The sequence below is a fragment of the Micromys minutus genome (genome assembly GCF_963924665.1).
Source record: "Micromys minutus genome assembly, chromosome: 10".
In the NCBI taxonomy this organism is placed as follows: Eukaryota; Metazoa; Chordata; class Mammalia; order Rodentia; family Muridae; genus Micromys; species Micromys minutus.
Window position 1 is genome coordinate 8035724 of NC_137979.1, and position 288358 is coordinate 8324081.

The following is a 288358-nucleotide window of genomic DNA, read 5'->3' on the forward strand; positions in this document are numbered from 1 at the left end:
AGGAACTGGGTTCTTCATTTGTTAAAACTAGTGCTCACAGGAGCACAGGAGTCATAGCTCCCCTTTGTGTGAGAATGTGAATCCGTGTGTAAAAAAAAAAAAAACACAATGGAGTGTTTGCTTCTTGCACAAGTATGGCCATGTTTGTGCACACCCGAAAACAAGGCACCTGAGAGTAAGACACGAAACCATCACCCAGGATGGCCGTTTCTAAGTCATTACTTTTTATTTTGAAAGACTTGTCAAGCTCTTCACATCACTGTGAGAGTTTGCTTGGTTAATGAGAAGCAGCTTCTTCATGAAATGCTTGGAGGGGAACAAGTTCTCAGCCTGTGAGATCCACCGCTGGCTTGGAAGTTTCTCTTGATTAGTAGGTTCCAAGTGGCAAGGGGTGGGGAGAGGAGAGGGGGGGCATGCTAGAAACTTTATGACAGCCATCTAGATGTGGAAATCAAACCAATTCACCAGCCTCACTTTCTCTGCGCTACAACCTTCTTTGTCTTCCTCTCGAGTCTCATTTTCCTGAAAGCCTCCCAGAGCCTACAGCTCCCAGCAAGAGCATGAAAAAAGTCCACCCACAGCTCCCATGGCTCACCAAAATTAAACCCAACAGCCAAACATGGAAAGAAAGAGTGGAGGAGACAGGAAGGTCCCGGGCTGCTGGGAGTCACAACTCAATTTTTCTGTCGGCCACTGACCTAGACTACCAAGACCTGCCGTGTGGATTCTGACTGGTGGGTCCTCAGGTCTCACAATGTCCTTGCCCAAATTTTGTATCTGTGTCTATAACTTTCCTCTGCCTACCTCCAAACCACCAAGGGAAGACCCTAGGAAGCCCACATCCCCCGAAATGGAATAAGCACAGAGTCTGGGTGTTAAGAGTCAAATGCAGAATAGAAATGAAAGCTAGAAATATCTCTTGTCTGTGGAAGGTGAGCTTATTTAACTCCGTTTTCAACACAGCCAGTGAGACACTGGGTGGTGCAGGGGACGACGGGGCTGTGGGTGGGCCATGGCCTCAGAGTTATGTGGGAAAATGCTGTGACTTGGGTCCTAGATTATTTCTTTCTTATTGTTTTGTTTTGTTTTTTTTTTTTTAGCACCGTTAATGTATTCAGTTAGATCTATGTTAGCACCTTATCCCCAGGCAGAACAGCCAACCATCCAAACATTTTAAACAAGGGGGTAATGGAAGGGGGGGGACACCAGAGGGAAAGAGTCCAGGACTGCAGCAGGAGGTGTGAACTTAGATCACCAGATCCTTGTTGATGTCCTCTGCAAAGGAAGAAGAGGCAGGGTTAAGATAGGGCTCTACTACTGGAAAACAGAGGGGGGAGGGGCTGGAGAGATGGCTCAGTAGTTAAGGGCACTGACTGCTCTTCCAGAGGTCCTGAGTTCAGTTCCCAGCAACCACATGGTGGCTCACAACCATCTGACGCCCTCTTCTGGTATGTCTGAAGACAGCGACAGTGTGCTCATGTACACAAAATAATAAATAAATAAATAGAAAACAGAAAGGGGCTGGTAAAGAAGAAAAGAAGGGAGGCAGCGGGACTGGGAACAAGAGGGACTGGGAACAAGAGGGGGGAATGGGCCATGCAGGTGATCAAATGTCGGGTACATGAGTGAAGAGGTCATGATGAGATCTATGACTGAGCACAGCACTATATACAGAGGCTGGGTGTCCATCCTAAGGTCTGTTGGATTTATTCCCATCCCAAGACCCAGGGGCCAGCAACCAGTCAAGGCCACTGACAAGTGCATGAATGGAACCGTGACCTCCCTGACTCTGGCCTATCTCTGTCTCTTGAACTGGTTGCCAAGTAGCACTTCCTGTTTCCTCTCCCCAGGCAGACAGTTCCCAAAATAGTGCTAATATGAGTGAGGACTAATGTTTGAGGTCCAGTTAAAGAGACCTTTAAGGCACAGAGTCGGAGAGAGCAGAGCTAAGTTAAATAGACAAAGGAGACAAACAGGATTGACCAATGTCAGGTAGAGTCACCAGAGGGGAGACCACATCCCATCCCTCAGGGACACTTCTCCCCAACCCCAAGCCAAACACTCACGCTCCTTGATGCCAAAGCAGCCGGCCCATTCCTCCAGGGCAATGTACTTGTCGTTGTCTAGGTCACAGGTCTCAAAGAAGCGTGTGGTGCAATGTTCCATGGGGATGAGGGGAGCGCGCAGTGGGGCCAGCTCAGTGTGGGACAGGTACCTGGCAGGGAAGAGTGGGGAAGGGTGTGAGCATGGGAGAACACACAGCCCAGTATGGGCCCAGTGGAGCCCAGGGCTGGGATCCCGGCAGAGGGACCCACAGCACCACATCACCCTACTCTGAGCCTCAGTTTCCTACTCCATCTGACAGGGACAAAAACTGGCTGTTCCAGTTCTGAATCTATGGCCACTTGGCTGAGTGTTGGGGATATAGAATCAATATATTCAGTACCTCAGCACATCAAAGTCTGTGAAATCACAATATAGATTTTCTTTCTTTTCTTCTTTCTTCTCTCTCTCTCTCTCTCTCTCTCTCTCTCTCTCTCTCTCTCTCTCTCTCTCTTTCTCTGTGTAGCCCTGGCTGCCCTGGAACTCTCTAAGTAGACCAGGCTGGCCTCAAACTCACAGATCTGCTTGCCTCTGCCTCCCAGGTTCTGGGATTAAAAGCGTTCACCACCACTGCCTGACCACACTGTAGATTTTTAATATTCACACACTGATATTGCTGCAGGAGCCTAAAACAGGATCTAAAAGAGAGCCATCCATCTTTGAATAGAACAGGGATATAGTTCAGCAGTAGGATCCCTCTTGAGGATACACCAGTAAAGGATTGGAGGACATGGTTCAGTGGGAGAGTATTTGTCTAGAACCCTCCAGTAAGAGTATGGTGTGGTTCAGTGATAGAGTACTTCCTAGAATTCCCTAGTGGGAAGTTCCATCCCCAGCACTAAAAATAAGAACAACAAAATCTGGTGATAGTTCTGACTTCCGGGAGGGGCTGAACCAGGCCGAGCTGGGAAGGGGACGTTGATCTTCATGGATCCTCTATACACCCTGCAATGGATGACTTCAGGGTTACCCCCCTCAGTCCTCTACCCTGTCCTCCCTGCTGGCCTTGGACTCCCAATTAGTTGTCCCCAGAACACTATTACCCACAAGGTACTTCAGGGGACAAGATGACACCCATGTTCTTCACAGCCGCCAGCTTACAGGCGGCGTCACACAAAACCTGACCTCGCCGGGACCTCCCATTCACTGTCCTGTGAGAAAACAGACTCGGGCCACCAACTGCTCTGACCGAGAGGAGGCTGGGGCATTTTCCCAGCCATCCAGCCCCTGGCAATCTGTCTCAAACTTTCTCTAGGCCACTTGGCACATGGGATCCGGATGTCCCCCAGGACTCTCCCTTCCACACTCCCTGTGTCACTCAATTGGATCCCAGCCACCGCAAGAGCTTGGGAGAGGAGCAGCTGAGAGCTTCCCAGAGCCTAGGAGAGCCAGGCACTGGGAGGGAGTTGGGGGGTGGAGGTTGGCCAGCAGGGTGGGTAATGTCCTGGCACACAATGGGATATAGGGCAATGAGCATCTCAGAGAGGAGACTTTCTGACTTGATATCTCTCTTCCAGATATGCCAGGAAGGTGGCCCTGCCTGTCCCCTGAGTGACTACCTGCTCCTGATATTCAAAGCAAAGAGCAGAAACGGCTCCAGGAAGGAGCGTTAGGCCTCTTTGGGACCTAAACAGGGTCTCTTACTCTCATGGCTACAATGGGAGGCCAGAAGTGACAGAGGGTTAGGTACATAGCATCAGCTCGAATCCTTCTCTTCAAACTCCCCGAAGTCCCCATAATGCCCAGACTACAGGCTAGAGCACCCAGGTCACAAATACGCGATGGAAACCATCGAAATGTTTAGCAACTTCTGGGGCCAGGTGGGTTCCACGGAGTTGAGCCTCAGGAGGGATCTGGGCCATGGCCATTGTGATGGCTGCCCTGTTCCACTGAAGGACCACTCACAAGTGTGAGCAAGGATGAGCAAGGCCCTGGGCCTTGGCTCTGGATCACATTGGAGGCTATTCCTGGACTCCTTCCCTGCTCACACGGGTCCCCTGTCCCTGCCTTCACAGGCCTAGGAAGAATTCTTGGTACTGCTGCTGATGGTGCCCTCTGACATTACATGTCTCGGGGTTTTCTTCCTCCCAAGCCTTCATCTTCCCTCAGGATACTTGCTCCATCTCCTCCAGCCCTAAGCTGATGGTGGAGTCTTGGGCTTGGAAGCAGCAAAGGTTGCTGAGGGGCTTTCCAGCCTCATCCAATGCCCTACCAGCCCCAGCCCAGGACAGAGCTGAGCCTATGTTCTGAGGACCCCATCTCTTACCCATCAATGGGGTGCTGATCCAGCTGGCCAAACTGCCAGTGGACAGGGAAGATGTACATGTTGTAGTTCTTCTCGAAGTCCCGGGCCAGCAGCTCCACGGGGTGGTCTCCAGCCTCCAGGCGCTTCTCGTTCTCATGGATCTTCTTCACCTGTGGGCAGAGTCACCGGGTGACCAGGGGTCCAGCCCCCTCCACCCTGGAACAAGAAGAGGCCATCCAAAGCCAGAGCTCACGACGAGGCGAAGAGAGAGGTGCTGGTGAGTCAGCAACTTATCCACACACAGATGGGGAAACCATAGCACCACCTGCCTATGGAGGCTTTAGAAGAGGCCAAAACATCAACACTAGGTCTCTACCATGGCATTAACTATACTCGCTAAAAGAGAAGGCTTGTTGACTCAGAAAAAGAGGGAACAGAGTTATGCTTTGGGTCTGCCTACTGCAGACCCCCTCAAAGCCTCCGAAGGTAGCTGAAAGCTTGTGTCCTGGTATCAAGAGTGAAGGCATCCTGCAAAGTGGGGCATAGGCCACCCTGGGGTCCGGTTCTAGAGGTTAGCCCTAGATCTCCATCAGCAGATTCCAGGGAAGTTAATAGCAGGCACACTGGTCCAAGCTGGGAGGAGGCCACTTACGCGCAGCTTCTGCTTCTCGGTGAGGAGGTTGTTGCCCTCATCTCTCTCGTACAAGGTGACCAGGACGTTTTTGAGCCAGTCACGCATGCGCAGAGGGAATTCGGTCAGCTCGGAATCCAGGCAGGGGGCAATGTCTAGGGCACAAGAGACAAGATTAGTCAACCTAGACCTGGCAGAGATCAGACACGCTACTGGACCACTCTTCCTGTTTTACACTCCATGGGCAGTCTACAGAGCAACCTTGGCCACGATGCCTCTGTCTCTCCAAGACTCTGCCCAGATTCATAAGTAAAGAAGACTGCATGGGGAAACTCAGGCCTTGCTCCTTCCTGGCTTGCACCTAACCTGCGAAAGGGTTCCACCACCCAGATGCTCTTGCGCCTTTCTAGGCGATGGCCAGGGTTTGATCCCAGCAGAATTGGAGGCAAACCTCTAGGAGGTGTTTGAAACAACTGCGTCCATAGGTCCAGCACAGCAGCAGGGAGAAGGCTCAAACATGCACAACCCCCAGAACCGTTTTACAGATCCTAACCCCATCCTTGTCTTCAGAACATAGCACCCCAGAATGTCATAAGTGACGATCTCCAAGCTCTCCTGGCATTGGACTTAGCAACGGGCAAAAGAAGGCTCTTGCTTACAGTCAAAATACCAGAGCATCAGTGTTGGATCCAGTTAGACTGGATACCTGGGGGATCTGATGCCTGCTCATCCTTGGCTTTGAGCCCAAGGAAAGCCCTTCTGTAGCTAGGACCACTGCCATCCGGGAGTGGTGAGGTGGGTGGCCTCAGAGACAGTAGAAACCACTTGCTAAGGGCTCCTTAGAACATGCCTCACCTCATAGCCCAAGACTCCCCACCACCTCCCTCTACCCTGTCTTCTCTAAGGCTCTCTAAGTCTCTGCCTCCCCTGTATACCCCCGGCCCCAACATTAAGAGCTCAGGCCTAACTAACTGCCCTCCCTTTCTACAGCTGAACACTTCCGGCCAGGGAGGGACTCTCCTTTGTTTTAGTTTGGTTCAATTTAACTTGCAGTGCTGGGTATGGGATACAGGCCCCTGGGCACACCAGGCAATCACTCTACCCTTAGCTATAGCCTGAGCCCATAGGCAAGGATGTTCTTACGTAGAACATGCTACAGACACACACAGCTCATGTTGTCTCACGAGTAGTGAGTATGGTTTGGGAGACTCGGATGATGAGGAGGCCCCAGAGCCAGCAGATTCTGCAGATTGGGTCACTAGCAATGGACCAGTCAGAACCCCTGACATCCCTCTTCAAACTTTCCAGGCTTCTAGACAGGGGAAGGAGGAAGATGGTGAAATAAGAAGCTAAGGATCTCTGCCAATAGAGGAATGGAGCCTGAAGAAAATGGCAGGTATGCCCCTATGTTTAATTGTATTTATCCATTTATTTTGGTATATATATGTGTGTGTGTGTGTGTGTGTGTGTGTGTGTGTTCACAGTCATGTGTGCATACACACGTGTGGAGGCCAGAGGTCAATCACAAATATCCTTCTTCAAGGGCCATCTAACTTATTTCTAGAGACATGTTCCTTCGTTGGCCTGGTATTCACCCATTAGACTAGGATGACTCTTCAGTGAGCCCCAGGAATGTTCCAGGCTCCCCCTCCTCAGCACTTGGGGGTACAAGTTTGTGCTACCACACCTAACTATTTTTTACAGACATACTTTGCCTAGTGAGCCATCTCCCCAGCTTCAGCCTTGTTCCTATTTGAAAAGCATTCGAATTCAAAATATTGAAAATAGTATGCAGGCCCAGGTCAAAGACTGTTTTTGTTTTACAGTGCTGAAGCAAAAATTATTTGAGTTAGCCTCATGAAAAAGCATCCTTATCATCAGAAATAAAGAAAGAAAGGAAGGAAGATGTTTGGTTGTCTTTATACCAGCGGAAACCTCTTGCAATCTTCCCTGAAATGTGCTTCCATGATGACTGAGTCTTCCCAGGAGAGAAGACAGCCTGAATCAATGTTATGAATGGGTACACTGAGATTCATGGAGGGATGGGATTTACCCAAGATCATGAAGCTGGCATCAGTAAGAACACAGAGTCATCTCCCTGAGAAGGAGGCTGGAGGCGTGAGGACACTCACATTTGCATGGTCCAATGTAGTCCAGGTGGAGCTTGTGGCCCTTCTTGGTGCCCTCCAGGGTGCACTTGGTTGCAAAGAAATGGCAGGAAGAGTCGAAGGTCTTGTTGTCATTGCTGCACACCTGTTAGCCAAATAGAAAAAAATTAATTCCCAAAGCCCGACCCTGGATCCCCCATCACTGACATTTCAGACATGGAACAAGGAAACCCAAACAATGAGAACAACCAAGGGACACACAGTGGATTAGAGACTGGGGCACTGAAGCCCACTCTAGAACCTGCTGTTCCACCATGAGGGCCATGAGTGATTTTGGGACAGAGACACATGTGAGTCAGGGCTAAGGCACAAAAGAGACTTCAGGAACAGCAAGAGATAGGTGGAAAAGACACCCGTGCATGGAAAAAAGTACACAGCTTGTCAGGAGCCATTATCCTTCTGAAACACACCGTGGGGCAGGTGAGATGGCTCAGTCAGTAAAGACACTCAAGCTAGGCCTGGTGGCACACACCCATGATCCCAGCCCTCAGGAGACAGAGGCAGGCGGATCTCTGTGACTTCAAGGCCAGCTTGGTCTACAAAGCAAGTTCCAGGAAAGCCAGGGCAACACAGAGAAGCCCTGTCTCATAAAACCGAATAAATAAATAAATAAGAGCTTGTCATCGAGCTTAATGACCTGAGTTTGGTTCCTGGATTCACATGGTACAAGACAACTGACTACTAACATAAACCATGACACACACACACACACACACACACAAGGAAGGGAAAAAAGATTAAAGGAAGGAAGAGGAAAAGGAGAAAAGGAGGAGAGCAGCATAAGGTGGCCCTGGCTTGATGCCGATGACAGTTTCCTCGTTGACAAGGATGCTCAGTGATCGAGGGCTGCTTGCAGAGGATGCTTTAGACAGAATACCCATGCTCCCAGTGGGAGTCTGGAATTGGTCCACACTCAGCAGAAGGCAGCTATGGGATCCAGGGTTTGCCCAAACCAAATGGAAAGACCATAAGACAGCTCAGCAGATAAAGGCACTGTATAGTACCTAACTGCAGAGGGTTTCCCTAAACAGAAACATCACTGTCCCATGTTTGGAGCTGGGATGAGAGACCTCTGTGTAACTCTCCTAGAGAAAGACTCCCCCGCCCCCATGCTTCAACCTCTCTCTGCTTCCCCTGCAATCCATGTGACTACCCAGAATAGGGACTGGGGTAAACCTCAGCTGGACCAACTGACTCACTGTGTCCTGCTGGAAAACTACGGCCATAGAGGAACCAAACAGAGGCTGGGGGTTAACCGAGAGCAGGAGCACAGGTAGGACAGCCTTTGATAGAAGGACCTGACCTGCAAGTGTGGAGTCAGGGGAGACTGCAGCACCACAGAGAAGTGGGATGGGGAGGGAGAGGAAAGAGTGAAGCTAATATGGACGCCCAGAGGCAAGGGTTGTCTTGGGAAGACAGTGGAAAATGTGGCCTGGGTAGTGGTGGCACATGTCTTTAATCCCAGCTCATGGGAGCAGAGGCAGGAAGACCTCTCAGTTCAAGGCCAGCCTCGTCTACAGAGAAAGAAAAAAGAAAAAGGCACAGCAAGATTGGAAGAACTAGAACAAGATTTGCTGTCCTAAGCACAATGGTTGGCACAGATGAGTATTCAAAAATATTTGTTTAAGTAGATGGATGGATGAGTAGGTGGGTGGGTGGGTGAATGATGGATGGGTGGGAGGGTGGATGAGTAGTTGGGTGGATGGATGGATTAATGAGTGAGTGGATGGATGGATGGATGAATGGATAGATGGATGGACAGATGGATGGATGGATGGATGGATGGATGGATGGACGGACGGACGGACGGACAGACGGACGGACGGATGGATGGATGGACGGACGGACGGACGAACGGACGGACGGACGGATGGATGGATGGATGGATGGATGGACGGATGGATGGATGGATAGATGGATGGACGGATGGATGGATGGATGGATGGATAAATGGTTGAATGGATGAATGAATGGGTGGGTGGATGAATTGTGAATGGATGAGTGGGGTGAGAAGATGGTTAAATGGGTGAATGGTGGGTGGGTAGATGAATGAATGAATAGATGAGTGGATGGGTAGATAGGCAGATGGGTGGGTGAATTGATGGATAGTTAAGTGGGTGGACATATTCATGGGTGAAATTATGGTTGTGTGGATAGATGAATGCATAAGGATAGGTGCATAGCTGGGTGGGTGAATGTATGGCTGGGTGTATGGATAATAGGTGCATGCATATTGGAGACAGAATGGAGACATTTGATAAATAACAATGTTGGGTTATTCAAATCTGGCATCCTCTAACAAATCCTGAGCTCTAGAAGTTCAGGATTCTCTCTCCCTCTTTGGTGTGAGGGGATTAAGACTTGGAGACATCCATTGCTTTAACTATACACCCACAGCTCTCAAGTGATGGAGATGAAGTTGGCAGTCAGTCTTCAAGCAGACCCCAGACCCCCATTTGTGGGCACAATGCTTTGCTCACTATGGAGGTATTGGAGGGCTAGAGAGATGGCTTAACACGTAAAGTTACCTGTCACCAACCTGCTGACCTAAGTTGGAATCCTGGTCTCCACTTGGTGGAAGGAGAGAACCAACCAAGCAAGTCTTCTGATGTCCACAAGCATGCGTGCCACACACACTCACACAAATAAACGAAGTGTAAAAAAACAATTTAATAGCTGTAGAAGTACGAACTGAAGTGCATGCCACCTGAGATTATGTAGTGCTCAGTGATCATGTTCAACACAGAGCCTGAAACCTGGTGGTACAAGTAAACTCTTAAATTCTCATCAGCGGCTAGAGGGGCGGGGCCAGGCAGGCTCTCGCCTGGGACTCAGCTCTACTTTCCTGTTGTGACTGGTCCTAGGGAGGGGCCTTCCGAGAATGGAGCTTCTCCCCCACGTCCAGAGATTTCTTAGACACTATGCTCTGCTGGGCCCAGGCCCTGCTCTTACCTTCTCAAACTCGCCAATGGGAGCAGGGCAGCTGGTGGGGTCCTGGCACACACACATGGGGGTGTTGCTCTCGTCCAGTTCGCACACCTTGCCATGTTTGCAGTGATGGTTCTGGCAGGGGTCTGGAGAACAGAACAGTGTCAGCTCACCAGACTGGCAGGTGCTTCCACATCACACAGGTAGGAGTTTGGGGCTGACAGCCTTTGGGTGTATTACGTTCTCAACACTAGAGTTTTGGCCATTTTCCCGATCCTCTGTGCTAAACCACGGGGTTTGGGGAAGCAGTTTGTTTAGTCTGGGGCTTAGAGATTCAGTTAAAGGTCAGGACTAGACTCTTTTCAGGGAGCTGGAACCTCAGTCTGGGACTCAGAGACCTGGGGTACCTAGAGATCCCCCAGTGACTCAAACAATAACTAGCTTCTTAGCTCTCTGCCGAGCAACCATGGTGCAGTATTTCTGGAATCAAAGTACTTTCTAGAGTGACCTGGAAGACTGAGCTATTGTCATAGATTCAACTGTGAGGTCCAACGGAACAGAATCAGGTGTCCGTCCACAAAGGAAAAGGAAGAACCCAGGCCCACAGTAGACAATGGGTCCAGCTATGACAGGAAACAATGGCTGGGCATGGAAGAGGGTAAGGATGTGACTCAAGATCCCAGGCCCAGACTCTGATCCAGCAAGCCCTGCCCATCCTCTCCAGACACCCTTAACTGTCTCCTTAAGAAAGCTGAAGTGGGTGCTGGGGATTCGAACTCGGTCTTCATGCTTGTGCAGCAAGTGATCTTATCCACTGTGCCATTTCCTTGGTGCCTCCATCTGCACCCCTGCCATGTTAAGATACGGAAGCCCTACTTCAAAGGGTTCAAACCTTGTTTGAATCTCCACTTCCAAAGTCCATGTCCTTGGACACAGATGCCTCAGTCTGTGGGCTAAAGCCTGGTTCCTGAGTCACTATCTCTCTACTTAACTTATTAGAATTTACGTCAGGCTCTGCTCCCTGGGGTCAAGTGGAAACTAAATGAGCCAGTCAGCTTTCTCAGATGGGCTCCCAGGAGGAACTTAAACCCAGGCTGAAGCCCTGGAGCGGAAATCTTGGTGACCGGATAAGACTGTGACCTCTATGAGAATCTGACACCAAACTGTGGAGTTTCCTCTGCCCTTCACATCTTGGATGGCCTGGCTGTAAATAGACCTATCCCAGACTTCTCTGGCCTGAAGGTTCCCAGCTGGCCTTCCACAGCCACCAGAGCCCCACAATGCATCTCCTTGGCTAGAAAATTCCTGTGAGCTGTACTTAGGCCTCCACCCAGCCAAGGGTGATCCAGATATGCCAAGTGACAGGGAAGAGACTTACTGTCAGCCACCACCTCCTCCACAGTTTCCTCTGCACCTTCTTCAAACTCTCCCATTTCCACCTGGACTGGGTTGGCACCCACAGGTACCTGGCATTAAAAAAAAAAAAAAAAAAAAAAGAGTTCAGAGATTCTAACCCCACCCCACTCCTGCAAGAGGGTTGCAAAGAAGGGCCTGAATGAAGCTTTAAAAGTCCAGAAGAGAGTGTGGGGGGCACCCAGAGAAAGATGGACTGGGCCCAGATCACGGTGCAATTGCTAGGGTGCTATATTGATTATTAGTTCATTCAACATCTTAGTCTATATTAAGTGTCTTGAGCCCTGAGATTTTATTAGGATAAATCTGAGGCCCCCAGGATAATAGGAATGAGAAAGCACACCAAGCCCTCTATGCCTGCCAGGCCCAACTGAATAGGTCCCTTTGTTTCACACCAGGGGAGACTGGGTGATAACACAAGAAATATGAAACCCAAACATTTCTGAATCTTTACCACCTCAGGGCTAAACTGAAGGTTTGGGAAATAGTTAGGAGTATCTGGGGGTACTCAGGTTAGTATCTGTGCCTTGTATGCGCACAAGGAGAGAGCTCGTGTCTTAGTCCAATGAGGAGCCCCACAGCACTTGTCTGGATGACCCAAAGAAGGAACTAGGAAGAAAGGGATCAAGGGTGGGGTCGTCACCATCACCACCACCACATCACATACGTACCCCTGTCTCCTCCACCACGGTTTCCTCCGCTACTATCTCCTCAGCAGCTTCGGTCTGCTGCTAGAAAAGAGAACAGGGTTCAGAGAGTTGGCCAAGGCCAGCTTCCTCTCTGAAGTGTCTCCGGCTGGAAAAACATGAGCCTGGAGGCCCTGATGCCTCCGGCTGGAGCACACACTGCTACTTCATTCTTCCTTCCTGCCCTTAAAAAAAATCTGTTCTTAACAATGATTTTATTTGTGTATGTGAGTTTTATGTGGGGGATGTGGTAAGCTCCCATACCACAATGAATGTGTGGAAACCAAAGGGCTTGTGGATGCCGGTTCTCTCCTGCAGTTGTGGGTCCTGGGGATGAAGCTCAGCTCGTCAGGCTTGGCTGCTGGCCCATCTCACCGGCCCCATCTGTATTTCTTTTTTTTAAACTATGAGATGCTTCGTGCATTCATGTGTCCCCCTTGCTCATGCGCTCCGGTGTCCCCTTGCACTAAGCCTGTGCTGGTCTTCACTATCAGCCCAGTTTCAGTCAGTCTACAACTGAAGCAAGCCCTCATTGCATTCTTCCCTTTCATTTGGACAGGATTTTGCTACAAGGCCCAAGCTAACTTTGAACTTGTCAATTATGTTTTAGCCTTCCAAGAACTGGGATCACGGGCTTGGACCATCACACCTGACTTTCATATACTTTCCACCGAACCATCTGGTCTGTCTCTCATTTTACTGACTGGAGCATTTCTGCTAATCAAGCCTCAATACAGCCCCAAAACAAAAGAAGCAGATTGTGGTGATCTGAATATGCTTGGCCCAAGGAGTGGCACTATTAGGAGGTGTGGCTTTGTTGGAGTAGGTGTGGTTGTGTTGGAGGAAGTGTCATAGTGGGTGTGGGCTTTAAGACCCCTGTACTAGTTCCCTGGAAGCCAGTCTTCTAGCAGCCTTCAGATGAAGATGTAGAACTCTCAGCTCCTCCTGCACCATGCCTGCCTAGATGCTGCCATGCACCTGTCTTGATAATGGACTGAACCTCTGAACCTGTAAGCCAGCCCTGATTAAATGTTGTCCTTATAAGCGTTTCCTTGCCTGGGTCATGTAAAACCCCAATGATGAACTCCCTTCAATCCACAGATGGAGAGACTGAGACACAGACAGAATGAATACCCTCTGTGACTTCTAATAGATGCCAAGCCTCCCTGCCCCTCACACGGGACCTCATTTTATTGCCATTAGGAAATTCCCTCCTGGCATTTCAGATTCCAGAAAGAGCAGATCCGGTGACAAGAAACTTTCAGGCCCCTGATTGGCTGTAACCCCTTCCAAAGTTAAAGGTAAACTCGCCAGTCGGCAGCCAAGATCTGCCTGCCTGGTGAGTTTGGCCAGAAGCTGCCCATCTACCTGCTAGTGAAGAGCAGGGAACGCCAGTTTGAGACGTTCCTGACCAGGAGTACTGGCACATGTAACCCCAACCATTGGGAGGCTGAAGCAGGGGGTGAGGAAATGGGAGTTGAAGGTAAACACAGTGAGACCATGGAGGGGCTGGGAGGCGAGGACCTCATTTGGGCGGATTGGTTCTCATTGAATGTTTCTCTTTGAATGTTTCTTTTTTGTTTCATCTCGCTCCACCTTCTCAAGACGGAGTAAGGGTCTTTCTGGTTCGTTCCAATGGCAACCCCTCCCTCTCCCTGCCCAGCTCCAGTCTTACTCCAAGATCCATCCGGGGCTGCACTATCTATCCCACGTCTCCAACAGCCTCCAACGATCTCCTCCACCTCTCACAAGTCCGTCACTTACCATCTAAAAGCCTCCCCGACTCAGAAGCCAACCTTCCTTTCTCTGGGCCTAGAGCCTCCCCCCAGCTTTCCTTCCACCAGCAGTTCCTCATCCCTGCTGCTGACCCCCTTCCTGAAGAGGCCTCGCCCTGCTAAGTGTGCCTGAACTACCTTCTGAGCTCTGACTCTAGAGAGCTGCTTCCCTCACATTAATTCTCCTAACCTTGCTGCCTTACTTGTTTTTATTTATTTTTTAGATTTATTTTATGTGTATAATTTTTTTGCCTACATTTATGTCTATACGCTATATATATGCCTGGTCAGAAGAAGGCGTCAGATCCCCTGGTTGTAAGCCATTATTTGGATTCTGGGGATCAAATGTGGGTCCTCTGCGGGTGCTCTTAATCCCTGTATGAGCTACTCTTTTAAAGACAGGATCTCATGTAGCCCAGGCTGCCCTCCAACTCACTACGTAGCTGAGGATGACCTAGAACTCCGGATATTCCTATCTCTACCTCCCAAATGCTGGGATTATAGGTGTGTTCCCTAAGGCCGGGTTTATGCAATGCTGGGGGTTGAACCCAGAGCTTTGCAAGCACTCTACCAACTGAGCCACATCCCTGCCATCTCCCTGAGCACCCAGAGAGGGTTCGGAAGCTGGAGAAAGTGGGATGAGTTAGAATTCAGACGGCATCTTTGGGTACTTACAGGGGCTGCCAGGGCCCTCCCGGCCAGGCAAAGGAGAAAGAAGATCCAGGCCCTCATGGTGCTGGGAATTCTGCAGGAAGAGAGAAGATGAGTCAGCAAGACAGCCTTCCTCCTGAGTTCCTGAGCTTAGATGGAAATATTAACCGAGACATGTGTTGACCTCCTGTCGGTGAAAAGCCTCATTTAAGGCTAAGATGCCCTTTGCCCCTCCAATGCCCATTGTCCTACTTCAAGCAAAAAGCAGTCCTGGCCTGGAGCCTCCAAGGGAAACTGCAGCTGCAAGCGAAGGCTAGTGGAATTCATTTTTTCCTGCTGCTTGGCTCCCCACCCCATCTCCAGTTTCCTTCTATTGAGGATAGAGGTGCAGAGTTTTCTATTTATGTCTCTGTTCTAAGTACATTGTTTTCAGTATTTTAAGTGATTGAAGGAAGACAACTGGCTAAAAAGTCAAGTCTGTGCCTTTGATGCCTCTTGTTCTAAGACTTTTGTTCTTTATTCCTTAACCTCACCCTCCCCCCACCCCCACCCCGTTACTCCCTCCCCCTCCCCCTGCTCATGTTTTTTTCTCCCCTTCCCCCTCCTCATTTCCCTATCCCCTTTCCTCTTCCCCTCCCCTCCACACTCCCCCCTCTGCAAAGGGAGAAGTCAACAGGAATCTGAAACAATGGAACACACATTTAAGTCTGGGGTGCCAGGAAGGAACCTGGGGGATCACATTTTCTCCACCCTACCCCCACAGGAACAGCATTCTTTGGATCCTCCAAGGAAATATCCAGTGGTGTCCCTGTGTTGCAGAAGGGGTGTCAGCTAAGATCTAGAATGTTCCTCTGGTCACGGCTCAGACCCAGCTCCCCAGATTCTGGACACAAACCCTTGAACTGTGGTCTGGAAAGGATCTTTGGAGCAGGACCTCCGCTGAAGACTCAGGGACGTGCGGCGGGGACACCCGCCTCCCAGTGCTAACCAGACAGACTTCTGTTACCAAAGGGACCTAGAAAGTTTTTCCTAAATACGCCTGCCTGCCTCGAGCTTGTGGATTATCCCGTCTCTTTCTATAGCCACACAGAACAAGCCAGCTCCCTCCGGCCCTTCAGAGCTTTCATTCAGGAGAGCAATGGAGGTCTCTCCTTATTGGTTCCCCAAGACTTCCCTCTCAGCCTCTCCAACCCCAGGTCTTCTCCAGCCTTCTCAGCTGACAACGCTTGGCGTTGGGAGATGCCCCGGCCACTCAGGCAAAGCCACTGAGCTCAGGTTCAATGCCCAGGATTCTGAGGCTACCTCGATATTGTCTCATCTCCATGGGTGGGTTACACTCTTCATTCCCTCTAAACCTTGGCTTCCCCCATCTGTCAACGGGGCCAGAGGAGGTAACGTTTGAGGTGAGTGACGTGGTCTTTAGAATGCTTACAGTAATGGAAAGCTGAGAGTGCGGCTGAGGAGTGGAGTACATGCTCAACGTTCAGTCCCCGGCTCCAAACAAACACAAGGAGAGCTGGTGTTGGCCTATCCCCTCCTCTGGTATCCCTGTCTTCCCTTGTAATACTATTTGGAAGGGAAAAAAAGCCCAGATTGCCAAACACCTCTGAGCTGAGGGTGTGGCACAGCAATATAGTACTTGGCTAGTCTGCACAAGGCCCTGAGCTGAATCTACGCCACAGAGCTTTTCAGACAAGACATGTACAGCAAAACAGGCAGAGGGGGAAGAGCATATAACAGTCCTGTGTGAGGATAAACCGGAAAGAGCCTCGCCCCCTACTTCACGGTACAGCCATGAAATAAAACTATATTTAAAAAAAAAATCAAAAAAATTGACTTGGAAGTCTGGCGTTGCTTCGGGACAGCCCCACCTGGCAGAAGGGTCTAGTTCTCCCCTTCTAGGCAGTTTCTGGAACATTCTTTCCCATTCTCACAGTTGCCCACTTGTTTCCCTTCTTGCTTCTCCATTAGAAAAACAGGAGTCCAGCATCCTCTGTGTGTGGCAGACGGAAGGGGAGAGAGGGGAATCAGTGGGGACTTGTCTAGGGTTGTTTGAAATGGGAAGATCAAAAAGTGCAGCTGGCAGCTGGAACCCAAACGTCACCCAGGCCAGAAGGCTTCAACAGCAGAGGAGCGAGCCGAAACTCTGGAAAGGTGGCCAGGTTAGGATATGTCATGGGCTTCAGGTTTGCAAGCTAGAGAGACGACTCCCAAGGCTGGGTGTCTGGTCTGGGCTGAAGGAGGGATCTGGGGTCCCTGAGACTGCCCTGCCCCCCACCACTCTGCCCTGCCTTAGGACCTAAGTTCTGAAGTACTTCCTGTCCTTAAGCCCAGAGGCTGGGTGAGGGTAAGGAGAAAAGCAGACATATAAACTCAGGGGAGATAATCATTGTCCACACCTTAGTTCACCAATCCCAGAATCCTTTGCATCTAGATGTTAGGATGAGCAGATAGGGGAGCCCCTGAACTATTATGGATGAAGAGCTACATTCTCTGCCTGCCCAAACCTCTGGCCAAAGAGGCTGGAGTCTACCTTTCAAAGCTTGTTGGAGACCCAAGAGTCAGCCCAGGCACAAGGTGAAGACCCTGTCGTCAGTACAGGCAGCCATAATCTTCCACACTCAAACCTAAGTCCAGTGTGCTTGGGAAAACATACAAATATCCTCAGCATTTTCACAAGCCAGCTCTCCAAGGAGGGCCCAAGGCAGGTTTTTCTCCCCCGGTACGGATGAGAAGACTGGACCCTAGAAAGGAAGACCCATGCCTCTAGCCGGCAGTCCAGCACATGAGTGACAGGTATCAGCATGGCCGGTCTCTCAACTCTGTGATGTTTCCTTTGGCAGATACCTACTCCTGGGTAGTCATTAAGAGGGTGCCCACTTGGGCCAACCTGGCCTGAGATGTAGACAGGAAAAAAATGCCCTAGACAGGGGAGGAAGTGGAGGTGTATTACCCTTGGCTTTGTGACACTTCTGGTGCCCCCTGTTCCGTACATTGAGTCTCTTTCTTCTGCCTTTATTTGTTCTGGAGAGGGCTGAGCCCGGGCTGCCAGCAAGACCTGAAGCAGAGGTTACTTGTCTGGCTTTTGGGATGGAAAAGTACAGCCAGCCCCTAGCTCACTTCCTCTCAAACCTAAAGGGAGCTCCCTCTGGACGTGGAGGCACCACTGAGTACCTTGTGGCTCAGAACCACAGACTCTTAGGATAACCCAACTTGGATGAAAAGCATGTGGAGAAATGCAATCTCAGAGAGCTTCCTAAGGGTCTCAGGGGCTAGGCTAGCCTTGAACTTGATCTATAGCCAAAGATGGTCTCAACCACCAGATCCTCCTGTTCCCTACCTCCCAAATGCTGAGATTACAGGCTTGAATCACCATACCCAGCTCTCTTCTGTTTGTTGGGGTGGGGTGGACTCGTTTTTCTTTCTGAGACAAGGTCTCACTATGTAGCCGAAGCTAGCCTCAAATTTGTGATCTTCCAACCTCTGCTTCCTGAGCACCAGGCATCACCAGGTCAGACTACAGGGGGTTACTGAACCTTGAAATGCCAGTGTGAAGGACTTATTGAGAACGCCAGCTCCAGAAGAGCGCTGTCCTCCAGAGCCCAGGCCTTTGCACATGTTGGACTATGCCTATGAGTGAAATTAAAAACAAAGAACAAAAACAAAAAAACAGGGATTGAAGGGAGATGCTCGGTTGATAAAAGTGCTTGCTAGGCAAGCATGAGGACCTGAGTTCAAATCACTAGTACGCGTGTAAAACCAATCGTGGCAGCACACGCTTGTAACTCCAGAACTGGAGAGAGGCAGAAACAGGAGGGATCCAGGCCTTGCCTATCATCCGGCCCTGCTGAGTCAGCAAGACATGGGCCCCGTGAAAACCAAGTGGACAGAGCCTGAGGAGCAACCTCTGAGGCTGACCTCTGGCTTCCACAAGCACACACACACACACACACACACACACACACACACAGAGAGAGAGAGAGAGAGAGAGAGAGAGAGAGAGAGAGAGAGGGTGGGAGGGAGAGCAAACTGGAATGGAATTGGGGCCTGAGAACAGACCATACTCCAACATCACAAGCCACCTTAAAACAGCTCTAGGTTCCCCATACAGCCAGATGTCCCTGGGCAAGGAAGCCCCCTAAGTTCCCTGAATGTTCTGAAGTCCTGAGTTTGCTCAACAGATCTTGGAGTGCCCTATCTCCCCTCTTGCCCCAGATTCCTTGTTTTTATTTCTACTTCTTGTTGGAAGGGACAAAACTATAGGAAGCGGTTAGTGTCACAGATCCTAAAAAAAAAACCTAGAATTGGTTCTGGGCAGTGTGGAGGCGGCTCCAGGCGCTGTGGCTGGACACAGCCCTGGTGAAATTCCAGCTTCTCCTAAAGTGCCACGTTTCACTTTGTCTGGACCAGGCTGGAGGAGTTCCTGCTGCCTCCGCACCCTCTAGACCACGTGACTGGCAGCCTAGGCTGAGTTTTCAACCCTTTCTAGAACAAATAAAGGCAGAAGGAAGGGACTCAATGTACAGCCATCCCTGTTGCATTTGGGGTGATCACAAGTGGAGGGGGTAAGAAACATCAAAGTATCCAAGATGAAACATCTGGAAAGGGCTAAGGGATCCCAAAGGCAACAGATTCGTAGCACGCCAATCTTCCCACATCCCTCCTGTGTATGTGGTAGACATTACTAATCAATCATATAATCTTTCCCGTCAAAGTCTAGAGTGACATCAGAATTTTGAACACCATTCTGACAGCTACTACTAGTGTCGCTTGCCATTGTGAGCCACGTGAGTTCTTTACCATGCCATCCAGAGAGATCCTTTAACCTGGGACTTTACATCAAGTTCCTGAGGGACCGAGCTGCTATCTTTGTTCATGGATTCCCTACTAGATATCTGTGGCTAGGCAAATGAAAGCAGAGCTGGTTTTCTGCCCAACACATCCCTGGCCAAGGAGGAGCTGTTTCTCTAAAAGCATCTGATAAGTCACCATTTGCTGGCCCTGTGTAACCCAGCTGTCCCGAAAGTCGCAAGGGAGGCTAGAAAGAAGCACAAAACAGTATAGGGAAAGGTAGCTTCCTCCATCCCCAGGGGTGGCAGGGAGCTGGTACACGCCTCCTCTTCTGTTAGTTTAAGTCTGAGGCTAGCTAAGGAGGGGCCAGTGGAAAGCAACTGAGAAACCACATTTGTTAGGTCTTGAGCCTAATGACCAAGTCATTTAGGCTGGGATAGACCAACAAAGAGACAGAAGAAGTGTTGTTAATCATGAACAATTTAGGACCTATGGAACAAGGTCAGCTCCAAACTGACCAGGACCTGATAATCCCCAGTGAGCTCCTTTCCCTTTCTGAGTTTCAACTTTCGTATCTTGGGAATAACGGCACTCATGTGCCTGTGTTGGGGTGGTGGTGGGAGGCATGCTTGTGTGTGTGTGTGTGTGTGAGAGAGAGAGAGAGAGACAGAGACAGACAGACAGACAGACAGACAGAGACAGACAGACACACAGACACACAGAGAGATAGAGAGAGCTGTCTTCATTGACCAATTGACTATTTAACAGTACATGTGTTTGCATACTTGGTGGTTTTTCTGTATAGGTGATGTATGGTCTGACTTAGCATCTGTCAATAGGTAAGGGTTAGGGTTTCCATACTTACAAGATGTACCTAGGGGAAGACCATGGCGGCCGGAGAAATGACTCGGCTATTAAGAGAATGACTCGGCTATTAAGAGTGCTCACTGCTCTATCAGAGACCCCATGTTAGTTTCCAGCACCCATTTTGGACAGCTCATAGCCACTCACCAGTAACTCTAGAGACTTAGTGCTCCTCCTCACCTCTGAAGGCATCCACTTGCACTGTGCTTACATATACATATACATATACATATACATATACATATACATATATTCACATAAATACAACCTTTCTGTTGTTGGTTTTTGTTTGTTTTGAAACAGGGTTTCTGTGTGTAACCCTGGCTATGCTAGAACCCACTCTATAGACTAGGCTGGTCTCAAAGTCAGAGAGCTGCCCGCCTCTGCAGGGATTAAAAGTGGGTGCCACCACCACCCAGCTCAAAGCTTTTTTAAAAAGTTGTAAAAACATTTTGTTTAAAGATGTACTCCTCCCTTGTGGTGTGTGGCATGAGTGCCTACATGCTTACGTGTGTGTGTGTGTGTGTGTGTGTGTGTGTGTGTGTGTGTGTGTGTGTGGAGATCACTTGGAGAAAAATGTGAGGGTGTGGCCACATCCTGCACTTATTTTTAGCCTTGCTGGTGGTGAAATGGAGATCTATATATTTAAACTCTGTGCCCCATGTGCTCGTGTTTGCCTGCTTATCTCCCCAGACTCATCTGCCAGCCTAAAAGGTTTCCCATGTCCTCCGCTGTTTAAAGCTTATTTTCAACACGGAGAGCTGCAGCTGGAAGTAGCAAGCCCAGCTGTGCACTGGGCTGCAGAGCTCACAGCCGGATGAGGATCTGCCCAGAGCTAGTGCCTCCCCAGCCTTCTTCCTGTTTCCTCCCTCAAGCAAGAAAGGAGGCTGCTGTTAAAACGTGCAGGATGCTGCTCCTTCCAAGGAAACCAGCGACTGGGGCTGGGTTCAGGGGATACCTGGCTCAGATCATCTCCACTTGACAGATTGGGAAACTGAGGCTAAGACGGGTAGCATCTTTCCCGATGTCACTGTGGAACTGTAACCCATGCTCTCTGCCCTTCCTTTCTTCCTTCCATTTCTGTGTGTGTGTGTGTGTGTGTGTGTGTGTGTGTGTGTGTGTGTGTGTGTAAGCCAGAAGTCAGTGTCTTTCTTTTGTTTTTTGTTTGTTTTTTGTTTTTTGGGGTTTTTTTTTGTTTGTTTGTTTGTTTGTTTTGAGGCAGGATCTTTCTGTGAAACCCTCAGTAGCTGGAACACACTTATATAGACCAGGCTGGCCTCTACCTCCCAAAGATCAGTCCGCCTCTCCCTCCTAAGTTTTGAGATTAAAGGCCACTAAGCCTGTCTACCTTATATTTTGAGACAGGGTCTCTCGCTAACCTGAAGCCAGTAAGTCAGCGAGGCAGGCTGGCCAGTGAGTCTACAGACTGGACTCTCTGCCGTCGTCGCCCCAGCATTGGGATTGTAGACAGGCATCACAGGTTGGGGATAAAGAAAAACCTGGGGTCCTCAAGCCGATACAGCAGACACTTCCGACTGAGTGCTGAGTCCTGGTTGCACCCTTAATCACCAGTCTTTCTTTTGGGGAGGATGCATGGCTCTCAGGAAAGTGACAAGAAGATCCCCAAATTGAAACAAACTTAAGGGGCTGGAGAGATGGCTCAGTGAGTGGTTAAGAGCACTGACTGTTCTTCCATAGGTCTGAGTTCAATTCCCAGCAACCACATGGTGGCTCACAACCATCTGTAATAAGATCTGATGCCCTCTTCTGGTGTGTCTGAGGACAGCTGCAGTGTACTTATATATAATAAATAAATCTCTAAAAAAATAAATTTAAACAATGTATTTTTAAAAAATATTCCTGTCACCACTTTTACTAAGAAGATGTTCTCTGAACCCCAACGTTGGAGCTGCCAGGAGAAAATGGACTTTGAATAGTCCCCTTTGTGCTAAATATCAGTCCCTTTGGAAGGATGTGAGGTTGCAAAGTGACTCCCAGCCTATGCTTTAGCCCGGTTCACCCTGCTCCTTCTCCAAGGGACTGCTGCTTTTACCCAAAATAGGGAGGAAACCAGAGCTCAGGAAGACAGATTAGTTCAAGGTCAAACGACAGCTTCTATGCACAGATCCAAACCCTCTGTCCCGCAAAGGGCAGTTCTGGAGAGGCTTATCGCAGTCCTGGGGACCTGGGACGCGGGAGATAGAGAAAGGGCAGAAGTTTGCTGTCCTCCTCGTATCTGGGGCGGGCGGGGATGGTGGCGACCGTGGCAGTGGCTTGGGGGACTGAAATCTAAAGGTCCGTGAGCTTTCCCAGAGTCCCCTCCGAGCCAGTAGGCAGAGACCCTAGAGGGGAAAAAGAGGTTGCCGTGGCAACTCACATTCCTCTTGGAGTGAGTCACCCCGGAGAAGAGCCTCTTGGTGGGTGGGGCTTAGAGAAAGTTTCAAAAGCTGACTCCTTCTCAGAGCCACCCCACCCCTTCCCCCTCCCCCAGTGCGGCTCTGTCGATGTGGCAGCTGAAGGCTGAGTTAACGAAAGTTCTCTTCCCTCAACCACTTTTTTCTTGTTTAATCCTTGGCAAATACAAATTTGTTTCTATTCTCCGAAGCACACCCTCGCACCATTCTAGGGGTCTGGCATCGGTTTGGGGAGACCTTAAACCTAAAAGCTGTAGACACCCATCAACACACACATACACACACACACACACACAGAGGCATGCACACGCACTCACATACACACACTCCTTCCAGAGACTCTTTGAAGCTAATTCATAGACCACTTTATAGGCTCAATTACGTGATCTTGCTTGGGAAGTCTTAGGAGAATTCAGGTACCCCTAAAACCATCCCTCTTCCTTTGGACAGGAAGGCTACACCCAGGGGAGATGCCTATGTGAGATCGCCCACAAACTGCCTGAGCTTGATACCCCATTTACGGTCTGCATCCCACTCCACACCCTGCACCCAGAAGGTTCTAGAAACAAACTTAGGAGTTGTCAGTGGAGACACTCCCTCCCCTGCAGGTGTGCTGTCTGTCCCAGAGGCCTGTTGCCTTTAGGTGAGACTTATTTCAGCCATCCTAGGTGTTACACACGGGAAGTTTACAGAACAGCTTGGAGCTTCCAACAGTCTGGTCTGAGTCTTGGGGTAGGTTAAGTAGTGGCCTGAAAGGTGTCCTAGAGCTAAATCAGCCTGTCTCCCTCCCCCTCCCCCATCACACCCTCCTCCCAGTCGTCTCCAGATTGTATCAAATTGTTGGTTTTCTCAGATGTCTGGAAACAGTAAAAGCAATATTAGTAAGTGAGCATCTCTCAGAATTAGGAAGGGAGCAATGGCAACCCCAGGCTGGGAGAGACAATGGAATCTCAGGCTGACTGTCACCACTGGGTGATGGGGTGGGGGTAGGGGGGGACAGAGATTTAAGGGACCTGAACCTTCCCAGAGGAACTGATTAAGGGGACGCCTTGCCTTGGCTGTTTACAGAGCTGTTTATTCTTCTTGCAAAGTCCCATTTGGACAACAGTGCTCTGACCCAGAACTAGATGTCTGTTCTCCTAGAATAGGAAGCCAGACCCAGCAGGCTGCCAGCCAGACTTGCTCTGGGTTGGCAGTTGTGATGGGCAAATGGGGATCAGATTCTCAGAAAAGGAGGCAGCTGCCACCGAGGGTGACAGAGGGCAGAGCAATGGAACACAGAGAAAGCGGTCCCCGAAAACCATGGATATTTTCTGCAGCGCTACAGAGACAGCAAGTTCCCCTGTGAGTGAGCAAAAGGCTTCCAGCTCACCTCCCCCGAAGCTGGTCATGGGGATGGGGCAGAGGGGCTGATGAAGCTTACAGAAGGGCAGGGGCTGGCAGGGCATACCTCGGCACAGGCAGGCAGGAAGGCAGGCAGTCGGGCAGCAGAGAGTTCTGGCGGTCTGAAGGGCTGCTGGAATGTGGAGGGGTTTAGAAGCAAGCAGCAGGAAGCCACTTGGAGCTCTGGGCAGGGTCTGTCTCACCCTCCGCCTCCACTCAAAGGCCCTCCTCCTCTGTCTCCTCCTTCCCTGGCCTGCCTCCCCCTCCTCCCCAGATCCAAAGCTGTCTTTTCTTTCTTCCTCCCTTGCCTTGTGGTGGCTGTGTGCTACCCAGACACCCTGGCCCCACCTGCCTCATCTGTTCTGGGGCTCCTGCCTAAACAGACATGAGGTTCAGGGCTGGAACGGCTGCAGGAATCACCTAGAACAGGCCAGGTCTTGTTCAGAGTGGAGGCTGAGGACTGAGGAGTCCTGGGCATTACCCTAGAGCCCCAGAGGCACAGCCAAGCCCCTTGTCCTACTTTATACACAGCTAGTGAACTTGAGCACTCTCTTGGGCTTGGTGATGTGGAGAAGGGCAGAGCGATTTTTAGTGTGCGCACTGGCACAGCTGTGAGGGGCCATGACAAAAACAAGAACCCAATTTTCTCAGTGCCAACAAAACAAGCTGCTGCTGGTGATGCTGGTGGCATCATCCTCGATAATGGATTGAAGTCCCCTCTAACTCCAGTGGCACTGACCATAGATAAGTGAGGGATTAGAACTTAGCCAGGAGACCTGCATCATTTGTACCCGACAAGCCCAGAGAGCAGTAACGTTGATAGATCAGAAACAATAACCAGGGTTGGTGGGGAGGCCATCTTTGGCACAGCAGGCCTTACATTTAGATGTTGTTTAGTTTTGGACGAGGTCCCATATAGCCCAGGTTGACCACTTGCTATGTAGCTGAGGATGACCTTGAACTTCAGATTTCCCTACCTCTATTTCTTGGGTGCTAGGATTACATGCATGGACTACCTACCATGACTAGTTTATATGGTGCTGGGGATTAAACTTTGGGGTTGATGCTTGCTAAGCAAGTATGCTACCGATGAAGCTACATTTCTGTCCTGACTCACATGCTATTGGGAGACCATTTTAGAACTCTTTTTTTTTTTTTTTTAGATTTATTTATTTATTTTATTTATGTGAGTACAGTGTGAGACACACAAGAAGGGGACATCAGATCCCATTATAGATGGTGGTGAGCCACCATGTGGTTTCGGGGAATTGAACTCAGGACCTCTGGAAGAGCGGTCACTGAGCCGTCTCTCCAGCCCTTCATGCATCTCTTAATCTGAAGGTATTTAGTAAGTTTTATTTTGTTTTTAATCAGTGAGTGGCCTTCCACTATCCCACCTGAAGTAAACAGAAGGGACTCTTTTCTTAGGGTTCTAACCTGGGACAGAAACGCTCAGAGCTCCTCAGTACCTGGGTATTTTTCTACAGAGAAGAGTAATGGCTTCCTTCAGGTTCTCTTTCCAAAGGGCCTGTGAAGAATCCTAAGGAAACTTTTGGACCTACATAAGACCCCGAGTCCTCTCCTTGACCACTCCCCAAAAAATGGAGCTTTAGGCCACTAAATTTAGGGTTCCAATAGATTCCCTAGACATCTGCTTTGCTTATAGGACAGATGTCTGTTTTCATAGGATTGCTTGCTATAGCTCTGGCCATCGAGTAGACTAAAATTAACTGCAGCCTTGTGTTTCAGATTGGTAAACCTAAGCAAAAAGAACTGTACCTAGTGTAGACTCTGGGTTATACCCAGTTAACCTTCAGTGCAAGTGTCAGAAACCTGTTTAGAGCCAGGGGTTGGGGTGTAGTTTGTGGGAATGCTCCTCAAGGTCCCTGAGGAGGACGGAGAACTAACATTTCATGGGCCAGCCAGGCGGCTCAGCAGGTGAAGGTGTTTGTCACCAAGCATGAGAACGTGAGTCCCAAAGCCCACACAGAGGAAAGAAAGACCCTACATCCGCAAGCCGTTCTCTAACCCTCTCACACCCACTGGAGTGGTCTCTCACCCCACCCCACCCCTGGCCACAAACACACAAACAAACAAACAAAATGAGAAATAAAATAAAATGATTGAATTCCCCACAGGATTTGAATTTAGCATTAAAGCCCGCCAAAGTGCAGAAGTCCTGCAAGACTGACCCTGATCTAGACAGGGGACAGGGTAGTGGGCTGGGCCTCCTGCCTCACTTAGGGATCCACAGTAGGAAGCCTGGTGGGGCTCTCCATCTGCCACAAAGTCTCCAATAGCATTATAAAAGCTCAAAACCCTTTAATCTAAAAAGCAAATGTGTGTTCTTTCCTAGCTCTGTCTGAACTATATATTGTTTCATTTGGGAACTGGAGTGCTTTAAACAGAGCAATGAACCAAGTTGCTGTGCACAGATTTTCTGATGACCTTCACAAAATGGGAACTCTCTCTCTCTCTCTCTCTCTCTCTCTCTCTCTCTCTCTCTCTCTCTCTGTGTGTGTGTGTGTGTGTGTGTGTGTGTGTGTATTAGAAACCAGAAAAAGGTGTTTGATTCCTCTAGAGATAGAGTTACTAGTGCTTGTAGGCTTCCCAACATGGGTGCTAGGAATCAAACTTGGGTCCTTGGCAAAATCAGCAAGCACTTTTTTTTTCCTTTTTTTTCTCCCCCTTTAAAGAGTTGTTTATTTATTTATTTTATTTATATGAGTATACAGTAGCTGTCAGATACACCAGAAGAGGGCATCAGATCCCATTACAGATGGTTGTGAGCTACTATGTGGTTGCTGGGAATTGAACTCAGAACCTGTGGAAGAGCAGTCAGTACTTTTAACCACTGAGCCATCTCTCCAGCCCCCACCTCAAAATTCTTAATGGACAAAGTTCAACCCAGCCCCATTTTCACTGAATGGCTAAGAAGTAGAGGCTTATGAAGCCAACAGGACAATGCGGATGACAAAGCCCGGGGCCTTGATATCCTAGTCCAGACTGAGCTGGTGCCAGATCAGCCTGCTCCTGATACAGGGGCAGGATCATGTATCGAAACCCCCATGGCTGTGCTTTCTGTGTATGTGGCTCAGAGCCAAGGCTGCTAGGCTCACAAGGCCCAGCACACCAGACAGACTCAGCCCATTGCCTTGTTACTGCGTCTTTCTCCAGTCAGATCGTCCCATTGGCCAGAGGACACAAAGATCTCATTGTCACCCAGGCCTTGGTCCCCTGGGCACTCATCAGGACAAGGCCAAGCACATCAGAGGGTGAGATTTGACTTCAAGCCTTCGCTCCTCTTACCGCACTCTCCCGGGCAGCTAGGAACTCGCCCTCAGTGCTGCGTAATCCATAAAGGACGTTCATCTTCTGGCCTGGTTGAGTGGTGGAGTGATTTGATCCGTAGGTAGGTAGAGAAGCTGGGGTTCTCTAGGACTACCTTGGCTGAGGCAGACAGAAGACAGTACAAGAGAGTGATATCAGGGCTGGCTTTGCAGTCAGAGCTCTCGGTGCGAGCCTGGGACGAGTTATTTAATTCTGTATAAATGGAGGCATGTCACTTAACCACCAGCCTCAGTTTCCCCAGATGTAAACTGTACCCCTCACTTGTTTTGAAGTTCTTGTGAATATTAAAGAAGGTGACATGAGATGCCTTTGGCTCACTGTCAAATGCCATAAGCACTCCAGAAATGTTAATAATCTTTTTTTTAGATTTATTTAATTTGTAATTATGTACACATGAATATAGAGGTTCAGAGAGGTACTGGGTCCCCCAGAGCTAGAGTCATCAGCAGTTGTAAGACACCTGATGTGGGTATTGGGAACCAAATCTGGTCTTGCTGTGGATATGGGCAAGCACTCTGAAAGGCTAGAGATCCACAGGGGCGGAGCTGTACACCATTTGGTGAGGTGGTTGCTTAGCAATCGCAATGTCTCCAGCACTCCATAAAGCTGGGCCTAGTGGTACATGCCTGTAGCTCCATCATTTGGGAAGAAAAACAGGAGCTCAAGATGTGAATGCTGGGGGTTCTTATTACGGTTCTGTGGCACTTTTATCTTCCTTCTTTCAGAGCCTTTGGGGTCCTGGCTCTGCACTAGCCTACACTGCCTCCCGGTGCTCTGGGCCTGGATGGAGAAGCTAGGCGGTAGATTGGTTTTGCCTTTCCCAATCCTGCTCTGTAATAGTGTAGCTGCTGGTTGAAGGCCAGGAACATTCACAGGCAAGCACCAATTTTCTGAACCCCGCAGGCCTGGAACTCCTTTCTAAGGGGAAGAGGAAAGTGGAGAAGTCCAGCCCTAAGACGTGGCAGCTTCACTGGGCCCCTGACGTGGCCACAAACCAAACCTTGTCAGTTTCAGTGGCTGTATGGGAAGCCAGGAATGAGGAGGGCTAGTCAGCCTGGGACGTGGCAACCCAGCCCATGACTCAGCTACTTGGTCCAGAGGCAGCCTGGGGACTCCACGCAGCTCCTGAGGCTCTGAGATGCCTCAGAGAAGGATCTGCTCTGCTTCCCTAGAGAAGGTGGACCCAGCTCCTTGCCAGCACCCACACCAGGAGGCTGACAACGACCTGTACCTCTAGCTCCAGGGACCCAGAGCTCTTCTAGCCTCTGCATGCATGCTTAGCACACACACACACACACACACACACACACACACACACACACACACACACAAATACATAAATCTTACTGTTACAAAAAAAAAAAATTGAGGCCAAGCATGGCGACCTATGCCTACAATCCCAGCACTTGGGAGGGTGAGGCCGAGGATTGCAAGTTTGACAACAGCCTGGTTTGTATAATAATTCCAAGGCTTTCTTCTTTTGCAGCATGAGACTCTCTGTCCCGGCGAAGAAATAAGCAACAAAACCAGACACATTTTAAGTGTACCTATCTACGTTGAGCCCACCGGCCCTTTTTGTATATGAAAATCTTGAGAGACGTGAGACCCACATTCTACAAGTCTGCAGTTTAGCTTCTCTGGACGCCACGGCACCTTTAGGACAGGCCGAACAGGGTCCAGTAGTAAGTAATCAGAAGTGTGTGCTTTCAACCCTAAAACCTGGTATCCTCACCCAGAGACTAGTCCTTTCTCCCTTCTCAAAAGGTTTTCTCTTTAAACAAAACCCACTTGGAGGTGGAAGCTCCCTTGGGGTCAACACTTAGAAACTGGAGTCTCCTTTCACTAAGGGAACCCAGTGTCTCCCAGCCCCCCACCCCCACCCGGCCAATGACGCCACCACCCCTTTCATTGTCTTCAGAGAGAAGAGATGGCGTCTCACCTGGGTATCTGGGGTTTGCTGTTTTGATTTGGACCCAAGCTCTCCTTCTGAGTCCTGGCTGCTCTGGAATTTGCAGTCTTCCCTGTTCCATCACTAGAGTTCTGGGATCTCGGGGGTGCGATGCCAGCCCTTCAGCCTGCGTTTAAAACAGCCTGATGCCTGCTTCTCCCTCCAAGTGTCCTCCCTCCTCCTTTCTGTCCTTCTCAGTCTTTGATTTCTGCCTGCTTCTGACCTGCTTATTTATCGCGATTGCAGTTGTCTAGTGACAGGGGTTCATAGCACTTTGGAGGTACAAGGATAACTAGTGTGAGTTGCTTCTCTCCCTCCACCATGGAGGTCCGGGGAATCAGACTCAGGTGGCAGCCAAGGTGGCAAGGTGTCATCTGAGCAGCGACACGACTGTTTTCTCAGCCTTTAATTTAATAAGAGCACCAGAGGGCTGGAGAGATGGCTCAGGGGTTAAGAGCACCGGTGACCTTTCGCTTGCCGCATGTCCTAAGGTTCCAGAAGGGTGAGACTGAATGCTGGCCAGATTCTAGCCAGATATCCCATCTGGTCCCAGGCTGTCTCCAAATACTCCCCTCCCCCACTGAGCACCCGCCTCCCTCGCTCCATCCCCAGTCGAGTTATTCTCCTGATTCAGACATTTTTTCAGTGTGAAATCACCTCCGCTCCAGCTGAAGCTGGGAGCAAGCCTCTGCTCACTGTTCCAGACTCTCCCCTCCTCTGCCACGTCCCCACACCCTCCTCTCCTCCAGGCCCTCAGAATTTCCCTTAGATTTCTTCCAGCTTTGCAGAGAAACTTAGAGCGGCCACAGCAAGCAGGGTGGAGCCCTGCTGATTCCCCCCCCCCCCCCCCGTAGCTCCTGCGACAGACCCTGGGCATAGTCCACCCCTGAGTGAGGCTATCAGTAGGATTTGTTAAATCAAGGCAGAGGCAGAGTGAAAGTCCCAGAAGGTGAAGAGAGGAGACAAAGGCAGAGATGCATCCGGGTGGGGCAGAAAGAGATGAGCATCACAGACAAAGAGGCAGGGCGTGATAGCGGCCAAAGGTCATCCAGTGACCTCTAAACTGGACTGAAGACTGGGCTAATCTTTGCTGGATCTGTTGTTCGCTACTGATTATGGCTCCGATTCTAAAGTTACTTATTAACCCATTGATTTCTGTCCAGTGACACAAAAGGCCACCTGAGATTCCAATCTGATTTCTTTGTATGACACTAACCAGTATCTCATGTGACCTAGCAGTCTTTCCCAGCAATGGTTCATTCATTCACTGCCTGTCTGCACACAATCTCTCTTTGAATTCTCTCGGAACCAAACGCCTTCTATTACCTGGTGGCTTCTTCTCCTTCTCCTTCTGCTCCTACTTTTTTCTTTCTTCTTTGTGAAATAATAATAATAATAATAATAATATTTTTAAGACAGAATCTGATGCCTAGGCTAGTCTTCAGTTCTCTTTGTAGCCAAGGATGATCTTGATTTCCTGATTCTCCTGCCTCCACCTCCTAAGTGTTAGAACTAAAGGTATGAATTGCTACACTCCACTCTGGCCAGCATCTCTACAGGAGACTGTGTCCCCCCCCACAAAATTGAAAAAGCAAACAAACAAACCCCTTTCTATTAAGGCAGTCTACATTGGTGGTGGCCTGACAGAGGACCCTACAGTGGCTCACAATTATACTTGAAAATCTGAGGCAGGAGACTGGAAGCTCAAGGCCAGTCTGGGCAACATGGTTAAGCTGTCTTAACCCATCACGAAAACCCTGTATTTTGATGAGAGAATTAACCTGAAACAGAAATGAAGAGATCGAAAGAGAAAGAGGGAAGGGGATGGTAGAAGGGAGAGACAGAGACACATAGAGAGACAGAGACAGAGAGAGAGAGAGAGAGAGAGAAAGTAAGTAAAGGCAGAGGAATCGAGGCCTTGACAATCCTATGTAGAAACCTGTGACACACACACACACACACACACACACACACACACACACACACACGTACACACATGCACATAATCAGAGGCACACACACCTATCTTATGCACAAATGCACATGCACTTAATTAAAAATGTAATAACAACTTAAAATAGCAATAAATGCAATTGGAGAGAATAACTCAGTTTTGCAGTATGAGCTTAGTTGGGAAACTGGTCTCCTGCTTTTCGAGAGCTGAGGACTGAACCCAGGACCCTGCCCTTCCTAGGCAAGCACGCTCCCATTGAGCTAAACCTCCAACCTCAGAGAGGAAGGTTCTTGAGGGCAGGGATAGGGTGGTTGCATCCAAGTCTCTGGTGCTCTCTGCCTCTGACCCTGGCACCCAGAAATGCTACTTATTTATGTAGGAGGCAGGAGGTTAGAGGTGACAGAGAAGAAGTAAAGATAGAGATGATTATCCAGATACACAGCAGGGACAGATCCTCTGACCTTTTTAGACCAGGGAGGCAGAAAGTCAGAGTGAAGATGGAGAACCTTTAGAGTAACCCAGAGCTCAGCTGGAGTCAAGCTGTTTCTCTTCTCTAATAGAAAGAAACTGGGCTTTTTCTCTCATGGCCCTCATGTGGCCTGGCCCCAACCCACACGCTTCATTCAAAAACCCATCTGCTTGGTCCCACCTGCTACTCTAAGTGGGTCTTCACAGACAAGTAGCCCCTTCCTCTTCTCATCCCAGTTTTGCTAATGTGTTGTTCTGTTGAGACAGGGTTTCAACAAGTAGCTCACGTGCCCTCTAACTTTTAATCCTCCTAATCTCGGAAACAGTCATCCGTAGCCAGCCCCCATCCCTGCCAGCCTGTCTCTATTCTCCAACCCTGAGCGATTGTCTTCGTAGCTCCCACCACAAAGACACAATTATCTCTTGTGTTTATTGACTGACTTTTCTCTGTTAGCCTCTCTCCGGAATCTGGACCACTGTCTGCATTAGGAACCAATGTGGCCTTATTTGGTTGGGATTGTTCTCCAGTCAAGAATTGACTTTATGGGGCTGGGCCTGTCAACCATTCTGGTTTGCTTTTCTGTTACTGTGCGAGAGCCCTGCCCAGATGCGAACTGGGAGAGAAGTGTTTATTTCATCTTATTCTTCCAAGTAATAATCTGTCATTGAAGGGAGACAAGGCGGGAACCTAGAGGCAAAACCCAAAGCAGAGACCGTGGAGGATCCTGACTACTGGCTTCTCAGCCTGTCTTCTTATACAGCCAGGGTCATCTTTTCATACCTGTGTGACACTGTTCACGGTGACCTGGGCCTCCCATACCAATCATTAATCAAGAAAACACCCCACGGGCCAATCTAATGGAGGCAATTCCTCAACTGGTGTTCTTTCTTCCCAGATGAAATCCAGTACTCCGCTTTGGCTGGGAGGGGGAGGGCAGAGATGTGGAATGGAGGTGATATCTCTAGTTCCAGGCCAGCTTGAGCCACGTGGCAGGTTCCTGGAGAGACAGTGTGAGCAGAAAGAAATGGTTATTGGATTTCTTGTGTTGCATTAAGAAAAATTCATGGACGCAGCAAAATCTAAAAGCTTAAGAGATGTTATCACAATTATTTTTTTTTTAACATTTACTTTTATTTTATGTGTATGAGTGGTTAGCCTAACATATGTAAGAGCATCACATGTGTACAGGGCTTGAAGTGGCCAGAAGGGGGCAATGATGCTCCTGGAACCACAGTTACAGAAAGTTGTTAGTTGCCACGCGGAGGTTGGGAATGAAACCCAGGTCCTCTGGAAGAGCAGCTGATGCTCTTAGCAACTCTCCAGCCCCTTAGGGTAATATGCGTTTTTTTAAAAAAAGTAAAACAAACAAAACCAACAACAAACTCTGATGGTGCGGGAGAGATGGCTCGGTAGTTTAAGAGCACTTGCTGCTCTTGCAAAGGACTGGGTTGGTTTCTCAGCTCCTATATGGAGGCTCCTAACTGTGTCTAAAGTTCCAGTCCCACAAGATCTGATGCTCTCTTCTGACCTCAGAAGACATTGTGTGCACATGGTGTGCATATGTGTAGGCTTAACACTCACACACATAGAACAAAAATAAGTAAATATGGGGCTGGAGAGATGGCTCAGTGGTTAAGAGCACTGACTGCTCTTCCAGAGGTCCTGAGTTCAAATCCCAGCAACCACATGGTGGCTCACAATCATATGCAATGAGATCTTACACCTTCTTCTGATGTGTCTGAAGACATCTATAGTGTACTCATATATAATAAATAAATAAACCTTTAAAAAATAAGTAAATATTTTACATTTTTTAAAAAGAATCTTACCCTAAAATATACTAAGAATTTGACCTGGTTTTTATTTTTCCCTTGTAAAAAGACTCTTATCTTTTTTCTTTTTAAGGATGGACCAAGACTAAAGCTAGGGGCTTGTGTTTTCAGTAGAAAATATTCAATCAACTCTGCCTCTCTTCTCTCTGCCTCTCCCTCTCCCTAACTTTATGACCCTTCCTGGGCCTTATGTAGTCAAAGATGACCTTGAACCCCTGATCTTCCTGCTTCCAGCTCCCAAGTGAAAGGATTATGGTCATGTTCTAGCACACTCAACTAAACACTTACTTTCTGGCTCTGTGCAACCAAGTGAGTGACAACAAGACGAGGAAGCAGCTTTGAGTGTGAAGGGACGATTTACCCGGATGAAGAGGAACCTCAGGCCAGTGGAAAGAGGAAGACAGTTGTAAGAAGAGACACAAAGGAGTTTTGGCGAGCCAGAAAGCTTCATCTGGTTCCTGACAGAACTGAAGCCATGTCTGGGGCTGCTGTCTGAGTCAAAAATAACTTGACTGGCTGTGCAGGGGAGGCGGTCCTACATCGGAACAGCTCTGGTTGGCTCCGCCTCTTCCCAGGCATGTGAGGAATGGCATTCTTTTGGGGCTCAGCCTATCCAGTCTTCCTCTTTCCTGGAGAGGGCCAGGGAGCTGTTAGAGAAGTACGTGAGATCTGAATGTCAGTCTTGATTTTGCACCAATTTCTTGCAACATCAAAGAACAATAATAGCATTCTGGGAAGGTTATGACCAGAATTACAAGAGCTACTAAAATTTGCTAGAAAAAGCAAATTTTTCATGACATTGCATGTAGGCCTGTAACTCTAGCACTCCGGAGGCTAAGGCAGGAGAACTGTGAATTTAAGACCTGTCTAGGGGCTGGAGAGATGGCTCAGTGGTTAAGAGCACTGACTGCTCTTCCAGAGGTCCTGAGTTCAAATCCCAGCAACCACATAGTGGCTCACAACCATCTGTAATGAGATCTGATGCCCTTTTCTAGTGTGTCTGAAGACAGCTACAGTGTACTCATATATAATAAATAAATAAATCTTAAAGAAAAAAAAAAAAGACCTGCCTGGACTACTCAGGTGGGAATTTGTCTTAAAAAAACAAAAAGAAAGAAAAAGGAAAAAGAAGGGGCCAGAGAGATGGTTCAGTAGGCATGGGTGCTTGTAGCTAAGTCTGATGATCCAAGTTCAAGTCCTGGGATCCACATTCCACATGATAGAAGAAGATAACTACTTTTTGTAAGTTGTCCTCTGACCTACATGTGTATGCTATAACACGAATGCACCCCCACAAAGACACAATAAATAAATAAACAAAAGTTAGAAAAAAACCCACAAAAGTATTTTTATGAAAAAAAATTAGAGAAAGTTAGCTAAGCTAGTATCTTTTAGAGTGCGTGCAAGTGTATAATTGTTTCAAAATGAAACATTCTCAACTAAAGCTTTTAAAAATGAACAGTAAGCTTTCTTTCCCAGGTAGCTGCCGAAGAAGATGGCAGAGGTGCAGGTTCTAGAACTGGATGGCCAAGGCCATCTTCTGGGCCGCCTGGCGTCCACTGTGGCCAAGCAAATACTGCTGGTCCAGAAGGTGGTGGTTGTTCGCTGTGAAGGCATCAACATTTCTGGAAATTTCTACAGAAACAAGTTAAAGTATCTGGCTTTCTCTGAGATGAGATGAACCCTCTTGAGTCCCTACCACTTTCGAGCCCCGAGCACACTTTTTGGCGCACTGTGCGAGAAAAACAGCTGGTGTGGTCCCTGCTGCCAACTGAAGCCTACCAGAAAGTTTGCTTACCTGGGCCGTCTGTGTCATGAGATCGCGTGGAAGTACCAGGCAGTGACAGCCACTCTGGAGGAGAAACGGAAGGAAAAGGCTAAGATCCACTACCGGAAGTAGCAGCCCTTGAAGCTACGGGGAAAAAGGCAGAAAAGAATGTAGAGAAGAAAATCTGCAAGTTCACAGAGGTCCTCAAGACCTGGCGTGAACCCAATAAAGATTGTTTGTGCCTAAAAAGTAAGATAAAGTAAAATAAGACTAGTAAGAAGGGGAAGAGAGTCAGAATCCACTAGGTTCTGAAGAGTTTCCTGGGAGCTGGTATCAGGAGCAGAGTTGACAGAGGCAGAGGTGGGAACAGAGATAAGCTCCTGTGAATTATTAATTGAATCTCTTTTAATCCTTCCGGGACATGGGTTTAGTATCTGTGAGGAGATTACATGTGCTGTCACACAGGAGCCAGGATTAGAGGATGGCGTGCTGTTATGAGCCACCATATGGGTGCCGAGTACTGAACTCAAGTTCTCTGGAAGAGCAGTCAGTGCTCTTAACCACTGAGCCGTCTCTCCAGCTCTTAATGAAACATTTTTAAAAAAGAAAAATAGAATTCCGCAGACACACATCTCCTTCCTTCCTCTCAGGCAACCTCCACCTCTGGCTGGGTAGCAGACACTGCCTTATTACCATGAAGTAACTTGTTCTCTTAAGAAGACTTCGTTTGGCCTGGGAAGGTGGCTCAGTGGGTAAAGAGCTTGCCCCTTAAACACGAAGACCTGAGTTCAGATCCTCCCCAGCACGATGTAAAAAGCCAGGCAGTGCACAGCTGTTATCCCAGCTCTGGGGAGGTGGAGGCAAGAAGACCCTTAGGGCTTGATGACCAGACGGTCTAGTTGGATAAGGAGGTTCTAGGTTCAGAGGGAGAATCTGTCTAAAAAAATAAGGCAGGGCTGGGCATGGTGATGTTTGCTTTTAATCCCATCAGGGGCAGATGAATCTTTGTGAGTTCAAGGCCAGCCTGGTCTATATAGCAAGATCCACAAGATCTAAGACTACAGAGTGAGATTCTGTCTCAAAAAATAAAAATAAATAAGACCGGGAGAGATTAAGGAAGATACCTCACCTGTTGATATTGACCTTTGGCTTGTACATGTACTTGTATATAAACACACACGCACACACACACACACACACAAACATAAGAAATAGCAATTTGGCCAAAGGCCACTTTTATGAGCTTGATGCAAGATGCTGCTTAAGTCTTTGACTACAGCTTCCCCAGGCTGTAAAGCTGACAAAGAACTAAAGCAGTCTGACTCCCCTGTTCCGCTCTCTGCCCTCCCTGTTGTCTCTTCTCACTCTGCAGGCTAATCTGGCTTTGAACCGTGGTCCTCTGGCCTCCTGAGTGCCGGACTTACGGACATGTGCTGCCAGAAAACGATTACACATAGTGGAGCTGCCTCTCTGTCTCTCCCTCTCTCTGTCTCTCTCTCTGTCTCTGTCTCTGTCTCTCTCTCTCTCTCTCTCTCTCTCTCTCTCTCTCTCTCTCTCGTGTGTGTGTGTCTGTGTGTGTGTGTGTGTGTGTGTGTGTGTGTGCGCGCACATCTACATCTCTGTCTGTGTTGCCAGTTTCTCATATATGCTAGGCAAGAGCTTTACAAATAGCCTATACTCCAGGCCAGGTCTCAGAGGGAAAAGGCTGCTTGTCAAGACCCCGGCCATGTTCTCCCAGGTAGCACTGCCTCAGCCAGTCAGACACTGTCACTGTAGTGGAGAGGTGGGGGTGCTCAGACTGATAAAGAACTTCTCAGACCTCTACAAATGCAGCATGGGATTGGGGGATACCTCATGTCACATATACCGAGCCTGTCACACATGGCCCTCGGAGATGACTTTGGTAAGGGATCCTACTGCACAGGCAAGGTGGGAGAGAGCTTGGGTCTCCTGTCACAGCTGCCACACTGCCTGCCTTGACTCGGTTCAGGAGAGTGCTTCATGCTCATGCAAGCCACTTACTTTATCTTGGTGGAGATGGATGGGTGCGTTTTTGCAGGATGCAGCAGCCTTTAGACCTCTTGATGGCAGGTTCCACAGGCTCCCTGTGCTGGGCAGGCCGGTCACTGTGTGTTCTGTAAAGGATCCAAGGACTAGGAGTCGGGAACGTGGTGCCCACTCTAGTTTGTTCTGTTGTTGTTGTTTAATTCTCAAATACACATTGAAGTTCGTACAAGTGGCTTACTGAAGGTTCTAAGAATCCTACCAGGAAATAATTTGTTTGCTATTTTCTTCTTTTTTTCCTTCCATCTTTCCTTACTTCCTTTATTCTTGTGTGTGTGAGCGTGTGTGTGTGTGTGTGTGTGTGTGTATGTGTGTGTGTGTGTATGTGTGTGTGAGTGTGTGGGTGTATGTGAATGTGTGAGTATGTGTGTGTGTGAGTATGTGGGGTATGTGTGTGTGTGTGAGTATGTGTGTATGAGTGTGAGTATGTGTGTATGAGTGTGTATGTGTGTGCTTGAGTATGTGTGTGTGAGTGTGTATGTGTGTGTAAGAATATGTGTGAGTGAGTGTGTATGTGTGTGTATGAGTGTGTATGAGTGTGTGAGTATGTGTGTGTATGAGTATGTATGTGTGAGTGTATGTTTGTGTGAGTGTGTATATGTGTGTGTCAGTGTTTGCAAGTGTGTTAGTGTGTTTGTGAATGTATATGAGTAGGTGTGTGTGTGAGAGTGTGTATGAGTGTGTGAGTATGTGTGTATGTGTGTGTATTGCTGTTATTGTTGTTGTTAAGATTGAGCCTCATGCAGCTCAGGCTGGGCTTCTGGCCTTGAACTTGTGTTTGCTCTCATGTTTCTGGCCTCCGAGCTGCTCTGCATGCTGACCTGTGTCCTGAGATTACAGGGATGAGCCACCACACTTGGTGAAGTTGGGTGTGGATGTGTTTGTTGTTAGGTTTGAGTGACTTGGGTCTCTTTCCCTTCAGACCCTCACAGCTGCTCGAAGGCACCCCACTATGGCCGTGAGTCTGCCATCCTAACCTCTCCAAGGAAGTTTACTCTGTTCAGTCAAAGGCTACAGGTGACTAGTCCCATCTGTCCTGTAGGACAGACACTAACTAAAGGGCTGATGCCTAGGAGTTAGAAACAGCCGGACAGCAGGGGACTCTAATCAACTGTATGGCATGAGACTCTTGTGGGCTTGAACTTGCTTCCAAATCCCAGCCATGTTGCCTGTGGTGTTAATAACTCTCCTAATATTTAATCTTAATCTGCCTCAGTTTCCCTTTGAGTTCCCATTTAGAAACCTTATGAAGGACACTGGAGAGATAGTTCAGTGGTTAAGAGCATCGTTTGCTTTTCCATAGGGCCCTGGTTTGATTCTTAGCATCCTCATGACAGCTCACAACCATCTGCAACTCCAGTTTCAGGAATCTAATGCCTTCTTCTGGGTTCTGTAGGCACTGCGTGGGCCTGCTGTACAGACACACGCGCAGTAAAACACCCATACACATAAAATTTAAAAAGGAAGGAAGGAAGGAAGGGAGGGAGGGAGGAAGGAAGGAAGGAAGGAAGGAAGGAAGGAAGGAAAAAAGCGTATAAGGATCTCTCACAATTCTAGACCTTTTGGAGGTGGGTGGGGTGCAGGATCTCATGTGGCCTAAGCTGAACTCTCTATATAGCTGGGGATGATTCTGAACTTCTGATCCTCCAGCCCTTGCTTCCCAAGTGTGGAGTTATAGGCAAAGGCCACTGTGTGCAGCATTACGGTTCTGCTTGACTCGAAGGGTCTGACATTTCTCAAACTTTTTTTTTTTTCCTTTTTTGAGACTGAGGCCCCCTGTCTCACCAACGTCACTGGGCACGGAACAAATGGATAGTGTGAGGTAGGAAAGGATACATCCACACAGGTACAGCACACAAATGGCTGGAAAATCACCTTCCTGGCCCAGGACGCCCATCTGTCTGGAAAAGTACTGCATCACTCCAAACTCTGTAAGAATCCATTCCTTATAGCCTCAGGAGGCAACTGTGGAGCTGACTGAGACCTGCCCAGTCTGGGGTGGGTTCCCAGGGACGAGCTGGCTGCGTCCCATTGCCTGGCATAGATGGACTTGGTGTACCAAGAGGCCGGGCCAGCTAGCAGCCACCCAGTGTGTGTCTGGACTTGTTTTTCCTGCCCTTTTCTGCTCCTTTTAGAGCCTGGCTGAATGGCCCCAGTCTCTCTGTCCTGCCCCAGCCTGGACTAGACCCCTCCATGGCTGGCCAGCTCCTCTCCCACCCTCCTGGATAAACAACCCTCTCCCAGCTGGGAACCACAGCAGGAAGCTGCTTTCTCCCTCCTGCACCCCAGGATGCCTCCCTCTCCCCTGTCTGGGCTGCCTTCCCAGGTCCTTGGCTGGGAACCTATGGTTAACTCATCCCTGGTCCACCTGAAGGAAAAGAGACTCCCCCGAAGTTTTGTTTTTAGCAGGAAAACCTTGTTTCCAAAACTAATGATTACCCAGAGTTTGCCAGTTTACAGAACAGATAAATACGGATGTTTACTGCAGATGGCCAAATATTGGAAAGAAAGTAAATTTCCATCTGTGGGGACCAGGTTAAATTAAATGATGGGGAAGTTACAGGACTGAATAGTATCCAGTCACCTAAAAGCCCAAGTCCTATCCCAACAATAACAGCAAATGTCCTGGGGGGAAGGAGATCTTCATCTTCTATGTGAACAATATTGGCTTCACAGGTCCACTTTTGAGCAAAGGTCAGGATGACTGTTCCTTCTGTTCAATCCAACCTCTTTTTAGTTAAACTCGGCAAGTGTTTACTCTGTATTTAAATGTGGTGACCAAAGATTCTGTCTTATTCCAAACTCGAAGGTCTCTTGGGATATAAAGGTTTGGGACATTAAATGTTAAGTCTGGGAAAATCCCAGGCACAGAGACAAGCGCCACCTTTAATAGAAGCCAAGACTTCATATTTTAATTTGACTTAATGTTGTTCCTTTGCTGCAGGGCCTCACTATGTATCCCAAGCAAGCCTGGAACTCACTAGGTAGGCCAGGCTGACCTTGAACTCACAGAGATCCACCAGGCTCTGCCTCTGTCTGCTGGGAATACCAGCCTGGCCTGACTCTGCTTTGGAGGGAACAGATAGAAAACTGTAACTCTCGGCCCATATTAACAAGCCAGTGTAGTCACAAGTATATGTCAACCAGTTGCATGTTTTTTTTTCTTGGGGGGGAGTGTATGTTTGTTTTTAAAGTTTATTTTTTAATTGTAATTACCTGTATGTGTGTAGGAATGTGCACACGTGTGCTGGGTGCCTGAGGTAGCCAGTGGTGTCAAATCCTTTGGCGTTGGAACTGCAGGTCACTGTAAGCCTTCCACCATGGATGCTGGAAACCAAACTCAGACCTTCTACAAGAGCTTTATATTCTTAGCTACTGAGCCATCTCTCCAGCTCCGTGTTCATTTATTTTAAGATGGGGCCGGGGGTGGGGGGAGATCTCCCTACATAGCCCAGGCTGACCTCGAACTCTTGATCCTCTGCTTTAGCCTCCTGGGTGCTGGGATTAAGGTGTGCACCACCGTGGTCACTTGTTTTTTGAGTCCTGGTCTCTCCCTGACACCAGTGCTCACTGACTGCGCTAGACTGGCTGGCTGGTGAGACAAATCATCTTCAATGCCATCCAGCCATTCAAAGGCTTGAAAGGACAAACCTAAATAAACTCTTGAAACAATTCATTTCAAGTAATGTAACTAGCCACCCCCACTCTGGGGAAGGGAACTCATTTCTCAGTCCCCCTTGAGTGAGACTGGGCAGGTGACATTATAAGAGGTGAGGATGGATGTGAAAAACTCGCCTTTAATCTCAGCACAAGAGAGGCAGAGGCAAATGAATTTCTGTGAGTTCAAGGCTAGCCTGGTCTACAGAGCACATTCCAGGACAGCCAGAGATACTCAGAGAAAACTTCTCTTTGGAAACAAACAAGCAAGCAAAAAGAAAGAAATAAAAGAGGAAAAGCAATCATTTTTACAGGGCAGGGTACCAGTGCAGTCAACCAATCATTTTTTCTTTTCCAGAGCTGAGGACCAAACTCAGGGCCTCGCACTTGCTAGGCAAACGCGCTGTACCACTGAGCTAAATCCCCAACCCCCAGTGCAGCCAGTCTTAGTGCCCTTAGGTAAAAAGGCCAGTGCCACGCCACGTGACACAGGCTCCTTCCTCTGAGACAATACGGTAGAGGGGAGTGTTTGACCTCTTTTGGCTCCAGTAGAACCCAGGGAGAACGTTAGTCATGTTAGTGGACAGCTTATAAAATACTTGGCCAGTGTTCTTCGAAAGTGGAAAATGGGAAGTAGGTAAACCAGCTGATATTGCAGCAAGCACAGTGGTGGTGAGGGCAGGCGGATTTGGAGATCAAGCCCAACCTGGGTTGCATAAGGAGACACTGCTTCAGAGCAAATGGAAGAACTTGAAAGGTGAGGCTCAGCTGGAAGAGAGCTTGCCCAGGGTGCCTGAAGCCCTGGGTTTCACCTCCGGGATAAACTGGGTATGGTGATGCGTGCCTACGATCCCAAACAATTCCAGGCGAGCCTGAGCTACGTGAGATCCTGTGTCAAACACCCCGACTGAAGCTGGAAGAGCAAGAAGGCAGACGGGGTAGTTTTCGGGGTTCAGTTCTGCTCTGCCCAGGTCCAGAAGGCCCGAGGCACCTGCTACCACAGGAGGTTTGATCTACAGCAATGATCGAAGAAGCTGAGGTGGCATTGGGAAAGTCTCAGTCCTACCGAGGGATGTGGCACTCTGAGGCTTCCTGGATGCTCATCCCCTAGTCCTCCTGCCTCTCCCTCCTGCCCTCCTTTGCCATCTTGGGCTTTCTGACCCTCTAATTACTGGGCATGCACAGGGACCACAGCTTCTGTTTCGGTAAAACGGAAGCCGTGTGTGGTTGCAAACAGTTGTCTCTGGAAGGACTATTTCAAAATGGAGCCTGGGCTGAGGGTAGAGGAGGAGCCAGGCTCAGAGTGGGGTGTCAGTGATCTTTGCACAGTGCAAAGATGGGGGGATGTGTTCTCAAGTGTGAGGCCCAGAAGCTGGTTCTGGTGGAGTACCTACCAGGCTGGAGACCGTGGGGTTATCTGCTTCCCCTGGAACCACAGTACCAGGCTAAGGCTGGACATCGACCCTCCACCACAGCCTGTTCTTGTGCATCCTTCATCCCTCTGGATTCAGAGCATCCTCACCCAGCCACATCAGGACCTTACAAGCTGGGGTAGAAGCAGTGTGACCCAGTCCCCCTCGGGTTCTCCAACCTTTTCTCAGCTTCCCTTATCAAAAAGGCATCCAGAAGGCTGGGCACAGTGGTACACAAGTGTAATTCTAGCTTATCCTCAGCTACAGAGTGAATTAGAGGCCAGCCTAGAGTATTTGAGATCCTGCCACAAACAGTGACACCGAGAAAGAGGATATTGCCCGGAGGCCCCTGGTAATTCAAGATTTTTTTTTATTTGGATATTGTCTCCCAGTATTCGTGGAAGACAGAAGCTGGAGAGGGTGGGAGAGAGGAGAGAAAGAAAGGGCTCTCCTTCTGGCACTCCGACTGGGAAGAGCTAGGCTAATGTCCCATGTGTCACAACTTACCAGCCCTAGGCACAAGGAAAGGAAGCTCTCCCTGAGCTATTCAGAGCAGGGTGTGTGCTCCAGGCCTTACTTCTGAGGGGTATCACACCAGCCAAGGTTGGGGGACCACTCAATAGAAACAAGGATACCTGACCACCCCCACAGTCCCCGTTTCTGACACCCTGCATCAATAACAGCCCCATGGAACCCTTTCAGGCAAGTTCTCCCTCCTACTTTACTCAAAGCAGGAAGTACAGGGCTGGGTGTAGCTCACTGGTAGAGACATCACTGCTCTGTGAGGAACAACGGATGGTTAATGGTGATGGGGGGGGTGAGGGGCTCTCTTCAGTGGTGTGGCCACTAGTAAGACACCCATGCTGGTTAAACAACCCTTACCTGTGCTACTGCTGCAAGCAACTTTAATGTACTCATATAGACACACACACTCACTCTCACACACATGCTACATACACACACACAGTCACACACACTCTCACACACATGCTACATATACACACTCACACAGTCACACACACTCTCACACACATGCTACATATACACACTCACACAGTCACACACACACACTCTCATACACATGCTACATATACATACTCATGCACTCACAGTCACACACACACACACACACACACACACACACACACACACTGATGATAAAGTTTAAAGTAGCAGATTAAAGAGAAATTTTGTTTATGTATGTAAACCAAGTGGACACAGGGCCACCAAAAACACAGAATTCTAAAAATAGCCCTGACGGACACTCCCAAGAAATAACAGACTCGGGCCGTGTAAGAGATAGGCACTAATTACAGGAGATGCCACAAAGAGGGTAGTGGCCTAAGTAGCTGACCTCTCTCACATGGCACAGGCACAGCCTTCCGGGCACCACCGTTCCCTTCTCAGTCTCCCTTAGCAGCTTTCCCCTTTTCAACCGGAAGACAACATTCCCCTTTGTAGAGCTGGCATGGTGAAGAATCATGGGTAACCACAGGAGCTACCCTGATGTCCCCAGGGTATAGCTAAGGAAACTGAGTTTCACAAAAGAAACCAGCACCTTTCACCGTGCTGCAGCTACCCAGTACTCAGGGGAAGAACACAAATGCTGCAGGCAGAACTCCAGGCCATAACACTAAGTCAGGGCTGGCTGCCTATAATCCCAGCACTGGATGGGGTTGACATGGAGGATGACACGGGAGGATGCTGAGTTGAGAGGCCAGCCTTGGCTCCGTAGTCAGATTCTTCCTTAAAAGACAAACAACCGAGCCTGGAGCGATGATGGTTCCAGGGGTAAGAATGCTTGCTGTACAAGCACGAGAGAGTAAGTTGGGATCCCGGCACCCACATAAAAGCCGGGTGGCTGTATGCATCTGTAACTTTAGTGCTGTGGCCGGTGCAGAGTAGTGCAAGCTTGCTGGATGCGACCTTGGTCTTGAATCGGTGAGAGACTCTGTCTCGAGGGAACCAAGCACAGGGTGACAGAGCAGGACACCTGCCATCCTCCTCTGGCCCCTTGTACTCACAGGCATCCATAGTCGTACAGAAGCCTCGTATGCACACACACACACACACACACACACACACACACACACACACACACACACACGAGCAGAGCTGGGGAAGCCGTCACGTGACGGAGTGCTTGCTTGTTTAGCATGTTCAAGGCCCCGGCTTGGTGGTTAAGATCAACACTCTCCAGTAGAGGTGCTCTTCTTACATGTTGTGAGTGCAGGCACCAGATTGGAAGCGGTCTGTTCTACATGACCTTATGCCCTTGGAAAAACTTTGTAGAAACATCAAGCACTGTGAAAATCTGGAAAATAGGCCGGGGTTAGATTGGCATGCACAGAGTTCTAGGTTCGATCCCCACCATTGCATAACCGGGCGTGGTGGCGCATGTTTGCAGTATTCGAATTTGGGAGGTGGAGGCAGGAGGTCCAGGAATTCAAGGCCTTGACTACTCGGTGTGCCTTGATCATGTCTCAAAAATGAAATAAACGGGGGCTGGAGAAATAGCTTAGTGGACTTGAATTCACTTCCTAGTACTCACTTCAGGTGGTTCACAACTGCCTGTAACTCCAACTTGATCCAATGCCACTGGCTTCCAAAGCAACCTGTTCTCATGGTACATCTGTAGATAGACAGACAGATTTGCTTCCAAGGAGGCCTGCACTCATAAGTCCAAGGAGTCATCCACAAACAGACATTACAGACACAGACACACACTTAAAAATAATTTTTTTTTTTTTTTTTTTGTGGGGACCAGGTTTCAAGATAGGATTTCTCTGTGTAGCCCTGGCTGTCCTGGAACCTACTCTGTAGACTAGGCTGGCCTTGGACTCAGAGATCTGCCTGTCTCTACCTTGTGGGTGCTGGGATTAAAGGTGTCAGCCACTATCACCTGGCTATAATATAAATAGCAGCAACTGCGGATATTTGAGACCATCCGAATTGTGACACCCTGTCAAAAAGAAGAAAAAAAGAAAATGCAACCGAATCAAACACTTGGGCTAGGAGTGAGGGATCGCTGGGGCTCATTGGCCAGCACTCTGGCTGGAGTCTGAGGTTTAGTAGGAGATCCTGTCTTAAATGGGGAGGAGGAGGAAGAGATGTAAAGACACCAGACATTAAGCTCGGGAAATGACTTTCTTTAGAGGTGAGCTGGTCCAGGCTGCTTACTCCATTAGAAATGCCTAAGGCTGGAGTTAGTGGTTCGTTCAGGGTTAGGGGATCCTCAGGGGACCAACTGCTGCCTCTTCTGTTCCGGGGTTCCTTGGAATCATTGCCTTCAGCTGAGGCCCTTAGAATTCCTACAGAAGGACCAAATCCAAAGAACACTGCCATCTAGTGGTCAAAAAAACCCACTAACTACCAGGAGACTCGGGAAGCCCTGTGCTCCTAAGGGACCACAAAGGCAGAATTGGCCCTAGACTTGTTTCCTTGGCAGTTGACTGGCAAGAGATCTTCTGCAGCTCAAGCTAGTCTCAAACTCGGTGCAGCTGAGGCTGGCCTTGAGCTCCAGAGGCTCTTGCCTTCGTAGCCAGAGGGGCTTGGTCACAGGCGTGTTTCCTCACATCTCACTAGCCCTTTCCTCAGAGTGAAATGGCTCAGTTCTGGCTCCCAGGTTCCCTGGAGTGAAGGATCTGTGGTCGGCCTTGAAGAAACTTCCACTGGGAGAGATGAGCTGCCCAGTCCCAGGCCCAGCAGGGTTGAGTGCCCGGTAAATGCCAGAGGATCACATTCAGTTCCCTTTACCTACCTTTACCACTGTCTGTAACCCCAGCTCTAATATCTAATATCCTCTTCTGGTCCCCCCCCCAGGCACCCAGACACACAGGGCACACACTTGCAGATACACATACTTACTTATGGTGGCACGTGCCACTAATGCAAGCCCTTGGGAGGGAGAAGCAGGTGCTTCTCCAGAGTTCCAGGATAACCAAAGCTACATAGCAACGCCCTGCCTCACAAAACCAGAGAACAATGGAGACTTTATAAACTTCCTGTGCACAGCTGACAGTTGCAGTCACCACGACCTTCTCCTGGCTTGGAAAAATGGAGCTCTGGTTTTCAGTGGAAGTGGGCAGAAAACTCCACATCATTTGCGAGGTGGGTCTAGCTTCCTCTTTCCAGCTCCTGGACTCCAGCCTAGGTCAAGAGGCAATGACTGTCTGGATCACCAGTTTCCCCCATGATCTAGTCAAGAAGGTCTGACATCTAAAATCTGTTCAAAAGCATCTCAGGCACCAAGCGTGTCCAGCATGGTCTTGGGACCCAACTGGGCCATCTTCATCATCTCTCTGGTTCCCAGCTTGGCAGCCATGTCACCTCACGCACATGGGTTTCTTTGAAAGTGACACAAGCCTTTAAAAAGTGGTGACGCACGCCTTTAATTCCAGCACTCAGGAGCAGATGCAGGAGGGTCTGAGCTTGAGGTCAGTCTGGTGTGACTGACAGATACAGAGCAAATTCCAGGACAGCCAGGGCTGCAAAGAGAAACCCTGTCTTAAAAAAAAAAAAAAAAAAAAAAAAAACAAGACACAAACAAACAAACAAAAAGCTACACAGACTAAACACTGCCTCCCTTCACCAAGCAGCTCTGTAAATGGGGGAAGAGACGACTTAGCAGTCCTCCATCTGTGAGATATCGGGATGTTAGTGAGTAGTGGGTGCTGGGGCATGATAGCTTTACTCCAAACAGTTCACACGCAACGGCTCATTCTGTCCGTGTAAGCATCACAGTCATTTGCTGAAGACCCGGTTACCTCTCAGGCCTTGAACACTTGAGAGATTAAGTAAACTAGCTGTGAGGTGCTGGAGCCCAAACCCTACCAGAGTAGCCTGTCTTCACAGTGGCTTCCCATTTTTCTAACTACTTCCAAGTCTCATCTTACATTCAGTTAGTTTTCACTTGGTAGCTTTTCAAATACAGAGTCTACGTAGTGAGAAGAAAGAAAATCGTTGATCTGGTCCAACAATTCCCATTGCAGAGAGGCCCAGAGAGGGCACTGGGCTGCTCAAGATCACACAGCAGAGGATGGGTGTGTGTGTGATGGGGAAGCCCTAGCAACATAGGCAAGCAACAGCAGCTTGTGGATGAGCAAGCGGTACCAAGAGCACACAACAGACACTTCAACAAAAATGCAGCTTGGCTTTATTGCAAGGACGCTCACAGGGAGCCAGTGGGGAAGGCCTGTCTGGGCAGGAATTCCATGGCTGAGCTGAGCAGTTGGTGTTCCAGATCAACAGCGAGAGCAACAGCCTAGGAGAAAGGGAAAATAAGACAGATCAGTGGCGCCACCTACTGTGAATGGGAAACACTGCATTTCAGTCTGTGGCAGACTGCTCATGGTAACTGGTGTCTGTAAGGGTGAAACTTTGTGTGATTAGAATCTACTACAAAGTAACCAGATGTGGAACTTTGGGTCTGGGTGAGGGGTAGGAGACGACTCCTACTCAGAGCTTATACATGTTTGGCACCTCCAAGACTAAAGAGTCATAGGACTGGCTTGTAACACCAACACTGGAGATAGAAACAGGAAGATTAGAAGTTCAAGGCCAGCCTGAGATACATGAAATTGTAGAATAATAATAATAATAATAATAATAATAATAATAATAATAATAATAATAATAATAATAACAATAATAACAATAATAACACAAAAATGCCAGGAGGTAGTAGGTAGTGGCATACTCCTTTAATCTCAGCACTTGGGAGGCAGAGGCAGGGGGAATCTGTGAGTTTCAGTACAGAGTGAGTTCTAGGACTGAAAAGAAACCCTGTCTCTAAAAACAACAAACCAACCTAACAAACCAGGCATGAAGAGGGTGAGGCACGCCTGATCCCAGCCTGGGGAGGCGGAGCTAGGAATGATCAGAAAACTCAAGTTCATTTACACTCAATCTTGACTTCAGGGTTAGCCTGGGCTACAAGAGCCCCTCCCTCAAACAAACAAGCAAACAAGTAAAGACACTGTACTGTTCCCTTTGTAGGGAGTATCCAGGCTCTCAGAGCAGCAGGAAGCAGACTGGCATCGTCAGAGGAAGTCGTGGGGGTAACCAGGAACCACAGCTTGATGGACACGTGAGGTATTTTTCTCAGATAAAGAAAATGTTTTGAGGTAGGTACAGGTGTGGCCGTGTCCCACCACGAATGCATACGTTACTTATGAATGGCTAACACGGCTAACTATATCATGTCGACTGCATTTTCACCTTGGTAACAAAAGCCGCAAGGAACAAAGCTTGAAGGGTCCCACTTGTCCATCAGCAGGCGCCACTTTAGTTACAGGGGCTCTTCCTCCCAGGGCTTCTCCTCCGAGACCATGCTTATCAAAGTCAACCTCAACCTTTCTTTCAAAGTTAAACAAACCCTTTTGTTTTGTTTAGTTTGTTTGAGACAGGGCTCTACTGTGTAGCCCTGGCTGGCCTTGAACTCAGAGATCCACCTGCCTCTGCCTCTAGGCTGAGATTGAAAGTGTGTGCCACCACCCAGCTAAATAAACATTTCATTAGAGTGGTGTTGGGATAGATTTATTCTCTCCTTCCATCTTTAGGTGGGTTCTGGAGGTCAAACTCAGGTCCCCGGGCTTGCACACAAACAAGGTCCCTGGACCTCGAATACAACCTTACCTGGACAGCTACCTGGGGGCTCACACCTGTAATCCCAGCATTTGAGGGGATAGGGCAGAGGGATTGTTGCCACTTCCAGATAGCTTGGCTTATACAGGGAGGCTCTATTTCAAAGATGATTTTTAAAAAATAAAGAAAACCTTTACAAGGGGGTCCAAAACACAGTAAGGTTGTTTGGAAGAGATGAAGACCAGCGCCTCACCCCCACCCCCACCCCCACCCAACAAAATCCAGGGATGCTGGACCATGCTGGATAATAGTAGGTCAGAAGCAGCGCCAAAGCTGTTGTAGAGGACAAACCTTAAGGAGGCCGCACAGGGACCAGAAAAGGCAGCAGAAGCAAAATGGAGGGGTTTGCCCCCTTCGTAGACTAAGTCACAGGCACATAAAACATGTCCAAAGCCACAGTCTGAACTAGAGCAGAGCTGAACCCCAGACTCCATGCTGGTTCATTCCTGGATATGGACCAAATCCAGGGCCAGAAAAATCAGGGGGAGCAATAACTTTTATTGACTTACTTATTTACATTTAGTGTGTGTTTTGAGTGTGTGTGTGCATGTGTTGAACTCGCATGTGTGGAGGGCAAAAGGACAACCTGAGGGATTAGGTTCTCTCCTTCCACATGGGTCCTTGAGACTGAATTTGGGTTGTTAGGCTTGGTAGCAGACACCCCTCACCTGCTGAACCATTTTTTCTGTCCTTATCATTTTTTTAATTTAGTTTTTGAACAAGGATCTCTCTGTGCAACCCAGGCTGGCCTTGACCTGCTGCTGCCTCTCCTCTCCCGCCTTAGCCTCCTATGATCTGGACATTCTTCGCTTTTTAATCTGCTGGAAGGTACCACAGAAGGTCTACACAGAGCCCATGGCTTAGGTTCCAAATGCTCACATTAAGGAGGAGGCTTGGGCTGGAGAGATGGCTTAGAGGTTAAGAGCGCTGACTGCTCTTCCAGAGGTCCTGAGTTCAATTCCCAGCAGCCACATGGTGGCTCACAACCACCTGTAATGGGATCTGATGTCAAAGGGGACTCCTTCTATCTAGCAGGAGTCAGCATGACTGTAACTGGCATTCACACGCTGGCACAGACTGCCTGGCTCATTCCCTCCTCTGCCACCCACCTGCATGGGACTCTGGTCAGGTCTCACGTTCCTTAGTTACAAAGAGGACAAACCACAAAAGTGACTGACTCGTGCATCAGACACACTGCAGAGGAGGCGAGGGTACTGGACACAGTGAGGACTGCTGGGTGGGCAGGCGACTGTCCTGTTTCCTGATGGGAGGGCACTGGCATTGGTCCACTTCCTGCCTCCCTGGGACCCGTAAGGTGGAAGGAAGACACTTAGATGGATCACTGACTCTGCACTGGGCTGGGCTGGAGCCACATCCGGCTCCAAGTGGAAGGAAAGGCAGGGTGAGCGGGGCACAGGCATCTACTGTGAAGGGACAGTCACTTCATCAAAGTAAGAGGCTCTCCATTCCAGAAGGATCACACACTCTAAACTTAAACCACGCTGACCAAGCAATGTGTCCCTCAAGTCCCACGGGACTCTGGGAACATAACACAGAGCTCTGTCTGCTCGAGACCCCTGAACTTCTCATTTGTACTGGACAACGATGACATGCTTGTGACCCTTCCAGAGTGGGGCAGTGGGCTGAACACATCAGGGTGCCCCCCTACCTCTCTTAAGAAGCCCAAGTTCAGTCTGAGCACCTTAAATCCAGGAACCCCAGTTGCAGTGTGCTCCAAAACTAGAGAGTGCCCACTCAGTGGTGAGAAGGTTTGGGGTTTTTCTATCACAGATGTCCTCTGGGTGAATTTAGGCAAAGATTCCAAACCCCAAAGAAATTATAATCTGAACCTCTTTCTGGGTTCAAGCCTTTTGGATGAGGGACCCCAGGAGAAGCAACAGGCTTGTGTGAAAATGGCTGGGACCTCACCCACCTGCCTGTTCTGTTTCTATCCGGAAGGACTCGCCCAGATCCTGGCTACTTGGGGCCGAGGTAGGAAACGGCCTTTCCTGTTTTGTTGAGGGTTGCCAGCAGGGTGTCTGAGCTGTGCTCCGACTCGATGCAGACCTTCTTGTTGGGCAAGTCGATGTTGAACTCCACTCCTGCAGGAAGAAGAAAACTGGGATTTAGGAGGGGGAAGCAGGACCCTCTACTCACTGGGGCAAAGAGGAGCAAATACAATGGGAGTTATTCCCGTGTAACACCAAGCTTCTCTCCTGGGGCCAGGGAGCAGCAAGCTCTTTCTGCGTTAGGTGCTGTGAGCATGGCAGGCTCTTCTCCAATGTGTAAGGAGTTTTGGTGATGGGGCTTGAATCCAAGGCCTTAAGTACCAGGCCAGCACTGCACTCCTAAGCTCTTTCTTCAGCCCCATGACTGAGTTTTCGTCTCCCTTTCTCCTTCCTCTCTTTCCCTCCCTCCTCCCATCCCTACTACCTCACTTTCCTATGCCCAAGCGAAACTCCCAATTTAGCAACACAGAGCTCTCCTTCCCTTTCTCTATTATCTTATTTAAAACATTTTAAAAATTATGTATTTGTCTGGGCCTGTGTGTAAGTATGCTCACATGAGTGGAGATGCCCCTGAAGGCCAGAGGTGTTAGGGTCTGGAGTTTGAAGTGGTTGTGAGCCGTCAGATGGGGGTGCTAGGTCCTCTACAAGAGAAGTACATGCTCTTAACCACTGAGGCAATTTCTGAGCCTCGGATTTATGAGTGCTTTTCTTGCATGTATATGTACCACATGTGTGCAGTGCCCATGGAGGTCAGAGGAGTGCATTGGCTCCCTTGGTTGTGAATCATAGGGTGCTGAGGATTGAATCCCGATTCTCAGTGTACTGATCGCTCCAATCCCTTCCTTTCAAAATTTTATTATATTTTAATGAGAACATAGGTGAGTCTGTGTTATGAGGTCTGAGTGAACAAGTGTGTGAAAAGAATCTGCATACAAGTGTGTGTATATGTGCGAGTGTATGTGTGAGTGAGTGGGAGGATGAGTGTGAGTAAGGGAGTGTATGTATGATGGTGAGTGTGTCAGTGAACATAAGGGAAAGTACATAGTGAGGTAAATGAGCATGTGTGAGAGATTGTGTGATGGTCAGTCGCCTCCCTTCCCACTGAGTGTCTAATGCTTGTGCTGTCTGTCTTTCTGTCTGTCTGTCAATGTGTCTCACATGTGTATTCTACTACTGAAACCCTGGCGCTCCCCAGCCTTTGTGTGTGTGAGTGTGCTACTGGTACCTAGGGCGTCAAACACGCCCAGCAAGCACCCTGTCACTGAGCTTCATCCCCAGGTTTCTTGATACTTCTTATTTTGAGGAGGTCTCCCTAAGTTACCCAGGGTAGCTTTGAATTTCACAAACCCACTCTGTAATCCAGGGAGGCCTGAGCTTGTGATTTTCCTGGCCCAGCTTCCCGCTCAGTGTGATGACAGGCCTGGTTTTTGTTTGTTTGGTTGGTTTGGGTGGTTTTTTTTTTTTGTCTTTGGTTTTTCAAGATGGGATTCTCTGTGTCACCTATCTTGGAACTCACTTTGTAGACCAGGCTGGCTGGTCTTGAACTCACAGGCATCCACCTGCCTCTGCCTCTACTCTAGAATGCTGGGATTAATGGCGAATGCCACCGCTGTCTAGTTGCCCCTTGCATTTTAACAGCTCTCCAGCCTGCCCAGGTGTTCTTACATCTGCTCACTGACCCCATCTTTCCGGGGACAGAGGATCGGGTCTGCCTGTCATTCTACAGCCAACGCAGCCAAGCCTGCCTGGTCATACCTGTGCAATGCTCCTGCACTGTAAACTGGAGCAGGGCTGTGGGGCAACAGCCTGGAGCATGTGGGATGTGAACCGCGTTTCTTGTCCAACCCCTACTCACACCAAAACCCCACAATGCCCTCCTCTAAAAGTGTGTTAATGAGAAGGCTGGGTGGCTGTGGTCAGGACTATTCCAGGCCTTGGCCTCCCCAGCTGTCCCAAAGGGGCTGGGGTTAGCCTCGATGTTCTTTCCTGCCTAAGCTCTTAGTCTGACTGTCTAGGCCCTAAGCACCTCAAAAACCCTTCGGCTGTCCTCAACAGGAGAGGCATAAGGGAGTGTCTTAGTTAACGTTTCTATTGCTGTGATAAAAACACTACGGCCAAAAACAACCTGGGGAGCGAAGGCTTTATTTTGCTTAAACGTTCACATCGCAGTCCATCATAAAAGGCAGGTCAGGGCTGGACCTCTCTGGAGGCAGGAGCTGACGCACAGGCCATGAAGCAATGCTGCTCACTGGCTTGCTCCTCGTGGCTTACTCACCTTGCTTTCTTATAGCACCCAGAACTGCAAGGACAGGGTGGCACCACCCACACTGAACTGGACCCTCCCACGTCAATCACCGATGAAGAAAAATCCACCACATGCTTGCTCACAGGCCAATCTGGTGGTGACATTTTCTCAGCCGAGATTCTCTCTGCTGATATAAATGACTGTAGCTTGTATCACATGGACATAAAACTAGTCGGTGCAGCGAGAAACTTATCAAAGGTAAAGATCCCTCAGCACCAGCAGGGCCATTCAGCACATGATACAGGGCATGGCTACAGTCTCTGAATCTACATAACAAAAAAAAAAGTTCCAGTTTCGAACTTCTTTTTTTTTTTTTTTTTTAAATTATTTATTATATGTGAGTACACTGTAGCTGTCTTCAGACACACCAGAAGAGGGCATCGGATCCCATTACAGATGGTTGTGAGCCACCATGTGGTTGCTGGGATTTGGACTCAGAACCTCTAGAAGAGCAGTCAGTGCTCTTAACCTCTGAGCCATCTCTCCAACCCTAGTTTCGAACTTCTAAGAGGGGGCTAGAAATTGAATCCTTTGGAAGAGCAGTCAGTGTTCCTAACCACTGAGCCGTCTCTTCAGCATTCCCCCATTTCATTTCTGAAGTGCCTCGGGCACATGCTGACATTCTCAGATCTTATCTGAGGAGGGAAGCCTGTAGCCTTGTGGGAAGTCAGCAGCCTGGATCTGTCCAGTGTCCCAGGTTCTTGTGAACAGTGTAGCTGGGCATGGTGGGGATCCGGGCCTACAGTTCCAGAACTCAGGCAACTGAGGCAGGAGGACCAGTCAAAGTTTGAAGCCTATCCTGGGCGACCCATGGTAAGTTCCAGGCTAGCCAGTACTACAATGGGAAACCCTGCTTTAAAAAAAAAAAAAGATCTTCCATTTCACAGGGCTCAGAAGCAAGTCCCTGACTCACTGTCACTGTGAGATTTGGGCAAGGCACTTCCCCTTGGGCACTGGTGTCATCTGTCCTGTTACCTTGGAAAGTCCCACTCTGTGGACTGACAATGTGGGAGCTGTCTCACCCCTCAGTGGTACTGCTAGTACCCTAGTGGATAACTGCCCTAGGTGTTGTTATCCATATGTTGTAGAAGTAGGGTCTCACTCTGTAGTCTAGGCTGGCCTCCAATGGCAATGCCTTGTTTGTCTCTGCCTCGCAGGAGCTGGGCTTACAGCTATGGGTGGCCACACCCAGTACCGTGGGCTGGATCTACAATGTTATACATGCTATGCAAGCACTATTGATGAGCTACACCCGAGCCTCTTCGCTCTTTTTTAGCTTGAGACAAGGCCTCCCTAAATCGCCTAGGCTAGCCTTGAACCTGAATCAACAGGATGGAGTTGTATATGGTGCTATGGTGGCACACGTTTATAGTTCCGGCATTTGGGAGGCAGAGGCAGATTACTGTAAGTTTATATGGTACATCCAGTCTATATGGTACATTCTAGGACAACCAAGGCTCTGTCTGAAAAACAAGAACAAGCTAGGTGGGAGGGGTGGGGCAAGATGGCAGTTGAATGAGAGAAAAGTGAGGTGGCTGCAGCGGGGTCCAAAGGCATCCCCATGTGAGCCTAGTGCACACAGGCCCCTCTCAGTTCAGTTTCACTGTTCGTCCCAGCTGAGCTGCAGCTGCAGCAGACCCTTCTAGGCCCCGAGCATCTGAAACAAGGCTCCTGGGTAACAGTCTCCCCAGCCCGTCTCCCGTGGAGAGCCGCTCACCTCCCAGCTTGTTGAGGACACGGGAGACGGCTTCGGCACAGCCCTCGCAGGTCATGTCCACGGAGAACTCGTGCTTCTACAAGAAAGAGGGGTTATGAGCGAAGGCCCTGGAGGGGCTGTCCCAGGGGCTACTCGGGAGCAGACAGGGAGCAGAAATAGTAGGCACATCTCCCTGGAAGCCTGTCTGTGAGTCTAATCTAGTCAACAGGTAAGGGGAGGGGGATGCAGGGCTTCCACATATAGGCTGTACCAACAGAGACGATCTCCATGTCTCTTACGAGGTCTGGATCGCCTGCAGGGATGTGCGAGAGGCTCTTTTCCAGTTCTCCCTCGAGGTTACTGCTTTGTGAGCTGTAGACTTTGCCTCAGGACCTGGAGCCCTAGCAACGAGTGGCAGGCCACACACTCTTATCAGATCTGGGACCTGATTTTTCACTAGAACATTTTTTTTTCAAACCTTGGAGTCACCAGGGACTCTTCACGGGCTGCAGGTCGGCTCAGCAGCCTGAACAGGGACATAGGTCATGTCAGTAGGCAGGTGACTCAGATATGTGGCCACTGCTGCTCTGATCCAAGCACTCCGTGCTCAAGGGAGTCCCGAGAAGGGGAGGGACTTTCGGGCTCCTTGCACTACAGGCAGATAGGAAGGGATTTCAGGTTCCTAGGTTCTCCAACCTCCAAGAAATCACAAGTCAAGACAGGCAAGTGCCTTGGAGACCAAGCTTCTGTTCAATTCAGTGCTGCACCCAGAATACTGGGAACAGTATGGGGCACAGAGGAGGTACCAAACCCATGTGAGTCAATGGTCAATATCACTGCTAGCCAACTTCTGGGTCTTTCACTGTTCTCAGGGAGAGTCTGTGCCAATCCTCCCTTCCTTCACAATCTGGAAATCAGAGCATCTGGGCTCCAACACTTACAAATTGTATGCCCTAAGTAACTTAACTCACAGTTCCTTCCCCAGGCTGAAGAATGGGACAAACATGGAATATGACATATGGCAGCCAGCCTCCACCATGACTTCTACCTTCTCTGCCTCCTGGTGTTTATGCCCACAAGAGTTCATTCCACGACACTGCAGGGTAAGCTTGTGAGTATTCAACATACGGCCCTTGAGCAATATCTCCCGGCTGGTCGCAGTGCTGGCTTCTGCCCTGCTCCCTTCTGAGGTCACGCTAGAGCACTAGTTCTCAACCTTCCTAATGTTGTGACCCTTTAATACAGTTCCTCATATTGTAGTGACACCCAACCGTAAGTTTTTTTTGTTGTTGTTGCTACTTCATAACTGTGGTTTTGCTACCATTATGAATCTTAATGTCAATACCTGATGTGCACGATGGTATTGCAACCACCAAAGGGGGTGCAACCCACAAGCTGAGAACTGCTGCTCTAGCAGAAGCCAGTTTCCATGTAAAAGGACACTTTTGTATACATCCAGAGAGGCCTACCTGGTGAGAAACAAGAGTCTCCAAGGACTGGCCCAGCCTGGGCAAGCCTCTGGCCTGCACTGTTCTCTTAGGTCCTGAGCCAAGGCTATTCACTCTGCTCAGGCACCCCCAGGTCCTGGCTCTAGGTTTGGGGATAAGTATTAAAGAACAATGGGGCTGGAGAGATGGCTCAGAGGTTAAGAGCACCGACTGTTCTTCCAGAGGTCCTGAGTTCAATTCCCAGCAACCACATGGTGGCTCACAGCCATCTGTAATGGGATCTGATGCTATCTGAAGACAGCTACAGTGTGTTCGTATACATAAAATAAATAAACAAATCTTTTAAAGAACAATGAACAGTTAATATGTTAATAAGATTAGATCATGGGACTAGGTGCTACTTACTAGATGAAAATTATTGGATTCTCATAATTATTTTCTCCCATTTCTCTCTTCCTTTGGAAAAACAAGGTCTCCACCCTGAGAATGTAATTCAGTGGTACATTGCTAACCTCGCATGTACAAAGCCCTGGGTTTACTTGCTAGTACTGAGACAGCCAAGTATAACAAAAGGCTTAGGCTATACACAGCTGTCTCTTGACAATGAACCTAGCAACCTGTTAGCTACCAAAGACTGATACCTCCCCCTGCAATAAACACACTTGCTTTAAGCACTGGAAATAAGTTACTCCCCTTAGCTATCCCTGCCTTCCCCATACCACTCAAACATCCCAAACCACAATCTGGGGACTCCTGGGAATGGGTGGATCAAGCCTAGACTGGAGTTTAAGCACAAGGAGGCAAACTGTCCTCAAAGTGAAACTTTAGGGAGAACTCCCTATTTACCATCTTATATGCCTATTCATAACTGGGTATGCAAACCATTAAAACCAGAAAAGGAAAGGGACATGCACAAAAGACAAAGGCTTACATAATCTAAGCCCATCAGTCAAAATAAAGGAGTAGCCAAATTATACCCTGGGCAACCAAACTCCTTCTTCTCTTGAACCCCATAAAAGGAAGCCCCAAACAATAAATAGGACCCTTGAGTACCCTCACTCCGATTTATATATTGTTTTGTTTTAAATAGTTTCTGTGATACTTTGTAGTTATTTTAGCTCTTTGAACAAGAAGCCAGGAGCATAGAAACACCCAGGCCCAAGACCCCAACCACCAGTAATATTACTGCAATAACAAAACAACAACAACAACATGAAATAAAATGACACATAGCAAGAATAAAACGATGGCTCTCTCCCTGGTGCTTGAGCTTTGTTGCTGCTTCTTTGAGAACAGGGTCTCATTATGGAGCCCAGACTAGCCTGGAACTCACTATACTGTCCACACTGGGCCTCACCCTCTATCTTCCTGCCTCAGAAACCCAAGTACTGTATAAGCAGATACACAACAACATACCCAAATTCAATGCCCACCTTCCCCATGAAGTTCATCCAAATATTTCTAGGACAGGCTGAGTGAGCTTGAGCACTTGGGAGCAGAAATGTCCCTGATTATGTAATATTGACATCACATAATGAGGTGTCTTGGGGATGGGACGGGTCTAAACATGAATCATATTTATGCACACAGACTAAAGGTAATTTCATGTAATGCTGTTAATGAACCATGTTTGGGCACCATGTGGCATCAGGCCCCTGGCTAGTCTGAAATTCCCTATGTGGTCACAAACTCACAGAGATCTGTCTGCCTCTGCCACTTGACTACTAGAATTAATTAATACGTTAATCCAAGCACTTGGGAGACAGAGGCAGGATTAAAGTCATGCACCACCATATCCAGCATACTTTAAAATGTTTTAATGCATATATTCGTGTGTGCCTTCATGAGTTTATGCATACCAGAGATGTGCAGGACTGCACAGAACTCAAAGGAGACTAGAGCATCTCCCGGGACTGGAGTTAAAGGGAACAATAAGCTGCTATGTGATGGTAGGAATATAGGCTTGGGTCCTCTGCAACTCCTTTTTGAAAATTAGGAATCAGCAGTTAAGAACACATACTGTTCTTGCAAAGGACCCAAGTTTGGATCCCAGCACCCCCATTAGCATCACCAGCCTGTTAACTATAACTCCAGAAGGATCTGATGCCTTCTTACGGACTCCACAGGCACCTACACTCATATGCACGTACCCACACACAGACACAGGTATATACATAAAATTAAAAACAAAAAGCTGGGTGGTGCAGGTGCACGTCTTTAATCCATGCAGACTGGAGGCAGAGGCAGGCAGAGCTCCAAGTCTGAGGCCCAGTCTAGTCTACAGAGAGAGTTCCAGGATACACAGGAAAAAAAAAAAAAAAAAAAAAACCCTGTCTAAGAAACAAAACAAAAAATTAAATAGGGCTAGAGAGATGGCTCAGTCATTAAGACTGCTTGTACTTTTTCCAGAAGACCTGAGTTTCCAAAACCATGTTGACTGTTACAGTGTTACCACTGTAACTCCAACTCTAAGAGAATCTGAAGCCCTCTTCTGGTCTTTGCACACAAGTGGCATACACACACACATTTAAAAAAACAAACAAATAAACAAAAACATAAAAGCTAGTAAGAAGTAAATTACAGTTATTTACTTATTTGCTCGTGGGAGTGTGTGCCATGGTCTACGTGAGGATGTCAGGGGCCATTAGGCTTGGCAGCAAAGATGACCCACCCTCAACCCTCATGGCCCCTTTCTGCAGTATTTTTCTAGCTCACAAAGAGAAGCATTCATTTCTTTCTTCTCAGGATTCACTATGGTGGTGAGGTCATAGATGCAAAGGTCCTAGGGAGAGAGACATCAGACCTTGATGATGGAAAGAGTGGAATGGAGGGGGAGGAGGAGGGAGAGGAGGAGGAGAAGGAGGAGGACAACGATGCCGCTGTTCCTCTAGAGGACATTGAGTCTTTAAACACTGGTGTCTAGATTTCTCTGATGGCTGGACCTTCTAAACACCTTGTTACACTGTCTCCTTTAATTGCTACAATGATTCCACAAGCCAGGAAACTCTTATTCTTCCTTCTGAGAGAAGAGAAAGCTGAAGTTCTGCAGTTAAGTCCTGACCCCGGGAGACACAGCTCATGAGTAGCCGGGCGTAGGTTGGAGAGAGGACGCAAAACTTGAACTTTTAACTAGTGAGGTTCATGTTAAAATGGGATAGAGGCCTGCCTACCGAATTCTACTCCACTTGACCTACATCAACATTCCTTCAGGACAGGTGGGTCACTGGCTGTGGTACGCGTTTGATGATATAATTCTAGTTAATACCAGCCTTAGTCCTAAAAGGTCTGTTTTCAGTCCCCATTTTCCAGATGAAGAGATAAAGGCTCAGAGAGGCAGAACTTGCCTGAGGCTGCCCAGACTTTCAGGTTTCTGGGTTAAGCTTTGGTCTGCAAACCATCTTGGGTAAGACTTACTTCCCTGACTAGACTGGAAGGAGCCCTTGAGCAATATCTCCCTGCATGTAGCAGTTGGTCTTGATAAAGTGCCCTGTTTGTCTCCTACTAAATTCTGTATCCCCAGAGGCAGACACAGAACAGAGAGGCCCCCAAGCTGGTTTTGTTCTTTATTTTTCCTTCACTGCTGCCCCCTGGCAGCCTCCTCTCTGGAATTCTAGGGACACCAGGGAGTCTCTCACATGGTAGCACAGACTAATTTGACTGGTAGAATGGACTTTATCAAGTTTTTTTTTTTTTTTTTTTCGTCTGTGCTTTGTCCAGGCAGGGTCTGAAAACAAAGGGCAGGAACCACAAGAATGGCACCTGAGAGGTTTAAGGATTTGTACCAGGAAGAAGCCTCAGGTTCATTCCCAGAAGATAAGCTGCTGAAGCACAGAATACTCCTGGGAGACCTCTGGGTTGAGACACTGGGAGGAAAAGGCTCCCCACTCCAAAACTCTAGCCAGCATCTCAGGAACTCTACTGAGATTAGAGCTTGCCCCCAAACAAGTACAACTGGTTTTGCCCAGCACTTCCCAGGTGGTCTGGCTTCATCTTGGATCCTACCTAGCTAGCTCGCAACAATAAACGCTTTCCCAAAACCACTGGGGTTTTTCTTTTCTTCTTGTGTAATGTGTCAAGGCCTTCATTTAACTAAGCAATGAGGCTAGAAGCCGTAATGCAAAAGTGTGGGGTGAATTCAAAGGCAAGATAAGCGCTGCTCTCGGCTCCTCAAGCTCTGCTCTGGGCTTAGGGAACTCCTGGTTGGGAAGAAAGAAAGTACCCTGTCGACTTAGTGTCATCCAGGGCCGACGTGGAAGCAGGGCAGAGTGGGCAGGAGAGGTGAACACAGACATGCTTCTCTGGAAACCCGCCAGCCAGCACAGCTACAGGGGCATGCACGTGGAAAGGACATGTACCAGTATCCCTATGTGGGTTCTCTGCCCTACCTTCCTGCCTCAGTTTCCCCACAAATGCAGAAAAGGATGGGGCTGCCTCTCGCAGACTCTCTAGAGCGATCCGGAGGCCTGTGTTCTGCATCACACTGCTCTCTGCAGCTTTCCCGAGGGTCGCGAAGCTGGAGGACCGGTGCGGAAGGTAAACTGAGAAACGACTGTAGCTCTGGCCACGGCCTACGCCCTAACAGCAGCGTCTGGCACGGAAACTATGTATCCGGCCGGAGACAGAGATTCCCGCGGGCCGAACGGCCACTTACCGGCATGACTGACGCGGCACAGAGAGCAGCGGTGGCGACGACTGGAACGCCTCTCCCGGACACCGAAGCGGCGCTTCCGGAGAGCGCTCCTGGAAGCCCCGCCCTCAGGCCGACCCAGCCTTCGGCTAGGCCCCGCCCCTGGGCTGGGCTCCACTTAGTCCCCGCCCTTTCCGGGCCCAGCATCAGCAAGGCCCCGCCCTTTGAGGAAAAAATCTGCTAAAGTCCGGTTCCTTCCGGCCTAGTTTCAACCAGGCTCCTCCCTTGAGCTCCACTTGGTTACCGCCCCTTTCTAACATGAATATTTCATTAAGTCCCGCCTCTCTTTTGAACTAGGTCACGCCCCCTCCGGGCGGGGACCTGCGAGACTCATTTTGAAGCCTGTCGGAGGATGATACTTTGTGGAGCCCAGACCTGTGCCTTCTACTGGGCCGTTTCTGAAACAGGGCTAGAGAATGCAAAGCCAAAGCTCCTGGGAATGAGGGATCTGGCATTTTCCTAAAGGGACCATCTCTCTTGCTTATCACTCAGTCCCTAAACTAGAGTGGCCTGACTTAGGGCAGCAGGCCTGTTGACCCAGTTACTAGAGTGGCTGAGGCAGGTTTCTGGGTTCAAGGCTTACCACAGCTGCAAAGTTCAAGGCCATCCTGGACTTCTTGAGACCCTTTCCTGAAAAACGTATTTTAAAAATGTAAGGTACAGAGTAAATCAGTACACAACTGTAATTCCAGTTCTTGAAAAGTTGAGGCAGAGCTGGGCCAGGTGGTGGTCCATGTCTTCAATCCCAGCCCTCTGGAGGCAGAGACAGGTGGATCTCTGAGTTCAAAGCCAGCCTGGTCTACAGTGCAAGTTCCAGGACAACCAGGGCTATAAAAAACAAAACCAAAAACCCAACCTTGTCTCAAAACAAAACAAAACCAAAGCTAAGGGAGAAGGATCCAGAGGGCCCAGAGTTCGAGGTGGCTGTGACTAATTTCAGCACTCAGGAGGGAGCATTACCCCCACAGAATATCCCCCACACATTTGCCTGTAGGCTGATTGGATGAAACCAATTCTTCAGTTACGGCCCCTTTCCAAGATGTCTGTAGCTTGTGTCCAAGGTTGTAAAAATCTAACCACTCTCATCCTAAGAAAAGACAAAACTAAAAACCTGTGAGAATTGTTCTTCCCACCCAACTATGGCAGCCCCAGTCAACCAAGACTTCATGAGTAACTGACCGGCCTGTAGAAGATGGGCTTCCTCAACAGTGCCAGAAGGACCAACAGATCAGATTTCTCTCCTCCACCAGCCATTTGTCCTTCAGCTGAAGGCTAAGAGAAGATCTCTAAACTAAGTGGGCAGTCTGTCCTCCCTTGTGTCAGGATGGGTTCAGTCAGAAACCATACTATAATTTGAACATGGAAGTTATAAGAAGTTGGCTTACACAGAAAAGCCTAAGAATCTGAGACTAGCTGTCCCGCGCAACCGTCTCGCCTGCAAGAATGACGCGGCACACGAAATAGGATTCTTCTGCGGTAAACTTTAATGCTCTCGAGAGGCAAAACATAAGCTTGCAACTCGTGACGAAGAAGACCCCGAACTATCTAGCCCGTCCCCTTATAAAGGGATCAGTCCTTGCCTTGGACGTGGAGCCCTCTGATTGGTTGAAACTCATCAGGCCCTATGACGCCACGGGAGAGGCAGAGCTCAAGGAGTGGCAAGTTACCCAGCACGTGCGCACATGGCTTGTTTACTGCTAACTCCAGCCGGATGTCAGCGCCATCTTGTAATGGAGAATGTGCAGGCGGCGCCCCACAACTAGCTGGATGCAGGGGTTGGGTGTGGGGGAGACACAAGAATCTATGAATAACCCCTCCCTCTATACTCTGGAGGCTGAGGCAGGGGAGTCATGAACTGGAGGTTATGAATAAAATACACTAAAATAAAATAAACGTAAGAACATAATAGGCTAGGCATGGTAGTGAACATTATTAATCTCATCACTTAGAATCGGAAGCAGGGGGAGTGGCTGAAAGTTCAAGGCCAGTCTGGATTATATAATACCACGTCCCAAGCACTAGCAACCCTTCACCCCAATCCAAAAGTGTGATGGATGTAAGAAGATTCAACATCTGGAAGGTTAAGATTCAACATCTGGTTAAGACATGGGTGTCCAAGAAATGGGTCCCTCTCTCTGTACTCCTCCCAAACGGAGCTCCACATCTCATTGGAAAGGGTAGCTGTGGCCGGCTGAACATGCCAGGGGCTGGCTGGGAGGCTCCTGGGGAAACATTTGTATCCTTCACAAAGGGAACTGATGCCCTTCTGTCTCTTTGCCCCAACTCCACATAACTGCTAGAGAACAAGGACCTCGGTCTAGCTGTCCATGACAGAGATGTCACAGAGGCTGAAGCCAGAGCCAATGGGACAGTATTGAGCAGCGACGGCCCCAGACTTATTCTGGGGGAAGGGAAACCATCTTCATTTCTCCTCCTGTGACTGGTCAGACTTCCTTTACTTGCCCCTGACATGCCTGACTGAGAGTCCTCACCTGACAGACATACAACTTGCTTCTGGCCTTAATGCAGTCAGTGTTATGATAACAACACACAAGGTTATTCACTTATTCATTCAATCAATCAATCTATCTATCTATCTATCTATCTATCTATCTATCTATCTATCTACCTACATCTGCATAGCCCTGGTTGTCCTGGAACTCAGTCTTTAGACTAGCCTGCCCTGGGACTCAGAGATCTACCTGTCTCTGCCCCCTGAGTACTGGGACTAAAGGCATGTACCACCACCGCCACCTTTAAGCTTTTAATTTTAAATTTAAGAAACAATTTTTTAAAATTAAATATTATCCTTAGTTATTTTGTGTGTCTGAGTTCGCACACTTGCATGCCATGGCATGTGTCTAGAGGTCAGAGGGCAGCTTGTATGAGAGGCTTCTCGTGTTGTGAGTGTCTAGAATTAAACTTCAGTCATTAGACTGTGGGAAGAGCCTTACTGTCCTGGTTTACTTTACTATTTTTCTTTTCTTTCACTTAATTAGTTAATTAATTTTTGAGACAAGGTCTTACTATGTACCCTCAAGATGGGCTCAAACTCCTAATCCCAGGCCCAGAGTGAAGACACACGCCTTCAGTCTCATTGTTGCGGAGGCAGATCTCTATGAATTCAACACCAGTGTGGTCTACATACCAAGTTCCAAGCCGGCCAAGGTTACATGGTGAGATTTTGCCCCAAAACAACAGCAAAAAGATCTTTTTATTATGGGCCCAGGCGATGGAAACAACCTGAGTTTCCTCCGCAGGGCCCAGGCGGAAGGATGAGAGACCAAGCAGGTGCTTACTGTCTCCTTGTCCTCTGACCTCCACAGGCCAGCCATGACCTGTGTGCTCACCCACAAACTGAGCACGGTGACTCACACCCACCCGCCATCCTAGCAGTTGGACAGTGGAGATGGGACAATCAGAAGTTAAAGGCCAGGCTGTCTGACCCTGACTTAAGTAAAACAACGAAAAATTAAACAGAAAAAAAAAAAAATCACAGAACGAAAACTAAACCACTGGAACAAAGTACACCCCACTCTTGGTAATCATTAACTGTTGTGTGTGTGTGTGTGTGTGTGTGTGTGTGTGTGTGTGTGTGTGTGTGACTCAGATCCTTTCTTGCCAGTGCAAGCCCAGAGAAAAGACACAAATAGGTGGGCCTGAAACAGCCCCGGCTCTTCAGTGTTTCCATGGAAGCTTCTGCCATGTTGTTTTGCCTTAGCTCGGCTTAATGTATTTCTTCTCCCCTGTTAGCTTGCTGTCGATTGAACAGCTCTATACTGATCCCTGTAGACTCAACTTCTGGATGGTTTGGTGGCTGTCCCTTGGAAGCGAAGATTGTGTATTGTCTCTGTTAGTGTAATATGTCTGACTCTTCTATGTAGCCGGATGCTTAGGTGGGATTGCTTTCTTTCTTTTTTTTATGCAGTCTTCCTACTTAGTAGCTCACTTAACTTGAGCTCCACCTCTGGTAGTGGTAGTGCTCCAGGCTTGCAACAAGATCCCTGGCTTTGACTTCTCTCTGTTACAAAGGGTACTGCCCCCATGGTACCGTAGTAAGCCTTTGTTTACAAAGTTCCATGAAATCTATACAGGATTGCCCTCATCCTTAGTCCTAACTCCAATCCTAGGACTGGAAGACCTCAGAGCCTGTGTGCAATCCCTGGCTTTGCACAATCTTTTCACTCCAGTGAGAAGCTTCTTTTTGCAGTAGCCGGAGGTGAACACACAGACTCGTGATTTGATCAACATGCTAGAGTGAGAGACTGTGGAGATCCTAACTCTAAATGGGATGCCAGTATCACTACTCACCCCCAGTCGGGAGACAGAGGCAGGGGGATCTCTGTGAGTTAGAGGCCAGTCTGGTCTGCACAGTGAGTTCAAGGGCTATCTTTACAAACAAACAAAGCCTCTACAGCTCCAAATTAAAGTCCAAAATCTTTGGGTGGGGTAGCGATCTTATTAAGCGATTCTAGAAGGCTGTGTAGGAATGTTAGAACAGCTTCAGGGCTTGGTGCTTGCAGCCAGTGCCCGCTGCCTGTTGACAGGCACCCTTGACACTTCTGGCTGCCTCAGGGCAGAAGAAACCCGGGGTGCCAGGGTGCCGCACTACTTTCACTTGGCCCTGGCTTCCAGAATTCTAGGTTCTGCCTGGCTGCTTTTTCCTTCCAGCTTGGGCTGGGCTGGCTGAGTCTTTGCTTTGCACGAGGGGACTGTCCACGTGCTTCCTTTTGGAAACTCGCGGTAACACTTTAATGCCTGTATTCCGGTATTTAGGAGGTTGGGGCAGGAGGATAGTGAGTTTGAGATCAGCCTATGCTACATGGTCTATCTAGGTCAGCAGAGGCTAGGAGAAAAAGCCCTAAAACAAAACAAATCAATGCGAAAGGCTTGCTTTAGGATTTCGTGTCACTTTGGATAGCTTTGGACTTGCTATGTAGCTTAGGATAGCCTGAAATTCTCCCCACCTCCAGGGAACAAAGACTAGTCTAGTTTGTGCTTAGCATTTGGACCACAGCGTTTTTAATAGAGCATGGTGGCTAGAGGGCCCACAAAACCTCCGAGTTGGGGACAGCAGCAGACTGAGGTGGTGCTACTTGGATCCTGGAGCGGTTATGGGGGAAACCTTAGGCGTGTCTGCCTAGGAACTGGGTAAATTCTCATTTCAATTTGAAAAGCATGTGACCATGGCTTGGAGGTGACGCACCCTGAAGTGCACGCAAGCCAGAGGGTGATCAAAGTGGGGATCTTGTCTGCAATCACAAGACAGGAAAACCTAAAAACGTCCGTGGGTCATCCGGACACGCCAGCTTGAAAGCCACCCGGGGACAAGCGCATTCTCAAACGCCAGCGAGGCTGCCTTGCTGTATGCTCTGGGGTCTCTGACCAAGACAATTTCGCTGTCCTCGGTCGCCACTGCTTTCGTGCTGAGTAATGCTATGGGTCAGCAGCGCGTGCTTTTCTGAATGCAAGCAAAGAAACTTTTGATGCGAAGAGGAAATAAAAAAAAAAGCCAAACCAAACAAACAAACCAAAAAAAAAAAAAAAAAAAAAAAAAAAAACCCAAACCGAGAAACTTTGTCACTTAGATCCCGGGTGCCGAGGTCGCCAGGGAAGGCGGGAGAAGGGTCCTCGAGGACAGGATTTGACCCAAGAGGAAGAGAAAGGAAAAGGAACGGAAGACGCATCTAGCACATCCTCTTAACCGACCCAGAGGGCACGGCGGCCCTGAGGCTGCCTTTTGAGAGGTCCATCCCTCTCTGTCAATCAGCTTCATCCGGTGTTGCGATTGGCTGGGGGCTTCTTTGCTCCTCCGCGCCTACCTCCTAGTTGCATGGGGTTTACTTCCCCAAAGTACACGGGCCCCACCTTGTGGATCAACCGCTCCTGCCTGGACAGTGGGTTTCCGCCCCGAAAAAGAAATGTAAGCCAATGAAAACGGGTGCATGCAACTATTGGCTTGTCTGAGTGTCGCTCTCAGTGCATCCCGCCCTCATTTTTATAATCCACCCAAGTATTGGTGAAGCTTCTTGTCCATCCTGGCACTGGATTCTACAGTTATAGGCAGATGCAGCAGCCACTCAGGAGCCCGGCCCCTGGACAGAGACGCTGTCCAATCGCAGCCAAGGGACGCGGCGACGAGGCGGCCATTGGTCCCTGCACGAGGCCGGGAGCAGCAGGTTCGGCTGAGCGCGGCTATATAGCGGGCGGCGGGCACGCGTGCCGCGGCATCGCGCGAGGGACGCCGCCACCTCCTCCCACGCAGCAGCCCTGACCTCCTGCTCAGCCGCACAGGTACATGGGCCCGCGGGTGGGGCTGATCGGATGCGGGCCGGGCGTGAGCCGAGCTGCAGCCGCGAGCGGGGCGCCCCGGGAGGCCGCGCGGCGCGTCCCCACCCCCACCAACGGCCGGCGCGGCCTCCTGCTTGCGCCTTGGGCCCCCGCGCGTGGTCCGCCGCGCTAACGGCGGGCGTCACGCGTCTGGCCGGCCCTGCGTGCTCCACGCGCATTCTCTGGCGCGCGCCAGCTCTCCGGGATGTAGCTGGGCCAGAACTCTAAGGAAGCCTTCGGATATGGGGATGGGGGTTGGGGGAGCCCAAGCTGAGAACGTGATCGCGCCTCCCAGGGCTGCAGAACGGAGGCGCGCGACCCCGGGATCAAGGGCTCAGTGGTGCAGAGACAGCCACGCCAAAACGTGATCTCTCCAAACTCCACTGTTTCCCCCTGCACTATGCCGAGAGTTCCCTTTTTTCCCGCCCTTCCCTGTCATCTGGGTGCGATCAGGTAGGTGAGAACGAAGTGGAACCAAGGCCCTCTGTAGGGTTAGGATAGGCATCTGTGCAGGCTACGTGGCTGTGGGACACGGTTGGTCATAGCTTTTGGACATGGGGTGCAAACTTCAGCATGGGAAGACCGGTGGTGGCGTCTGTGCAAACCAGTGGAGGAGTCCAGAGAAGGGAGATTGGTTAAAAGTGGAATTTTGCATGACAAAGGAGGACTTGGCCTTCTTCACACCCACGTGGATAGATAGATGCACCTCCAAGTTAGCTTCTGGGAAAAATAGAGACGAAAATAAAGTGTAATGTAATTGAATGTGCTCCTCAGCAGGTCTGAAATGCACCTCGAGGTGGGAAACTCCCGCCAGCAGGAAGTCAAAACTCTGACATTAGATCTTGACTTTTCTAGACCCCCTTTAAACTTTGAATGTTTTAGTTTTGAGTCAGAACAAACTTAGATGAAAACCTTTGAGAAGGTAAGTCCAAGGAAACGAGTTTAAATTCTCACCAGAGTTGAGGTTAAAGTTTGAAATTGGATAGGACCCGAGCTTCAGCTCAGAGGTGGAGCACTTGGCATGGAATACAGGAAGCCCCAGGTTCAGTCACGAGGGCCACAGAAATAAGTCATATCTGAAATTGCTGGGGAGAGGATGGTGTCCAGTGTCCAGTTATTGTGCATTGGGTCACAATCACCGATTGGGTTTGTTGGCAAGCACAGCAGATAGGTCTCCTGCCAAGCCATTTATGATCAACTTTTTTTTTTTTTTTCAAATTCTTACTGTGGAGCCGAGCCCTTAACTGTCATGGAACTCAGGAGGAAAACTCCTCAGTGCCAGGAGTTAAGGAGCATCCCACCAAGTCCAGCTCAATAATTTTAGTACGTATTTGGTTGGGTTTCTAAGGTTTGCAAAGTTTTAAAAAATTTATTTTATGTTTATGAGTACACTGTAGCTGTATTCAGACACACCAGCAGAGGACATCAGATCCCATTACAGATGGTTGTGAGCCACCATGTGGTTGCTGGGAATTGAACTCAGAACCTCTGGAAGAGCTCAGTGTTCTTAACTGCTGAGCCATATCCCCTGCCTACAAAGATGTTTTAAAGGATTTCTGGTCAGTTCCATCTTTATGTGCTGAGGATCACTTCTCCCAGCTTTAGACAGCAGGATAGATTGCAGATTCTTCTGACTAAAACCAGACTACAAAAGTTTTAGGACTAGCTCTCAAGGTGCACATCCTTGCAAAAAGTTAAAAACCAAGGAAGTTTAAAGTTGTGCTTTTGTTTTCCAAGTAAATACAAAGTGGCAATAAAGAACCAAACACTGGGGATGCATGCTGGCTTTCTTCTGAATATAACATTGTTTCCTTGAAATGTGTGCAGTAGTTCATCTCCCTTTTTTTTTTTTCATCACCTTTTTAATGCAGGTGGTGACCTGCTTTTAACCGGGGAAGTTTTACTAACTGCTTGAGGTCAAATATATCAAGGTGAAATGGTCTAATTGAAGGGAATGGTTGTTAATCTCATCCCCACACATTTAAAAGACCTGTGCTCTTGGCCTCAGGCAGGGGGTTAGTAGGGTAGGAATGGGAAACCTGTCAGAAGTTACTGCGGTGGAGGTCAGTCTTTTGAGCTATGGTTCTAACTGGGCAGTTTCTTTTAACTCACATTCTGGTTTTTAGTTCTCAGCTATCAGTCCAGTGCCTGAGCATTAGATTTTGGAAATGTGTGTTCTTGACCTGCTTGAAAGTCATCGTGCATAATGGGTTTCCCTGTATTTCTGAACTACATGGAAAGCATAAGGCATAGGTTGACTTTAGGTTTTTAAATGGTTTGCGATTGCATATGTTTTTTTCTTCCCTGTTGGAGATAAGGTTTCTCAGTGTAACCCTGGCTGTCCTGGGATTCACTCATAGATTAGGTTGGCTTTGAATGCAGAGATCTGCCTGCCTCTGCCACCTGAGTACTGTGCCACCAACACCTGGCTGCATATGATTTTTTAATGAATTAGTCCAATGCTAACAGGCTCGCTTAATAGAAAACTGAGAATTTGTAACCCAAACCAAGTTTTTTCCTCTGTTTCTTTGGCCAATGTAATAAAACTGCCTGGTTACTTTTTTTTTTTTTTTTTTTTTTTTTTTTTTTGAGTTGTGTGCTTTAGCATTTATATTACATTGCTGTTTTACAGAGAGGGTAATTGTCAAATAGGTAGATCAAGTGTGATAGAGTATATCTTAAATTCCAGTTCTCTGAGGCAGAGGCAGGTTGATCTCTTGAGTGAGTTCCAGGCCAGCCTGAGCTACACAGTAAGACCCTGTCTCAAAAAAAGAGACAATAATTCCTTTCCCTGTAGTTGTCACACAGAGTGGGGACCTTTGCCCAAGCTCAGGAGAACCTTCGTCCAACTGCAGAAGTTAAATTTAGATTCAGCAGCTGTCACCCCACTTGTAGCTGGTGACTAGTGGCAGTTAGCTAGAAATATTTACTATTTTCTACTTAGTTTTTATTTATTTCTTTATTTTTTTGTGCAACTTTGGGAAAGCTGAGCTGCTAGCCAGGTGGTAGGGCTAACTAGGAACTCGTGGTTTACATTACAGATAGGAAGAAAGTTGCTTCCTTGGAAGGAAGGCTTGGCAATGCTGTTCTTCAGTGTGTGCTGCATTCTAGGTGTAAAAGGCAGAGAGCACCGTGTTTCTTCTGGTCACTACGCCGTTACTTGGCTGTGGCAGACTGAAGCTAGGACCCAATTCGGACTCTTACCCACAATCCTAGGCACTTCTAGTGTTTTAAAAATGGTCTCAGGGGCTATCTTGGGCTACATAAGGAATTCAGACCAGCCTGGATTATGTGAGACTCCATCTTAAAAAGAAAATCCTGCAAGTCCACCTATGCACTGTGGGATCTAAGGAGCTGGAGTTCTTGTCAGAATTGAGTATAAGGTGCATTTCCCCTTCTGGTCAGTTTTTTTTTTTTTTTTTTTTTTTTAACGTGCCCTGCTCTTGAGTTACATCCCTACACTACTTTGGGGTGTTGCTGTCCAGCATAGGCTGCCTAGGCTCCTGAGGCTGGGATTGAGGTGTGGTGGGCTGCCACACATGGGTTAAGGCTAACTTGAATGGGCAGGGGCTACTCTGGGAGTAAAAACATTGTCCAGCTTAGTGACACTTGTAGTTTTTCTTCCTAGAAAAGTTCGTATTTGATACAGTTTTAGATTTATAGAAGAATTGTAACACAGATCTGCCTACCTCATCCTCTGCAATCAGTGTGAATTTATCAAAACAAATTGGTAAACCCTGTAGACACAGGCTTTATTTCGGTTTCCTCAGGTGCTTCTGCAAATGTACTTTTTCTGTTTCAGGATCCACTCCAAAATCTTCTTGTCTCCTTAGTTTCATGTGTGAGTTTCTCTTCTCTGCCCTTCATGGCCTTGACACTTAGAATCTCATTTAGGTTTGTTTTATGGCTGGATTAGGCTTATGGTTCTGTGGGAGGACCACAGAGGTCTGCACCACAATCTCCTATGGCCCCATGGCACTGTTGGGGAGGGTGATGTGGCTGTGTTTCCCTTTCTATTCTGTTTAAGTCCAACTCATACCCAAGGGAAGGGAAATAAGACTATCCTTTAGGAGAGAGTATCTGAGTTTGTGGGCATATATATTAAAGTTGCCAACATTTATGGGTTTTTGTGAGAAACTCTTATGTAGACCAGGCTATCTTTGAACTCAGAGATCTGCTTGCCTTAATCCTAGAAAAAGGAAAGGTTTATATAACCACACCATCTGGGTAGGGTCTCATAACCTAATCTAGTTTCTAATCCTTGATTCTTGCCTCTGCCTCTCAGGTGCAGGGACTAAAAATATATAGACATTCCTGATTTTGAAGACTCTTTTGAAGCAGTGTTTTAAAAAAAGATTTTATTTATTTATGAGTACACTGCAACTGTCCTCAGACACACCAGAAGAGTGAGTGCATCAGATCCCATTCCAGATGGTTCCAGTGAGCCACCATGTGGTTGCTGGGAATTGAACTTAGGACCTCAGGAAGAGCAGTTAGTGCATTTAAACAAACGCTGAGCCATCTCTTCATCTCTTCAGCCCCCCCATGATTTTTTAAAAAAAAATTTATTATATATAAGTATGCTGAAATAGACATACCAGAAGAGGGCATCAGATCCCATCACAGAAGGCCATAACCCACCATGTGGCTGCTAGGAACTGAACTCAGTACCTCTGGAAGAGCAGTCAGTGCTCGTAACCACTGAGCCATCTCTCCAGCCCCAATGATTTTCTTTCTTTTTTTTTCTTTAAAGATTTATTTATTTTAGTTATATGAGTACACTTTTGCGATCTTTAGACACACCAGAAGAGGGCATCAGATTCCATTACAGATAGTTGTGAGCCACCATGTGGTTGCTGGGACTTGAACTTAGGACCTCTGGAAGAGCAGTCAGTGCTCTTAACCGCTGGGCCATCATCTCTCCAGCCCCCCTGCCCCATGATTTTTTTTTAATAGTCTGATTTTTTTCTAAAGCTTTCCTACTTAATTTTAGAATTTATATTTATTTTTCTCTACTACTTTATTTTGTTGTTTTTAGACAGGATTTCTTGGTGTCCCAGGCTAACCTTAAACTTGATCTGCTTCAGCCTCCTGAAATGCTGGGATTCCAGCAGACTCAACTCTCCTTGATAATTTAGGGATTTGATTTTATCAGTGGGACCTTATAGTATTAATTTTTATTCTGAGTTGTACCCAGTATTAACCATTTTTTAATGATGCGTATGTTAATGTTTTGTTGGTATAATCACTGCCCCCTCCTTTTCTTTTTGTGGGGTTGGGCAGTAGTAAACTTAGGGTCTTGGACATGATGGGTCAGCACTGAGTACCTTATGTTCCCAGGTCTCTTTACTTTTTATTTGAGCTCTTTGCCTCGGATGGTCTTGAACTCTGAGGCTGAGGCAGGCTTTGAACTTGTCTTCCAAGTAATTGGGCTCAAATTCCCTGAGGCCTGGCTGGTTCTCTGATGTAACTTAAGTATTTTCTTCCTTGTATTAATTAATGGGGTGTTTTGCTTGGCCCAACTTAATTAGCCTTTCACCAGAGAGAATTTTGGAGGGATTGTGGCAGGTAGTGTGTCCAAAGTGACCAATTGACAGATTGTCCCATCTAGTACTGGGACTACATTTGCTTCTGAAGAGATTGACAACAAAGTTACAAGCAACAAAGTTACTCGGGTTCTAGAAAGACATTGTTTCAGTTCTCAGTTCAAACATAGAAATACAATGTATAACCTTCAAACAGATAAATAATTTAAAGTGTTCAGTGTTGAATTTTGTTTTTTGGTGCTCTTGATACATTTGTAAAATAGTTAAAATGACATTTTGACACTACTCAGAATAATTAATACTTTGCATTGCTTTTTAAAAAATTCCTTTCTGAGAAAAGCATACTCCAGTAAGTTAACGTATGATGTCCATGTGAATTGGTACGTGTGTGTATGTGTGTGCATGCATGCTAAATAAATATTAAAAGATTATAAAACCTGGCATAGTGGTGTACACCTTCATTCCTAGCAGTCAGGAGACAAGCAGGTAGATACTTCAATTCTACAGCAGCCTGCTCTATGGTAAATTGAAGCCAGGTCTACAGGGTGAGATGCTACCTTAAAAAAAAAAAAAAACAAAACAAAACCAGGTTGGGGGATCGTAAAGACCAATTTTCCCATGTAGATTCCCACTCCCTTCTGACTTTCCATGAAACTTTTAGTCTTTTAGGTTATTTTATTAGTGTGGGGAGGTTTAAGGATGGCTTTATCGGAATCTAATGAGATAGTACATACATTTAAAGGGTGGTCTGATGTTTGCGCTCATGTAATTATCACTACAATCAAGATGGTGAACTGCTTAACCCCACAAAAGAATTTTCAGTACCCCTGTGTGTTCCCTCCTAGGTAAGGAAGCTGAGCCTTAAGTTTAAGTTTAGCCTGGGCAGTTTAGTGAGCTCCTTCCTAGAGAAAAAGCCTGTCTCTCATTCACTAAGTTCGAACCAAGCCCTGGGGAAAAAAGGGATCCTTGGTTAACTTAATTGTCCTGTAAGGTTTTTTTTGGAAGGTTGGCTTCTGTTTGCAGATTTTGTTTCACACATTTCAAGATTAAGGGGTAGGTGAACTTGTACATGCTCACAGAGGCCACAAGAACCATTCAAACCCTTGATGCTGGAGTTAAAGGCAAAGGCAGTTGTGAGCTATCCTGTGCTGGTGTTGGGATCTGAATGAGCTCTTGGTCATAGTCTCCCAACCTGCTCCTTGAGTTTGAATTGTATCGCCCTTTGTTAAGAATGAAGTGTGCTTACTTGTGTTTGTACTTTGGAATTAGTCATAAATATGTGGGTGTGCTTTTTGTACTATGAGGAATTGAACCTAGGGCCTTGTTCATGCTAGTTAGACACTCTGCCACTGAGCCACAAGCCTACTGCACGCTGTTCTGAAAAGTTAGTTCCGTGGATCCCTATATTTTCATAGCTAACCTGTTAGAAGAGCTCATTTGCATTTTGTTTATTAAGACTATCTGCCTATCTGGCTTTACTTTGCAGGTATTGAAAATTCATTGAGACATTTTTCTCACTACTACATGATACTTTTTAAAACGATTGATCCGCTTTATTAAAATTGCTTTTTTGATCTTCTGTGAAGTTTCAAATTCATTATGTAGCTCAGTCTGGCCTTGAACTCCTTCTCTGGTGTTCACTCAGAACTGGGATTACAATTGTGAACATCTACGCCTGGATTTCTGATTATTATACAGAGTATGACTCTTAGACAGATGAACCAGGCCTTATGTGCTGCTGATGTGGTGCAGTCAGTGTTGGTTTTCAGTCTGGAGTGATCCTTTTAACGAACGGCTTTATTTTTCTTTAGTTTTCAGCCATTTAAATGTGCATGTGGTCACCTCAGATTCCTGAGAGCAGTCAGTTTCTCTTTGAAACAAATGCTGGCAGTAGGGTGGCTGGCTTTCATCCAGAGGTGGTTATCTGGATATAGGGGAGGACCCTTAATTGGCATTGTCAGCAAAGAAGCTATGAGATCTAGCAACCCTAGCAACCTCAGGCCAAGTGAAAGTTTTGAAAATTTATGTAGAAGCTTGCAAGCCAGTTAATCCAGCCAATAAGAAATACGTGTGTGTGCTTCTGTGTACATTAATATGTTGCTACCTTTCCTTTATGTGGCTCTGAGGCTGATTTCAGGTTGCTTCTGACTCCCACCCCTGCAGTCCTGTATGTTTTATGATTGAGCTTTTTTGAAAATGGATTTTTTTCAGCAGTATAATTTGATTAGTTTCCCCTCCCCCACCTCCCAGATTTTCTTCACTTTCCCACTCATTCAAATCTACACCCTTTCTTTTTCATTAGAATACAATCAGGCATCTAATAGTAGTAAAGTAAAAATAATGTAAAATAAAAACAAAAACCAGAATAGGACAAGAAACTGAAGAAAAAAGCAGGCAAAGAAAAAGTACAGGAAATTCAGACACTGACACACACACACACACACACACACACACACACACACACACACAGAGAGAGAGAGAGAGAGGGAGAGAGAAACCAAAAACAAAAAGAGACCATCATATATAAGCAAAAGATCTGTGGAAGGTTAAAAAAAAAAGCCCAGACAAAGCATTGTGAAACAAAAACCTCCAAAAAACACCATTGAGTTCATTTTGTCCTGGCCATGGACTGCTGGGCAGAGTGGGGTTAAGTGAGGCTTTGCTAGAGATGTCTTTTTCCTTTGTGGGTGGTTATCAGTTATTGAGAGCTTCTGGGTTGTATCCTCTTCCCCTCTTAACACTGGAGGTCATCTGGCCCTGTGTATGCTGCACAGTTCACATGTGTGTCAGCTTTGCTGTGTCTAGAAGCCCTTGTTTCCTTGGTGTCTCCTGTGCCCACCGGCTTTCGGATTCGTCCTCTGTTGGGTTCCCTTAGCCCTGAGGGGGAGGATTTGATGGAGACACTCGACCTAGGATTGAATGCACCAAGGTCTCTCACTCTTACGTGTCCAGCTGTGGGACTGTTCCCATCTAAGGCAGGAAGAAACTTTGATGGCTGAGCAGGGCACTGATTTCTAAGTGCAGCAGAATGTCATTAGGAGTCATTTTTTACTCTGTTCCTTTAGCAGAACTGTAGTATTTGGTTTTCCAATAGGTCCATGATTTATTTAGTCTAAGATATTCTATCCCATGGGCCTTAATTCCAATGACTGAGTTTATTGAAAGATTGGGGGGGCTTTGCAGATTGCTTAATAAAAATAGAAAGTTGGTGGTTGGCAAAATGGCTCAGTGGTTGAGGGTATTTGCTGTTATTATGGAAGTTTGATTTTTAGCACTCATCAGGTGACTCACAGCTATCTGTAACAACAGCTCCAGGGGATTTTGGTCTCCAGGGTGTGTGTGCATGGGTACTTACACACACACACACACACACACACACACACACACACAAACACAACCAGATTGTAAACATCAGAATGCTAGACTTTGTTAAGTGAAAATGGCTTATTTTTAACCTTTCTCTTTTCCCAGGTTAATTTTCTTTCATTTTTGATTTCTCTACAAACCATAATAATTTAAGGGAAGGGTTTATGTTCTACCCCAGAGGTTACCCTCCTGGTCCTGGAAAAACAGTGTAAGAAGTAGGAATGACCTGGGAATGTCTACTGAACTTGCAGTGTCTTAGAGGACAGGTGTCTGTCCTTTCAGAATCGATTGAGCTCTTCAGGGTGTGGGAAGCTTGCTGTCTCCAGTTGAAGTCATCCAGCTGGCCTGCTTCCTGGTGGTGACCTTGGTAGCTTTATTGATAGCCTGTTAGTTACATTGGGAAGACGGTGTGTGTCCACATTTGCAGCTAGTTTCAAAAAGCTCTTTGGAGAGGACACAGTGTAATAGTCAGAAGCTCTGGCTGAGTGAGGAAGGAGCCTTGGAGCCTCCACAGCTTGTGTCTTCGCAGAACATTTCATTTTCACAGGTTTGCATTGTTTCCGTTTGTCACCTTGAGCAGAAGTGTTTCTGGAAAGAATCTGTTTGAAATGTTTTGTTTTTTTTAATTAGCTTATTGAGATAGTCTGTTGAGGTCTAGCAATTGAGGCCAAAGCTGGAGGAAAATACATTCTGGGTCAGACTGGTTACATAGAATTAATCTGCTTCAAAGAACCGAGTGTTGACCAGTTTGAGAGCAATATAAAAACATTCTCAAGGGCTGCTGTGTTATCTGTGGTTCAGAAAAGAAGATGAATTAGTTGCTTAAGATATTCTTAAACATACTGATGTTCAAGTTACTCTGACTTTTTTTGGGGGGGTGGTATTTACCTTACTTTTAGGGTACAGACAATTGAAGTAAGTCAGGGCGGGAATTCTGGGAGCTGGTGTGTTTCATGTGATGCAAGGATTGCAGGTGTGTTTGAAGGAGAGAAGAACCATGACTGAGGCTGCAGCGTCTCTAGGTCATTGGTTCATACCTCAGTGACGTCACTGGTGCTCTGAAGTCAGAGGAAAGACTCTAAGGAGGAGTGGAGAGTTTGGTTTCTCTTAGATCTGAGACTGAACTCAGCTCAGTGACTGTAGGCAGCCAGGTGCCATCTGCAGTGCTCCACCTTCATATTTGTTGACTTGGGATCAAAGTTTTGTTGTTTGCTCTGTCACAGCCAAGCCTCCTGGAGCTGCTCTGGTTTCTAGGCAGTGCCTCTTTGGCCACACATCATCTACCAAGTTCATGTTGGAGAGCCACACAATTGTATTATTAACAACAACAACAACAAACAGGACTGGAGAGATGCTCAGTGGTTAAGAACTCTTGGTATTCTTGCAGAAGACCAGTCTTCAGTTCCTGCCACCCACGTGGTATAACTCCATTACCAAAGTTTTAATAATTTGTGACTTTTTCTTGGGTCCCATTCAGAACTGCCCTGACTGGATTATATACCTGACCTTACAGCTGTAGTTGGGAAATGAACAACTCTTAGGATTTAGGTTTTAGTAAAATGAAGTAACTGTTCAGACATTCAAGAATAGTGCAAGAAATGGACCATGCTACAACAACCCTATGGAGACTGAGGCAGAGGATTATTAAGTTCTAGGCCAGCTTGTCTCATATTGTGAGACTGTCTCAAAACAAACACACACACACACACACACACACACACACACACACACACACGAAGAATAGCACAGCAGCCATGCATAGTGTAAGCACCAGTAGTCTGAGTACTGATTCTCTAACGGGGATCACCCAAGCCAAGAAGTTTGAAGGTGGGTGGAGCCAACACACCAAGATCCTAGCTCAAGAAAAAAAGAAAAAAGCAGGCCTGAGCCAGTGGTTGATTGTACAAACTACTATTAGGTCCATGTTATTCACCCTGCTCAAAAGATCTTGATATCCCATTTGACTACCACATTTTCTACTGATAATAGACTTTGGTGGCTATGCTTATGGGATAGATTAAAGGTGCCATGATCTGAAGAGAGAGGGCTTTTCAGTGTCCTCCCTCTATATGGAATGGCTGGACAGTAAACCACCGCTTATTACAACTGACATGTGGTAAAACCCAAAGTTTGAATAATGAACTTGAAAGGATTTTCCCCTCTTATATGTAGTGCTGGCTGTCCTGAAACTCACTGTGTACCCCAGGCTGGCCTTGGACACACAGAGATCCATCTGCTTCTGCCTCCTCAGTGCCAGAATTAAAGGCGCGCACCACTGCCACTGGCTCCTCCCATGTTTTAAACAGGGAAGCAGTATTTAACAGATGTACTTGGGAAAAGTCTAATTCTTCTAAGATGCCCATGTCTTCCCAAATTAGTCAGATAAATGATTTCTTTAAATTGTAGTAAATGCTGTGCTGCTGTTAAGTATACAGATTAAAACTGAAATTGGGTTGGAGAGAGGGCTCAGGGGATCAAGAGAGTGCTATCCAATTTTCCGCAGAACTTGGGGGTTTGATTCCCATTACCCATGTGGTAGGTAGATGTGTACATAGACATACGTGCAGACAAAGCACATATATTATAATTTAAAACAAAACAACAAAGCTGAAGTAAAACCGATCCCTTTTTATACTGTAAGTGGGTTTGTACACACTCTGCTTGAATATGTTTTGGATAATTTTATCTCTTGAGTAGGACAGACTGGCTTTCTTGGGGAGATGTAAGCAGATGTTTGCCTTGGTGAGTCAGTGAGCTGGTAGCTCTTAGGTGATGCCACATGGACCTGCACAGGGTCAACAGTTCATCTACGGCCGTCCTCTCTGGTGTACAGACCTGGGGAGGTGGCCTTGTGAGTCTTGTATGCTTTGGGGATGCCCTGTGTGAGAATGGTGACTTGAATTTTTTACTGAGCCTTGAATACTCTGTAGTATTAAGGAAAGGCCACTGCTGTGAATTCTGTTCCTGATCTAGGAGCTGTGGTTGAGAAAATGAACAGGGTGTTATGTTTCACATGGGAGGAGGTTGCTACATGTACCATTTATGTCAAAGGACGTTTACATTTGATTTTTAAGCTGTTAGTTTTAATTAAAAAAAAGAAATCTTGTTAACTATATATTTGATTTTGACTGTAAAGAAGTTTTTGTTTCTGGGGATTAAATTTTTTTTAAATTTTGGCTTTTTTGAGACAGGACCTTGCTAGCTTGGAGGTAGAACTAACTGTAGACTAGGCTAGATCTGCTTGCCTCTGCATTCTGAGAACTAGTATTAAAAGGCGTGCATCACTATTTCCAGTTAAACTTTTCTTACGTGTGCTTGTCAGGATGTATGTTTGTGGAACACGTTTGCTCAGTGCCTGTAGAGGCGCCTAGAGAAGATGCTGGAGTTACAGATGGTTGCTGGGAACTGAATCCACATGCTGTTAACTGCTGAACCTTCTCTTCAGTCCCTGTAGCTCTTCAACCCACTACCCCTACCCCCCAGTGACCCAATGCCATAGTTTCTATGTATAGCCCTGACTGTCCTGGAACTCACTCTTTATAGACCAGTCTGGCTTTGAACTCAGAAATATGTCTGCTTGTCTCTCCAATTGCTGGGATTAAAGGCCTGTACCACCACCACCACCTGGCCTGTATTGTTTATTGTATTGTATTGTATTGTGGTCCAAGTAGACTATCGAGTATGATAACTGGTACATGGGCATTGACTGTACCAGCTAAGGTTGTCTTTGAGTCTAGGATGGGAAAACGAGAGGTCTGGAGTCCTGGGAGTACTGCATGGCACAGTCCCAGTACAGTCTCTTGGTCAGGGCCAGCCTGACCTACAGAGCAAGTTCCAGGACAGCCAGAGCTGTACATAGAAACTGTCTTGAAGAAAAAACCAAAAAGAACTAGAAGGAGTTTAAGTGAGCTGCTTAGAGACTTAATCACTGGGCTGGCTCATGCTGCAAATATGTACTGTTGGAATTTTATCTCTAGTTTAAGAAAACTGAATATTTGGAATAATGAATTTTTATACTTTTTCCTCATGTATTCATCTGATTACAATATTTGGGGATGTAAAAACGATGGATTTAGCTTGTTCTTATGTTTATTCCTTTTCAAACTTTAAACTGGGTGTGATAACATTTAGGAAGCTGAAGTAGGCAAATCTCAGTGCCATGCCATCCTGGTCTACACGGAGTCCCAGAGTAGCTAGCACGTTGCAGCGAGACTCGGGTGCTGAAGCGATGCTGTGTAGTTGGCTTAGCACTACTTAGTCCTTTTCAAACTTTTATGATTGGTTGACTGACTTGCATTGTTTTACAGGTTGAATCTACCAAAGCGATGGTTATGGAGAAGCCTAGTCCCCTGCTGGTCGGGCGGGAGTTTGTGCGACAGTATTACACCCTGCTGAACCAGGCCCCGGACATGCTGCACAGGTGTGCCCTCAGTGCTCAGGAGGGATGTTGTGGGATAGTTCTTCCAGTAGGCGCCGTTAAATAGTGTGTTAGAAACCGAGTAAGATCTTACCATGTTTTGCAGCCCTGGCCTGGCCTGGAATTCAGAGGCCTGCCTGCCTTTGCCTTCTCAGTTCTGAGATAAAAGTGTCCATGACACTTAGCTCACACAGATTTACTTTGTAGAGAGAGCTGTATTAGTTCACTAGTGAGATGGCTCGAATCTGGCATTTTTACACTGTTGCAGAATGTAAAACTGTCTGGACTTAGGGTAATTTATCACACAAGTTGTAAGATATATTTGTACCATATTTTCAGTCAGGTTAAAATATTTTTCTAAAGCTTATCATTTCTAGAACAGTCTTTGCTTCTCTTGACAATCTTTTGGTGAAGTATTTCAGAAGCTGGTGTCATCTCGTAGATGTTGATGCTCAGAGGATTTATATCTCTGGATTGACTTCTGAGCAGCAGAAACTGTCTGCATGTTTTTAACCTTTTTCTTAGTTCTTGCTGGGTTTTATGTCAGTTTTCTTCACTGTCTTGAAAGTTAGTTGTGTCAGGATCTGCATCAGTGCAAATCCAAGCTGGAGCTGGAAGACACTGTACACACACATGCCTGTCTTGCTGATGCTTTTATGTCCTAAGACTTCTTGCCTTTCCATTTCCATCAAGGGTGCAGTGGAAGGCCTGGTGGAGAGAGCAGAGGCTGCTGAAATGAGTTCTTTTAAGAGCTTGAAAATTACAAGGTGCTGTGTACATTGGCACATGGCTTTCTTTAATCTCAGCACTCAGGCGCCAGAGGCAGGTGGATCTCTGAGTTTGAGGCCAGCCTGGTCTACATAGAGAGGTCCAGGACAGCCAGGGCTACACAGGAAACCTGTTTTGAAAAAAAGAAAAGTAACAAGTTAGTGTGCTTGGGGTGGGGTAAGGTAGATGGAAACAGGATGGATCCACAGTAGTAGGGTGGGCTCATTTAAGGCTTTATAGAGTTGCCCTCAGATGTCTTCAGTGGTTTTTGATTAGCATTTTTCAGTACATCTCTCTGATGTTCTTTTAATGAAAATGGTAATTGAGTGTATAGATGAGAGAGCTAAAGGGATAGAAGTTCATGCCACCCGTGCACAGGACAACTGCCCACTGCCTCCTCAGGTGGGAAGGCACCGACTCTTCAGGTCCGTGACAGGGCACCTGTCCTCAGTGGAAACAGGAACTTGACTTTGATTTTAAGTGCCTGACTTTGCTGACAAACTCCAAGGTCCTTCCCAACATGATCATCCTACCCTGAAACCTGGAAGTCGGGACTTGAAAACCACACACATGCCTCATGCCTCATTGACTGAGACTGTTCTCATTCGGGCGTGTGCAATGGACTTGTCGGTGCATAAACATAGACAGTCCCTGCTGTGAGTCTGCCAGTGAGGTGGATAGGTACCAAGCCTGAACACTAAGTACCTGCACTTCCGGTCCTTGAAGATGAGAAGTAAATTGCCTTCTCTTGTACAGATTTTATGGAAAGAACTCTTCCTATGCCCATGGGGGCTTGGATTCCAACGGGAAGCCAGCAGATGCAGTCTACGGGCAGAAGGTGGGTGCTGTGGACCAGTAACAGCAAAGGAGGTAGCTCCCTGCCTACCGGGAAGCTGGTACCTAAGGGTGGTTCCTGTTTAATTCCTTGGTTTGCTGAACTGACTGTGCGTTGTCATTCATTCTCTGTTAGATAGCTGTCTTCAGCAGAAGAACACTGTTTCTAAGTTTAAAAGGTGTTTTATTCCAGGCACCTGAATTTGATTACTTTTTGACACATGAGTTTGATACATGTTTTTGGCTGTCCTGGAACTTGCTATGTATGTCTGGATATCCTCCTGACTCAGTTTCTCAAGTGCTTAGATTACATATAAATGTGGCAGAACAGTTGTTTTTAAGGGGCTAAGCTGTGATTACTGGAATTACAGCACACAGAGACAACTGGACTATATTATAACAATAATATATGCATTCAATATCTGCTGTGTTGAGAAATTTTAATTCTTTTATGGATATATTTATGAGTGTTTTGCTGGCATCTGTCTGGCATGTGTGTGCAGGTCAGAGCACGCCTTGTCAGGAGTTCTTTGCTTCTGCTTGATAGGCCCTAGACATCGCTCAGGATTATCAGGCCCCATTGCAAGAGCCCTTACCCGCTAAGCTAAGCCTTATAATCTGGGATTTATTTTTTATTTTTTAACTGAATTTTGTGTTAATTGTGTCATCGCTGAGACAAATACCCAAGAGAAGCAACTTAGGCAGGAAGAAGGGGTATTGAGGTTCACAATTTGAGGCTACAGTCCATGTGAGAAAAGCATGGTAGCAGGAACATAAGGTAAATTCTGGTGCTATCCCAGAGGATTGTTTCCTAGGTGATTCTAGGTCTTGTCAAGCTGAGTGGAGATGGGCTGTTGTGAGTACAGCAGGTTTCTGCCCTTCAGTCTCCTTGTTGTGTAGCTCTTCAGATTGCTTTGAGACTGCTCCAGGACTGCTTGCAGGAGCAGGAGGTAGGGCCGAGTGTCAAGTACAGATCTGTGAGAAAACAGGGTGGAGCTGGAAGATCTGCCAGGGTCTGTTCTTGGTGCTGGCAGCTGCTGTTTTAGTTTCTGAACTGGAGAGTTCCCGAGGGATTGACTGTTGCCTCCATTCCTCAGGAAATCCACAGGAAAGTGATGTCACAAAACTTCACCAACTGCCACACCAAGATCCGCCATGTGGATGCTCACGCAACTCTGAATGATGGGGTGGTGGTCCAAGTGATGGGGCTACTGTCCAACAACAACCAGGCTCTCCGGAGGTTCATGCAGACCTTTGTCCTTGCTCCCGAGGTATGTTGCATGATAGCTGTTGGCTCTGATGAAGTATTTAAAGACTAAAAGCTGTGTGGAGTCTAGATTTCTGGCAGCTCAGGTTTATAGGTATGGCTGCAGGGCAGAGCTGCTTTGTCCTCTAGTCCTAGAGCTGTAGTATCTTCACTGGTCCAGGAAGATTACTGTTGGGAGGTGTCTTCCATCTAAACTGTTGAAATGAAGGACACTATCCCTTTAGCTGGCATCTCCTAAGGACAAGGAATTCTGTTTCATAATCATCCTGTTGTTAACAAATTCAGAAAATACTGCTCAGTATAACTCAGTAACCCATATCTGAATTTCATAAAGTATGCCGGCCTTGTAGTTTTTCTTGATCTGAAATTCTGTGTATAACTATCTGTTGTAATCATCTGGTCCCATGTCTTGTTCCCTGTCATTTGTAGTCTCTTCTTCTGGTTTGCTTGGCATTGACAGTTCTGAAGAGTAGTCACATGTTGTCCATACATCATGTACTTTCTTCCACTCATCCTTCGTGACCATGATCCTATTAGGTGTCTCTGGTCCCCTAGGCGATATGTTGAGGTCTTGCCATTGTGACTAATCTTTGGGTCCTTATGAATGTGCTGCTCTGTCAGTTTGGCACTCTCATTCTTTTTCATTTGAGGCTCTTGACTGAATGGAGACAGATGAGAATGTCTGTCCTCCACCACCCTGTGTTCATTCATTGGCATTATCGTATAAGGATTCCCCTACCCAGCCATTCTAGTATGTTTAGTGAGTTAGGATTCATTAATAACTGTTGAGCATATTCTTCATGTCTGGGGCTAGTCAGTGGGATCCCTTCATGATCCCTTCATGCCGCCTGTTTTGGCATGGGCGTGACACGGTTTATATCCTTGTGTTGCCCTGGCCCCGCTCAAGCCCCGTTTGGGAATTAGCTGTTTGTTCCATTCATGGTGCTTCTCTGTAGTTAGGTTTCCGGTTTCCGAAGGGACCATAGAGGGTGATGAGGATGGCATCTGCTGTGCCTTCTTCAGAGAGAACGGGCAGGAAGCTGCATAGGTATGGAATCAGCTCATAGGGACTCCATCTAAAAAAAATTCTATTTAGGATAGTAAAGTTACTATTTTTATCTTAAAAAAAATAACTTTGGATGTTTTTGTTTTAAGATAAAACCTCATTATGTAGCTCAGACTGTCCTGGACATGTGACCTCCTGAGTTAGCCTCCTAAGTGCTAGAATTGCAGATATTCTAGCACCACCATTGAGGGTGTAGGCAGGATTTAGAGTATGGGTGTTTTGTTTGCATGTATGTAGTGCCCCCGGAGCCCACAAAAGAACAATGGATTCTCTGGAACTGGAGGTACAGGTGGTAGTGAGCCGCTATGTTGGTGCCGAGAAATTGGCCTCAGCAATAGCAGCCAGTGCTCCAAACTATTACGTCATCTCTCCAGCCCAGTAATTCCACCTTTTAAGAAGGTGAGTCAGGAGGTTTGCATGCCCCACAGTAAGCCAAGAGATATCTTGAAGAAGAAGGAGAAGGAAGAAAGGAAGGAAGGAGAAGAAAGACTTGATGATGAGGAGGAGGAAGGAGGAAAGGAGAAGGAAGAGGAGGAAGCCGACAAGGAAAACTTCTCCATAGGCAGGGCTTTACAGCTTGTAGTGCTGATCACAGGCTCAGTCTCCTGTCTTTCAAGGGAGACATTTATCTCCCTTAAGAAAATGTGTTATTGTGTAAACCAAACACTATGGGATGTTTTCATATTCCACTTTATGATGAGGGAACAGCTTTACAAATTTTGAACAGCCAATAAGATGATTGGATTTGGACTTAAGTGTGTCTAAATTCACATGAGAAATATTTGATTATTCAGATTAATATTCTTATAAGAGTTAGGGCATTTTAAATACCTGCTGGAGTTAAAGCTACCATGCCTCTAAATTGTTGAAAACGTTCCATCTTTGGCATCTTATTTTTTTTTTTCTTTCTCTCCCCACCCCCCCTTTGCTGTGGGTGACCATCTGGTGTGTAAGGATGGATATTTTAACAATGTTGTCTATGAGGTTCTTTTCAACTGTGTACAATCAGGATTTCAAACAGTAAGGCATTCAGTCTTGGCACAGACGATACTGGCTGTCATGAATGCTGTTGGCACTTAGTAGTTTCTGTGATTTTTCTCAGTGGTTAGTAGAAGACAACCCCTGCTGTGAAACAGAAATGTTTCTAGACTTTGCCAGATGTCTGCTGGGGGCACAAATCTCTCATAGCTGAGAACCACTGGTGTAGTGATTTTTGTAAGTGTGAATAACTGAAAACTTGTTGCTGACTTGCAGGGCTCTGTTGCCAACAAATTCTATGTTCACAATGACATCTTCAGATACCAAGACGAGGTCTTCGGTGGCTTTGTCACGGAGCCTCAAGAGGGTAAGTGTGAAGCTGTTGCCATGGTTACTTGTGTGGCATCAGACTGACCTAGGAGATGATTCTTGTTACACTGTATTTTATGAATCACCAGTGAGATGTCTACAGGGATTTTATTAATGGGGAGAGACACTACAACCAAGGCGACCCTTACAAAGGCAAACATTTAATTGGGGCTGGCTTAGTTTCAGAGGTTCATTCCATTTTGGCGGAAAATGTGCAGTGTGTAGGCAGATGTGCTGGAGGAGCACAGAGTTCTACATCTCGATCGGAAGGTATCCTGGAAGAGGCTGATTCTTCACTGGGTGGAACTTGAGCATAGGAGACCTTAGAGCCCACCTATACAGTGACAGGCTTCCTTCAGCAAGGTCTTGCCTATTCCAACAAGGCCATACTCCCTCTGGGCAAGCATTGAAACACATGAATCTGTGGGGCCAAATCTCATCAAACTACCACAGCTAGTTAATGTGAATGTTAGTTACTGTTGGTTAGAAGCAGGCCAGTTAGCAGAGGACCACGAGAAGACCCGATAGACCTTTGTTGAGCTGCATGGTGGTGAATGGCATGCAGTCTTTCTAGGGATCCCCAGTTGTGTAGAATGGGCAGTGGAGGTGCCAGCCTTTGATTGGCTTTGCAGGGAATGCTGTTCTATGATAGCTTTGTGCTACTAAAGTTTAGAAGGCACAGACTAAGGTGCAGCATCAGACCTGTGGGGGAATAGTGTCCTAAGTTCTAAATATAGACCCCTTTAGGTACAGTCTTTCATTCTGTAGGCTGGGTAACACTGCTAACAACAGTGGGGAGGGCCTGCTGCAGGTGCATCAAGAGGTGGGTTAGGGTTTTTGTCTTTTTGTTTTGTTCTGTTTTGCTCACAGTTAAAGGGGAATAAAGCGTCTTGTTAAATGTAATTTTAAAAAGATTTATTTATTATGTATACACACAGTTCTGCCTGCATGTTTCCTGCAGGCCAGAAGAGGGCATCAGATCTCATTACAGATGGTTGTGAGCCACCATGTGGTTGCTGGGAATTGAACTCAGGACCTCTGGAAGAGCAGCCAGTGCTCTTAACTGCTGAGCCACCTCTCCAGACCCAGGAATAAAGTATCCTAGTGGGGAGGTGTGATGACAGGCAAATAAGACAGGAGCAAGCAGAGCTTTTTAAAAGATTTAAAGAGCCTTTTTAAAAAAATCTTTGTTCTTAATTAAAATGCTTAAATTTCCCCTAAAGTTTGTGCTATGGCTTTACCAAATTGCCCAGCTTTTTTTACTGTGGTTTTCTGTGTCTGCAGAACCTGCATATTGAGAGATTTATGAATAGAGAGTGATTGTGGTTATTTTACATCTCTTCCTTTCTTAGAATCCGAGGAAGAAGTAGAGGAACCTGAAGAAAGACAGCAGACACCAGAGGTGGGGCCTGATGACTCTGGAGCTTTCTATGATCAAACTGTCAAGTAAGAAACTCCACTTTCCCCGGCTTGCAGTAAGAGCTTAGATCAACTGGAGACACACTTGTCTTCTAGGGTCACTTCCTGGAGATGAGCAGAACCTGGGAATCAATGGTGGGCAGATGGCTAGTGTGCACCAAGTGGGTGTGACCTCAGGTTGTGTGATTCAGATGTGAACACAAGTCTGCATGGGCTCAGCATTTGTTATTTCTTAATAACTCACAACTTTATTTTGTAGGATGTACTTAAATGTGTATGGTTCAGGTTGCTAATTGTTTTGAAGACAGAGGTGCTCATCAAATAGCTAAGGCTAAATCTGTCTGAGAGTTCGAGATGCTGGGACTGTAGGCATGCACACATGTATCAGAAGGGTTCATTTAACTAGGGTAATAAGATTTCAAACCCACAAGCTGAGTGATAATGAAATTTTATAGCCCAGTCCTGCGGCTTAGAAAAATGGACTGGCATAGAATGACCTGATTCTGGAGCCCTATGCTGAAGGAGAGCGTTGTCTTCAGTTTCTCTGACCTCCACGTGTGTGTCTCAGCCCTCCTCCCCACAATAAGTAAATGCAATAAAAAATTTAAGGCTGTCCTGGGGGCTGGAGAGACTGTTGAGTTGTGACAAGGGCACTTTGTCTTGCCGAATATTTGAATTTAGTTCCCACCACCCACACGGTAGCATAGAACTTCTTTTTTTAAGATTTATTTATTTATTTATTATATATAGTACACTGTCGCTGTCTTCACACACACCAGAAGAGGGCATCAGATTTCATTACAGATGGTTGTGAGTCACCTTGTGGTTACTGGTATTTGAACGCGGGATCTTTGGAAGAACAGTCAGTGCTCTTAACCACTGAGCCATCTCTCCAGCCCCATAGAACTTCTTTTAACTCAAATTGTAGGAATCATGTTTTGGTGCATGTATATATACACTTAAAAACATGTAGACGTAAAAATATATTTTTTTTTTTAAGAACAGTTTTGGTCTACGTGACAACCCTTGTTTAATATTTTCTCATAACCTCAAATAATGAGTGTGGTGTTGTCTTAGTTTGATGGTCCTGAGGGGCCACTGTGCTGTGATTGTTCCATACTGTCAATACTCAGTGTTCAGCATGGCCTTTCAAGTGTCACACCTGTTCACTCGAGGCTGAGAGTGAAGAATGTGTTTTACTACAGGCCTGCTTACCGAGCAGGTATCAGGAGGGAGAACAAATGTTCCTTGGCAGCTGGTGAGGGAATATAACCACTGTTCTCAGTCCTAATTGTCCCAGAACTCCTGGTATATGGTTTTGTTAAAGATTTATTTATCTGTATTGTCTTAGTTAGGGTTTTACTGTTATGAACAGAGACCATGACCAAGGCAACTCTAAAGATAACATTTAGTTGACTGGTTTATAGGTTCAGAGGTTCAGTCCACTATTATTAAGGAGGGTGCATGGCAGCATCCAGGCAGTCATAGTGCAGGTAGAGCTGAGAGTTCTACAGCTTCAACTGAAGGCTGCTAGGGGAAGACTGACTTCCAGGTAGTTAGGGTGAGGGTCTTAAGCCCATGCCCACAGTGACACACCTACAAACAGTGTCACTCCTTTGGCCAAGCATATTCAAACCATGACATGTATTATATGTACGTGGGTGTTTTGTGTGCATGTGCTTCTGCATATCAGAAAAGGGGAGTGGATCACATAGACTGTTAGCCATCATGTGGGTGCTAGGAATTGAGCTCAGGGCCTCAGGAAGTAAGAACAGCCAGTGCTCTTAACTACTAAGCCACTTTTCCAGCCCTTTTGTGTGTCTCTGTGGGGCCTATTTTGTGTGGTTAAAGTCACAGATGATAGTATTTTCTATATTTTGAGACTGGCTGGCCTTACTAGGCTTGCTGGGCCTGTGCTAGGCCTCAGAGAATTTGATCTTTCCCTAGCCCATTCAATACAAGGGTTGTGTGATATATTAATAGTAACTGAATGAGAATCACTTGACTCTGTTTGACCTTGTTATGTTCATCAGAATTTAGCAAAGCTCTTGTCCTAAGAACTCTCTGGAGGCATTAGACGACTCAAAGTGTATGGGTGAGTCCTAGAGATCCATTGAATTTTCCCATGACAGCAATGACTTGGAAGAACATTTAGAGGAGCCTGTTGTGGAACCGGAACCAGAGCCGGAGCCAGAGCCAGAGCCGGAACCTGTGCCCGACATTCAAGAGGACAAGCCTGAGCCTGCACTGGAAGAAGCTACTCCTGAAGATGTGCAGAAGAGCGCTTCCCCGGCTCCGGCAGATGTGGCCCCAGCACAGGAGGACTTGAGGGTATGGTTTGTGGCTTAGCACTGTATTGCTGTCTTATTACCTGTTTCTTTTTGCTATGCTCCAGGTCATGGGTGGGTGTGCATGTGCTAGGCATTGGCTACTACAGAGTCTCCTGGTTTGAGATTCTTGATTCTCATGTTGTCCCAGGTTGGCCTCAAATTTTGAACAAAACTGAGAACGATCCTCTGACTCCTGCCTCCTGATTGTTGGGATTATAGTTCTGTGTTGCCATGCCTGATGTATAAGGCACTCAGGACTAAACCCAGGAGTTTGTGCAAAGCTGCTAACTGAGCCACATATTCACTCTCTGCTAGTTTGTTTATTTATTTGAGACTGGGTTTCTCTGTGTAGCCTTGGCTATTCTGGAACTTGCTCTGTATGTGGACCAAGCTGGCCTTGAACTCAAGAGATCCACCTTCCTCTGCCTTTCAAGTGCTGAGCTTAAAGGCATGCCCCCCACTACCCCGCCTTCTGCTAGTTTATTTAAATTTTTTTTCTTCATTGTGGTTACTTGGTTGTTTTTAGCCCAGGCTGGCCTATCTTAGTCCCCTAAGTATTAGGATTATGGGGATGTGCTTGGCTGCTTCCAAGACAGTTTCGCATGTAGTTTGTGAGATGGCAGATGCTTGTAGTTCCTCCTGCCTGTGAGTAATGCAGAGATGATGGGAAGCAGAAACTAATGGCTCTGTCGGTCTGATGTGTCCTGTTCTTCCTTAGACATTTTCTTGGGCATCTGTGACTAGTAAGAACCTTCCTCCTAGTGGGGCTGTTCCAGTGACGGGGACACCACCTCATGTAGTCAAAGTACCAGTGTCACAGGTAAGCGTCTGAATCTAGGACTTTGGGCAGATGAACTGTGCTTTGGATGTGAGACTTAACAGGTTTAGAGAATGGGAGGGAGCTTGGTATACAGGGAGAGGATAGGAGGTGCTTCCCTGGGGTATGTGGGTTCATTGAGGACTTTGCTGTGATGAACTGCACAGTAGTTGGGGTAGCACCTGCCAAAAAGCAGGGTCTTGTTGATGGTGTGTGATGCTTCCTTTCTATGAGAGTGTGCATACAGGTAGAAGCCAGAGGCCACCTTCTGTCATTTTTCCTGTAGATCTGTGTACTCTTTTTTTGACACAAGGTCTCTTTGACCTGGAGCTTTCAGTAGGTAAGGTTGGCTGGCTAGTAAACCTTGGAGCTGCCTAGCTTTATCTCCTTGGAGCCAGAATTGCTGTTTTCTAGGTTATCAATTTAAAGAAAATTAACAAAAGGTAGGAGAGACAGCTCTGCTGTTAAACCATTTATTGCGCTTGCAGAGGACTGGGTTCGATTCCCGGTGTCACATGACAGCTTATAACTGCCTGAAACTCCAGTACTAGGGGATCCAATGTCCTCTTTTGGCCTTCATAGGGGATGCATGAGTTTGAGTGCACAGAAACTCATAGAAACACATGTTTTTTAAGAATTTGTCTTTTATTATATGGGCATGGATATTTTGTCTGCAAGTTTTTTTATATCATGTGCCTGTCTGCTGTCTTTGGAGGCCAGAAAAGGGCATAGGGAGTCCCTGGCACTGACTAAAGTTATAGTTGTGAGCAACCAAGTGGGTGTTGGGACTTGAACTTGGATCTTCAGGATGACCTACCAGTGCTCTTAACTTTGAGCCATCTCTTCTGCCTTGCACACACATATATATGGTCCGATTGCCTGCACCTACATAGTGGCTCACAACCGTCTATAACCTCAGTTCTGGGGGATCCAGTGCCCTTTTCTGGCCTCCACTGTCAAAACACACAGATGTATGCAAGGAAACCACTTAGACACGTGGGATAAAAGAGGAAAATGAAAAACCAGTGACAGAGCTGGTGAGGTGGTCCAGGGAGTGAAGGCATCTGAGCTGGACATGTGGGACCTATTTGTATGTGTGTGGTATGCATACACGTGGCCTTTTCTCTTTCACACATACACATTGAAAAAATTTAAAAGAAATGAATATCAGAAACTACGTTGGCTTCTCACAAAGGTTAATTAATCTGTAACCCTTTTTAGCCCCGTCCAGAATCTAAGCCTGACTCTCAGATCCCACCACAAAGGCCTCAGAGAGATCAGAGAGTTCGAGAACAGCGGATCAATATCCCTCCTCAGAGAGGACCCCGACCAAGTAAGAGCTCTGGTGACTTGTAGCTTGGGGTAGTTTTGAAATAAGAACTTACTTTCGGGCCTGGCTGGGGCATGGGAATGACTTGGTTTTGGGCAAAGGGAAACTTCCTCATGAGGAGTCCCTGAGAATCTGTTTTGTTTCTGAAGTCCGTGAGGCTGGTGAACCAGGAGACGTGGAACCTCGAAGGATGGTGAGGCACCCTGACAGTCACCAGCTCTTCATTGGGAACCTGCCACATGAGGTGGACAAGTCGGAACTGAAGGATTTTTTCCAAAGTAGGTGCTGATTCTCAGTGTGGCCATGAGTTCCTAGGCAGTGCCACCTAGTGGAGGCACAGGACTAGTGTCAGGTCTTAATGGTCTGTTCAGTCCAGGGCACAGTGAGTTTTGGGCTGAGTTCTAAAATAACAAATGTCATAACTGATACTTCCCTTGATCGTGACACCAATTTCACCTTGACTTCAGTGTCATGAGTTGTAGGTGTGCTACAGTGTTGTATAAAATTCCTTTACAGTGGTGTACAAGGAACATGTGAGACAATGTCTTTTAGACTTAGATCATTTCTTTAAACTCTATGATCTCAGTTATACGTATTCATCTAAGGAGTATTTGAACTATAGTTTGCATTTTAATAAGACATCTTAGCAGTCAACTTCATTTAAGTTCATAGCTCATCTTTGTCTGATGTAAACTGTTGGGTAAGCTGGGTGTCTGCAGAGAAGTTACAAGTGTTTTGCTCTTGCAGATTATGGGAATGTGGTGGAGCTGCGCATCAACAGTGGTGGGAAGTTACCCAATTTCGGTTTTGTTGTTTTTGATGATTCTGAACCTGTTCAGAAGGTCCTTAATAATAGGGTAAGCAAATTTGTGTGTGTGTGTGTGTGTGTGATGTCTGTTTTTTGCTTGCATGTATTTGTGTGTGCAAGTGCTTTTAGGGGTGAGGAGAGAGGGAATACCCCTGAAAGTGGAGTTATTTATTTTGATAACTCAAAGGCTTCTGGCTGTTGAGGCTCACCTCCTGGAATTTGTGTTTGCAGGAGATATGGATGGTTCAGGTGCTTTCTGCCCTCTCCATCTCACTGTGCTCCCTTTAGTCTGTTGGGTGTGGTTTCAGCATTGGCTGAGTGTTACTGTGTGATCACACACTAGTGTAGCTGAGTGTCATTTTACAGCTAGGAGGCTGTGCCTTATTTTTCACCCCTAGGTTGCAGGACCCTAGGAATTTTATTTAAGTCAGTTTCATGATGTTTTTACTTGAGAGGTACCAGTATTTTGCATAAGTATGTTAGGTTTTATTCTTAAGCTGTGGAGGCCTCTGTGTCGTGGTGTGTGCTGAAGCTTTAGCTGTTGGTACATGACACTCATGCTTCAGGACTGTTTACATTGGCACTTTTCTACTTCCTGCAAGGCTCACCACATTTGCATGGACTAGTAACACAAAGATGTTTATGAGGTCCACACGTTTGTGAGAAATAGTTGGTTGGCTTGGTCAGTAGTGTGGCTTTGCTCACTTTGATAGTCATGGTCAGGGGCTGATCTGAGCGTCTGCTTTCCTTGGTTCCACACAGCCCATCATGTTCCGAGGCGCGGTCCGCCTGAATGTGGAAGAGAAGAAGACTCGAGCTGCCAGGGAAGGCGACCGCAGGGATAACCGCCTTCGGGGACCTGGAGGCCCCCGTGGTGGGCCGAGTGGTGGAATGAGAGGCCCTCCCCGAGGAGGCATGGTGCAGAAACCAGGCTTTGGCGTGGGCAGGGGGATTACAACTCCAAGGCAGTGAATTGCTTGGCTCAGATCTCCACACAGCACACAGCCCTGGCTCCTGCAGAATGGTGAATTCCTTCAACCAGCCTTCGGTGTCTCGGAGTAGTCTATTATAAACTGCTTGAGTTTGTACAAGTTTAATTTCGCTTCTGTTCATGGTGTGTGCTCCCCACCCCTTCCCTCCCTCCCTTGACCCTTTAGTTCTTCATTCCCAATTTTCTGGAATGATACTTTAGGAGGAATAGAATTGTAAAGAAGAAGAGGAAAGACTGACTGACCTTCCTGCTCGCACTGCATACACAGACTGGAGGAGTTCACAGCCATTCCCCAGAGGAGCGTGTCTCGGTTTCTCTGACAATGGATGCTTCATTTATTAGGAGACACAGGATTTTGATAAACATTTTGAAAGTGGGAAAAATCAAGTCACGACTCCTTTCTGGTGTGGAAAGTTTCCATTTGGCAACTGCCACTGGGTTTCTGCAGGTGTGGCTGAGTAAAAGGTGTTTCCAGAACTTTGTTCTTTTGACATGTGATTACCAAACAATTCTAAACCTCCATTTTTACCATTGGATTTTTAAATTGTGATGTAGCCTGTCAATGTCCAGAACACAGCTAAAGACTTTTGTTGAACTGTTAGATTTTTTTGAGGTAGAGTTTTTCATGTTTTATTTGTATTTGTAAAAAAAAAAAAAGAAAAAAAAAGAAAAAAGAGAAAAGGACAAAAAATTTCCACAAGAAAACAAACCCCCAAATCTGATAACAAAACCAAGCAAACCTGTGCCTTCTATTTATCTTTGATTCCAGTCCTGGCCATTGTTTAAAGAAAAGTAATAAAGATTGTAGATTGTTTTCAGATTCAGAGTATGTGGGGAGCCGTAGAATGTCTTTGATCACGTGTACGTGTCGTGTTAACATTGTTCTGCCTTATCCTAAAATCACGCCTCAGACTGGGATGCTTTTGCGGAAGGTGCTTCTGTGAGGCCTGTGACCTCAGTGGCTGTGTGTGCCACTCTCCTCTGCTGTCTGTCTGGGTTCCTGGGGGCCATAAGAAGGAGTTGGTTGAAAATTGGACTTGGCTAATGTGCTCCAGAGTCTGCATTTTTTTTCTTTAAATCATAGCCATATGGTAAATTTTCTATTTTGTTACGGTTCTCTTTTACTGATGGACATGCAGTGGTGTTTCTTGGAAAAAGGCCAATTTTTATTAAAATATTTCTGGAAGAAAACTTCATCTGGCAATGTAGACTGCTAAAACTCACTTCCCAGTGTTGTATGTGGAGTTCTATGTGTGACATGGGTGAAGGTTTTGTCCTCCACACAAGCCTCTGTGGACAAGTTATTAGTCTGTAGGCAACCAAAGTGTCAAACTTAACTTTTCCTAATGTGTGTGTGTGTGTGTGTGTGTGTGTGTGTGAGAGAGAGAGAGAGAGAGAGAGAGAGAGAGTGTGAGTGAGAGTGTCTTCATACATGGGTGTACCACGTCAGGACAACTTGGGAGCCAGGCCTTATATTCCACAGTTTGAAACTGGCCTATAAACCACAAGCTTCTATGAGCTCCTGTTTCTGCCCCTCACATTAGTGAGGCACAGGGGTTTCAGGCATGTGCTGCCATGTCTGGCTGTCCTGTGGCTTCTGGGGATTAAAGTCAGGTTAGTGCTCAGCCCTCTCTAATGTCTGACTTTAGAACTGTCACAGATGATGTGCTCTGATTTTGTTGGGATGAAAATGGTGTGAAGTCAGCTTTGGTCTCAGTACTTCACAGATTGGAATATTGGCAGGATCTGCTTGTGAATTGAGGTAGCCTAGTCACATGACTGTTTTGGGGTCAGTTTAAGCACTTCATTTGTTTCAGATAATGCAAGTGTGTGCAGCATGTATTTCTGTAGTAAAGCTTACGTTGACAAGAAAGACAACTGAGCCAGGCTTGGTGGCTCATGACAATAATCCCAGCACTCAGGAGGCAAAAGCATGGTTCTGTGGGCTAACCTGGTCTATGAAGCAAGTTCCAGTGCCACCAGCGTTGCATAGTGTGACTTGTCAAAGAACAAGATGAAAGGGCATCAAAGAAAAGATAACTCACATTGTTTCTGAGAAAAGTCCAAGAGGTATACACTGGCAGAGGCCTGCAAAGTCAGATGGTAGAGGCTTCAGGGCCAGGAAAATCTTAAGTTCAAGGCTAGTCTGGCCCATACAGTATTCTCTTAAGTTTCTGTAACTAAAAATGGTTTTCACAATTGAGTACTAAGTCATGCATTTAGAAGTTCTTCCTAGTCAGGAGTATTAGCCTGATGAGGTGGTTGACATTTGCAGTACAGGGTGAGTGAGGTGTCATGGAAGCATCCCATCGCCTCATTCTTTGGAGACCAAGGGTAACAACGATCTGGATTGGTCTGAGAAATAGAGCAACCAGTGGGTTGGTATATGGAAGGCCCATTCTCTTCTACCTCAGACAAGGTGTAATAGCACAGCACTGTGTGTGTGTGTGTGTGTGTGTGTGTGTGTGTGTGCTGCCCCTACTGCTTGTGACTGTTTGGGGAACTGCTTCAGCTCTACCCTACTTCCCAGTGGTGGCACTGGGGTGGGAGTGTGCTTTGGATGGGTGTAGGCCTGAGCTTGGCAGCACATTCTGCACTGCTGAGACTCTGGATGTCAGTGACACATGTGAAGCCTAAACCTCGGAGCTTAAGGGGTGCTCATGGTCACAGGAAGCACAGGCGTTTTCAGAAGTGGCTGACCCTCAGCCTTCTCCTGTCAACTATTTGATCTGTAAGGAAGACTCAGTGGATGGTTCTTTGTTATTGAGCTTAAGATCTAAAATCTGATTGGGGATTTTAGCCAAGTGAGTCTTCATTTTTAATGTGTACGTGTTTGTGTGGATGTTGGCCACGTGTGCAGGTGTGTCACTACCTATGGCCCCTTGGAGCTGGAGTTTCAGGTGAGTGAGCCCTACACGAGTGCTGGGAACCCAACTTAGATCCTGGAAGAGCAGCAGGATACTCTTAGGCATGAGTCCTGTCTTTAGACCTGTTGGAAGTAAGTAAATCTTAACCAAATCTTTTATTCGCTTTCATTGGGAGGGTGGGTGGTATTTCTGCGCTCTACAGTCACAGCTGCTGCTTAGGAAATAAGGGCCTGTGGCTGCTCAGGAGACCAAGGAGAGAGGATTGTGAATTTGAAACCAGCCTTGATTAGAAAGCAAAAAAAAAAAAAAAAAAAAAAAAAAACCTGGTTCAAGAACAACACAGCAAGCCCACTTAGTTTTCATTTCTGCATTGGATTTTGGCACAGTAATCAGGGAAAGATGGTGGGAAACAGCAGAGTGAACAGGCAGGACTTCCGAGGTACCTGCAGTTTGAGCCAGGAGCTCATTTCCAGCCGAGTGCTTGTGAGCTGGATATGTCTCGGGTGGAATTGCCACCTCGAAGACCTTGAATGGCATTCAGAACACAGCCCCTGCTAAGTGAGCTCATTAGTGGCCCTCTGCAGAGCTGATCCCACCCACCTTTAGGGATGCATTCACTGTCTCAGCGAGCTGCATTTTGTGAGTTGTGGGAAAGGGAATGTGGTTCTGTGTGTCTGGAAGCCTTGGGCGTTATAGGAGCTGTTCACCATGGTTTTGCTTGTTTCTGTTTTTTGAGACATTTCACTGTATTCATTCCTAGCTGTTCTGGAACTTGCTACCTAGCTTAGCTTCCTCTTAACTCAGATTTGCCTTCCTCTGCCTGCCAAATGTTGCTATTTGGTGTGCACCACCACACCACTCTACCTTGTTTCTTTAAATAAGGCTTCTCACCTGTTACTCTTTTCTTTTTTTGCCCCAGGGCCATCGTGGGGAGCATGTGCTGTTGCCATGCTATGTGTGTGCCATGTATGTATTAAGAACACACTGTTTCTTTCCATATGACTCACACTTGTGGGATGATGAGTCCCCATGATACTCCTGGCTGTTCTGAGACCTTAGTTTCTTGTGCCTTCTCCCTGCACGTGTGCCTGTGTGCCCCAAGCCATCTCTGGCTCATGCCAGTTCTTGTCCAGACCTGTCATGGTTGAGCACTATAGATGAACCCTTTCACTTCGTCCCTTTGTCGCACTGTCCCATTCATCATCATAAGCAGGGTCTTCCTATGGTTCAGCCTGAGTTGGAATTACTGCTGGATTAGGTTGTGACTTCTTAAGGAACTGAGGACTGACACTTTGAAGTCCCCATGATGGTTGAATCAGTGACTGGGGGTAGCCTTCCATCAATTTCAGATTCTGTGATGTTTCAGTACAGGAAATTCTTTGGAGGCTGGGGGGTTGGGAGGTGGGGCATGTGTGTGGAGGAAGTCCCTGGTCTAAGCCTTTCTCCTTGCCCCTAGTCCATTGTAGGCATTATCCCTGCAGAACAACGGATTTCTCTCAAGCTTAGTACTCCAGCTCCACAGAGTGAGTGGTCAGTTTCCTTCCTGCATCCAGGGCTCAGCTAAATCCCCTCATACTACCTCAGCAGACGTCCCAGCTCAGTCCTCCCACCTCCAGGATCTCCAGGTCTTTGCTTCATCTTTAGATCAATCTTTCTGAAACAACCCTGGCCTTGCATCCTCTACACATGTTTTTCTCTCACCAGTCCCATAGACTGTAAGCCCCCTGTGGCAGGGTCTATGAGTGAGTCACCTGTGTTAACCTTCAATGGAGCCTACCAATAAATATTCATGGCTGAATAAACAAATTCTCTTATTTCAATGTGAAATGTTTCAAGTGAAATGCTTCTCAGGTTACACATAGATCCTCCCCCTCCCCCCCGGGTATCTGTGGGATTTCAGAAGTTCTCACAAAATTGGTGAAGTCTAACAATTAGTTAACCACAGAAAATTTCAGAAAAACTTTTAATTTTTTTCCATTAGAATTGGCGTGGATATGTGTATGGATGGTTCAATAAATATATTTCTATATACAGCACAGAAATTTTACATTCCACCTTCAAACTGCAGAAATAGATTTTTTACAAGCCAAAACCAAAACAAAGCAAGATAACAAAACAAATCCTGTCATAACTTTAATGACTTCATGCAAGAGAGAGAGAGGGAGAGGAGGGAAGGGGCCAGAGGGAATTGCTTTTTCAAGGTCAAATGTCCAATGAGAGGTAAAAATCTTACTTTTAGGAAGCGGTTGCTTAGCACGCTGCTTAAGGTGGGAGCCAGACAGATCCGTAACTGCAGCTTTAAGGCCATACCTAGTTATACATATATACAAAGAAGTTTCCATAGAAAACACGGTCACATTCTCTTCTGGGAAAGGATGAGGAACTTCCGTGAGAGTTATTCGGACCCAATTTTCCAGGTCAATTAATTAGAGCTGCTCCTGGGCTGCTATTCTTTCCATCTGCTTTGTCTGTGTGGCCTGTGGAAACCTCTCCTATCATGGGTGGTCAAGCCCTTTACAGCTCAGCCCACAGTGCCTAGCCTAGCACAGCTCTTGTGTGCTTTGGAGTTAGTGTAGGTATCTTGCCTCTAATGGACCCCACACCACACTGGCCCTGTGATCGGAAGGATGGCGCCATGCCTTTCTATTCTAGGGTTTCAATGTCTGGGGAATTAGCGTTGACTGTTGTAAGGGGCTGACTTTTCTCTGCTGAGCATTGTGACTCATTTCAGTTGGAACCTGCTTTTTTGGGAGAGGGAGAAAGGAAATGTAGTTACCCGAAGATTCATCTGGAGTTTGTTCTGTCTAAAAACCCAAGCCAGGGAACTTTTAAGACAGGTTAGTTCTGCAAATACCTAGATGGATGACCTAGTGACAAAGAGTATGTCCTTTGGAGGTGACTTCCAGGTCTACGTGAAGTCCCCTATCTCAAGCTAGCCTATCTCAAGTTAGTGAATACATCTGTAGTCCAGATGAGAAGCGAAAATTACTAAATCTGGGGTGAACAAGGCCAACCCCACATGGCTCTTGAAAGCCAGTCTGATCTGGTTCGGAAGCCCCATTGCTTGTTTGGACTGCCACTTCATTTTTATCAGTGCTGTCTTTGAATAGCGCTGTCAACTACTTGTGTGTGTGGAAACAGGGCTATAACTATGTTCATCCTGACAATAACACGAGGGCCTCAAGGTTATTTGACCACTTGGTTTCTGAGATAGGATCCTACAGTTCAGGCTGGTCTGGAACTCACTATGTAGCTTGGGATTAGATCTTTCTGCCTCCGCCTCCATGTGCTGGGATTACAGGCATGCACCGCCACAACTGGCTGTCTTGGTCACTTTGGGATTCCACTCTGTTCCAAACGTATGGCAACTGAAGACATAGTTTGTCCAATGTTTCAAATTTATTTTGAGGTCAACTGAGGCCTCTTTTGTAAGCAAAACTCTGTTTACTTTGTTGTGAGTATGCATGTCAGCATGTAGTAGGCATGTGTGTGTGTTCAGGAGAAGAAAGATTTGTCCCTCTGGAGTCCAGCATATTTGTCTCATCTTAACTTGTTAGTGGTGATATTGTCATGGCTCCAGCGTCGGAAGATGAAATCATCATGATATGAAATTGGATGGGTCTGAAATGCTGTGCAATTTTTCTCATCCAACACTTCAGCTTGATGCCATTCTGGCTAAACTGCCGTGCTGAGGGCACGGTGTCTTTTCACGTGAGGTAGAAATGCATCTATCATGGAGAACGTTAACGTGTTTAACAGCTTATGTGAGTCCCTCCCTGATCCACTTTCAAGCTAAGACGTGGGAACAATCTTTTATGAAGGGAGATACTATGAACCACTCTGCCAAAATACCACTCCTAAATTTGCCACAGAAAAGAAGGCAAGTTCCGGGGGGTGGGCGTGGGCTTTTGCGTGCGCATGTGCACCTGTGATGGTGTGACAGCCTCTAACTCTGTATTGTTTTTCCTCCATGCCATTTTTTTCCTTCTGCTTTTGTGTCTGGAATAAATTGTCTCTAGGTTGGGGAGTGGCTTTTAGATGAAGCTAAGAATGAAAACAACACCCTAGACTTCTTTTCCTCCAGGTCTGCCTTCCAGTTAGATCACCAGGGCGATGGCTGGAACACAAATCCGTCTTTAGAAACACCTTCAGTATACCACTAGGGATGTTCAGTGATATCCTTGCATGTGAAGGACCATAGTTTCAATCTCCAGGAACACAGGGAGAAGAAAGAAGCCCCAGGTCTTCACTGTCTGCTTCATGTGTTCCGTCAGCTGACAGCTCCAGGAAGAACCTTCACAGCCATCGTTCATGGCCTGCTCTTTGCAGGATCACAGCTTTCAGGGCTCAGTCAGTAAAGTGCTTGCTGCAGAAGCCTGAGGGCCTGAGTTTGGATCCCCAGACCCATGTAAAAGCTGGATACAACTACCTCTCACCTCTGTGCACACACATGCCTGCACATACACATACGTACACCACACATGCCACCACATGAATGAAGAAGCCCGAATCCCATGCTCCTACGTAGGTCCAGAGTCATCTTAGCATAAACTCTCAACACCCAATAAGAAGAACTGATGCCCTTTCAGACGTGAGTTGCCAGGGCCTGCTTCATATTCTAAGATGAAGGAAGAGCGGGTTCTCCCATGAGCAGTGCAGAAGAAGCCGAGAAGATGGGGCACCGGGAGTCAGAAAGGACATGGGGACTTCTTGCTATCTTCTGCCAAACTGCCTCGTGAGAGCTGACCTGTGGCTGGCAGAGACCGCCTCCTCACCTGTCTCCTACTTGTTACCCTTCACCTGAGAGAACAAGCAATGCTCACAGGGGCCCCTTCATTTTACCTCCGGATCTCAGCTCTTGCTCAGTCTGCCCGATAACGTCACCTGTTCTTTATGTGACTGCTCAGCTAGGTTTCCAACACACCGCAGTCTACGTCTTCCCCTCTCTGTGGTATCCTCCGCCTCTTATGCTGATAACCCTTTCAGAGCTCCTGTCATTGTCCCCTACATCGTTTTATTTGGATGCTCAGCTCTCATAATCAACTGAACACATGTAGGGAGGGTAAAAAGAAAGTCATAGAAAACCTGGGAATACTTCTGTTTATAATGCCATATGTGGTTAAAATTTAGTCTTGGCTATGGCATACGATAACATTAGAGAATTCTCTGGCCCACTAAAGCCAAGCTGCTTTGTCCAGACTATTCAGAGGCAAGTATGTACTTTTCCTGTGGGGACCCAAAGAGCCAGACTTGGGATTCACTAGAATCCAGAGTAAAACTGTCGTTGCTACACAGTAGAGGTGAGCTGGGGGCTCTCAGGACAGAAGCTAACATGTTCCTAGGTATTCGGTTTGTGGGTCTGTTTTGTCAACACCCCAGATTTAGGTATGCAGCTGAGGAACCACAGCTGAGGCTGCATTTATTTAGTTCTTTAGATTTTTTTTTTTTTTTTTTGTTTTGTTTTGTGGTGAGGGTGAAGTGACTGTCTACATATTTTCTTTTGTAATCCCATTTTCCTCTTCCTTGTCTAGATCTGGGATTGAAAGTGAAGAGAGTTCCTGGACATCCCTTCTTTACTGGAACATTGGTTAGTATTTCAATCCCAGTCAGATCTTATCTGAAGCCTTTTTCCCCCCTCAGACACCTGCTTGGGACAAGTAACAGGGTAGCTGTCCCACAGGGTATAAACCATTTAACTGCTTAACAGGTGGTCAAGACCATCAGATGGTAAACGGTTGGCACAGACATAATCTTTGGCATTTGAGCACAAATATCCTGTGCCCAGGCCCCCTGAGTTGCCCCTGAGATGCTCTCAGCACCATCCCTGCCTACTGTCACTGCATCTCTGCCTGAATTATTCACAGCCACTGCAAGTCTCACCCTGCTCCATTTCAAATTCAGCCCTTAGAGACGAGGACGCTTGTCTTTGGCTCCTGTGCCTTTTGTTACTATTCCTCCTCCTGAGCGGAGGTAAAAGGAAGTCTAGGCTTTGAAAAGCCCCAGGAGAGGTACTTTGGTCCTAACCCTTCACTGCAGCCAAGTCCAAACATCCCTGGCACAAGGATCCTCTCCCCACACCCCTGACACTCTTCAGGATCACAAGTCAGGAGCATCATTTGTATCCTCCAAATACAGCCATTCACCTGCCTCCAAGCACTTCTCCTTGTCTCCAAACTAAGCCCCACAGTGGCTGCACCTCACCCAGGTCCCCTTATTATTAACCTTGAAGATGGGTTAGTGGGGGACCAGTGAGATGGCTCAGTGGTTAAGAGCACTGACTGTTCTTCCAGAGGTCCTGAGTTCAAATCCCAGAAATTACATGGTGGCTCACAACCATCTGTAATGGGATCCGATGCCCTCTTCTGGTGTGTCTGAAGACAGAGACAGTGTGCTCAGATACATAAAATAAAATAAATCTTATCAAAAAAAGATGGGTTGGTAGATTCATATTGTCTAGGACTATATTTTGAGACAAGGAAGGGTGAGCATAGGTTTTTGATCAAAATTTTTGTTCTCTGGTAAAAGATGGCGTTCACCAGCACTTGAGAGGGAGCTAGGATGTTGAGCATTCATGTGCTGGGGTGTCCTTAGACCAAAAGATCTGTGTTTTTGATCTGTATCATGTTCATCTTGGTGTATTCTCTTGTCTATATTCCGCTTCCAACAGCAAAACATTGATTATTTTATTTCTTCAATTTTATGCTCATCAACAATTTGGGAAGTTTGGGTTCCTCCAAGATTATTGAAGTCGAAATAATTTGTTGAATGTTCAAAACAAAAATAAAAAAAAAACACAGTCCCTCCCCTCCCCCCCGGCTCTGTCCTTAACCAGAGGACCCAGGTTCAATTCCCAGTACCCACAGAGTGACTCATACCTGTCTGTAACTCCAGTTCCAAAGTATCCAACACCCTCACATGGACATTCATGCAGGCAAAAGACCAGTGCACATGAAGTAAAAATAAACAAATCATTAAGAAAACCCATATTCATGGAAGAGGTAAATGGACACCAGCCAGTCTCAAAACTCAGTTCCCCATCTTCTGTGGGGCCAGGCCTTGATCCTCTGGGCCAGTTATTTTTGGCTCCCATGACTTCTCATGGTATGCTCTGGGCTCTTCATGTTCAGTGGGTGTTAAAGAAACTCTGGGCTCTGGAGTTCCATGACTTAGGAAAACCATGGATGAGTTTAGAGAGCTTCCATAGGGTGGAGGGTGGGACCCCTTCCCTTTCTCTGCCCTGTAAGTGTATTCTACCCAGACTCCTACAGTAGACTCCCCCTTTGCAGGCTTCTCTCCTTAATTAAAGCTTATCCTATTGTCAGTCATATATCTTTTTGTCTGTCTGTCTTTTCACTAGCCCTGCACCAGGCAGGCATTGTTTCAACAGAGGTCTCCTCCCACTCTACTTTAGGAATTTTGACCTACTCAATGGTGTAGGTGTAGACAGAGGTCTCATGGTTGAGCCATTAAAGCAAGGCACATACATTCCTCTCTTGTCATTGATTCTTGCTACTGGTTTTATAGAAGTAGAGAAAAATAAGAAGGCCTTTGTTTCAAACTTCTAAAGTAGGAAATCAGAATCCACATTCTATTTAAAGAACACGCTTCCTGATCAGTTGGGTAGAGACATTTTGGTCCTGCTGATTCAATGGGTAGAAATCGATCCACCCATTCACAGACTTATTGACCACTTATCAATCCAAGAAACATCCCAAGAAGGCCAAGCATCGCCTGCCTGGGCAGAGCTCATGGTGGAGAGGGGAGTAGAGAGGGCTGAAGATGTTTCTGAATTAGGTATCGATTGTTTCCAGTGTGGTGTCCATTGCTCTGGACTGGGTTCACATCCTGGCTGGGAAATGGCTGTGAGTCTCAGAGCCCTGAGGAGGATATATTCTGCTTGTCAGCATCTCCAGAGGCTGCAGTTGCTGTCAGGGCTGTGGTAACCCCCTTTGGGCTCAGCAATTAAGTGAGTAATCTAATTTGCCCAGAAGACAATTGCCAGTGGCAGTACCATCTTAACTGTAGTGCCAACCTGCCCTGCGATCTAACATCATGGCGCCTCACAAGGCACCATTTCTTTTTATGATGCTCGTAAAGATGCACATGTTGGAAGAAATGAACCAACTCTCTTGTTTGCCTCCCAAGTATGAAAAAAAATGCTTTGGGAAGTATTGGTGCACTTCTGAAAGGAGTTACTTTCCTATTGATTGATAGTTTTAAAAAGGAAATAGTTGGGCTGAACTGATTAACTTTCCTCTTTTTTTTTCTAGAGTTAATAGAAATCTCTTTTTTTAACACACAAATGAGTGAGCAAGCACGTGCACACACACACACACACACACAGACACACACACATTCTCCATTGAAGCTTTGGCCGAAAAGGGATTTGCAGGTGCTAGGAAATTTCAGCAGAGGGCAGAATGGAACAGTTTCTTTCTGAAACCAGCCAGATCCTGCAAGCCCACAGGACTCACAGTTAGTGTGCCCACCTGGCTCCTGGGATAAGCTTCAGCTCTGGACTTGAGTAGAAATCATCCATTCCTCCATGCCCCTTTCCAAGTTTCACAGTATGCATAAGCACCAGTTTGTCCTGGGGCGGGGCTGGAAAACCAGTAAGCCATTCCCATTATAGACATGATGTATTTCCACACACGGAACTGCCTGTCTTTCATCTGTAATACCAGGGCACAGATTCCCTTGTGCTCAATCTAAAGGGGAAATTAAGAAAGCCTTGCCTTGTTCATTGGAGTCGTATGGAATCTTTGGCCTATATGATATAGTTCAAATTCCTTCCTTCTTTCCTTCCTTCTCCCTCCCTCCCTCTCTCCTTCCTTTCCCCATGTTTCTCTTTTTCTCTTTTGGGGTCTTTATTAAAAGTGCTACTAGAGGATAAAGCAAATTTGCAAATCTTTTTCTGAGGAAGAGAAGCAACAGGAACTTGGTGGGTCGGTGCACCTGTGCATAAATCTCCACGCTTGCACGGAGCCCTGAGAAATTGAAAGGATGGTAAGCTTTTTCTTGTGCAAAGTTTCTCAGTGTAAGCATAGATTCATAGCAGCTAGAACCAGGGAAAGATCAGATGCAGGTCCCATTCTCCTCACGGTGCCTTCAGAGAGACCAAAGCTTGCACATTTACCCAATACCATTCTGTGCGTTGACCCCAGGCTTGATTTATATTTTCTCTTTGTTTAGAGTCTGAAGGGCTTCAGTGACATTTCTCGAAGATTTGAGTCCATTGCTTGCTGACTTGGTCACCTCAGCTGGGCAGCTCACAATGGACCATTCCAAAATGGTGACACGGGGGGGCCTAGGAGCCTGGCTGAGATTGGACAAGTGTTACATTGATTTCACTGTCTCAGGGTGATTCCAGATGCTTCCCACGGAGGCCACTTTGGAAGATGCTGGATGGTTTAGTGCAAGCGAGAGATGTGACTCATCGTAGACTCTGATGGCTCCGGGTGCCTCCTGCAGTTACCTCGGTCCAAGTCCAGTATAGATAGGCCTTCGCTGATTACTTTCTATTACAAATATTTATTACCTAAATAAAGAGAATAGAGTGCCACTGGAAAGGACTAATTGTGGCCTCCCTTAAGACACACAGAACTGGAGTGACAAGGTTCCTTCTCTTGTGCTGAGTAAGATGCTTGCAGACACACACATCGGCATCTCCACCCTGAACTCTGCCTTTTCAAGGTGTCTTCCCTTTTCTCGCTTCGAATATCTTTGTGGCAGGAAAAGACCACCTCAGATGAGAGTTACCCACTCACAGGACTCTCACTGCCCACGATTTCCCAGAAATAGAGGTCCTGTGCCCCTCGCCCGGAGCCAGAACACATCTTTTTGGTTTGTACAGTCCAAGAGGAGGGAAGGCACAGTCGGCTGACCCTAGACCTGGTGGAATATCAACAGTTCATTTTCTTTACATAAACCCCTTGGTCTTTGTCTTGGCTTTCTGCTTTAGACCCATCTAGGCATTGGCTTTGATGCCACAGGGAAGGGAGGAAAACTCCCCGGGCAAAGTGCATGGTAGGCGGGGATGGGGGTGGGGGATCATCACTCCATTCAGTCTTCCATCCTGCTCCTGAGCTCTCTAGCTCGAAGGATACAAAGAAACTCCAGACTGATTGTCACTGATCAATCTCCATTCTACTTGTAACTCTGGCTCAAGGCCAAGATAGTAAAGTGCTAAGAAAGAAGTGGGACCCCAGTGGACAAACCATGGGACGCGGGACCGCACCGCCACGCTCGCTCCAGGCTCTGTGTCATGGGGCGGAGCCGGACTGCGCAGGCGCGTCTCGCTCTAGGCTCTGTACAATGGGGCGGAGCAGTCTCTGTGTCATGGGGCGGAGCAGTTCTGTGCATATCCAGATCTGTCAACAGGACCCCTTCTCCCAGTTCGGCTCATCCCTGTTGCTTTCCCCTGGAATGCTCCAGCTAGTCTGGCACTTCAGAGTTAGAAGGAAAGAGAAATATTTGTCTAACTTTCCTACACTTTAAAGCTGTGCAAAGCATCTTAAAAAAAAAAGAGTTATAAAAATATAATGGGCTCATTCCCCCAAACTCCCCATGTTATGATATATGAAATGCCAAAATATAGTAAGTGGACTTTCTAAACATCACCGTCTCTTCCCACGCGCGCCGTCTCTTTCACTCTCTCAGATCTTCAAGCTTGACTTCCGCCTGGAAGTTGGGACAGGTTTCAGCTCTGCTCACCTTCCCCATCACACAGTTACTTGCAGTCCCAAAGAGACTCTCCAAAAAAATAGACATTTGGAAAAAGTTCATAGGTTTACACTCAGTCTCTCCCCATATTATTTCTTGAGATTATTACTTTTTTTTTTTTAAATAAAAAAGGATTGCATATCGGTAATACAGTAAGACCATGACGGCCGTAGGGCTGGCGCTGAGTTGGGCCAGTGTTGAAGCGTAGAAGCAAGAGGAGCAAGCTTGGTGTCCGGTGGGGTCTTGTGGATTCTCCATCTTCCGGCTTCTGCAATGGGCCCCTTCTTTAGTGACTTCCTGCTGGCGATCTACCTTTGTCTCCTAGACCCATGTCTGTGTCACATGACCCCCTCGAAGCAGAGGCAGAATGGCTTTTTTTTTTTTTTTTGGCATGTGTCCTTGGGGGTCAGCGTTTGTAAGGGGGCACATACCACAGCAAGCTTATTTGTATCCATTTCTACTCTGGGAAATATTGTCCATCACGTTGGGGACTTTAAATGTTTAAGCAGTTACTAGGCTGATTTAAGAGACATATCTTTTGTTCTTGTGGGTTTTGCATTAATGTTAAGCATGGTTGAATGTTATATATATATATATATATATAGTACACTGCTTTCCTGTTCTGGGGCAGGCAGCACTGACCTCCAAACAGGAACCCCCCACCCCCTCAACCCAATGGACTTGAATTTTGAAAGCTGTGATTTTCCCAATCCCCTCCCTGACTCCCACCCCACCCCTCATGGTCCCTAGTTGCTGTATTCAAAAAGGCCCTCCCACCTCATGCCCTTGGAGGCTAGATGGGTATTACCCTGGAACTATCCACCCCTGTGGTTTCTATTGCACTTGGTGGAGGGAGACTGGTGTGTGCTCTTCTCTCCCTCTTTCCCTCCTCCCCTGGCTCCCAGCTTCTGTGCTCCTCCCACCACCCTCTCCCAGCCCCCCCACCCCACCCCCAGAGCCTTCACTTGTTGTGAACATCCTCTCTCCGGACAATCTTGTAGATGATCCAGTAGAACATGTTGAAGATGAGGAAGGCCATGGGGAAACCGATGCGAGATATCTTGTCGATCTTCTTGGCTCTCTGGATGAAGAGTTTCCGCATCTCCTCCGGGGACTTGGATGGTGCAGGAGGGGGGTTAGTGGTGTTGTTGTTGTTGGTACCTTTGACGGAGATGCCATCCTTGGCCTGCAGACAGGCTGGGCCCATCCCATAGGCGGAGAAGTTGAAGCGGCCTTCTCCACCTTCATCATCCTGAAAAAGATTTAGCATGGGGCTCTACTTAAAATAAGACAAGGACTGGGCACCCTCCCTGCAAGGCACTCCCCTGGGGGGCCAGGACATGCCGTCCCATACACCCTTGCCTCTCAGGTTTTGTGTTTCTAGTTGCTGGAGGCAGTCTGGCTGGCTGGGGAGTTCAGCCTTATAGAGGGGCGCCACTCACATGCTGAAACAGATGCAAGCCAGGGGATGGGAATGGTTACAGTATCTGAGGCATGACTTGGTGCCAGTTGTGGGCTTTTGTCATTTACTGACTTGTGACCTCAGGCAGGTAAGTTCCTTCTTCATGCCTGGCAGTTTTTTTTTTTTTTTTTTTTAAGCTTTCTTTTCAAGGCATTTTTGAGCTTTGGAGGTTTCATTGAGTAGGTGACTCAAGGGCGGCCTGGGTTTTGGATAGAGTTCAGAGAATGGTTTGGGGACATCCCCTGCTTTGCCTCTGTTGCATCCTTCCCATCTTCCCCACCCCTTGATGGCCCGGGAAGGGACAGAGAGCTCCCAGGTTTCCCATGTTACAAGCCAGGGAAGCCACGAATTCTTCCTGACTCTCGTTCCCAGTTCCCACACCATCAATCACCTCCAACAGTCTTACAGTTCCCATAGGCTTGTCAAAGCTCTTTGTCATTTGGCTCCAACTTAACCTTTCCATCCCCATCCCACTTCCCATGTGATCTGCACCTCTGCCAGCTTCGCTGGACTTCTTTGTAAAATGCTTGAGCCTCAGTCTCATGGTTCACCCCTCTCCCAGTCAGCTCCACACTACCCAGGTCGGTCCCCTTCACCTGTCATTCCTCAAGAGCACCAAATGTATGCATGTGGGGGTATATGTATATACATTTAGAGGACAGAGGTTGATGTTAGGTATCTTCTTGGAGCCTTGTTTTCATTTCTTGAGACAAGGTCTCTCAAGACTAGTTGAACCCAGAGCTCACCTGTTCAACTAGTCTGACTGGCCAGCTTGCTCCAGATGTCCCCAATGTCTGCCTCTCTTGAGATGAGATCACAGGCAGGTTATAGTAAATAGGAGGTTGCTAGGATTCTGGTCCTAACACTTAAACCACGAGTACTTTAGTGGCCAAACCATATCTCCAGGCAGTGTTCTGGCTGAGGCTGAACTGCCGGTTTAATGTGTGTTTCTGGCAAGGTTCACCAGCTCACCGAGAGCTTCCAGGAGAGAAATTCTGTCTTTGCGTGTTTCCCCGAAAGACAGTGGTTATGAGAGTTAAGAAATCCATTACAGGAGCTGATACTCTAATCTTCCCACACCCTGCCACCCTAGGGCGTGCCATCATCTGGCTAAACTGGACACCTCAGTGTATCTGCCTCAGTATCCCAAATGCTGGGATTATGGCTGTGTGCTACCATGCCTGGCTCTGGCAGAACTTTGTAGTAGCTGCCACCGACCTCAGGATAACTAAATTCTTCCACTGGGGGGGGGGGGGCTCAGATATCCTGGAGTGTGTCCACCCATTCTCTCCTATTTCATGCCTTTCTCTATGTGGCATTGTTCTTCGGTCACCCCGAAACATTTCCCTATGTTTGAGGATGTTAGGCTTTTCTTCTTTGGTTAAATTCAAGCTATTCTCTCTGCTATACCTCTGCTTCCAAACCCAAGCACCAGCCTCTCACTTGGCTGCCCTCCTTGAGCTCCCAAAGACAGGGCAGCTGTCGTGTGGAGTGCTCTCTGAGTGCTCCAGAGGAAAAGCTCCAATCCCACTGGGTTCTAATGCTGACATTATCTCTCCTATTAGAGCAACAATTCTCAACCTGTGGGTCGAGACCCCCTTTGGGGTTGGGGTTGAATGACACTTTCCTAGGGGTCGTCTAAGACCGTCAGAAAACATGAATATTTGCATTATGATTCAAAATAGTAGCAAAGTAAAGTTATGAAGTAGTAACAAAAAAGTTTATAGTTGGGGGTCACAGCAACACAAAGAACTGTAGTAAAGGGTCGCAGCATCAGAAAGGCTGAGGACCACCATGTTTGAGAGTAAGCTCTGTGAGAGCAGCCCTGGCTCAGCCTGACATGCCAGTGTTTGGAAGTAGAAGCAAGAGGGTCAAGAGTCTCAGAGAGCTCAACTATCATATGGAGACCAGCTTGAAGTATATGAAACCCCATTCCCCAAACCCAGCAAGGAACCAACTCACAAACCCCTAAAATGCAACAAACACTGAACAGACCAACAGTTTTTGGTGCAGAGCACAAAACCTTGTAAAATTATTTCTTCAACAAGTAAAATTTTCACCAGCCTGAGCCTCCTTAATTTTTTTTCTTAGATTGATTTTTCTGTGCATAGATGCTTTTCTTTGCATGTATGTTTGTGTTCCAAGTGCATGTAGTGCTTTCAGAGGCCAGAAAAGAGTGTCAGGATTCCTGGACCTGGAGTTACAGATGTTTATGTGCTACCATTGTGGGTGATGAGAATCAAACCTGGGTTCTCTCTACAAGATTAGTTCTTGTAGAGCAAGCACTTCCTGTGGCCAGGAAGGTGATCGAGGCTCCAGACCAAGAAAAGGAGAGGAATAGGGGAAGCTAAGACTTTTTAGAACCCAGGACTCAATAGGGGGCCTGGGGCTTTATGACACCTGCACATAAACTTGCCTTACTGTAGGAGGTGGAGAATAAAAACAGTTGTTTTCCTTTTTGTGTGGCCTTTATCACTACACAGCACAACACAGCCCAGGTGCTGACAGCTCATCGATGTGTGGTATGAAAGTGTAACTGGTCTCTACACCATCTGCAGCTCTAACTCAGAACTAAGGCACGGAAAACCGAGAGCAACACTGAATGTTCCAAGAAGAAGCCAGCCTGGAGAGATGGCTTCTTCAGCTGTTAAGAGCACTAGCTGTTCCTTCAGAGGACTTGGGTTTGGTTCCTAGCACCCACATGGTGGCTCACAAGTGTCTCTGAATCCAGTTCCAGAGGACTTGGTGCCCTTTTTTGGTATCCCCTGGCACCAGGCATACACTCAAACATAGACAAATATTCATAGACATGAAATAAAAAAGAATAAACTTTAAAAACATTTAAAAATAGAATAAAATAGTTATAGGCTAATGAGATGGCTCAGTGGGTAAAGGTGCCTGCTGCGAAGTCTCAAAACATGAGTTTAATCTCCAAGACCCACACAACAGAAGGAAAGGACAGAGCCTTGTGATTTGTCTTCTGATCCCCCACATTTCTGCACATGCAGACAGGGTCCTCATTAGAGAATGTGTGTATGTGTTCACGTGTATGCACACACACAGTGTTCAAGGCCAGCCTGGGCCACACGAGACTGTCTCAGAAATCAAACAGATAAAAGGAACGGACACTTCAGTAAATGGGTAGTGTCTCGTGGATATAGTTAGCCATCTATAGACAATCAGGAGCACCAGCACAACACCCATTATACATAACGGGATCCATTGACATGGGAAACACATTAGCTTTCCTAGATGTCTCCAGAGAGTTATGTTTTCCTTCCTTATCTAGTACACACTGGCAGGGAAGAAGGTTTGGTTCTGTCTAGTCATACAGTGACCCCTTGCATCCTGGAGAAATGAAATGCCTAAGCAATGTCTGGAAAAGGGTTGCTATTCATATTCCAACCAGCAGGTGGCAGGATGTGAATGCTCATCTGATGAAAGATGCTTGGCCATGGAACAGGAAATTGGGACATGAGACTGTGGAGTCCACCCAAGGGATCTGGAACTCCTGCTGAGTCTGGGCCCCACAGCCGCTTCCTAATGATCCTTCTAATGAGGTGGTCCAGGACTTGGAAGACTGGATGTCTTCTGCCCAGCAAATGAGGCAACATTTAAAAACATGGAAAAACAGTGGGAGTTGGGGAGCCTGACCCAGATCATTGGCCTAGAGAAATCCAGGCCAGAGGTAGCTCCTGACCACCTAAGCCTGTTTAGACTTTTTACTCATGGAGGTTTCTGCAACCCAGATCTGCAGGTCTCCGCCGTAAGCCACACCCAGATCCCAAGGGAAGGTCTACCACATATAGTATGGATCTGGTTAACTATCTTTGTTTTTTTGATACTTGGGCCAAGTGCAGAGCCTTTGTGAACAAGGTCACATTAATTCAGCTGTGCAGGGTGTGTGCGTGTGTGAGTGTGTGTGTGTGTGATGAAGTGAGCTGGGACTGTGGTGATCTGGACAGTATGTGCTCTGCCTAAAGGTAGCTCCATTGCACAGATACACATGGGCACTCAGTTTGGCCGGAGGCAGCAAGCATGGGTTCAAGGTGGCTCTCTGTAAATTTTTCTTTAAGATATTTATTTTATGTGTGAAAGCCTGTGTGTGTGTATGTATGTATGTATCTATCTAGTATCTTTTGAAGTCAGGATAAGGCACTGAATTTCAAACTGGAGTTACCAGTGGTTGTGAGCTGATATGATAATTCTCAGAATCGAACCCTGTCCTCTGCAAGAACAGCTTGTGTTCTTAACCACTGAGCCAGCTCTCTAACCCCCTCCTTTCTCACCCCCTTTTTTCTTTCTCTGTCTCTCCCTCTCTCCCTCCCTTTCTACCTTCCTTTCTTTCTTCCTTCCATCCTTTCTTCCACCCTTTCTTTTTTTGTAGCCAAAGCTGGCTTTAAAATCCCTTCCTACCCCACCCCCCACAAACATAATTTTATTGAGCCTACTTACAGAGCTGGATGAGGGGTTACTCACAGGAGCATGGGGTACTCTGAAGCAGCCACACTGGAAGGTCTTCACCCAGCCTGGGTGATGGCTTCCCTATAGCTGTCTAGAGGATCTTCCCTTCCCTTTCCTACTTTTTTAACTTTGAACTTTTGGTCCTCCTGCCTTGGATGTCAGAGGGCTGGGATAACAGTGGAAATCACTGCACATCATTTTATTCAAGATTGTTTTTATTTTTATCTTCGAGAAAAGGTTTTATGTAGCTCAAACTTCCCTTGAACCTGATATAGTAGAAGATGGCTTTGAACTTTTGATTCTCCAACCTCTACCTCCAAGTGCTGGGCTTATAGGTGTATGCTCACATCTGAATTTAGGTAGTGTGAGGCATGGAGCCAGGGGCTTCAAGAATGCTAAGTGGGCACTCTACCAACAGAGACACGTCCCCAGGCCTGTGTTTTGTTTTGTTTTTAATTTTTTTGAGACACTATCATGTGCTGTAGCTCAGGCTGACCTTAAACTCTCCATCCTCCTGGAGGTGCTCACCACCCTTGGATGCTGGGACTGCAAGCAGTGCCTTCAGAGGATTACTGCTTAAGAGGAGGGTCTTGCTGTCTAAAGGACAGTAGGAAAAACTAAAACCTTCTAAGAGTTCCTGTCTAGCCTGACAAACCTTTGCCAGTGCAGACACAGAAAGGCCGTGCTGTCTGGAGCCTCCAAGGGCATCTTCTGTCTCAGAACATTGGCCCGTGGTAGATTGCCAAGAGTTACCTGGATCGTGTTGCGAATGTTTAAATAACACACTAATGGGGAGCTGTGTGTATGCAACAGATTTCATCCTTGATACTGGTATGGCAGGAACAAAACTGAAGGCTTCTTTGAAATCTCTGTCTTTGTCTTCAGTTGTCTCCCACCAAGCCAGTCTTTTGAGGAGATGATGAAGAAACGGAGCCCAGAGCTGGGCGGGCTTTGCAGACCTGCCCCAGCCTGGCGTGGAGTTCCTTGGGTTGCTAAGACACAAAGTTGATGTCGGCATAAGAGATGAAGCCGATTATCTTCTTGGGAATTTGTTTCTTGGTGTCACATGACAAGCCCTAAGGCGGTACTGCTGTGGTCTTTGAGAGGACCCTTGTATAACCCAACTAGGTCATTATGCACAGGGTAAAACTGAAGCTTTTCACGATCTGACCCTGCTCTCAACAGCGTTACCCATGGTGACAGCCCAATGAATCACAGGCCACAGGCTTAGAGGGCTTCCGCTGTCCGCCACCTGCCCATCCCTAGGCCACGCCCCAAAGGCCTACCTTGTGATGTCGCCGCTTCCTTCTAAATCGAAGGAGTTCCTTGTGTTGCCGAGACACAAAGTTGACGGCGGCATATTCCAGCAGGGCCGAGAACACGAAGAGCAGGCAAACAGCCATCCAGATGTCAATCGCTTTCACATAGGACACCTGATGGAGAGGAAGAGTCCCTGAAATGCTGCATGCAGGATTCCAGAAATGAGCAATTTGTGTTAGGCCGTGCACCATTCTGAACACTGCGGCGAACTCTTGCTTCGGCCCTGCTAATGATGTAGATCAACCTTTCCCGAAGCAGACTCTGCTCACTACCCTTCTACCAGTTACCCAGTAGCCATGCGAATCATCGCACTGACCGTGGCCAAAGCTCAGTTTACTCAATAATAGCCAGTGATGCTGGCAATGTGGGTATGACAAGGAAAGCTACAAAAGGCTTCTTTTAAGCCAAAATGTGAAGTTCTCAATTTAATAAAGAAAAAAAATTCTTTGCTGACATTGCTAAGATCGACGACATATTTATTTACTTAATGTACATGAGTGCTCTATCTGCGTGTACACCTGCAGGCCAGAAGAGGGCACCAGATCCCATTAGAGATGGTTGTGAACCACCATGTGGTTGCTGGGAATTGAACTCAGGGCCTCTGGAACAAACGGCCAGTGCTCTTAACCGCTGAGCCATCTCTACAGTCCCAACAACAACTTTTCATTTAAAGAAAATTTGATTTTTTTATATTACATATATGGGTTTTTGCCCGTATGAGTCTGAGTACTATATGCATGTAATCCCCGAAGCGTCCAGAAGAGGGCATAGGATCCCTTAGAACCGGAGTTACACAGATCGTTATGAGCCCATGTGGGTGTTGGGAATTAAAGGTGTGTCCTATAGAAAAGCAGCTAGAGCTCTCAACTACTGAGCAATCTCTTTAGCCTAAAAATAAAGTTTAAAAATGATTTATATTTAAATTATATGTCTTTGTGTGTATTCATATGTGAGTGTAGTTTCTGCAGAGGCCCGATGAGGTGATTAGATCCTCTGGAGCTGGAATTATAGTTGTGAGCTGCCCAGAGTGGTGCTGGGAACTGAACTTGGGTCCTTTACAAGAGCAGCAAGCACCCTTAAGCCCGAGCAATCTGCCCAACTCCACAGCAGAATGTACACATAGGAAAAAGTGTATGACAGATAGGGTTGCTACCTTTTGTCATTTTACACACTTGTCAGAAGAGTAGAGAGGAGGGTCCCTAGAATATGACCCCTGAGGATAAGAGGACATTGTCATTACTGAGTGTGGATGGGGCATGCCCTGCTCTTCGGTAACTTTCCTCACCACCCACTGCTCTTCCTGGGATATTTGGATGGCAGGAGCAGAGGACAGAAGAAACACACTGGATATTGGGCAGAGTGTCAGGAAGAAGAAATGATGCTTAGGAGAGAAACGAGGAGAGGGGGATGCAGCATTTCCATCGTCTCCGGTTTGTGAAGCCGACAGAAGTCATACTGGAGTCTGAGAGGATGTTGGACTGAGCATCAGTGTGAAAGAAGGCTCTTAGCAAACAGCTCTGTCAGGGCCTTGCAAACTGTCCCTTCACAAAACCAGTGAGCACTGGCAGAAATGGCTACAGTTCATTTTCTAGAACTCTGTTGATTAACTGCCAAAGGCCTGTAGCCATCCTGTGAGAATTTATTCAAGACAAGCAGTGATGGCTGAGAGATGACTCTGGGAAAGGGCGCTTGCCAGCAAGTCTGATGACCTGAGTTCAAACCCCAGGACCCATAAGTGGTTCTCTGATCTCTATATATGCCCCATTGCTTACATGTACCCAGACACACACAGAGAGACAGACAGACAGACAGACAGATAGACACGCATGCATGTGCACGCGCGCGCACACACACACACACACACACACTTTTCTTTCTTAAGAAGGATTTTGCTATATAGACTAGGCTGTCCTGGAGCTCAGAGACCCCACATCTGGCTCCCCAGTGCTGGGGTTAATGTCATGAGGTGCCACACCCACTGAAAGTTGCTGATGTGTTTTATGTATCACTTTTCAACTTCCCCAACCCCAAAGACCCAATATTCCACTTCACGTTTCTGTGGCATCTGTGTCCTGGACATCCTGGAATTTCATTCTGGAATAATAATATCCCCTGTGTCCCTCCCTGACTGTCTTCTCTCACTTACAGTACTTTTGAGGTTCGTCTTACTGTTGTGTGCAACATTTATATTTAAATAAATAAAAATGTATTCACATTTATTTTTAAAGATCTATTTTATATTTATGTATGTGTTTGTGCTTGTGATTGTGTGTGTAGATGTACAAGTGTGCAAGGCCTGTGGACAGCAGAAGTTCTTGCTATCACTGGAGTTACAGGTGGCTATGCACTGCCTTGTAATGAATGCTGGGAGCTCAGTGCTCATCCTTGGCAAGAGAAGGAAGTGCTCTTAAGCAATGAGTTGTCTCTCCAGCCCCAGCAGTTTATTTATTTTTGGCTTCCATTGTATGGAGCTGGTGAGATGGCTCAGCGGTTAAGAACACTGAGTGCTCTCCCAGAGGTCTTGAGTTCAAATCCCAGCAACCACATGGTGGCTCGCAACCATCTGTAATGCAATCTGATACCCTCTTCTGGTGTGTGTGAAGACAGTGACAGTGTGCCCGTATACATAAAATAAATAATAAATGATATTCCATTGTTTGGAGACATGGCACTGTGTCTGTGCATTGGATGGTGAGTATCAATCACTTCTGCCTTTTGGTGGAATGGAGAGATGCTGTAAACCACTGTGTTGTGTGGCTGTGAGTTTGGGGTTTGGTACTTTAATTTTCCCTGCTTCTATTCTAAACCTCTAGACCACAGTAGCCTTGAAAATCAACAGCCGGAAAAACATAGTAATAACCAGCCATGAGGCATCCTCTGGAGAGGGCAGAGGAGTCTGAGCCGATTCGAGCCGGTTCCCATGTCCCTGCCCTCCTCCTTGGCCCTCTTGAGCTGTTCTCTTAGCGCTCCTTCCTACCACAAGTTGCCTTTTTTTTGACCTGTTTGGAGAGAACCCAGTGGGAACCGATTCCATTTGTATCTTTTAAAATCCGGGGGACATTTGTCGAAAATCATTAGTGGTGATTGCTGTCAGAGGCACTGAGGCAAAGCAACAGGTTAATCAAAAGACTCAAGAGGGCACTGGGGACACAGCTCAGTAGTTGGGCACTTGCCTGGCAAGCTCAAGGGCCTGGGTTCAAGACCTCGCAAGGTTAAGTGAAAAGTTCAGAAAAGTGAGGCACATCCTGAGATGTCACAGCAGGCTACTCAGTGAGTGCCCAGGAGCAACCCAGGACTCCCTGACCCGCCCCCAGCTAGGCCAGCCCCCAGCAGGAAGTAAAGGCTAATCTGTCAACTGCCGGGCTGATATTGAAGATGCACACATCTCAGGAAGAGATGGGGGGCACTGATAGAGCCTCCACAGTCCATGCGATATCTCCGTCTGGTTTTCACATGGTTGCCAGGTTCAGTGAGCCCAGACTTCAGAGAATTCAGGGTTCACAGAACCAGTTCAGACGAAGTCCAGAGCTAGCACCGACAATAACTACAAGTCCTCAGGGGATGGAGTCTGAGTTCCAAACGTTGCCCTCTTGTCTCATGTAAAATTCGTAATTCATAAGGCGTGCAAAGCAAACAAGCAGACAAACCTCAAAGTGGAAAAGTTCCAAAGCAAAGTGTAACACTTTCACCAGAAAAATGTGACCCAGTTACAGTTCAAAAAAAAAGTGGGTGAAAGAGGTAGCACCCAAGGAAACCAGAGACTTAATTATTTTATTTTATTTTTAGTTACCTGTATGCATTATGCCTATGTATGGCTATGTGCCAAAGAATCCAGAGGCATTGGATCCCCTGGGGTTGGCCTCCTAGCAGGTGTGTTGTGGGAGCTGGGAATTGAACCTAGGTCCTCTCCAAAGGCAGTGAGTGCTCTTAATCCTTAAAGTGACCCCTCTAGCCCATTATTTTATTTTATTTTTAATGTAGGGTATCATATAGCTGGCATTGAACTTGCTGTGTAGCTGAGGTTGACTTTGAACTCCTGCTGCTCCTGTCTCTTTCTCCTAAGGGTGTGCATGCCACTTCTATGCTGAATAGATAGACATTAAATTAATTATTTTAAATATATTCAAGCAACTGAAAGAACGAAACTGAGTATAGGCAGTTTCTACATGATGGCATCAACCTAAAGTCCTGGAACTAAGAAGGCTGTGGGTGGAGGGTCACCGTGTATGCAAGGCCAGCTTGAGCTACAGTGTGGGTGGAGGGTCACCGTGTATGCAAGGCCAGCCTGAGCTACAGTGTGGGTGAAGGGTCACCGTGTATGCAAGGCCAGCCTGAGCTATGGAATGCAGAACATGCTAATAAAAAGATGAAAATTATAGGGAAGCCAAATAAAAACTCTGAAGTTGAAAGCGAATAGTTGAGAGGAGAATTTCACTGACAACAGTGAATTCGAGGAGGGAGAAGAAAGAACCAGAGAGTAAGAAGAATCAGCAGCTTTGAGATCATGAGTCTGAGGGGCAGAATGAGGGAAGAGGAGTGGAGCTACAGAGACTCATGGGAAACCTCCAAAGCCTACACCTGATGGCCAGACCCTCAGAAGAGACAAAAAGAGGTCAGAGTATTTGACTATCCACTCACCCTGTGCCAATTTATCTGTCTATCTATCTATCTATCTATCTATCTATCTATCTATCTATCTATCTATCTATCTATCTATCTATCTATTTATCTACCTGTCTGTCTATCTATCTATCCATCCATCCATTCATCTATATATCTATCTACCTTCCCATTCATCCATCTATTCATCCATCTATCCATCCATTCATCCATCTTTCTATCTGTTCTAATTTTTTTGTTGTTGCTTGGACAAATGTTCTGACCAAAAGCAACTAGGGGAGGAAAAAATTTATTTGACTGACATTCCTGGGTCACATTTCATTACTGAAGGAAGTCAGGGAGAAGGAACTCAGGGTCTTGAAGCAGAAACCATAGAAGAATGCTGTTTGCTAGCTTGTTCTCTGCTTGCTTGTGCTGAGCTAGCTTTCTTATATAGCCCAGGACAGGCCAAATAAGGTTGGGCTGGGCCCTCTTACATCAACAAACAATTAAATGACCCCTCCATAGACATACCCACAGGCCAATCTGATCTGTGAAATACTTCAATTGAGAAGCCCTTAGATGACTCTAGGTTGTATCAAGTTGACAGTTAATGCTAGCTAGGAGTGTTTGTGTGAATGTATGTATGTATGTATGTATGTATGTATGTATGTATGTATGATCTAGTATATCTTTCTTGTCCACATATATCATCTAGCTATGCTATGTGTTTACCTATGTGTCTATGTATCTGTTTATTTATCTCTGCCTATAGATAAACAAAACAAGCACGGCCAAGTGGAGAATGTAGGTGACGATGTGTTGGATGTTCTTTCAGTGTCCCTGTATTAGAACAGAGGTAATGTGAGGCCCTGGAAGCAGCACATGAGTAAAGATTTCTTGCTATTTTACAAACTGCATGCACTCTCTCCCTCCTTCCAATTCTTCGAATAAGATGCCAACAACCTAGAAACTGTGGTCCAGATAGCAACTTCCGAAAACAATACCACATGCAGCATGTATATGCTGGCAATACACACAGTGTGCTCCCCATGTACCAGGTAGGGGTGAGGAGTGATGGAGATACAGTATTTCCTAATGGTTCCACTCACCTTGGGTAGGGAGGCTCGGGAGCCAGAGCTCTGTGTGGTCATGGTGAGCACTGTGGTGATGCCCAGTCCCACACGGGCTGGTGCGGCATCCATGTTGATCCAGAAGGAAATCCAGGACAGGATGACAATGAGCAGGCTGGGGATGTACATCTGGATCAGGTAGTAGCCCATCTGCCGTTCCAGATGGAATCGGGCCTCAATGCAGGTGAATTTACCTGCAAGGAATGACAGCAGAGCCATGGAACGTGCCAGGGAGGAGCGGGGATGTTAGCGTCAGCTTGGCTGGAGTTCTGGGCCAGCCCCACGTTATCTGTGTTCACAGGCAAGTGACTGATTGGTTAACACAGTGGGTTATCCATATCCATGGGTTCTACATCCCATGGACATCAGCTTGTGACTAGGCCAATCTAAATTTCAGTGGAGGGTGTGCCCTATTCCTGGCATCTAGGCATACAAGCCAGCAGTTCAGCTAACCCTCAGCTGATGGGAGTGGGCATGGCTCCCAACAACCTTGGGTCTTTGATGGTTAAAAGACTGATTGTCAGCTTGACTTGATCTAAGGGACAAACCTATAGAAATGTCTTCAGTATGTTTTCACATTAAGTTAATTAAGGTGTAAAGACCTTGTAAAAAGAAAAAGGTGGGCTGAGCAGCAACATCTCTTTCTCTTTCTCTCTCTCTTTCTCTGTCTTTCTCTCAGTTTCTCTCTGTCTCTGTCTCTTTCTGTTTCTGTTTCTCTCTCTGTCTCTCTTTCTGTCTGTCTCTCTTTCTCTTTTTCGGCTTTGCAGCTAAACATATGTTATGATCTGACCCCCTCCTTTTCCTGTCATGGTTTTGTCATCAGCGATAGACTATACTCTTAAGCTGTGAGTCAAAATAAATGCTTCCTTCCTTAAATTGCTTTTGATGGTATTTTGTCACAGTAAAAGGAGAAGTAGCTCTCCTGCATATTTCCAATTTTTTTAAAAACTTTATTTTAAAAAACAAAGATAAATGTACAAATTTTTAAGCATTTTTGCATAAAAGTATATGAATACATTTTTTAAGGTTGTAATTAAGTATTTGTGGGTACATATACATACACATATGTATATATGTAACAATAATATAGGAAAAGAGGTTATTAATTTGAGGGGACAGGAGAGAAACCTATCAAGGGAACTTAAACTTCTTTGGATCTGGGTATCTGAGGGGGTTCTGGAGAAAACCTCTTGAAAATGCTAAAGGATGATAGAAATAAAAAACACACATACTTAATATGATTACTCTTTAAAAAATTACATTTACTTATTCATTTATTCATCTATGGTGTGTGTGTGTGTGTGTGTGTGTATGTATGTGTGTGTGTGTGTGTGTGTATGTATGTGTGTGTGTGTGTGTGTGTGTGTGTGTATGTATGTGTGTGTGTGTGTGTGTGTGTGTGTGTGTGTGTATGTATGTGTGTGTGTGTGTGTGTGTTGCACACACATGTGTGCACAAGTGGGCATGTGCATTTGATTGCCCTTGTGTAGAGGTCAGAGAACAACTTGTCCTTCTACTATTTGGGTCCTGAAGGTGAACCTATGGTTGTCAGGCTTGGTGGCAAGCGCCTTTACCCTCGGAGCCCTCTTGCCAGCCCTCATACAGTGACTCTAATGGTATTTGTTGGGTGAAGTGAGATGATGCTTAGGAAGAACTATGACTGCTATCATCACCATCATCACCAGTGTCATCATAATTATTACCATGACTACTCTCCTTATCACTACATCACCTATCATTTAACATCATTATCAATATCACCATCATTTTAATCATCTTCAGCAAAATTGTCACTCTATCACTATCATCATTACCACCACCACCATCATCACCATCACCAACACTACCAAAATCATCACCACCACCATCATCATCACCATCATCCTATTTTTTTACTAAGAGAGAGTGTAAGTGGAGTTTCCAGACCCTTCTGCTCTGATGTCCCCAGGTATGACTTGATTCTGTTATTTCTTGGAAACCTTTTGTTTGATGACTTTTTCTTTCTTTCTTTTCTTTTTTTTGAGATGTCCCCATCCACACTCTTGGAATACACTTTCATCCTAAGCATTTTTTCTTTCTCTTAACTCTTGGGTTTAAAAATGGCTGAATTAACCCTGACTCTGCATAAGAGTCTGCTCGGGCTAGTCTTATGTCAACTTGATGCACAAACTAGAGTTGCCTGAATGGAGGAAACCCCAATGAGAAGATACTTCTATAAGATCTGACTGTAAGACACTTTCCTTCCTTCCTTCCTTCCTTCCTTCCTTCCTTCCCTCCCTCCTTTCTTCCTTCCTTCTTTTCTTTCCTTTCTGGTTTTTTGAGACAGGGTCTTTGAATGTAAACAGCCCTGGCTGTCCTGGACTCTCTTTGTAGATCAGGCTGGCCTCAAACTCACAGAGATCTGCCTGCCTCTGCCTCCCGAGGTGCTGGGGTTAAACAGATTTGCCACCACACCCAGCTTAAAGCATTTTTTTTTTTTTGATGTTTAACTCCATTTATTTTATGCTGAATTTATTCCCGTGCCATGAGCTTTTGCTTCTTCAGTTTCTTCTGGGATATCTTTTTCTTCTGTGCAACCTCCTCTTCTGGCTTTGGAACAATCTGTTCCTTCTCAGTGAGGATCATCTCAATGTGGCAGGGGGAGCTCATGTATGGTTAATCCGGCCATGAGCTCTGTAGGTTCACCTGGATGTGTTTAATGACCAGAGAATCTACATCTAAGCTCTTAAGTTCAGCATTACTCTCTGCATTCTTAAGCATATGCAGCAAAAACTCAGCACTCTTTTTTGGCCACCGTCCCTGTGTCCAGCCCCACTGTTTGCCCTGAGTGCACCTACCAATGCCACCATTGTAACGCCGGAATGGCACACATTGCTTCTTTAAAGTGACATCCTTCAGATACTTGGTGGCTTTACGGATATGCATACCCTTGATTGCCCGGGCAGTTTCCCTGGTGTTCTTAAAATGAACACGAAGGTTTGAACCTCTGGATTTGCATGATTTTGTGGGGTTTTCTGGGTCAAGGGAGTATCGAACCATCTTTGCAGGTCACCTCTGGCCGCTTACAGGAAGAGGAGCTTAAAGCATTTTCTTAATTAGTGATTGCTGGGAGAAGGCCCAGCCCATTGTGGGTGGGGCCATCACTGAGCTGGTGGTCCTGGGTTCTACAGGAAAGCAGCTGAGCAGTCCATGGAGCATACACCAGTGAGCAGCAAACCCTCATTGGCCTCTGCATCAGCTCCTGCCTCCAGGTTCCTGCCTTGTTTGAGTTTCCAAGGATGAACAGTGATGTGGAAGCTTAAGCCAAACAAACCTTTCTTCACCAACTTGCTTTTTGGTCATGGTGCTTTGTCCCAGCAATAGAAACCCTGCCTAAGACAGATTCCCTTCTGTTTGTTTCTCCTTTTCTTACATAAAGCATTTCTTACTCTCTACAGCAAAGTTCAAGCTTTCTACGCTCTCCCACCCAGTTTACCTCTGAACCGTCTTCTAGCCACTTCTCTTTCCTTACCTTAATGGTTATTCCCTGCCCCCCAATTTTGTCTGGAGCATGCCTTCCGCTCACCCTTCTGAGCTCTGATCTTGCTTTTCTTTGAGCTTGTCTTTGCTGGGAGGCTGCTCTTCCTTCCCAGGAACTGCCTTTCTTTTTGTTGGGCAGCTTCTTCACACATGGGCAAAAGGTCCCCTTCCTTCCTGTGTTCTCAGCTCTACTCATGGGATTGTCTGAGCCCTTAAGCCACAGAGCAGCAGATGAGTGACTGCCAGTCTCTCCTCTCTCCTCTCCTCTCCCCTCTCCTCCCCTCCCCTCCCCTCCCCTCCCTTCCCCTCTCTTCCCCTCTATTTTTTTCTTATCCTCCCTCTCTCCTTGGTTTTTGAGGCAGGGTCTCACTATGCAGCCTTGGCTATTCTGGAACTCACCATGTACATCAGGCTGTCCTCGAACTCACAGAGCTCTACCTGCGAGTACTGGGGTTAAAGGTGCACACCACCACCACCGTCTGCCTTCCTAATATATTTTTTTTGCTGGACTGGGCAGCTTATCTCTCTGCACCCATCTGTCACCGGAACTAGGACATGCTTGTCCAAGGGAAGGGTAAAGTTCCTGTCTACTGAATTAAGTGACTAGGAGATTTTCTGGGGCCCTGTCCATCTTTGTCCCCACAGGGCCTTACTCAGGACTGTAAATGTGAAGAAGGGGGAGGAGGTTATGAACAGGAAGGTTCCCTGCACATCAGCCTCTTTCTGCCTCCTGGCCGCTGTCGGTAAAGCTGCTGCGGGCACAGGACAGCCAATGTGTCTCTGAGATCTTCGCTTCGTTTCCAGATGGATATATACAAGTGGACTGCGGCCTCCGAATGTGGTTTTCAATGGATGAATGGAGAAAATGACAGTGTATTAGCCTTCAGAATAAGAAAACCGGGCAGAGGAGACAGCTTAGCCGGTAAAGTACTTGCTTGGGCGAACAGCTGCCGATGGGGGTGGGGCAGATGGATCCCTGGAGCTTTGTGGCCAGCCAGACTACCCTAATTGTGAGTCCCAGTTTTAAAAACTAAAGTTGAGAGTGGTAGAGGGAGGGACCTGACATCCTCCCCTGGCCTCTGTGTGTGCAAGCATGGTAACATACTTCTCCTGGCCTCTGTGTGTGCAAGCATGGTAACATACTTCTCCTGGCCTCTGTGTGTGCAAGCATGGTAACATACTTCTCCTGGCCTCTGTGTGTGCAAGCATGGTAACATACTTCTCCTGGCCTCTGTGTGTGCAAGCATGGTAACATACTTCTCTTGGCCCCTCTCCTCCACTTCTTTCCTGGACCTGCCATCATCCTATAGCAGACATGCCTCACCTCTGCTCAGCTGGGGTCAGACACTGCGTCTTCCCAGTGTGCGAGCCAGCATGCCAGCCCGATTGCCCCCTCCCCACAGTGTGCACATGAGCTGGCTTCCCATCCGAGATGGGGGTACGTATAGTTTCCCTGGTCTAACTCCTGCTCCTTTCCTGAATCCAGCCTCACCCAGCGAAAGCTAGACTAGGCATAAATGGCAGAAATCCAAGCAAGCGTTTGTGGTTCCTACTTCTCCACCCACCATGGCTCCCAGCAAATGGGCTGATTTCTAATGGTTACTAATTGCCAATCAGAACCACGCCCTCCCAGCCCCCTCCTGCTTAGCTCCGAGGCAAGTACTTTATTTACTTCTTCACTATCGGAAACACAAGTTCCTATGTGGCAGAGCCTACCTTCCATCTACCAGTTCCTCTGCTTGCCTCAGCAGCAGGATGCCTACCCAGAGTAAAGACAGTGTATACTAGCTTCCCTTGTAATTAGGTGCCGTCCAAACTTAAGATAACATCCCCAGGACCCACAGAAGGAACATCTCAGTGGCATGTCTTTGTTGCTGTTGTTTCAAACCCGTTTTATAACTGCTCTGGTAATTAAACACAGACCCATGTCATTCTGTGGCTGGATAAGCATCTGAACTGACCCGGGGACCTGGGTAGCATTAAGTCTGCTTGCACCCACCTGTGTTGTAGTGCTTGGTGCAGTATCTCAGGTCCTTCTCTTCCTTCAGGATAAACTGAGGCAGGGTCAGTCCGTCTGCCACCTGCACGGCTCCTTGCTCCTGCCACTCAAAGATGAGATCGTTCATGGTGTATCCAACTGGGAGAGACAGGAAGAGGGGGCAGTCAGCAAGGACTCAGCATTACACTTGGGATTGGAGGCTGGGCAGAGCCCCAGATCGAGTTGGAAGTTAGGGGACCCCATTGTCTTTTCTTTATCACCTCCACAAGAGGTGAAACTTGTTTAAATCGATCCCCCAGCCCTTCCACCTAGGTTTGTCCTGGGGCTCTGCCTCTCACCCACGGCCAAGGGTGACTGAAACCAGCAGTTCTTGCACATGGCATCCCCAAAGTTTCCCCTTACCCCCTACAGGTCTTCCTCTGGGGAGTGAGTCTATTATGCGTTCTCTCCATGGGAAGAGCAGGTGGGAAGTAGTGGCTCAGTCAAGGCCATCAGTATTTTTGTTCCAGCAACAACTCCCCTTTATGATTTTGTGACATGGGTCCATGGACAAAGCCCTAAACTCGGTACGAAGCTCAGTCTCTCTTGAAATTCCCAACCCTTCTGCTGGAGCCTCCTTGGTGCCCACCACCTAGCTCTTTCCTAGCTTGTGTGTGTGAACATGCGTTTGTGTTATGCAAACATGTGTGTGCAGGCCAGAAGCTGAGAGCTGATGTCGGGCGTCCTCCTCAAGTGTGCTCCACCTCATTTATTTTAGAAAAGATTTTTATAGTATTTTAAAATCGTGTGTGTGTGTGTGTGTGTGTGTGTGTGTGTGTGTGTGTGTGTGCATGCCACAACCATGTAGATGGCCTCAGAGACCAGAGGTGTCAGTTTTTCCTGGAGCTGGATTTTCAGGTGGTTGCGGGCTGACCACTGTGGGTGCTAGGAACTAAACTTGGGTCTTTTGCAAGAGCAGAATGTTTTATGTGCATTGGTGTTTTGCATGCATGTATGTCTATGTGAGGGTGTTGAGCTGCCATGTGGCTGCTTGGGAACACAGGGCTTCTGGAAGAGCAGCCAGTGCTCTGAACAGCTGAGCCACCTCTCCAGTACCCCACCTTCTGTTTTTTGAGACAAGGCATCTCACTGAATATGGATGGAGCTCGTTGATTCTGTGAGGTCGGGTGGTGAGTGTGTGCCAGAGATCTGCCCATCTCTACACCCCTAGCTGTGCCAGGCTTTGACATGGCACTGGGGATCCAAACTTAGCTTCTGATGCTTGTGTGGCAGGCATTTAATGGCAGAGCCTTTCCCCCCACGCTGTTTCTTGTTTTCAACAATACGCTCTGCTTGTTCCCCTTTGCTGGAGTGACCTTTGCAGACAGTGGCCTGCCTCCCTTGCTGAAGAGAGCACCCTCAGCAAACTCCCTTCATTCCTGGCAGGCACATTCACAAGCGATTTGGATGGCACAGTGCCTCCTCCTGGGAGGATGCAGCTGATGACAAAGCCTGGGCCCCAGTGAGATAGATTGGAGGGAGTTACAATCTAATACATTTTCTCAATGAAAGCCCCCCACTTGGCACTTTGAGTTATAGCAGTACACTCCTGGGGTCCAGCGATTAGGGAAGTCTGCCTGGTAATGTGTAAATAGGAGTCTGGCCCCTTAAAAAGGCAATTTGGACTCACAGCTTTCCAGTTGCATGATACACGTCTGTACATCCATCGGGAAATTCTTCAGGTCCATGGGGCAGGCCAGCGTCAGGGTGATTCTGGGAAGAGAAGGGATGGGGCTGATGCTGGCACTATATTCAGGGAGTCTGTGCCTCCATACTTGTACTGGTTGAAATCGTTGTTTCAGGGTGAGGACCAGAGACCAGTGGACTGGTGCTTATAGAATACAAGAGTACATTCTCATACTCCTGGGATGGGAGTAAGAGGGTTGGTGATGGAAAAGAGGTGGCCCGAAGTCATCAGTCAGAGGGACTTCTGATTTTTTTTGGAGCCATCTTAGATGCTACAGGCCCATTTTGAGCAGGTTGCTAGAGTACCAGGTGCTGGCCCCATCCCCCCTCCCTCAGGTTTTCCACGGAGTCCCCGGGCTCAGGTACTCCTAAGCATCTTGGCTGTTTTCATTCATACACTGAACCTGTCAGAAGTGAGTTCAGAGCTGTGCCCCCAGTCCACCCCACCCTATCCCTGCTGTTTCCATACAACTGACTCTCATCTGTGAGTTCAGGCAGGGATGGGGGGAAAGCAGTGGGTCAGTTATTTATTTTGGGGGTGTTCAGCCTTACAAAGGCTGCAGCTCCAGAGCCAGAGCCCTTCTGTAATGTCCCAGGCTGGTAGCTCAGCTGTATTAACAACCTTGGAAACCTTTGCTTGCACCAGAGCTCTGGCTGCTGAGGGGAGTGGAGGGCTCTTAGACAATCAGGTTCTCTTCCCCAGTGGGTTAGGGACACATATGTAGGAAAGGACAGGCTGGGTCTGTGCTAAAGTCACATGGATCTAGCTTTTACATGCTGAGTCCGTTGGCTCTAGACTTGGCTGGCATACTATCCATCCCTGCTGTCCCGAGGCCAGTCCCTCCTCCTTGAGGTACTCAGTTGGGGATGTCTCTCCATAGGGCATAGCTACTGCTACCTCAGTTGCACACCTGGCCCCTTGTGAACGTCCCTTTCCAGCTCATACCTCTGATGTGTGTGTGTGCGTGTGTGTGTGTGTGTGTGTGTGTGTGTGTGTGTACTCCACTCTAAGGACAGAACAGAAGCGGGAGGGAGTTAAGGATGAGGAGGAAGAGAAGGGAGGTAGAGAAGGGGCGGGGAAGGACAGTGAAGGGAAAACCAGCTGGCCCATTTCTGAAGATAAAAGCTCTGAAGTGGGGCAGCTGTCAGGATGGGTTAATTTCCAGATGCTGAGTGTCCTTGGGACCATCACTTTCTGCTGACCTGTCCTTCTGTCAGCCTGCACTGGGACTGGGTTTTCGGGAGACGTGAAACTGTCCTGGCAGCACAGTGGGTTCTAGGCAGAGGTGACCCTTTCTCCAGCCGCCCACCAGGACCTTGGTGGCTGACTCCATGTCCTTCTTCATCTAGATGTGACTGGTAGGATGGACCCAATCAGCAGAGCTTCTGCTGCCCCTCAGTGGTGAGGATTCCATGTCCTTTCCCGACAGCCTGTGTGGTCTCTGAGGGTCAGGATCAGCCCGGGATCCCCACTTTCCACCCTGCCCCATCCTGGATATTTAAGGGAGATAAGACTTCTCCCTCACCGAGGAACTGAAGGTGGGAGAGACGGCCATTTAGCCCTGTGAAACTCTTAAATCAGAACACAGCCATTCACTATCACGCATTGATGTGCAGAAGGAAAGTGGTGGTCGGTGGCCATTCGATGCTCCAGAAGTCCTGGGACCCAACTGGAAAGCTGTGCTTCTTCCGATGCTCCAGAGGGCAGGGGACTTACACGAGTACCCCACCAGCATTTGCTTTCTGACAGGAACCATGAACAATTGGCTAAGTTTCCTATATTCTCACGTTCTCCCTTCTCCATTGTACTCCACAGGGGGAATCATCAGACCTGGGTCATGAGTTATAGAATGATACACTACTCGAAGTGTTCTGCGCCATCTGCTTCCCAAGCTTGCCACAACTGAGAGTGAGCTCATGTCTCTACTTCTATTGTTCACTGTCCTTGTGCCCCAGGCCAAGGAGATTAGGGACTAGCTGTGTGGGTGGCAGGGAGTGGGATTCACAGTATACTCTGAGAGCTTAGCAATTGGTGTCTAGAGGATACAATCAGGAGTGGGGAGGGCTCGAGTCCCAACGCCTAATACAGGGTAACTGGAATTCAAAGAAGGGAGGTGACAGCCTTGGCTTATCCCTGTAGACTGTGCCATTTACATGATAGTCAAATTTGCCACCAAGGTGCTGTGTCTTGTCAAATTTTGTTCCTCAACTCTGATCATGGCTGAGAAGTCTATTTTGTCTTTGTTGAAACACAGGGTGTTTTAAATTCCACCGTGCCTTTCCTGCCCTCTCTCCCTGCTTTTGATGATACCCACTCCTAGGAGTCCCCGGCCTTGTTCTTGGCTCCGAGCTCACCTGATGCTGTAGAGGACATTGCCATTCCGGGAGATTCTCAGCAGCTTGTTGTCAGTGGTGATCTCATGGAAGTGGGCCCCCTTCTCATTGGCAAAGAACAAGTCAGGCTTCCAGATGGAATCCAACATGGATGGGTCGAGGTCCAGAGAGTCGTCAGGGTATTCGTTGTAGGCCAGACGAGGATCATTCCACTGCTGTCTCAGGAAGATGTTGACCCTGTAGTCCTGCAGGCCAAGACAGCAGTGGGGATGGGGTTAGGCTCTGGGTGTGAACTCTCAAAGGACCTGATGCTTATGGCTTAGGGGTTCTAAAGCTTATGCTGGAAGATACTGAGTGTGGCTGTGTGTCTGGGCACCAGGGCCCGATATCACCTCTCCCCATCCTCAGCTAAGTGTCTGCAAATCCGAACTTTAGAAGAAATGTTTTATTTTGAAGGGACTTTAGCTAGCCATAGTGGCTCATGCCTGTAATTCCAGCATTGGTGGTTGAGGCAACAGTGCCTCCATGAGTTTGAGGCCAGCCTGGGTTGCACAGCAAATGCTGGGTCAGGACTGCAGAACACGGCCCTGTTCCAAAACAACAAAGAAACACACAAAACCAAACCAAAAGCAAATTAAAAAAATACATTTCAAAGACTAATGTAAAAAAGATGTTTTTGTTTAAAATTAAAATCCCCCCTCTCATTGTGTGTGTGTGTGTGTGTGTGTGTGTGTGTGTGTGTGTGTGTGTGTACGTGTGCAGCACACATGTAGTGGTCACAGGACAATTTGTGGGAGTTATTATCCCCTTTGCCATGTGGTCCCTGGGGATTGCACTCAGGTCCTTTAGACATGACGAAAACATCTTTACCTACTGAGCCTCTCTCCAGTCCACTGTTTTTATCCTCCTTTTATCATTTAGTCACATTTACTTGCTATTTTTAGGTGAGGGGATTTTTACTTTTTGCATCTGAATGTGAGTATACATGCACATATATGTGTATATATATATGCCTGGTATCTGAGGAGGCCAGAAGGAAGGCCACTGTCCTTCCAGAGGACCCAGGTTCAATTCCTAGTACCCACTTGACAGTTTACAACAACCTGTAACTCCAGCTTCAGGGCAATTTGACACCTTCTTTTGGAGTCTACCAGCTGCATTAGCCAACACACACGTATAAAAACAAGACTTAAAAACAGAGAAGTGATTTCATTTTGCTGGAGAGGTACTGTAGCCCTTGAATGTCATAGCACTATAGATAGAATCTGTGGTGCATTTCTGTTTCCTAAGGCAAAGGGCAGAGCATCAGTGTTGGGGTCCCCAAAGGGCATTACTGTCCCAAAGATTAATGACCCAGAGTCTGACTTCTGATGCCAACCTTTAAGAAGTAACACACACACACACACACACACACACACACACACACACACCCATACATGTACCCACACTCACATGCACCCCGACTCTCATGAGTGGGAAAACTCAGCTAATTAAGGTCAAAGTCCACCATAGCCTCTGGATAGCCTCTGAGCTTGATGCAAAATGAAAGAATCCTTGTCCTGGGGATTCTAACAGCCCCCCCGCCCCCGCCATGTCATATAGCCTCTATTAGTTTATAGGATCAATTTCCTTTATCCTGACAAAATTTGTTGAGCCAGCACCCGAGATTCCTGAAATGCTTCCCCATGCTAATGAGACATGCCAGGTACTCTAAGCCCCAGCCAATAACCTTTGCTCATCTTGGGTGTCTCTACCCTCAGTCTCCCAAACCTTTATTAAGCCTTCATTCACCCTAAGTAAAGCTGATCTGCCTACTGACAAGTGGTTCTGATGTGGCCATTCACTGCATGCGCTCACAGACCCTCGTGGACGGTGTCAGCCAATGGTCCACAAGGACGGGGAGACCCACACCCGTGTATCTACTCCACATGCACCCCTCCCCCCCACAAATCCCTGTACACACTCTCGAGATCACTCTTTCCCTGAGGGTGCCATAAGAAGGAAGCCACCCTGTACTTTCTCTTGGGGTGCTGCTTCTGAGCCCTCGTTAGTCTTGGTCAGTCACTGGCAGGGATGAAGGAAAGCAAATGGTCTCCACCTGGTCACTCCATCCCTGCCCACCGCCTCCCATGCGCTTCATTCTGGTGGAAATATCAATAGCTCTGTAAAACGTTCCAAAGCATTTTATAGAATTTTCCTATAATTTAATTGCAGTCCGTCCCTCAAGCCCCATAGAAGGTGACATTTAGTCTCATAATCTCAGGTCTTATGAGTCCCATGATGGGGGCTAGGCCTGGATATTGTTGCTTAAATTCTTTTTTTTTTTTTTTTTAATTGTGAAGCTGAGGAAATGACTCGGCAGCTCTGGCTGTTCTTCCAGAGAACTCCGGTTTGATTCTGAGCCCTTACACCGAAGCTCACAAACATCTTTAATTCTAGTTCCACATTTGTTTATTTACTCTCACCCCTTTCCCTCTGTGTGTGTGTGTGTGTGTGTGAGTGTGTGTGTGAGTGTGTGTGTGTGTGTGAGTGTGTATGTGTGTGTGTGAGTGTGTGTGTGTGTGTGTGTGTGAGTGTGTGTGAGTGTGTGTGTGAGTGTGTGTGTGAGTGTGTGTGTGTGAGTGTGTATGTGTGTGTGTGAGTGTGTGTGTGAGTGTGTGTGTGAGTGTGTGTGTGTGAGTGTGTATGTGTGTGTGTGAGTGTGTGTGTGAGTGTGTGTGTGAGTGTGTGTGTGAGTGTGTATGTGTGTGTGTGTGTGAGTGTGTGTGTGTGAGTGTGTGTGTGTGTGAGTGTGTGTGTGTGTGTGAGCGTGTGTGTGTGTGTGTGTGTGTGTGTGTGTGTGTGTGAAGGATATGAATTAAGACTTGGAGGTCAGAGGTAAGTCCTTTTGTTTTACTATGTAGGACACTTTGGACTGGAACTTGTGCTGTCAGGCTTGGTAGCAAGGGCTTTTGAGAGGCGTCTCACTGACCCTGGATGTTGGGTTTTGTTTGTCTTGCATTGGCTTTGGCCCCTCCTCTTCTTCTCCTTTGGAGCTTTACTCAGTGTGTGTTAGGATGGGGTCTGGGAAAGTCATCTGGAAGTAAACAGGCTATGAATGGTTTGGGCAGAAAAAGCCTCCAGTCCCCAAATCCCAGTCATACTTTTGATGTTCTTGCTAGTGACACGTCAAGACTGTTCATGTAGCTTCGAGGAAGAAAAGGGAGTGACATTTCTTAAAATGTTTTCCATACTGTCACACACATTTACTTCTCACAAATGCTCTGAAAGGCAGATTCCCACAGCAATGGGGAGAACTAGGCTTGAAAAGGCTGAGGCGTGTGTCCAAAAACAGGGCCCACGGGTTGGGGAATGTGGGGCTGGGATGGCATTGACCAACCCTCTGATGAACACTTGATTTAGATTGTGGAGTTCTATTTTTGCTTTGGATGCTCTGTCCTTGTTACTTGGCAAATCCTGTGAACTCAGCTTAAGTCCTGCCTTCTTTAGGAGATGGAAGCAGTAGGTATCCCTGGCTTTCTTGCTGAACTCCCAGAAGGATGGAATCCTCAGAAACACTGATCTGAGTACTTCCTCCCTGAGAGTGGCTTCTCCCCCAAGTATGATTGGCAGCAATTGGGAAGACCTATGGTGAGCTCACGCTTTCCCACATCATCTCTGCCATCCCTAATGGTCCTCACCTACTTTCAAGCCTTATTGTTTTCTTTCTGCAGGAGTAGTGCATATAAACAAAGAAAAAGGTGAGTCATTTGAAAGAAGAAAACAGGCCCCATAGGAGCTCATTATAAAAGGACTAATGAGAGTCAGAGTCTGGGACAGCATATTGTAGGGTTCCTGATGCCTGACATCGTTGTCTCTGGCTGCTGGCCTCCATCTCCTGATAGCTTCTCTGGCTCCTGACTTCTCCCTATGACCATTTGCTCCTTCCGAACTCTGCTTCTCAGATGGGTTCCCACCATGGCACTTTCCTCCTGGGGTTGGTGAAAAGTCGTGGTGCAGCTCAGAAGGAATAGAAATGATGGATATAATGGGCTGGGAGCCAAGTGCTGCTTTGGTTTCTTAGCCTCACACTTTGCTAGCTTGGCGTCTGACACATGTGGAGTGCACGTGCAAGTTGAGGGGTTCAGAGAGGCAACAGTGGGATTCTCTAACCTAGGACTTATGGTCCTACTTTCTCAAAGGCAGTCTGAATCCCCAAAGTGGGGACATTCAGAAGTGTGGTCCAACTATTTTCAGCATCAACTTGACCATCTTGTAAGACATGAGATTCCCTGACACTCTGATTTTTAGCAATTGAACAACAAGTTGTTTTGTTTATAGGACCAAGGAAATACATTAACCCACCCATCTACCCATCACCATCCATCTATCATCCATCCACCCACCCACCCATCCACCCATCCATCCATCCATCCATCCATCTATCCTCCACACATTTGAAAGCTTCCTATATGTAACATAGTTGGATTTTGCCCTCTTTCCTTCCTTAATTCTAATTTAATTTTCTAACACTTAATAAGCTCCTGTAAATTCAGAATTGTGAAATATGAAGCTTAAAATGTTTAAACAGAAAAGACCCCAGAGCTTGTGAGGGTATGCTATTGAAAAGGAAATGTGGAAGGCAAGAGGTCCACTTGCTGTTGTCAGAAGCAAGAGACACAGGAATAAGGAATGGATGGAAAAAGCCAACTCAGGTTCCTATTTTTTTTCTATGTGTAGCCCAGGCTGTCCTCAAACTCTCCATCCTCTTGTTTCAGCATCTTGAGTGTTTGAGTGTTGGATTATAAGTGTGAGACACTGTACTTGGAGCCATGCACCTTCCAAAACAAACAATATTTTATTACTTTTTGTATATGTATGTGTTTATATGTGTGTGCACATGTTCTGGTACGGGTGTTGAGGTTACACAGCAACTTTCAGGAGTTGGTCCTCTCCTTCTACTATGTAGGTTCTGGGCTCTAACTCACTTTGTGAGGCTTTGAGGCATTTACCTCCAACATCAGAGCCATCTTGTAAGCCCCGGTGCACATTTTGCTCTCAATAAGTTTTCCTTTGCTAAACTCAAATTGACTCTTGACATTGATTGGGCTGCACTGGATTCAGGCAGTCAAGTGGGCAGAAGCAGAAGGTTTTTGATTCTGCCCTCAGAGAACTCAGATTATCCAGCACACAAGGCAAGCTGTAGTTACAAATTTCACTATTGGAAGCCCAGAGTATCAGGGGTCTTAGGATGGACTAACAAACTGTTATCAGATGCAGACCTCAAATCACAGATCAGAAGGACACCCCTGAGGTGTCTTTGTCTTTCCTCTTGAAGCCTTGAAGTCTCAGAGTGGCTCTGGTGCTGAGATAAGTACCATGGCTGCTTATAGTATCTGCTTAGCTGGGAAAGAAGCCAGCAGTGTGTGAGGACAGAGGTGTTGTGCAAACCCTTAGAGCATCTATGAACCACGGGGCCACAGTTTCCGGGTGTTTAAGTTTAGAACGAGAAGAGTCAGGGGTAAAAGGAATTTCATATTGAAAAAACCCAGCACATTTATGTTTACTCAAACTAGCATAGCAACAGCTTTCCCTTTTGAGGACCTACTGTGAGTCAGGCACTGTGTCTAAGGCTTTAAAAAAAATTTTTTTTATTCTGTGGCATAATTATTTTTCAACCTGATTGTTAAAAAGTATGTGTATGTATTGGTGTGTGTTTATGGGTGCACATATGTAGTTGTTTGAATGACAAATATCTCCCACAGGATCAAGTGTTAAACACCTGGTCCCCAGCTGGTGATGCTCTCAGGGAAGATTACGGAATCAGAGCCTTGCTGGAGGAAGTATGGCACCCTCACCAGCTGTGAGGCTTTATTGCCTGGCTTTACCTCCTGTTCTTTCTGCTGAGTGTGATGTAATGTTACTGCCCAGCTTCCTGCCTCTGCCTCCTGTGCCTTCCTCACTCCATAGCTCTAGAACTGTGAGCCAAGATAAAGTTTTCACCCTCAAGTTCTTCTTGTCAGGTTATTTTATCACAGTGACAGAAAAGAAATGAGTACATTGTGTGTGTGTGTGCGCGTGAGTGAGTGCAACTGTGTGTGGAAGCCAGTCATCCACTGTTTCCTTGCTCTCTTTGTCTCTCCTCCCTCTGACCCCTCTCTATCTCTGTTTCTCTTCCCTCTTTCCTCCTCTCTCCCCCTTTTCTCTGTCTTTCCTTCTTTCTCTCCCCTCTCTCTGTTTCTCCTTCCTCTCTCCTCCTCTCCCCTCTCTATCTTCCCTTCTCCCTCTCTCCTCCTCTCTCCCCCTCTCTCTATCTCTCCTCCCTCTCCCTTTCTCTCTCTGTCTATCCTCCCACTCACCTCCTCTCTCCCTCTCTCCCTCTCTCTCTTTTTCCCTCTCCCCCACTTCCCCCTCTGCCTGTCTCTGTGTTTTTCTCTCTTCCCTCTGTCCCTCTCTGTCTCTCTTTCCGTATTTGAGACAGGGTCTTCCACTGGTCTGGAACTTGGCAAGTAGGTTAGGCCAGCATACCAGAGAGTCCTAGGGATTCACCTGTCTCTGGCTTTTCAAATGTGTATTCTGGGACCACACTCAGATCCATTTTTGTAAGACAAGCACTCTTGTGGACTGAGCCTTCTCCTCAGCCCTCAACCTGATTTCAAAGACAAAGAAGGCTTAAGGAGATAAGTATATTCAAATCTGAGTGTTGGTAAAGAAGGGTTGAGGGGTGAAAGAGTTTGAACCTGATTTGCCTGATGATTTGCTCTCTTATTAGATAAGAGAAAAAAGTTTAAGGCATATGAAGTAGGAATCCAATTGTCCCAATTTGCAGTTGATATGATTCTATACATGAAAATCCCAAAGACTCCAACAAAGGCTATTGGAAGTGCTAAATGAACTCAATCAAATACCGGGATATTTGCTGAGAAAACAAACAAACAAACAAACAAACAAACAAACAAACCCAGCACAGCGTCCTATTTATAATAGCTTATAAAATGAATAAAAAAAACAAAGCCCTAGGAGCTGGGAAGTAACTCAGCAGATTGTTTGACTAGCATACACCAAGCTCGGGACTCCATTTTTCACACCATATAAACCTGGTGTGGTGGGGGCACACCTGCATCTTCAACACCAAGGAGACAGTGGCAGGATGATTAGAAGTTCAAGACTGGGGCTGGAGAGATGGCTCAGCAGTTCAGAGAATTGGCTGCCCATGCTGAGGACGCCCAGAACCTGCATGGTGGGTTGCAACTGTCCGTAACTCCAGTTACAGGGGATCTGATGTTCTCTTCTGACCTCCTAGGGCACTGCATGCATGTGGTAGACATAAAATAAGTAAATTATTAAAAAAAAATTCAAGGTAAGTTTTGGATACTTATGGAGTTTGAGGACAGTCTGGGCTACATGAGACTCTGTCTCACATACAACACCTGCCCCTATTCCGGTTCCAGGACTTAACTCAGGATGTGAAAGAACTCTTCAATGAAAATGACAGAACTTAAAAAGAAAACGTGATACTGAAAGGCAGAAGGAGCTTCCCCATTCACAAATTGAAAGAGCCATTGTTAAAAGACTCCCACCATTGGAAGCATCCACAGAGGTGATGTAATTGTCACAGGAACAACAGAGACACACTTCACAGGACCAAGAAGCAATCATAAAATGCACACGGAAGCACAAACGCCTGAACAATCTTGAGTGTAAAGGATAAGGTTGGAGAGTAATGGAACCTGGTTTCAGGACATCCCACTGTGGTACCAGCACAAGAGCAGATGCTCAGATCCACTAGGAGGGATGCAGCACGGGAAACAAATCCAGCATCTTCAGCCCAACAGATACTAGAGAAAAGACAACTTCACGGACAAATGGTGCAGGGGAAAACTTGACATCCAGATGCAGAAGACTGAAATCTCACTGCCTGTCTTTCACCTTGTTCAGAAGATAATCTCAAAATAGATAAGAGATCTTAGTGCAAACCCTAAGACTTTAAACTACTAGAGGAAAACGGTGGGGAAATACAGCCAGATGGTGGCATAGGCCGTGGGTTTCTGGACAACCCCAAAAGCACAGGAAACAAAAGGAAAAACCACCAAACTTAAATTGAAAGGCTTCTGCACAGCAAAGGAATAAAGAAACACACATCTGCGAAGTGCTCTCAACCACTGAGAAACACGCCTAGCTTCTGGAGATCTTTAAACATAATCACCATCACTCACAATAGTGGGAGCAGGGGCTGTCTCTGACTCTGTTGCCTGCCTTTGGGACCCTTTCCTCCTACTGGGCTGCCTCATCTACCTCGGTAGGAGAAGATGTACTTCATTTTGCTGCAACTTGAAATGCATGGGAGGCCTCCTCTTTTCTGAAGAGAAACAGAGGAAGAATGGATTTGGGAGGGACTGGATATGGGAGGGGGAGGGGAAGACTGGGAAGAGAAGAGGGTGGGAAGCCTACAGCCAGAATTCCATGACTGAGGCAAGGCTTCTATGTTAATTGTTAACTGGACAGAGTCTAGAATCATTTGAGAGATGGACCTCTGGCTGTGCCTGTGGGGTATTATCTTGATTGTGTCGAGTTGGTACTGCCCACCATGGGTGGTACCATTCTCTGGGGAGGGAATCCTGTATTGTATAAGTGGAGAAAGGGAGCTGAACATCAGCATGCATTCACTGCTCTCTGCCTCTTCCTCTGTTAAAATCATTTAGTTTTAATTATGTATATGTGCATGTGCCTGCACATCTGTGTAGGCACCATATATGTGCAGTGCCCATGGAAACCTTGGAACTGAAGTTGCAGAAGGTCGAGAGCTGCTCAGAACCAGTCCTGAGTCCTCTGTAAGGCCAGTTAGGTTCTTTTAACCACAGAGCCATCGCTGCAGTCCCCTTTCTGCTTCTTGACTCTGGTGTGATAGTGTGACTAGCTGCTTCAAGCTCCTATTGCCTTGATTCCCCCAACACAGCATACTGCACTTTTGAGTTGTGAGCCACAGTAGACCCCTTCTCCTTTAAGTTGCTTCCGTCAGAGTGTTTTACCACAGCAATGAGAAAGTAACTAAGACACACAGTCATTTTGACTCCCACCTCTCTTCTTTTCCTAGTCTGTGTTGTGTAACTTTCCAAGCTGTCTCACGGTCGGGAGAACTTGATTGCAGTGAGTGGCAACGCTGAGATTTGAACCCAGTAAGTTAGCGCTATCCAAGCATTTAACCTGCTCTCTCTGAGTTCCTGACCTAACTCACTGCATCAGGAATAGCATGGAAGTGTCACAGAGGGTAGAGGACAGGTAGCTTCTGTTCCAGCTCTCTCGGTGTCCGCTTTCTGATTTGGCTGAAGAACATGGCTCACTGTGTGCCTTCCCCTTGTTCAGAGCTGGTGGAGTTAAACCCATTCTTTCTCGGCGTCTCTTCAGCCTTCTTGATAGTTTCTAGTCAAGAGCATTAGAAATACATCTCACTGTTGCTCCTGTGTTATCTCCTGTCCAGATACCTTATAGGAACTTTAACCTTCTCAGGACACCACATTGCTGGGATCTTTCCCAGATGGATATCACCATGCTAAGTGTTAGCTTTGAAATAATAACACCAACCAACTAGAGATCCCAGGGATTAAACCACTATCCAAAGAGCACACATGGACGGACCTATGGCTTCAGCTGCACATGTAGCAGAGGATGGCTTTGTTGGGCATCAATGGGAGAAGAAACCCTTGGTCCTGCCAAGGCTTGATGCCTCAGTGAAGGGAAATGTCAGGGCGGGGAGGCAAGAGGGGGTGGGTAGGTGGGTGAACACTTTTAAAGAAGCAGGGGGAGTGGAATGGGATAGGGGATATGGAGAGGAATCTTGGAAAGGGGATAACATTTGGAATGTAAATAAAATATATCCAATAAAACCAGAAAAAAAATTAGCTTTGCTGACAGGAGTCAAGGGTGGTTTGGAAAAGTGGAACTGAGGATCTTTCCTTGTCTTTATGGGATTGAGAAATCCCAGTATTACTCCAAACATCATATAAAAATGCTGCTGCAAACATCATATAAAAATGCTGACAGCATCTGCTTTGATCGGATGTTGAATATTCGTTAGAAGTTTATATGAGAGATGCCCAGGCGTTATTCCACTTAGACCAGCAGATAACCTGGGGCACAGGCCTGGTGAGGTTGTGCAGTGAGCACCCAGAGCACAGAGAGTGTTCGGCGGCAATGCTTGTGGCAAAAGTTCCCTTCCAGCCCACAGTAAGAAAGTCTCCGGATCTGCCCAGAAAGGCTGTGCTTGTGGACCAGATGCCCAGGCACTTTTCCATCTGGACCAGTAGATAACCTGGGGCACAGGCCTAGTGAGGTTGTGCAGTGAGCACCCAGAGCACAGAGAGTACTTGTCATTGGTGCCCGGGCCTGTATCAGAGAGAATTGTGATCTGCCTGGGAAAGCTGGTTCTGGAAGATCAGCTCCACAGGTGCTTTTACACCTGGACCAGCGGCGAGTCTGACACATAGGCCCGGGGAGGGCACACCGCGAGTTCTCAGTGGGCAGAGAGTGCTGAGCTCGCTGGAAAAGGGTCTTTTTTGGCCTGGAGAAAGAGTCAGGTCCCACCACTGGTACTCAGGACCAGTGGGCAAAGGGTCAAGCTACCAGAGCAGCCTCACAAGAGCTCCCACACCTGATCCCACAAAGACAGCTGAGTACCTGCTACCAGAACTCACTGCTCACCCACAAAAAGCCAAACACTCAGAAGCAATTTTCTCCCAGAGCCCACGAGCCCTCAGATCCACAGGAGAGACAGGTGCCAGTCACTGACAACAAGACCACATATAACCACAGATAAAAAGATGGTAAGAGGAAAGTGAGAGAACTTAAGCAATGGAAACCAAGATAACCTGGCAACATCAGAACTTAGCTCTCCCACCACAGAAAGTAGCGGATTGCCAAACACTCCAGAAAAACAAGACTCAGACTTGAAATCATACTTCACAATGATGATGGAGATCTTGGAGAAGAGCATGAATAACTCCCTTAAACAATTACAGGAGAACACACAGAAACAAATAGAAGCTCTTAAAGAGGAAACATAAAAATTACCCAAATAACTACAGGAAAACACAACCAAAATGGAGTTGGAAAGAGCAATTTGAAAATTCATCTGGAATAACAAAAGTCCTAGAATAGGAAATCCATCCTCAACAACAAGAAATCTTCTGCGGGAATCACCATCCCTGACATCAAACTATATTACAAAGCAATTGTGTTAAAAATCGCATGGTACTGGTACACAGATAGGCACGTGGATCAATGGAACAGAATAGGAGATCCAGAAATGAGCCCTCACATATATGATCACTTTATTTTTGACAAAGGAGCTAAAAACATTCAATGGAAAAAGGACAGCTTCTTCAACAAATGGTGTTGGTTCAACTGGCAGTCAGCATGCAGAAGAATGAAAATAAATTCTTTTATCTCCTCGTACAAAGCTCAAGTGCAAGTGGATCAAAGATCTCCACATAAAACTGGGTTCACTGAAACTATTAAAAGAGAAAGTGGGGAAAACCTTAGAACTCATAGGCACAGGGGAAATTTTCCTGAACAGAACACCAATGGCTTGTGCTCTAAGGTAAAAGATCGACAAATGGGACTTAATGAGATTGCAAAGTTTCTGTAAGGCTAAGGACACTGTCATGAAAACAAAACGGCAACCAACAGATTGGGAAGAGATCTTTACCAATCCCACATCTGATGGGGGTGTAATATCCAATATATACAAAGAACTCAAGAAGTTAGACTCCAGAGAATCAAACAATCCTATTAAAATGGGGTACAGAACTAAACAAAGAATTCTCAATTGAGGAATATCAAATGGCTGAAAAGCACCTAAGGAGATGCTCGACATCCCCAGTCATTAGGGAAATGCAAATCCAAACAATCCTCAGATGTCACCTCACACTAGTCAGAATGGCTAAGATCAAAAACTCAGATGACAATAGATGCTGGTGAGGATGTGGAGAAAGAGGAACACTTCTCCACTGTTGGTGGGGTTGCAAGCTGGTACAACCACTCTGGAAATTCCTCAGAAAATTGGACATAGTACTATCTGAAGACCCACGTATTCTGCTTCTGGACATATACTCCAAAGATGCTCCAACATACACTAAGGACTCATGCACCACAATGTTCATAGCAGCTTTATTTATAATAGCCAGAAGCTGAAAATAACCCAGATGTCTTTTAGTAGATGAATGGATACAAAAATTGTGGTATATTTACACAATGGAGTACTACTCAGCTATTAAAAACGACTTTATAAAATTCCCAGGCAAATGGATGGAACTAGAGAATATCATCCTGAGTGAGGTAACCCAGTCACAAAAGAACAGACACAATATGCAGTCACGAAGAATTGGATAGTAGCCTCAGAAAGCTCTCAATAACCAAGAAGTAACTCACAGATCATATGAAACTCAAAAAAAAAAAAAAAAAAAAAAGAAAAAGAAATGCCAAAAAGTTGAAGCCTTAGTCCTTCTTAGAAAAAAAATTAACTGTATAGCACCTTCTAAGAGTGTGTTACACCTAGACCTTAAATCATTAATAACTCAAAAGCTAAGAAGATAGCCTTGTGAAATTTTTGGTAGTTAAAAATCATTATGTTTAATCTTTACACACCAAGAAAACTTTGACTATTTCCATATTACATTTTGTTTTAAATATACTTTATGATCTTTGTAAATAGTAATATTTTAATGCATACAATCAAACCTTAAAAAATCAAGTACTGACAAAAATATATTCATATATATTTACGCTAAAATGCTTTTAATAATCTGTACATGTATCTCTGCTTTTTAAAAAATAAAGTTGTAAGAAAAAAAGTTTATATGAATTGTGGCTCTATAAACCTTTTAACTGTCACCCGAGCACCTGGGGCCCTCTGGTATCCATTTCACAGGGAGGACACAAATTCATTGGCTTAAATCAGAGATCAAATTCTTATCTATAATTTAAATACTTATTTTATGTTTCTTTTTTTTAAACGACTTTATTTTGCAAAACAAAGATAAATGTAAAGATTTTAAACATTTTTTGCTTAAAATTATACATTTTTGTCAGTACTGTTTTTTCAGACATTAAAATAAATTTTACATAAAACCATGTGAATATGTTTTTTAGTCAGTACTTGATTTTTTTCAAGGGCTTGACAGTATGCATTGAAAATGTACTAGTTGCAATAAGCGTAAAGTACATGCAAAACAAAACGCAACATGGAAATAGTCAAAGTCTTCTTGTTTTGTGAATATATGTATATTTTTTGTTTTCTTTATTTCTTGGACTTCATACAGTCTGTGAGTTGTTTCTGGGGGAGTGCAAGCCTCTGGGGTTAGCATCCCACTATCAGTGACTGCATATTATGTCTGTTCTTTTGTGACTGGGTTATCTCACTCAGGATGATCTTCTCTAGATGCAGCCATTTTCTTAAGAATTTGGTTAAGTCATTGTTTCTGGTGGCTGAGTAGTATTCCATTGTGTATATGTACCACAATTTTTGTATCCATTCGTCTTCTGAAGGACATCTGGGTTCCTTCCAGCTTCTGGCTATTATAAATAGAGCCGCTATGAACATTGTGGTGCATATATCTTTGTTGTGTATTAAAGTGTCTCTGGGGTATATGCCCAGAAGTGGAATAGCTGGGTCTTCAGGTAGTACTATATCCAATTTTCTGAGATATCGCCAGACAGATTTCCAGAGTGGTTGTATTAGCTTGCAACCCCACCAACAGTGGAGAAGTGTTCCTATTTCTCCGCAGCCTCGCCAGCATCTGCTGTCATCTGAGTTTTGGATCTTGGCCAATCTGACTGGTGTGAGGTGGAATCTTAGGGTTGTTTTGATTTGCATTTCCCTGATGGCTAAGGATGTCGAGCACTTCCTCAGATGTTTTTCGGCCATTCGGTGTTCCTCAACTGAAAATGATTTGTTTAGCTCTGTACCCCATTTTTTAATAGGGTTATTTGATTCTCTGGTGTCTAGCTTTTTGAGTTCCTTGTACACCTTGGATATTAGGCCTCTATCTGATGTGGTATTGGTAAAGATCTTTTCCCATTCTGTTGGTTGCCGTTTTGTTTTCTTGACGATGTCCTTAGCCTTACAGAAACTTTGCAATCTCATTAAGTCCCATTTGTTAATCTTTGACCTTAGAGCTTGAGCCATTGGTGTTTTGTTCAGGAAATTTTCTCCTGTGCCTATGTGTTCTAAGGTTTTCCCTACTTTCTCATCTAATAGTTCCAGTGTATCTGGTTTAATGTGGAGATCTTTAATCCACTTACACTTGAGCTTTGTACAAGGAGATAAGAACGGGTCTATTTTCATTCTTTTGCATGTTGAGTGCCAGTTGGACCAGCACCATTTGTTGAATAGGCTGTCCTTTTTCCATTGAATGTTTACTGCTCCTTTGTCAAAAATCAGGTGACCATATACATGAGGGCTCATTTCTGGATCTTCTATTCTATTCCATTGATCCACTTGCCTATTTCTGTACCAGTACCATGCAGTTTTCAGCACAATTGCCTTGTAATATAGCTTGAGGTCAGGGATAGTGATTCCCGCAGATGTTTTTTTGTTGTTTATTTTATGTTTCTACATGTGTCTGAACATATGTGTGCCACAGCACACACGTGAATGCCAGAGGACAACTTGGGAGTCAGTTCTTTCTTTCTACTACGCGGGTCCAGGAGATTGAACTCAGGTCGTCGCACTTGCTTGTGGATGCCTGTGGGTGCCTTGACCTACTGAGGTCAGGTTCTTACCTGAAGCCACACAGCTGGTAGGCACCAGGCTGTATATTTGGAATCCAAGACTATTTTGGTTTTCAGTTCCCTACTATTCTGATAATTGTGCAATGTACTTTGATTTCTTTTTCACAAAAGAAAAAAAAGACAGGTGTTCTGGTTTTTTAAAAGCATTTGGGCTACACAGAAAGATTTTATTTATTGTATGCATATGAGTACACTGTAAGTGTCTTCAGACACACCTGAAGAAGGCATCAGACCCCATTACAAATGGTTGTGATATAGGCCACTATCTGGTTACTGAGTATTGAACTCAGGACCTCTGGAAGAGCAGTCTGTGCTCTTAACCACCAAGCCATCTCTCTAGCCATCCCTCCCTTTTTAAAAAAAGAATTTTTTTAGATTTTATTTTATCCAAAACATTTTTAAAGCCAACGTCTTTCAACTTTATATTAAAGTCCATTTTCAATATTGATTGTCATATTAAAACATTTTAAAGTGTTCTAAAATTAATTATTTGCTATTTAATTATTAAACATTCTGCTCAATATTTAAAATGTTATTCAATATAAAATGAATGTAAATTAAAAAAAAAAAACCCTCTTTGTCAGAAATGAAGGAAGGAACAGAGCTTGCAGAATCTATCCGTACCCTGCCGAGCTGTGTCGCAGTGTCTGATGATCAGGGTCAGGAGGACTTTAGTTTGGGAGACTGAAAATAAGCTTGGAGTCCTGGACATAGAGGTGCACACCTTTAATCCCAGCACTCAGGAGGCAGAGACAGGTGGATCTCTGAGTTCGAGGCCAGCTTGGTCTCCAGAGTGAGTTCCAGGACAGCCAGGGCTGCCCTGAGAAACCTTTGAAACAACAAACAACAACACAAACAAACAAAGACAAAAAGGAATTATAGTGGGTTTGTAAGTGACCGTTGAAGAGCACAGACTGAAAGTCTGTGGCCCACAGGGGTGAGATGCTGCACTCACGCACGTGGGAAACCAATCACTATGAAGGCCAGGGAGGTTGCTCAGTAGCTTGTTCCACAAGCATGAAGGCTTGAGTTTGGACCCCCAGCATCCATGTGAAAGCCTGGCACTGTGATATACATCTATAACCTCAGGACTAGGGGGAAGGGGGTGTGGAGACAGAAAGATTCTGGACACTCACTGGCCAGCAAGTCTAATTGAAATGCAAAGCTCCAGCATCACTGAGAGACCCTGTCTCAAAAAAAAAAAAAAAGTGGGGAAGAATAGAGGAAGACACCTGATGTTGACATCTGGATTTCACAGGCACTCACACTCATGAGCACACTCACCTCCATGTGTGCCCATGTATGATGCTGCTCACTAAAGGCTGAAGTGCCCAGTATTCTCTTCTATGAAGGACCAAGACCAAATATGTATTTGCTTTCGTAAGGGGGAACACTGGAATTTAGCAGGGGAGAAATATTAGAATTGAGAGCCATAGAAACTCAGGATGACAGTCTGGAGAGGCAACCAAGCTCACTCATCAGTGACCCTGGCTTCCCAGACAAGATTATCTCTGAGTCTGAAGAAGGTCGGGATGCAGGGTAAAGATCAGCAGAACTCTAGAAGAGGATCCTAGCTAGAGGGGAGTCCCACAGTCCTCAGCTTTGAGGCTGGTTTAGGGAGCTTCAGGAGTCCAAGCAGTAGCACAGCCTCAGGGGAGGGGCTCCTACAGTTGTCTGCCTTGGTCCCTTGGCTTGAGTTGCTATTTTCCAGCATCACTTCAAACATGGAGCTACCGCTTCAGGATGCCCTCCATTGCAAAAACACCTTTCCTTTCCCAAGGCACCACCAGTTCTATGCTCACATAGATGGTGCCAGCAAAGCCCAAGAGTATACTTATGACCTTGGAACCTAAACCTACATGGTGCTGTGGTTTCCATGGACAGGTGGTCTATCCCAGCACTAATACCAGCCCGGAGTCTGTGGAACCTGCCAGCATCCACATCTGGGTTCACAGATCTAGCTAGGCTAGAAGTCCCATCCCTAGTAGAGCTGCAAAACAATGCCCCCATCACTTGGAGCCCAGGGCCTTGTAGAACTTGCCGATCTCAGTTATTCTTAGTGTTGTTTTGGGATGAAATCACATAGTCCAGGCTTGTCTCAATGATGGTGAAGCTGAGGATCACTGTGGGCTTCTGTCTTGCTGTCTTTACCCCTGAGCACTGGGATTGCAGCTATGTACACCATAGCTGGTTTCTGGGCTGCTGGAGATAGAAGCCAGAGCTTCAGACACTCCATCAATTGAACTCCAGCTGACTTACTCTTGAGGGATTCACATTAGAGAGGTGACCAACAACCGAAGCCCGAGCACCCCAACCAACCAACACCTCAGTACCTTCCCTGTGACAGTCTCTACAGGAACTTCTTCACTGAGCTGGCAGGTATGGCTGTCCCCCAAGATGCTCAGATACTCACACAAAGACTGAAGGAACATGCTGAGAAAGGGGTGGGGGGGTTGTAGAGGGATGCAACGAGAATATGGTGGCTGTCACAAACACAGTGAGGCTCTAGTTACTGTCACAAAAGAAAAGGAATAAAAAAAATGACCTCGGGGAAATACAGTGTTGTGAGAGGAAACATAGGTCATGTGGCCAACTCAGGAAAATAATTCAGTGTCTGGAAGTTGGTATGAAGGAGCCAGCAAAACGAAGGTGTGATCATGGTAAACGAACTTGGCACAGAACTAAGAACGAAGAAATGACAGGACTTATGAGACAAAGTTAATAACAGATATTTGCATCGTAGGCATTCTGGAAGGAGGAAAAGGCCCAGGAAGGCTGTTAATATAGTATCAGCTGAAGCTTACCAGATCTTGGGAGAGGTGTGATCTTCTAGATCCATGAAGCTCAAAAGTCTCTAAAGGAGCCACTGAGTGGCTCAGCGGTTAAGAGCACTGGCTGTTCTTCCAGAGGTCCTGAGTTCAACCACATGGTGGCTCACAACCATTTGTAATGGGATCTGATGCCCTCTTCTAACATGCAAGTATGCATGCAGATAGAGCACTCAGACATCAAAATCAGTAAATTTCAGAAAGAAAAAAAAAATAAGTCTCTAAATAAGAGGCTGGAGATACGGTCCCAAGATTAAGAGTGTATACTGCTTTCTTAGAGGACCTGAGTTCAGTTCCCAGGTTGGGTGGCTCACTACTGATTGTAACTCAAGTCCCAGGGGATCGAATGTCTCTGATCTTTAAAGACATTTGTGCTCACGTGCACACAGACCCACACAAACAGACACACATCCATGTAACTAAAATAATAAAAATACATATTTTTTGGGGGGGGGGGCGGTGGAGAGATGGCTTAGTGGTTAAGAGCACTGACTGCTCCCCTGGAGGACTTGGGCTTGATTCCTACCACCAGAATGGCAGATCACAACCTTTAGTAACTCCAGTCAGAGGGGATCTGACAATTTCTTTTGGTCTCTATGACAGTGGTTTTCAGCCTTTCTAATGCTTCAATCATTTAACACAGTTCCTCATATTGTGGGACCCCCAACCATAACACTATTTCATTGCTACTTCATAACTGAAATATTAATGTTATAACTCAGAATGGAAATATCTGTGTTTTCTTAGGCAAACCCTGTGAAAGAGTTGTTCACTGCTCAAAGGGGTCAGGACCTACAGGCTGAGAATCACTGCTCTGTGAGAATCAGGCATTCACATGGTACCCAGATGTACATGGAGGCAAAAACACAATGCACAGAAGATAAAGTGAAAAAAAAATGTTTAAAGTCTTCAAACATGTCTCCAAGACAAAGATACCTGCATCCTAGTCTGATGGCCTAAGTGTATTCCAGGACCCACACAGTAGAAGGAGAAGTCGGAATTCTGTAAGTTGTCCTCTGACCATCACAGAAATGCTGGGGTTCTCTGCCCCTCCCACAATCAATCAAACAATCAAGGCAGTGAAATAAGAGTCTTTAAATAGACATAACCCCACAAGGCCGGTTCTGGGCTACCATGGAAAAGACCGTCAACATGTCAGATGGAGCCAGATGTGGTGGCACACATGTTTAATCCCAGCACTTGGGAGGCAGAGGTAGGTGGGTCTCTGAGTGTGATGCCAACCTGATCTACATATGTTACAGCTCTATTGCCTACTTGGGAACCTTCTGTCTCAAAAATAGTCAGATAAAAAGAGGAGCATGAAGAGTCATAGAAGGAGATTTCCACTAGACTTAACGTACATTTCTTTGCAGCCTGGGAGAGAATGGGGTGCTACATTCAGAGTAGAAATGAAAGCTACTCTCTGAGAGTCAGACTAATAACTGAGATGCACATGAATAGCTTCAGTGAGACCCAACCTCAGCCATAGTCATTTGTAATCTCATGTAGTCCAGGCTGGCCTCAAACTCACTATGTAGCTGAGGATGACCTTGAATTATTGACCCTTCTGCCTCCACCTCCAGAGCACTGGCCTTATATTTGTGAGTTGCTGTGTCTAATTTTATGTGGCTCAGGGGATTAAATTCAAGACTTCATGTACATCAGACAAGCACTTTGTCAACTGAGCTACATCCTTAGCCCCTTAGGCATGTGTTTTAATTTAATAAGTAGAACCCAGATGTATTGTAGTGCATCTCATTTATGGGATCATTTTGTAGACACGTTAGAGTAATTCTGTAGTACAAGAAAAGGAAGGTCATGGACAGTATTTAACAGTAATGCAGCATCATTTGAGGGGCAGGGTCTCTATGTCCTGATGGGCACTGACTAATCTTTGTTACAGTGAATATATATGTGTACATGCTTATGTGTGTGCATGCGTGTACATCTACACGTGTGTGCCCATATACAAGGAAGCCTGAGACTGGCATCTGGTGTCTTCTTTGGTTGCTCTCCATCTGTTTTATTTAGGGTTTTATAGCTGTGAACAGGCACCATGACCAAGACAAGTCTTATAAAGGACAGCATTTAATTGGGGCTGGCTTACAGGCTCAGAGGTTCAGTCCATTATCATCAAGGTGGGAACATGGCAGCATCCAGGCAGGCATGGTTCAGGCAGAGCTGAGAGTTCTACATCTTCCTCTGAAGGCTACTAGGAGACTCCTATTGGCCTCCAGGCAGCTAGGACAAGGGTCTTAAAGCTTAAATCTACAAGGCCACACCTACTCTAATAAGGCTAAACCTCCCAACAGTGCCACTCCCAGGGCCAAGTATATGCGAACTATCATATACTTTATGATATATATGGTGGCAACCTTATTTTTTATTTTGAGACAGGGTCTCTTACTGGGACCCAGAGCTCCCCAAATAGCTGGCCAACGAGTCCTAGGGATCCTCCCATGGCATGGCACCGGGGGCTATCGGTGAGCTCCACTCATCTTTTTCTATAGGTGCTAGAATTTGAAATCAAGTCACCATGCTTATACAAGTATCTTCCCCACTGTCTTTATTTTTTAAATTTATTTATTTTCGTGTGTGTGTGTATGTGCTTTGCATGAGTTCGTTGCATCACATGTGTGCCTGGTGTCCACAGAGGTGGGAAAAGGGCATAGGAGCTCCTAAAACTGAAGCTGTAGGCAGTTGTGAGCTGCCATGTGGGTGTTGGGAATTTAACCTGGGTCCTCTAGAAGATCAGTTAGTGCTTTTAACCACTGAGCCATCTCTTCTTGTACAGGAAAAGGGCTACTGGGTGCTCAGGGAAGATGTATTTTAGATACCTTTCCAACTTGGATAAAATTTCTAAGATAGTTTATTTCTCTTTATTCTGGTTTTGTGATTGCCGAAAGTAATAGTAGCTTGAACATGTTAGTGTGTGGGCAGTGGCAAGAGAGTTCTTTTGTGAGCATGTGAGCAAGTGCCATTGCCTTTGTGAGCATACGAGCAAGTGCCATTTGAAACTGGAATCACTTGCCAGTCTGGTCTCTCCACTTCAGTCTATTTTAGATTATATGGTTGAGTGGAGTCCCCATGAATTCAGTTCGGTGGAGAGCTATATACTCTGGGCTGTCACAAACTCCTCAGTCACTGACTGAGAGGAAGCCATGAGGAAATGCTTCTAAGACTGCCCACAGACTCATTTTCTGCCTGTTGCAGAATCTAATGGCCTCTGCCTTCTCTTTGTCATCAGCGGAGTGTTGAGTGCCTCTGTAAATGCAAAGGATGCACCACGTTTAGAAAACATTGGTAGGTGTTGATTATGTCCATGTGAGTGCCCGTGAGCTCAACGACATCCTAGTTAGAACCAGAAGAGATTTATTTTATGCTTAAAAATGTTGATTTGAAGTTCATCTGGAGGAAAGATAGACCCCATGAAAGCATGCTATATGAATGCTGAATGATATAACAGCAAGACCTAATAATTTATACAATCAATATGTAGCAATATTGTTGCTACAGTTACTATATATTGTTATATAGTTATAACTATATAACATAATATATAAAATATATAACATACTTAAATATAATTGCTAATATGGTTGTATTAATCAATTATATACTATATATAGCTAAAAAAAACCCAAAAAATTATACAGTATGAGGCATTGAGCGTGGGTGCTGGAGCCCATCTTGGTGATGGCTCCCCAACAACGGGCCTTGGGTACTGTAGGGAAGAATGTGCTCTGGTATGAGGCCTTTATTAGTGATGTAATGCAGGAAGACTTGTGGAAGGCGCTGAACCATTGAGACTAGTTATATGAGCAGCTGTTCTTATACCTTCAACTGAGAAATTGAACCATTCCAGGAAACTACTCAGTTATATGTGCGGGTGGGTTTAGGTTGTAACTTCTTCGTGGCTACAGTGGTCCCAAATATTTCATATATCTATGTGTCTCTGGGATATGTCTTTTTCCTGGAGCTGGCACTGGCTGAAACTCTCAAGTTCATCGACTGAAAGAGCTCTCTCCTCACAGAACTCAGGATTAGCTTCACCAAGGACTCCACGAATATCAAGGCTCGTATATGCACCATTCTAGGAGGACATAGAGAACTAAAAGGCTTGCAGAACTTCCCAGAGCCATGTCCCCACTCACTGCTTTTTCCTGTCCCCCAACATTAACGAGCCTGAATGCTTTAGAATTACACAGCCCTCCTCCCTCCAGTAACTCTCACCGATTGACTAGGTATCCCAGAGACAGAGTTCCTGGAAGACCCATCCTGGCTGTAGAACCTCTAAAACACCTTAGAGGTCTCACATCCAACTTGTGTTTTCCTTCTGACCTCAGTCTTTGCTCTCTTTTGTCACCTTGTGAACCTTGACCCTCCTCCTCACATTTCAATTCCCTTTTCTAGGTATTTGTTTCTATGTTCTTTCTATTACCATAAATAATGAACTAATTAAAAAATGTAGTGTATATAGAAGCAAAAATAGCTGGTAGGGTCAAGAACAGCTTGTAAGAGAACAAGAGAGAATTTTGCCAGACACGACTATGGGGTTTCACAGTGATCTAAGGTGTTGCTGTAGAGACAAGACAGGAGAAGGAGATGGATGGAGGCTAGGAATTGTGTAGGTAGGATTCAATTCATGAGAAAAACAGTATTTCAGGCTAGTGATAAAGCCTGTGCCAGACATGGTGACACATGTACTTTTAATCCCACCACTGGGACAGATAAGAGAGACAGGAGGTTCTCTGTGAGTTCAAAGCCAGGCTGGTCTACTTAGCATGTTCCAGGGGAGTAATGGCTGCATAGTGAGACCCTGTGTCAAAATTAAAACCAAAACCAAACAGTGGCTACTTTAAAAATGGTGTTATGAAAAATGGTGTTGGAACAAGTTGTGGTGGCCTATTCTTATAATCTGTCACTCTGGAGATGGAGGCAGGGGGATCAGGAGCTTAAGGCCATCCTAGTTAGACAAGGAATTAGAAGGCAGCCTGAAACACATGAGACTCTGTCTGAAAAAACACAAAACAAAACATACACCAAAGGTGTTGAAGTACTTGCTACTTAACAGCTCAAGAAAGAGTTAAGCAACCAAGAAATAAATACTTCACAGAAAAAGAGACAAAGTAGATTAGAAAGTTACAGATGAAAAAGAAATCTAAGGCTCTGCAAGTAAGAACACTCAATGCCGAACAAGCATGGAGTCTAATTTTGAGTCTTCAACACTTGTATAAGAATCCAGGTGTGGCTGTGCCTGCCTGGAACCCCAGCCCAGTTTCAGAAGGGGACAAGAGAGTCCCTGGGATTTATTGGCCATCCTTGTTGGAAAATGGCCAACTCCAGGTTCAATGATAGAACTTGTCTCAAAAGAATAAGGCAGAGAGTGATAGTGTATGTATGCATGAACACACATGCGCACACACCACCACATGAGGGGGGGGGGAGAGAGAGAGAGAGAGAGAGAGAGAGAGAGAGAGAGAGAGAGAGAGAGAGAGAGAGAGAGAGAGAGAGAGAAATCTGTATGTTATTCAAAATGCTCGATCAATATACACAATGAGGCTCACATCTGCTGAGAATTGAGAGTGCAAATTAAAAGTGATAAAGAATGAAGAGAACCGGTCGCCACTACAGGCAAGCAGGTGATGGAGGCCTCACTAGAAGGGGTCTGGACGACAGTAGCTCTCAACATATTTTCAAAAAGTGTACCCGGAGCTGGAGAGATACCTCACTGGAGGAGGTACTTGCTGCATACGCACAAGGACTTAGTTTAATTCCCTAGCACCCACATACAGTGTCAGTGTGGTGCTGTGTGCCTATAACCTCAGTGCTAGGGTTTGGAGACTGGACGATTCCCGGGACTTGCTGGCCAGGCAGTCTAGCAGAACTGATGAGCTCCAGGGTCAGTGAAAGACTCTGTCTCAAAAGAACGAGGCAGGGCCTAAAACGATGACTCATTCAGTAAATCCTTTGCTGCCTAAGTCTAAAGACTTGTGTTTGATTCCCAGAGACTACATAAAGGTGGAAGAAGAGAATCTATTCTTTTTTTTTTTTTTTTTTTTTTAAGAGAATCTATTCTTAAATAATGTCCTCTGACTTTCACGTGTGCAACGTGGCACATTTGTGTGCACATACACAGTTATTAAACAAACAAATATAATTAAGTTTTTAGGGAAGAAGACCTGAAATGACACTGCAGTAGGTAGCCCTGTCTCACAAGAAACTAATCCTGATGGCACCTTGACCTTGGATTCTAGTCTCCAGAATTGTGACAAATTCTGTTACAATTATGGATTGGGTCAGTCACTGATGTTTGGGCAGACCGCTTTATTACATTGTGCTGAGGAATGTGCAGCCTTGAAATACAGCACACCTTCCCTGAATATATGTGCTGATATAGAAACAGAATGCTGAGCTGGTACCCAAGGCCCAGAGCCCCAGAGAGCCTTCTGATCCACAGCCGACTCTGGATGAAGAAGAAATGAACTTTTGTTGATTGAAGACGTACATGGCGAATTCCTCACCCTGGAAAAGTCTAGCCTAAGAGAAGTCAAATGGAACCAGAGCCCTGAAACTCAGTGTCACACTTAGCACCCACAAGGCTGTGAGTGGGGAGGTAAAAACACAAGAATAAAGCCAGGATGGCAAACAAACAAACAAACAAACAGACAAACAAACAAAACAATGAGAAAACAGAACAACAAACAAGCAGAAAGGTATCTCTTTGTGCTTCTGTGTTAGATTCCTTGGCCAGTAGCTCAGTGGTTGATGATGACTTGTACTTCTGTAGCAATCGCAGACTTGCATATCCAGTGCTCTATGTGAGACCACGACCCACTCTCAGAGACAGGTGCTCAGGGAGAACTGCATTCAGAGGTGCTTCATGGTGGCAGAGTGTCCTCGTTTCTTTTCCAGAATGTGATAAAACACTCTGACCATAATCAACATAGGGTAAGAAAAGGTTTATTTCCATTTAGACTTCCAGGTCACACTCCATCACTGAGGGAAGTCATGACAGGAACCCTAGGCAGGAACTTAAACAGAATGCTATGGAGAACGCAGCTTGCTTGCTTGCTCACAAGCTCACGATTAGCTAACTTTATTGTGTAGACTAGGAATGCCTATGGTTGGTGCTGCCCATAGTGGGCTGGACCCTCTTACATCAATCAAGACAGTCCCCTTTCACACATTGTGCAGCTGAATGTACACTTCTCATCTATACATATGAGCCCAGTGCACACATGTTCACAGCCATACTTCAAATAGGCATTTCTCTTTGATGTTACATGTCTATCTGTATACACATGTGCAAGTGAGTCTACATGCCCCCACAATCCCACAGTCCACACGTGTACACAAATACTGCACGGAAAAATAGTTGCTGCATTACACAGTGCAACCTCATATGCACATACATATGTGAAATCTTGTTACTTCCTGCTGCATTCTAGATCTAGGTAAGTTGCTACTTCATAGCTGTAAGTTTGCTACTGTTGTGAATAATAATGTAAATATCTGGTATGCAGGATGTCTGATATGTGACCCCCAAAGGGGTTGTGACCCACAGGTTGGGAACTACTGGCCTAGATATTTCTCTTGTAGACAGAGTTGCTGGAGAAGGGATTCTTCTCCATTTCTTTTTATTTTTCCCTGCTCTTTCTTCTGCCTTCTGAGACAGCTCTGGGAAGGTTAGATGAGAGCTAAGGTACCCTTCCTCCTCTTGGTGGGATGAGGAGAGAATACTGGGGTCCTTCTTCCTGTCCATGCTTTTGGCTCTGTTAATCTGGCGAATAAAGCCAGGTTCCCTGAGGGAAGGAGAGGAAAAAAGCAGGAGGGAAGGAGGGAGAGAGGGAGGGAAGGGAAGGCTCAGGTTGGGCTCTCCAGTTGCAGCTAGGGATGTACTAGCATCTTGGTGCCTCGCAAGATTCTGACATAGTGACTTTATCTACACTGCTATAACCCCTTGGTGTTAGGGCAGTTCTCTGTGAGGCTGGAGAGGTAGAGCCTTGGGGATTTGTGGTCAGTGGCAACCCTTGAAATTGTATCTTTTATTCGCCTGATATAATTGTCATCTTGGAGGCTTACTGCCTTAGTCTGCTAACCCAGGTCTAGCCCTGGAAGCTTCTAGCCTTTGTAAGTTGTATCTAGGCCTAGAATGTTTTCTGCCTCTTAGACTCGCTGCAGAGTAAACTCATCCTTTCTAGCTCCTTTTGATCTCTGGCTGGCTATTCATTTCAGCTGTTTTGGCTCAAACTCCTCTCCACACTGACAAATCCAATCTGGCTTCTCTGTTTCTCCTAAACTTTTCTGCTTAGTCTCATATGAGCATTGGCAATCTGTTCTAATCTTCTGGCTCCTTTTCATTCTCTGGCTCATTCGGTCTTTGCCTGTGTCTAGTAGTGTTTCTCTCTCTGCAACCTGCCTCTGTACAATTATCCCAATAAAATTGCTTCCCCCACCTCTACATTGTTTTCTCTAGTAACTTCCTTTTCCTTTCTCTTCTCGTGACAGTTGGGCATATCCTATTCTGTTAAATCTTTCTCTGATTTTTCACTTTGTCTGCCACTCAACCAGACATCACTTTTGAACATGGGTGCTTCCTTCTACAAACTAACTTTACCTTCATTGTTTGGGATTAAAGGTATGTACTAAGGGTATGTATGTATGCTAAGGCTGAGCCACACCACAACTAGAAACAGATTTTTTTCCCCCAGTAAACAACACAATCTCAGAGTTCATAGTATGATCAAATACCCTGCAACAAATTCTCTTTCTGGTAGGCAATATTTCATTTTCTGTTAGTCAGTGAGCTCCCTCTCAGCTTCAATGCCCTTAATGAAATCAGACAAGCAAATTTGGATGTTCTCAAGAGTACAGGAGAACATGAGTTTTGAGGTGAAGGAGATCTGAGTTCAAATTCTAACTAGGCAACTTACTAACTATGTCGTTAGGTAAATACCTTAAAGTTTCTGGTCCTCAGTTTCTGCACTTCTTACTTGGAGTGATCTTGCCTACTGGGTTGCTGAGAGTCTGAGACAACAAAAGCAGAATGCTGTACTCACTGCTTGGCATACAGCAGCATCTCAAGGGCTCTCATGAACAAGCTGCTGATCTTGCTGTTAACATGAGCCCAGGCTGGCTCTGCAAAAGCATCCTGAGAGGCTGGGGAGAACATATGCAAGGGGAAGTTTGTTTGATAGGATCTGAGGCAGCAATTCTCAACCTGTGTATCGAGACCCCTTTGAGGGTCAAATGAAACGTTCATGGGGCCACCTAAGATCATCAGAGAACACAGCTATTTATTTTACAGTTTATAACAGTAGCAAAATTATGGCAATAATGTAGCAAATAAATTATGGTTGGGGGTTACCACAACACGAGGAACTGTATTAAAGGGTTGTAGCATTAAGAAGACTGAGAATCACTGCTCTTAGGGAAGAGGAAAGTCCAGGAGGAGGAAACTTTGGTTATGCACAGAAATCCACCTAGGATTTTGGAACCATGTTTTGTTCTGTGCGACCTTTCATAAATGGCCTCGAACTCACAGAGATCCTCCAGCTTCTGCTTCTCAAGTGCTGGGACTTAAAGGCGTGAGCCACCATGGCGATTTCTACAAGCTTTTCTCTAGGTCTGAGATTTTAGATTTCTTTCTGAGTCATATGCAAAGTAAACTGAGCAAATATAGATAATTAGGAAGATAATGACAAAAATATCATAGTATTCTGAAGTGTGTGGGATGGAAGGGAGCTGCCTCCCCCCTGCCTAATAGGCAGCACCTGAGTCCTGTGTTCTTAAGGGAAGTGGTTAGACCTGTTCTTCATTCTGCTCTGAACACTGACATTTCCTTGGGCTCCTCTTGTGGGTTGTCCCCAGAGTCATTATATCCTGTTTTCCACTTAGAGCTTGGTATGCCATGGTTGGGTTTCCACTTTGCATTAATCTGTTTATGCATGCATGCATGTATGGTATGTATATATTTGTGTGTGTGTGTGTGTGTGTGTGTGTGTGTGTGTGTGTGTGTGTGAGAGAGAGAGAGAGAGAGAGAGAGAGAGAGAGAGAGAGAGAGAGAGAGATGTGCTATGTTCTATCTTACAGAGTTGGCTCATTTTCATAAGTAGGTGATCCAGCCCCTGGTCTTTTTAATTAATTAACTGATTAGTTAAAATTAATCAATTAATTAAGATAATTAATCGATTGACATGCATACATAGAGGCTGTAAGTTAACTTCAGGTGCTTTTCTTCAGGTGCAATCTACCTTTTTAATTTTTTAATGGCCCAAGGCTCACAGACTATGGTCTGCTGGCTGCCACTGAGCCTCAGGGACCAGCCTGTCTCTCCTTCCTCTGCACTGAGATTACAAGTGTGTGCTAACATGTCCAACTTTTAAAGTGGGCTTTGGGGACTGATTTCTGGCCCTCATGCTGTGTGGCAAACACTTTTTCCAAGTGAGCCAGATTCTTCCCAGCTCAGTAGTCTTTTGCATGTATACACACACCTTCTGGACCTGGTCAAGATCAGGTTTTTTTTCCCCCCAATAAAACAGATTTTGATCTCTTTGTCCTGTGAAGAGCTCAGTGATATTATGAGTTTACAATGGGAAGGACAGATCCTGTATTTGTAAATGTTGGGGACCAAGCTACATCTGGACTGGATAAACGGTGCATCTGCTTTGGCTTATTTATTTAAGCGAATGAGTTTTTGCAGCTGCATTGCTGTGTTGGCTATTGAGGTTGATCATTTCAGGAAACAAGGCAGGACATCAGTTGGCCATAGATGTCTGGTACGGTTCGGGGAGGGACAAGCAACCAGACTGATATAGCCCTAAGTGTGACAGTGGGAACAGTCTCAGAGTAGAGACCTGAGATGCCAATGAGGGGCTCCTGGAGGTGCTCAGATGGCTTTGAACTTGCTATGTAGCCAAGGAAGACCTCGTACGTCTCATCTTCTGCCTCCATCTCCTGAGTTCTGGGCTTAGAGGCATGAACTAGCATACAGTTCATGTGGTATTGGGGTTCAAATTCAGAGCACCCTGCATGCTAGGTGAACACTGTACCAATTATATCATCTCCCTAGACCCACAGACAAAGTTTTCTGCTCCCACAGACAGTCATGGTGTACTTGTAGAAAACAGAGACAGGATTTCCTACTATCATTTCTGGTCGTGCATATTTCAAATCTGTATCTTTGCATTGCATTCTGTTGGAATGTTTGATTTTACAAATTGCTGTTTCGACTGCTGACTTGGGCTTTATAAAAAAAAATGAGTGTATTTTGGTTTGGGATTAGGAAAGAATTTCCAACAATATCTAGAAAGGCCTTAAACACACATCTGTCATTTTTGGATACATTGCTGTGATGTATGTTGATGGTTTTGGCATTGATGATTCTGAATTGAAGTATTGACCAACTCTGGCAAATGCTGACAATAGCTGTATCCTGCAGTGTCAAGTATCTGGTCAAGATTAAATTTTTGGGGCTAGGGAAGAGTCCCTTGCAAGAATGAGAACCTAAATCAGAAGCCCCAGCATTCATGTGGAAAACAGCGTGAAAACATGGTGTGGTTGCGTACACTTTGAATCCCAGCACTCCAAGGCAGAAGTGAGCAGATCTCTGTGAGTTTAAGGTCAGTGTGGTCTGGACTACATGGGAAGGTAGTTCCAGGCCAGCCAGAGATGCACAGTAATCTATTTAAAGCCAAGCAAGGCTGTGAGCATTTGCACCCTTAGCCCTGATGGGCAGAGACATGAAGATGCCAGGAGCCCCCCCTAAATGGCAAGCCAGAGACCCTGTCTCCAGGAAACAAAGCAGAGAGAGAGAAGAGAAATAGAGGAAGATTCCCAATGTTCTCTTCTGGTCTCATGATGGTACCCACTCACACATGCCTACGTATGAGTGCATGCGTGCGCATACACACACATGTACATATACAAAATTCTAATTTACCTATTTAAAAGCAAACTAAGCCTATCCATTATTTTAGCATAAACATTTGCTTTTTTCTTTAATAAATGGTAAAATTATATTAAAGAATTGTCTTCAGATAAATCTCTACAATTATCAGTAAATATTTAATTTGTGTACTTATTTTATATGCTTACATGCTTGGAATATGTAAAAGTATATGTAAAACATTTGTTGTGCACAGAGGCTTCTGTGTAGAGAAAATGTAGAAACTTTGGCAGGGAAGGTGAGAGGTAGGTGGCCGTGAGTTGGGGACATGAGTGTGGCAGTGTGTGTTTTGGGAAAGGGACTGGCTGAATCTCAGTCTACTCACAAGCTGACTCCAGGTTGTTCTATTTTTTATTCATTTTTATTATTTATTGTATTTTTAATTTTTTTCCTCACCAACTAGGTAACTCCCTCCACAGGAGTACAACTGCTTTATGTTTCGTTTTGAGTGACCGAGAAACACTTTTAAACGGTCATTTCATATATTTGGAATTCCTAACATGTCTACTCCTTGAGGAAATGTGAAAGTGATCGATGGGTCCTAGCGGAATAAGCTACAAAATTACCCATAAGTCTGTGGGCCAGAGACTATCACTATTAACATTTACCAACCTTGTGCCCCCCCACTCCAGAATACATTAGATAGAGAGCAAACAACACAGCAGGCCCAGTCCGTCACTTCAGCATCTATAACCAGCATCTTCCTCCATTCTGTGGGTCAATTTGAAAATCATCAGTAGTTTTTTGTGCTTTGATTTATTTTTGAGACAAGATCTTACCAAGTAGCCCAGTATGGTGGTTTGAAAGAAAATGGCTTCCATAGGCTCACAGGGAGTGGCACTATTTGGAAGTGTGGCATTGTTGGAGGAAGTGTGTCACTGTGGGTGGGCTTTGAGGGTTCAGATGCCCAGTGTAGCGCTCTCTTTCAGCTGCCTGCTGATCTGGACGTAGAACTCTCAGCTCCGTCTCTAGCACCATATCTTTTCTTTTCTTTTCTTTTTTTTTTAATTGAACAACTTTATTTTAAAAAACAGAGATAAATGCACAGATTTTAAAAGCATTTTTGCATAAAAGTATGTGAATACATTTTTTTCAGTACTTGAATTTTTTTAAAGGTTTGATAGTATGCATTAATATCTTACGAGTTACAATGAGCACAAAGTACATGTAAAATAAGATGTAGCCTAGAAATAGTCAAAGTTTTCTTGGTGTGTAAAGATTAAGCATAATGATTTTTCATTTTTTTTTGGCCTTTGTTCTTCTTGAACTTCATATAGTCTGTGAGTTGTTTCTGGAGTGTTCAGAGCTTTCTGGGATTAGTATCTAATTATCAGTGACTGCATATTATGTTTGTTCTTTTGTGACTGGGTTACCACACTCAGGATGATATTCTCTAGATGCATCCATTTTCTTAAGAATTTCATAAAGTCATTGTTTCTGATAGCTGAGTAGTACTCCATGGTGTAAATGTACCACAATTTTTGCATCTATTCATCTACTGAAGGACATCTGGGTTCTTTCTAGCTTCTGGCTATTATAAATAGGGCTGCAGTGAACATTTTGGTGCATGTGTCTTTGTTGTATGTTGGGGCTTCTCTGGGGTATATGCCCAGAAGTGGAATAACTGGGTCTTCAGGTAGTACTATGTCCAATTTTCCAAGGAACCGCCAGACTGACTTCCAGAGTGGTTGTACCAGCTTACAACCCCACCAACAGTGGAGAAGTGTTCCTCTTTCTCCACATCCTCTCCAGCATCTGCTGTCATCTGAATTTTTGATCATAGCCATTCTGGTTGGTGTGAGGTAGAATCTCAGGGTTGTTTTGATTTGCATTTTCCTGATGGTTAATGATGTCGAGCATTTCCTTAGATGCTTCTTAGCCATTCGATATTCCTCAATTGAGAACTTTTTGTTTAACTCTGTACCCCATTTTTAATAGGATTGTTTCTCTGGTGTCTAACTTCTTGAGTTCTTTGTATACCTTGAATATTAGGCCTCTATCAGATGTGGGGTTGCTAAAGATCTTTTCCTACTCTGTTGGCTGCCGTTTTGTTTTCTTGACAGTGTCTTTAGCCTTACAGAAACTTTGCAATCTCATTAAGTCCCATTTGTCAATATTTGACCTTAGAGCTCAAGCCATTGGTGTTCTGTTCAGGAAATTTTCTCCTGTGCCTATGTGTTCTAAGGTTTTCCCTACTTTCTCTTCTAATACTTTCAGTGTACCTGGTTTAATGTGGAGATGTTTGATCCACTTGCACTTGAGCTTTGTACAGGGAGATAAGAAAGGGTCTATTTTCATTCTTCTGCATGCTGAGTCTAGCACCATATCTGTCTGCATGCTGCCATGCTTCCCACTATAATGATAATGGACTGAAACTCTGAAACTGTAAGCCAGCTCCAATGAAATATATTTTTTATAAGAGTTGCTGTGGTTATGATGTCCCTTCCTAGCCATAGAAACAGAAACTAACCCAGACTGGCTTTTTTTTCTCCTGCCTCAGCTACCTGAGAGATATAGCCTGCTGTTATTACAGCTGTGCATCCCCACAGCCAGGCACATTTTATTTTAATATAAATACCCTGGTGTGTGTGTATTCAGGTAGATGCACACATGTGTGTGTGTATTTAGGTGGATGTACACATGTGTGTGTGTATTCAGGTGAATGTACATATATATGTATGTGTATTCAGGTGGATATACATGTGTGTATATTCAGGTGCATGTAAATGTATGTGTGTGTGTGAGAGAGAGAGAGATAGATAGAGAGATAGAGATAGACATAGACAGAGAGATGGGGGGGGAGGAATTCAAATGTGTGTACACGAACACACATGGATGTGTGTGGTGGTCAGGAGTCAACCTTGGTGCTGTTCCTTTGGAGCTATCTACCTTATTCTTGAGACAAAGTCTCTCACAGGAGACTGTGGCTCCTTCATTAGGCTAGTCGGGTTGGCAAGCCAGACCCAGGGATCTGCACTCTCTCCTTTGCTAGTCCTGGGATTAGAAGCTTGTGCCACCATAGCAGCTGGGTTTGTTTTTAAAGCTTGGATTCTGGAATCAAGCCTAGGTCTTTAGGCTTGAGTGACAACTTCGCTGACTGATCCGTGCACTTCAGCCTTATTGTTTAATTTTCAAAACTTTTTGTGACTTTGTTTTTGTTTTGAGACAAGGTGTAGATGGCCTAGAACTATGTAGACCAGGCTGGTTTCAAACTCATAGAAAATCCTTCTGCCTCTGCCTCCCAAGCCTGGGATTAAAGGCAAGCACCACCACATCCAGCCCCCATTGTGGCATTTTCATACACATAGATATAATGGATTTTAATCACAACTCCCCTCTATTACAGTCTATAATTTTGTTCTTGTAATTTTGAAGGTTTGTCCTGGGCTTACCTTGTTAGCAGCTAAACCCTCTCCAGATGTTAAGCCTTTATCCAAAACATTGGCTTGGACAGAAACTAAAATACTCAATCCTGTGCCTTCTTGGGGGGATATCCAGTATAGAAGAGAAACCTTCCTGGGGCAGAGACACCTACTGTGGAAACAGCAGTTGCTGTAACATACTCACCATGGTTGTCTCAGCGATGGAACCAAAGCTGTTGATGAAGATGTTGCAACTCACGTTCACAGGAGGACCTGCCAATCAAGAGAGAGTCTCCACTGAGTCCCAGGCTGTAGAAAAACTAACTTCAAGGATAGACTTCCCTAGAGGGCCAAGGAGTCCCTTGCTAGTTATCTACCCTACCCCTAAGTGCCTGGGGTCCCTAACTTGCACTTAGTATCTCTGCCAGACTAAACTCCCCAGCTCCCAGGTAAGGGGCAGGCATACCTCACAGGAAGCTGAGCCAAGCTGTACCTTCATTAACACAGGGTGATTCATCACCCTGCCATCTGGCTGAAATCCCTTCCCCAAGCCCCACTGGTGCCTTTTAATTTGTGTCTGAGATATATTTATGGCTACAACATTTGGAGGCCATCTCGGGAATCGAAAGGAACAGCAAGTTCTTTGCCTTGAACTTATGAACTGAGAATGAAGGGGTGATGATGGGAATTACCAGGCGTGGGATCTGGAGGGAGCCTGACCGACAGTCTGCAAGCCTTTGTTAAATACTTTGTGGACAAGTGTTTTTTTTTTTTTCCCCAGCCCTGATATGCCCATGAAAGAAGAGAAGAAATACCACTGCACTTCGTTCTGATGGGGACTCTGCCTGGCTGAAGCTGGGACCCTTCATTTCACACCATGAATGGCAGAAGTTACCATGGCAGCTGCTTCAATAAGACCTTGACTGGTATGATCTCACCACATCTTCTCACAGGTCTGTGAGAAGGCTGGTTGTGCAGAGTAGGAAACTGAGGGCCAGGGATGCCAAATTATTCATCTATGGCCTCACTGCTAGAGAACGGTAGGACCAGGGTTCCAGTTCTGACTAACCTGACTCTTAATGGCTGTGCCATAGGAGACAGGCTGAGAGGGAGGAGGAAGCAGGATTGTGCAGTCAGGAGCAGAACTCAGAGTCACTGTGTGTTTGAGTATGTGTTCACGAATGTGTGTGTGCATGTATGTACATGCATTCATGGGTGTTTGGTCATTATTCCTTAGGTACCACTCACCTCCCTTTTTTGACAGAGTTCCTCACTGTATCAGTTACTTTTGTGTTGCTTTGATAGAGCACCATGATCAAAAGAAACTTTTGTATGAAAGCTTATTTAGGCCTTTGATTCCACATGGGTAAGAGTCCATCATGGTAGAGGGACATGGCATCAAAGGGTAAGCATAGCATCAGGAGCAGGAAGCCAAGAGATCACATCTTTAACCAACCTAAAGCATAAAGGGGGGGGAGAGGGAGAGGGAGAGAGAGACAGAGACAGAGACAGAGACAGAGAAACAAAGATGGAGACAGACACAGGGAGAACTAGAAGTAGGGACAAGCTATAAAAACTCAGATACAACCTCCCAGTGCATATGTCCTCCAGCAAGGCTTGACCTCCTACAAATCCCAAACAGAAACACCAAGTGTGCCAAAGCCTATGGGGAGCACTTCTGCTTGAACTACCACAGTAGGTTTGACTTGCTGCCCAGAAAGCTCCAAGGGTCATCTGTCTCCAACTTCTAGCACCAGAATTATATGAGAGGGGTTTCCCTGGGTGCTGGGAATTGAACTCAGCTCCTTACGCTTGCAAGGCAAGTACTTTACTAACTGAGTTATTGATCAGGTTTCCCTACTGCCTTTATGAAACCCCTCATATCCTGTATCCCAGGCTGATACAGAACTCACTATAGTGGTTCTCTGCCTCAGCCTTCTGATGGCTGGGGGTTCCTGGGGGCTCCAGGAGTGTGCCATCATACCTGGTAGAATCTAGAAGACTAAACATGGGGTTTCCATATAAGAAAGCATGAGACAGCTAGAGAGGAGGGCAGGGCATGAGCAAGAAGGGCCAAAGGAGCAGAACTCAGCCGAGAAAAGGTTTGAAGACTAAGGCAGGAAGACCCTTGGAGAAATGCTGACCTTGATCTGACCTTGAAGGTGCTTAGGACTTGGATAGATAATAGCCCTTCACTTGAAGGATTTTTAAACTGTAACTGCCTTTAGAGTCCATCTCTTGTTGATCCCAGGAGTTGCTAAGACAGGAAGAGCATGATTGTTCCTACTTGTCAAGGGAGCACTGTTTGTTTTAGTCATACGTCTGGGCTCAGAAGGCAGTACAGCCAGGACTGGAACCAAAGCTTTCTGATTGTGGAATGAAGAGAGTGGATAACTTAAGTGCTCTGGTACCCAAAACATCATGTTAATCTTCAGAAAGTAGTCCACAGCCTGCATATAAACTTAATTAAGATTTCATTTTTCTTAGAAGGCTTGATGAATGGGAGGAATCCAGGTTTCCCTTCAAAGCAGTGAGTGTCAGCCTCTGGGGTACATGTTTGACTTCAGCCTCAGCTGCTGATGTGACTCGGGGTAGCCTCCTCTATTTTCTGAATCTTGATTCCTCCCAGCAATTTGGAGGGAAGGCTGGACACTATTATATCACCACCACCGCCACCACCACCACCACCATCACCATCACCACCATCACCACCACCACAACCACCACCACCACCACCTTCGCCACCACCACCACCATCACCACCACCACCACCACCATCACCACCACCACCACCATCACCACCACCACCACCACCACCACCACCACCACCACCACCACCATCACCACCACCACCACCACCTTCACCACCACCACCATCACCACCACCACCACCATCACCACCACGACCACCACCACCACCACCATCACCACCACCACCATCACCACCATCACCACCATCACCACCACCACCACCATCACCACCACCATCACCACCACCACCACCACCACCACCACCATCACCACCACCACCACCACCATCATCATTGTCATCATAATTCTCATCCTCCTCATTTTTGGAAGCAGATTGATTCAAGGCTGGTCTAGAGGAATAGTAAGGAAATCTCAAATATTCACCTTCAAGGGCTCAGGGAGGGTCAAAAGCTTTTATGGACACTTGGGGTTACAGTAAGACAGTGGGTGGGAAATCCCAGGGAAGGGTGAGTTATTTCTCATTAGAGGGCCTCATCCCTTCTCCTCCGACTTCTCCTCTTCCTCCTTTTTTCTTGTTGCCCAGTGCTGAGGATGAGACTCAAGACCTAGCCCATGCTAGGCAAGAACTCCACCACTGAGATGCTTCCCCGTCATCCTTCTTGAAAGCGAGTCTGCCTCTGGCCTCCTGGGACACTTGCGTTTCCTTCTCAAATGAACCAATTTACAAGATGAGGAAAAAGGAGGGGGTTTCCAGAGACTATTGTGAGTGAAGGACGGGTATGTAAAGGGTACGGGAAGGGTGGGAGAGTAGAGAGACAGCAGGGACAGCCTGAGTAGAGTCAGAAACTGCTGAGGGATGCCAGGCGGCCTGTCTGAGCTCTAATGGTTTGTCGTCCTCCCAGGAAAGCTAGCTCATGGCTTAGTTATGGGCTAGTGAAGCTGGGTCCTTGTTTTCCTGACTTGTGCATGGCTGAAGCCATCTGAAAAATTTCGGTCTCAGAGCACATGAGGTGTGGAGGCTCATGCTTGGAATCTTAAGACCCAAGAAGTGGACACAGGAAAGCCAGAAGTCTGAGGTCAGCATGGGCTTCAGGGTGAGACTCCTGTCTCACAAAACAAAACAAAACAAAACAAAACAAAACAACAAAACCCAACTAAAGCCAAACCAAACCAGAACAAAAATTGTAGAGCCCTTGGCTCAGCCCTTTGCAGTGACTCTTAGCACAAGGCCTATTGTTTGACAAGCCACCTGGGTAATCCGAATTCAGAGCTAGGTTGGGAGGTTTCTGGGAAGGATCACAACCCTCTTCATAATCTGGTGTGTTCATCACTGGATAACTGTGCATGTTGTTTGTCTATGCTGGGTGAGAATTACTGTTTTGTTAGGGTCACCTACACAGAAGCCTATTTCCCTCACTCATTCACCCCCAGACCCACCGTTTTCTTTTTATTTTATTTCCCATCATCTAGATACCCCAAAGAGTATCTCACTGCTCATGCCTGGAGGTGATGTGCACAGGGCTTTGTGCAGCCAGCACTGTGACTCCCACAGAAATGAGATGCTGATGAACGAGTGTGAGAGGTTGCCAGCCAAAAAGACCCCATGGGGAGGTGTGGTTCATGGATATAAATCCGAAATTAAATTATCTTGAGAAAATTACAACCCCGTTGCCGTTGGCAGCCGGATAATGTATATATTTCATTAAATATTAAAGTTTAATTTTGCTTTTGTGTATGTTTGCATTGGGCTATGCCCCTGATCCCGGAAGCCACTGCAACACACAAAGCCTTGGCTGAGGCAAAGCCTCAGATCTGGGAGGGGCTTGTCCTTTTCCTTGCATCTGCCTTTGGATGCTGAGACAGAGGCTCAGTCCCAGGAAGAGATCTTTCGGGGGATCGCAGGCTGGATAAGCAGTCTTATCACTGTTTACTTCTATATTAGGGTGTGAACTGTATGTTCTGTGGACCAAGGTGGCTTGTAGTTGTTGGTCACCACAGACTTCACGATGGCCAGAAGCATGTTGCTTCTGTTGTATAGTCTAGCTGTTGAGAGAATAAATGTTGAGGTTCCAAACTGTGTGTGCATGTGTGTGTGTTGGTCATTTTAGGAATGCTGAGCTTTGGGGAGTCTTATCTGAGTCTGAAGAGGGAAAAAGAGAGGAGGCTGGGTACAGTAAGGTTACCTTACTGCTTTAGGCTTAAGGGAGGACAGCAAAGTCCTTTTCCTAGTTCCTGTGTAGGAACCAAACCTGAGATGTTCCTTGCTTCTAGCCAGGGATAGGTGGAAGGGGAGCCAGTGTGGAGTAGAAAGTCTGAAGGATTATCTAGTCTTGAACATTTGTAGCTCAAGTGTTCTGAGTAAGATTTTCAGAGGGGCATGGAAGTATATGCTGTAATCTCAGCACTCAGGAGGCTGAGGTAGGAGGCTAGCCTGGAGTAGCAAAGCTTCCTGAGGGCTTCTGTGTGAAGTGTGGTGGCATATAGAAAGAATAACCCTTGAACCTTGAAGGTGATTCTTTGGAGCATCTATATAGTATAAGGCTAGTAAAAAGAAAAACCCAGAACTTGGGTTAAATGAAGGAGGGAAATGAGTCTCTGTTTAGGTAACTCTATCATTTGACAAAATGAATCCCAGAGAAACCGTACCATGATAGGGTGGAGTTCTGAGAGAGTCCAGAGGGCATGGTGGACTCAGTTTCTAAAAGCTTCCAGCTGAGAGCAATTGGTGCAGCCTTGTGGCTAAAGTCCATAGCCTCCTGTGCTAGAATGAATTTGGCTTAACCAGTGGTGGTAACAAGAGACATTATTTAGTCTCTGTTTCAGAGATTTCACATAAAACCTCAGACTTAAGTCCTGTCTTGGAGGACCTGAATAACCACAGTTTTTTCCTGGCAGCCATGGGCAGGAACAAAGGAAGAGTGGACCTTTCAAATTTTTCTATCTATCTATCTATCTATCTATCTATCTATCTATCTATCTATCTATCCATCATTCCATCCATCCATCCATCCATCCATCCATCCATCCATCCATCCATCCATCCATCCATCTGGAGAATGGGAAGAAAGAAGGTGGATGTCTCTGACTATTTTTCTAAACCTTATCTTTTGAGACAGGGTGTCTCACAGAACCCAGACCTCAACCACTGAGTACCGGCTGGCCGGAGATCTGCCTTTCACTACCATTCCAGTTTTGGTGTTACAGACACGTGACCATGCCTGGCTTTTACAGAGGTCTGAACTGCAGGTACATTTAAGTCACTGAACCACCTCCCTTGCCCCAAGCCTTCTATGCTTTCTTATCTTCATCTCCTTCTACCCTGGCAGCATATCTGCCTGGCTTTCCTAGGTGTGTGAGATTCTAACTTGGGGAAGTGCTCCAGCCAACTGTATTACAAAGCGTCCTATTCGTGGGAGAACCAAGGCATGCTGGCTAGTCTTACGTCAACTTGACACAAGCTAGAGATATTTGGTGACTTCAACTGAGAAGTCAAATTGGCCTGTGGTATATTTTTTTTTTAATTAGTCACCGATGTAGGAGGGCCTACATCATCTACTGTTGGTGATGTCTTTCTTGGGAAGGTAGTCTTGGGTGTATAAGCAGCCTGAGCAAGCCACTAAGCAGCACTGCCCTGTGGCTTCTGCATTAGTTTCTGCCTCCAGGTTCCTTCCTGGAGTTCTTGCTCAGTTTCCCTCAGTGATGGACTGTGATACAGAAGCATAAACCAAACCAAATCTTTTTACCCAGTTGCATTTTGATTATGGTTTTCATCACAGCAGCAGAAACCCGAGAAACCAGGCTGTGCTAATGGTGACAGAATGCCATTTGGAGGCTGTCTTCGCCAGGGTTTCTATTCCTGCACAAACATCATAACCAGGGAGTAAGTTGGGGAGGAAAGGGTTTATTCAGCTTACACTTCCACATTACTATTCATCACCAAAGGAAGTCAGGACTGGAACCCAAGCAGGTCAGGAAGCAGGAGCTGATGCAGAGGCCATGGAGGGATGCTGCTTACTGGCTTGCTCCCCCTGGCTTGCTCAGCTTGCTTTCTTATAAAACTCAGATCTACCAGCCCAAGGATGGCACCACCTACAATGGGCTGGGCCCTTCCCCCTTGATCACTAGTTGAGAAAATGCCTTACAGCTGGATCTCATGGAGACATTTCCTCAACTGAGGTTTCTTTCTCTGTGATAACTGCAGCTTGTGTCAAGTCGACACAAAACCAGCCAGTACAGAGGCCAGTGAAGAAGCCAGTGGGGAAAGAAGGCTAGGAGGTGGGTCTGAGTACAACCTCTTATTCCCAGGCAGCTCCCAGATCACTTTCTGTCTGCAGAGACTTGTGGACAGGGCAGGGCAGAGAAGGGAGTGTGGGGAATGGAATGGTGGGGGTGGGGCTAATGGAATATAAGCAGATATTAGGTAACTGTTCCCAGCTGTCATATCCATCTTTGCTGTTGGACTTAAGCCACAGAGGTGACAAGGAGAAAAACCTAGGACCAAGAATTGAGCCTATGGCTGTTAGTTCCTGGAATAAGATTTTTACAGGGTGCTGTGTGAAAGATTTGGTTGTACAGGGTCCCGAGAGGTCCTTAAAGCCATGTCTATGGGCTGTGAGTCACTTAAGACACAGCCTCCAAAGGTATAGGAGAACGCAGAGTTCTTATCTCCTTTTGTTCTGGTAATAAAGTCCCAGTGGGACCATGAATGCAGAGAACTTGGTCCAGCTGCCTGGACCAGCATGCGTAATTTGGCAGCGACGGATTCTGAACGCGTTTTGTTTGAATTTACCTGACTCGGGAATCAGGGATTTCTTGCAGGGTTCAGTTTTGAGTTTTCTTGGATTACTGTCTCGTATGACCACACGGAGCTCACATTCCCGCAGGTGTCTACTGACTGGGGGTAAGGAGAGCAACCTCCATCCACAGGAGCCAGTGGGTCTTCTTATCCACTGACTCTACCCAGTGATATCTGACCTGTGACTGGGAAGACCCTTCCTGAATGTGGGCAGTCTCATACTGTGGGCTTCCATCCTGAACTGTACAGAGATGAGAAAGGGAGTTCATCATCAGAGATGCTGCCTCATTCAGCCTCCTTGCCAGGTGTTCACCACTCGGTGGTCGGAAAGAACCCCTCCTCCCTCCAGTGCTTTTGTCGCAGCAAGGAGAAGTCAGTGTTCTTCCTAGCTTCCATGGGCAGGCGAAATGGTGAGTCTCACTTACAAGAGGATCTTGAATTATCTGTTAGTCTATGGGAGTCTCTCGCAGGTGGGGTCAAGTAGGAGGCCCCTTACAAACAGAAGTGGTAGCTTCTTGGGCCAAGGCCAAGGTGGACCTGTCCCTCACGCATATCTCTTTTTCCGGACTCTGGGAGGAATCATAAAACCCTAAGAATCATGCCTCATGGCTACACATGCAGCCAAGCCGACATTGTAGAAATGTGAAAACTAAGGTCCCCACAAAGGGAGGGGCCTGTCCCAGCTCACAGAGAAAACTTATGCTTGACCCACACTCCTTGCGTTACAGTCTACGACACTAGACATAGCAGCATAGACCTGAATTCACTCACTGTCTCCAGGAAACCGGAAGTACTATTGAGTTGAATTCTCCGAGGCTCTGGACTTGTTGGGAAGAGCTATTGCAACACCTAGTAACGCGTGCCTTGGGCGGAGGAGAAAGTGGGTTTACGGCGCTTTGTACCGTGGGAGAACGGTTCCTGTGAATCTGAAAGGAACGTTTCCTACCTTTAAAGTTGGGCCGGATCCTAGCATCATACCCAGAGGTCCTCCCCATGAGCTTATCCAGGAAGTCCGAGGGTGACATAGGCTTGGGTGCAGAGCGCGCAGCGTTAGCCTCTTTGGAAGCAGCAAGGCTAAGAAGAGAGAGAGAGAGAGAAGCACAGGTTGATGGTGGCTCTTCTCCATGCCCCGATCAGACCGCAGCCTTGTTCAGCCACTTAAAACATGGAATTCTCTGAGCTTGAGCTCCTTTTAAGGAGGAAGGCACGGGCCACACTGTTTATTCAGCCACAATGGAAGCCAGCCTGGGGCCTGGCAGACAGCCAGTGTCTGACTGAGACTGAGAAGTCTCCGACTCCTCACAGTGTCTGCTATCATGAGTCATCACAGTGGCTGCTGGGTCTCCTTGGGAGAGGAGGCTGAGAGGTTGGGTCTGGGTCTGCCTGAGGAGAACAATGGAGGGTCCTTCTGGTTAACTCAGTTGTGTATTGGGTACCTGCCTTCTCTCAGGTGTGTGGGCTATTAAAGGGTCTCAGAGATAACGTACCCACTTGATTTAAAGTTCTCTTCAGAATCAGCCTGACAAATACAGAGGCAGATGCCTGCAGCCAACCATTGGACTGAGAACATGGTCCCCAACGGAGGAGTTAGAGAAAAGGCTGAGGGGCTGAAGGGGTTTGCAATCCCACAGGAAGAACAATATCAACCAACCAGACCCTCAGAGCTCCCAGGGACTAGACCACCAACCAAAGAGCACACATGGAGGGACCCGTAGCTCCAACAGCATATGTAGCAGAGGACGGCCTTGTTGGGCATCAACAGGAGGAGAGGCCTTTAGTCCTGTGAGGCCTCCAGTGTAGGGGAATGCCAGGGCTGGGAGATAGGAGGGAGTCGGTGGATGGGTGGGGGAGCACCTTCATAAAGGCAGGGGGAGTAGGGATGGATAAGGGGATTCTGGAGGGGAAACAGGGAAAGGGGATAACATTTGAAATGTAAATAAAGAAAATATCCAATATAAAAAAAGTAAATAGATAAAAAGTTGACAAAGTAAAATGCATTTGGAAATACAAATTCACGCTCCCCACTTTTAGCAGGCCACTTATGTGTGACAGTCCTGTGCTCGTGCATGCATGTGAGTGTGTGTATGTGCACACACTTGGTGATCATATGACAACGTGAAGTAATAATTCTTCTTGTCTACCATGTGGGTCCTGGGGATCGGACTCTGGCCGTCAGACTTGTTGTTACCCTCTGAGCAATCTCGCCAGGTCCAACTGTTTATTTTTAAACAGTTATATCTATTTATATCCCAGATCAGGGATCACTTGATTTTCTTTATTTATTTCTTGTTTGCTCTCTAATCCCCCAGGTGTCTACCCTTAATTGGTGCTCAGTGATTTCATGACGACTGAGTGATACAGAGACACCCATTAATTAATCAAATATTCCTGTTAATAGAAAATGTTTGTAAATATTGGTACATGGGTTAACAATGTAAAATAATTAGACTACTATACACAGTATAAAAACACAGACATAGTAAGGCATTTCTTAGGAGATTTGCAAGGTATGCTGGGATTTTCCCAAGCATCCTTGCTCAGGCTCTGGGATGCTCTTTTCAAGTCTCAAAGGGCTGTGGTTAATGGATTAGGGGCAGGAATACCTTATTTTTTAAAACTCAGTTAACAGATATTAACATTCTTTTTTTTTGCAATTTTATTAAAAAAAACAGATACATGTACCAATTATTAAAAGCATTTTAGCGTAAATATATGAATATATTTTTGTCAGTACTTGATTTTTTTTTAAAGGTTTGATAGTATGCATTGAAATCTTACTATTTACAAAGATCATAAAGTACATGTAAAACAAAACGTAACATGGAAATAGTCAAAGTTTTCTTGGTGTGTATAAATTAAACATAATGATTTTTAAATACCAAAAAATTGCCACAAGGCTATCTTCTTAGCTCTTGAGTTATTAATGATTTAAGGTCTAGGTATACCCCACTCTGAGAGGGTACTATACACTTACTGTTTTTTTTTTTAGTTATTCCAATTTTGTGCATATACCCCTAAGCTGCTCCAACATACAATAAGGACACGTGCTCCACCATGTTCATAACAGCCGTATTTATAAGAGCCAGAAGCTGGAAAGAACTCAGATGCCCTTCAGTAGAGGAATGGATACAGAAATTGTGGTATATTTACACAATGGAGTACTACTCAGCTATTAGAAATAATAACCTTATGAAATTCCTAGAAAAATGGATGTATCTGGAGAATATCATCCTGAGTAAAGTAACCCAGTCACAAAAGAACAGACACAATACACAGCATGCAGTCATTTATAAGGTTCTGAATACCCAAGAAACAGCTCACAGGCCATATGAAGCTCAAAAAAAAAAAAAAAAAAAAAAAAAAAAAAAAAACCAAAACAAAAAAGGAATACTTTTCGTATTGTTTATGTGTTGTTAGGTGTGTAATTTGAGTCCTGGGATGGGATCTGCTTCTTCATGTTCTGATGAGAGTGTCTTGTATCCTAGTGAAAGCTTTGGGACAGTTGTGAGCAGAGGTTAGAGTGTGGGTGTGGATGATATCACAGAGCTTGGTGTGTGCCAACACGGGGTTACTGGTATCTGTGACAGGTTAAGCCACTTGTAGTCATGTGGGGGAGCAGTGTGCACAGGGACAGATGAATGGAGACAATGGTTGATGCACACATTACATGTGTTTTGTTTTTCTGTGCATTGTAGCACACAATGTAGTAGTGGCTCCCATCAGTTCTGCTTTGGTCATTCCAGTAGCAAGGCCAGCAAGTAGCAAGAGGGAAAGCCACAGAGGAACATTGCCTAGTAGCTTGCTCTCCATGGCTTGCTTTCTTATACACTCCAGAACCACCTGACTAGGGTAGCCCTGTCCATCATGGGCTGGACCCTCCCACATCAACCATTAATCAAGAAAATGCCTCATAGGCTTGCCTAGAGACCAATCTGAGGGAGGAAACGCCTCCTTTGAGATTCTCTCTTACTGGCTGATTCTAAGTTGTGTCCCTAAGGATAGGGACTATAACATCTGGTACAATGACAACTAAATGTAAAGGGGCGAGATTTGTGCAGTGTGGCAAATGTGTTGCTTGCCAGTGTCTGCAGCCTGAGGATGTCCTCACCAACAGGGAGAGATGCTGTGGCTATATTGCAAGCATTACAGATACACACAGACTTAGTGATGACCCATCTCAGATGGTGAGAGCAGCTCAGAGATTCAATAATGGTTCAGGTTGGGTATGGTGGTGCACCCCTACAATCTCAGGGCTTGAGACAGGAGGTGAGGCAGGAGGATTGCTATGAGTCCAAACATAGTACGATAGTGCCTAGATGAAAAGAGCAGGATCGAATATCCTCAACTGGCCTCTGTGGACAAACATAACACACACACATATACACATGAAATAAATCTTAAGAAAAGAACCTCCCCTCAAAACAAGAGGCAAACAAACCAATCAAACTTAATTCAACATTATTGTGTGTATTCAACAACAACCCCCAAATCTCCATGGTTTCCCAATATTTTCCCCAGAGACAAAGGCTCCATCTTGATGCCAAAAGGGTCATTTCCCTGTGCCTGATAATCCTCATCCGTTTCTCTCTCTGTTTGGACAGTGCAATTTGCACAGGATTATTTTAAGCCTCCCCCTCCGTGTTCAGTGGATCTGTGTTCTGGGCATCTGTGGACACTGCAAAGACAGCATTTGGAGTCACTGCCTCTGGGGACTTTAAGTACTTACTTAGAGTCTGTGACCTACTGGACCTAGGAGCTGAATGAGTCTGAAAATGAGGCACCTGACAGCATACAAGTACTAAGATTTATTTTATTAATGATTGTGTGTGTGTGTGTGTGTGTGTGTGTGTGTGTGCAGATGCCCATGGAATCCAGAAGAGAGCATTGAATCCCTGAGAGTTGGGGTTATAGACGTTTTTGAGCTGCCTGACATGGGTGCCTTGAACTGATCTAGGGTCCTCTTCAGGGGCAGGAAGAGCTCTTAACTGCTGTGCCATCTCTCCAGCCCCCAGATAAATCTGATGAATACTAATTGACAGAAGAGTTTGGCAGTAGATGCAATTTTTTTTTAACAGAACCCAGGGCACGTGTCTCACCAGGGCCTTAAGGAACCTCAGTTGTGACTCTCCACATGACAGATACCACATGTATCTGTTTGAGTCACTTTTGCCAACTTGATTCAAACGAGAGTCACCTGAGAAAAAGGAATTTCAATTGGGGAATTTCCACCCTCATATTAGCCTGGAGGAGTGTCTGTGGAGAGTTTTCTTTATTAATGATTGATATGGGAGAACACAGCATATTATGGGTAGTGCTACCCTTGGGCAGGTAATCTTGGGTTGTATAAGAAAGCAAACAGAGAAAGCCAAGGGGAGCAAGACAGTAAACAGTGTTCCTCTATGGTCTCGGCTTCAAGTCTTGCCTTCAGGTTTCTGCCAGAATTCCTGACCTGGCTTCCTTAGCTGACAGACTGTAATCTTTAAGCCAAGTAAATAATTTGTTTCCTCTTTATTTTGGGTATAGGTGTTTATCACAGCAGCAGAAATAAAACTAGGAACCCATGGAAAGGCTTGGGCACAGTGTTCAACTGCAAGGCAGGTCAATGGAAGGACATGGGGACATAAAGACATGGGGACATGGGACCTTGGGTGAGTTAGTTTTCCTCCTGATTTTTATGTGCCTATGATCTGGAATGAGGCTTAGCATAATTTTAGAGGAGTCTGAAGCTTGGAAGCACATTCTTGTAGGTGGGAGCTGGTCTTATATCCTTCGGGAAATGGACACATACTTGTGCCATTTTTTTCCCCATCCAGTGTCAAGATGTCTGCCTAGTGCCAACTCTTTTCTTAAGACTTTTTGGGTATTAGGAAGAAAGTCCAGACCTATGTCTAGGGTCTCATTCTCCAGGGAATAAGGAGTATGAATCTCAATTTTAAATAAACTAGAGCTATCTAGGACATGGCAACTACCATATGTAGCACAGTGCTACCAAGAACCACTCTGGATTAGTAGAGGGACGGCCCTCACAATGTTCCATGTAGAAAAACATCTAGATGCAAGGGCAGAAAAAGTGATAAGCATGTAAGGTAGTAGAGGAGAGAAATAAAGAGGATCCAGGTAGCTAAGAGGATTCTGGGAAATGGAGGGGAAAGGGAACCAAGAAGAGTACAAGGAAAAGGAGAGACCAAGGGCAGAAGTGTTTAGGGTGATTAATGGCTGCAGTCAAGAGACTGGTGAATGTAGAGGTTGGGCATTCAAATCACTTGTGGGTGTGGGGGCAGGCAAGAGGGACTGTGGGTAAAACATTTGTGATCAGTCATCTAAGCTGGTGTGGGTTGCCTTGGAAACACTGGAGGCAGGAAGAGTGTTGGGTGGAAGAAACAGCTTATCTAGTTTAGAGGTTTGAGAACTTGGGAAGCAAAAAGAATTTGAGAGAGAAAGAGAGAGAGAGAAAGTGAGAGAGAGAGAAACACAGTGGCAAGAGAGTAAGAGATAAGGGTGGAATACCACATAGGCTGAGTGGTAAGGTTAAGTGGTAAGGTTGAGTGGTAAGGCTGAGTGGTAAGGCTGAGTGGTAAGGCTGAGTGGTAAGGTCTATGTCCTTATAGTGGGTCCAAAGTTAAGGGCTGGGGAGATGGCTCAGTGGGTAAAGTGCTGAGGACCTGAGTTTGAATCTTCAGAACCCATGAAAATTAGGGTATATCGCCAGGCACTGTGGTGCATACCTTTGATTCCAGCACTTGAGAAAGAGAGGCAGGTAAATCTCAGTTACAAGCCAGCCTGGTCTACCTTCTACATACCTACTATATGCATCAGGTGTGTGCTTGTGGGGTGTACAAATAAGAATGTCACTGCCAACCAGAATAATTTCCCATATGAATGTCTCCTTTAGTGGGTGGCACAAACCAATGACCCACTGTCATCAAATGAAAAAGTCTTTTTGCCTTTTGCCTCCCTCCTTCCCTCCTTCCCTCCCTCCCTCCCTCCCTCCCTCCCTCCCTCCCTCTGTCCCTCTGTTCCTTTCTCCCTCCCTCTCCCCTTTCATTCCTTGTGTCTATGCAAGTGCATGTGCACACGTGTCCATGTGTATCTGGATGGAAGCCTAGCATTAATGTCATCCTTAATTGCTTCGTGCTTGTTCTTTTGAGACAGGGTCTCCCTCAGGTAAACTTAGAGCTCATCTATGAGGCCCTGATGACTGGCCCACAAGCTCCAGGGGTCTTCCTGTCCCCACTTGCCCAGTTCCAGGATTACAGCTGTATACTGCCACTCTCAGCTTCTTAATGTGGTTTCTGGGGATTGAACTTCAGTTTGCAATGCAAACACTTTACCCAAGGCTATTGATTGCTCAGGGGACAGAACTGGTGATATTCTGCAGCTTTTAGGAGAGGAAGTTGCCATGTGGCTTAGATGGTACCATCAGACTCCTGTGGTAAACTGGAAGGGGAAGGCAGTATTTGGTTGATTAGAGACATTGAGTTTTCGGTCATTTAAGCCTCTGTCAACTTTTAGAAAGACTCGACAGACATCTGCCACCGTCCAAGTCATGCTTCTGAATGAAGGATATGGCAGATGGTGGGGAGGTGCTATCTTCTGAGCTTCTGAGAAGAGGTGGTTCAGCCAGGCTGGTGTTCTTGGCTTGATGGGTTGAATTGATTTCTGTCCTTGGTTTTGGAGGTTGTCATAGCAAGGGTATGGCTGGTCACCCCCAGCTTCTCCTGAGTTGCATCATCAGGTCAACATCTGGCTTCCCCCCTGCCAGCTGTGCGGTTCTGGTTTTATTTGATTGCAGTAAGGGGCTTAAGCCAGTGGGGGAGAGCCTGGCATTTTATTACTCTCACTTTGCGATCTGCTAAGCAGTACCAGGGAGCAGACTGCCACAGACTCATGCTTTAAGTTCACTCTCCCCGGGGTCTTAGGGAACAAGATGCCTTTGCCTCATCCTGCTTTTTATGACTGCATGTGGGAGAGAAGCACATGTATTTCAACGTGATTCTCCTCTGCTATCGAAATAAAAGTCTATGTTTAGGGAGCTGCAAAGAATCTCGGGTTTCTTCCAGTTCTGTACCTGTCCCTCGGAAGATCTCATTCTCCAGAGATCGTTATGTTTGTTGTTGTCAATCCCAGTCTGATGCTCTCTATAGCTTTCTCCAGCCTGGAATGCACCAACATTTAAATGTCCCCACAGAGCAAGGCCAGCCAAAGAATGAGTCCAGTGAGAGGGCTAGCAAAATTTAAGGAAGATCTCTCTCTCTCTCTCTCTCTCTCTCTCTCTCTCTCTCTCTCTCTCTCTCTCCCTCTTCCCTCCCCCCTTCTCTCTCTTGATTGTGGCAGGGGTGTCAGATAGCCTCACTTGCTCACCTCTCCCTGAACCTAGCACTTGCAGCATCCTGGATCCTCCAGGTTGGTCTACTCAGGCCACATTTTCTTAGACATTGTCAAATCCTGAAGAAGGCCTGTCTGTGTCTTTGACATTCCACCTTATTTTCAGAAAGCTTCCCTCGATGGCAGGAAACATCCTGAGACAAACACTGATTGTACTCAACATGCACTCTGAACATGCTGTATCTTACTTTGTAGGAAAAAAAACCCATCCTGTTTTGTACATAAAGAGAAAGAGCCTTAAGCATGTGACTTGACCAGGCCGTCTTGTGGCCTTCCATAGGGGACTTGATAAATGATGTCTAAGCATTCTTTATTCTCATCTCCTCCCACTCTCCATTTATCTGCCAAGGCTTACATCATGGAAGCCCCAACTATTCCATGGTTGGAGACCAACCCTCAGTTCTATAGTCTTCCTTCCCTTCAGAATGGAGTTTTGTGCATAATCTCATAGGTTAGTTGACACAGCTTTCATGAAACATGGGAAGGGCCCCAGAGACACTTGTTAAATGAATAAAATGCCCCTGAGATTCTGGATAAGGCTTATTTATCTGAGTAGTCATGTTTCATTAGGGGTTCTACCTGTCTAAAGTCTACAAGTTCTTAGGCTTATGGCTATAATTTCAGTACTTGGGAGACTAAGACTGGAAGATTGCTCCGGCCTAAGTTTGGGGCTCATCTGGGCAGCAGAGTGAGATCTTGTCTCAAACCAACCAGCCAACCAACCAACCAACCAACAAACCAACCAACCAACCAACCAACCAACTAACCAACCAACCAACCAACCAACCAATCAACCAACTAACCAGCCAGTCAATCAACAAGACAACCCCTAAATTCTGTCCCTAGTGTCTTCAGTAAGACCCTTGAGAAGGTTATTTGTGTGTGTTTTCATGTATGCGCGTATGTGTGTACATATAGATGTTGAGGTCCATGTTGGGTGTTTTCTTCAGCTGCTTTCTACCTTATTTTTGAGACATGGTTTCTCACTGAACCTGGAGCTCATGAATTTGGCTAGACTGGCTGGATTTTTCTGTCTCTGCCTCCCTGTCATTGGGGTTATGAGTGTATGCCATGGACCTAGGTGTTTCTTGTGGGTGCTAGGAGTCAAATTTAGATTCTCATGCTTGTGTGGCAAGTACATCGCCATCCAAGTCATCTCTGCAGTCCAAACTCTTAATAATCTCTGGAAAAATTCAGGGCAAGGGCGTAGAAGGCATTCCTTTTTATTTCTGGAATGTTCATGAACATTCCCTGGACAGCACAGTTTGCCATGGTCAAACCCTGTGTCTGTGGATAAGTACCATATTTTTGAAATCTTTTGTCACTAATTACAATTCTACATGAATGACTTTTTTTTGGCTCCCACCTTCTTTGTGTATAGGACTGGACAGAGGTGGGGTGGGGTATGGATTGGGCTGTGGTAGGTGTTAAGTAGTCCTGGATGAGACAGGGACAAAAGAATTCAGGGAACTCTTCAGAGGCCAGGGGACAAGCCAGGGTTGTTGCTGTGGCTGAGTCCAAGCTCTTAGCAGGCCTGGTTTCATCAGCATGCACGCCACGAGTCAGCCTCAGCCGGGAGAGTGGATGGCTCTTATTACCTTCGATGCGGCTTTCTGTTTAATCAGATAAATCTCACTGGAGAGATGTGTGTGTGTGTGTGTGTGTGTGAGTGTGTGTGTGTGTGCATGTACACACGCAAAGAATAGAGCTCAGGGCCTCTGAATGGAAAGTTTAGGGTAAAGATATTGAACAGACAAGTAAATGTTGGTCATTTGAGGTCACAGGTAGAGAAATATAAACAGAGGACAAATAGGTCTGAAATGGAGATGTGTATCAGAGAGCTTGTGATAGTGGTGGTTCCTATTCACTAGGCACTTTGCATATATTAGCATATTTAGTCTTTTTAATGACCCTATAAAGATGACATCATCACCCCATTTCACTGATGCAGAAGCTGACGCATTCTCTTTCAGACGGCTAGCCAGAACTATGCGTCTAGTAAAACAGCAAGCATAGGAGCCTACCAGTCTCTTCTGCCCACATGCTTCTGCCACAGCTCTGATGCTGCGGTTCATGCTTCCAAGGTCACGATGTCAGCAGCTGCTCTGTTCCAGTTACTGTTTCCATGACTCTTTGGAACTGTAGGGGAGATCCTGGGGCACTCAGTATTGAAAGACATGGTTTCAGAACAACATGGACATCATTCTTGACCCATGGCTGCCTTGGATACCTACAGCATCACCAGGCAGAGGCTTGCCCAGGGCTCTAGATAGTAGGGCCATAATGGCACTGAAGGGTCCCTGGATGTGGTATGAGGCATCTGTTTGAGAACTTGATCATTCCCTAAAGGCAGTAAATGGACAGATGAAATCTTCTTATTGTTTATGAAATAATTGCTACCAAAACCTATCTCAAGTACAACAGCAGTGGTAGGAGGGAGGGGGCAGGACTTGAATCCCCAGTACCAGGGATATAGAGACAAGAGGATTGTGAGTTCTAGGGCAGCAGGAGCTACAAGTGAGAGCCTGTCAAAATGCCCAGGACTGGGCATGGGGTTCAGCAGCAGAGTGCCTGCCTGGCACATGTAAAAAAGAAAAAAATAATCAAGCCAGCCTCTCTCTTGCCTTTCACTGTATCTCTGCCCAGTTCACTCATTGTTAATGTAGGATCTGCCCTTACCAAAGTCAGCTGTTTAATGACAAAAGATCCCAGGTTCTTTTTTTTTTTTTAACCAATGTTGTGGAAACAAATGTTAATTTCTGAGATTAGTCAAGGGTTTTCTTTATTAGGCACTTCAAGTTAATAACCATCGAGTTTGAGATAGTGTTAAGTTCATTAGTTCATTTATTTACTTACTAAAAATAATTATAGCGTACTTATTACATGTCTGAGTAGTTCGTGGAACAGAGTTTAAAAACGACTACCTGCTGCTGGTCCTCGCTGGGCGGCTATAAAGTACCAGACATGAAGTTAATTGTATTGTGGCTGGAGAGATGACTCAGGGTTTAGAAGTACTTGTTGCCCTGGTGCAAGAACCTGAGTTCGAATCCCCAGAATCCTTGTTAAGCTAAGCATGGTTGTGCTCATTTGTAACATGAGTGTCCCTGTCACAGGACGGGAGGTGGAGACAGGAGACTCTCAGGACGCTTGTGGGACAGTTGGACTGGTCCATGCCATAGCAAATCAGAGATTGTCTCAAAAAGGTAGAAGACAAAAAGCAGCATCTGAAGTTGTCCTCTGACCTTCAAACATGCACCTTGGCAAGTGTATGCCTGCTGCCCTCACACACGAGAGCAAGCTCACACATGGACACACACACACACACACACACACACACACACACACACACACACACACTTGTTGAAGACAATGTAAAATACTATACAAATAAAAGCTAGTTTCGGAGCACAGCATACTCTCTCCTGCTGTTTCTCTCTCTCATTCTCCAAAATGGCGGATATTTTGTTGTAGCCAAACATGATGACAAACACACCGTAGATCACGATTTGTGTGTACGCATGTGTATTTCTGCATGTGTGGAAGTCAGAGGACAATCTTGGCTTGTTGGCCCTAGGTGATGTCTAAATTTTAATTTTTGAAATAGTGCCTCTCTGGCCAGAGCTCATTGGTTAGAGAAGGCCAGCTGGCTAGTGAAGTCCAGGGATCTTGTCTCCATCTCTGCCTTCCCAGTACTGGATCCATGAGTAACGTGGCCTTCTTCATTCCTTCCTGAGCTTCGGGAATTGAACACATGTCCTTCTGCACTTTATGGAGCTGTGCTGCCAGTCTACGAATATTTCTCTTGCAGAGTAACATATAGCAAATACTTTTCACTTAGAAGGTGATGTGTTCATCACATGACACGCTCTGGACTTTAGCCAGGTTATAGAAGCAGCTGTGACATCAGGTGCTTGGGCATGGCTAAAACTCTGTTAATCTTATGCTCTAGAAAGACCATTTCTTCCCTCTCCCTAGACTTCCAGCACACCTCCCCAGGTTTCTCTTTTACTGAAATCTGCTCCACTGGGAAACCTGAAGAAATAAAGAACTTGCATGAAAATAAAAATAATAAGTTTTGAGCAGAAGTTAAGCACCAGACTCTTGCTCTGCTGTGGAGTAGCTGGGTGGCTGTTTCAGGCTGATCATGCTAAGGTTTTGTTCCTTCTAGACTTGTGAAATGAAGACAGAGTACTTGCTTTTAACTGGGGTAGAGGTAGGTTTTTACAGAACAAGTATTCCTATTTTTTTTTTCAATTTGTATGATCAACATCAGAATGCTCCTATGTCATCAGTGTTAAACAGCCTTCAACCCAAACAGAGTTGGCTGATCTCGGCTCTGTGATGGTGAAACCTGGAGGGCTTTCTAGAAATTTCTGGAATCTTCTCTGTGCTCTACCCTGGAATCTCCCAGGGCAATGCCTCCTCCCATCTAGAAGTATCACGCATCTTTCAGGTGGTTATTCTGCTGCGCACTTAGTAATTTCTCTGCCGAAGAGTGAGTTAATAGTCTTATGTTAACATTTTTCTAAAAAAGGTGGCGATCTGGTGATGAGAGGGCAGTCATTGCTCCTGCACCACTCAGTGTGAGATGCTGTTTGGTGGCAAAAATGCCCAGCCATGAGCTAGCTGCTGGCCTTCAGATCTGCGTGGTGCAGTGGCATTTTCTTCCAGTGATGGCGGCAATGGACAGATGTTGGAAAAGCCCTACGAGGACTCAATAAAGATGGAACCCATCTTGGTCCTGTGCCTACAACCCCATGATCCAAAATTCTTTGGATGGCATACTGGTAAATTTCTTCTAGTTTTTCTTTCCTTTATATAGATTTTTTAGTTTCTGAGATTTTCATGGGAGATTCTGGACGAGAATCTCCCCCAATCCCCATTACCAAATCTTTAGACTCATGCTCAATGATTCTAGAATGTGCTTAAATGGCAGCACATGCCAGTCTCTCTCTCTCTCTCTCTCTCTCTCTCTCTCTCTCTCTCTCTCTCTCTCTCTGTCTATCTGACTTTCTATATCTGTCTGTCTCTGTCTTTCTGTCTGCCTCTCTGTCTCTCTACATTCCCTGGTCCTTCTGTGGATCACCACAGAAAATGGGCCACACCATTTTGAAAAGCTCCTCCATTTTTGATAAGCTATGGTAATTCCAGTAGCTATAGTAATTATTTAGTTTGCAAACTAAAGTAAGTTGTCCCTCTAGATTCTTACTTCCTTTGGCCTGAGGAGCCCCAGTAATGGAAAGCCAAGAAAAATGTCTGTCAATCACCTGACATTCTTTAACTGACTACTCATTGGCTAACTACACAATGACCGACTGGGGCTAAATAAGAGACAGTTCAATAGACTCCCTACCCCTTTCTCTAAAGTGTACATACAGAAAGGGACCTCCCCTGTCATGTGGACGAACGCACCTAAGAGATACCATCATGCTTCTGTTGTCTGGATATCTACAGCATTAGTAACTTTTGATGAATCTGCTGCTCAAATAGCCACATGCCTCAGTATCTCTTTTGAACAGCAAACTAAAAATCTTTTGGCAGTATTTTTCAAGTTCGTTACGAGTCATGCTGAGGGCTGGAGAGATGGCTCAGTGGTTAAGAGCACTGACTGCTCTTCCAGAGGTTCTGAGTTCAAATCCCAGCAACCACAAGGTGGTTCTTAACCATCTGTAATGGGATCTGATGCCCTCTTCTGGTGTGTCTGAAGACAGCCACAGTGTATTCATATAATAAATAAATCTTAAAACAAACAAACATACAAACAAACAAACAAACAAAACCCCAAACAAGCAAGTGTCATGCTGAAAGTCCCACTGGGACAAATTTCTGCTCCTGTAGTAGAAACAAAACTGGCGAGTCCATGGCTTGGGCATGTTTCTGAGTTAGGAGCTGTAACAGTGAGATGGAGCCCCCACCCCATCTGACTTTCAGCACCATCTCGAGCAGAACATTAGAATTCTCTCTGAGTTTTCCATAGTGCAGGTTGACAAGAAGGGAGATGACCCCTCTAACTTGCCTTCTCAGGCACTTGCTCCTATTGCCCAGGTAACCGTAGTCACTGACGCATGCTCACGAGAATCGGGTGGCCTCTATGGCAGATGGTCCGGATGCCCACATGGTGTGGTGCATTGTGTCGCTTTCTCTACTGAATCCCTCTGCTCTCATTTTTCAGCCTTTTCATCCTTATAGTCCTCATGTCCTTGAACACTTAAGACACAGGAAGACCATGCGCAGAACCCACTACACAGTGACCTTGGGCAAGTCCCTTTGGTCTCATAGGACTATTTATTAGCAGGGAAATAAGGCTACTAACAGAGCATCCTCTGGGATTGTTATGGTTAAATAAGAAAATATTTCTTTGGTGCTGACTGTACTGCTGAGCATAGATAGACAGCTTGTTTTGTCTGATAGCTACCGCCCTGAGTTCAGATCCATGCAGAAGGAGTAGGTGGCCTTCATTGCAATTTGATTCCAGCCTAGATTAGGACTCTTCATTCTGAGAACCCCAGGGGAATCTAAGGCCTGTAAGAGGCAGGGAGGGCAGGGACTGCTGGATGTGGGCTCCACTTTAAATCTTGGCTAATTTATTGTGTTCGGTTGTAGGCCCTGCATTTTAAGAGGGATATTAGCATCTGGACCAGATCCAGAAAGGAACAACCGGGCTGGTAAACAAACTTGAAATTGACCTATAAGGAATAATTAGGGACTCTGGATGTTTGGCTGAGAGAAGACTTGGGCAAAAGGGACCCTGTGCTGGGCTGTTGTGGGGAAGCAGGGACCTGACTTAATGAAACAATGGTCTGGAAGTCTTTTTTCTATTTTTCCAGGCACAGAGTTAAGCCGTTTGCAAATATTAGCTATTTTTCTTCTGCAAGATGCTCTGGGAGGTATGTGTTTGTATTCCTGTTGTACAGAGGATGTGACTAAGCTGCAAGAGGCAAGAAGTGATGTGTCAGGAAGTTACATGGCCTGTGTGTGTGTGTGTGTATGTTTCCATGTGTGTCTTTGTTTATATGTGTGTGTATTTGTGATATGTGGTTATATGTGGAGACAAAAGGTCAACCCCAGTCATCATCCCTCAGGTATTATCCACCTTGATTTTTTGAGACAGGGTCTCATTGGCGTAGGGTTCTCCTAGTAGGCCAGGGATCTGCTTCCCTCAGCATCTTCTGTGTTGGGATTACAAGTGTGAGCCATCACACCAGACTCTTTATGCAGGCTGTCTGGATCACACCCTAGGTCCTTATGCTTATACAACAGGCACATTCCTGACTGAGCTACCTCCCCAGCCCCAAGAGTGTTCTGCTTCTGTAGTTTTGTAGGCTTGTTCCAAGCAGCCAGGCAAAGCGAATGGGACTCTGAGTGTGGCTGCTTCATGCACCTGAGGATAGGATAGTCTCACTGTCGCAGCTTTCCCATAATGGAAGAGGCTGCCTGAGGCTGGGTGAGTTTCTGGCCACTGTTCAAATAGGAGCTGGAATTTTATTCAGCCCTGTGATCTACAGAGGACAGCAGAGATGAAGGGTTCTGGGACCAGGCCTCTACTATGCACATGTGTATTTTTCTAATGCACTAATTAAATATTACCCTTTGAGGGTCTTAGTGCTTACTGCTCTGCCAGAGAACCTAAGTTCAATTTCCTGTACCAACATGGTGTCTTCTTTATTTTTTTCCTTCTTTATTATTTTTTTCTCTGTATAGCCATGGCTATCCTGGAACTCACTCTGTAGATCAGGTTGGACTCGAACTCAGAGATCTGTCTGCCTTTGCCTCCTGAGGATGGAAGAAAGGAAGATCCCAGGAGGGGGAAAAGTAAGAGGTTTTCCCCAAATCACAGACTTGTCTAGTGGGAAAGGAAGGAGGTAATTTGGTGGCAGGCTTTCTCCCACCCAAGTTCTGCTACAACAAACTCCAACTTTTTTTTTTAATCTAGTACCACAAGATTTGGAACGCAGGTTCAGTTCCCTTCACTCCCATAGCAGTTCTTGACCAACTCCAGTTCCAGGGGATCTAGTGCCCTCTTCTGGCCTACCTGGGCTCCAGGCATGCACATGGAACACAGACATACATGTAAGCAAACCACTCATTTATACAAATTTTTATTAAAAAAACATTAAAAAACAAGCAAGAAGGCTGAAGATGCAGTTCAGTTTTTGGTAGAGTGCTTCCCCAGAATGCAGAGGACTGGAGGTTGGATCCCCGGCACCACATAGACCCAGTACAACTAAGAATAAGTAAGCTGAATTAAAGGAGTCCTGTGTTGGTTAAAATCCCAGCTTAGTCTCTTCATCCCAAAAATGGGGGTGATAGTAGGTCCTACTTCATCGGTTGCTAGTAAATTAAATAGTTGTATACCTGGAGTTCTTATCTGGTTAGGGTGCTAGGGACTTCACCTAGACCTTTGCACTTGCTAAGTAGGTGCTTGGCCAAGGAGATATACACACATCTTGTTACACGGGGCATTCAAAGACTTCCTGACATGTGGAGGGCTGTACACACGTATTATTTGCTAGTGCTACTTATTATAAGAAGTCTTACTTAGGGGAATTCTTGCCCATGGGAATTGTAGACATTTAGAAACTGTCATTCTTGATGATGACCCCATATCTTCACTATGCAGAAATCTTGTTCGATGATGTGGAATGTTGTCATGGGAATGAGACATGGCATCCTAGGTTCTAGTTTAGTCTGGATACTAATCCATTGTGTTTTTGGAGAAGGGCCTTTTCCTGTGGCCTCAGTTCTCCCTTGGAATGGGAGGCACCGGGCAAGAGAATTTTTTCCTTCTTTGGCTTAGTTCTTGTTCCATCTCCCATCACTCCTCTCTTTGAAGGTTTTATGAAGTAGCCCTTCATATCAGGTAAGACTCCAGTTACATCATTAAGAATGTATCTTGGCCACAACTTTGTTTTCATCTGCCTTCATTACTTTCTAGCATGTGCTTGTCATTATAGCCCTGGGGAAGCAGAGACAGGAAGATTCCCAGGGCTCCCTAGCAAGGCTGTCTTAGAGTCTCATAGATTATGATGAACTACAACTAAGGTGTCCTCTGGGATCCATATGTATACATGTGTATGTATACATACGTATATATGTAGACATATGTACACCCATATCCAAGCTCATATGTGCATACATACACCAAGACACAAAATCAATAAGTTAAAAACCCAAATATATGGCCTACCATCTTCCGATGACTGTACTTCTATCATCATGACTTCAACAGGAAAAGCGGCTTTGAGTTGCTCAGAAAAGAATCTCTGCAAACACACCAAAGAGTCTCAGCCTTCAGGTTCATTTACTCTAGGGGAAACGCAGCTAACTCAGCTGTCACCACTTTGGATCTGCCTTTTCTCTTTCAGGTTGTCTTTACCCTCCCATGATGGGTGTCTGCCTCCATCACACACCTTGAAGCCTATACTCTCTGATTTTCTTTCCTCCTTCAAATACGTTTTATTTCAGCTGGATGAGGTGGCCCAGGCTTTTAACTCCAGCACGTGGGAGGCAGAGGAAGGCGCATTTTTGTGAGTTTGAGGCCAGCCTGGTCTACAAAGTGAGTTCTAGGACATTTAGGAATACCCAGAGAAGCCCTGTCTTTAAAAAATAAATTTACTTTAAAAAATAGTTTGTATTACTGTGAAACATTCAAGCATTGTAGAACCATTTAATCTCAGGAATAAGAGTCTCCCATAGTCTCATTCTCAAGAGACAGTGACTATAAACAAATTTGGGTCCATATCTATGTATTTTACCCCCTCACATGAGAACACTTAGCCACATTAAAAAATGAAAGCTTTTTTTGCTATTATCAAATATTCTTCTTTGATGCTTGAGTTTCACATTCAATCTCATCATTTACCTTGAATAGTAAACAGATTTTTATTACATTTATGTATGTATATGTATGTATGTTTATGTGTGTATGTACACATGTAAGTATGCATGTATGTATGTGTGTGTGTGTGTGTGTGTGTGTGTGTGTGTATGTGCGTGTGTGTATGGCTATCAGAGGATAACTTGTGGAATCAGTTATATCTTTCCTCCATGTGGGTTCTGGCATCAAACTCAGGAGGTGAAGCTTGAAGAAAAGTGTCTTTGCCCCCAGAGCCATCTCATTGTCCCTACCTTGGCTATTTTGACTTCCCTCATGGAATGGGATCACTTTGTGCTTCTTTCTGGTCATGTGGCATTGGTCTCTTGTCAGTCTCTTAACCTCCTCATCTGTAGGAAAATGTACTTTTCTCCTATCTGCCCGTTTTCCTGTGTCATAGGCTCAGAGAGAAGAGGAGCACGGGTGAAAGAGTAGGTACCTGGAGGCGAACCTTTGTGAGCTCTGGTCCATTCTCTTGTTTCATTGGTTTTGTAATGCTACCAGACTCTGAAATTACTGTATTTCTGTTATATACTTGTCCTCGTGTGTGCAGGTATGTGTGTGAGTATGCAGGTCTGTGTGTGTGCAGGTATGTATGTGCAGGCATGTGTGTACAGGTGTGTGTGTGTGTGTGTGTGTGTGTGTGTATGCAAGTGAGTGTGTAGGTACTGTGTGCTATCTGTGTGTGTATTTGGGTACGTGTGTATGTATGCAGGTCAGTGTGCAGGTATATGTGCGTAGGCATGTATGTGGAGGTATGTGTGTGTAGGTGTGGTATGTGTGTATGCAGGTGTGTATGTGTGTATGCAGCTATGTGTGTACAGGTATGTGTGTGCAAGTATGTGTATGCAGGTGTGTGTGTACAGGTATGTGTGTGTATATGCAGGTGTGTGTGTATGCATCTCCACATTATTTTTTGAGATAGGGTCTTTCACTAAACCCAGAGGTCACCAAATTGGCCTGACTGGCCAGCTGGGTGTTCTCTTGTCTGCCTCTTCAGGCTCCACACTGTACCCAGCTTTCTATGCACATTTTAGGGGTCAAAATCAGGTCCTCATGTCCGTGCAGCAAACCCATCAGTGACTGAGCCACAGACTCATTTACTCTGTTGTTCATTTGGCTTGGTACCTAAGCCTCTCTAGGAGAGGGTGTTCTGAGGCCAGAGCTCTGCCCGTCCATGTGCCTCTCCTGTAACTTAGCACAATAGCCTGCTTCTATTCAGTATTGCTTTTATTTTTTTCCAGAGTGAAGAAGTGACCCACTTTCAGCTGAATAGAAGGCCACTGGGAGCGGACAGGCAGAGTGTGAGCAGGCTGAAGCTGGGTGACAGAGCCTAGAACTGTCCACTCTTGTCCTTGGGCTCAGAGTCATTCTTTCTCTCCCATTCAGCTTTTTCTCTGCGTTCATTGCTCCCTGTGAATTAGTCATTTCCTATGGCCCAGTTTAACTATCCAGAGTCTCATGAAACTGTCGCCATCTTTATACTGTCTCCCTGCCTCCAGCCTGTTGGATTCCTCTATGCTCTACCCACACTTGGCACCCTGCCCTCTGTAAATGGTCATTGTACTGGCTTTCTTGCTTTACACAATGTCCAGGTACCGCAGGCAGTACTCTGCTGGCCACCTGTCATTCGACATAAATGGTGATTTGTCAGATAGAGATTACTAGTTTCACGTCACAGAGGAGAACAATGCTGGCATCAGAATCCTTCAAACAATCTTGCTCCACACCCAACACATGGCATTACCAGGGCCTCCTGCTACCAGCTGAAATGAAGCCCTTATGCCATGGCAGCTGGAAGGGCCATCATCTGAATGTGGTCTCAGCTCATCTTAGATGTGGGAAACGCAAGACTCAGTTACAGCAGAGGGCTGCGGAGATGGCTCAGTAGGTAGAGTGCTTGCCTCATAAGCATCAGGACCCTGAGCTTCATCCCCAGAACCCACATTAAGGAAAAGCCATGTGTGGTGGCCTGTGCTTATATAATCCTAGCACTGAGGAGGTGGAGACATGAGGATCCCTGTGATGACTCACTGGCTAGCCAGTCTAGTCTACTTGGTGAGTTCCTACCCAGTAAGAGACTCTATGTCAAAAAAAGAGGGTGGTTGATACCTGTACCCTGGCTTTTACACACATGCACAACACATATGTGTGTGCATGCACAGCAGAGCTTGCTAGTGGAAGACCAGGCCAGCCCTGACCTCCAGGTGATTCAATCTGAGATCCACTTAGCTTCGTAACTACCTTTCAGGAAGTGTAGGTTTTTAGGTGCCAAGCCCTTCTTTCCAGACAACACCGTGTCCCTTTGTTTGTAGGAAAATTTTCTCTTCTAGTAGCTATTTAAAGGCAGAGAGGAAGCTACCTCCAAGGACGTCCATGTCTTCTTTACACATGACACCATTTCTGATGACATCACATGCCTTCACGATAGTATGAGAAGACCACCTTGGAAAGTTTGTTTTCTTCCCTGGATGTGGCTTTTCTGCAAGTCTGGGCTCATTATGGGAAGCAACTTTATCTTATCTGCAATGACTTAGATATTTGGGGAGGCCCCGAGCTCAGACAGGCCCTGGCGGGCTGTGAGACAAAGCCTGAAGGACTTACAGCTGTGTCAGAGCCAGGATGGAGCCACCTTTTAATTCATCCTCTCTCTGTGACTCACACACGGAAGCAGAAAGGGATTATGGTGAGACACAGCAGTGGCACTTTAGGGTGGGTTGAATGGAATCCTCCAGGTCCTGGACTTATGCCTACCCAGTGACAGGGCACTGTGAACAGACACATACGGACAGAGAAACAAACACTGTGTATGATATACCAGAAGCCACAGGGATGGCACAGCTCATGAGGGGCCAGAAGGGCAAGTTGAAACTTTGGGAGGCACCAAGGGAAGCAGCTTGGTTCTTGAGTGGTTTTTATCCCAGTGATGAAGCTAGAAAGGCTAGAGATGCCTGGAAGCTGCTTTGCCCAAACTGAGGGCTAGGGGTGATGCTTACATTTTCAAGGACTTAAAGATATTTTTATTTTTGACTTTCATTATTTTTGATTGAGTGTATGTGTCACTGTGTGTTGGGGTGCCTACAGAGGCCAAAATGTCAGATTCTCTTGGAACTGGAGTTACAGGTGATTATGAAACCCTTGATGAAGGTGCTGGGACTCGAACTCAGGTCCTTTGGAAGAGTGGTGTGTGCTCTTCTTTGTGTTTTTTTTTTTTGTTGTTGTTGTTTGTTTTGTTTTTCAAGACAAGTTCCTCTGTGTAGTCCTGGCTAATCTGGAAAAACTCTCTGTAGACCAGGCTGGCTTTGAACTCCCTGAGATCCACCTGAATTTGCCTTTCTAGTGCAGGGATTAAAGGCAGGTACCACTAGCTGTAGGCTTGAGTGTGCGCTTCTTGATGGACAAGCCATCTCTTCAGCCACGGATGTTTGAAAGGTGATTGATTTCAAGCTCAGTTGGTGGTAGGGACAGTAGCTACCCAGGGGATGCCCATGAAGGAAGTGAAGCTAGATCTTTAGGTATAGGTAGGATCTCAGGTGTGGAGAGAGAGTTACTGTATGTTGAAGGCTTATATTTGTTTACATAAAAGAATTAAAAGTGTTTAGAATGAATTTAAGTCACTATAGCTAGCTTTTCAGATTGCTTTTGAGATAGTTTCATGTAGTCTGGCTGGGAACTTATGATGTAGCCCAGGATGACTTTGAACTCTTGGCCTTTGTGCCGCCACTTCCTGAGTGCTGGGATGGCAAGCTTGATATCAGATAGACTAACTGAGCTACATCCCCCAGCCCCTCAACGACAGGAAACTTGAGATAGAAAAAGGCTGAGAAATGGCCGGGATCTCACAACAAGGAAAGCAGGATCTGGACAGCCACATTCCAACCCAGAGCTGTTTTGAGCACCTCTGAAAGTGGTGTTTCCTTTCCAGTTTTATGCAGGGGACTGGGGTCCACCTTGGGTCTGAAGCAGGGATTCATGGACAACTTTGGTTTGGGAGTTGGTTTGTGTGATGTAAAGGACATAGAGACAGAGGTGGGAGCGTCATGGCAGAAGCTGGAAGGTATCAGGTAAAGACCTGGCGTGCTCAAGGGAACGTCAGTATAGCTACTGGAGCCATGGTGGTCCTGCACGCTACAGGCTGCAGGACTGAGATGAACACCATTTCTGTATGACCCAAACTGTAGCACCATAGCAAAAAAAAAAAAAAAACAACAAAAAAAAAACAACAACAAAAAAAACAAAAAACAAAAACAAACAAACCAAAAAACAAAACAAAAAAAAAAAAACCAAAAAAAAAAAAAAAAAAACCAAAAAAACAAAAACGGTTTCTGAAGGCAGACCCCTTGCTATCTAGTCTAGGATTGCCTGGTCCAGATTGGGTGGTTCTAGGAAGATTCTTGAAGCTCATCCATGCATTGGGATGAATAACAGGTTTGGATTAACAGCATAGCTCTGAGGAGCCCACAGGCTTAGAGGGGATGGATATCAAACTGTTACATGATTCATCCCAGGGAATAAGAATCCTGTGTCTCTTGGTCCTCAGCATTCTTTCTTATGTTGCTTAATGAAAACAAATTACAATGTTTATAACAACAATAAAAGATAAAGGAACACAGCAGCAGGTTTGTTCCAAAAGTTGATTGGCAGAGACTTGGTGTGTATTGATGGTTTTCCTTCCACTTCTGGCCTGCTAGAGGCTAATGGGGGATGTCACTCGGAGAAGTGCTAAGAACAGGTGGTAGATCCAGGGTGACTCAGGAGGGCTGCCTTCATCCTTGTGCACCCCCTGTGAATTGATTGTCCCATCCACCTGTGGCACCTGGTCACCCAGCCTCCTGGTCTAGAGAGGTTTTAAAGAGACTGTTGGCTCTGTTTTTCTGGCAGCCAAATTCAGAGGCATAGGGTGAGGTGGATAGCACCTGAGGCAGGCTTTCCTCTCCAAACTCTCATCCAGAAGCGAAGGGTGCACTAAGGATACTTGATCCTCCAACGAGGGAGTTAGGCTGTGTGGCTGCACACAATGTTGGTCTTCAAACAGGAGACCAATAGTTCTTAATATTCGTTCCCAGACTAGAGTGCTCACTTCTCTGCTTGGGCTCTTAATCAAGAACTTGCTGCCATCAGCTAGATAGCTCTTCCACTCAGATGATTTGGGGACAAAGAAGAAAAGGTGCAGTGGGAGAAAGCATTCACACTCATAGAAATAACTGTAGCCTTAGCCCTGCACGTGGGGCTGGACAGTAGCCAGCATTCCTCCTGTGGGTGGGATGAAGGCTGGAAACTCACATGTGTGTACAGGTCAAGGATCTGGTTATGATCTCTACACACCTGCAAGGAATTGGCTCTTGATTCTTTTGACAGACAAAACTTGTCTCATCCATCTTCCTCATCTGCTTCAGTGTCTCCCGATTCCACCCTGGTGAAGTGTGGGATCAAAGGTAGTGCCCTTCCTTCCCTGTCTCCCCCACTCTTTCTCTCATCTCCCCCTTCTTCCTTCTCCCCTCCCCTTTCCTCCCCTCCTATTCCTTTCCATTTCCTCCATCTCTTTTTTTCCCTCCTGTTGTCTCCCCTCCTTTCTCTCTTCTCTCTATCCTCTCTTCTTCCCTCCCTTCCCTTCCCTTACCCTTCTTTTCCCTATCTTCTCTTTCTTTCTTCCCTATTTCCTTCCTTCCTTCCTTCCTTCCTTCCTTCCTTCTTTTTGTTTCTTTTGTTCTGAAATAAGGTAACATATAGACCAGTCTGGCCTCATGCTTGCTCTGTAGCTAAGAATGACTTGAACTCCTGATTCTACTTCCCAAGTAGTTGGATTACAAGTGTGTACCATTACCATGCTTTACTAGGTAAAGGGATAAAGGCAAGTGATAAAACCCAGAGCCTTGTGTGTATTAGGCAAGTACTCTCCCAACTGAGCCACATAGCCAGCCTTCCAATTGCTTTCTAGAGTACCAGTTGTCACTTAGGAAAGTTACACAATCATTTTTAGGCCTCAATTTTGTCACCTATAAAATGGGGGTGGTGGTGGTTGTGTTAAATAGTACCTGCATATTAGGATTTCTGTGGGAATTGTGAGACAAGGCACATGCTGTCAGCACCATACCCAGCCTTCAATAAGCACTCGATAAATACTAATGATTATTGTTAATTTGCTGTTGCTACCCAGCATGGAACATCATGAGGGCAGAGAGAAGGCCAAGGAAGGGTATTTATGCAGCACTATCAAACATCTGTGTGAAATGTGTATTCTGCAAGCACTGGAGGAGGTTCCTTTTCCCCAGTTCCTTCTTCCTCTGGGAAAATGCCATGCGTGTTTGCAAAGACTCATAATTTAGGCCTGACTAAACAGTGTCAATGCATAGCAATATGGAGGAGCCTAGGAAAGAAGGGACACCCAGAACAGCGATGGTCTTGCGGTGAGCAAGGACCGAAGTGAAACTGATGCTGTAGCAGGTGGGGACACCTGGACACCTCACAAGACAGCAGAGTTCCTCTGGTAATGTGGTTTTTCGGATGATGGTATACAGAGTACACAGCTTGATACTTACACAGATATGTATATCTGTGTGCAATGTATGAGCATAATGGCCAAGGAAGAAATCAGCTGAAAGGGTTTAGGGCACACTATCAAAAGAAATTTGTGCTCTCTCTCTCTCTCTCTCTCTCTCTCTCTCTCTCTCTCTCTCTCTCTCTCTCTCCCTCTCCTTCCCTCCCTCCCTCCCTCCCTCCTCCCTCCCTTTCTCTCACCCTCCCTCTTCTTTCTTTCTTCCCTTTTCTTTTCCTTCTTAGGGTTGAAAAGAACAGGCTTTTATACCCCCGCTCTAGGCTGGCCTAGAACTCACTATGCAATCCAGGCTGCCCTTGAATACATGGTAATCCTTCTGCCTCAGCTTTCCAAATGCTGCGATCACAGGTACCTCTTCTTTGATCCATGGTAGAGAGGAAAGGCTCCTAGCATTTCAGGAATGTGAGTTTGAGGAGTTAAAGTCACTGTTGTTTTAAGCAAGAATATCTGGCTTCTTCTTAACATTAGCCTGTCTAAAAATGAGGATGTGTGCATATATTAAATGGTTAAAGTGATTCGGCAGAGCCAGTGAGATGGCCAAGGTGGTCAAAGTGCTCACCACTAAGTCTGGCAACTTGAGTTTGAGCTGTGGGACCCACAGGGTGAAAGGAGAGAACAGACTCTTGCAAGTTGCCCTGTAACCTTCATACCCTGTGCTGTGGCATGTGCATGTTTGCACACACACATACGTGTGCATAAAATGAATGAGTATGGTCATTTAAAAAGTATTTAAGAACAAGAGGAAGAATGTCTACCTCCTAAGAAGAATGCACAATAAGGCTCTGTAATCTCCAAGGCCTGATGGGAAATTGCCAACTCCTCCTCATTATGTAGGCCAGGTGGTTTTGAACTCATGTCCTTCTTTCTCAGGGTCCCCAGTGCTGGGATTACAGGTGCACATTACAGCACCTGGCTTTACCCTTTGATAATCAGCCAGGTTTCTTGCATCACCCAAAGGCTAACCACATTTTCTTTCTAAGCCTCAGTTCCCTCGTTTCTGCTGTGGGGTCCTGGAACTGGTTTTAATGTGATTTGGTGATTGGGCAGCTTCCTCTGCAAACTGAGGTGCTACTGCAAGAGCAGGGCGGCTTGCTGCAATCCTCTGGAGCTGCGGAGGGTTGCAGAAGGGAACACATAGCGACACACACAGGACAGAGCAGCTGCTCTTATGGGTATGAGGTAGCAACAGACTCTCTGGGCAGGTATTTAAGTCAAAGAGGTGCAGACAGAAGGACATGGTCCTGGGGTCAGAACAATGGTGGCATGGTGCAGATTCCAAATCTCTGGGAGTCCCAAGCAAGCCTCTAGTGAATGCCGGATCAGGTGCCTAAGAAGGCGAGTGACCTGATTCCCCCGAGTCTCTTCTGACATCAGATTCACTCCTACCGCAGTCCCCCGAGATGCTACTGCAGTGTCCTAAGTCCTCTGGGGCCTGGATGCCATTCCCAAACATTGGGTGCCCCTCTCTTTCTGCATCCGGTTACTGAATGACAGCTGCAGGTGCACAAGGACTCGGGGACTGCATCTCCATCTCCGGGGTGCTCAGGAGAGAAGCTTTGTCTTGAGTTGTGCTTATGTTTAGGAAAGGGAGACAGCACTGCAAGGAATGAAGGGAGACGCCATGACATCATCAGGGCAGACAGGCTTTGTGCACAACACACAGGGAAGAAACTTCAGGAATGATGTGTGACTGATGGGTTGGCGAGTCCTGACCCCTTCAAGCAACTTCTTTATCTTTTCTTTTTTATCTGCAATGTGAAAGCTTCTTCACATGTGGCCTCAGTCGGGGTGACCCAGGGCCTTGTTACTCCCACCTTCTAGCCATGTTAGCCTCTGGGCCATGAGCGGGCATGCAGAAAGACTGACTCTCAGTCCCCAGACCTCTGAAAGGCTCTTGGCACCTGCTGTGCACCAGAAGTTTGAAAAGCTTCCACTTAAAGGCCTCTGTGAGCAATTCAGTCTCTGGTTCCATCCCGGGAAAGCCTGACTCCATAGTCTGGTGGGGAATCTTTACTTTTAAAATGTTGCTACTTTGTGACACCAGGGACTGTATTCAACACTCTTCCCACAGAGCCACTTCGCACCCCCAACTGTTTAAATTTTAAACTATCTTCATGTTTGACTGACACATACAAAGCTGTACATAGGTATACATTGTGAAGGGTTTAGAGATCTGTAGGCACTTGTGAGGTTATCGGTCCCCTAAGTGTCTCCATCACCTCCAGTATTGGCTATTGCCTCTGCACGCAGTGTTATTTACTAATTAGAACACTGTATGTAAGTTCGAACCTCTCAGTTTCTTGGGATCTGTCTCTCTGACAAGCCTTTCTCAACTAGTTTTGAGATCTGCTCAGAGATCATGTTGCTTTAGACTTCTTAACTTGGGGGAACAGTGTGGTCCTCTGCAATGACTGGGTGGGTGTAGCTCAGGAGGATGGGATCTGGCTGGGGTGGCCTGTGGGTTTCCTTCATACCGGAGGCAAGAGGGAGAGAGGACTGCTGCTCACTTCATGGCTGGGATTCACAGTTGTCAACAGCACCCGGTTAAGACGGTAAACTCATTTAGTAACAGATCCTACCGAACAGGCAGATCCAAAGGCCGAGAGTGATAATCTAATTGTGCTGAATTAGCTTCAGACAATATCAACTTCAGAAAACCACAAAGGCATCTTTAGACACCATTTCAAAAGCTTTGGTGCCGCAGGCACCCCTCTTGAGGGCTCACATTCCAGAGTCTGGGCTCTGTGTGGCTAAGCCCCCTCTCCTAGCCTCCAACCACAGTTCCCTTCTAACTGTTTTCTCAATGAAGTTGCTGGCACCCTGTCGTGTCTTCGGTTGTGTGTTAGGCTTAACGGGGAATGGGTTTGTGGGAGACAGCTGGAGTTCAGGGCAGAGAGGCTGTAAGTGCCAGGAATGATAATGGTGCCCGTGGCTTTATTTGTAGACTGGTAAATTTTCCGCTATGTCCTTCTGGTGCATTCTGAAGCCCATTTCCTTCCTTAAATGCAGGTTTTTATATAACTAAGGCGGCTTCCTTTTAATGATCCTCTGCCACATTGTGTGCATGTAGGGTTCATTGCCCAATTTACTTCTTATCTGATCTATTTTGAAGAATGAGAAAAATATCACCAAGTGTGTGCTCTTGGCCTGATCTAGAGCCCCAAAGTTTCAGGAGGCAATTTAGGAGTCAGAACAAGAGGCGCTGTAAGCATTGTCAGGCTTGTTTCTGACCTGCATTTCCGTTATTCTTCTGCAAGAAATCACTCACAAAGTCATGATGTATTGAAGTGGTGTGAATGTTTATATTCCCCTGGCAGGTAGATTCTAGTCCCCTTTCCTGACTTCCATGACCATTATGGCAACTCCTGCACCACTTACTAGAGATTCCAGAAAGTTCTCAGTTCCCTTGAGCCAGAATTTCTGTGTGCATGAAAAAGAAATCTATGCTCTTGCAGTTGCATGGGCTAAATCAAATTTAATGTTTCCAATATGGAGGCCATGGGTACATCAGAGAACATGCTATCTTAAAGAATTCTTGGAATCTACATAAGATGTTTCAGAGACTATAGCCAGTTTTGTATTTCCCTCTGCCCAAACCCTATGGGCTGACTAGGAAACACCATCGGTTTTATCTTAGGTCAACTCAGTGAGGGTCATTGCTTGTGCTGTGATAGTTTCTAACAGTGGTCTATCCTCTCGACTAATGACAACGGACAAGCAGGTCAAGGATGGGTTCAGTAAGCAACCAAAAAATTAGGCTTTATGTTGCGGGGAGCATAAATGTTAAACAGTCACTGAAAGAAAGAAGATAATCTGACTTTCTCAAATCATTTTTCAAATAAAGCAGTGGTGGAGTGTCTCACCACTCAGAACATTTCTTGGCCTAGGAGGGTAAAACTAGTCTTTGTCAGCCATCACGTCCACCTCGGGGAAGCTACTTGTTCCTAGAGGAAAGTAGTTGGTTGGGGTCCTCAATTCTTTCTGACTTCTGAGGCTGGGGGTAGCTGGCTACAGCTATTATTATTATTATTATTATTATTATTATTATTACTATTATTATTTTGATAAATAGTTGGGACATGCTGCAATGACTTTAACCTAACTGTACTATTATGGGGAGGGATTGGGAGAAGGTCACCGCAAACAGAACCTCTCAAAATTTCTGACTGTGATTGTTAGCATCCTTTCATTTTATACGAGAGCATGGTGAGACGCAGAAGAGTCACAGAGTGTTCTCAAGGTCATGCTGAAATAGTTAAATTCCAGGTCCCAGGTCTGCTTCAGCTGAGGTTGCACTCTCTCCAGCACACCTAAAACCCTGCAGAAGAACCTTCGAGCAGGGCTTATAGGAGACAGTACCATCCATCTTAGAAATCATATTGGCTTCTGCCAGCTGATGAAGGATATACAGTTAATGGCACCACATCAGTGTAGCGCTGTCATGGGGCTCTGTACACGGACTGCCTGGAGGCAAGCATTGCAGACCCCCCACTGTAGGAGGAAAGGTTCCCCTCTGCAGGGATGGCATGTGTCCCTGCAGAATAGCTGGGTTTGAATGGGACACACGATCACACGACTAGTTAATACCTGGTGAAGGGTTGAAGGCAGGGTAGCCACTGGGGCTAATTCATCCGGAACCTTCGTGAAAATGGAGCCCTGTCTTTGATAATGGGTTGCTTAGAGGCTGAAGGTAACTAGCAAAAGTTGGGTTTGGCCATCTGAGTTGAAAATAGAATCCCCACATGGGAGGACCTTCTTAGGACTGTGCCGCAGGATGAGAACAGAGCTGACTCTGGAAGTCAGAACCCACGGACCATAGCTGTTCCACTCTCTCCCTTGTCTCATTTAGTTGCTGCTTTTCACAAGACCATCCCTAAGATAAATTTCCCACATGTCCCAGGTGGGTCCTTCCCAATTTCCCAAATATGCAGATATTATGTGCAGATTTATAGTTTCACTTATTGGCTTTGCTCAAACTGCTGGTTGGGAATGAAACCATGACATTTCTTTCCCATTTTTACCTAAGCCTCCAGAGGGCAGGTGGGCTGATTGACAGTTTGGTTGTCCCTGATGCAGACTTGCCCCACAGGCTTAGTTCCTTAGGAAAAAGTCCTTGGGTCATTTCAGGAACTTCAAGATGCATTCTGCAGTACCCCAAAATACAGTGGGAAGGACTTGGGGAGAACATAGCTGTTACCAGGGGGAAAGATCAAGGTGGTTGTCTGACCTTCTTGGCAAGCTTGGGAACCTTTGCAAGAGGGCCTATCTCAGGAAAATAGTCATTTATCTTTTCATAGTGATAGAGATAAGAAACAATGTGTTTCCCAACTTCTTTCTCATCCCAGTATTGACAGAAACATCTTCATTTTAAGGTTTTGATCTTGGGAAGTGACTGGCATTCAGGGTCTAAAACCTCAGTACAAGGCATGATCTACCGGGATGGGCACCGGAAGGGGTACACAAGGAAAAAAGTGATGATCTCCTGGGGAAATGACCCGTCATTTCATTCACACTTTCTGTATTTGTTCTTTGCTGAAGCCCAAACTGGATCCCTTTCAATTTCAGTGGGACATGCCCTGTATTCTCCCAGGGGTTCTTACCTCAAGCAAACTCGACTTTTTTATTACGGCAGTCAGTGCATCAGAGAAGCTGATTAAAAGTTATTTATTTTTGTTGTTATTCAAAACTTGGAAAATCCTGTCTCTTCACGCTGTGCCCTGGGGTAGTTTGCAGTGTCTGGAGACATTTTTGTTTGTCATGATCAGGGAGCAAAATGCTACCGGCACCAGACGGACTGCTACAGTGCACAGGGCAGATGTCATGACAAAGAATTACAGAGATCAAAATGCCAAAAGGGCAGGGGCTGAGAAACATTTTTATAGATCATGTTTGTCTGAGTTATTGAGGGGGCGAGGAATTGTTCAGCTTGTATTAGTCTCATCCTTGCTATAAGCCTCTGTCAGGGCTCTGGGGATCAAATCTATGTTCTCTTTGGTTTAAAGTTGGGTTGAAAAGGGAATATGTTTCCAGTATTAAGTAATTAATCAAAAATTGAATATTAGTTTTAGCCCATGTAGATATAAAGCCCTGACCTCTAAGCGGCACAAAATTGATGTTATTGGATCACAGGATGTCGCATATCAAATTTAGAATGTTAGCCTGTTTAACATGAAAGCAGGAACTTCAGACAAATTGCTTCCATGTATTTGTGGGGATACGGTCAACGAACGCTGCATTGGCGCTGTCTCCTGGGACCCCATCTGCCCTCCCAAGGCCTCTGTTCACTTCCTGCATTGGTAGCACGTGAGGCTCCGGCACCACCCACTTCAGCTGTTTTTGTTTGTTTTGTTGTTGATGTTGCTGCTTCGCTAGTTGCTCACAGATGCGATGCGGCAGCCGCTTAGGTAGCACCCTGGCGGTCCCCATGTTTCCCCCGCAATCTCAAACAGGTGAGTGACAAGCCTCCCTTGATTTGGGAATATACACTGGCTCATTCCAACCCCAAGCCCGTCACTTGGTGAGAAGGAGTCGCTATTCTCACGTAACCTGCAAGGGAACTGCCGGCCTCCGCTTACCCTCAATTTTAAGGCTTTTTTTGTATGTCTCACCTACAATTTAAAAGTTGGAAGAATTAGAGACGCAAATGCTATTTGGACAAGGGCATCTTCCCTGGTTAACTCCCTTGTGACCCCCTTTGCTTCATCCCTCTGGGAAATTGCAAAGGGTTTGAACATTAACTCCCGAGATGAAGCAGCCGTCCTCTTGCTGCCCCTGCTGCGGCAGCGTCATCCGGATCTCTCTGGTCATGTCTCTTGTTTCCTCACGAGCACAGCGAGCTCTCGACCATGCCCACTGCTGTTTGCGTGTGCCTTCACCCATACAGGGGAAGGGACTCTGCTGGGCCACCACCAGTTCACTTGAGGAATTAACACAGCGGAGCCTCACCCTTATCCGAGCGATTACAATGCAGACCTTTAGACCGATTCTCCTTTTTGTGAAAGCTCATGTCTGGGAGGGGAAAAATCAAGGATTGCATTAAAAAATAAAGGAATGGGGGTGGGTAGAGGACAAGACTCTTCTAGTCCTCCCACCTCACCTACCCCACGAATTAGGTAAATCTCACAAGACCCTGAAATGTTGGACTTAAAAAAATATTTGACTATTTACATTCTAAACTGTGGTTGGGACAGTGGGATGCTAAAGAATTATTTTAAGGGGCATTAAAAGCTTTAGCAGTGGGTAACCCTGGAAAGGGAGGGGGTGTCTTTTCTTCATCATCTCTAGAGGGGAAAAAAAAAACACAAAGAGAGGCTCAGATTCAGAAACTGTCACTTGGCAGAGAAGGCCTCGTTTGTACCACCAACCAATGGACCAGTCAAACCAGCACCACTTTGCAGTGTAGTAAAATCAAACTTCCATTCTGTTTTACCTTCAGAAGAGATCTGATTTGGTGGTCGCTTAGTTTTTAGAACAAGCGGAGTGGGTTTTTTTTTTTTTTTTTTTTTTTTCAAATGCCTATTAACTCACCACAGTGGTAAAACATTAGGAGCAGACACGCTAGAATGAGGAAGATTAACGATCTCTGCAGAGCTGAGAAGAATATCTTTCAATTCCAATAGATGGAATTTATCATCACCACCTCTGAAGATGGCATGATTTGCCCACTTACAAAAGGCCTATCTGTTTCAATGCTTCCCAAAGATGTAATTTTTCACTTCTCACTTGGACTAACACAAGAATGCCAAGCCTGTAAGCAGAGAATTAGGAGTCAGTGGGTGGGTGTGAGGGGCCTAGTTATGGCAGCAGGAATAGGCATCCATTCATAAATAAGAACTGCCCTTTGGAGTAGCGGAGGGTCCACTCTAAGAGTTTGGAAAGAAGTGTGTATCAGGGAGGATGGAGTCAAAGTTTTAAAAGGAAAATCTTTTCTTGTATCTATTCTTAAATAAGCCTAATCTGCACTTAAGTTAGGGCTTTGCAAGCTGAGGCCATAACCGCGCCATTCCCTAGCTTTAAATACAGAAACCCCTGACCCCGATGAAAAACAACAAAAAGAGAGACAGAATACTCCGTTTTGTGCCCAGCCAGTCCAACTGCAACCTTCCGCGTCACCACTAGTTGTCACTTCACTCCCAGACGGGAGACCCGGGGTTTCCAGCACTGCGGTTTGAGAGAATGCGGTCCCAATTAAACTAAAAAACTCGAAAAGCTTCCCCTTAAGTCCTCAGTCGAGTGAAGGGTAACGAGCAGAGGGGCAAGGGGGCTGGAGGGTCAGTTTTTCGGGGAGTGCAGCAGGCAGACAGACCGTAAAACACAGGCAAACCGCTGCCGGTGAAGCCACTGTCTGGGACCTACACGCACCAGCCAGACACCCTGCGGGTGGGGGGTGGGGGAAGGAGAGGGATGGAAGGGCCTTCAGCACACAGCACCCCTTCCCCAAATGACGAGGCCGCGGCAGAGTCAGCCTCTCTACTCTTCTCGAACCTCTTTTGCACCATAAGAATAGTGGTCAGTATAGAAAATCACATACCTGAAGAATATAATGGTCTCCCAAAGGTAGAATCGCAGAGTGTTGAAGCTGTACATCTTCCAGATTCTTGTGCTGTAAAGTCCACGAGTTATTGGGGTGCAAAAATGTTTCCCGTGGACACTTACGAAGCCGGAGAGCGCCACTGGGGGTGATAATCCAGATGTTCAAGGGGGCAGGGAGTAGAGGGAAGAGGTGGCAGAGCCGGGGGAGAATTGCAGCCAGGCAGCTAAGGTACCGCGGACAGCGGCGGTCGTGCAGGTTCAGCACCACGGAGAGCGTCCAGTCCGGCTGCGGGCGGGAAGAGCGCGGCTGAGGCACAACTCGCTGGAGGCTCCCTGCGGCGCTGGGAGGCACGTTTGGGGGTGGGTATATTTTCTTCTTTCCTTTTCTTTCTTTTTTTCTTTCTTTCTTCTTCTTCTTTTTACCCTTGTATTTTTGTCGAGATGTCCAGCTCCATGAGATGAAGAAATCCGTGGGGATCAGAGCCCTGGCCTCGGACTCTTAGAACCGGCTGGCATCTTCTTTCTGGCCCTGGGCTGGCCCGAGGGGTTTTAGGGGTTGGGGGGGGGTGGAGCAGGTGACGGCGCTGGCTTCAGTTAGATGTCGGAGAGTGTGCCAGGCTGGCGCATCGCGACCGAGTCCCGGAATCTCGTTCCCCTGCCTCCGTTCCTGTCTGCTGTCGCCTTGCAGTCCGTGTTCTCTGGTCCCCGCCGAATAAGTTAGGATCGCTGCAGAAAAGGTGTCCCATTGCTTGGGGCTGCAGGAGCAGGAGAGCCCACCACAACTTTCAGGGGCTGCTGGGGTTCATGGCTTCCCAGCAGTGCTCAAGAGCCCAAGCTTTTAGAGGCATCTCGAATTTCTAAGCTCACCCATCTTCTTCTGGCCAGACTCCTTCAGATCTTCAGACTTTCTTACTGCATTAATTTAACAAACTGGCGGTGTAGCGGATGGTGGGGGCGAGGACGAACGGGAGGGGGTGGAGAGGGAAAAATGGGGGGAAAAACTCCTTAGAAGCTTCAAACCCTCCCACTCGGGGTGTTCATTGGCCCGCAGCTGCGAAAACCATATCTTCTCTCCAGGTTCGGCCAATTGCATGTTAGGCTCTGGGTTGAGTTTAACCCTTGGAGTGCTGGCAGAGACCAGCCTCCGGCACTTCCCAGGCCTTAGGGTCTTTGCAGGTCTTTTGTTGCTCCAGAGAGGTCATGGATTTTATCTTTTAAGTCTTTCAAAATCCTTGCCTTAATTAAAAAAAAAAAAAAGCTGTATGTAAGTAAAACAACATGAGCCTCAGTCCAGATGTGCTCAGGCAAACTCAGTTTATCCTTTTTTCATTAATTTGTTTATTCATTTTACATCCCAATCGCAGCCTCCCCTTCCTCCTCTCCTCCAAGTCCCACTCTCACATCCCCTCATCAGAGAAGGAAATGCCTCTCATAGGTACCAGACGGCCCTGACATATGAGGCCACAGCAGGACTAAGAGCATCCTCTTCTACTGAGGTCAGACAAGGCAACCTAGTTAGGGGAAGGTATCCAAAGATAGACAACCGAGTCAGAGACAGCGCCTGCTGCTCCAGTTGTTCAGAGACCCACATGGAGATCAAGATGCACATCTGCTAGATATGGGCAGGGAGCCTGGCTCCAGCTCATTCATGCTCTTTGGTTGGTGGTTCAGTCTCTCTGAGCCTCCATGGGCCCAGGGTAGTTGACTCTTTAGGTTTCCTTGTGGTGTCCTTGACTCTGGCTCCCTCAAAATTTCCCCGTACTCTCCTATAAGACTCCCCAAGCTCGCTCTAGTGTTTGACTGCTGGTCTCTGCGTCTGTTTCCATTTTAAAAGAGTCAGTGGAACACGATTCCTCAATTTTGCTTGTTTAAGTGCTGAAGGTATAATATTTGAGCCCAGAAAACTTAAGGAATAGAGTAAGTCTCCTTCCAGGATCACTGTGGTGGGGACATTCAGGAAAAAAATTTCTTAGTTTCTAGGGTTAAAGGGGAGCTGACCTGCCTGACTATTTTGAAAGAGATAGAAGATCCACTCTTCCATCTGAACAGAGGGCATTTGATTTACATCATACAGACTGGGAAAACTGAGCTCCAAATGAAAGGGAGAGCCAAGGAATGCAAGTGTGCATCTTGTTCCTATAGCACCCCCTCCCCAATTCTTCTTCCCCTGCCTTTTTCTCTACTTTATCTGACTTTCAGAAATGAGATATACATTTCACAGTTGAGCCCATCTGGAGAGGTAGAGTTAATCAGATTTTCTCCCAGCTAGGGGACTTTAGTGGATTAATAGCCTCTGCAGGATTTTCTGGACTGCTGGAACTCACTGGATTCTGGGGGCTCTCCGTTTCAGTGCTTCCTAAGGAAGGCAGGCCTTCTATCTACCCAGCATAGACAGGAATTTCTTACTTGTGGCAATGATTCTCGGTTCTCTGCAAGTTCAGGTCTTTTCCCAAGAGAAACTTTCTTTCCCAGCTCAGGATGAGACTCATGTACTGAAAAAGCAGGTGCCAGAAGAACTCTTTAATGGCTTTCTTACACCAGGGTTCTCTCTCTCTCTCTCTCTCTCTCTCTCTCTCTCTCTCTCTCTCTCTCTCTCTCTCTGCCTCATTATGTTGCCTTAGCTGGCATAGAACTTAGGACTGGAACTAGATATGTAGACCAAGCTGGCCTTAAACTCATAGAGATCTACCCAATTCTGCCTTCTGAGTGCTGGGACCAAAACCATGCACTACCATGCCTAGCCTAATAAGTGTGTATACTCCCATGTGTATAATTTATTCTTGAGCTGTCTTCTACATTAATTCTAAAGTGAACTTGAAGAGTTTATTTGTGTTTATGCATTTCTGTTTGTAATTGGTTTCTGTCCACATATATTTATGTATTCATATATGCATGTTTGTGTCACATACGTGTATTAATATGTGCCAGTGTGTGGTGCCCCAGAAACATTAAAACAAGCAATAAGTCAGCAACTGTGTTCTTGCTTCATCTGACTAGAAAACACTTGCACAGTTGAATATGAATAGAATCTCTAGCATTTTCTGTTACTCCTTCCCTGGTGTGTGTGTGTGTGTGTGTGTGTGTGTGTGTGTGTGTGTGTGTGTGTGTGTGTTTATGTTGTTGATGGTAAATGTGAATATTTCCCAGCTTGTGGACTATGCAAGAGAAGAGCATGACTGTGGCAGAAAAGAAGGGCAGTTGTGTTGTGTTTGCTGTGAGGTGACACTCATTCAGTCTACCCACAAATTAACTATGTTTTAGGCAGGGGATAAATGGTGGTCTGAACTCCCAGGATATGCAGCTGCTTCAGAGACTGGAGAGAAAAGCCAGGTAACTAAGTGTCTGCATAGCTTATTAACTTTTTTCAAAGAACCAACTCTTTGGTTGATTATATGTACGATTATTATTTTTGTACTCAGTTTCATTAGATTCTTCCAAAGCATCAACTGCCGAGATGACATGAAAATGAAAACTTCTGTGCAGCCGAGGAAACAAGGAGCAGAGCGAACGGATAATCTATAGAACGGCAGAAGACCTTTACTATCTACACTCCAGACAAGAGGCTACCATCCAGACTTTACAAAGAATCACAGAAAATAAATCCCAAGGAAATAAAATGACCACACGGATAAGTGAATAATTGACTAGGCAGTCTTCAAAAAACAAAACAAAACAAAACCAAAACCAAGAGCTCCCCACAAATAGTCAATAACTATATTAAAAGTATCGAGTAGCTCTAGCTGTTAGGGGAATGGAAATCAAAATCAAAACCACTTTGGTATACTCACCCCAGTCAGAATGGCTAACATCCATGTTGGAAAGGATATGGAGAGAAAAGAACCCTTATTTGGGGATGTGAATTAATACAGCTATTGTGGAAATTATTTTACAGATTTCTCAAAAATTAGAAATAGAGCTATTACATGACTCAGCTATTTTACTCTTGGACATATACCCAGATAATTTTATACCCTGTCATAAAGACATTTGTACTCCATGTTTATTGATGGTTTATTTGCTATAGCAAAAATTGGAATCATATATACATTATATATTTTGAAAGTTTTCCACTGACTTTCATGTGAAAGTTATACTTGCATGTACCCACACCCATGCACCTCTACCGCACAAAATAAAACAATAAAATTGTAATACAATTTAAAAAAAAGAAAAAAGGTCATGAGTAGAGAGTTACATGGACTTAGAATGTATCATACTAAGCAAAGTCACACACTCTCAGGAAAAAACCTGTTCCTTATCATATGCAGAATTTAGTCAATAATATATGTGCATATGTGAATAATTACACATGCAGGTGCAGTAGAAAGTGTAGAAGAGAGAGTAAGAATGGCCAAATATAAAGGGATGAAGAATAACCTAATGAATGTAGGTAATAGGCATGAGTTATGAAAGAGAATATAAAGTTAATTGATTATTTAGCTCTAATTTTATCATGGAGAATTTTGTTTTGTTTCTGGTGGTAGATCAGTACATAAAATATATTTGATACTGAAAGCATAAAATTGAATATAAAGCTTCACAGTTTCCCTTTCAAATGCTTTGGTCCATGATATTTTTATTTATTTGCAATTAAAAAAATAACAAAATTTATAAAATGAAACACAGTGAAAGACTAGTAAGAAAAGCACCTGATAGTTGCAACTTTACACTTTAAGACAGATGTATTTTTATTTTTAATTATGTGTATGTGTATCTATGTGTGAGTATGTGTACCTGAGTGGTGCTTTATGAACATTAGAAGAGGCTATAAGATCCCCCAGATCTGGATTCTGTAGACAGTTGTAGACAGCTGGGAGCCACCCACCTACAGTAGGAGATGGAACCTGAACCCAGGTCCTCTGCAAGAACAGCAAGTGCTCTTAACTACTGAGCAAGCTCCCCAGTTCCAGATTCACATGTTTTAGCTGCATGCCTCAAATATTTCTCATTTGTCAAGATCTTTCTGTTCTTTTGTAATTCACTCATGAAGATAAACAACCAAGGGTTTGGTCATGGATTGATGTCTTTATTTTAACTCTGGGTAAATAACCAAACTTCTTTAGGCTTATGTCAAAGGAGGGCTTTAATATCCACGTTCCACGCCTCAGGGACTTGCACAGAAGGAATGGTCATTACTCTTATCTTTCTGCAACTCTGCTGTGAAGCCAAAGTCTACATAGAATGGGGCATGTTGACTTGAGTGAATGGTCCATTTCTGTTCAAAGCTATGCTGCAGAACTTAATCTAAGATGTAACTATAATACTTAACCTGCCCCTTATAGGAACAGGGAGGTAGAGTACAAACTTTCTAAGTTTGGCTAAATTTTGACACACAGTGATACTTTGTTATGAGAAATGATGGATTGTTAAGTGCAAGACAAGAAGTAAGTCAAGGCACTGAGGACAGAGCAGGGAAGGAAGCCGAGATCTCTGTTCTGGCATAGTGCATCTTCTGGAGGAGAGAAATAGACAGTGGGCTGAGCAATCAGGAGGATTAAAGAAAGCTGGGCTAGTGAGATGGCTCAGCAGGTGGGGGTGTTTGCCAATAGACCTGTAAGAGTGGGGGAGAGAGAGAGAGAGAGAGAGAGAGAGAGAGAGAGAGAGAGAGAGAGAGAGAGAGAGAGAGAGAGTTGAATCTTGAAAGCTGTCATCTGACCAACCCAGAAGTGTTCACTGTCCACCAAGTATGACCTATATATATATAGATACCATATGTGTACTTCCTTACATGCACCTTCTCCAGCACAAAACAAAAGAATAACAATGTAATACAAATTTAAAAGAAGAAATTTAAGGGGTATATAGTGACATGCAGATATGCCTTTATAGGGGTGGCCAGTTCAGGGGATGCTCTGAAGGAAACAGCTGTTGAAAGGAGTGGAGACTGAGACAAAGGAGAGTTTCCTAGACAAAGACAAAAGCTTCAGGAAGACAGAGGGCAGAGGAATAGATAGGAGAGTAAGAGCCCTTGGTATAGTGTATTTACGCCTGAAGAGAAGAGAAGCAGAGAGGTCTTGGGGCTGGATTATTTCTAGTCACTGGTGTTTAATATTACTTCCAAGGTACCCTAAGGACTTTGAGTTTTATTTTAGTGTGTTAGGGAGCCACTGAAGGGATTCCTGACTATCGTGATGTGTGTGTGCGCAAATTTGGTCTTTTTTGTGTGTATTTGTGTGATTTGTGCCTGTTTTTTGGCAACCAAAGCAGGCAGAACTCATCAGGAACTGCTGAAAATATTCTGGGTGACTGTTCTTTTGTTCATGTGTTTATGGACAGAGGGAAAAATTAATCCAGAGAGATTAATCAACTTCAATTTAGACTAGTAGCAGTTGGCAGAAGAACATGGGGATCTTAATTATAGTCGAAAGTCTTTCTCCTGCTTTTTGCCCCAAACAAGGGAAAGGACATACTGAAAGAGGATCAAGGCAATCAAGAAGGGAAGGGATTCTACATGGATTATTAATTATATATAGACAAATACCATTTATTTAGAAAGTGCACTTAATATCCTTACCATAGTAAGCAGCTTAGTTATTCCTGGTGTACCTTAAGCATGTTCAGAACTCAAACATTTGCCTACAGTTGTGCTGAATCATCAAGCAAAATGTTCCTTTGGTTATAGTCTGTCTACACACACACACACACATACACACACACACACATACATACACACCACACACACACACACACACGCACACATACATACACACATATACACACAATAACACACACATATACATACATATACACACAAGTACACACACACACACACACACACACACACACACACACACACCCCATAGGAGGTGCTCAGTAAAAACTTCTTGCAGGAATGAGTGAACATATCAAAGAAAAACAGTTTTCAGCCAAAGGCTTGAAGATGAGGGAGGGCGGGACTTGCCATCACCTGACACCTGGCATTAACAGAGGGGGCCTGGCTGCTTCCACACTGCTCTGACAGGCTTCAGTTATGTTTTGTTAATAAAAAAAAAACAAGACAAAATAGGACCTGGAAAGGTGGTCTAGAGGTTAAGAGTGCCTGCTGCTCTTTTCCTCCCACCCATGTTCAGTGGCTCATAACCATCTGTATCTCTGGCTCCAGAGGATCTGAGGTCCTCTTTTGTCCTCTGAGGGCACCCACATGAACCGGGGCACATGCAGACAAGCAGGTATGCACACATAGGTCTTTATATACAGATTAAAAAACAGACATGGTGGCAGATGACTTTAATCTCAGCACTCAGAAAGTAGAGATAGGTAGGTCTCTGAGTTTGAGGCCAACCTGGTCTAGGATGCCTTGGATCATTGGCACCAGACCTCCTTGTAGGAGGAACAGACACTTACAGTACTAGGAGACCTTTCTACCCAGGGTACTGATTAGGTCCTCACAGTCCGTGAGGGCAGAGGGCTGACTTGTCTAGGTCTCAGAACTTGAGCCTACAGGAACTTATCTGAAGCCTGCGCTCCCAGGCCTAGAGCGAAGGGAGGCTCCGCCTGGAGGAAATGAATGCGCGCTATCAATGCCGATCAGACCCGGGCTTTCTGCCCCAGCAGCTTGACACCCACATGAGACCCTGCATTATCTTCTGAGTCCTCGTTTCTATGCTTCCCTTCATCCGCCTCTCCCCTTTCTTCTCAGCCTGGCTTTAACTCTCATTTCATCTTTATTCAGTCAGTTCTTGCTAGCCTCTTATCTCTTAGGGCTTCCACAAGGACTTTGCATATTACGGAGTCTTGGCAGAGGCTTTTACTTGAGTTCATTCATTTATTTTAAAGAAACAAGTATACGCTGAGCTTCAGCTGTGTGAGTATTGAGGTTCGTTCCCTCGTTAACCAGTGTTTACTGAGGATTTTTTTTTTTTTTTTTTTTTTTTTTGGTTTGTGCCAGGAACTGTGTGAAATGGTACCAGGAGAGCAATATACACTCTTCTTTTTTTAAAGTGTTCATCCAGTTTAAGAGAGGAGGGGCCAAAAAGAAATGCTTGCGGTTCATATTTTAGAATGACTTGAGGGCCAAGCATGGTTAACACTTGACTATAGTTCTAGCAACTGTGAGCGCTGACACAGGAGGACTGTGAGTTCAAGGCTAGCCTGGGCTACTATATTAGTTCCTTCTCTTGTCAATCTAAGTACCTGAAAAGAAGCAACTTAAGAGAGGAAAGGGATTCTTCTGACACATAGTTTGTGAAAGGATCTGTCCATCTTGGAAGGAAGGTGTGGCTACATTGTAGCAGGGTTGTCAAGTTACTTGTTCACATCTCAGTGGGGCAGGAAAAGCAGGTGCTGGGGCAGGAAGCAGAGAAATCCAGATGCTGATACTGAGCTGGCACTCTCTTTTGTCTTTTCATTCCTACTCATCAATGGTACTGCCTACATCCAGGCTAGTTTCTCAACTAATCTGCCCCCGAAATGCACCCACAGGCACACCCAAAGTGCAGCGTATTAATGTCGTGGGCATTTCTTGGGGTATGTGTGTGTGTGTGTGTGTGTGTGTGTTGCTCTCAAGTTGAGATAGGGTGATAGGGTCTCATGTATGACCTTGAAGTTGCTATGCAGACCAGGTTGACCTTGGACTCATAGAGATTGCTTTCCCAGGCTTTCCAATCTCTGTGTACACAGGTGTGAGATGCAGATGTGAGCAGCGAATACTCTTACCACTGGAAAGTTTTTCCACCCCAAACATCATTTTTTTTTCGTGGTACTGGGGTTTAGAACTTGGTGTTCTGAACTACACTCTGAACTTTCTGTTCTTTATTAACATCTGTGCGAGGTTGGCATTACAGATTGGAGAGATACCTTAGTGGTGAAGAGAACTGCTAGTCTTCCAGAGGATCCAAGTTCACTTCCAAGCACCCATGTCTGGCACCTGTAATTCTAGCTCTAGGGGATCCAGAGCCTTGTCTTGGTCTTTTATGCATCTCATGTAAGTGACACACACACACATTAAAAAGATTAATGTAATTTCCTCTTCAAATGTTTACAATTGTCCACTGCTGAAATTCTTAGGATGTGCAGGTTTCTCTGTGGAAGCTTTTACTTTCAGGATAATTCCTTTCTGTTTTGTTATGAGATAAAGGATCACTCTAATTTTGTCATTTCTAATAATTGTCTTAACAAGCTGTGCATTTCTAGGCATTCATTCGTTTTGTTTAAAAGCTTAAATTTATTTACATAATATTTGATAATGCTCTGATTTTGTTGGTGTGCAGACTTATAAAATCTTTCTTATTTGTCATGCTGACACCATGTATTCTTCCTTTTTCGAGATAGTTCTAGGAGAACAGCCATTTTATTAGTCACTTCAAACAATAAACTTTAATTTTTTCCTGGATCATAAATTTGTTTTCTGTTACATCTTGGGGGCTTTTGTGGGGGTTCAATTTGATTATCTCTTTTTTGGATTCTTGGGATGAATAGTTACATATTTGATATTCAGGCTTTTAAATTTTATATTTAATTATTAAATATTTAAGACTTTTAATTTCCCCTGGGCTTTGTATCCTCAAAGTTATGGGAAGTTACATTTCAAAAATTATTGAGACAAGATTGCTCATTGAATGTACTAGAACTACTGATTGGCTAGACTGGCCAGCCAGTCAAATCCAGGGACCCAGCACTGGGTTCGAGACCTGGCCTACAATACTCAGCTTTGATGTAGGTTCTGGGGATCTGAACTTAAGTTCTCATGCTTAGAAGTAGTCACTTCACTAACTGTATCATCTCCTCAGCATCTTGTTATTTAATGTTAATAGTGGATGGATTTAGATTGCTCATATTTAGTCTTATAATCCTTATCTCTTATCTATCTGTCTGTCTGTCTGTCTGTCTGTCTGTCTGTCTGTCTGTCTATCCATCCATCCTTTTCTTTTTGGGAGGAGGTGATTAGAGCATCATCTATATGGTTTTGTAAAGCCATTTCTTTGTCTATTCTCTTTTTTTGAGAACAGTATGTAACCAAGTATGACCTCGTACTTTTGATCCTCTAGCTTCCAGCTCTTAAGTTGCTGGGATGACAGGTGTGCACCACCCACCTGGTTTATATGCTTTGATGGATCTTCCCGCATGTGGGCAAGCACCTCACCAAGCCAGCCACATATCTAATAATCTTCAGAGTTTTTTTCCTTAGGTATCCAGTTTAATAATTTGTTGGCCTTTTGTGCTAAGCTCAAGTGTATGCTGTTTAAAGATGTCTCGCCATTGTTTCCTGGATTACACTCTGTCTTGAAAAAACTTTAGTAAGTTTTAAGTCATTGATATTTAGTTTCCTCATTGTTTTTAAGGTTCTTCTGTCTTTGACCTATAATTTTATGTGGGGTAGCCTGGTTGGATGTGCTTTATAAATGCCCTACCTGGGACTTGCCCAGAGTTTGTGCACATGGGTTTTGGGGTATTTTCTCAATGGCTCCTCTTCATCTCCTTTTATTCACTTTGGTCTCTCCATCTGAGACTTTACTATTTGTGTGCTAGACCCCGTTATCCTCTGCTTAACTGCATGTTCTACTTTCTCTTTCTGTCTTTCTGTATCAGTCAGAACCATTGTTCCTTCTTTTCAGTAACACGTTCTGCTGTGTTTAATTTGACATACTCACCTGTTGACTTAATTTCTGTTGTTCTTGCTTTCAGCTCTAGTATAGCCTCTTGGTCCTTCCTTCTTTCCTTCCTTCTTTCTTTCCATCCTTTCTTTCTCCCTCCCTTCCTCTCTTCTTCCATTCCTCCCTTCCTCTTCTTCCATCTAGATTTACCTTTATTTTTACTCATGTGTCTCTGTGTACAATGTATGTACGAATGCTGATGGAAGCCAGAAGGAATGTTAGATCTAGAGCTGGAGTTACAGGCAGTCGTGAGCCTTCCAGCATTGGTGCTGGGAACTGAACTAAGGTCCAGAAAGTGCTCTAACCACTGATCCATCTCTTCAGCCTTATTTCTACTGTCACCCTCTATCCACACACAGTCTGTTCTTCAAAGTGTGAAAGGGTAATTTCTTCTTCCTCTTCCCCTCCTTTCTCTGGTGTGCATTCATGTGTATGCATGTGGGAGTCCTCATGCCGTTGTGCATGTGCAGAGGTCAAGGGATCATTTGAAGTGTCACTCTTCATTCTTGACCTAGTTTGAGACGGGGTCTTTTTGATGGTTTTCTGTATGCCTAAGCCTACAAGCTTCTGGAGATTCTCCTATTCCTGTCCCTACTGTACCCCATCTCATCATAGGAGAACTGAAATTATAGACATGAACTATTGTGCTTTACATGGATTCTGAGAATTCAAACTCAGGGCCTCCTGCTTTTGCATAAAGAGTTTTCACTCACTGAGCTATCTCCCAGTCACAAGAGTAACATTTTAACATTCAGTTTTAACATGTTCAATGAATCCCTTGTGCACATAGAATGAAATACAGTCCCCACACAGACCCACACAATTGGTACTGTCCATTTCTCCCTGAGACAACAGGGCTCTGTGCCATGGGGTCCTTTTGGGGGTCCAAGCTACAGATCTTCATTCATTTTTGTTTGAGTCCAGATATTTACCTGGTGGGTTCTTTATAGTATGCAGATTTGAGATAAAATATGACCTCTCCTCTGGTCACTTTTTTTGAAGGATCTGGTCCCACCTGCCTCCATGTGTTGTGTGATTTTCCTCCATGGCGATTGGCCTTACTTAACTTTTTGGTAAACTTACACATCTCTTGTATTTTAGAGTATAAGCAGCACAATAGTAGGTATTTTATTTTCTCCAATTTATTGCTCATTTATTTCCCATTGCTCTCATAAATTGCCCCAACAGAAGCAACTTAGGAGAGAAAGGTTCATGTGGCACACAGTTCCAGGCAACAGTCTACCATGGCAAAGAAGTCACACCAACAGGAACTCGAGAGAAATGGTCATGTTAAGTCCGCAGTCAAGAGCAGAGCACAATGTATGCATGCATGCATACCAGTTCTCAACTTGCCCCTCCATTTTACACAGGCTCAAGATCCTCTGCTCAGGGAGTGATCCTACCCACTGTTAAGATGGGTCTTCCCTAGATTAGTTAACTTATCACAATCTTGCACAGGCATTCTCAGAGGCTGACCTTATTGTAGACAATCCCTAATTGGGGCTCCTTTTTCCACTGGATCTAGGTTATGAACTTGACAAAACATCTGTGCTATAAAAATGACACTGTGGCTATAGTAGGTCATGAACACACCAAGCATTAAATGGATAAACAAAGCCTCACAAGATTTGCTTCTTATGCTGATTGAGCTGTGCTTCAAGGCTCTGATCAAAAGGACCCCATAGCACAGAGCCCCATTGTCTTCGAGGAACCGTGTTGAAGGTGTGGAGAGACCAGCTTTCTTCAGTTATAACAGGCAAGTGGTGGATTCGAAGGTTTAATTCTGCCTTCAACCTCTGATGTTAGGTTTGTGAATTATTTGTTATAATCAATTAGGTTTTCTTCCTGACATTTTTTTGCTGACCTTTTCCCACCCCCTTCAATGCAAAGATGGCTTCATGTTTAATGTATTGGTTTGTGACTCAGTAGTACTGAATCAGGAGGGCTGTGAATTTGATGCTAGCCTGGGCTATATACTAAGGCCTGCTTAGAAGAATGTCTTCTTTGTTAGCAAAATGTGGCTTTCTCCATATCCCTTATTATAGCTTAGTTAGAAGAGATTCAAGGAAAGATAATTGTCCCTTTTGCTTATTCAAAATACATGTCACTCTTCTGGGACACCCATTGGGATTCTTCCTCTGACACCTCTTTCTCACCCACTGTCACTCTCCCTGATCTGTGTGGCATAACGGTCACAGTGCTCAAGGCTGTGACTGAATACCTGACAAGAAGCTAGTTAAAGGAGAGGGAGGAATGGTTTGAATCAGAGTTTGAGGGTGTGATCCATTATGGAAGAAACTGCTTGGCTACTGGTAGAGGCCACAGCTATAGTGACAAGCTTGTGAGGATGCTGGCTCACATGTAGATGGATTGGGAAGCAGAGAAAGTGGGGAGCATGCTATTCATCAAGGTTTTTCTCTTTTTTTCAATTCTTGGACCTCTATTCTGAGGGACAAATTTCACCCTTATTCTGGGTTCCTGGGTGAGGGTCTCTCTCCTGAGTTAAGCCTTTCTGGAAGTACACACGCATGCACACGCGCACACACACAAACACAGTGTATCTCACTAGTAACCTAGGTTTAAAAAAGATCAAATCAAAATTATAATACAAATTAACCATATAGGGTTAACCAGAGATTCCAGGATAGGAGGACACAGGGCTGTTAATTAATGCACTCCAGCTTCTAACAGGTGCTTAGTCAGAAATAAACCCATAGTGCCAACCTATTCACTATTAGTTGGAAAGATTCACACTCTAAGATGTTTCTCCTTTTCTTAACTATCTCTTTTTTGAACAATAGACTGGCTTCAGCTCATGGGTGCTGAGACTGTAGGCAAGTGTCACCACACCCAGCTCCTTTATTCTTAATTCTTAGAACACACACTCAGGTAAACCCTGCTATACAACACCAAAATAAAATAGTAAAAGAGAAGCCAGTATCAAAGAAATGAAAACTGATATCTGGAGAGGGTCAGATTACTCACCATGCTCCGTGAGTGCCTGCTTCTAGCTGGTCTCAAAGCATCATCTCCTCGGGCCTTTTCAGTTAAATGGACCAACTAATTTATCTGTGCTCAAGCCAACTTTAGTTGGATTTTTTTCTGCTACATTGTAAAGAGTCCCAATTCATACATGCTCCATAGAGGCTGGTTGGCAATTGATTTACTGTGGGTATAGATTTTTGCCTAACCTAGAAGTATAAAGCCTGACTAGAGTGTTCTGAATGACCTTGAGGAATATGTCCCCTGCACTCCCTTTGACAACTTTCTGCTGTGCTTTTCTGTCTCTGGGGTCTCAGTGGAGAGAAAGAGACCAGTAGAGTGGTTGCTGATGCCTGGATGTCTTCTTAGCAGAAACAAGGCTAATTGGGAGACATCCTTCAATACAAGCTGAAAGGTGAAGATGGTGTCTTCTAGGGAAACTGAGGCACGTGTCACTGACGATATGAAACCAGATACTGAGTCATTGAGTCACAATCTGAAGCTTTGGAGGAGACATCAGAACTGGTTCAAGTTTCTCAGGACAGATAATGCATCCAGGCTCCTTCCCTACTCATGAACAACATGTAGAAGTCCTTTGATGTAGTTGGCTTTTGCTACTTTTAGAATAAAATTTTATACTTTGGAGGTAAATTCCCACTCATTTGCTATGCACAAGACAGCAGGGGCAAAGTATGTGTTTGTGGATGCTTTTGAGGTCAAATTCTGTCTTTCCTACTTGCTAACAGGTGACTTTAGCAGTTACTTAACCACCTCTGAACTTTTCATTGTCCTATGTATAAAATGGTGGTGACAATAATAATAGCAGTAATAAAAATAAGCCATGGTGCTTAAAACATTTAGTACAGCCACAGAGAAGCATGTAATGTTATCAATACCTCCACCTTACCTATTCATACATGGCAGCCCTTGGTCTGTATGATGACTAGTTTTATGTCAAATTGACACAAGCTAGAGAGGTGGGAGTTTCAATTGCAAAAACACCTCTATAAGACTGGGCTGTAGCTCAGCATGTAGAGAATTTTTTAAAATTACTGATTGATGGGAAGAGGGCCCAGTCCATTGTGGGTGGCACCATCCCTGGGTTGGTTGTCCTGGTTTCTGAAGAAATTAGGCTGAGCAAGTCATAAGGTGCAAGTCAGTAAGCAACACCCTTCCATGGCTTCTGCATCAGCTCTTGCCTCCGGGTTTCTGTCCTGCTTGAGTTCCTGTCTGATGATGAACTGTGGTATGGAAATGTAATGTAATAAGCCCTTCCTCCCCACATTTCTCTGGCCATGGTGTTTTACCACAGCAGTAATAACTCTGACTAAGACAGTCTGTGTAGGGGGTGGTTCTGATGTTTTAATAAAAAAATTATATATCAACACTAAAGGTCCTGTTCCCAATTGGTTCTTGACTGATCAATAAAAATGCTAGTAGCCAATGAGATGGGTGGAATAGGTGGAACTACTAGTTTTCCTGAAGGAAGGTTAGCAAACACAGGGAAAGAGAAAAGATTCATCTTCCTTCGGAGGGAGAAAAGGACACTAGTCATGTGAGATCTAGGGTTGAGTGGTCATTGGCCATTTCTCTGACTGGGCCTAGGTAACACGCAGGAGGTTAGAAACCAGATGAGCTGAGGGCAGATTTAGGGTGTTGAGCTGAGATTAAAGGTAACTGGGCAACTAAAGCTGAGGGCAGAATTAGGGTGCTGAACGGGGAGTGAAAAGAAGGGTGCCATAGCTGAAGAAGGCTTAGAAGAGCCTGGCCATTGAGCTAAAGCAATATAAAAACAAGCTAATATGTGTGTGTGTGTGTGTGTGTGTGTGTGTGTGTGTGTGTGTTTTATCTGAGGATCTGAGGGAACCTGGGCAGGGCTTGTAGCTAGGTTCACCTAGAGCTTAAACCAGGGAATTAAAAATTACATGCTACAAGTCTGTGTACTGCATTTCTTTGGGATTACCTTAGTTAGTCCTTCCTGGTATCTTCACCAGCTTCAGGCTAGATAGGTTGGAGCAGGTCCCCCTGAAACCCCAACGCCTATAGCAGAGTTGACAGCTAACTGAGACTTGGGATTCAAGCCATCAGGGCCTCCAGACACTTCCCAAAGCCAGCATTATTAGATAAAAATCACAGTATCCCTTCTCTCATCTTTTCTGGGGTCTTGGCTGCTGGCATTCATTAAAGACAGTTTTCTTCAGATTTTAGACAGTGTTTTAAAAGCTTGGAGTCAAACACTGGTGTCCCAAAGGGCTGGATGCAGTTTCTTCAGTTTTCCCTCCAAATCCCTGACCTGAATTTCCAGCAGCTAGGTTATTAGTGTGTCAACAAAACATGTGCCCGGGGGATAGAAAATCCATTCTTTTCCTTTGGTCATTTAGAAAACATCAAGGAGAGAGAGAGAGAGAGAGAGAGAGAGAGAGAGAGAGATTGTTCCAGCTTCCAGGATACCCTGGGCTTGAGAGCTGAGTCATACACACCCAGAACCATGCTCTGTCCTACAGGCTTTGAGATTTACTGAGAGTGTGCTAAAGTTTACTCTGAAACTCCCTTTTGTTCACTTTTATTCTGCATAAAGTCACCAAGGAGACGTTGTTAGATCTTGTTAACAGTTTTAGGTAGTGTTCTAACTGATGGATTTCATGTCTCTTGACCACACGTAACCCCAAATTTCCTCTCCTGAAACTGCACTCACATGCATAACCCATCTCCCACATATACATCATCAAAAATAAAAAAATAAGTCTTTGGAAAAGGTGTTACTATCGCTCATTTTCTGTAGGTATGTATCTTCAAATCACTTTCAGCAGTCCTTTTGAAGTCCTCCAGTGATACAAGTTTGGGAGTGTGGACTTCTAAATTTTGCTTTCAGCCTGAGAGACTCACCTAATATCTAACAATGAGGTACACAGCAAGCCAGAGCCTTCTTGTCTCAGTCATATGAAGTCCAACCTTAGCTCTTTTCCATCTATCTATCTATCTATCTATCTATCTATCTATCTATCTATCTATCTATCTATCTATCTATCATCTGTCTGTCATTCTACCTTGTCGTTCCAAATCCTAAGACTTCAAGCTGCTGTGGAAACTTCAAGTTTCCACCGTGCTTCCTTCCCCTCTTAGCCATTGTTCTAGTTTCATTTCTGTTGCTGTGATAAAATACCCTGACCACAAAAGCAACCAAAGGAAGAAAAGGTTGATGTGGTTCTCCTTCAGCTCATCTCTTGTCACTTGGGAAGCCAAGACAAGCACTTGAAGCGCCGATGTCCACAGTCATCCTAGGCAGAAGAAGCACACTGGTTCCTGCTCACTTGCCTAGTTGTGTATTCAGTCATTTCTCTTCACTCTGACACAGGTCAGGAGGGCAGCCTGTGAAAGGGCTGATCACAAAATGTAGGGGATGAGCCCACCTACATCAATTAACGATCAAGACATCCCACAGGACAACCTGGTGGAAACAGTTCATCATTATGGTTTTCCACCTAGGTGACTATAGGTTGTGTCAAATCGACAGTTAAAGTCAATCAGGACAGCTCTCTGCTCAGCTATCCTGATGTATGCCAGGCACTGTAGTCACCAGGGATGGAAGAATTCATCTGAAAACCAGTTTCCCTCTGAATCCTGTTGTATTCCATTACCCCTATCTCCCTCCCCTGGTGCCTCCCCACCCAACTCTTATTCACCATAGCTCTAAAGCTAATTTTGTCTTTTCTGGTAGCCTTAAGTGGTACCTTCTATGGGACAAGATCAAAGGCAGGTTGTCAGAGACAAGGAGGGCTTGGCATGGAGATTCAGAGGTCTTTGGGGGTCAGACTGTTTGTGTTTTAAGAGTCTGTTTTGTCTCTTGTTAGCCAAGCGATCTTGGGGAAAGTTCATGAACTCCTCTGTGGTCTTGGCTTCCTAATCAGTTAAATTGCGCAACTTCTAGGGTTGCTGTAAGAATCCCAGGAGATAGTTAACCAGGTGTTCAGCAGAATGCATGTGGTGTTTGAATATTAATTGGAATGACAGGTGGGTTCAACTTTTTTATTTCACTTTTAAAAATGATTCATTTTAAATTATGTGTGTGTGCACATGCACATATGTTGTGTGTGTGTGTGTATGTGTGTTTATGGATATGTGTATGTGAATGCAGGAGTCCACAGAAGAGGACATCAGATCTCCAAGGATCTGGAATTACAGGTAGTTGTGAATCATGCAATATAGGTACTGGGAACACCTGTGTAGGTCCTCTACAAGAGCATTATACTCTCAACCTCTGAGCCACCTTCCAGCCCTCTAATTTGTTTACTTAATTTTAAATTACATTTTTTATTGTGTCCCTGCATGAACACATGCTATTAGCTACTCCTCCAAAACCTGTACCACACTCCCAGCCATTATGGCCATGGACTAACCTTCTGAAATTGTAAGCAAGCTCCAAATTAAAAGCTTTCTTTTATAACTTTATTTGGTGATGATGTCTCTTGACAGCAATAGAACAAAAACTGGGACATTGATCAGTGTTGGGGTGCAGTGTGAAAAAAGTGGTATGTTCATAGGGGATCCATCAACCTGGAAACAAACTTCTATCATGTGGGGGTGGGGGCGATAAAAGGAGGGTGCCACAAAGGGCTCTGGGGAGGGCATCATGGTGTAGATGCATTCTGGACACTTTGCTGCCTTCTCTGTGTTTCTGTGGGGAAGAGTGCAAGGGAGAAAGACACTCTTACCATGATCTAGACCTACCATGTCTAGGGGGGATGGAAGTTTGACTTTGGAGATAGGTGGATAGCTCACAGAGGGGCAGACACTTTAGAGAGCAAACTTAACTAGGTTAAAAGGAGTGGAGTGGAGCTTTCTGGAAGATTGACTGTCTCAAGGTCTCAGCAGAGTGTATGAAGAAGACAAAGAAAGAGAAGAACAATTTGAGAAGAAGTGTGAGAGAGCGTCTTAGGGAGGTTGAGGTAGGGCAGGTAGACCAGTCAGCAGCAAGGGAGGCTCAAGAGGTCATGTGGTGACATGGAAAGGCTCTATGAGCCTGCAGTGATGTCATCTTCTCATGGAACAACCTTCTAGGCCAGAGGAGAGACCCGACAACTCAGAAACGACTAGTAGGCTTGCAAGAAGCCACCTTAAGAGGTGGGAATTTTGGGTGTTGTCTCCTGTTGCACAGCAGTCTCATTTCTCTTCTCTTACTGGAGGCTGGGAACATGAAATTGGTAAGGTGAGCCCTTTGTAATCTTCGGTGTGTGTGTGTGTGTGTGTGTGTGTGTGTGTGTGTGTGTGTACTAGGGGGTGCCAGTCATTGAGGAGGTGTAAGAAGGGACTACATTTCCCAGGAGCACCTGCGAGAGGCCTCCACAAAGCACTCTCTACAGCTGCACTGTATGGCCCTGGCGTATTCCTCTGCCCTTAGAGAAGTTATCAGGGAGCATCTCGGGAGGGAGGCAGCTCCTGCAAGCTGCATTTGCTTCTCCACTTCATTGCTGCAGTTTGCCAAAGAACACAGGTATAAGTGGACTTCCAAATGAAGGTGGGGTCACTGGGTGTAAGGCACTCTTCTTTTTCTGAAAATTGACACTGGAAGATATCTACTTGGGCCCTTGTTCAGTGCTCACGACCTCACTTTATAAACAGGAAAGCACCATGAAAGCGAGACTTTTATAACTTTCGTTTTTTCCACTTTATTCTTTTTTTATTTGATTGTTTGCTTTTTTTTTTTTTTTTTTTTTCTTTAGACAGGGTTTCTCTGTGTAGCTATAGCTGTCCTGAACTCAAATTGTAGACCAGGCTGGCCTGCGACGCTCACAGCTCTGCCTGCCTCTGCCTCCTGAGTGCTGGGATTAAAGGCATGCATCATCGTTTAGCTTGAGATTTTTGTAACTTTCAGTAGTTCTGATTTGTGCTTTTTGAAAGATACCATGTGTTCATTCATGGATGCCCATTTTGGCTCTTCATAACCTCTTTTCTCAAAAAAAAGATGATTTTATTTTCAATTACGTGTAAATGCATGTTTGTGCGTATGGATGTGTACATGTGAATGCAGATGCCCACTGAGATCAGTAAAGGGGGTTGGATGCTCTGGAGTTATAGGTGGTTGTGAGTCACCTGATGTGGGTGCTAAACTCAGGTCCTCTGCAAGAGAAATGGGTGCTCGTTACCCATGAGTCATTTCTTCAGCCTCATCTTCATACTTTCTCATGGTCTCTGGAAACCATTTCTGTTTTTAAAATAAGGACCAGTTTTTTCCATTTTAATGTTTTTTTAACATCAAATACCTCTTACCTCATCATTTTTCATCACATTCTGTTTTGTTTTCCCCTTATTGGTGATTAAGAACCACCACTTTCACCCTTCGGTCTCTTCCATTTTCTTCTGAATGTCTCCATCTTGGCCATTGGAGCAAACTTCAGCTTCTAGTGAGTGAGATTTTCCCCAGGAACAAATTGTACTTCAGGAAGTAGCTCTTACCCAAATCAACCAGAGCATCCCCACCCATGACTCTTTTGGATCTCTATGTTATGAGAACTCCCAGAATGCCTTTGTGTCTTTCCAAGGTAGGATTAGCTGAAGTTGTGAGGAAGATGTTTGCATGAAGGCTCAAATATGGTGGACAGAGAGAGGCCTTGGAGAAAGGAGCAGGGGAAATCACGGGCCATTTATTGAGCACTTACTGGATAGAAACACTGATGAGGTGTTTAATGCTCACGATTTTTTCTCAGCACTTACTCCTGTTGTCCTATAAAATACTATGACAAAGGCAACCTAACAGAGAAACCTAACAGTTCATCTGCCTCAGAGCTCCAGGGCACAGTCTGTCATACATGAAAGTCAAGGTAGCAGGAGACTGAGCTATCTGCTTGCCCCGTACCCACACTCAGGAAACACTTGCATGCCTCCCAGTGCTCAGCTGGGATTCCCTGCCTAGGGAATAGTCCTGAATCCAGACAAGAAATTGAGCACCACCAAAGCAACTCCAACAGGCTGCCCAGAGGCCCATCTTCCAGGTGACTCTAGGTTCCATCAGGTTTACAATTTCACACTAACAACCACTGGGTCTTATTGGTTCTTTAAGAATTATGGAAAAGGGGCATGAAGTTATCTCCATGTAAAAGACTGGAGGGCAGGCTGAGGTTGCTCCCGGTAGAAAAGTGATAATGATGAGGTTGGTGTCCGCCCATGGCTCTTCAGGAGTGGGCAGGTGGGACTGTAATCCTTCGTAGTCACTCTTGCATGGGATATCTTCCCCAACTTAATACCCTGTTTCCAGTGTCACGTGGTTCCCTGTGCCGTATTTGAGACACTCGTCTCTTGTCTTCTCAGCTAGTCTCTGAGCTCAGTAAAGGCAGAGACCCTGACACCCTGCTCTTTGCCACACCATTCCTGCTCAGGACTGGTACCGAGAGGGGGCTGCAAGGCTTTATGAGTAATGTATGATGGAGCTTACTTAATGAGCTTAGGTACCTTGGGGCCCTCACGTGGAATCCAGAGGGAAGGAGAATGATGTATTTCTCACCAGCCACAAATTCCTCTCCCACTAGCAAAGCCTTGGGAAGAGAAAGGCCTGGGGAGGTGGGGGAGTCAGAGCATTCATCTAAGTTGGAAAAACAAGGCAGCAAGATTTATTATTTAATTTGAGAAAGACGTAGGAAAGAAGTTGCCTGCCATGTATTTTTTCCCAATTAATTCAGTGTTCCTCTGATTTTAGCTTTTCATACTTCATCTAAATGATCTCACATTTGAGATCCAGTTCTGATGTGATTTACTTAGTATTTCCTTAAAAACAGCCCGCCTTTCAAAACATGCATGTGTTTATTGTGAAAGGAATCTTTACAATATGCTCATAACTATGAAGCTGGTTATCACTTGTTTAATTATGTGGGTGATATGAAAATGGGTGGAGCAATAATGGAAAATTATTTTTCTAAAATTAGTATTCTAAAGTAATTACACTTCAGAAGACTGCCATTGGGCCGCTGAAGGACTTGAGTCAGGGCCAGTTTTGTTGTCTAAGAAGGGTAACTAAGAAGTAAGTGGCACAACATTGTGTGTGTGTTTGTGTGTGTGTATGTGTGTTTGTGTATGGGTGTATGTGAATGTATGTATGTGTTTGCATATGTGTGCATGTGTATGTATGTATGTTTGTGTGTGTTTGTGTATGTATGTGCATGTTTTTGTGTTTATATGTGTGTTTGTGTATTGTGTGTATATTTGTGCATGCAAGTGTGTCCACTCATGCGAACTTGGAGGCCAGAGAAATGAGTGGTTATGGTTAAAAGCTCTAACTGTTCTTGCATAGTATCTGAGTTTGGTTTTCAGCACCCACATCAAGCAATTCATAGTAATTCTAGTTTCTCATGTCTTCTAATGACCTCTTCTTGCCTCCAAAGGCACCTACTTGCACACACATGTACATATATGCACACATGGGTAAATAAGAATAAACAAATCTTTATAATGTGGCAGAGCATGTTTGCATGTTTGTGTGTGTGTGTGTGTGTGTGTGTGTTGTGTGCTTGCATGTGAGACCAGAGGACTACTGTGTGAGTCATTGTTTAGGCCTTGTCCACTTTGTATTTTGACACATGGTTTCTCATTATTTTAGAACTGGCCAAGTTATGCTAGACTGGTTAATCTACCAGTCTCTGCCCCACAAGTACTGGGATTGCATACCACCATGTCTAGCTTTTTGAGGTGAATTCTGGGGACTGGACTGAGGTTCCTGAACTTGCAAGGTGAACACTTTACTGATGGAGCTGTCTTCCAAGGCCCTTGTGTGAGACACAGTGCTACCACATTGCTTTACAGTTGGAGGCATTTGGGACCTGTGGTCTCACCAAACGACTCTACTTGACGTGTCATGTCTGAGACCTTCCTAAACACACACAAGCACACGAGAGGAGGAAGATAGTGTGTGTGTGTGTGTGTGTGTGTGTGTGTGTATTCTTTTATAACTTTATACACATGTACTGCACACACACACACACACACACACACACACACACACACACACACACGTGCATGCATATACACACTGTTAAGTTAGTCTTATATTGATTAGAAGGTATTCCATCATCGAATGTGGCCCTTGTCTCTCCTTCACTGTGACATCTTAGACTAGTAAAAGCAACCTTCTTCCTAAACATCCAGAATGCTTTTGTTTCTTTCTCATGGCCTCATTTCCAGAAGGCACACTGCCTGTGGTCAGGCCCTGATGTCTAAGGTCACCTCTGCTCCCAGACGTAGGAGCTCAACTTGGGCCAAGCTGGAGACTCCAGAGGATCAGGTGAATTGTGCCCATCTAGGAACCTCTGCAAACAAGCAAACCTACTTGAAGTCACCTTTTCAGCCCAGAACATTTTATTCTGGTGAAATCCTTTTCCTGCCCCAATTCACTCACTGCAAAAACGAACACAATTTATCTTAGATGCGGACATCAGCTTGGTGTTGGCTTTTTTTTTTTTTTTTTTTTTTTTTTTTTTTTTTTGGCTTGAATAATAGCTAAGTCCAAATTACTTGAAGAACAGAGGTTAAAAAAAAGCCTGCATCATGTTGCCAATTTGCAGTCTGGAAATAAAAATTAATGTGCATATTACCACAAAGGCAGAGAAGAGAGACTACAGAGGCTCCCCATTGAGTTTCCTTCACCCTGTTTCTGTTGCAGTCACAGACAGATTTGGGATCAAGAGACTTTATGGTTCCGGTTGTTCCCCACTGGAAGGGAAGGCTCTTAGAATCAGGAGGAAAGGTGGGACAGGGTAGGCCTGTGGCCACTCACTGTTATCCCCACAATAACTCAGGAGACAAGGATAATAGGCCTCCTTCTGCAGGTCAGAAACACTTCCAAGGTCACAGGCATCTTCTGAATAGCAGAAGGAGGGTTGGACAGAAGCATCCTGATGCTAACACTGTGTTATATCTGTGGCTCTGCTGTAGGACTGGAGGTTTGGAAGTGACTCTGAGCCCTCCATTTCATGCTCTGTCCACAGGGGGATCATAGGACTTGCCACAGGGTTTCCGGCACATTGGGCATCCTTCTACACTCATTGCCTTGGGAAATCAACCCATTCCACAGAAGGACATAGCGGAGTTCCACAGCACGAATACTATGGTAAGTCTGGGGGGATGACTCAAATGATAAAAACCCTTGTCACATGAACATGAGAACCTGAGTTCATGTAAAAGCTGGCCTGGGCAGATAGCATGTGCCACTCCAGAGATGAGGCGGCAGAGACAGGAAGATCCTGATGCCTAAATTTGCCTGGCAAGACCTCTGAAGGGAACTAGTGATGAATTCCATGCAAAGTCTAGAGTGATTGAGGAGGATGCCTAATGCTTGCCTCTGGCACACATGTGCACCCTCCAAAACAAAACAAGAAATGGTCTCTATTTCCTCATGACCTCTTTGGAAATTAATTTATTATACTTATCAAATTAATAAAATGTGGTGACCACCCCCAACCATAAAGTTATTTTTGTTGCTACTTTGTAATTCTAAATTCTTCTACTGTTAATGAAGCGTAGTGTAAATATCCCTGTTTTCTGATGGTCTTTAGGCAACCCCTGTAAAAGGACTGTTTGAACCTCTAAGGGGTTGTGACACAGGTTGAGAACCTCTGTCCTATAGGATTTATCCTGCCTTTTCCTGCCTCCTGGATTTAAACATTTTCCCCACAATCGAGGAAGCCATTCATTAAGGAGTAGATAGAAAACTCCAAGGTGCTTTATTCAGGTCAGGCAGGGCCAAAGGCCTGTGTAGTTCAGGCCAATAGTGTTCCCTCCCCAGGATGAAACAGCTTGACCAAGACCCCAAGAAATTGCAGAGCCTTACTGAAGGCAGTGTGCAGATGGTGGCTTTGCCTACCCTGTCTGTGATGCATTTGTCTGCAGGGTTGGGAACATGCCGGGATAGGAGCAGATGGCTGGGGTTTCCTAGGCTGCCTGTCCAGTGAGTAATGGCTTCCTGTCAGCAGCTGCTGGGTGCTACTGAGGATGATTCCAAAATAGAGAGACTAAAGCCAGGATGTGTGTATGTGTGTGTGTGTGTGTGTGTGTTTATAACTTCATACACATTCTTACTATTCTCTTTCCATCCCATCTAATTTCTTTTCCCCATGCCTCCCTACTTGCCTGGCCTTTTTTTTTTTTTTTTTTTTTTTTTTTTGTAACCTATAGAATTTAATTAGGGATTGCCTGCAAGACCATAGGTGTGGGGTTATTTGCTTTAGCGGCAGCAGTGAACTAACACATACACCAGCGAGGAATATGACCTTCCTCCCTGCAGCTGCCTGTAGATTATCCGAGAGGGCTTTATGAACTCCTTCTCTCTTGTGCAGGTCTTGGGTAGCCACTGCTACTCTAAGTTCATGGCAACAGTCGTGCCATGTCTGTGATGTTTTCGAACCCTGAAGAGGTGGAAGAGATGTCTCCTTAGGGCTGAGCATTAAACGATCACTTGTCCTCTCAGCACGTTGGCCAGTCATGAGTCTCTGCACTAGCTGGGAACTGTTTAGCCTCATGTCCATAGTTCCCTCCTCCCAGGGCCTCTGGCCTCCCCAGCCACAGGCTTTCGTGCAGGTTTCCAATATCAGATATGAATCGAGCAGAACTCAAGTCCAAGCAGAATGTGGTGGGTTACTCCGGTAACCACCGTGTTATTAGTGTAACCAATGGGCGCATCTTGCCAGTCATGTTGGTATTGCAACTCACCAAGTTCACAGCTAGGGGAGACCACTGCTCATTTTCCTTCCCAGCAGGCTGCACACCACCTTCTAGCACTGAAGTCTTGATAAAGATGTTCTTTTGTGTAGGCCTTCATGTCAATTTGTCTAGGAAGTACCAGTCCTTCCAAGTCTGTCAGTCACTAGGAAAGAAAACCACTCAAGAAATCTTCCTATCTTTGTTGGAACTTTACCACCTATGTCCCTGGGTGGATGGGCACAGAGGCCACCTGCCTCCTACCATGGGGCAGGCAACATTCCTCTTCTGGGGCTCACCCTCACCTCTTCCCTGCAGCCTGGCTATTTACTACCCTTTCATCTCTTTCCTGTCCCTGGTCGTGGCCCCTGACTCCAGTTCTTGTTCACCAGCCATACCATCTCAGGCAGTGGTTGGCTGCCTCAAGCTGTGTCATACCCAGGGCCCTGGAGGTCATTTTCTGTTATATTGGTTCTACCAATTTTAAGGCCATCTTTTAGGATCCCATTCTTTTCACATTGAAGGTACTACTTCTGGGGAATAAAAAGCAGCCCAAACCTTTAACCTCCAGGCTATCTTGTGTACCTAGTTTTGGAGTCTACATATAAGTATGGGGTGTTGATGTGGTCTGAGTGTTCTCTCAAAATTCTCATGTTGAAACTATTTGTCAATGTGGGAGGATTAACAACTGTGATTTTCGTGATTAAGTCATAGGGGTTTTGTCCTCACTAATTGAGTTGGTGCCCTTATAAGGTTACAGGGGCGGCGTGGACCTTCCTCATGTAAGGACATCTAGAAGAAGATATCTTTGAGGCAGTAAGTGGTCCCTTCAGACTCTGAGTCTGTCATTGCCTTGACCGTGGATCTCCCACCCTCCAGAGCTGTGAGGTGTACTTTCTAGTGTTTTAAAATGATCCCTCCAAGCTGCTTTTAGTCACAGCAGCTGAGAGTTGTTGATACAGGTAAATGCCTTTGTGTTTTGGTGAGTTGAGGGACAGCTTTGGCTGTTCCCATCATATTTGAGGAGAGATGTGGAAAAGGATGAAAATAAGGATTTCAAGTCTGATGTAGGTTGGAATCCTGCCTTTTGTTTCTCACTGGCTGAAAGATTATATACTGAAGGTTTATATTACACTGGGTGAAATAAAGATTTTACATCAAGTCCCAGTTTCTCATTTGGGGGAAATGCTTAGATTATGTTTATGAAGAGATCCTTTTGCCCCTTCTTTTCCCTCTTCCTCTTCTCCCTCTCCTCCTTGTCTCTCCTGTTGTCTGGGAGAAGGGCTCTCTGGAGCTGTAGACCTGCCTCTCATTGATTCAGCTGGTTGCTAAGTCTGGCCTAGTGTCAAAGAGCTGGTCCCATAGGGGAGCATTCAGAGGGCTGCTGAAGCAAGGGAACTTCAAAGAACTGGAAGGGTTCTACGTGGCTCTGTAGTGGATAGTAGATAGCTTATGAGAATCTCACTCTGTGCTTGTTAAACCCGCCCAGCTTTATGCTGGTGACCTTGTGAACAGCTTAACGACACAGCTCTCAGCCACCTGAGTATACACCTGAGTAAATTGCTTACATGGTCCCCTTCCATACCACAAACACCTGTGTACCCAATCTAGCTCATCCTTCTTAGAGACAACATGGCGAGAGAGTGGAAAGGGAGAGGTCTGTGGTGCTGGATCAACTGGTATGGTGCTTATTTTGCAAATAAAGGACCTGAGTTTGACCCTCTGCCTCCCAGAACCCACATAAAAAAGCCAGGTGTAGGGGGATGCACTTATAATTTTGGTGCAGGGGAGGCAGGGACAGGCAGGTCTCTGGGGTTCCCTGGTCAGCCAGATTAGCCTAATCAGTGAGCCTGGCTTGAGAACAGGGAGAGATCTTTGTGTCAAAACAACCACAACAACAAGAACAATAACCAAAACAAAGTACAGAAGGTCTGGGTAGATGGTTCAGCAGGTAAGGGCACTTACTGTTTTGCCAGAAGACCTGGGTTTGATTTCCAGCACCCACACAACAGCTCACAGTTGTCTGTAAGTCCAGTTCCAGGGACCTAACACCCTCTTCTTAACTCTAAGAGGCACTAGGCATGCACACAGTATACAGACATACATATAGGCAAAATACCCATACACAGAAAAGATGAAATAACTAAAATTCTTCACACACACACACACAGACACACACACACACAGACACACAGACACACACACACAGACACACACATACAGACACACACATACAGACACACACACAGACACACACACAGACACACACAAACACATACAGACACACACACAGACACACACAGACACACACACAGACACACACAGACACACACACACAGACACACACACAGACACAGACACACATACATGAGAAAGGGGGGGGAGGGAGGGAGGGAAAGCATGAGATACCAGATGCACATGCGCATGCAGTTGTACACAGAGGGTATAGAAAAGGGGCTGGGGAGGAAGGGAAGAGGGAGAGGAAGAAGAGGAGGGGAAAAGAATGTAAGAAAGCACATAAATGTCTTCTTCAAGGTCATTTAGTGGCTGAGATACCCTCCAGTCTGAGCGTACTCCCCACATAGGCAGTAGGGTGTAAAGTGTCGGAACAAGTGGGTATCCCCAAAGAAGGAAAAGGGGAATTTGATAGGGAGGTTAATTTTCTTTAGATTGTTCTGACTGTATACTCCAGAAAAGTCCCCTTCTAGGTCTTGTTGGTGTTGTATTCTGCAGATTGGCTGCTTCTTACCATTCCTTTCTCTTACAATTGATGAAAGATAAACACACACACACACACACACACACACACACACACACACACACACACCCTCCTTTTCTTCACAACCCATTGCTTGGCTTCTCTGCCTCTTCCAGGGTGCCTCCCATGGGTGAGTTTTTAAACATGATGAATTACTGTGGTCAGCCGCAGCAGCGGGCAGAGCCCAGGGGAGCGGTCCCTTGGCTCCTTGATCAGCCTGCATCTCTCTAGCAGGCTGGCCAGCCTGCTGCCTTTTCAGACACTGTTGCTGCTTCTGTGACGGCTGCTGCTACATTCCCCTTAAGCCAACAGAGACATCACAAATCACAAAGAGGACAAGTTCAGCCCCTGGCCTGGCAGAGCAGAGAGGTAGGTGTCACAGCCAGCTGGCCAAACGGATTTCATCTGGGGGTTGGATCTCTTCCCCTGGACCTGCTGGGCTTTGCAGTGTCTCTTACAGGACAAACTCCAGTGGATTCTGTGTTATGGGTGTCCCCCGGGTGCTAGCTACTCTGACTCATAGAGTGGAGCCGTGCTTCTGTTTAGGTATGTCCACAGGCGATTGCAGGATGAGACATTTACATTGTGAGCTATGCAGTACCCAGACTGGGAGGGAAAGTTCCCAGCTTTCGCGTCTGCATTAAGTAGAGTTGTAATCCTCAGGGAGAGCCTTCAGACAGCACATTGATCCAAACAAGTGCTTTAGGTGCCCGGTGGGCTTCAGGTTTGGCTGATTGTGATTGCAGGTTACTGGCCGATGAGCTCTGAACCTGGAAGATGGGGGCGGGGGGAGAAATCTTTGCAGGGTGCAAAGGTTAAAATCTAACATTTGTTCATGGCCCGCTTGGAGTGGGAAACAGTCTTCCCCTGTGGAGGAGACCTGAGCATGGTCCCACTTTGCAGATCAGCCTCAGGCATAGAGAGCCGAAGGGCTCCCCAAGGCTGATTCATGGTAAGGCTAGCACTGAGCTCCAGGGATTCTTTTTTTTTTTTTTTTTAATTGGTTACTTTATTTATATTTCCAGCGTTGTCCCCTTTCCCTGTCTCTGTAACTCTTAAAGGCAAGGTGGTTCTGGTGAGTTTCAGTTGGATCTGGGAGACAGGCTAGGCCAAGGAAGATAGATCCATTTGGGTTGAATGTCACTGTCAAAGGCCTGGATTTAGATGTTGCAGGCCCCCCTCCCCTCTTCAAGTTAAAGGAAAGGAGAACTCACAGTGCAAATCTCCCTGGCCTGCTAGACTGCCCATCTATCCAAAAGCAAGGATTCTGGCTTCACCTCCATTAAACAGCTGTGGGAAGAGGAACCAAAGGTGGTTCTGCTTTCCAGGGCCCTTTTCTACATCTCCTGGAGGAGGCTGGGTTCCTCCAGTGACTATCAGCATGGCTCAGGTGAGCTACTTGTCTTTTTTTTTTTTCATGGAAAAGGATGAATTGGGCAAAAGTTTTATATCCAAGCTCTTCAAAGATTATTACAAACACAAACCTTCCTTCTAAAAATGTCCCCAATTAAATCAAAGGCACATCGCCCCCAATAAAATACACGTGACATGAATTCTTTTCGGTCATAATCTCTTCATATTTTGTTTTTAACCAATTGCAATGTTCTAAGTGTAGGCCACATTTAAACATCTTTAAAGGCATGAGCACACTTTTAAAAGCTACAAACACAATTTTAAGTTGTAAAGTTTAGGAATAAAGAAAGATATAACTGGCTTCACACAGGAGGGGCAACCTAACAATACATCACTCTTTCCTTCTCCCAATCTTACTGTCCACGTCAGACCGTTTGCTCATTGGGAAATGAAACAGCTCTCCTTTACAAAATCAAGGTCCCAATTATTTCCCCAATTTTATACTTTGTTTAATTTAGTAACTAAATTTTTTATCAAAAACATTTATTAGGGTATAAAATGTTAGAAAAATTACAAATACTCAGTTTTTTTTTTTTTTTGGAAATACAACATTTCCATCCTGAAATGCAAATACCCAGTAAACAAAACACGCCTCTATCCCAGGCAGGGCTGCACAGGCTCCATGACGGAACAGATGCTTCCAATAAGTTTGGTAGTGAGGTTAAAACAAAACAAAACGTTGATTCCTGTAGAATTTTGACCTAGGACCAGGCCACAAAGATGATTTGGCTCTTGAGATCTGTTTTCTAGGGACTTGGCGGTAGTAATCCATCACCACGTGCACACAGGTTCCTCAGAGAGCTTCCCCCCAGTCTTCAAAGTAAAGCACAGGACCTGGGCTCCCGGAAGGGGGTTGCTTCCAGCTGGGACACCGAGGAGCAGGGTGTCTCTGCATGCATTCTGTTTGCAGTACTGCTGAAGCTCCCGCAGCTGCCTGAGAGACCTTGATCCTCTCCACGCCGGCCTCCTGCTTCTGCTGCTCCACCAGGCGCTGCAGGGCGCTCACGCTGGCCCGGGCATGGCGGCTACGGGGCCGGCTCGCTACTTGTCTTTCCTGACACTCAGTTTCTTTGTAGATGGGGATGACAAGAGTAACCATATTTAAGAGTGCTGCAGAGATTAAATAAGCTGATAGTATATAGGTGGCCCCTTGAGTGGAGTAAGTTCTCGGAAAGCTTTGCTTTTTACTATAGGAGTACACTGGGGCAGCGCGTGTGTGCAGGCACACGTGCACACTGTCTGCCTTGGTTGATTTGACCAGAGGTCAGTCTCAGATGCTGTTCCTCAGGCACCATCTACTTCCCCCCCACAAAACAATATCTCTGGATTTTCCTGTAAAGCTTGGAATTTACCACATAGGCCAGGCTGGCTGGCCCACAAGCCCCATAGATTCTTCCGTCTCTACCTTCCCAGAGCTGGAATTATGAGCTCACGTTGTCATGCCTGGCTTTTGTACTGACAGAGCCTCCTTGCCAGTCTTCCATGTATGATTTAATTTTTAAGTAAATATGCAGCCATAGCTCAATGTAGCTATCTTTATTTAATTACTACCGTGAACGTTATATTCTGTTTATCAGGCTTTCTTTTCTTTTTAAAGTTACACTTTTAAGTTTAATTTGTTATGTAACCATGGATAACAAGTACATTGTCCAGATCAATAAACTAAATATTGCTTATTGCATTTTCGCCCTTCCTGGTTTCCCCTCTACAAACCCCCATCCAATCTCTCATCCCCTTGCTTCTATGAGGGTGCTCCCCTACCTACCCACTCACTCCTGCCTTACTGCCCTGGCATCCCCTAAGCTGGGACATGGAGCTTCCACAGGACCTCGTGCTGGTGCTCGACAAGGCTATCCTCTGCTACATATGCAGCTGGCGTGATGAGCTCCTCCAGTGAACTCTTTGGTTGGTGGTTTAGTCCTTTGAGCTCTGGGGCGTCCAGTTGGTTGATACTGTTGTTCTTCTTAGAAACCATTCAGTATGACATGGAAGTTGCTGATGAGAGGCTTGCATGCTGACCTGGGAACATCCTCCAGAGAGCTATCCCCCTGCTCCAGCCTCTCCAGTTTGGGCATTACAGGTGTTCACCAACATACCATTTGGATTTCTGTTTTGAGCTTATATAGCAGCAGGTTGTCCCGTCACCTTTGTCATTGGCCTGGTTGCACGGCAACAGGGTTCTCTATCAACCTTCCACATAATGGTGGGTCATCTCGTCACATTCTCATTTTCACTGTTGGTTGCAAAATTGTGATTTTCGAATCATTCTATTTCTTCCTTCCTCTGTGGGAGTGCATGTGTGTGTGTGTGTGTGTGTGTGTGTTTAAGAGCATGTGTGTGAGTGTGTGTGTGTGTGTGAGTGTGTGTGTGTTTGTGTAAGAGTATGTGTGTGAATATGTGTGTGTGTGTGAGTGAGTGTGTGTGTGTGTGTGTGTGTGTGTGTAAGAGAGAGAGAGAGAGAGAGAGAGAGAGAGAGAGAGAGAGAGAGAGAGAGAGAGACAGAGAGAGAGAGAGATACATCACAGTTCCCATTTGAAGGTCAGAGGAAATCTTTGGGTGTTGGTCCTTGACTTCCCCCTAGTTTGGAGATGGGTCTCTGTTGTTTTTCTGCTGTGTGCACCAGGCTATCTGGCCCTTGAGCTTCAAGGGATTCTCCTGTCTCTGCCTCCCCTCTCACTGTAGGACTGCTAGGATTATAGATGCATGCTAGTATGCCTGGCTTTACATTGGCTCTGGATAATATGAACTTTGGTCTTCAGGTCTGCATGACATTGTCTACTGAGCCAACCATCACCCCAGCCCAATTGTCTAATTCTGTTCCTTTTAGTCTGCCCCTTCTAAGAAAAAAAAATCGGTTCTCCCTCTTTCTCTTGACCTCCTATTGCTCCTCCCTCAATGTTTTAAAATAGCACTAGGACCCTTCAATCTGGACACGTGTGGAGGTTCCCAAATTTAGTCGCTGTAACAGTTCGGAGCTGTACTGACAGCATGAAAAATCAATGGAGATCTTTATAAATATATAGATTCCAGGGTTCCACTCCTGTGAATTCTGATTCAAGAGGTCTGTAGAAAAATATCAGGAAGCTTCTCATTTTTAAAATCGAGTTGCTAAGCACAGCCAGTTCAAGGAGAAAGTGTCTTTCAAGCCGTCACCACTCAGTGGGGCAGGAGATGAGGTTCACACTGCTGTCTGTCTTCACTGGGTGGGATGGTAGACCGGGAAAAGTAGTAGTGAGAGAAGTGGGCTGGGGAGGCTCATGGACCCAAGCCTTCTTCCTACTGCCCCCACTTGGGATTCCATCTGTTTCTTGCTGGTCCTGCTCTCCCTCGTAGCCTGCACACCCAGAGCTTCATACGGCAATCTCTGCTTTCTTTGTGGTAATTTCCAGTGCCATCTAATTACAATGATTTGTGGGGGCTCCAGGCCGACAACAGCATCTCCTCGGATGTTGCTCAGCATGCATCATTCAGTTCCCACCCCTCACAACACTGGGTTCACTGGCCGAGCTAGTGGCGTGGAAAGGCTTTCCAGGAACGGTTTGTGAGGACCTCAGTTTCTCCTGACTCTAGAGTCACCTGCTGAAACTTTCATGACAGCAACTCAGGAGACCCCAGTGATAGGCTTAAGTTGAGTAGGTTGGAAACTCAGAGTGCGTATTTTAAACATCTCTCAGGGGATTTTGCTATTAGAAGCCCAAGGACCATGGCTGGAGAGACGCTGTGTTGGGCCCTCTAAATACTGTGGAGACTGAATGGTCAAGAGCAGGGCAGCAGGCTGGCAAGATGACTCAGTGGTTAAACACGCTGGCTGCCCTTCTGGAGGACCTGGATTCGATTCCCAGCACCATCAGGGCCACAGTCTAACTACAATTGTAGGAGATCTGATGCCCTCTGTAGGTAAAACTCCAGTACATATGAAATAATAAAATAAATAATTTTTATAGCTGGGCATAGTGGTACAAGCCTTTAATCCTACACTTGAGAGGCAGAGGCAGGTGGATCACTGTGAGTTTGAGGCCAGTCTAGTCTACATAGGGAGTCCCAGGACAGCCAGGGCTACATAGAGTCTCTCTTCCTTTCTCTCACACACAAGTATTAGGGCAGGCTATGTGTGTGTCTGTGTGTATGTGTGAGTGTGTATGTGTATGTGTATGTATGTGTGTGTATGTGTGTGTATGTATGTGTGTGTGTATGGGTGTGTGTTTGTGTGTGTGTATGTATGTGTGTGTGTATGTGTGTGTGTATGCATGCGGGCAGTGCTTATCCTCAACTAGTTCTGTCAGGACCCTGAGAACATTTCTCCAAAGCCTTATTTATTTATTTATCTATTTATTTATTTGGGCAGGAAGAGGGGGCTCAAAAGGGACCTCAGACTTCAGATTGTAGATTCAGACTTCTTGTAATCTCAATATTTAAATCAATCATATGAGGGGTACTCAGGTGGAAACAGGGGCGTCAGGTTGGCTTACTTAGCGTCCCTGCCTGTGTCCCTAGACAGGCTTGTGGACTCCTGCCTCCTATATCTACATACAACCTAGACCCCTGCAGAAGCATTGAAGACTGTAAAAACTGCACCAGTATTAGTTTGTGTATGAGGGCACAGGTGTGTTGTGCACGTGGTGGTCAGGTTCTCTCCTTCCACTAAGTAGATCTTGGGAACTGAACTCAGGTCATCAGGCATGGCAGCAGACACCTTTCTCTACCGGCTGAGCTAACTCACTGGCCCCTCCTAGAATCATTTGGAAACCACTAGACTTGGTTGTGGTTGAGCATCTCCACACTCTAACATTCAGTGATTCTGAATTTGAGTATATTCATTCAGACATAGCATCCTCTTTCAAAGAACAGAGGCATCTCATCTCCCGCCTCCAGAAGAGCTAATCTCATTGCCCACCTGTGGGTGATGGGAGTTGGGGTGAGGTGGGACTTTCTGAATTTCACATAGAAAATTCCAGGAAAACACTGTCTGAATTGGAAATTCAGTCTGAAATGTACAGACTCTTTTCTTGTAACTATTTCCAATGGCATATCAGCTATTTAGGAGGAATTTGTATTCTATCAGGTATTATAAGTCACATAGAGCCTATTTAAGTGTATGGGAGTATACAAATGGCTTATGCAAATCCCATGGCATGCTGCTGTCTTTTAAATACTTAAAAACTTATTTCAAGTGTTTTGGGTGATTTCCTATTTTTATTTTTTTAGTATAGATTAAATTTACATATATTTAAAACATTTATTTTTATGCTTATGAATGTTTTGCCTCCCTGGATGTGTGTGCTCTGTGTATAGTGTCTGAGATGATCAAAAGAGTGCGTTGGAACCCCTGGAGATGGGGAGATGGCGTTACAGTCAATTGGGAGCTCCCATGTGGGTGCTGAGAATTGAACTTGGGTTCTCTGGAAGAGCAGTCAGTGCTCTTAGCTTCTGAGCTGTCTCTCTAACCCCACTTTTAATAATTTTACTATTATATACTTATAGCATGTGCATTGGGTTTTATTGTGACACTTTTATTCCTTTTAATGTTCTTTGATTATATCTGTCCACATTAACTCATTATTTTTTTATCCCCCTAATCTCCTTCACCTCAACTATCTCCTTTCTACTTTCATGTTGCATTTTCCTAGAGCTACCAAAAGAGTTAGATCTGAGAATTTAGCAAGGTGCATCACATACATCAGTCATGAGCCTGCTTAGGAAGGTACTGGAAAAATAAAGCCATTTACAATAGCTCAAAGAGTAAAATACCCAGCTATGCACATACATCAAAAAGGAGAAAGCTTCTGCAATGAGGCCATGACACACTGAGCAGAGAAACTGAAGATGAGACTAAAGATGGAGGAAACCCTCATGTCTGTGGACTAGCAGATTACTGAAAATGATCCAGACTCAGCTCAGCCCCCATTACAACTACTTATGACATTGATATAACTCTAAAATTCTCAGGAAAATACCAAGTCCCCAAGTAGACAAAACAACCTGAGTAAAAGGAGCAGTGTTGGGGGCACCACAAGATCTGATTTCTTGCTATTCTATGGCGCTGTAGTAACAGGAGGGTCAGGTCTCTTCATTCTTGCTGGGATGCGGACTGGCTTGATCTTGTGCAGACCTGCTGTGAGCTCATGAGGGCTGGAGTCACTTATGTCTTCAAGGTAGCATCTCATAACACCCCTCCTCACTTCTGGCTATTACACTATGTCCTCCGCTGTGATCTTTATTGCGAGACTTGTAATTGATGAACCAGTCTCACTGCTTGTTGTGGATACATTTAGGTTGTTTTCAGTTCTTCTCGGTTCAGTTTCGGTGGGTCACATACATGGTGAAGTTTACCCATTTCTGCTGGGGGAGAAACCCTCATATTTGTTGACGGATATAATTTTAAAATATCGACTGATAATTTTCTGTATCACAGGGGTAGTTGTTGTAACATCCCCCTTGGTTTTTCAGTGATAGCTGCTGTACCACCCTCCTTTCAAGTCTAACTATTTGATTCTTCTCCCTTTCAGTCAGTTTGAGTAAAGGATTGTCAATATTTTTCATTTTCCCCTCAATTGTCCAAATCTTTGTTTCACTGATCCTTTGTAGTATCTGTTTGCACCCCAATTCTTTAGTTCCAGCCCTGGTATCTATAATTATAATTTCTTTCTTTCTTGTAGGTTAGAATTAAGCTTGATCTTATTTTTCTAAAGCCTTAGAAGGCATCATTAGTCTATTTGTTTGAGATCTCTGTTTTTCTTTTTTCTTTTTTAAAGTAAGATGTAGGCATTCATAGCTATAAAAATTCTCTCAGAATTATTTTTTGCTGTATCTCACATTCTGCTATTTATGTTTTCATTTGATTCTAGAAAATTTAACTTCACCTTTGACTTATTTAATTGCCTAGGGATTCTTCAATATTGTATTGCTTAATCTCTATGTATCTGTATAATTTCTATTACTGTGAATTTCTAGTTTTAACCTGTTATGATCTGAAGAAATGCAAAAAATTATCTGATTTTTTCTATATATTAAATTTTGCCTTGTGTTATGAATGTGATCTACTTTATGAACTGTTGAAAGGAGCATTCATTTGGGTAAAATATTAAATTTATCCCTGTTAAGCTTAATAGTGTAATTATGTAAGGCTATTTTTATCTTGGGCCAAACTGACCCTTTATGTTCATAACATTTTTTTTTTTACATGTGTGCAGAATGACATTTGTTGCATGTGCTTTTTTTTTTTTTGGTGTGTGTCCCTTAAAATGTATAGTCATCATCTTTCTCTATTCTCATTCATTTTGACTTAAAGTCTGTTACATGAGTACAACTACTTTGCTTGGAGTCAATTTTATAGACTTCACATTCTCATCTGTAATTCCTGTCTTTGCTGGTGAAATACATTTCTTGCAAGCTGCAAGAAACTGGTTTAACATTAAAAAAATTTAAATATGTATATATGTGTGTATGATTGTGTGTGTGTGTATGTGTGTGTGTGTGTGTGTGTGTGTGTGTATGTGTGTGTGTGTGTGTATGTGTGTGTGTTTTCTGCCAGCATTCATAAGTATCTCCTACCAAGCTGGTGTAATGGGCATGATCTCTTTCTTTATACTCATCTTGGAAGGTCTTTATTTCTTTGTTGGTTCTTTTGAGTGCAGTGATTTAGTTTAATGTTTATTTTAATTTAGATTTTTTTTTTTTTTAACTGCCAGTTCTTCTGCTCTTCTGCATATCTGTTGAGAAATCTGTTGTCCCAAGTTTTGCTTTACGGACTCTTCAGCATATCTCCTTTGCAACCTTTGTCACTCTTTCTTTGTCCCATACTCATAGCATTTTAAGCAGGATTTGGCCAGTGTTTCTTTTCTGGTGAGTCTGTTAGGAGTTCTACATGTCTTCTGTCTCAGGATGTCGGTATTTCTCTTCTTCATGTTTTGGTCTTCTAATAGATTTTATTTTTATTTTTAATTATAGGTTTATGTTGTGCCTCTGCATGTGAGGACAGGTGCTTGTGGAGATCAGAAGAGGGTGTTAGATCCCCTGATATTGGAGTTGTAGGCATTGTGAGTCCCCTGACATGGGTGCTGGGATCCATACTCATGTCTTTGGGAAAGCAGACAATGCTGTTAGCCACTGAGCCCTTCACGTCTTATTTTTCTCCTGAATCTTCTATTGATTCAGACTTGTCTCTATGTCCTGAAATGTGTTCTTGGTGTGACCAGGCTGAATTTTTAAATGTGACTTATTCAACTTTCATTCCTGAGATTTCCTTTGGGCTCTTTGTCAAGGTCTCTGGGTTTTTATTATTATTTTTTAATTGATCTCATTCAAACCCTGCCTTGTCTTGTTTAAATTGTTCAGTTGTTTTTCTTAATTTCCTGGAATTAATTGATTTTTTTAGGACCATTTTTTTTAAACTTTGTATTTTTATTGCATCTTCTTTAATGACTGGGAAGCCTTTTGCCAGAAAATCATGAATGTTTGGATAAATCACGTTGCTTTTCCCCCCATAGTTCCTCTGTTTCTGTATGGAGATGGGCACTTCTGTGGGGTCAGGTATATCTTATGGTTTACATGAGAGACTTTTTTTTGTGGACCAGTATTCTCATGAGAAGGGTTTCTAGGGTACAGAAAACTGCTTTGAAGTAGTGACTATTTCCCCCCAAACATAGTATAGTTTCCCCATTACACACACTCTCTCTTTTAACTAGTCTATTTTTACAGTACATGCTAAGGGTCCCGGATTTTGTGTGAGTCTTCCACAGTCATAACACTTCCAGCAGATTGGGTGACTGTCACATAGGCGGTGGCATTTCCAGGGCATACCCTCTCTGTTTACTCCTCTAGTCATTGACAAAGAAAATGGAATCAGTAAGGACACTGTTTCATGGCAGCCCATTGTATGTATAGGGGCCATAGTCCTTGTCTTCTCTCTGATGTAGCCGTAGGGGTGGATGTATAGCAGTGTGTTTTAGATAATTCCTAGCCATGAGTAATTGGATCCTGGTTGCCAGGTAGGCCTTTTTATCTTCTCTGTTATTTGAGCTAAAGTATTAATTGCTGTTTGACCAGGAGTGAGTTGAATGTTGAGAGAGGTGGGCTGAGTGTAAGCTGGGATGAGTGAAGTTTAACAGCAGACTATCTATCTACACCACACGCTCAGGTTTTGTGCAGAAAGGAGAAAACACCTGCCAGTAACAGTGTCAAATAACAAGCTGGGCACAGAAATTAAGTAAAGAGGAATATCAGCCCATCATATGCACAGACCTAATGGCATTGGTACAAGATTGAGTGGAAGAAAAGTATCATAAACAAAAGAGTTATTTAAAAAATAGAATAAAAATATTAAGAGTGAAGAATGTTGAGAAATAAATTAGAATATTGAATAAGGAAAAGGGGGAAGACAAGGAAAGGTGGTCAGTGGAGACCATACAGAAAGGGAGAATGAATAATAAAAATAATAAAATATGATCCAAAGAAAACAAGAGAAGAATATAAGCATTATGAACCACGTAGAAAACCTAAAGGAAAATTCTTAAAATGTAAAAGAAATGGGCTGGAGAAAGGGCTCAATGTTAACAGTACTGTTTTGCTCTTGTAGAGGACAGAGTTCAGTTCTCGGAACCCCTGCCGGACAGTGCACAATCAACTGCAACTCTAGCCACATGGGATCTGATGCCCTTTTTTGCTCTCAGAAGACATTGAACTCATGTGCACACACTAACATGCAGACACAAAAGTAAACAACAACAACAAAAACCAACAAAACCAAGGAAAGGAAAAAGGGCACATCGTATCCACTGGAGCCATTTTGGGCCATTTTGAGGGCAAGTGTACACCTCCCATCTCTTCCTCGTCTCCTACCTTTCTGTTTTTGAGATAGAAGCAAAGGCGATAGTCATACCTTTCTCTTGGGGTTGTTACTCATCTGTGGGTCAGTGGGAGTGCTGTGGGGCTGGGGCCAGGGCTGGTTGGTAAAGCTTCATTTCTCTGCTCATACATAATCAAAATTCTTTTGACTGGTGTTTATTTGAGATAGATTATCTTCGTACCCTCAAGATTCTCTGGCATGAGCTCAACTCTATGTTAGGATCCCTGGGGCCCTGGTGATGCTCACCTAGAGACAAGAGGTGCAAGCTGTGCTGGGTGGAGGGATATAGGCTTTGCATTATCCAGGACTGTGGCTCTCTGAGGCTAGTTCTCTACTTGAACTTGTGCATATTCTGCCTTTCTTCAGTCACGCCCTTAAGCTGTTAGGTTTCCATTTTGGGATAGGTTTGTATGTAGCTCAGGTTGGCCTCAAACTCATTCCATAGCAAAGGATGACTGTCACTTATCCATTCTTCTGCCTCTTGCTCTTGAATGCTGGGAGTAAAGGTTTACATTACCACACACTGCACTTGGTGTTGGAGATGCAGCCAAGGCTTTGTGCGTGCCAGGCAAGCACTCTACCAAGCAATCCACAGTACCAGCCTGAAAGCTAGGAAAGGGAAAATGAGCTGTGCTCAGCTGTGTCTCTGACCTGGATCTCTGCAAAAATTCTCTAAGGAGGTTTTTCAGTGGCAGTGGAGCTGAATGTACCTGGGTCACAGCGTAGGTGGGTCTGGGACAGTGCCAAAGTATTTTTTTTTTGGGGGGGGGGAGTTCTTAGAGAAAGGAAAAACATTTTCCGAAGTAGCCAGCTCGTGTGGGTAACATTCTTAAGATGTGTATCACATAGCTCAGGTGACCTTCTTAAGATTACTTCCTGTTGCATACCTCTTCAGGGCTCTTCTCACATCAGCTTGCAATGTGGCTTCCAGCTCAGCTAAGTTCAAGGTTCCCTTTTGTTCTGCATCTCACTCTATACCCACTTCCACCCATTATGACTGTCCTTCTTTCCTTCTCTGCCACTCATCCTTCTGCCATGTTGCTGGTAGGTGGCAGGCTCACCATTGGTAATTTCTCTAGAACCAGAGTCTCTGGGTCCCTCTAAGTTTCTATCTATCCAATTCTTAGAGTCGCACATTCTCTCAGTCACCACCTCTTGAGCATCTGTTCTCTTCCTATTTTGATCCCACATGGTGGAGAAGCTAGAGAGCCTGTGTGCATCTGTTGATGTGAAAACACAACCTCAAAGGGATTGTTAATCTGGATCCAAATATGAGTGACCATGGCCTTGGAACACAGATTTCTTTTTTTCCTTTTAACATATCCTTTTTAAAAAAATTGGATATATTTTATTTACATTTTAAATGTTATCCCCTTTCCAGGTTTCTGCTCCACAATCCCATCCCATTCTCCTTCCCCATGCTTCTATGGCGGTGCCCCCATGCCCACCAACCCCCTCCTGCCTACCCACCCTAACATTTCCCTACACCGGGGCATCGAGCCTTGGCAGGACCAAAGGCTTCTCTTTCCATTCATGCCCAACGAGGCCATACTCTGCTACATATGAAGCTGGAGCCATGGGTCCAACCATTTGTACTATTTGGATGTTAGTTTAGTGCCTGGGAGCTCTGGTTGGTTGGTATTGTTCTTATGGGGTTGCAAACCTCTTCAGCTCCTTTAATTCTTTAACACCTCTATTAGGAACCCCGTTCTCAGTTCAGTGGTTGGCTGGGAACACAGATTTTGATGGCCCCAATTTCTACGCCCCCACATGAAAGTAGTTTCACAATGTTTTTTTTTTTTTTTTTTTTTTTTTTTTTTTTTTTTTTTTTTTTAGTAACAGAACAAAGAAGGTCCTAAACCTTTTAAATACACCAGTGGAAATATCAGAAAGGCGGATTAGAGTCAAGTGGAGAAACCTCAGCTATCAGCCTTAGCTGTTATCTACAGCATTCTTAGGCCTTTGATTGGTAGAAATTAGAGTTTGTTAAGTTAATGCATTCCAAAGATTTGTTTTTTCAAATCTGTTGGCCGCAGGATGTTAGGTCTGACTTCATCTGTTAGTTACAGGGTGTTAGGTCTGTCGTAGAGGTGGATGAGGAATGACTGTCTAATAGGCTAATGATAGCTTGTGATAAATTATAATTAGTCTCCAGACCTGCAACATCTCAATCTCTCTATATCACCGAAGTTCTAATCAATCAATCAGCCTTTGCAGACACAGCATCTTTCCAGAAATTCTCACTCATATTTCCAAGATTGATGTCTCAAGACCTTTGCCTACATGCTGCTCAATGTGGAGGGTGTGAATGCCTACAGGGTTCTGGATCCCCAAGGCTCCTGGAACCAGTTCTTTATAGAGTAAAGATCTGTATAGGACAGGGTGAGTCAGTGCTGTATAGGTCAGGGTGAAGTAGAGAGTCAGTGCTGTGAGCAAAGAGGATTACTTTAGCAAACATACTGATAACGGTCAACCGTGGATTTGGTTTATTTATCATTCATAAAAGGCACATGTATATACATACACACACATCATATTTTGGCCTTCTCTAGGTTCAGGGGGAGATGCTATCTCAAAAAGTAAGGTGGAGAGTATTTGAGTAATAACACCTAAGGTTCATGCCCATATTCTGCATGTGCATATTGTATATGCACATGCATGTCATCCCTTATATAAACACACACACACATACACACATAGGAAATGTGTATCATATTTACATATGCATAAATGACACATGCTGAATGTACAGCTATCAGATGAACTGTCTATATTTCCTCTTGACTGTCAGGCATATCATTCCCTGTCATTACACATCCTTCTCAGGGCTATGTAGGGTTTTCTGGGTGTGGGATCATCCCACTGACTCCTGGGCTTGGTAGTAGGATCTGGGCATTGGTAGGGCAGGCACCTTGAATAGATATCCAAGGTGTCTCTACTTCCAAAGGAACATAGACTCTCAGATCCCAGGCATGCTTTCAGGACTGAATAAGAGCTTTAGGCAGGAGGGGGTTTCTGACTTCTTTGATAGGGGCTAGGGCATTCTTACATGATCTCAGTAGCATTAGGTACAGTTGGAATTTTTGGGGTCAAAGCAGACAAGACCATGGACTGGTAAAAGCTGCAGAAATGAGTTGGTTGGACTGGGTCATCCCAAAGCTGAGGCTGAGATTGGTCTCAGCTGTGACTTGATATGACCCCAGAAGCAGTTTCTGGGAAGAGGAGCCACTGTGGGTCTGACTGTAAATAGAGGGCATGGGAAGGAGGCCCGTAGACCTAACTTGGGCTCTGAAGAACCGGGGCTGGCCTTGGCAGTGGTCCCATCTGATAGCCAGGGTATCTCTCAGTCACTGTGCCAGGTCATCAGAGTGTAGAGCTTCGGTGGCTCCCAATTTGGTGTCCTCTATTAGGACGTAAAATAAAGAGCCCCAAAAGGAGGGAGGACAGGCATCGGGCATTGCTCCCCCCCCCAGCCTGTAGTGCTTTTCTAATGGGGGAAAGAGGTGATAGTTGGGACTGTGGGACATGAACATTGTGCAGCTCTTTGGAGCAACTTGGAAATCTGATTACAGTTTGCCAGTTGGTCCAAATGCCAGGGCTGTGTGAAACATGGTTTGAGAGTTTCCTGCCCAGCATTTGAGTATATATGGGAAAAATAATAAGGTGGTGGTAGAAACGTGGTGTTTTGAGTCTTGTATTCTGGGCTAGTCTCTGCCCTAACCCTACTTTGAGAGTGTGCACTGTGTCATTTCCTTGGGCCTCAGTTCCCTTACCTGTGCAGTGGGGTCTTTGATGGCTATTGCTGGTTTCTGGGAGCTTAGAGGAGAGCAGGGAGATACTAATAGGAACCTGCTTTGTTAGATGCTTTCTAGGTTTATCACAACTCCATCTTTTCACAGTGTGAGGGGCTGTGCTGGTCTCATTGCCAAAATATGACCTAGGTGGCTCACCCCATCTCAATACAAAGATGAACAAAGTCATACTCAAGGTCTTAAGCACTGAGTCCAGAGAGCAGAAGCCGGGGTTCAGGCAGTGGGTCCAGAGAGAATCAGCTGGGGTTCAGGTAATGGGTCCAGAGAGCAGCAGCTGAGTTTCAGGTAGTAGGTAGGTCCAGAGACAGCAGCTGGGGTTCAGGCACTGAGTTCAGGGAGTAGCAGCTGGCTGGGGTCTCACTATGGGTCACCAAATTCCCTGCCTCCTAGCCTGTGGATCATGGCACTTTACCGCATGGTCTGCACAGGCATTAGATGGACAGTCACAGGCCAGGTGAATGCAGTGTTCCTGCTGAGCCTCCCATCTGAAAAAATCCCCGTCTCCCTGCATTCCCATCTCAGACACTTGTCATGAGAGAAGAACAGAGAGATGTCTAGTTTTCCATTGACCATCTTGATGTCTCCCCTGATGACCTGTGGCTCTTGCATTCTCTGACTGTCTACAGATTTTAGTTAACATACAAATGATGATTCTAGTTGGCATACAAAGTTTTGGGTCTCATTTTGACACAGGTATGCCATTCTAGAGTATCCATGTCTGTTTCCTATCTGTTCCTCCCCCAGACTTCATCCTTACCTCATACAGTCTTCTTCATGCTTTCATGCCACGTCCTTCCACTCACCTTCCACCACTCACCCACCCCCACACCCCACAAACCCACACAGCTCCACTCACCTCCCATCCCTCACCCCACGCCCACACCCCACAAACCCACACAGCTCCACTCACCTCCCATCCCTCACCCCACCCCCACACCCCACAAACCCGCACAGCTCCACTCACCTCCCATCCCTCACCCCACCCCCACACCCCACAAACCCACACAGCTCCACTCACCTCCCATCCCTCACCCCACCCCCACACCCCACAAACCCACACAGCTCCACTCATCCACACAGTTCAATCTAGAGTTGGTGTTTGAGGTTAATGTGCCATACTTTGTTTTTCTCCTCTCTCTATTATTCTCTCTTGTTTCTCAGTCACTTTAAAACACTTATTTTTATCCTCAGTTGGGCGGCTTAGCAGGAACATTGAATTTGCATGGCCTATGACCTGTGACTGCCATCTTTTATAAAGTGAACCCCCTAAAGGCCATGCACACCAAGCAGTGGAGTACAACGAGCCACAGGCTAGGAGGCAGGAGGTCTGCTGATGCATACTGAGACTCTATTCTACACACACACACACACACACACACACACACACACACACACAACACACACACACACACACGTAATACAGATGGAGCCCAGAAAAAGGCATCAGATTCCCTGAAGCAGAAGTTGCAGGCAGTTGTGAGCTTTATAACATAGGTGCTGAGACCCAAATATGGGCCTTATGCAAGAGAAGTATGTGTGCTTAGCTGCTGAGCCATCTTTCCAGCACATCCTTTTGCATGCAATATATAGATTTATATGTACTAGTGTATAATATTATATCTATATCTCTACATAGCATACCTATCTACCACCTACATGTCTGTCTGTCTATCTGTATCTACATAGCTCATATACATATATACTAAAATCTAGACTTCACATATGAGGGAAAGCATGCAGTGTTTACCTTTCTGGTTTATTTTGATGACCATGGTGTCAAGTTCTATTCAGCTTCCTGCAAACAGTATAATCTAACTCTCCTTCATGGCTGAGTAAGAAAGACTCCACTGTGTATATACTATTGCCACATTTTTCTTTATCCTCTTATCTGTTGATGGGCATCTGGGCTGGTTCCCTATATTGTTGGCTATGATCAGTGCTGTGAAGAACATGGATGGGCAGGTCTTGAGTGGTTCTTATCTCTCCAGTGTCAGGACTCTAGGATGCCTGTGATAATCAGGCAAGGAAGCAGAGAAGTGGAGAGGACTCAGCTGCCCATGAGACTAACACAAAAGAGCTTTGTGGGTGTTGTGTTGTGGGAGAAAATGTGAATTTAAATCCCCAGATCTGAGCTTAGATGTATGTACCCCTGGTTCTTATACAGAAAAGTGTCAAGGTGCTTGTGACACCTTGAACAAGCCACCAAACTCCCCTAGGTCTCAGTTTCCTTAGCTGACAGCCAAACCCTAGAGGATTGCTACAGCTTTCAGACAATTAGCTTGCCTGGTGTGGATGTTAGAGTTGCTGGTATAAATAAATTTCATTAAAATTTTTTTGATGTGAAAGTATTTTATAAAACTAGGGCCAAGGGCTTTGGGATTGCTGGTCACTTTATATGTTAGTGATGGTCTGTACATTCTTTGTTCTCTGCTTTCAACTCATTGACTTCAGCGCATCCTCTGATGATGTAATCTCAAAGCATATGGCCAATAGGAACATTTTCATTGTTTCTTCCTTATTAACTTAGCTCCTCTCCTGGAACCGATGAATTTGTTTAGCTCACTAAGCAGAAGTTCATGACTGTTCCTTCCCCCACTCATTTCAGTCACCAATCTGAATGATATTCATTTGGTATCGGGTGAGAAGATGGGGTCTCATGATGGGGTGAATCCTGCTTGCAAGCTCATCTTCCCTGTGCTCTTAGGCAACCCTTTCTTGGTTTCTTGATTTAGTGCCAACTCCTCACCTAGGTCAAAGATTTAGGGGAAGCAACAGGGGAGAATCGTAATATAATTTGAGAGACAGAGGGACTCTCACTGGCCTGGGGTTTATAACCAAGAATTTGGTCTTGGGTGTCTTGGGTCCCAAGCTGTTCAAGAACACCTAATAGTCTCCCCTCACTGTCTCAACTACTTGATTGCCATGTTCAATGGCTGCGGTGGATAGTCTCTTGTCCTCTACTTCTTAGCTTGAGCTGAACAAATGCTCAACTTCAGCAAAGCCCAGACTTAAATGTTGTCTGTGTGGTGATAATTTTTCTTTCTACACAGGGTTAGAGGAAGCAGAGTGTATTATACATACATGAAGCAATAACTAAATAGCTCCCACCTAGTAGGTACAAAAATAGCTGATGTTATTGTTGAAAGTGTTTGTTTGCCAATGCCGGGGATGAACTCCGGGAAAGTCTCTGCCTCTGAGCTGCAACCCCAGTGCTTTCAGAGACTTTTATTTCTCTGATCACATTCTCATGCTGGGCACGTGCTGAGCCCTGCTGCCCTGTGGGGTTGAAAGCATCATATATAATGTTTATTTTCCCATTCCCATCTTATTTATTGTCTCCCTGGCCTTACGCATTTCCTACAGGAATTAACAGTGAAAACCTTGAAAGAGAGCATTCTGGGACTCTTTAAGGAAGCAGAGATACCTCTGTACTGGATACATGTACAGCAGGAGGTGGGACTTGGAAGCTGTGAGGGAGTCAAGGCAAGAAGATGGGTTACCGTGGGAAAGGATTTAGACAAACTATATCTTCATACTGGTGTTTTTGGTGTTCCCAGGGGGGAAATGTGATGATCTCTGAAGACATTTTGGGGTGTCATGGCTGGGAGAAAGGGTGATCCTGCTACTGGCATTGGTAGGGACCAGGCAGGCTGTCACACACCATGTGCAGAACACTCCTCACCTGAGCTATGCTGCACGAACATTAGGGGTGCTTCCTGTCTTGGCTTCACACTTGCCCAGTGATTTGGTCTTTGATCTTCATAAAGTGTAGAAGAAGAGGAGGAGAAGGAACAAAAGAAGAAAGAAGAGGAAGGCATCTGATATTTAATTGTGTAATGGGGCCTCTTTGTGGCTGCCATTGAATGTTGAACATTGAAGGCAGGTTTCGTCAGCAGGAGTAGTTGGGGCTATGGAAGAGTGTAGGCTTACTGGGGTAAAAAGACTGGATAATGAACAATTCACTGTGGTGACTTTATGTTTCTGTGCCGTGGGCCTCATGTTCATCCAGGGATAATGATAGATATCCCTCTCATTGGGCTGCTGCTAGGTCCGAGGAATGGGGCTAGAATGGGAGACCGCCACATACTCATATCCTCTGTTAGGGGAGGAATGGTATTGCTGTGTGTGTGCCATTGGTCTTTATTAAAATTCTATAGTTAGTTTAGTTATGTAGGCAAGGCAGGTGGAACTGGCTGCATTCTTAGGGCAGGAAGCCATGTTTCAGGATGGTTTGGAGGACAGAGAAATGAACTCATGACAAATTGGTGGTGAGTGTTGATGGAGTGTCTATTGTGGTTTCTTGTCATGTTCTTCAGCTGGTGCCTGACTCTGCTGAGCCCTCAGCTCCTCTAGCTTCATTGCACTTCTGCGTCATCCAGGCTTGTCCCAAGCTTGTCCTTGCTGTCAGTGGATCAAGGATATCTTTGTCTTTACTGAAGTGGGTAAGAATTTTTGGAAAAAGATGTTGAATCACTGAAGGTTCCCAATTAGGGAAAATAAATGGAACAGTTTGTTTCTCATGATTGTTTATGGGATATGCATTATGTGTGTGTGTGTGTGTGTGTGTGTGTGTTGGTTGGTTTTCAGCAAAGCTGTAATGAGCTCTGTTGTCTTCTTTGGAGCAGGGATGAGACAAGACTGGGAGGCTGGGAAAAACAAATACCAATGTTCTCAGGATATAAGCTTTGGAGTGACATCAGAAATGGTTTAATCGTGACTTCATCCAGGACTTGGTTCTTTTTGGACCTTATGAAATGGTTACTGTGGCTGTGCTCAGAGGCTTTCCTACCAGATGGCTGCAGGTACTGAGGGATGGGCGTATTTAGCCACAGTCTCCATTTCTTCTATGGACAGTGTTTTCTCCCCTCATTCCCTGCCTGATCTGTGGCTTCTCCCCTCACATATGCTCACTCCAAGATGTAATTTCCAGATCTCCTCAGCTGGGGTCTCCAGCCTCAGCAAATTCTAACTTACACAGTTAAAATGCTATTAAATGTCATTTGTGTGCTGGGTATTGTAGTGGGTGCTGGAATGGAGATGAGGGGATCTGCACATCTGCTCTGTCACTTACTACAAGGCAGCGTCTGGCAAACCATTGGACTCTTCTGGTTGCATGGGTTGACGGGGAAGTTTTCTGCATCACTATGGGTTATTAGTAGCTAATAAACAAATGGCGGGTAGATCCAACCTATCTGCATATTGTTAACACTGAGGCACTGTGAGCAGCAACAGGATGCCAGTGCCCAGGATGGGGAAGTTTGGAATCATGAAAGTTAAGAAGTAACACTGGAGTAGGCGTACAATGTGCCTGGGAGACAAGACAGCCAAGTGACATGGCTTAACACGGGAAAGAGTAGTCAAGAACAGCGTTCATAGAAGGCTTTGGGCAGGGGTTGGCCTGGGGGCAGAGTGGTCAGCACTTACTAGTGATGGGCCATGGAACCAAAGGTTGGTATTGTGTAAGGCTTCACACGTCATGTGAAGGAGCCTTGGGTCTCCTGAGTGTAATGTCCAAGTACTACAGGGCGTCAGGTGGGAGTAGGACCAAGGCTTGTCTTTTAAGACCATTGTGGCTGACACATGGCTTCTGTGTCTGTGAGATTCTATGACATCACTCTGTCTTTTCTTGTGTTGATACTGGAGGCTGAACTTAGGACCTTGTGGGTAGAAAGCAGGCACCTTTTCCACTGAGCTATACCCCCAGTTCCAGCATCTCTTTTAATTCTTTCATTTCTAGCACCTTCCTTACTAGCATCATTCAGGATCATCCTGGCTCTTCATGTAGTTTTAATAAACCAACAGTTGCTGTCTGCATTCTCATCCCACAGGGCCCCACTTCCACTTACTGATCTTCAAGTTTCCCAAGGAATTATACAATAAAAGCTTAAAGTATTATCCCACACAGAAGAATGAAAATCTTTTAGGCCAGGAAATGTTTGATTACAAGAGCGCACAGACTACAGTTGCACAATGCCAGGAATAATCCCATGTTGGGTGGGGCAGCTCAGGGCTGTTCAGGGAGGGCATTCTTCAAGCAGGGGAAGGGGCAGTCAAGCCATCCCAAGACAATCCTACTTGCCTGATCATCTGCTGCAGCCATAGAAGACACAGGCTTCAGCAAGACCCTTGAGCCAAGTAGGCTTTGTTGGCTGACCCCTCTTTTCCCCCAGAGGCTCCTACCCCATGGCTTGCATCTCTGCCTCTCTTTATGCACAGACTGAAATAACAGGGTGAGAGTCAGCAGACTGGGAGTGACCTGCTGACATTACAGTGACAGATCAAATAATTTATTTTCTTCTAAATCCGGATTATGCTGTGTAGCTCCCGGAAATTATTTTTGTGTCCATCAGTTTTGTTCTTATTGGTGTGTATGTGTGTGTGTGTGTGTGTGTGTGTGTGTGTGTACACATATACAACCACATCACATATGCAAAGAACTGTGTGCATGTACACCCACACACAGACACACCCACACACAGACACACCCACACACAGACACACCCACACACAGACATACACAGACACACAAACACACACACACAGACACACACAGACACACACAGACACATACAGACACACAAAGACACACACACAGACACACAAAGACACACACACAGACACACGCACACACACACTGAATACATACACTTGATCCCCAGCCACATGCACAGGACACTTCATCTATAAGAGGATCCCACCATTATAATGTACCCAGTTTAGCTGTATATCCACACATATGACTTTTCCAGCTTTGCTGAGTTTTGACCCACAAGTGGTATAGATTTGGAGTATACATGAACATGTACACATCTATATACACATCATGAGATGACGGCAGCCCTCAGGGTAGTTGGTACACCATCTTCTAGACCAAGGGACCTCCTCCATTGTGAGAATACTCATGAGCTCCCCTCTGAGAAAATCTCTAGGACACTGAGCACTGCTGAGAAGCACACTTTATTAGATTCAGAACTCATGCCACTTTCTCCCTGCTCAGCATCTTGTCATGCCTCCACATCCACACTTCTACCCTCTACTCATGCATTTGTCATTCTGTGCCTTGCTTATTTCACAACGGGACATCCAAGCTCATTCATGTCATCATACATGGAGTCTTTTTTGCTTAGGGTTGAATACTATTCCATTCTACCTCTCTCTATATTTTAGTTTTTTATTTTAAATACAGGGTCTGACTATATGGCTCATTTTGGCCTTGAGATCATGGCAATCCTCCTGTGTCAGCCTCTCAATTGCTGGGATTACAGACATGAGCCACCAGACTCCTCTCGGTAGGAGTTTACTGATCCAGTTGTTTGTGGGCTAACATTTAGGTTCCCATATTGGAAGAGTTTTAATAGTACATCGAAGATTGCATTACAACTATTCACATGTTAATAGTTGTTACATTAATTTGACCTCGATTCACCCAGGAAAAGAGTCTCAATGAGTAGGTATGTCTCTGGGGGAGTTCCATAATTGGGTTAATTGGGGTGGGAAGATCCACCATAAATGTGGCTGGCATTTTATGGGGTCCTGAATTATGTAAGAGGTAGAGCAAGCAAGCTAAGCATTAAGAACTCATGTTTTCATTCTCTTTGCTTATAACTGTGGATGCAATATGGCAGCTGCCTTGGTTTCCTGCCACTGTGACGTTCCCTGCAATGATGGACTGTAACCTGAAGCTGTGAGCCAAAATAAGTCCTTTCTCCCCTGAGTCGTCAGTTACCAAGGTGTTTTATCACAGTAACAGTGAACGAAGCTAGAGCACATATCAAGGCTACTGTGACCAGCCAAGCTGTGAACACAGCAATGAAAACATTGCTTTGAGATTTAACTTTCTTAAACACACCCAGAAGTGGGGTGTCTGCATTTGACGATAGTCCTACCTTTAATTTTAAGAGAACCTTTATGTCACCATCTGCAATGACCATGCAGTTACCATTCCTGGCTACTCATCGGGGTGTGAACCCCAACATCACTTGCTGTGGTATCTCTCTTTGACAACAGCCACCCTAACAGTACCCTGTTCATTCTCTTCAGTATGGCACGGACACTGGTTTATTTTTGGTTTGGAGAAGGCATTTCTCCACCTTCTGCTTTCTCTTGGGTTTTAGTTAACTTCTAAGACGTTCCTGGGGCCTTCTGCTCAGGGTGGTGTTGGTACATCAGCAGAAGGGGCCCTCAGAAGTGCAGATGTTCACCAGACTATGATTCAAATCCAGTCAAGTAGCCAAATAAAAATTCAACATCACACATGATGTAGAATCTTGCTGAAGAAGAGGAGTGATTATTCATTTATTAATGTGAAAATGTTCCTGGCAACCTACAAGGCACCAGACAGTGTGCTGGATCTTGGTAACATACAAAATTCAGTTTAGTGAAAGAGACAGGCCTGAGACCTCTTCCAGTTACTCTGACACAAAAAGAAAAGTGCCATTATCTGGTTCCCAAGATAATTTGCTAACAATCCATGGGGTGGGGTGGGGTGGGGTTGTTAACTCCTATACTTCCTCAGGTGGAATCCTTGGCTCAGAAGAGAGGACAGTGGGAATCTTAATTTGGATCTTTTTCTTAATGTCCATGGGTAAATTACCAGACATGAACATTGATTTTTAGAGACTAAATCTCCATGCTCTAACTTTATTTTTAAACAGTTTTCCTCTGTTTCAATTTAGCGGGGACAGTGCCCCATCTTTCACCCTTGCTAAAGGTCAGATGGAGAATACATCCAAGACTGAAGATGAATGGAGCAGAACGGGGGAGCAGGAGGAGGAAGAGGAGCAGGAGCAGGAGCAGGAGCAGGAGGAGGAGCAGGAGCAGGAGAAGGAGCAGGAGGAAGAGGAGGAGCAGGAGCAGGAGGAGGAGCAGAAGGAGGAGCAGGAGCAGCAGCAGGAGGAGGAGGAGGAGCAGGAGCAGGAGCAGGAGGAAGAGCAGGAGCAGGAGGAGGAGGAAGAGCAGGAGCAGGAGCAGTAGCAGGAGCAGGAGGAGGAGCAGGAGCAGGAGGAGAAGCAGGAGCAGGAGGAGGAGCAGGAGCAGGAGGAGGAGCAGGAGCAGGAGGAGGAGGAGGAGCAGGAGCAGGAAGAGGAGGAGGAGCAGGAGGAGGAGCAGGAGCAGGAGGAGGAGTAGGAGCAGGAGGAGGAAGAGGAGCAGGAGGAGGAGCAGGAGCAGGAGGAGGAGTAGGAGCAGGAGCAGGAGGAGGAGCAGGAGCAGGAGGAGGAGGAGGAGCAGGAGGAGGAGCAGGAGCAGGAGCAGGAGGAGGAGGAAGAGCAGGAGCAGGAGCAGGAGCAGGAGAAGGAGCAGGAGCAGGAGGAGAAGCAGGAGCAGGAGGAGAAGCAGGAGCAGGAGGAGGAGCAGGAGCAGGAGGAGGAGCAGGAGCAGGAGGAGGAGGAGGAGCAGGAGCAGGAGCAGGAGGAGGAGCAGGAGCAGGAGGAGAAGCAGGAGCAGGAGGAGGAGCAGGAGCAGGAGCAGGAGGAGGAGCAGGAGCAGGAGGAGGAGGAGGAGCAGGAGCAGGAGGAGGAGGAAGAGCAGGAGCAGGAGCAGGAGCAGGAGGAGGAGCAGGAGCAGGAGGAGAAGCAGGAGCAGGAGGAGGAGCAGGAGCAGGAGCAGGAGGAGGAGCAGGAGCAGGAGGAGGAGGAGGAGCAGGAGCAGGAGGAGGAGGAGGAGCAGGAGGAGGAGCAGGAGGAAGAGGAGGAGCAGGAGCAGGAGGAGGAGCAGGAGCAGGAGCAGGAGCAAAATGAGGAGGAGTAGGAGCAGGAGGAGGAGGAGGAGGAGGAGGAGGAGAAGCAGGAGGAGGAGCAGGAGGAGGAGGAGGAGAAGCAGGAGGAGGAGCAGGAGGAGGAGGAGGAGCAGGAGGAGGAGCAGGAGGAGGAGCAGGAGCAGGAGTAGGAGCAGGAGGAAGAGGAGGAGGAGGAGGAGGAGAAGCAGGAGGAGAAGCAGGAGGAGGAGCAGAAGGAGGAGCAGGAGCAGGAGGAGGAGCAGGAGCAGGAGGAGGAGCAGGAGCAGGAGCAGGAGCAGGAGGAAGAGCAGGAGCAGGAGCAGGAGCAGGAGGAGGAGCAGGAGCAGGAGCAGGAGCAGGAGGAGAAGCAGGAGCAGGAGGAGGAGCAGGAGCAGGAGGAGGAGTAGGAGCAGGAGGAGGAGGAGGAGGAGAAGCAGGAGGAGGAGGAGAAGCAGGAGCAGGAGGAGGAGCAGGAGCAGGAGGAGGAGTAGGGGCAGGAGGAGGAGGAGGAGGAGGAGGAGAAGCAGGAGGAGGAGCAGGAGCAGCAGGAGGAGGAGGAGCAGGAGGGGGAGCAGGAGCAGGAGGGGGAGCAGGAGCAGGAGCAGGAGGAGGAAGAGGAGGAGCAGGAGCAGGAGGAGGAGCAGGAGCAGGAGGATAAGCAGGAGCAGGAGGAGGAGCAGGAGCAGGAGGGGGAGCAAGAGGAGGAGCAGGAGCAGGAGCAGGAGGAGGAGCAGGAGCAGGAGCAGGAGCAAAAGGAGGAGGAGTAGGAACAGGAGGAGGAGGAAGAGCATGAGCAGAAGAAGGAGCAGAAGGAGGAGGAGGAAGAGGAGGAGCAGGAGCAGGAGCAGGAGCAGGAGGGGGAGCAGGAAGAGGAGGAAGAGCATGAGCAGAAGAAGGAGCAGGAGCAGGAGCTGGACCTGCACTCTGTTTCCTCTTTCCATCCTGCTGGCTGTCCTTTCTGTCTTTCTCTTGTTCCGTTCTCTCTTCCTTTCTTCTCTCTGTCACATCCAAAGGTTCAGGATAGACTTTAGCATGATGCGCTCCCTTTACCATCTAAGGAAGCAGACAGAGGAATGAGCCATCAGAGCATAGATCTGACAGGAAGAACTCACTATTGACATTCAGACATGGGACCTTTTCTGAAACAGGGTCACTGACCTTGAGATCTGGGGATAAATAAAAAGTGTGAACTCCAGAGGCTAGTGGGTGAAGGGAAGGGAGAACTGGGGTGGTCACTGTTCCCCTGGAGATGCAGTCTGTTCAAAGACCTAGAACTCAAGAGATGTGGTTGTTTTGGATTGCTGAGAGGTCAGGTGGGGATGGGAAAGAGTTGGGAGAGAGGAGATTTGGGGTGAGGGACAGCAGGTACTCCCTTCCCATGCACGACCTGTTAGTTCATTTAAATGGTTTGGACTTGATCTTGGGTAGGGAGGGTCATGACTGATAAAAATTATTAAGGTTATGAAGTGTCATGAGCAGACTTTATGATGGTATGACCACTGGTGGTCCTGGATGAGTCTGTGGGAGGAGTAAGAGACTGTTTCCAGGGCTCAGGCAAAGGTTGCATTGTGTTGCTATGGCATTGCTAGCTCAGAGCATCGGTGTGTTCCTTTAGGCTGAGATGGGCAATGCCTAAGGCTGCCCTCACTCCCACAGTACCCAAAGCCCATCTTCACTCAGTGGTCCAGAAGTTCATTTGAAGCCACTATTGGAAAAGGGGTTTTTGCCCCATGTTTCTGTAGAGTGACTGGTAATCTCCAAAGTTAGATGCTGCTGGGGAGGAGTTTGACATGTGCAGTCTGTCTTCAGGAGGATGCTTTGACCTGAAAAGTGTGTAAATAACTTCCTGTGAGCCTGGGTCACTCCAGAGTAGGTGCCAAACTAACTAAAACCTCAGACTTCAGGAAGCCCCTCTGCCCCAAGCCCCCTTTCCCTGCCACCTTGTATGTATCAAACATCCTACCACTGAGGGCTTGGCTGAAATAAATGTGTACATGAAAACCCTCTGTTAGGCTGAGGGTTAGCAGGTGTTCTTGTACTGAGCCTGTGTGCCCGCTGTTCCTGACATAGGGGCTGCTTGCTCTACCTCTTCAGCCGTGGGATTGCCCATGTTTTCTCCCATTGAGCTATGGCCCTCATAGTATCCTTAGGAGGTAAGTTGGAAGGCACGGAACGACTCTCTAACAGTTCTGGAAGAACATGGCATCCTGGAATAAAGAGATGAGCATAGCATCTGTGTCTCTACCACAGGGGCTCTCTCCTGCCAGGCCCAGGGCTGAGCTGAGGTGAAGCAGCCTGGAACAGAGGGAAAGAGGACACTGTTTTCTGATAATGGTGGGGCTCATGTACCTGTGGCTTCACAGGGTGCAACCTCTTCCAGGGAAGCTCTGCTCTTTTCCACCCCAGGGACTTCTCAGAGTTTCCTGTTGGTCTTTGACAATAGTCTCTTATGGATGAAGACCTCTTCATAATAAAATAAATATTTTAATTTATATAATTAATATCTCAAAATATTAATGTGTGTGTGTCAAAATATTAATATGTGTGTGTGCATTTGTTCAAACGAGTGTAGTGTCTATGGAAGCCAAAAGAGGCTACAGATGGCTGTGAGTCACTATGAGATTCTGGGAAACAAAACTGGGTCCTCTGCAACAGCAACAAGAGCTCTAAAGTACAGAGCTAGCTCTCGCCCCTATAGGGACTTCCTGGGTTCTCATAAATGCTATGTACTTCCTGTATGACACGAGATAAGACTTCTCAAGAGTCTTTGCTGTTAACTTTTGCTGTATTAGCTTGTTTTTAGCATGGCAGGCGAACATGAGCAAAGGAGGGGAAAAGCATCAGGCTAGAAAAGGGTAGCCAGGGAACACCTCTGACATAGTGAATTAACAGTTTCTCTTCAAGAGGTGCATAACTTTAGGTTGACCATCACTCTTGATTTCTCGGTCAAAGGGAAGGAGGGTAGTTCAGGGTTGGAAAGCTTACCTAGAGTGTGCAAAGCCCTGAGTCCCATCCCAAGCACAGCCAGGACATAGAAGAAAATGTGCCAGGGAGATCCACCATGATCCACAATTACAGTTCATGCCATTGAGCCCATTGCTATAACCCCAGCACAAGGAGAGACTTTTTTTTGAGCCAGATTTTACCTGGAGAGACAAGCCGTTGATGTATCTCTATCTACCATAGCGAATGGATGACTGACTCTACCAAAGTCCAACTTGGCAAGCCTATGACTTTATTGGGGTTACTAACAGGTGTGTGGCGGAGGGGACACTTGCAGAAATAGTGATGATTGAAAAGCCCATCACAACACAGATGACAATCCTGAAGCTCTCTGCATGATCTGCCAGGTGGGACATTTTCCTCCAGGCAGCTCAGCTGGCCAGAATGGCCTCAGTCTGCCAGTTTCTGCTAGAGATTCTCATAAGCTTCAACCTTGCAGGGTGTACAAGGTTGTTTATCTCCCGAGTCTCATGTGGTCATTTCAGATAGTGTTTTGATGGCAATGGCTATACCATAGGCCAAGGCAAGAGGATTGCTATGAGTTCAGGGCCAGCCTGGGCTACACATAATGAGTTCCAGACTAGCCTGAGCTACAGAGTAAACAAGTAAACAAGCCCTCAAAACAAATAGACATTTGAAGTAAGTACCCAGTTCCTGTCCTCTCCTTCTTCATTATGCCATCACCCTTGGGAGGCATTTAGTGGAACCCTTGACAATTGCTTCTATGGAGTGAGGGCTCACTGTGAACCCTGTGCTGTGCTAAAGCCATGAGGCAGCCTGCCATTTATTATGTCCTGGGATTGCCTCAGGAGGGGTCTATCAGCTCCATTTTCAGGTGACAGTGCAAAGGTTCAGAGATGTCAGTGTGCTTTCGGCCCAGTAGGCAATGTGGATCTGGCTGTAACTCTTGGTTAATAACATCACAGTCCAGGTGCCTGTCTTTGACTACACTGTCCATCATGCGCAGACCTTTGTCCCTAATAGTAGGACTCTCATTCTTTGCATCAGGGAATCTGGGCAAGCACTGGTGCACTGGGCATGAAGGTTCGAATCTGTAATCTCAGCAGGAGGCTAAGGCAGTGGATCCAGAGATTGAGACCAGCCTGGGATACACATCCGACCATGTTTCAAAATATTAAACAGCCTTGACATTGTTGGTCTGGAGGGTAGCCTAACTTTTGGGACTTAATAATAATCTAAAATTTATTTTTATTTATAGATTGATTGTGTCTATACAGGAGCATGTGAATGCATGTATGTCCAGCTTAGAATAGCTTTGGCAATCTAGGCTCCTTTGTGTTTCTATCTTTATGATTGCTTTGCTATTTCTATAAAGAATATAATTGAAACTGTAGTGGAGATTGCATTGAATCTGTAAAAGGCTTTTGGTGATCTGGTATTTTTTTTTTTTGGCATAAAATTTCAGCCTTTATTTCCACTTCATGGGTGGAATATGTCTGCACAGCCCATTCCCAGCCTCCATCCCACTCTTAGATTGGCTTAGAAGCTGTGATGTGAGGCCCAGGAGTGCAGGTGTGGTAATGTGCTGGGGGATGGGGGCAGCTCGAGATATTCTTTTTTCTCTTACAATTTTATTTTAAAAAATAGAGATACATGTACAGATTTTTAAAGGCATTTTGTCATAACACTATATGAATATATTTTTGTCAGTACTTAATTCTTTTAGAGGTTTGCTAGTATGCATTGAAATCTTACTAGTTACCATAAGCATAAAGTACATGTAGAATAGAATGTATCATGAAAATAGTCAGAATTTTCTTGGTGTGTATAGATTAAACATAATAATTTTTGAATACCAAAAATTGCCACAAAGCTATATTCTTAGCTCTTGGATTATTAATGATTTAAGGTCCAGGTGTACCACACTCTGAGAGGGTGCTATACACTTATTTTCTTTCCTAAGAAGGACTGAGGCTTTCACTTTTTGGCCTTTGCTTTTCTTGAGCTTCATATGGCCTGAGATATTCCTTCTTTAACACCTGGGCCTTAAGCCCTTGGGCTTTCATGATATTTCCCCCTCATACTGAAGATCCTATGTATAAACAGTAGTTACGCAGTAGGTGCTGGAACAAACAGACATCTAGAGAGTGCTGTATCCTAATTTCAGGAGAATAAATTTCTGCAAGGAGAAACACCCAGTTAAAGACTATGCACACTTGGAGGAGTTGGTGTGATGGCTAGGTGTGTTAAGCTGCTTGCCAATAAGGCTGATGACTTGCTATCAATCCCTGGAACCTACATGATGGAAGGAGAGAGCTGACTACCACATTCTGTTCTCTGACCTGCCCTCCCCATAAACAAACAAACAAACAAACAAACAAACAAACAAATGTTGCAAAGAGTCTATACTCTGAAGTTCTTGATGTAAATGTCGAAATTGTCTCCCAGAAGGCACTAAACAAAAATCATACAACATTCTGCCTGAGAATGTGGCTTAGTGGTAGAACATTTGCCTAGAATTTGTAAGGCCCTTCGTTCAATACTGGGTACTATCAGAAATGGGCAAACACACACAGAACAAAAGCTAATTTTTGTGTTTTTCTTCTGCTGTTAGCATCAATTCTTCCTTTCACTGAAACTGAGGACTCTCATCTAAAAGATTATTTCAGTAGGAACAGATGCATCTCATTTTTTAAAAAAAATTTATTGGTTATTTTTAAATTTACATTTCAAATGTTATCCCCTTTTCCGGTTTCCCCTCCACATCTCCTATCCCATCCCCTCTCCCTCTGCTTTTCTGAGGGTGTTCACCCACCAACTCTCCGCTTCCTGCCTCTGCACACTGACATTCCCCTACACTGGGGCATCGAGCTTTGGTAGGATCAAAGGTTTCTCTTCTAATTGATGCCCAACAAGACCAACCTCTGCTACATATGCAGCTGGAGTCATGGGTCTGTCTCTGTGTACCCTTTGGATGGGGGTTTAGTCCCTGGGAGCTCTGGTTGGTTGGTATTGTTCTTATGGCGTTGCAAACCCCTTAAACTCCTTCAACCCTTTCTCTAACTCCTCCATTGGGGACCCCATTCTTAGTTCAATGGTTGTCTTCGAACACCCACCTCTGTATTTGTCATTGTCTGGCAGAGCTTCTCAGGAGACAGATATATCAGGCTCCTGTCAGCATGTACTTCTTGGCATCAGCTACATTGTCTGGGCTTGGTGACTGTATATGGGCTGGATCCCCAGATGAGGCAGTCTCTGGATGGTCTTTCTCTCAGTCTCTGCTCCAAACTTTGTCTCTATTTCTTCCTGCAAATAGTTTTGTTTCTTCTTCTAAGAAGGACTGAAACATCTGCACTTTGGTCATCCTTCTTGAACTTCATGTGGTCTTGAATTGTATCTTGGGGTTTCTGAGATTTCGAGCTAATATCCATTTACCAGTGAGTGCATACCATGGGTGTTTTTTTTTGTGATCCGGTTACCTCACTCAGGATGATATTTTCTAGTTCCATCCATTTGCCTAAGAATTTCATGAAGTCACCATTTTTAATAGCTGAATAGCACTCCACTGTGTAAGTGTACCAAATCTTCTGCATCCATTCCTCTGTTGAGGGACATCTGGGTTCTTTCCAGTTTCTGGCTATTATAAATAAGACTGCTATGAACATAGTGGAGCATGTGTCTTCATTATATGTTGGAGCATCTTTTGGTTATATACTCAGGAGTGGTATAGCGGGATCCTCAGGTAGTACTATGTCCAGTTTTTTAAGGAACCATATAGGGCCTCACTCTGAAGGCCAGATTGGCCTTGACCTGACAACATTCCACAATTCTACCTCTCAGGTGCTATGTTCACAGGCATATGCCACCATGTCGAGTTATTTCCCCTAATCTCAATCATGTACATTTTTCCTAATTCTGATCATGTACATTAGAGTTTGTATTAATTAATTTTCTGTTAACCATAGACTATTCTGAAGAAAGAAGGAAAGTCTGTTTTGGTTTATGGGCCGGAAGAGTTCACAACAGCCAGGCAGGGATGGTAACATCTAGAAGCTGGTTGATTACTTCGCATCTACACACAAGAAGCAGAAAGATAGAACAGGAAGTGAGCTGAGGGTGTAAACTCACCAAATCTACCCCCTGCAGTGCACTTTCTCTAGCAAGGCTCTACTTCCTGATGGATTGATAACCTTCACAAATAGCACCACCAACTGGGAACCAAATCTTCAGCCTGAGGAGATAATTCTCATTCAAACTGGAATAGTATTAATGACTGATTTTTATTATTTTAAGGTCATAACTTTTCCTGTCTTGCAATCTCCCACCTTTTTTTCAATTTAAAATTTTCTCATTGAAGATGTTTGTGCCTCAGTATATTTCAGATCTGTAGATTTTTTTTGCAGATTCTGCAACTGATTTCTATATATGAGAGATTTTAAAGCCCCAAGTTAAACATTTATTTGATTTTTTCTTTTAATAACTGCATTTTAAAAAGGTAATTCTTGTAGCCTTGTGGCAATTCTTGGTATTTAAAAATCATTATGTTTAATCTTTATACACCAAAAAAACTTTGACTATTTCCATGTTATGTTTTGTTTTACATGAACTTTATGCTCATTGTAACTAGCAAGATTTCAATGCACACCATCAAACCTTTAAAACATCAAGTACTGACAAAAATATATTCATATAGCTTTATGCAAAGAATGCTTTAAAAAATCTGTACATTTATCTCTGCTTATTAAAATAAAGTTGTTAAAAAAGGTAATTCTTAAATAGGTGGAAAATTAAGTTTTGGCACATGGAACAAGATGGCTGAAATTTTTCTATGAATACCTTTATGGGTCCTTTGGACAGTCTAGTTTTCTATGTCAGCATGAGCAAATTTTGTTAATTTATCTTTTCCTAGAAAATAATCGATTTCAATGGGATTTCTCAAATGCTATTAGCCTTGAGCTGTACACAGTGTTCTTCGTACTAAAATAGAAAGACTCTCATTTCTAATAGCTTTTATTAGATACGGCTTTCTCTCAGCTGTCTTAGAAGTTAAAAACGTTTTCCCCACATTTATCTATTTTCTCTGTGTGTGCACCCATGCGTGTGTCATAATGAATGTACAAAGGGCGGAGGTCAACTTGAAGAGGTCAGTTCCCTTCTTCTACCTTGTAGACTCTGAACATCAAGCGGCAAGTACCTTAATGAGCTGAGCCATTTTGCTCATCCCTAAAACATTAAAAAATTAGCAATTCTATGGATTGAAGTGATGGCTTAGCAGTTAATAACACTTATTGCTCTTTTAGAGGACCCAGGTTCGTTCCCAGTACCTACATGGTGACTTTTTAACTCCAATTACAGGGAATGGGACACCCTCTCCTGACCTGGTTAGGTGCCAGGCACACATGTGGTTCACAGACATACATGTAGGCAAAACACCACACACATAAAATGAATAAAATAAAATAAAAGCTTAAAATAAAAAGTAGTGACCCTTTAGATACTTTATCAATTATGCCATTAAGCTTTGCCTCTGGTTTAGGCAGTCTGGTTGGCTTACTTCAGCCTCTCTCTCTCTCTCTCTCTCTCTCTCTCTCTCTCTCTCTCTCTCTCTCTCTCTCCCTCCCTCCCTCCTTCCCTCCCTCCCTCCCTCCCTCCCTCCCTCCCTCTCCTCTCTCCCTTAAATCTTGTCTTCAGTGCTTGATCCACATTCCCCACCATTCTTATTGGATAAGAGCACATGAGAACTTACCCAATTTTAATATTGAAGAGTGATGATTACCTTTTATAAATTCTGATATCTAGTACCCTCAAATTATATTCTCTCTTAAAGAATTTGTAATAATGAGCTTGATTGCTACTTTTACTCAACAGTGACTTGGAAGAATTTCTAAGAGTATGGAACTTAAAACTTGCAAGTCTAATTTTGAATATTACTGCTTCCGGCCCTGAAATGTCACCGCCATACTTATCTTAAGACCTTACCAAGATATACAGTCTGGCCTCATAAAAGATTGACTTTTATGATTCCTAAGACTACTTAGAAGCAATGTATATTTGTGTTATAAAGAACCAGTTTATTCTTACCTTACATGTTTACTTTATTTATGTGCATGTGCTGTGTGAATGGATAGATGCCTTAAAGTGTGTGTGTATGTGTATAGCCTGCCTTGGAGTATGTGCATGTGTGTGTACAGGTAGATACCTTGGAGGCCAGTAGAAGTCATGGGCTCCCTTGGGCTGGAGTTACAGACAGTAGTGAGTCTCCATATGTGAGTACTGCCATTTCAACCACAGTCTTTTTCCTGCAGGAGCAGCAAGTGCTCTTGACCACCGAGCCATCTTTCTGGCCCTTGATATTATTCCCAACATTTCTAATCAAGGTTGTAGGTATCATTATCTTATTACATGATATTTCTCAATATCTAGATAATGTCACCCTTATTTCAAAAAAATGTCTTGGCTGACCCCATGGTGCGTTGAATACTTTGTAACCTGACTGTTCTTCCCTTTGTCATGAGCTTCTGAGTTCTAGACTTCTCAAATTACAATCGTGAATTTGATTTCTCTCTGTTATAATTGTCATGTTGTTTTCCCTTAATTTTTAAGCTTTTCTTGTGGCAAGCATTATTTTATTTCAGAGATTTCCTTTCAATGGAGTAGAATTTATGTGTGTGGGGAGCAGTTACTCACTTTGAAAGCCCTTCTGTTCATGTAAAACAATTGCTAAACTCATTTGTACTTATTTTTCATGTCTACAATTTAGTCTTTTAAAACTTTATATGACTTCATGCTTCCTCCTTTTATTATTTTCTGTGTTTGATGACGCACATGCTTTTTTGCCCTGGTGTTTTGAAAAGTTATGCTCTGTCTATGAACAATTTAAGTGTTTTAAAAAGACACATCTTATCTATGTGCCATTTTCAGTCAAGAGCAAAATTACATCCAACATAAAATATTCAGTTGTAGTAGCCTCAGCACGTGTCTCAGCCTTTGTGGATGTCACATGTGTCATTTCTAAATTGACATTAAGGCAATAACTTTAATATCTATGACAGTACGGCCCGTGTTTTATGCAGTCCTGATTCTTAAGATTCGTCTCTACTTTGCTCAGTTTCTAGGCTTGTTGTCAATCTTCTCATTCCATCAGTCTCCTGCCTCAGTAGTTTTCCTTTTGTCTCTGACTTTTGTCTTTTTTTTCCTTTTGTCATATTGTCAAGTTGTGTGTGTGTGTGTGTGTGTGTGCACATGGGTCATGCATGTGTAGAGGTTGGGATTTGATGTCAGGTGTTTTCCCTGAGGCTTGCTGTTTTTGCCTGACCGGATGTCCATGGAGCTCTTGGGACTCACCTGTTCTTGTTACACATCTTATTCAACCTCCCTGCACTGCACTTGATGGTAGGTGCATGGTGCCATACCTGTTGCTTGAATAACTCAAGTCTGTAGTGGTGATATTAGAGGATTCTTTTTTCCTTTTTGATTTTAGAGAAGGTATTTCACTTTTCCCCCATTCTGTAATGATGACAGTGGGTTTGTTGTATGTATCTTTATTATTATGAAGAATGGTCATTTTATTATGAAGAATGGTCATTCTATACATGTTTTATCCAGGGATTTTATCATGAAGAGATATTGGATTTTTTCATAGGATCATTCCACATTTATTGATGTGATCATGCAAAATATCTTCTCTTGATTGTAAGATTTTCTATTTTTTTCTTTCTTTTTCCTATTTTTTTTCACTTTCTTGAGACATAATCTTATTTTATATCTCTGGCTGGCCTAGGACTTGATTTGTAGATGAGAATGATTTCTACTTACAGAGATCTACTTGTCTGTGCTTCCCTTCTGCTGGGATTAAAGGTGTGCACTGCCATACCTAACACCCCCTTTGCTGTACTTAACTGCTGAATTGCATTTATTTATTTGTATGTGTTAAGCCATTCTTACATTATTTTGATGGTGACATATTATCTTCATGCATTGCTGAATCAAAGTTGCAGGTGTTTTAGTGTCTATGTTTATCAAAGATGCTGCTCTGTAGAATTTTTTATTAAGTTTGCTTTGATCTCTTTTTAATAATAGGATAATGCTGGCTTTATAGAGTGTGTCTGGAAGCTCTCTTCTTCCTATTTTATGGAGTCATTTAAGGTACATCAATGCTGATTTAGACAAAAATATGTGGGAAAGTTTGTCAGTGAATGTACCTAGTTCAGGCTTTTTTTTTTTTTTTTTGTGCCAGGAGAACTTTATTACTGTTAATCTCATTATGTACTATCCACTTATTTAGGTTTCTATAGCTTCTTGATGCAGTTTTGGACAGTCATATGTTATTAGAAGTTTATTCATTTCCTCTGGAGTATAATCTTTAATGAGCTTCTGATTTTCAGTGTTATTGGTTGAAGTGTTCTCCTTCGAAACATTTGTATTTTTCTTTCCTTTTAATTTTTGAGTCATTATCTGACTGTGTAGTCCAGGCTGGCCCCAAAGTCATTATGTAGCCAGATTTTCTCTGAGCTCACACTCCTCCTGTCTCAGCCCCATTATATATCCCCATATATAATTCTGATATATTTTCCATGTTCATCTGATTCTAAGAACTTTGAAAATTTCCCAGTGATTATATCAGTGAACTCCTGATCATTCAATTTCATCTTTATACATTTGCAGACTATCTGTAGTTCGTTCTGCTGTTTTCTAGTTTCGCTCTGTTCCATTGATGAGAAAAGAATGGGGGAAATGTAGAGAATAAAATGGGAAATGGAGAACAAGAGAAGAGTCAGAGCCACTGGGAACTGCGGAGATCCAGGGACGCAGGTCTGAAGAGACTGTGCTGCGAGTAGCCAGGGTGAACAGAGGTCTGGGCCAAGCACGCAGAAAGCATGCCCACCCCACTCCCGATTGGTTCAGGGGAGCAGAAACTCTGCTGTAGGGACTCGGTTTCCAACCTAGAACCCGTGCATGCAGACCAAACGCTCAGGCCATCTGCCACCAGGAACAGCAGAGATCCAGGGACACAAGCAAGGTACACAAGAGAGATGGGAACCAATCACTGACAAGACCACATATAATCACAGACAACAAGATGGCAAGAGGAAAGCAAAAGAACTTATCCAGTGGAAACCAAGATAATCTGGCAACACCAGAACCCAGCTCTCCCATCACAGCAAACAGCAAAATGCCAAACATTCCAGAAAAAGAAGGCTCAGACCCAAAATCATACATCAAGATGATGATAGAGATCCTTAAACGAGAATGGGAGGAAAAGCATAAAGAAATTGAAGCTTTTCAAGAGGAAACAAGAAAAACACTCAAAGAAATCAAAGAACTAGAGGAAAAGAAAAACACTCAAGAAAAACACTCAAAGAAATCAAAGAACTAGACGAAAACAGAACCAAAGAGATAAAGGAATTGAAGAAGGAATTTAAAATGGATATGGAAATAATAAAGAAAACACTAAAAGAGACAACCCTGGAGGTAGAAAAACTAAAAAAGAAATCAGTAGTCACAGATGCAAGCATCTTCAACAAACTACAAGAGATGGAAGAGAGAATCTCAGGGGCCGAAGACAACATGGAAAACATAGACAACACAGTCAGAGAAGATGCAAAAGCCAAAAAACACTCCTAACCCAAAGTGTCCAGGAGATCCAGGACACAATGAGAAGACCAAACCTAACGATAATAGGAATAGAAGAGGGCAAAGAATATCAACTAAGAGGCACAATAAATATCTTCAACAAAATTGTAGAAGAAAACTTCCCTACCCTTAAGAATGAGATGACCATGAGCATAAAAGAGCCTACAGAACTCCAAATAGGTTGGACCAGAAAAGAAATTCCTTGTGACACATAATAGTCAAAACACCAAATGCCCAAAGCAAAGAAAGAATACTAAAAGCAGTAAGGGAATAAGGTCATGTAACATATAAAGGCAGACCAATCAGAATCACACCGACTTCTCAACAGAGACTATGAAAGCTAAAAGATCCTGGACAGACATCATGTAGATCCTAAGAGAATACAAGTGTCAGCCCAAGCTGCTATACCCAGCAAAACTCTCAATCACCATAGATGGAGAGACCAAGATATTCCAAGACAAAACTAAATTTACACCATATCTGACCACAAACCCAGCACTACAATGAATTATAGGTGGAAAACCCAACACAAGGAGGGAAACTACATCTAGTAAAAACAAGAAAACTCCTAAGCAAGAAAACCAAAAGAAGAAAGACACACAGGCACAATTCTACCTCTAAGAGCAAAAATAGCAGGAAACAGCAAGCTCTATTCCTTAATATATGTTAACATAAATGGACTCAATTCCCCAATAAAAAGACATAGGCTATCAGACTGGATACATAAACAGAATCCAGCATTTTGCTGCATACAGGAAACTCATCTCAGAGACAAAGACAGACACTATCTTAGAGTAAAAGGTTGGGAAAAAACCTTCCTAGCAAATGGCCCCAAGAAACAAGCTGGAGTGGCCCTTCTAATATAGAACAAAGTAGATTTTCAACCAAAAGTTATCAAAAACAAAAGAAAGGAAACTTTTTACTCATTACAGAAAAAATTGTCAGGAGGAACTCTCAATCCTTAACATATATGTTCCAAACACAAGAGCACACAAATTCATAAAAGAAACCCTACTAAAGCTCAAAAAATACATTTCACCCCACACAATAATATTGGGAGACCTCAACACCCCATTCTAATCAATGGACAGATTATGGAAACAGAAACTGAACAAGGACACAGTGAAACTAGCAGAGGTTTTGATCCAATTGAAATTAACAGACATCAACAAAACATTTTACCCCAAAACAAAAGAATACGCCTTCTTCTCAGCACCTCATGGCACCTTCTCAAAAATTGACCATATAATCTGTCACAGCACAAGCCTCAATAGATATAAGAAGATTGAAATACTTCCATGCATCCTATCAGATCACCATGGTCTAAGGCTGGTCTTTAATAAAAACAAAGACAACAAAAAGCCCATATACACATGGAAACTAAACAATGCTCTATTAAAGGATAGCATGGTCAAAGAAAAAATAAAGACAGAAATTAAGGATTTTCTAGAATTTAATGAAAATTAAAACACAACATACCCAAACCTATGGGATGCAATGAAAGCAGCACTGAGAGGAAAATTCATAGCTCTGAGTGCTTCCAAAAAGAAACTGGAGAGAGCATACAATAGCAACTTGACAGCACTGTTGAAAGCTCTAGAACAAAAGGAAGCAGATACACCCAAGAGGAGAAGGCCACAATAACCCTCGATCCTAAACTACACAAACACCCTACAAGGTAAAAGAACTTCAGACCAATCTCACTTATGAACATTGATGCAAAAATACTCTACAAAATCCTTGCAAACCAAATCCAAGAACACATCAAAACGATCATTCACCATGATCAAGTAGGCTTCATCCCTGGGATGCAGCTATAGTTTAATATACAGAAATCTATCAATGTAATCCATCATATAAACAAACTCAAAGAAAAAAAGCACATGGTCATCTCACCAGATGCTGAGAAAGCATTTGACAAAACTCAACACTCCTTCATGTTAAAAGTCTTGGAAAGAACAGGAATCCAAGGCCCATACCTAAACATAATAAAAGCAACATACAGCAAACCAATAGCCAACATCAAACTTAACGGTGAGAAACTTGAAGCAATCCCACTAAAATCAGGGACTAGACAAGGCTGCCCACTCTCCCCCTACCTATTCAACATAGTACTGGAAGTCATCACTGGAGCAATTAGACAGCAAAAGGAAATCCAAGAGATAGAAATTAAAAAGGAAGAAGTAAAAACATCACTGTTTGCAGATGACATGATAGTGTATGTAAGTGATTCCAAAATTCCACCAGAGAACTACAGCTGATAAACAAGTTCAGTAAAGTGGGGGGATATAAAATTAACTCAAACAAATCAGTATTCTTCCTCTACTCAAAGGACAATCATGCAGAGAAAGAAATTAGGGAAAAGATACCCTTCACAATAGTCACAAACAATATGAAATACCTTGGTGTGACTCTAACTAAGCAAATCTCTAAAGAAGGAATTTGAGGAAGACCTCAGAAAATGGAAAGATCTCCCATGCTCATGGATTTGAAGGATCAACATTGTAAAAATGGACATCTTACCGAAAGCTATCTACAGATTCAATGCAATCCCCATCAAAATGCCAACCCAGTTCTTCATAGAGTTGGAAAGAGCAATGTGCAATTTCATCTGGAATAACAAAAGACCTAGAATAGTTGAATCCATCCTCAATAACAAGAAAACATCTGCAGGAATCACCATCCCTGACATCAAACTATATTACAAGGTAATTGTGTTAAAAACTGCATAGTACTGGTACAGAGTAGGTATGTGGATCAATGGAATAGAATAGAAGATCCAGAAATGAGCCTTCATGTATATGGTCACTTGATTTTTGACAAAGGAGCTGTAAACACTCAATGGAATAAGGACAGCCTATTCAACAAATGGTGTTGGTCCAACTGGCACTCAGCATTTAGAAGAATAAAAATAGACCCTTTCTTATTTCCCTGTACAAAGCTCAAGTGCAAGTGTATCAAATATCTCCACATTAAACCAGGTACACTGAAAGTAGGTATAGAGAAAGTAGGGAAACCTTAGAACACATAGGCACAGGAGAAAATTTCGTGAACAGAACACCAGTGGCTCATGCTCTAAGGTTAAATATCGACAAATGGGACTTAATGAGATTGCAAAGTTTCTGGAAGGCTAAGGACCCTGTCATGAAAACAAAACGGCAGCCAACAGATTAGAAAAAGATCTTTAGCAACCCCACATCTGATAGAGGCCTAATATCTAAGGTATACAAAGAACTCAAGAAGTTAGACACCAGAAAATCAAACAACTCTATTAAAAAATGGGGTACGAAGCTAAACAAAAAGTTCTAAATTGAGGAATACCGAATGGCTGAGAAGCAACTAAGGAAGTGCTCAACATCATTGCCATCAGGGAAATGCAAATCAAAACAACCCTGAGATTCCACCTCACACCAGTCAGAATGGCTAAGATTAAAAATTAAGATGACAGCAGATGCTGGTGAGGGTGCGGAGAAAGAGGAACACTTCTCCACTGTTGGTGGGGCTGTAAACTGGTACAACCACTCTGAAAATCAGTCTGGTGGTTCCTCAGGAAATTGGACATAGTATTACCTGAAGACCCAGTTATTCCACTTCTGGGAATATACCCCAGAGACACTCCAACATACAACAAAGACACATGTACCGCAATGTTCATAGCAGCCCTGTTTATAATAGCCAGAAGCTGGAAAGAACCCAGATGTCCTTCAGTAGATGAATGGATACAGAAATTGTGGTACATTTATACAATGGAGTACTACTCAGCTATCAGAAACAATGACTTTATGAAATTCTTAAGAAAATGGATGCATCTAGATAATATCATCCTGAGTGAGGTAACCCATTCACAAAAGAACAGACATAATTGCAGTCACAGATAATTGGGTACTAACCCCAGAAAGCTCTGAGGACCCCAGAAACAACTTACGGACTATATGAAGTTCAAGAAAAACAAAGGCCAAAAAAAAAAAAAAAAAAAAAAAAAAAAGTCATTACGCTTAATCTTTACACACCAAGAAAACTTTGACTATTTCCAGGTTACATCTTGTTGTACATGTACTTTATGCTCATTGTAACTAGTAAGATTTTAATGCATACTGTCAAACCTTTAAAAAAATCAAGCACTGACAAAAATGTATTCGTATACTTTTATGTAAAGATGCTGTTAAAATCTGTACATTTACCTTTGTTTTTTAAAATAAAGTTGTTCAATTAAAAAAAGTAAATCAGAAGATAGCAATGAAAAAAAAAAGAGAAGAGTCAGAACATGTAACACTGAAAGAAAAGAAAAGCAGGAAAATATGAAAAAGAGGCCATAATTGCAGAGAAGGGGAATAAAAAGAAAACACAGGCACACTCTTCTTTCATGTATATGTATGTGCACACACACACACACACACACACACATACAGAGAAAGAGAGAGAGAGAGAGAGAGAGAGGGAGAGAGAGAGAGGGAGGGAGGGAGGGAGGGAGGGAGGGAGGGAGAGAGGGAGGGAGGGAGAGAGGGAGAGAGAGAGAACAAGATAACTTTAACATTAGAATAAAAAAGAATAAAATAAAGGAACCAATGAAAAAGAATATACAAGGAAAAGAAAAACACACATGTGCACAAACGGTTCAATCAACCAGTCAACAAATCAGAAACTTGAAGTCTTGTCTCTGTTGTAGTTGTGTAGGCAATAGTGTGTGTTCACTTCAAGGTCAGCCGGTTTTTCTTTCTGTGCTGTCTTTTCTCTGTGCTCTTGAGAGCATGAAGTCTTAGGGAAAGCCTCTGCCTTTTCTCCCTTTTCCCCTCCCCCCCAGTTCCTCCCTTCTTGAGAGCCTTGCATGGTCGGCCAGTTTTGATGCTGCGTTTGCTTCTCAGGCTCCTGGGAACCCAGGTGAGCGTGGGGCTCCCACAGCAGGAACTGTGCTTCCTGTCATCCTTGACTATGGTTACTGATGTGTCTTTGCCTAGGATCACCTGCTGGCTCTGACCTCAAAAACACCCACCCTGCCTTCCTCATCGCCAACCCAAGTCTTCCTGCATGTGCTTTCAGTGGGCTTGCTAGAGTGTCTTTCTGCTGGGACCACAGTGGACCTTGAGCAAGACATGGACCAGGGAAGCCTGGCAATACTCATGGGTTCCTGGGAAAGGAGAATGCAAGGATTTTTGTCTCCAAGGCAGCAAACTCTGGTGCACTCTTCCCCTAATGCTTATTGTACCAGACATTTATAAGAAAACAGACCCGTTCTCAAGTCCCAACCCAACATGAAGTTTCGCATCAGCTGAATCCAGCCTGCATCCTGCTATCATTAGCTTCTCTGCCAGTTTTGCTCACAGCACACCTGTCTCTTTGCTTTCTGTTACTTTTCCCCTCCACTGCTCCGTGCGACCACCAGGGCCAAGCATTAAGCATCGCTGCATCCCTTCCCCTTGCTGCAATGCTATTTTCTGGCAGGTTGGCTTCTGAGACGATGAGAAGCTAAAAAGAGCTGCTTGCCTCTGGCCTGCCAGCTTGGCTATTTCTCTTGATTTTTGACACATGCACCATGGGTGTCTTTCACTAAGTTCCTTGAGAAGTACCATTACATTCTGTTTCTTTTACCCTCATGGAACCAGCACATGGGGGCATCTGGGAACACTTTGTTAACAAGTGAGATTTTTGTCTGTATTCATCCGACAAGGACCTGAGAGTTAGCATGCATTTCTCTGGGAGTAAGACACATGCCTGGAAGGAGGGTGGTGTTTTGGCTCCATGTGTGAGGGCTGCAGGGAGTGAGGCCATGTTGCCTGCAGTTGACACGGACATTGGGAAGGCTGTATTAGCAGAACATTTCCGACTGCTTGCAGTGTCCGCTGCAGACAGGCCTGTGTGAGGGCCAGCTAGTCCAGCAGCTTCCCTGAGGTCAAGGCCAGGACCATCTGGCCAATAAGAAAGAGCCAAGCAAGGCTGGCTCTGTAACCATGGCAGAAATAATCTTTTGATAGCTGCAGAGTAGCCTTTCTCCTTGCCTCCTATATAGCTGGAACTCCATGTAGTTTTGGGTCAGCCATCACTTCAAAGACCCCCAAGGAACGCCAAGGGTAAACAGATTGCTAAACAATGCTATGGCCAGTTTTTCTGCGCATAGCTTCAAACTGCATTGGCTGAAGGCTAAGGAATGACAGCACAGAGGGGGCAGGGCACATAAGGCTGTCACACAGGTGAAGAGATGGTATGCATCTGCCCATCCTGAGTCCTCTTGCCATTGGCTTTTCTTTAGAACAGGGATTGGTTTGAACACTTGCTAGGTCACTCTCTATTCCGCTACTCCCCTTTCTAGGTGCCTGGCCTAGTAGATTTGATCTAGGCCATCAGGCTAGGGTTCTCAGCCCCGCTCAGCAGCTGTACATCCTTCTCTCTCCGGGTCACGCTTGTTTCACGCATAGAGAAATAACCAGGTAGGGAATAGACAGAATTTCCATCAGAAGCCATGAAAAAGAACTTCTAATAATAGTTGAGAAGTATGTTTTTTTTTTTTTTTTCAGCCAACAGTTTGTGCAGGGTTGTGGGTAGCTGGTCACATGGATAAGGAGGTACCAGCCAGAGCAGACAAAGTGTAGGGTCCCCACACCAAGTGCAGCCATCTTTCCTCTGTCTCTTCCCTCCCCTTGACTCTGAGCACACTGGGCACGTGACTAAGCCCTCCCACCTCTTCCTAAGCATCGATCCAATGATAGCCCACTGCAAATCCTAACTATGCATTGTTCCCAACCCCATCACACACCGAGGTCACAGATACTATCAGAAAGGGGAGAGATAAATGATAGAGAACTTGCTTAGCACACACAAAGCTCTGGCTCCAACCCAACACTTCATAAACCAGATTTGGTGACACACACACCTTTAATCCCAGCACTTAGGAGATAGAGTCAGAAAAATTACAAGTTCAAGGTCATCGTTGATTACATAGCAAGTTTGAAGCCAAACTAGGCTGTGTGAGACACTGTGTCAAACAACAATAAAAGCAGATCATACTAGTCGTCTAGAAGATAGATGTTATCAAGAAGACAGACACCATCAAAATGACCGTTGTATACTGAACATTTGCTTGAGAACCAGAATATTCTGATTCTGCTGTGAATCAGAGCCAATACTGACTAACGTTGGCTGAATGCTAAGGTCTATTACTGTAGCAAATACTTCCCATGTGTGGCAGCTGACTGACTCCTCACCACTGCCAATGGCAGGAAGCCCTGTTACTTACTTCCAGCATTCTACAGAGGGTAAAAACGGAAGCTCAGAGAGGTTAAGTGACTTTCTCCGGATCAACAGCTTATACCTGTTAGAGCTTGTCTTTAGCCCACATAAGCCGACCACAGCATAATTCAGCCTGGTTTTTTTTTTTTTTTTTTTTTTTTTTTTTTTTTTTTTTTTTTTTTTTTTTGTTGTTGTTGTTCCTTCAAGTCTGTGAAGTATTTAAAATTTAATTACTCTCATAATACTGATAAACAGACTGAGCCTTAGAGAGGAGGGAAAGCTTTCTTGAGGCCACAGAGTTGGAATTTAAACTCAGGTATGGGTAATTAAAAGTTTAGCTCCCTGATCATTGTGCCTTGTGCAAACTCTTCTTTAAGAGAGCAGCCCATTGAGATAGCTGTCAGTTTTCATCACACCTACTTGGGGAGGAAGCTGAGAAGGGAAAGTCTTCTCCAACCTTCCATGGGCCTTTGGGGTCGTTCCCCTACCCCACCTCCCATCTCCAGACCATCCTTGCTCCATCCCATGACCCCACTGAATGAGCGGCTTAGTGTCTGCACTGCGATGAGTCTGGACCTCTTTGCAGCAGAGAAAAAGAGTGGCTGGCCAAGGCTAAGGGGCAGCTGTGAAAGTGCTTTTTTTCCAAAAGCTCTCTTTGCTGCAGGGAGAGGAGGGCAGTATATGAACATCAAGTCCTAGGGCGGGAGGAGAAGGCATGATTGATTGTGGAGAGTGCGCAGAGCAGCGAGGCTGAAGCTGATGTCAGACCTCCAGCTGGGCCAGTTTGCTCTGGTCCTGTGCAATGCATCGGGCAACTTTCTCTCCGGGCTTCCTGCAACACAAATCCTTGTCTAACCCAGTGCTGTTGGAGAGAGCCCAGTGGCCGTGGATGGAGTGCTGGGTCTTAATTCATTTTGCTCAGGGCTGTAGGATGGGCATACACAGGAGCCTGTGAACTGCGGGGCTGCAGGACCGTGGCTGATAGAGATTGCTGGCCTGTGGGTAGGGTTCCAAAGGCATGTCGACCCCCTCACTCTGATGCTTTCTCAACCTCAGCCGATGTCTCTGTGCCCCCTGCACCAAACATAAGAAGCGTGCTTTGCCAAGACGCCCTGGTGGAAAACTGTGGGATTGCGAACACGTGGGTTGGGAGGGGGAGGGAAGAGAGCAAGGCGCAGTGCAGATGCGGCTGAGGCTGAGGCTCTGCTCCAGCTCCTGCCTGGGGCGGAGGAAAGGAGAAGAGAGTGGAGGGTGACCTGTTGGAAGATGGACAGCTGGTCCACCGCATCTCCAGCCTTTCAATCCCGTTTCTTCTCTATGGGAGGAGGCAGGTGGTAGTAGGGTAGATGGAGCCCTTATGCCCGTAGACTGGGGTCATTTAGAAGGGGGAAGTGGTCGGAAGCCAAGCAAAGACTGTAGATGTCAGCAATGGGTGACCTCCAGGATCCTAAATTATTACGGTATTTTTCAGTCACCATAGAGACTCTGAGGAATTCTGGGCAGAAGGCTCGGGATGACATCTGGATCCTTTATGTTTGGGGGCTGGGGAAAGAAAAGCCTGGGATCTAAGTAGATTTCAGACTGTGGGGTTTCTCTCTTATCCGTGAGCAACGTGTACCCTATGTGAGTCACATCATGTCTCTTTGTCACCTGATGGGGCCACTAGCCAGTTTCCCTTGTGAAATTGACAAAAGTCTAGCAATGTACATTGGCAGAGGCTGTTCATGGTGTTACCAGGATGCCATACCCTTGCGGAGTTCTTCCAAGTGTCTGATTTTAAAGGCTGAGGTCAGAGACATGTCCCTTCTTCCCCAAACCTCCCCCCTCATTCATCCGTGCCAGTCATGATGTAAGGCTGAAGGTCTTTGACGAATGGCACATAGGCCAGAGTGAGCTGTCCTAGGTTCTGACTGTGATTAGTGGCAACAAGCCACCAAAGCCTCAGCTATTGGTGGTAGGGTTGGGCCGGCCCACTGCTAACTGCCTCCCTACAGTCTCAGACAACAGTATGGTTTTCTGCCTTGGGACAGTGGTGTGCCTGACTCTAGTGTTATGAAAAGCCCGAGCATGGTGACATTCACTGTCTGATCAAGTGATTGATTCTCAGTGATGCTGGACAGTCATTCACTTGACAAATGGGATTGATCACAAAGCTGCCAAGAGACTCAGGGGAGTTGCTCAGTGGACCCGGGGGCCTAGAAGTCAGATGACTCAATTCCCTTATATTAGCGTGCTGATGGCTTCTCACTGCTTCACGTCATCTGTGAGGTCAGGACCTTTTGTGAGCCTTTCCTGGGGAGGATATTAGTCCTCCTGAGGTCAAACGAGGCCCGGGTCACATAAATGAAAGAGGCAGATCTGAGCCAGGTGGGGGAAGTTGCTACCATGACAACAAGCTACTAATGGAGCTGTGGAGAGGACCACACTACTTCAAGGCTGGAGGTCAACTGAGGGCTTAGTTGATGCTTCTCTCCTGCACAGAGGGAGAGGTGAGGAGGATCTTGTGCTTCCCATGAGCCAAATGCAGAAGTAGGGTGCCGACTCAGGCCTTTGAATGCACACAGAGCTGCTCTTTTAAATAAGGTTTCCTTGGCCCAGGGAAGTCCAGAGTTATTAACCTATCTCTTGAAGAAACAAACTCTGGTTGAAAGAGATTGTGGAATTTCTCCTCTGAAGAGTCAGGCAAGACAGCACGTGGGATTGACATGAGAGAGAGAGAGAGAGAGAGAGAGAGAGAGAGAGAGAGAGAGAGAGAGTGAGAGAGAGAGAGATGCATCTGTCCATGGAAATCTTGGCTGCCATTCCATGCCTACTTAGTTTTTTGAGACAAGGTTTTTCATTGGCTGGGCCTTCCCACATATGCTAGGGTAGCTGGCCAGCAAGCTCCAGTCATCTTTCCATCTCTAGTCACTGGTATTACAAGTTCATTATACTGTTTCTGGCTTTCTTAGGTAGGTTCTGGGTATCGAGTTTCCGAGCTCCTCCTGCTTGGAAAGCAAAGACTTTACTGTCTGAGTTATTTTCCTAGTCCTGAGGTCACCTGTTAAGGACAGGCACATCTCTGGGTTAGTAATGATCACAGAAGCAGAAAGCCACAGCCAAAGCTTCCAGAGAGAAGGGGTCTTAGAGACTCATGTCACAGACCCAGGAACGTGAGGGATATGAGCAAGTTGAGAGGGGTAAGTATGAAGAAACACAGTATATGCAGAAGCAGTTATCTCACTGTGTGTGAACATCAATGTATGAAGATCTGAATTTCCATACAGTCTGTTCTCCGCAAAGGCTGCCAGCCAGGGCTGACAGGAAGGATTACCTTTAACTATACCACATGTAGAGGAGATTGAGTTTTCAAAGTCAGCTTTGATTAGCCACTGTGATCACCCTCTTCTCCAACCCCAAGACTTAGTTATGTATCTGAGCTAGGTTGCCACCATGTCTGACAAGTCATCACTGTGAACTTAATAAAGGCCATGAAGACTCACGTAACAAGAGCCTTGGGAAGTCAGTCATACTTGAGAAAGAACTACATACCAGAGGAACGACCAGCCTAAGGGATGGGCTATGGTGCAGAAAGATTTTCATTGTGGTATCAAAATGATGAGAAGGTGTAAAATGGCAGAGAAAGACTGAAGCAGGGGTGAGGGTGGGAGGAGCTGACCTGGGAGATGGGATGCTCTCACCCCACAAACCCTGACTTACAGCTTCCTCCAGGGAAGCTGTATCAACATCCAGTTGCTAAGAAATCTTACCTGTCAGTCTCTGTCTCTAAAAGTAAAGGCTGCCATTTGTGCCCAACTCTGTTCCGTCTTGGCATTGAGAACTGCCATCCACCCCATCACAGGCAGGGTTGTTTTGTTTCATTTTGTTTTTAAATATATTCTCCCATTTTCCTTGTTAAGTTTGTCATGAAAACCCGGTAACTTGTTTCGCAACTTTGAGTGCGTCTTCTCAGCGTTACCTCAATGTCCTTTCCGAAGCCTTTGTCCACTCCTGGGACAAGTGGTAAACATAGTCTCAGAGGGCTAGATACGAACACTGGCTTTTTACTGATAATATACCTGATGTATTTTGGGGCGGGGATAGCTTCTTTTGGTAAGCATATTTTGTTGATGGCAAATTGGCTGATTACCCAAGATAATGTACACAGGGCATTTCCAACTCTCGTCTCTGGAGGAGCCCATGGAGAAGGACTTGGGAATTGGGAAGAGAAGGCTGAGTAGCCGGGTTTGTGGGGCATCTCACACTCTTCTTGGGTCTGAGTCAACTCTGAGCTCTGAACTTCTCTCGAGTTGATACTGGGAATTTCAAGGGCTCTGTGCCATCTGTCTGGTCCTCTCTTCCCTCCATGGTGTGGGAGGGCGTGGTTATGTTTCCCTTTGGGGCCAGGGACTCCCAGAACCCTGGGCTGTGCTTGAATATTCATGCTCTTTCTTTTACCCTGCTTTGTCCCATCTTCCCAGCTGGCCTGTCTCCAGGGCCTGAGCCCCTACCCCTGTAGGAGGAGGTCAGGCCCCATTACTGCCATGCAGCACAGCTTGCTATTGTTGGCTTTTAGAGAATAATAGTGTGGGAGAGGCAGGAGGCTGGGAGAGGCTGGGGATGGGTACTCCAGTTCCACTGAGACCCTTTTGGGAGGTGAAAGGAAGATTTGTGATGCCAAATGTCAACTGAAAGATGGATGGAGGTGCCCAGACTGTGAACTCTGTGTTCAAAGTGGGGGTTATGGTAATGAACAGACCATGGAGGTGGAGTTGCTGGGGGCGGGGTCACCTCTCCTAACTGAGGTGGTTCCCAAGCTCCCTTCTCTGACTCTCTGTCCCCTTGATGGACACCCTTTGTTTCTCAGCAGTCTGTCATTCTGTTTCCAGCACAGCCAGGCATTGATTGATTATCTATGTTCAGCACAGGGGGGGGGGGTCACCTACTGGGGGAGTTTGTTCAGGTTCATGCATTAGATAAATAAATGATAGAAGAAGCAAAAGAAGTCCACCTGGAGCTTGGAGATCAAAAACTATTACATTTGTTTGTGTGTGTTTGTAAGTCCGAGGACAACTTGTGAAAGTTGGGTTTTCTTCTGGGCTCCAATTCAGGTCCTTATACTTGACTGCAGATGTCTTCACTGGCTAAGCTGTCTAGCCAACCTGGAAACCAACAGCGTGCCTCATGAACACTAATACAAAAAAAATCCTAAAAACCCAAGCATGTCTAAGCCAAGGATGTATAAATGGGATAATATAGCAATATAACTGAACAGATGAACCCTACTTAATATTCTGCATGGTCTCTCATGTGGAGTTCCCTAGTCTGTATATGTATGTAGAGTGCATGTGCACATGTGTATGTGTTGCCTGCGTGTAGCCATGTGTGTGGTGAACAGACACACATCTCCCCTCTGTGTATGTGTGCCAAAGGCTAGCCTCAGGTGTTGTTCCTCAGGAACTGTCCAACTAATTTTTGAGACAGCATCTGTCACTGGCCTGGAACCTTTGAGGAGGATAGGCTGTCTGTCTAGTGAGTCCTAGGACCCTCCTGTCACCAGTGCTGGGATGACAGACAGACACCACAGAGCCTGGCTTTTTAAGATATGTTCTGAGGATAAAACCCAGCTCACTGTCTTTGCAAGACAAGCATTTTATCTGCTGAGCCTTCTCCCCAGTTCTGCCTTCGTATTTCACGTCTGCTGCAAGCGTCTGTCCTTTGTCATCAGCCAACACATACCTACAACAGTCTACGCATTTTCCAAAAGAGTGTCCTGAAGACTTTCCCCAGGAAAAGGCTTGAGAACCAGAATCAAGGAGAATATACTTGTGGGAAACACTATCCATAGCTTGACCTTATGGAGTTAAGATACATACCTCATGTGAAAGGTTCTAGAATGTTCCACAGTAAAAAGCAGTTTGATTTGGAGTCCTGTCCTCCCCTGAGCATGGGACACTTCCGCTTGTGTGTCATGCTCACTAACCCCTGCAGACATCAGTATTCGCTCCTGACTTCCTTTGAGAACACTTCCTGCCAACAAGGGGACTTTGGTAAATACTAATGGTCCCGCCAAACAGGCCCTGCAAGCACAGTGACGAGGAGGTGACTTTCAGCCCAGCCTCTGTGCAGCTCAATGTGATTCTCACAAGCTCTATGTATCCTGCTCTTGGCATGGTGGTTTATGAATCAGCATCCAAGGTGTTGGGTATTATTCTGGCATTTGAATGATGTGCTTCAGTGGCTTCTCTCCCTCCACCTTCTGATCTTCCCTTGTGTCCTTCCCCAAGTCTCTTTTCCTCTGTCCTGTCCCATGCACCCTTTAGCCCACCCATCCTCCCTCAGTACTTGTTTTTATTCTCATTTTGTTTTTAGGTTCTACTCATATTCACCTCCCTCGTTCTAACTTTTTCCATGTCTCTGCTCCCATGCACTGGTACCTTCCCCCACACTTAACATTATCCACCTTCTGCTTTCATCATCATCATCATCATCATCACATGCATGTACACGCATGCACATATACACACTACATACTAGGGAAGCCCATATGAGAGAGCATGCAGAATATTAAGTGGGATTCATCTGCTCAGTCATGTCGATATCTTATCCCATTTACATGTCGTCGACTTAGACTTGCCAGAGTTTGTCGAACTTTTTGTGTTCCTGTTCATGAGGCATACCGTTGACTTTCCATCCTGTGTGTCTCGGTACTGGCATGACTACATGTAAGGGTGACCTCACAGGTAACAGGGGAATGCCCCTTCTCTTCACTCTTTCAAGGCTTTGTATAGAATTGATATATCAAGCCTCCCACAGAATATTTTGTTGAAGCCATCTAAACTTGAAACTTCCTTTGAAGTAAAGTTTCTATTTTCTTCCTCTCTTTTTATTTAATTTCATACATATTCTGAGAGGCAAAAGACTCCGTGGAGCTCTGATGGTTAGTTTCATCAGTCAACTTGACACAATCTAGACTATCTCAAGAAGAGCCTCCCTGTGGCAGGCTGTGTCTAGGCAGGTTGGCCAGTGGGCTGGTAGGAGATTGTCTTGGTTGCCTTAATAGATGTGGGATGGTCCAACCTGAAAGCAGCCACATCACTTCCTGAGTGTGGGTCCCGGGCTGTTGAAGAGTGAAGGAGAGCTGAGCACTAAAGGCGCATGCATTCCTTTCCCTCCGCTCTTCACTGTGCCCGTGAACACAGCTGTTTGAAGTTCATTTGACTTTCCTGCTATGGTGGACGGTGACCTGTCCCTGTGAGGTAAGACTGACCCCTTCTGAGTGGCTGTTTTGTTGGGATATTTTATGACAGACACAGAAGTAAAAGTAGGACAGTCTCTTGGATGTGGAAGTCGCACCTCCCATGGTCTAGGACTTTAGGTGTGTGCTCTCAAGTGCATTTTGTGTCTGTTCTTTATTTTGACCAGTCTGACTATTGGGTTAACTATTGTATTGGTTTTATTATGGTGCCAACTCTAGTCTTCTTCATTTCTATCCATTGTTTTCTGCTCTCGTCTTTGTTTCCTGTTCCAATGATGGAGTCCAAGAGGAGACTTGTTTCTATTTTTTACATAAATATTTGGTGCTGAGTATTTTCCTCTAAGCATTGCCATGGTGACATCCCATCATTTGACATGTTGCATCTTCAGTCTTAATCAAAGTGCTTGCCATAACTTAATAGGCACAGGGAATTTCCATGGATCATGTAGAGGCAGATTAACCACTTCCCAGGTATTTAAATGCCTTGTAGTTCTAGTGTTTATAAAACATGTTCAATTTATTCTTTGAGAATTTCATACACACCACACACACACACACACACACACACACACACACACACACACACACAAACACGCACTGCACTTTGTCTAGGTCTCTCCATTCCCTTTCATATCCTTCTAGATATGCCCTCACATTCCCTTTACAATCCCATGTCCTTAAAAATAATAACTCCAGAGTCCAATTGATACTTTTTATACACTCATAAGTATGAGCCATCTTTTTGAGCATGGGAAACCTATCAATGCCCATTGCACTCAAAATGACTCTCCCCTCAAAGCTATTTATTTATTTATTTATTTATTTACACATATCCTAGACTGACCTCAAACTATCCAAAAATCAGTGAAGGTTAAGCTCCTGGTTATCCTGCTTTTTGAGAGTTGAGGTTGCAGGTGTGTGCTTCTCTGTTTTTTAATGAGATCTGCAGCATAAAAACACACCAGCAGTCGAATGCCCTGATTGGAGGGAACTGAATCACAGAGTTGTAACTGAGATTGGTGTAGGACTAGAAGCCATTCTTTCCTTCCAAGGTCTAATACCTATACCATACCCTTGCTGGTCTGCAGCTCTGCCCAGGTATCATCTCAGGAACAATGAAGCATGCTTTGTTTGAAGGGCTGGACAATGTGTTTAGTAGGGTAGAGGTCAGATGGGCAATCTGTGGAATTAGGAAAATAAGACTTAGGCTTGTGGTTACACAGTGCAGTTCTGAGCAAGGCAAGAGTCCAGTCAGGCTGGCCCCTGGCTAAACACACAGTCTCATTAATGGCAGTAGGTAGGACTGAAAAAAATCACATCTGTGAGCACTGTTGGTGGAAATTCCAAGCACTTATTCATAAAGTGAAAGCTGGGAAACAGCTGTTGAGGAGCCAAGAGACAGCTGTTGAGATTAAACATGGAAAAAGACTAAGTAACTGGAAACTGTGACTATGAATTACAGTAGAGAGAGGTTAGATACCTTGACTGTGGAAATGATGGGACAACAGGAATGCTGAATGGGGGAAGGCAAAGAGTGGAAGAATATGAATTCTGACATTTTTACAAAGTCAAATGCTATTATCCAAAATGAAATATTGGTAGTATATAAAAAAACAGAATCTTTTCAAAGATGAGATTTGTTTTATATTTAATTACATGCCCCCCCCCCCTCTCTCTCTCTCTCTCTCTCTGTGTGTGTGTGTGTGTGTGTGTTTGTACATGTGTAAGAGGGCATCAGACATGCCCTGGAGCTGGAATTATAGGTGGTTGTGAGCCACCTAACATGGGTGCTGGCAATGGAACCCAGGGCTTCTGCAAGAGCAGTGCTGATTTCTAACATTGAGCTGTCTCTCAGCCCAACCTTAGCTTTTAAATAGATACTTATTTGTTCATTTTAAAACTCAATATTAGCTGTTCCTCTCCTCCCAGAAACCCCTCAAATAAGTTTTTCCCATTCCCCTTAGAAGGGAAAGGCCCCCTCTAGGTATCCTCCAACCTCCTTCTACCTTCCCATCTGGCAGATTAAGTTATTTCAGGACTAGGCACATCCTCTCCCACCGAGGCCAGAAAAAAGCTGTCATTTAGGGGTGTAGGGTCCACAGGCAGACAGATAGGCAATAGGCTCAGAGACAGGCTCTGTTTCAGCTGTTTGGGGAACAACCATAGACCAAGCTGCACATCAGCTCCATATGATGTACGGAGGGCCTAGGGTCAGGCCATGTTCACTCCTTGACTGGCGATTCAGTCTCTGGGCACTGCCAAGGGCTCAGATTAGTTGACTCTGTTGGTCCTGTGGAGTCCTTTCTGGGTTCCTCAGTCTTTCTCCCGACCCTTCTCTAAGACTTCCCAAGATCCATCTAAATGTCAGGGTGTAATCGCTGCATCTCTTTTCATTAGCTGTTGGGTGGAGCCTCTCAGAGGACAGTTATGTTAGGTTCCTGTCTGCAAGCATAATGTAGTATTATAAATAGTGTTGGAGATTTAACCTTAGCTTCTTAATGATGTCACACTTCCCTTCTCGAGAGAGAACACTTTTGGAATTAAAATAACCATTTTATACAGTCCAAATATTACTTTTATTTGCTTACTTTTTCATTAAAGTACAATTATATGTACCACATTTAGTTTTAAAGGAGTTAAAATCATCTGTACTTGGTTATATGTGCATATATACATAAACATAACATTTTAATCACAGAAAGTTTTGGAATTTTGCCCATATAATAACATACCACCCATATAATAATATATAACGCTGGATTTTAGGTGATTGCTTTTCAACTGGTTTGTTTACTTTGTGTCTTGGATTTTCATCATAATTTTAAAAAATATGCAATTATTTTTATAGCCAAAGCCTAGAGTAAATCAGAGCATGTATTACTTTCCTTTAAAACCATCTATTTTCAGTTTAATTTTGGGGAGGAAAAAGTTTATTTGGCTTACAAAGCTAACACTGTTTAATCATTAAAAGAAGTCAGGACAGAAAATCAAAGGCAGGGACTTGAGGCAGGAGCTCATGCAGAGGTCATGGAGGGGTGCTGCTCATTTGCTAGTTTCCCATGGCTTGCCTAGTCTGCTTCCATTTAGAAACCATCAGTCCAGGGATAGCTGTGTATGTGCAGTGCCCTGTGGAGGTCAAAAGAGGGTGCCAGATCCCCTGGAATTGGAGTTACATGGAGCCTCCCATGTGGGTGCTGGGACCTGAGTTCCTGTCCTATACTAGACCCACTGAACTTCAGTCACATTTTATCTTTATGAAACTATATTTACACATTTGTATCTTACCAAGTCTATGTACACCCTGTTTCTGGTGCCATTTCTGCTTCATGTATTATTTTATTGCATTAAGTATAATGATTCTACTATAATAATTATAATATTCCTTTGTTTATTTTCAATTTTACCTGTGCAAGTGTTCCTTCCCCATGTCTGTAATAGCCTGGTACATGTGGTGACAAGAAGAGTGTCTTGGAACTTCTGGAACTGGTGTTACAGATGGTTAGGCATTGTCTGTGGGGACTGGAAACCAAACTTGTGTCCTCTGCAAGAACAGCAATAGCTTTTAGTCTCGAGCCACCTCTCTGGCTCATAATATCTTTATAAGATAAGATTAGGCATGCTGCCGGGAGTATGGCTATAGACATTAATATTCCTTTTATATTCCAGTTTAATCATGTCTTTATTTGAGGGATTTATATTGCATGGAAGCTTTGGTATTGTAATTACTGTAATAATTATATGTAACTGCTGGTACTTCAAATTATCTTAAAGACAAATTCTTGGGAGACAATTTATTGGGCCAAAATATATGGAGCTGTTTGAAGCTTTAGAGATATGTTACCAGTCTGTTCATAGGTTCACAGATACCAGTTTCGTATTTTCCAGAAGCCTTCTGAGCAGAGATGAATTGGGCAAACAACATCATTTGAGTAGAAAAGAATGGGGTTTACTTGGAGGTCAAGTCTCATACATAATTACGGTTTGGTGGGGGGATGTGTAAAATCTTCCCAGGAAAATAAAGCCACATATTCATAAAGGCAGGTTCAATGATGTTTGCAATGCTCTGTGTGTTACTGGGGATTGAACCAAGGGCCCCCCTAGATGCTAGGCAAATGTCCTACTACCAAGCTACATCCACAGTCCTCTTGTGTTACCTTGACCTCTGTGGTTACGTGTTCCTTATGATAGTTTGGATCTTAAAGATCTTAAAGATCCCCTCAAAGCTCATGTGTTGGAAGCGTACTTTCTACTATGGCCCTACTGAGAAATGATTAACCTTGCAGAGGTTGGGCTTAGTGGTAGGAGTCAGTTAGGTCTTTTTGGAGAAACCATTGAATAACATGGGGGTTTTGATCCCTTCCACTCTCTTGCTGCTTTCTGGCTACAGTGTGGTGAGCAGCTTTGATTCATAACGTACACTGCTGTGTCCTTCTGCCTCAATGCAGGCTTCAAGTAATGGTTCAACTCACTGTAGAACGAAGCCCCCGAAACCAAGAGCCAAAGAGCTTGCCTCTAAGGCATGGTTTCTTTGGTACTTTGTCACAGCTTGGTGATGTTGACTAATACATTTGCTTTTAACCTGAATGAGTTTACTGAGTGGGTCTTGTCTTAGATTCACTCCCCCTGGGACTTTGTAGATCTGGTGAAGTGTTAGGTTCATTAATCCCAAAT

General features: G+C 45.4%; 4 protein-coding genes, 1 long non-coding RNA gene and 2 pseudogenes across 11 annotated transcripts; 2 read left to right on the forward strand and 5 right to left on the reverse strand.

Annotated features, from left to right (window-relative positions):
* Nucleotides 1–203: 203 nt before the first annotated feature.
* SPARC (secreted protein acidic and cysteine rich) lies at nucleotides 204–24452 on the reverse strand. 2 transcript variants are annotated; one of them, XM_080923228.1, is made up of 10 exons: nucleotides 24120–24452; nucleotides 14625–14694; nucleotides 12160–12216; nucleotides 11454–11541; nucleotides 10100–10221; nucleotides 7112–7232; nucleotides 5001–5134; nucleotides 4370–4518; nucleotides 2067–2215; nucleotides 204–1275 (listed from the first exon to the last, which is right to left on the reverse strand). In XM_080923228.1, the coding sequence occupies exons 2-10, from the start codon at nucleotides 14679–14681 to the stop codon at nucleotides 1247–1249; spliced, it is 906 nt and encodes a 301-aa protein (XP_080779354.1). In that variant the 5' UTR covers nucleotides 14682–14694; nucleotides 24120–24452; the 3' UTR covers nucleotides 204–1246. The 2 variants fall into 2 exon arrangements, with proteins under 2 accessions (XP_080779354.1, XP_080779353.1); XM_080923227.1 differs by having other exon boundaries at nucleotides 12160–12219; nucleotides 24120–24440.
* LOC308425741 lies at nucleotides 23905–48632 on the forward strand. Of its 2 annotated transcripts, none has more exons than XR_013975172.1 (3): nucleotides 23905–24013; nucleotides 28890–29085; nucleotides 48505–48632. It is a non-coding gene; the product is annotated as an uncharacterized lncRNA (long non-coding RNA). The 2 variants fall into 2 exon arrangements; XR_013975173.1 differs by lacking the exon at nucleotides 48505–48632 and adding an exon at nucleotides 33680–35078.
* On the reverse strand, nucleotides 46851–61355 carry ATOX1 (antioxidant 1 copper chaperone). Of its 2 annotated transcripts, XR_013975171.1 has the most exons (5): nucleotides 61262–61355; nucleotides 55184–55259; nucleotides 51086–51254; nucleotides 47682–47770; nucleotides 46851–46994 (listed from the first exon to the last, which is right to left on the reverse strand). XR_013975171.1 is itself a non-coding variant. In XM_080923229.1 (4 exons), exons 1-3 carry the CDS (start codon nucleotides 61265–61267, stop codon nucleotides 51130–51132), a joined length of 207 nt encoding a protein of 68 aa, XP_080779355.1. In that variant the 5' UTR covers nucleotides 61268–61355; the 3' UTR covers nucleotides 47640–47770; nucleotides 51086–51129. The 2 variants fall into 2 exon arrangements, 1 of the variants encoding a protein (XP_080779355.1); XM_080923229.1 differs by lacking the exon at nucleotides 46851–46994 and having other exon boundaries at nucleotides 47640–47770.
* A 6131-nt stretch (nucleotides 61356–67486) lies between these two features.
* On the forward strand, nucleotides 67487–98620 carry G3BP1 (G3BP stress granule assembly factor 1). Its single transcript, XM_080923350.1, has 12 exons — nucleotides 67487–67591; nucleotides 80847–80959; nucleotides 82481–82562; nucleotides 83656–83829; nucleotides 86146–86236; nucleotides 87591–87684; nucleotides 89790–89988; nucleotides 90706–90807; nucleotides 92026–92137; nucleotides 92284–92412; nucleotides 92882–92991; nucleotides 93705–98620. Exons 2-12 carry the CDS (start codon nucleotides 80865–80867, stop codon nucleotides 93912–93914), a joined length of 1398 nt encoding a protein of 465 aa, XP_080779476.1. The 5' UTR covers nucleotides 67487–67591; nucleotides 80847–80864; the 3' UTR covers nucleotides 93915–98620.
* Nucleotides 98621–108483: 9863 nt separating this feature from the next.
* GLRA1 (glycine receptor alpha 1) lies at nucleotides 108484–203891 on the reverse strand (the record flags this gene model as incomplete). 2 transcript variants are annotated; one of them, XM_080923816.1, is made up of 9 exons in its annotated part: nucleotides 108484–108774; nucleotides 114735–114881; nucleotides 120480–120694; nucleotides 126019–126156; nucleotides 127688–127770; nucleotides 130099–130322; nucleotides 163189–163256; nucleotides 171437–171564; nucleotides 203836–203891. In XM_080923816.1, 9 exons carry the CDS (start codon nucleotides 203889–203891, stop codon nucleotides 108484–108486), a joined length of 1350 nt encoding a protein of 449 aa, XP_080779942.1. The 2 variants fall into 2 exon arrangements, with proteins under 2 accessions (XP_080779942.1, XP_080779941.1); XM_080923815.1 differs by having other exon boundaries at nucleotides 108484–108798.
* Nucleotides 123012–123539, reverse strand: LOC308425363 (large ribosomal subunit protein uL22-like; annotated as a pseudogene). The gene has a single exon. The product of its transcript is annotated as a large ribosomal subunit protein uL22-like (transcript).
* Nucleotides 203892–234076: 30185 nt separating the features above from the next.
* On the reverse strand, nucleotides 234077–234360 carry LOC308426305 (guanine nucleotide-binding protein G(I)/G(S)/G(O) subunit gamma-10-like; annotated as a pseudogene). The gene has a single exon. The product of its transcript is annotated as a guanine nucleotide-binding protein G(I)/G(S)/G(O) subunit gamma-10-like (transcript).
* Nucleotides 234361–288358: the final 53998 nt, after the last annotated feature.

Excerpts from the sequence above, each read along its gene's own strand:
- ATOX1 (XM_080923229.1), bottom strand. Across the intron at positions 51,255-55,183 it reads TGTCCTCAACAAGCTGGGAG|GAGTGGAGTTCAACATCGAC; the intron begins GTGAGCGGCTCT and ends TTCTTCCTGCAG.
- SPARC (XM_080923227.1), bottom strand. The coding sequence starts at position 14,681 with ATGAGGGCCTGGATCTTCTTTCTCCTTTGCCTGGCCGGGAGGGCCCTG. Across the intron at positions 10,222-11,453 it reads GGAGGAGGTGGTGGCTGACA|ACCCCTGCCAGAACCATCAC; the intron begins GTAAGTCTCTTC and ends TCTGTTCTCCAG. Across the intron at positions 4,519-5,000 it reads CCGAGAAGCAGAAGCTGCGC|GTGAAGAAGATCCATGAGAA; the intron begins GTAAGTGGCCTC and ends CTCTGCCCACAG.
- G3BP1 (XM_080923350.1), top strand. The coding sequence starts at position 80,865 with ATGGTTATGGAGAAGCCTAGTCCCCTGCTGGTCGGGCGGGAGTTTGTG. Across the intron at positions 89,989-90,705 it reads CAGCACAGGAGGACTTGAGG|ACATTTTCTTGGGCATCTGT; the intron begins GTATGGTTTGTG and ends GTTCTTCCTTAG. Across the intron at positions 90,808-92,025 it reads TCAAAGTACCAGTGTCACAG|CCCCGTCCAGAATCTAAGCC; the intron begins GTAAGCGTCTGA and ends AACCCTTTTTAG.